A 288,358-nucleotide genomic window follows, 5' to 3' on the forward strand; every position below is an offset into this window, starting at 1 on the left:
AAAAAAATCGTTGATGATTTATTACGGGACACATGGGAAGTGGCTCGGTACAAGCCATATATATTATGAAAGTAGACAGTTTTTGGAACATAATGAGACAATCGTGCTAAAAATCGTGTGAATGGTTCCAGAGAAAAATAGGTTCCTCCAAAATGGCCAAAAAAAATCGTTGCTGATTTATTACGGGACACATAGGAAGTGGCTCGGTACAAGCCATATATATTATGAAAGTAGACAGTTTTTGGAACATAATGAGACAATCGTGCTAAAAATCGTGTGAGTGGTTCCATACAAAAATGACTTCCTCCAAAATGGCCAAAAAAAATCGTTGCTGATTTATTATGGGAAATGTGGGTAGTGGCTCGGTACAAGCCATATATAATATGAATGTAGAGGGTTTTTGGAACAAAATGAACCAATCGTGCTAAAAATCGTGTGAATGGTTCCAGAGAAAAATAGGTTCCTCCAAAATGGCCAAAAAAAATCGTTGCTGATTTATTACGGGACACATGGGGAGTGGCTCGGTACAAGCCATATATAATATGAATGTAGAGGGTTTTTGGAACAAAATGAGCCAATCGTGCTAAAAATCGTGTGAGTGGTTCCATAGAAAAATGACTTCCTCCAAAATGGCCAAAAAAAATCGTTGCTGATTTATTATGGGAAACATGGGAAGTGGCTCGGTACAAGCCATATATAATATGAATGTAGAGGGTTTTTGGAACAAAATGAGCCAATCGTGCTAAAAATCGTGTGAATGGTTCCAGAGAAAAATGACTTCCTCCAAAATGGCCAAAAAAAATCGTTGCTGATTTATTACGGGACGCATGGGAAGTGGCTCGGTACAAGCCATATATAATATTAATGAAGAGGGTTTTTGGAACAAAATGAGCCAATCGTGCTAAAAATCGTGTGAATGGTTCCAGAGAAAAATGACTTCCTCCAAAATGGCCAAAAAAAATCGTTGCTGATTTATTACGGGACACATGGGAAGTGGCTCGGTACAAGCCATATATAATATTAATGTAGAGGGTTTTTGGAACAAAATGAGCCAATCGTGCTAAAAATCGTGTGAATGGTTCCAGAGAAAAATAGGTTCCTCCAAAATGGCCAAAAAAAATCGTTGATGATTTATTACGGGACACATGGGAAGTGGCTCGGTACAAGCCATATATATTATGAAAGTAGACAGTTTTTGGAACATAATGAGACAATCGTGCTAAAAATCGTGTGAATGGTTCCAGAGAAAAATAGGTTCCTCCAAAATGGCCAAAAAAAATCGTTGCTGATTTATTACGGGACACATAGGAAGTGGCTCGGTACAAGCCATATATATTATGAAAGTAGACAGTTTTTGGAACATAATGAGACAATCGTGCTAAAAATCGTGTGAGTGGTTCCATACAAAAATGACTTCCTCCAAAATGGCCAAAAAAAATCGTTGCTGATTTATTATGGGAAATATGGGTAGTGGCTCGGTACAAGCCACATATATTATGAAAGTAGAGGGTTTTTGGAACAAAATGAGCCAATCGTGCTAAAAATCGTGTGAATGGTTCCAGAGAAAAATAGGTGCCTCCAAAATGACCAAAAAAATCGTTGCTGATTTATAACGGGACACATGGGAAGTGGCTCGGTACAAGCCATATATAATATGAAAGTAGAGGGTTTTTGGAACAAAATGAACCAATCGTGCTAAAAATCGTGTGAATGGTTCCAGAGAAAAATAGGTTCCTCCAAAATGGCCAAAAAAAATCGTTGCTGATTTATTACGGGACACATGGGGAGTGGCTCGGTACAAGCCATATATAATATGAATGTAGAGGGTTTTTGGAACAAAATGAGCCAATCGTGCTAAAAATCGTGTGAGTGGTCATTTTGGTCATTTTGGAGGCACCTATTTTTCTCTGGAACCATTCACAAGATTTTTAGCACGATTGGCTCATTTTGTTGCAAAAACCCTCTACTTTCATAATATATATGGCTTGTACCGAGCCACTACCCATGTGTCCCGTAATAAATCAGCAATGATTTTTTTTGGCCATTTCGGAGGAACCTATTTTTCTCTGGAACCATTCACACGATTTTTAGCACGATTGTCTCATTATGTTCCAAAAACTGTCTTCTTTCATAATATATATGGCTTGTACCGAGCCACTTCCCACATTTCCCATAATAAATCAGCAACGATTTTTTTTGGCCATTTTGGAGGAAGTCATTTTTCTATGGAACCACTCACACGATTTTTAGCACGATTGTCTCATTATGTTCCAACAACTGTCTACTTTCATAATATATATGGCTTGTACCGAGCCACTTCCTATGTGTCCCGTAATAAATCAGCAACGATTTTTTTTTGGCCATTTTGGAGGAAGTCATTTTTCTCTGGAACCATTCACACGATTTTTAGCACGATTGGCTCATTTTGTTCCAAAAACCCTCTACATTTATATTATATATGGCTTGTACAGAGCCACTTCCCATGTGTCCCGTAATAAATCAGCAAAGATTTTTTTTGGCCATTTTGGAGGAACCTATTTTTCTCTGGAACCATTCACACGATTTTTAGCACGATTGGCTCATTTTGTTCCAAAAACCCTCTACATTCATATTATATATGGCTTGTACCGAGCCACTTCCCATGTTTCCCATAATAAATCAGCAACGATTTTTTTTGGCCATTTTGGAGGAAGTCATTTTTCTATGGAACCACTCACACGATTTTTAGCACGATTGTCTCATTATGTTCCAAAAACTGTCTACTTTCATAATATATATGGCTTGTACCGAGCCACTTCCCACATTTCCCATAATAAATCAGCAACGATTTTTTTTGGCCATTTTGGAGGAAGTCATTTTTCTATGGAACCACTCACACGATTTTTAGCACGATTGGCTCATTTTGTTCCAAAAACCCTCTACATTCATATTATATATGGCTTGTACCGAGCCACTCCCCATGTGTCCCGTAATAAATCAGCAACGATTTTTTTTGGCCATTTTGGAGGAACCTATTTTTCTCTGGAACCATTCACACGATTTTTAGCACGATTGGTTCATTTTGTTCCAAAAACCCTCTACTTTCATATTATATATGGCTTGTACCGAGCCACTTCCCATGTGTCCCGTTATAAATCAGCAACGATTTTTTTGGTCATTTTGGGGGCACCTATTTTTCTCTGGAACCATTCACACGATTTTTAGCACGATTGGCTCATTTTGTTCCAAAAACCCTCTACTTTCATAATATATGTGGCTTGTACCGAGCCACTACCCATGTGTCCCGTAATAAATCAGCAACGATTTTTTTTGGCCATTTTGGAGGAAGTCATTTTTCTATGGAACCACTCACACGATTTTTAGCACGATTGGCTCATTATGTTCCAAAAACTGTCTACTTTCATAATATATATGGCTTGTACCGAGCCACTTCCCACATTTCCCATAATAAATCAGCAACGATTTTTTTTGGCCATTTTGGAGGAACCTATTTTTCTCTGGAACCATTCACACGATTTTTAGCACGATTGGCTCATTTTGTTCCAAAAACTGTCTACTTTCATAATATATATGGCTTGTACCGAGCCACTTGCTATGTGTCCCGTAATAAATCAGCAACGATTTTTTTTTGGCCATTTTGGAGGAAGTCATTTTTTTCTGGAACCATTCACACGATTTTTAGCACGATTGGCTCATTTTGTTCCAAAAACCGTCTACATTTATATTATATATGGCTTGTACAGAGCCACTTCCCATGTGTCCCGTAATAAATCAGTAACGATTTTTTTTGGCCATTTTGGAGGAACCTATTTTTCTCTGGAACCATTCACACGATTTTTAGCACGATTGTCTCATTATGTTCCAAAAACTGTCTTCTTTCATAATATATATGGCTTGTACCGAGCCACTTCCCACATTTCCCATAATAAATCAGCAACGATTTTTTTTGGCCATTTTGGAGGAACCTATTTTTCTCTGGAACCATTCACACGATTTTTAGCACGATTGTCTCATTATGTTCCAAAAACTGTCTTCTTTCATAATATATATGGCTTGTACCGAGCCACTTCCCACATTTCCCATAATAAATCAGCAACGATTTTTTTTGGCCATTTTGGAGGAAGTCATTTTTCTATGGAACCACTCACACGATTTTTAGCACGATTGTCTCATTATGTTCCAAAAACTGTCTACTTTCATAATATATATGGCTTGTACCGAGCCACTTCCTATGTGTCCCGTAATAAATCAGCAACGATTTTTTTTGGCCATTTTGGAGGAACCTATTTTTCTCTGGAACCATTCACACGATTTTTAGCACGATTGTCTCATTATGTTCCAAAAACTGTCTACTTTCATAATATATATGGCTTGTACCGAGCCACTTCCTATGTGTCCCGTAATAAATCAGCAACGTTTTTTTTTGGCCATTTTGGAGGAACCTATTTTTCTCTGGAACCATTCACACGATTTTTAGCACGATTGTCTCATTATGTTCCAAAAACTGTCTTCTTTCATAATATATATGGCTTTTACCGAGCCACTTCCCACATTTCCCATAATAAATCAGCAACGATTTTTTTTGGCCATTTTGGAGGAACCTATTTTTCTCTGGAACCATTCACACGATTTTTAGCACGATTGTCTCATTATGTTCCAAAAACTGTCTACTTTCATAATATATATGGCTTGTACCGAGCCACTTCCCATATTTCCCGTGGTAGATCAGCAACGATTTTTTTTTGCCATTTTTGATTAACCTTCTTATACCTAAATTCCAACTAGTAATTTTTTTAAAATTAAATTATAGTTTTCTAGTATTTCTTAGGTTTTATGTTTTTTGCTTTTATTTCCATTTGCATTAATATTACTATATAATTGGGTATTTTTACTTCCCGATTTTCTTAATTCCCATAAATTGGGTATTTCGACTTCCCGGTTTTTTAAATTCCCAAAATCGACGCTATCTCGTCGACGCTATCTCGTCGACGCTATCTTGGCTCACGTAAAAGTTCGTCACAAAGTAAAAAATGTTTAAGTTACAAGATATTGGTAGAGATTTTGCAACTATTGAACAGTTATCAATAAAATAAGTACCAAAATATCGTAATTATGATATTAATCTTATCTTTTCCATTTTTCCACAACAAACAACTTTCTTTAGATGTCCCGGTTACATTTATTGTTTACGTTTTTTGGATTTTTTTTTAATTTTGTATGTCAGCTGTTCAGCCTTGCCACTTGTCTGTTTTTTGTTGTATATTGTATGAAAACATTTTCTACATTTGCGGTGCCACCCAGTTAAAGTCGGTTCAATTTAAAACATGCTTTAATTTTTGACTACGGTTGCAAATTAATAAAAAGCAGGTTTTTATTTTTAAGTTGTTTTTAAAAAGAACCGACTTTAGTGTTTGACTATGATTATGGGCCATTGTTATTTATAAAATTATTCAACGGAGTATCACGCCACTTTTGTGTATAAAATATCAAAAAAGTAATTTCGTATCAATTTTCCATGCCTGTCTCTTTGTTGCCAACTTTAGTCCATTAGATCTAAAAGCAACGCTGGTTACTTTGTAGTGAAATTAATGAACTTGGCATCACCTGAATAATGTAAGGTTGGTAAGTCTAAATTTTTCTGCAATACCAGTGCAGCGTTGCCGCTTTGGTCCAATTGGACCAAAATTGGTAGTTTCAAGTTAACAAATTGACTTTTGGTAGTTTGGTTGGTTTGTTCCGATATTTGTCATATTTTGGTAGGCTACGATATTTCTGAATACATAAGTATTTTTAAGAACAAAACAATTAAAATAATAACGAAAAAACTACTTATGTTAAGCCAAAATAATAAAACTACATATTTGCAAAATATGAAGATATTTTTCTTAAATATTTAGTTTAGTCAGGTAAATGTGTATTTGTTTAGTAGTGTTGAGTTCAAAAAATGACAAAGGGCTCTCAAAACTTTTATTTTCTAATAATATGTGTTAAACTCTGCTTCAATATTTCAGTTTCATATGACACTTCAAATGTCCAATTATGGAAATTAGGACGCGTAATTTATTTCTATATGAAACTTATTTGTGTTGAATTTTTTCGGGATAACAACACTTTTAGGAGTTTTATGCTCGTTAAAGTAAATTTCGGAAGAGGGCCTTATATGGGAGCTATGGTCAATTATGAATTGAATTTTTAGGTGTAATTTATTTGTAAAAATGTTATTTAATATCTATATAAATCAAGCATTTATGACGGATAATGTCTTATTTCTGGAGGACATTTATATGGTGGCTATGTGAAATACATGGACAACCAGCTAGACAGACGCATGGAAGGACATCGTTAAATCGACTCAAAAATAAATCTCGAAAACTGAACTATTTTAACATATTTATGATTGTAGTGTTATTAAATAACTTTCTTAATCTGGGTAATTTTATAGCAGCAATAATATAATTTTTAGTTAACTATTAATTTTGAAACGAATCAATATAGCATTTCCCAAATATTTTAAATTTGGTAGGTTTTGGTAGTTTTTTTTTTAATTAGAAATTTGGTAGGAAAAATATTTTATGAGTGGCAACGCTGCCAGTGTACAGCTTTCATGCATACACACTAGAAGAGGTGATAGTAGCTGATTGTTTTTCTATATGGAACTTTAGTGTATGAGTAGTGTCAAACTCCATATAAAAAAAAATAAGAAAAAATATTACTTGTAATGCTATCTATCACCTTTTTTCAGAGTGGATTATTAGGTTGGTAATTTTTTTTGTATTTGTGTGCAAATGGAATAAAACTTGTCGCCGGTTCTTTGATTAATTTCTTAATAATTGCAAAAAATCTTGAGAAGCTTGTTGAAATTTGATACAAATAATTAAAGTCACTATTAATTAGGACAGCAAGTGAAACCGCGAAGTGAATAAAATAATTTTTATGAGAAAAAATATTCTGGACACAAGGATCAACCAAATTTAATACTCATCATCATGGGTTCACATCAGTACCAAATTGCAAATTTGCTTGAGAAGGTAAATTATAATTGAATGCATGGATAACAGCAAACCATAGATTTGTATATATATGCACATATGTATATCTAAATGTACATACATATGTAGTTATATTTATATTTGTATATATTTTCAATAACCAAGTATCTCATAGAATTTAATTATATTTGTAAAATCAAACAGAAAAACATGTTCAAATACACATTCTAAAAACGATAATTGATACAAATTTCCAGATTTATTACCTAAATTGTCCAAATACGTTGCTTAGCATTAGATAGCTGTTTATAAAAACATGTCCGACCCAAAAACAGTTCTTGTTTTTTTTTGTCTAGAACACAGGTATAATAAATAATCTTAAAAACAGATAGCTCTTTATAAAAACAGTTCCTGTTTTTTCTTGTCTAGAACACAGGTATAATAAATAATCTTAAAAACTTCTTTTATGGGCGTTACTTCGGATCTCAACTAAATATAGGATGATAGTATAATAATAACTGGAGGCGCAACGGCTTTAACGTTTCGTGTTGCATTCACTTTCCTCTTGTAAATGCATTTTTGTTAAAAGGAACATTTTGAGAAATATTCAAACAAAAGGTTATTTTTTTAATTTATTTATCCATATTGTAATACAAAAGCCATCCGGCCAAAAAAACGTATTACATAGCAATATAATCCTGATAATTCATTAAGCTTTGATTCTTATAGGAACCGCAGTGACGGACAATACAATAGAATCACTACATATACATTTAAGTAAATCATTAAAACTACAGAATTTAGTTCAAAAATTTAAATTATTTCAGTATATATTAATGCCTATGGTGTACACAAAAAATAAATAAAACTAAAATAAAAAATTAACACATTCTTATGTTAAAAACTATGACAAATATAAAAAAACTAAATGAGATACGCGACATTAAAATAGAATCAATCAGTCTAATACTTATAAAAATTAAAGAACATCTTAAAAACGCATCGTTTTCCTAATATTTTGTTGCATAACCATTATTTTTGATAACAGCATAACATCTTTTTGGCATTGAATTTACCAATCGTTCGCATGTAGAACGAGGAATATCGTACCAGATTTCCTGAATTTTTTGCCGTAATTCTTCCTTGTTTTTCACTTTTTCAGGTCCAAGTTTATCTTTGACTATTTTCCATAGGTTTTCGATAGGATTTAAGTCAGGGGATTGCGAGGGCCACTCCATAATATCAATTTTGTTATCTGAAAACCACATTTTCGCAAGACCTGAGGTGTGCTTTGGGTCGTTATCTTGTTGGAATACCCATTTTAAGGGCATACTCCATTCTGCATGTGGCTTCATAACATTTTCCAAAATATTCACGTACAGGTGCTTATCCATATTTTCCTTAATCCAGTAAATTGGGCCAACGCCATACCATGTTTGAACGTTTTGTTGTATACCGAGGATCTAATTCAGCATTTTTTGGACGTCTGACCCATGTTTTACCATCGCTACCAATCAAATTAATTTTTGTTTCATCCGTCCACAACACATTTCGCCACTTTTTTATATTTTCCGGGCCACACCAATCCTTATGTTCTTTGGCAAATTTCTTTCTTGCTGCCACGTGCTTTTTAGTGAGCATATGAACTTTTCTTGAAGTTCTGCCATGCAGACCAGCACCCACCAATCTTCTTTGAATAGTTCTTGTGGATACTTCACAACCAACCTCCTTCCGGATTGCGTCAGCGGACTTAAATGGATCTCGTTTGGATATTATAACAATTAAATTATCTTCATGATGACTAGTTTTTCGTGGTTTTCCTATTGAACGTGGCGGCTTGCGGATGGATAACGCATTGAAAACAAATTTCTGGGATCGTCCTACTAATTTAGCAATTTCACGTTGAGATCGGCCGGAACAACTTAAATTTTTAATAATTTTCCATTCTTCTTCAGTGCAATGTTTTGCGTGACCCATTTTTTGATAAATATTTTATTACCGATAGCTAATATTTAATAATTACTATTAAAATATTTTCTCATTAACAAAAAAATCCAAAAATGAAAAGTCAAAGCCAACTTTTAATTTAATTTTTTAAATGTGATTCTATTTATTGTCGCAATGTATTCAACAAAATTTACGTTTCATATCATTTAATTTGAAAAGTAACAATGTTATTAATATTGTAATAAGTTGTAATTGTAAGCGTTGAGCACATAGACAAAATTCAAAGGCAAAATAAAAATAGAGTTTAATATATTATATATAAATCATAGTTTTATATGAAATATTGGTAGTGATTCTATTGTAATGTCCGTCACTGTATATAAATAGTCTACACGTTTTTTGTGGTACACTGGTTTCTTCTCTACATGTGCACAATATAAAAAATATTTAAAAATTCTTTCCATAAAAGTGGTAAAAAGCGTTTTAAAAGTGGTCGATAGAAAAAAAAACTTGGAAAACGACCTAGCGTAGGTTATAGGTCTTACTGAGTATATTACAAATTGTGTCAAAAAATTTCAGAAACACCCCCAAATTCAGAAGTTATTCTAAAAAACCGTTTTCAGTGATGTTCGTCAACTTATCGATCTGTAAATCAGTCAGTTTTTGTCCGATTTTAAATTTTTTAACGTGTTTGGAAAGAAAACTGATTACGCTTAAAAATGACATGCATTTGTTGATACATTTTTAAGTTATAAGTATTGTTTTTGTAAAGAATATTTAAAAGCGAAACAAAATTGATCAACTTTTTTGATTTTAGGCGCTTTTCATTGATTATTTTGAAATGAAAGCTTATAAAAATGTACATCAATGTATAAAGTAAATTTAGTTCTTAACAACACATTTTTCAAATCAGATAAAAACTGTAAAAGTTATTCAACTTTTCATTAATACCTTTTTTAGTATTTTCTGCCCCAACGCATATAAATAAAAAAAACTATATAAAAAATAAATTTGTAAAATTTTTAATTTACAAGTAAATTTTTTTGAACTTTTTTCGAAAAAGTATAATAACTTTTGCAAATATAAACCGATTTTAACAAGTATGATCTCATTTTTGCCTATATAAAATTGTCTTTAAAATAGGTCCAAGAAAATAGGCTTTCATAGAAACAAATTAAAATAACTATTGTTGAATTTGAATAATTACGAAAAAAATAAAAAATAAAGCGAAACTTTTTATAAAAACTTACACAATTTTTTGGAATATACATTTTATGCATACATTTTATAAAAGCTTTATTATTTGCCTATCCATAATGGTTTAAAATTTTGAAATCAGTGTAAAAATGTATGAGTTAGAGGTACTAAAGTACAACGACCTACTCTAAAACAGTTTTTTCAAAATAACTCAAAATCTCTGAAAATGGTTTTAGTATGTCCTCATCTAGGCCTACATCCCCCACACTATGAAACATTTGCTGCAAAACATTATTAAATTCTTTTTTGAAACTGCATTCGTGTCCACACACTGTTTTTGCTTTTCAGTTTTTGACATTTCTGTACAGTACGAATACGAACGAATAAATGTGTATGACATACTCAACAAAAACTTCATGTACATGTTTTTCATTCCTCTTTCCCCTTTCATCAACAAACTCAAATGTTTTGCAGCAAATGTTTCACAGTGTGGACCGGGACTTAAAACTATTTTTAGTTGTTTGCAAATAAAAAATAAATTAAATTTCCGGTCATCATCCGGTCAATACCTATGTATATGTAAAAATGGATGTATGTTCCGAATGAACTCAAAAACGGCTGGACCGATTTTAATGAAATTTTCAGGGAATCTTCAGAATAGCCTAGCGGGTAACACTCTAAAGTCAGATTTTTGATTTTCGGTCTGTGGGCGGAGGGTCGTGGCATTATCAAATTTTTACATTATACCGCTAATACCATCTATATATATTTATTTATTTTATTCAGTAATAAAAAGCCAATTTGTCCAAAATAATATTACATAGTAATACAATAAACCTAAGTATAAAAACAAGTAAGAGTGCTATATTCGGCTATGCCGAATCTTATATACCCTTCACCTTTGTTGTGGATGCATTATTATTTTTTATAATTAGTATATATGTATGTACATTGCCCACTTTCAGCGTACAGCATCCTAAATTTATCAAGAACACAAAAACAACAACAACGCCAAACGAAACAAAACACCAAAAGAAAAAACAAAATACGCAAGGCAATGAAACCAACACACATCCAAACATACGTTTAATTGTATAAAAAACAACAACAACGCCAAAAGAAACAAAATACGCAAAGCATGCACATTCAAACATACGATTTGTTGATTTTTTGTCAAAAAAACCAACACACAACCAAACAAACGTTTAGTTGTATAAAAAACAACAACAACGCCAAAAGAAACAAAAAACAAAAAAAAAACCAAATACACAAAGCTTGCACATCCAAAAACATACGTTTTGTTGCTTTTTTGTCAAAAAAACCAACACACAACCAAACAAACGTTTAGTTGTATAAAAAACAATAACAACGCCAAAAGAAACAAAAAACAAAAAAAAAACCAAATACACAAAGCTTGCACACCCAAGCATACGTTTTGTTGTTTTTTTGTCAAAGCATGCAATACATTGTGTTTTTTGATGAAATTTTCAGAGGTTGTCTCGGATTTTTGCTCATATCTCCGTTATTTATGGACGGATTTTGCTGATTTTAAATAGCAAAATTCTCGAAAGTATGTCTGACAGAATTGTTGAAGATTTGGATCCCGGAGATATCTGGGGCCTTCAGAAAATTGATTTCAACAGACAGACAGACAGACAGACGGACAGACAGACAGACAGACGGACAGACAGACAGACAGACAGACAGACAGACAGACAGACAGACAGACAGACAGACAGACAGACAGACAGACAGACAGACAGACAGACAGACAGACAGACAGACAGACAGACAGACAGACAGACAGACAGACAGACAGACAGACAGACAGACAGACAGACAGACAGACAGACAGACAGACAGACAGACAGACAGACAGACAGACAGACAGACAGACAGACAGACAGACAGACAGACAGACAGACAGACAGACAGACAGACAGACAGACAGACAGACAGACAGACAGACAGACAGACAGACAGACAGACAGACAGACAGACAGACAGACAGACAGACAGACAGACAGACAGACAGACAGACAGACAGACAGACAGACAGACAGACAGACAGACAGACAGACAGACAGACAGACAGACAGACAGACAGACAGACAGACAGACAGACAGACAGACAGACAGACAGACAGACAGACAGACAGACAGACAGACAGACAGACAGACAGACAGACAGACAGACAGACAGACAGACAGACAGACAGACAGACAGACAGACAGACAGACAGACAGACAGACAGACAGACAGACAGACAGACAGACAGACAGACAGACAGACAGACAGACGGACATGGCTTAATCGACTCCGCTATCTATAAGGATCCAGAATATATATACTTTATAGGGTCGGAAATGAAAAATGTAGAAATTACAAACGGAATGACAAACTTATATATACCCTTCTCACGAAGCTGAAGGGTATAACAAGGTTTAAATATTCAATAAATTTCATGTTACAATACTTTCAAATGGGCTCCCCAGCCGTGATAAAAAATGTATAGATAAGTATGTCAAGATTTAATAGAAAAAAAGAGACAAATGAAATACGGCCCAGTTAGGGATAACGAAAACAAGAACAATATTAATTGAGGAGATCACAAAGGAAAAATATTGTAAAAGTTTTACTCTGAAAACATTATTAGAGTGCGTGAAAACACGCAACTCTAATGCAGACTATTCCAATAACCTGTGATCCTAACAACGAAAGACCTACTGAAAAAACATTTAAATATCCTAGGGGGAACAAAGGAGGATTCCTGTTGCGAGGAGAAAAAATAAATGCATCGCATATAACAGAAGGTCTACCAGTTTTCATAATTTTATAAAACTTCAGCAAATTACGAAACTTTACAAATTCATTAAAAGAACAACCAAGAAAGCATTTCACAGACACGGAAATATGTTCTCTACGTCGAATGTTAAAAGCAAATCTAACTATCGAATTAACCAAGCGCTTCAATCTAGTTAGACACAAACCGATAGTCCCGGATACAACTTCAAAACAGTAAAGAATCTGTGGCATCAGAATCGCGTGTGCTAATTTTGTTCTCACATCCTTAGATTAAAATAGATTAGTACGATAAATCTTACGTAAAGAACCCCAAATTCTACCCGACACAGTGTCAATATGATTCTTGAAGGAGAGTTTAGAGTCTAGAACCACACCCAAACATTTATGATGTTCAACAAATTGTATAGAATCATCACCTAAGAACACATCTAAATTAGAAAAGAAACGGTTAGTAGGACCAAACATCATGGCTTTAGTCTTAGTTGTGTTAACCTTTAATGAATTGGCAGTCATCCAAAGTCTAATATGCTCCAAATTAGAGTTAATATCATTCTGGTCTGAGATCATCTGGAATATGTACAACTTTGACCTTAGGTATGGGAACTATACGCGCTACTTTCCAGCAGAGGGGAAAACTGAGAATGTTAAAATTGAATTTACAAAATGAAGAATCACATGGGATATATATGGGAAAATCATTTTTAAAAAGCAAATTGATAAACCATCAGTGCCGACAGACTTGGACTTAACTTTATTCAAAGCTTCTAACAGTTCTAACTCACCAATACAAGAATAAGAAAATCCACCAGGGCCACCAAAAACATTAAAGTCAAAAAGGTCAGAAACAGGAAAATCAGAGCCCGCAAAAAAACTATTAACTGTATTGGAGTCAAATGCCAAGTCAGTATCATCAACACCAATGCAACCGGAACCTCTAATAACCTTCCAAAAACCGGCAGAATTAATGTTACCAAAAAGCCTAGTAAAGTGTTTCCTCTTTTCCCTACGTAATTACCCTTCGCACGATTACGAAGCTTACAATAAGTTCTCCAATTTAAATCAGAGCGATTGGACTGAAATGCAGAATAAGAAAGATCACGTAAGGATCTAGCAAGTACAACATCACGGGACTCCATATATAAAAAACTTCTGGACCGATTTTGATGAAATTTTCAGGGAATCTTCAGAATAAACCAGCGGGTAACACTCTAAAGTCATATTTTTGATATTTGGTCTGTGGGCGGAGAGGTGTGTAAAAATCTAATTTTTACATTATACCGTTAATGCCATTATATATAAAAACAGATGTGTGTATGTATGTTCCATATGGACTCAGAAACTGCTGGACCGATTTTGATAAAATTTTCACGGAATCTTCAGAAAAGGTAACACTGTAAAGTCATATACATAAATAGTTTTTTTTTATTTCCAACGTTCAAACAATGACAATTTTCATTTTGTTGCTTAACATCATTCTAAAAATTAATGATTTGGTGTAAGCGAAAAAAGGAATACATTCCATTCGTTTATATTATCAATCGATGATAAACAATTTTGTTTACTCTTGCAAATTAGGTGCATGATTAAAAAATTTCAATATGAAATCTATTAAAAAAATAATATTTTGAATAACTCTCCGCATATCACTTTTAATAAAAATAACGGTTTTATTCAAATAAAGTTTGTTTTCGAAAAGGCATCTACGTCTAGAGTCGCAGAAACGGGAAGAGAACGAGAATCACGGCTTCAGCAAATGCGTCGCAGTGCATCTTCATCGAGTGCTGCAGAAACACCTCAACAGCAAATAGTTGTTCGCTCCCGAATGGCTCGATCAAGATAAAGAATCGATTTAAAGTTGCCCGGATTTTATTACAGTAAGTATGATCACTACAGGAATCACAAGGATGTACTAATTGGCGCAATGAACAAACATTACTTACATTGCAGCATTTTGAAGTTCCCTAAAGAATCCCCGGGAATGTGCTGTTCGAACGGTAAAGTTATTCTGCCACCAGTTATTGAGCCGTCTGAGCTGCTACTAAGTTACATTTCCGGCTTCAATCCTATTTCCAAAACCTTCAAAATATCCAAAAGTACAACACATGCTTTCAAATGACATCGGCTTGATCCCTTCACAAATTAGATTTCATTTCCGGACTTCTGCCAAATGCAAATGAATATTCAAGACGTTGTCGACAAAGTATTCCCAAGTCTTACAACGAACTACAACAATTCGGATTGTCTGTGGGAACATGCAATTTTGGCACCAACAAATTGTGATGTTAACATGATGTTACAATTGAAACTGCCTGGCAAAACAATAAAATACAAATAGATTGACACAGTAATGAACGAAGAACAAGCCGTCGATTATCCTACTGAATTTTTGAATTCATTGGATCACCGACTTTGTCCGAAACTGTAAATTAAAATCGAGATACAATATAAAACATATGTTTTCTAAGGGCCAGCAACGCGGACCGGGTTCAGCTAGTATTTCATAAAAATGGATGTGTGTATGTATGTTCCGTATGGACTCAAAAATGGCTGGACCGATTTTGATGAAATTTTCAAACCTTTTGGGTAACAGTGTAAAGTCAGATTTTTGATTTTCGGTCTGTGATAAACAATTTAGTTTACTACTTTTAATAAAAAATAACGGTTTTATTCAAATAAAATTTGTTTCCGTCTACTTCAAGAGCCGCGAATCACTGCTTCACAAATGCGTCGCAATGCATCTTCCTTGATACATGCAGAGACACCTCAACAGCATATCGAAAGGCTAACCAGAAGCCAATCACCCCCGGATTGGCTGTGGGAACGTGACATAAAAAAATTATGATGTTAACAAGCTCGATGACCAAATACAATTGAAAGTGCCTGGCGAAACAATAAAATACAAATCGATTGACACAGTAATGAAAGAAGAACAAGTCGTCAATTATCGTACTGAATTTTTGAATTCATTGGAATCAGCCGAAATGCCACCACATGTATTAACATTGAATCAAATCAACAATCGTTCAAATTCATTTGAATATGCTGTTAAAAAATCCGTTGCATTGTATGAAGAGCTTTTCAAACAACAAGAAGCGGAAATAAACAGAAACGAATAACAGATTTCTTTTTTGAAAACTAATTGCATTTTTTTTTATTTTTAAATTACTTTGTTAATTTTCATGAATTTTTTGTTATGTTTTGATCTTTTTATGTATTGGAATAATATTTTGTTTTCTTAATAGACATTTTTTTCTTAATTTTCGATAAGAAATAATTTTTTAGTTGAGTTTTTTAATTTACTTTTGTTTTAAGTTTTTACAAGTTCAAATAAAATAAGTTTACTTATTTACTAACTTACGATTTAACGCGATATTTAGGTCCCAATTTCGTTTTTGTTATGTGACTGATGTATTGTTTTACACGAAATAAAAAATTATTGGCCCACAGAAGCATTTCGTTCTAAATTAGAACCTCGCTTTACGCGAATTTGATTTACACGCAACTTTTTTGGGCCCAACAAACCGCGTAAATGGAGGCTTACCTGTATATTGTTTGTTAATGATTTAATTTAAACAAATTTTTTTACATACATTAGAAGAAGTTTATATTTATTTTATTAAATTTCAATGTTTTTTTGAAAATATATTTTTTATTCTTTTGTTAATAATAAATCAAGACGAATTTACTGTACAGGTGGCGTTGATATTACAACAAGTACAACATTGCAAAAACAACATTGTGTTTTATTGTTGCTTGAAGGGCAAATGTGTCAAAAGCAGCTGATTAAAACAAAACAAAAATAATAATCAATTTAATAAAAAAGTATTTTTATAATGTTTTGCAAAGAAAAACAAGAAACGGCTGCAACGAGAACATACCACCAAAGAAGTATTTGCTCGAGGTTATTCAAGCATAGGGGCGAAGAAGAAATGTGCGACCTGGACAGTCGAGAAACAGAGATTTTGTTCATTTTGCTAGTTGTGATAATGATAAAAAGACGCAAAACGGGTCGTGTTGATAAAATATTTATCCTCATCATCCTTGTACACAAAAATAGCAAATGTGATTTTATGGGCATATAGTGATTTTCGTTACGGTGTTGGTGGATATGCTGCTGCCGGAGCCCACATATGTATAAGGGCCATGAACATATAACCTACTTTCGTAGGGCACAATCTTTTTAAGCACTCATTTGATTTACATTTTTTTATTATATTAGCAACACTATTTCTGCTTTGTAGTTGACAGAAATAGAAATTAGTTTAATTCGGCTACAGCGGCAAAAGCAATCGTGTGGTCGTGTAGCTGTGCTGTCGTCAAAAGAATCGTCTTCATATAAACGTGTGTATTCTAATTTTGACATATTGCAGTTGGTAGCCTGCTGTCTTCAATGTGTTCCATGCATTAATACAGTATTGTTGAACGAGTGCGAATTGTTTGATTTGCTTTTATACGGTATCGAATCCTAGCTGTGTAAATTTTGCACCCATTTTTGCCGAATTATCGGCTGAGTACAATTTGGAAACAATTTATGTAGGCCGTTTTCCCGAAAAGGCTCAAAATTATCGCATCTCGGATTGCAGTTTGTCACGTCAGCTACCAACTGTTATACTGATTCAAAATGGCAAGAGGGTCGACCAATGGCTGATGCTAAAGGCAAACTGCAAAAATTCTTTTCTCGGACAATTCTAGAGCCGCGTTTGGTCTTAACAATTTGTACAAACAATGTGTAGAGAATTTAATACCTGTCAAGGCAGCCAAACAAACGGCTTCTATTAAAAAGGCCCAATAAATAAAGAAGAACACATCATAAATTTAGGCCCTAATTGTGTAAATCACTTGCGTTAAACGCTTCACCAACGCTGTTGTGAACGCGTAACAAAAAATATCAAATTTTATTAATCACTACGTCATTGCGTTTAGTCAACGCCGAAATATTACGATGTTACTTCTATTGTCAAATCTCTACGTAGCCGTGGTTGCCATTGTATAAGTTGATACTAAAATTTAAAATAAAAACTTGCAAAAATATGTACTTATATAGTGTTGGCAATGCTGTAAGCCAAACGGCTGTGTGGCGTTTATTTACTTTTTAATCCATAAAATATGTGTAACAAAATAAATGTTAAAAACATAAAAGTAAAGTAAACAAGTGATACAAATATGTTCGCGCTAATGGATATGTCGTCTTCTTCGGATGATGAAGACTCTGAGCATCTGGAAGCTCATGGCAGTCATTTGATGATATAACTGATACGAGTGGTGGCGACGAAGCGAGTACAGGGTTATGTGGTTCGTTTGCATTTCCGACCTTTACACCGTAGAAAATGCCAGATGGATTAGCAGCCACATTAGTAATAACAATAATATCAACTGCTAATTCAATTGGTGTTAATTCACTACACAGAAAAAACTATTTCTTAAACCGTTTCAATTCAAATATTTGTCACATATTGAACTGGTTTGAATTATTTCATAATTAAATCATATATTTTCTATTGAATTTTGAGTTTTGAATTTGATTATTTTGACAATTGAATATACAATTTTCGTTATTGGTTGAATTTCAAATACAAAAATTATTGAATAGATAATTTTCGTAATTGAAAACACTTTTTTGTTATTTTTTGTGTTTCAATTACGAAAATTATTTATTCAATAATTTTTGTATTTGAAATTCAACCAATAACGAAAATTGTATATTCAATTGTCAAAATAATCAAATTCAAAACTCAAAATTCAATAGAAAATATCAAGAAATTTTGTTTTTGAGCAAATGAATACTTGATTTAATTATGAAATAATTGAAACCAGTTCAATATGGGATAAATGTTTGAATTGAAATATAATTTTTTCTGTGTAACCTCCGACAGTCCACCACCAGTTTGTCGAATACTTGTTTTATTTCTCGAAAGCTTTTTTTAGTCTGCCCCTGTAGTCAGTCCAAACCTAAAGTAGATACGTTTATTTCAAAATCAATTATATTTAAAAAATGTTTTCAACCCACCTTCCTCCATTTCGCGGATATTCTAATTGGTGGGCCAATTAGAATCAAAAGCAGTTTTGAAGTGCCCTCCCAAACATTTTCAACACTTGCCTTTGTACTGCCAAAATTAGGCATTCCGTGTGCCACTTCTGGATGCTTCTCCATTTCTGACACTAGCAACTCTTTGTTTGCCCTAAGTATTAATACTTTATTACAAATGGTTATATTTACTTACATCGTTATGTTAAACAATTCGTTTAAATATTTGTTTTTTTTTTATTTAACAATATTTTACCACTTTTTAAACTAACGCCAAGAAAATTGATGCGTCAAATTTAACGATCAAAGTGACAAAAAAAGCCGGCGTTGCGTTTTATAAAATGTACAATTTCAAACAATTGCATTCACAATAACGTAAGAATCAGCTGTTACAACGCGAGCAGTCACTTGCTGGAACGCAGTGATTTGAAAACTGTAATTTAATGCAACGCAAAGAAACTTCAGGCGTTGCGTTTTATAAAATTAGGGCCTTAATATCGTCATTATGTTGTAATTTATTTGTATTAGAGACACTTGAACAATTAATTTTTTTTAAGCTAAAAAAAAGTAAACCAAACAACTTTTGACATAAAATAAATTCGCCTGTATACCAGTGAAGCAAGCCGTATCGGCGCGGCTGGTTGGCGGCTCAATTGCTAGCCGATTCTAATTTTTTTCTATCGTATTTTATTAAATATTAAGTTTCAAATTTATGATTCAATTAATTTTTGGTTCTTTTTTAATATCAGTGAATACTAATGAAAATCGGTATTTAATTGAATTAGCGGCAGTGATACCATATATATGCATTTATCTTGCTTTTACTGTTTTGTGTGAAGCTTAATTAAGATATATATATAAAATCTGAACACATCTATTATTGTCAGGAACCGTAAAAGTTATTACTTTTCATAAAAGTTAAATTTTTTTACAAAAGGGAAAATTACACTCTGATTGTTTTACACTTTTACACAAACATAAGAAAATTTTTTTTAAAAAAATAAAAATTTTGTGGATTTTTTTTCTTATGTTTGTTGTGTAAAAGTGTCAAAAAATCAGAGTGTAATTTTCCATTTTTTTGAAATTGTCGCTGGCTGCGACCTGAGCCTATATGTTGAGGACAGCGAATTTAACAAGTCCCAAATAAATGAACCACAAATTTTTAATTAATGATGCATATACTTGAGCAACCGTTTATTTCGCAGTCTTTATCTCCAACAAACTAAATTTTGATTCTAAAGCCAGTTATTACTGAGCCTATAAATTTCTTTTTGTTTATGTACTATTACAACAGTTCATTTCCAAATAAATAAACTGAACGAAAATACTGCAGTATAATTTAGGGACAAAAAGTGCGATTAGTTCGTAAACAAATATGAACAAAAGGGAATACAAAACAATATAAAAAATCCTAACGGACAAATGAACCAAACAACAATGATCATACAATTGGTAAATAAGACAATTTAAGAAAACATTAAGGTAATTCACAAACAATAATATAATCAAACCAAAATAATTCAAAATCAATAAAAATAAAAATCGTAATAAATTTAAATAAATAAATATTTAAATAGCCATTGGCGACATTCCCATCCCCGTGGATCGGCAACGATTCACTACTCCAAATCAAGGACTGCTTTTTGGAAACTGGGCGTTTAAGTATTCCACTACTTGTTTGGACATCAGCTCTTCGGATTACACCATCACTGCCTCTTCCAATCTCGACGGGAAACAGCTGGATCACAAATTAGTATATGATCTCCAGGGGCCACAGGCTTCGTATATTCGCACCATTTGGAACGTCTTGTAAGTGTGGGCAAATATTCCACAATCCATCTTTTCCAAAAATGGTCTCGTAGCTGTCGAGCAATTCGCCACTGCTTCTTCAGTACCACTGGCTTTGTAATCTCAATACCTTCTGGCGTTTGAGCCGTATTTGCAGAACCCAATAAGAAATGATTAGGCGTCAATGGTTCTTCGTCTTCAGGACTGACAGGCAAGTGAGTCAATGGGCGAGAGTTCACGATGTTTTCGGCTTCAATTAAAAAACTTACTCTTAAAACCTTTTTAACACATTGAACCATTCGCTCCCATATTCCACCTTCTGCAGGATTATGTGGACAATTAAACTGCCATTCAATGCCCCTTGTGGACAACTCATCTTCAATTTTAACCAGATCAAATACTTCATCAAATCGCTGGGCTTCTTGGTTAACTCCAACAAAATTCTTTCCGTTATCACTCCGAATCTTCAACGGGGTGCCACGACGATTTATAAAATTCCGTATAGCCAAAATACACGAATCAGTAGAGAGATCATAGGCCACTTCTAAATGTACAGCTCTGATTGTAAGGCACGTAAACAGGGCAACCCAACGTTTTTCATGGCGTCTACCAACAGTCGCATTTAATGGGCCAAAATAGTCAACACCAGTATAAGTAAATGGCCGGACAAATGGAGTTACTGGAACGGCACGACGAATTTTACAAATGTTGCAATTTGATGTATTCTTTCTCAACAGATTTCGAAGTCGTGGAATCCAGAACCTTTTCCTTATTTCGCCTATGGTAGCCTAAAAATTTTGATGTCTCATTTTATTATGCACATGGGCAACAAATAGTTGTGTAAAGCGGTGACAGGGCGACAAAATAAAGGCAACCAACTCGCAGCATCAATACGACCGCTCACTCGAAGTAAATTATTTTCATCACAATAAGGCGAAAGGGAAAATAACTCGTCCTTTTTTAAAGAACCACCAGATTTTAAAACGCTTATTTCAAAGGCGAAACACTCTTCTTGGGACAGACGACACAGACTAGTTTCAGCAACCCTTAACTCTTCAGCACACAGGCATCTCGAACCATTACATTTATCATATTTTCGGCAGCGATTGATAAATCTCAGAACCCAAGCAATTGTTCGTTTAAGCCTGAGAGTTGAACAAAAACGATTAAAATCAATAACTAAATTTGTACTAACCAGCATAACATATTTGGGGCGTAATTCTTCTTCACACAAATTATCAGATTTCTCAGAATTCTTATTCGGCTAGCCAGCTTCGTTTTCGTACAAAATTTGTGGCCCTTAGAACCAACGTGTTTCAATGGAAAAATCCACTTCATTTTTAGCTCTTGTAGTATCATCGACAACATTGAGAACTGTAGGCAACCACCTCCAATCATCTTAACTGGCATCAACAAAAATATGCAGCTCTAACTCCAAGGGCAAACCATTTCCAAAATAAAATCGTGGAACCTTTACATGGACAACATTTCTTAGCTCTTGGCGCCATTTATTCCACATCGCTTGTAATGACGCGGGCAACATCTCGTCCCAAAGTACACTATGTCTCCTGAGCATTTCAAAACCAGCAACTTTATGTATTTCCTTCACATAATGGGCAATACAGGGCGAACAGGCAGCTCCAAACGTCACCACAAGCATCTCATACATTTCCGGTGGACCACTAGCATCATCTCGCCACAAGAACCTCTGCGAACACCTGTCTTCCTCAGCAACAACAACTCAACGAAATATTTCTTTAATGTCCCCACAAACAGCTACGGGACCGATTCTAAAATTAAATAAAACTGATGGCAACGGTTTGCACTGCTGAGGGCATTTCAATAACTTTGAATTCAACGAGACACCTTCCACCTTTGCTGCTGCATCGAACACCATACGAATCTTCCCTGGCTTATTAGGGTTTACGACACCAAAGTGGGGCAAGTACCACGTTCTCGGATGAAATGTATCAACTTCCCTCAATGATAATTTGCGTACATACCGCTTCTGCAAATATTCACTCATTATTTGTTTATAGGCCGCACCAAATTCAGGATTGTTTTTCATTTTTCTTTCCATTCCAAAAAATCTATTAAGGGCCATGGAATAGCTATCCGGCAGGACTACGTCATCATTACACCATAGTAGTCTGGATTCAAATCTTCCGGCAACCCTCTTCGTCGAATTTCTCAATATCTCTCGTGCACGTAAATCATCTCTTGACTCAATCACTGGTAGAACCTTAACACCAAAATTTTCAGTTTCAAAATAATTTGCCACCAAATTATTAAATTATCCAACTGTGTCAACAAACATGTTTGTGTTAAAGGGCGACCTCCTTTCACGTTTCCAAAAACAACCCATCCAAGAGGAGTATTGGCAGCATATGGACCAGCATCTTCCAAAGGGACTATTTCATCGGGCAATCCTAAATGGCAATGGTCCAATCCAATTAGTACCTTTGGAGCCACACATTCATATGAGTTTAAAGGCACACCATGATTCTTTACTAAATCGGCATTAAAACTCTGAATAGGCAACTTCAAATTCGAGACATCATACACATTTTTCAAAGCATATTTCCTCTTCTTATTAACACCGCTCACATGAAGATCCACCACCATAACTGGTTCTTGTGCCGATTTACCACCATACCAACTCAAATTCAATTGACTTTGTCGACCATGCAGTCCATGCTGTCTCACTAAAGAGCTATCCATCATCGTGACCGATGAACCTTCATCTAGGAGTGCATAAGTTTCAATAGCACAATTTGGTCCATAAAGAACCACTGGGAGCACTCTGAACAACAAATCACTTCTTTCACTAGCACTGGAAACACAACTAAGCACTGGTTCGACTGTTGAAGCTCTCTCTGTTGGCGGCACATTTACGGATCGTTCACTTGGCTCATTAGGTTTAGTTTCATGCAATAATTTATTCTGATTTCTTTGGCACTTTTCCATTGGACACTGCTTACGCCGACGACAATCTTTACTTGAATGGCCACAACTGAGACACGAAAAACATAACTCCAATATCTTCACTTCACTCCACCTATTAGGCACACTCAATTCTAAAAATTTCTTACAATCAAAAAATTTATGTGGGCCAACACAATAAAAACATTTTAACTGACGTTCTGGGCCATCAGAAGCATATAAAACCACTTTTCGTTTTGGATCACTGCTTACAGATCTATTGCCACTTGAACTGCTTATTTGCACACTTCTTACCAAATTTGCAACACGCTGGAGCCAGGTACTAAAATCCAAAATAGTCGGCAACTGAGTTAAAGTTGAAGCAAACTGGGCCCAATCCAAACGTTTGCTCATTGGAAGCTTCTGTACTAACTCCTTCATGAGTGTTGGATTCGACAAATGTTGATAACCATTGGCAGATTCCAAAAATGCTGCTAAATTTCTGGCCTTAATGGAATACGGCACCAATTTATCGATCGCGTTTTCTGCTATGGGCTGAACTTCCTTCATCTGTTGCAATTGGCATCGAATAAGCAACTCTGGGCGACCATATTGTAGCTTTAACTGCTCTATAACTGTTGGCACATTATTTGAGTGGATGAGCAACGACTTCACGCACTCTCTGTCTTCACCTTTCAAAGCCTTCTGCAATCTCAAACAATTTTAAAAATTATTGTACGAATATGCCGCTGTCGAATGTTCAAGGGCAGACAAAAACATTGGCCAGTCCTCGGGAGTACCACAAAATTCGGGCAGATCATAAAGTTTGCGTTGTACTTGCATGGGCACTAGAGTGCTCCAAGATTGTATGGACGAAATAACTTTCTAGGTACAGGCCGTCCCCCCTCTATGAATTGTTCTATGTATTGTAGAAACACGTTGTGTAAAATATTAGGATGATAGGATAACGTTAACTGGTGGCGCAACGACGCTGAAGTTTTGAGGTGCATTTAAGGAGTGAGATCGAAAAATTCTTAACATACATATATGTTTATAAAAAAGAAACCACTAAACTTACAGCTTTAATTTTTTTTTTATTTGATTGAAATTATTATTACAATTTACAAAAAAAATTATTTTTATAGTTTTAATCACTAGTGATGAAATTTTGAACCTTTTTCGGAAACCCTTCCATTAACGTTTTTATAGTGCTTTCTGTCACTTTGCTCGAACATGTAGTCCATCTCCGTTTAAAATCTACCACACTTTTGGACACCTTTTTTGTACTCTTCAATTCTCTTTTAACAAGAGCCCAATATCTCTCCACTGGCCTTAGCTCCGGGCAGTTTGGAGGATTTGCCTCTCTTGGTACAAATACCACATTATTGTTCTTGTACCACTCAAGGGCTTGTTTGCCATAGTGACAGGATGCCAAGTCAGGCCAAAAATAAGTGGACACATTATGAAGTCTTATGAATGGAAGCAGCCTTTTTTGTAAACATTCCTTGATGTAAATTTCGGTATTTATAGAGCCCGTTGTAACAAATGAGTGGCTTCTTTTGCCGCAACTGCATATTGCTTGCCATACCAAGAACTTTCTGGGAAATTTTGTCTGCTTTTGGGTCCTAAACTTTTCTTCAACATTCCCTCGAGCATCAGCAACATAAAATTTTTGACCTGGAAGTTGCGAAAAATCTGCCAGAACATACGTTTCGTCATCCATTATGCAGCAAGAATATTTTTTTATAAAACTTGACTTCAATTTCCGTGCTCTGTTTTTGGCCTCTAAATTTTTAGTAGCGTTCCTGTCAGGAACTTTTTGAGCCTTGTATGTTTTTAAACCTGCATTAGCTTTAACTTTTCGTACCAAATAGTCCGAGCACTGAGCTAACCGGGCTGCTTTCCTACCGGATGTGTTGGGAGCTCTTTTGAAAATGCGTTCTATTTTTTTGGCTTTAGAAACATCATGTGGACCATTCCTTCTACCTGAACCAGGTTTTCTATCAACTGACAAGTTCTCCCGGTACTGTTTAATAACATTGGAAACAGTTTGACGGCAGACCTTTGTATGCTTGGCCAACTTTTTGTAAGACCAAGTTGGGTTTTGTTGAAAATATTTAATAATTTCAGTACGCACTTTTTTCTGGTCACTCATTTTAATCAGATTAACAAAAAAATTAATATAATTGACATTACACATAATAACTGACATGTTTTTCAAAGGTAACTTGATCAAAAAAAAATTCAAATAATACTTGGGTTAAAAAATGTAATGAAAAACGTGTGTTAAGAATTTTTCGATCTCACTCCTTACAAGGGGAAAATATGCAATTTTTTCAGTTTTTGTAAAAATGTTGCCATTAAATAATGACTTTTACAATTTAATTTAAAAGAATCGAAATGTGTACGTAATTGTCGTTATAATAAGATATAAAAGATAAAAATTGGTGAAAAAATTTTAAAGTTATTAAAAAATCGACAGGCCATTAACGTGTCTCAGGCCACTAGAACAAGAAATGTATGAACAAAATTAACATATTTTGAGAAATATTAAAATAAAAGCTTATTTTTACTTAAAATATATCCATATTTACTTGTATATGAGTTTTTGTCCTCGTAGGATACCGTTAACCTATTCGCAGGTATGACCAAAAAAATTAAATTTTTTTAACGGCAGTTTCAAAACTCCAATTTCAAATTTTTAAAAATTTTGTTAAACAAATTTCAGAATGTTTTGATCATCACATGGGGATTTATTGACAACATAATAGGGAATAAAAATGTGAAAAAAGTATGTCAATACCTCCTATAGTTTTTCCGTACCTGCGATATAAATTTTGCGATTTTGGAGAAAAACTAATTTTTTGCCCATATTTTGGGGAATGACCTTACTGTAATGATTTTTAAGTAAAAGCTATTCAGAATAATATAGTCCAGGTAATTTTAAAAATAGTCTGAAAGTTTTACTAAAATCGGAAAACTTTAACCCTTAAATCGTGAAGGTCAAAAGTAAATTTTTTCAATATTTGGAATTTCTCATGGAAAGATAGTGAAATATTATATATTTTTGGGTCGATTTTGATGAAACTTAAGAAAAATATAAAATGAAGTCTAGTATTCACAATAACAGTACAAAAATGGAAATTAACCCTTAATAGCACTTGGGGTCCAAATGACTCTCAACTTTTAAAATCACGAAAAACACTTAATTTTGACCCCAAGTACTCAAAATATGTTAATTTTGTTCATAAATTTCTTGTTCTAGTGGCCTGAGACACGTTAATGGCCTGGCGATTTTTTAATAACTTTAACATTTTTCACCAATTTTTGTCTTTTATATCTTATTATAACGACAATTACGTACACATTTCGATTCTTTTAAATTAAATTGTAAAAGTCATTATTTAATGGCAAAATTTTTACAAAAACTGAAAAAATTGCATATTTTCCCCTTATAAATGCACCTCAAAACTTCAGCGTCGTTGCGCCACCAGTTAGCATTATCCTATCATCCTAATATTTTACACAATGTGTTTCTACAATACATAGAACAATTCTAGAGGGGGGGACAGTCAAAATTCGCAATTTTATTTTTTGGGAGCACTCTAATGGGCACTGTAGCAGGGGAAACAATAAGAGGCTGAGATGTCATCAACTGGTCTGACTGACTAACATAGGAATATGGCGTTGGATTCCGGCGATCAACTATGTTCTCAGGGTCACTGCTAATACTTTGTATGACTAGCGCATTATGTCCAATAACATTCGGCGTATTTAAATTTTGATTTGCTCTTAAAGCACGTTGAGCGTTTTCCAATTGAGCTTGCAGGATATCAATTTGTTGTTGCAGGGTCTCATTATCAAACGATATGGTTTGTGGTGGCTGGGTTCTCACATTAGGACCGGGCACTAACGGCGGCAGACTAAGGGGCTCTTCACTTGTTGAACTGAAAATGTTTTGCGTTGATACAGCAGGTGTCGGTTCTCTAGGGGCACTTATAGAGGCACTAGTTACGGTTGTTGTCGTTCCGAGGGCAACAGAACCGACATTTTGTATCGACGGCATTTGCGAAACATTTGCTGAACTATCTGTTCCGGCAGGCGTGGAACTTTTCACATTTTGGCTCGTTGCTGTCTGCAAACGAGAGCTTTTTCTATATGGCGACCGTTGCATCTTGAATCACTAATATTATCAAAGGGCACACAAATTCACAAATATTAAACAGCAACACAAAATTAATTTGTTCCGGCAGGCTTGGGGCTTCACAAAAATTCACAAATTAATTGCTATTCACTGCAGATTAAAATTTAATTGCTCCGGCAGCTAAGGAACCACACAATTTATCACAAATAAAAAATACAATTTGTTCCAGCAGGACAGGTTACAATTTCACACAAATTCAGCTTAAAGTTTTACTCATTCCGGCGTGTAAGAAATCACAAAAATTTTATACTTTAGTTTAAACACTTGTACCGGCAGGCATGGAACGGCTTCACAATTATTTCTATTTGTTCCGGGAGCTTGGAACCACAAATTCACAAAAGGTACAAGTAAAATGTTCCGGCAGGCAAGGAACCACAAAATCCAATAAAATTTGTTCCGACGGGCAAGGAACCACAAGTTCGCTAAAAGGTTGCAAAGGTCGCTGGCTGCGACCTGAGCCTATATGTTGAGGACAGCGAATTTAACAAGTCCCAAATAAATGAACCACACATTTTTAATTAATGATGCACATACTTGAGCAACCGTTTATTTCGCAGTCTTTATCCCCAACAAACTAAATTTTAATTCTAAAGCCAGTTATTACTGAGCCTATAAATTTCTTTTTGTTTATGTACTATTACAACAGTTCATTTCCAAATAAATAAACTGAACGAAAATACTGCAGTATAATTTAGGGACAAAAAGTGCGATTAGTTCGTAAACAAATATGAACAAGATGGAATACAAAACAATATAAAAAATCCTAACGGACAAATGAACCAAACAACAATGATCATACAATTGGTAAATAAGACAATAAACATTAAGGTAGCTCACAAACAATAGTATTATCAAACCAAAATAATTCAAAATCAATAAAAATAAAAATCGTAATAAATTTAAATAAATAAATATATGAGCCATTGGCGACAGAAATGAATACCCTTAACTTGGTTTTTGATTTATTTGTTTTGTAATTAATTTTTAATTAATAAAAATATTTTTATTTAAAGTAGCGTTTTTGGGCATAGAGAAACATAGAGCGGAAACTTGAAAAAAACTCAAACAAAAATATTACTCAAATTAATCACACATACGAGTGTTGTTTTTGTTTTCACATAGTTTTTTCTACTAATACATTCTCACCACTTAGGTTTTTGACAACTGAGTTAGGTCTTTGACAGGAGAGTTTCCGCTCTATGTCTATTCTCTATGTTTTTTGGTATTTATAAAAAGTAGGAATACTGTTGAGACAAATTGACATGACATGAATTGACATGCCGGCTAGCCGAAATTTTTGAATCGGCTTGCTTCTCTGCTGTATACAACTTTTGACAAGTCGACCCCAAAGGCGAAGAAAAAAAGTAGATCAGCTGTGCTGTTAACGCCACCTGTAAAGTAAATTCGCCTTGTAATAAATATTTCCCTTTCAAAAATGTTGGCACCATTGCTTTCATATTGTTAGCATTATTGTGTGTATATGGATAAATTATTTTTTCTTTTTGCATTTTTGTTTTTTTTTTACGATTTTGTTGTTCAATTATATTGTATTCATCTGGAAAACTGTGATCAAACAGTGGATTATATTTGCTATTGTACTTGTGTGGAAATTAGAGTGTCGCACATTGGTATGAGTATAAAAAAAGAGGGAAATAAATCTGTAACTTCTAAACCCTTACGCCGATTTGAATGAAATTTCACATGCGCAAAGAGGAAGTGCAGTCGAGTTTAAGTTTTGAATTGGGACCTCATGACCCCAACACGTGCGGGACCAGGGGTTCCCAAAGTAGGACACCTCGGGTTTTTTGAATTTTTAAAATGATCCTATTTCTTCGTTTTTGCTCCGATTTAAAAATAATTACATACAGAATCCCCTCGTCGAGCACTACATAAAACCTCGTCGTAGCTATCAATTATCTCTTATAGCTTAGGAGATATACGCATTTGAGAAAGGAACAAGATATCCAATGTCACCGATGTCAACACTGGGGACATATCTCTCGGAATTGCAATTCAGATTTTAAATGTGTTAAATGCAATGAATCTCACCAACCAGGTTCTTGTCCTCGTAATGATTCAACGAACTCTGAACCGTGCTGTGTTAACTGTGGCAATTCTGGTCATCCGGCAAACTGGCGAGGATGCCCTGCATTTAAAAAATATCTGTCTGGCAAGAAGGAGCGTATACAGAAAGCCAAAGAGGCCAAAAATACTGCAAATGCTAATGTTAAAAAAGTCATTAATTCATCCCTAGTCTCATTTGCTAGTTTGTTGAAAACGCAACCAACTCAGGCTGATAATTCCTTTAAGAAGAAAACTCATGTTATATACTACGTTTATACGCATGGCTTATTCACAAATAAAAATATTGCATAAACAGTTGCGAATAGCTAACTCACGAAAACAATTCCTGATTAACGACACTATTTGCAAATAAGATTTTAAGCATTGCCATATGTTTTTAGTTTATTAAGACGTTTTTAAAATATTTCATTGTGTTTTTGCATTATTTGGATTGCAAGACAAATATGAATTTTAGATTCTATAATTTTTGCATTTAAAAAAATATAAAATTTATCATATTTTGTTCAAAAACATTACTACCAAATTATTAATGTTTACCATCCGGCATCACATAAAAACTAACATTTTCCGACTTATAAACAGTGAGTTAGTAATTGCAAATAATTTTTATTTGCGAATAGGCTACGTATAAACGTAGTAAGAAGAAGTATCACTGGAGAATGAGATAAATAAATTTCTCTCGGACTACTAAACTATGTCAAAGAATGAGGCAAAAAAAAGTTTTTTTAAGCCTACTTTCCAAAGTTAAAAGCGTTTATGGACCATAGATTTTTTAACTTTTTAACTTTTTAACTTTCAATGTTAGATCACTTTTGGATACAAGTCGTCAAATCGATCTATATAACACCCTATATTACAACAAAATTGACATTGGCTTCATACAAGAATGCCGCCTAAGTGTAAATCGAAAAGTTTATCTTAAGGGATATAACTTTGTCTACGACCACTCCCCCATCGGAGTCGGAATCGTCATAAGGGACAATATTGCTTATAGTCGCATTAGCATTGGCGATACAGGCTTCTATTGTAATTTTATTGTAAATAAAACTCAATACAAATAACGTCCTCAAAAAATATTTAATAAGGTCAATTTATATTCCCGGAAATCTTCCAGTCAACGCTTTAAGTAATGGCCTTTCAAAAATCCTACAAGTGGCCAGTGGTTTCGATGGTTTTGTGTTTGGCGGTGACCTGAACAAAAAAATACCTCGTGGGGTGATCTTTGGGATAATGCTAACGGAAAATATTTATATAACTGGCTCTTAGACCACTCACTTGAAGTGACTCGAATTTGTGACGATAAACCGTCATATCCAAATGGAGCGTCTTTTTTGGATCACTTCCTGTTAAGCCCTCATCTCTTTGATACTAGTTCCCAAAACTTAAGAGTTTCAACCTTACCCTCATTCTCAGACCATTTTCGAGTCAAACTAGAATTGGGTCTCAGACGCTGTGATTTAATATTAAGTTATCCACGTTTTTATACCTCGTACAAGAATACAAAATGGAATCATTTTCGCCAAGATATGGAAGCTGCCTGTAATGACATCATGCCATCCAAATATATGAATCTTCAGAACTTTGAAATAGATTCCCTGATATCGCAATTCAACTCTATTCTAACTTCTATACATAATGCTAACTCCGAAAAGATTGTATTGAACCATAACAAAGCCCTAATATCTGAGAATATTAGAACGTTTTTTAAAATTAAACATAGATGGCAGAGTGACCTGAAGACAATTTTCCATTGTACAGGAAATCGTGTATCTCAAGAATATAAAACTATTTCATCACAAATCCAACTCCGATGAAGAAAGCATTGCAGATCATTTCCGTGAATATTATAGCAGAGTCTACAGTGAAAACATTCCTGAAAGGTCATTAAACAACATTTCTTCCCGTATCTGCTCTACGCTGGAAGTTTTACCACAACATATTTATTCTTTTGACATAACCTCAAACTCATTATTAAATCCTGACAATTACCATTTCACCAATCTTGACGACGCATCGTCGCGAAGTTAAACAAATTGTAAAGAAAGCAAATAACAAAAAATCTTACGGCATCGATGGAATCTCCAATTTTATATTAAAAAAGCTCCCTGACACATCGTTAAAATTATTAACCATAATATTTAACAATTGCCTTAACAATTATTATTTTCCTACAGCATGGAAATCAGCTAAGATTTTGCCAATAAAGAAGAAGGAGAGCAGTCACAACCCTGCAGACTTTCGTGCAATATTACTGCTGTCAAATATCGGAAAAGTATTTGAACACATTCTCAAGAATAAACTCGAAAATGATTTTGTGATTGACCCTGTGTCAACATTCCAATTTGGGTTTAAAAAACATCATTCTACACAACATGCTCTTTTGAAATTCCACAACGATGTCATCCAAAACCTGAGAGAAAGGATATGTACCGTCGCCATTTCCCTAGACATTGAAAAAGCCTTTGATTCAGCTTGGCATGCGGGAATTCTCTACAAACTAATTGAGCTTGATGTTGATCCTTTCTTTGTGAAGATATTTGAAAGTTATTTCACAAACCGTAGGTTTTGTGTACAAATCAACGATTCAACTTCTGGTTTTGACAATGTAAAAAGCGGTGTACCCCAAGGGAGTGTACTAGCACCATACTTGTTTAATCTTTTTCTAAGCGATTTTCCTCACTGTGTAGGAAACACAAAGGCCATCTTATATGCGGATGATTGCCTAATATATTCACACCATGCTTCCCCAATACAGGTATTACATAACGCAAAACTTCACCTTGACACAATCAATGATTATTATGGAATGTGGGGTGTCAGAATAAATGCTGCAAAATCGGAGGCCATTTGCTTAAGAAATGTGTCAGGTAAATGTCCTTATTACGTGGTTCCAGAAAGTAAACTTCTGAATCTTTCTCTCAACGGAGTTGAAATTCCATTCAAATCTGGAATAAAGTACCTTGGTGTCAACTTTGATAAGCTGATAAAATTTAATAATCATGGAAGAATATTTCTTACCAAAGCTAAACGTATAACTGGTATGTTTTCCAGTTTATTCAATAGTCCATATCTTCACCAGCACACAAAGATCCTTCTGTACAAAGTTGCCATCAGATCAGCCCTTATATATGCATTTCCAATCTGGTTTTCTATTTCACCTATAGTCGCAAGGGAATTGGAAATATGTTAGAGGGGAATATTACGAAAATACATTGGGAGAAATTTTCAAACCTTGACTAGGAGATACTCCTTCGACCTCCAAAGGAAATTTGTGGAGAATCTTGGTCTTCATGACAATGTCCTGATGAATGACATCTATGAGAATGAGAAGTCCACGGACTGGACAAGATATAAGTATCTCTCGCCGATTGGTATTGCTATGGAGCCGTTGAATACCGACCCCGATCCGTTCACACTGCCGAATTTCTATTGTAAGGCCATACCAGGTACCCATAGGGGCTGATGACACATTATTTATTTTTTATCTATTTATTTAATAACTACATAATAATACGATTATTATAAACTTAAATATTTTTGGGCGATGGCATCTAAGGTCATCAGCAATGATAACACATATTTTTGTATATAATTCACTGATTTATTTTAATATTTGAATTATTTGTACTTTCGTTTTTTAAACTGTTTTTTTTTTACTTTAACTGTTTAATCATGACCTTTAATTTTGTAAATTCCGTTTTTATGTTTTGAATTTGGTTGTCACATACAATGTATGTGAATACATTTCGTTATTAGTTATGAAGAGAATCTGTGATATCGATGTTCACTGTTTGACAATATTGTTTACAGTTTTGTTTTATTTAATTTTAAGTGTTATTTAGTTTTAATTTTTATTTTGTTTAACAGTCTTCTCTGTTTGTTACTGTAAATGCCGGGAGCAAGCATTGTTTGCAAATCAATTTAACAGGTCAATGTTATTAACATATATATTTTTCAGCAGTTGCATTATCTCTTAAAGTATATTAGAACAAGACAAATATAGTTTTAAGATTTTATATTGTATCTCACTCTCTAAGAAATGAAAAAGAAAAGACTCAATAAATGATTTACTTGTGTGTATATGATATCAGCTGTTTTAGATGTCACTTAACGTTGCGGACAAAATTCTGTTTTCAACAGATTCATCCGCAACAGAACGGCAACGTTACAGAAAAACTAACGACATACACAATTTTCCCTATGCTAAAAACAAAACAGCTGATTCGGAACGTACAAACTAATTAGACGTGAGCCAAGATAGCGTCGACGAGATAGCGTCGATTTTGGGAATTTAAAAAACCGGGAAGTCGAAATACCCAATTTATGGGAATTAAGAAAATCGGGAAGTAAAAATACCCAATTATATAGTAATATTAATGCAAATGGAAATAAAAGCAAAAAACATAAAACCCAAGAAATACTAGAAAACTATAATTTAATTTTAACAAAAATTACTAGTTGGAATTTAGGTATAAGAAGGTTAATCAAAAATGGCAAAAAAAATCGTTGCTGATCTACCACGGGAAATATGGGAAGTGGCTCGGTACAAGCCATATATATTATGAAAGTAGACAGTTTTTGGAACATAATGAGACAATCGTGCTAAAAATCGTGTGAGTGGTTCCATAGAAAAATGACTTCCTCCAAAATGGCCAAAAAAAATAGTTGCTGATTTATTATGGGAAATGTGGGAAGTGGCTCGGTAAAAGCCATATATATTATGAAAGAAGACAGTTTTTGGAACATAATGAGACAATCGTGCTAAAAATCGTGTGAATGGTTCCAGAGAAAAATAGGTTCCTCCAAAATGGCCAAAAAAAATCGTTGCTGATTTATTACGGGAAACATGGGAAGTGGCTCGGTACAAGCCATATATATTATGAAAGAAGACAGTTTTTGGAACATAATGAGATAATCGTGCTAAAAATCGTGTGAATGGTTCCAGAGAAAAATTACTTCCTCCAAAATGGCCAAAAAAAATCGTTGCTGGTTTATTACGGGACACATGGGTAGTGGCTCGGTACAAGCCACATATATTATGAAAGTAGAGGGTTTTTGGAACAAAATGAGCCAATCGTGCTAAAAATCGTGTGAATGGTTCCAGAGAAAAATAGGTGCCTCCAAAATGACCAAAAAAATCGTTGCTGATTTATAACGGGACACATGGGAAGTGTCTCGGTACAAGCCATATATAATATGAAAGTAGAGGGTTTTTGGAACAAAATGAACCAATCGTGCTAAAAATCGTGTGAATGGTTCCAGAGAAAAATAGGTTCCTCCAAAATGGCCAAAAAAAATCGTTGCTGATTTATTACGGGAAACATGGGAAGTGGCTCGGTACAGGCCATATATAATATGAATGTAGAGGGTTTTTGGAACAAAATGAACCAATCGTGATAAAAATCGTGTGAATTGTTCCAGAGAAAAATAGGTTCCTCCAAAATGGCCAAAAAAAATCGTTGCTGATTTATTATGGGAAATGTGGGAAGTGGCTCTGTACAAGCCATATATATTATGAAAGTAGACAGTTTTTGGAACATAATGAGACAATCGTGCTAAAAATCGTGTGAGTGGTTCCATAGAAAAATGACTTCCTCCAAAATGGCCAAAAAAAATCGTTGCTGATTTATTACGGGACACATGGGAAGTGGCTCGGTACAAGCCATATATATTATGAAAGTAGACAGTTTTTGGAACAAAATGAACCAATCGTGCTAAAAATCGTATGAATGGTTCCAGAGAAAAATAGGTTCCTCCAAAATGGCCAAAAAAAATCGTTGCTGATTTATTACGGGAAACATGGGAAGTGGCTCGGTACAGGCCATATATAATATGAATGTAGAGGGTTTTTGGAACAAAATGCACCAATCGTGCTAAAAATCGTGTGAATGGTTCCAGAGAAAAATAGGTGCCTCCAAAATGACCAAAAAAAATCGTTGCTGATTTATAACGGGATACATGGGAAGTGGCTGGGTACAAGCCATACATAATATGAAAGTAGAGGGTTTTTGGAACAAAATGAGCCAATCTTGCTAAAAATCGTGTGAATGGTTCCAGAGAAAAATAGGTGCCTCCAAAATTACCAAAAAAAATCGTTGCTGATTTATAACGGGACACATGGGAAGTGGCTTGGTACAAGCCATATATATTATGAAAGTAGACAGTTTTTGGAACACAATGAACCGATCTTGCTAAAAATCGTATGAATGATTCCAGAGAAAAATAGGTTCCTCCAAAATGACAAAAAAAAATCGTTGCTGATTTATTACGGGACACATGGGAAGTGGCTCGGTACAAGCCATATATATTATGAAAGTAGTCAGTTTTTGGAACAAAATGAACCAATCGTGCTAAAAATCGTGTGAATTGTTCCAGAGAAAAATAGGTTCCTCCAAAATGGCCAAAAAAAATAGTTGCTGATTTATTACGGGACACATGGGTAGTGGCTCGGTACAAGCCATATATATTATGAAAGTAGAGGGTTTTTGGAACAAAATGAGCCAATCGTGCTAAAAATCGTGTGAATGGTTCCAGAGAAAAATAGGTGCCTCCAAAATTACCAAAAAAAATCGTTGCTGATTTATAACGGGACACATGGGAAGTGGCTTGGTACAAGCCATATATATTATGAAAGTAGACAGTTTTTGGAACATAATGAACCAATCGTGCTAAAAATCGTATGAATGGTTCCAGAGAAAAATAGGTTCCTCCAAAATGGCCAAACAAAATCGTTGCTGATTTATTACGGGAAACGTGGAAAGTGGCTTGATACAAGCCATATATAATATGAAAGTAGAGGGTTTTTTGAACAAAATGAACCAATCGTGCTAAAAATCGTGTGAATGGTTCCAGAGAAAAATAGGTTCCTCCAAAATGGCCAAAAAAAATCGTTGCTGATTTATTACGGGAAACATGGGAAGTGGCTCGGTACAGGCCATATATAATATGAATGTAGAGGGTTTTTGGAACAAAATGAACCAATCGTGCTAAAAATCGTGTGAATGGTTCCAGAGAAAAATAGGTGCCTCCAAAATGACCAAAAAAAATCGTTGCTGATTTATAACGGGATACATGGGAAGTGGCTCGGTACAAGCCATATATAATATGAAAGTAGAGGGTTTTTGGAACAAAATGAGCCAATCTTGCTAAAAATCGTGTGAATGGTTTCAGAGAAAAATAGGTGCCTCCAAAATTACCAAAAAAAATCGTTGCTGATTTATAACGGGACACATGGGAAGTGGCTTGGTACAAGCCATATATATTATGAAAGTAGACAGTTTTTGGAACACAATGAACCAATCGTGCTAAAAATCGTATGAATGGTTCCAGAGAAAAATAGGTTCCTCCAAAATGGCCAAACAAAATAGTTGCTGATTTATTACGGGAAACATGGGAAGTGGCTCGGTACAAGCCATATATAATATGAAAGTAGAGGGTTTTTGGAACAAAATGAGCCAATCTTGCTAAAAATCGTGTGAATGGTTTCAGAGAAAAATAGGTGCCTCCAAAATGACCAAAAAAAATCGTTGCTGATTTATAACGGGATACATGGGAAGTGGCTGGGTACAAGCCATACATAATATGAAAGTAGAGGGTTTTTGGAACAAAATGAGCCAATCTTGCTAAAAATCGTGTGAATGGTTTCAGAGAAAAATAGGTGCCTCCAAAATTACCAAAAAAAATCGTTGCTGATTTATAACGGGACACATGGGAAGTGGCTTGGTACAAGCCATATATATTATGAAAGTAGACAGTTTTTGGAACACAATGAACCAATCGTGCTAAAAATCGTATGAATGGTTCCAGAGAAAAATAGGTTCCTCCAAAATGGCCAAACAAAATAGTTGCTGATTTATTACGGGAAACATGGGAAGTGGCTTGGTACAAGTCATATATTATATGAAAGTAGGCAGTTTTTGGAACATAATGAGCCAATCGTGTGATTGGTCCTAGAAAAAAATGATTTCCTCCAAAATGGTCAAAAAAAAATCGTTGTTGAAAATAGTCGGAAAGTCAAAAAAGTCGTTTAAAGTAAAAAGTCGAGAGTACGAAAAGTCGACTTTTCATAAATTACTAAGTCGACTTTTTGCGGTTTCGTTTTTAAATGACGCTATTTTCCAGTAATGCTAATTTCATCTTAAAATATAGCGATTTATAAATTGTTCAGCGGATAAAGCCTAGTACTCTGTTCATATTTGCGAAAAATTATGGTTTTTTCATGCGAAAAATTTTATATGCTGTTTGACAGTTTTAATTTCGTGCGAAAGAAGTGCTGCTTATGTTATTTCGTGTGGAAAAATAAGGTTGCCAGATGTATTTCACATGTTTTCCACAATAAAAACAGAGTACTGCTTTTTTCTCTGGAACCATTCACACGATTTTTAGCACGATTGGCTCATTTTGTTCCAAAAACCCTCTACTTTCATAATATATATGGCTTGTACCGAGCCACTACCCATGTGTCCCGTAATAAATCAGGAACGATTTTTTTGGCCATTTTGGAGGAGCCTATTTTTCTCTGGAACCATTCACACGATTGGTTCATTTTGTTCCAAAAACTGCCTACTTTCATAATATATATGGCTTGTACCAAGCCACTTCCCTCCCATGTGTCCCGTAATAAATCAGCAACGATTTTTTTTGGCCATTTTGGAGGAAGTCATTTTTCTCTGGAACCATTCACACGATTTTTAGCACGATTGTCTCATTATGTTCCAAAAACTGTCTACTTTCATAATATATATGGCTTGTACCGAGCCACTTCCCATGTGTCCCGTAATAAATCAGCAACGATTTTTTTTGGCCATTTTGGAGGAACCTATTTTTCTCTGGAACAATTCACACGATTTTTATCACGATTGGTTCATTTTGTTCCAAAAACTGTCTACTTTCATATTATATATGGCTTGTATCGAGCCACTTTCCATGTTTCCCGTAATAAATCAGCAACGATTTTTTTTGGCCATTTTGGAAGAACCTATTTTTCTCTGGAACCATTCACACGATTTTTAGCACGATTGGTTCATTTTGTTCCAAAAACTGTCTACTTTCATAATATATATGGCTTGTACCGAGCCACTTCCCATGTGTCCCGTAATAAATCAGCAATGATTTTTTTTGGCCATTTTGGAGGAAGTCATTTTTCTCTGGAACCATTCACACGATTTTTAGCACGATTGGTTCATTTTGTTCAAAAAACCCTCTACTTTCATATTATATATGGCTTGTATCGAGCCACTTTCCACGTTTCCCGTAATAAATCAGCAACGATTTTGTTTGGCCATTTTGGAGGAACCTATTTTTCTCTGGAACCATTCATACGATTTTTAGCACGATTGGTTCATTATGTTCCAAAAACTGTCTACTTTCATAATATATATGGCTTGTACCAAGCCACTTCCCATGTGTCCCGTTATAAATCAGCAACGATTTTTTTTGGTAATTTTGGAGGCACCTATTTTTCTCTGGAACCATTCAGACGATTTTTAGCACGATTGTCTCATTTTATTCCAAAAACCCTCTACTTTCATGTTATATGTGGCTTGTACCGAGCCACTTCCCATGTATCCCGTTATAAATCAGCAACGATTTTTTATGGTCATTTTGGAGGCACCTATTTTTCTCTGGAACCATTCACACGATTTTTAGCACGATTGGTTCATTTTGTTCCAAAAACCCTCTACTTTCATAATATATATGGCTTGTACCGAGCCACTACCCATGTGTCCCGTAATAAATCAGCAACGATTTTTTTTGGCCATTTTGGAGGAACCTATTTTTCTCTGGAACTATTCACACGATTTTTAGCACGATTGGTTCATTTTGTTCCAAAAACTGCCTACTTTCATAATATATATGGCTTGTACCGAGCCACTTCCCATGTGTCCCGTAATAAATCAGCAACGATTTTTTTTGGCCATTTTGAAGGAAGTCATTTTTCTATGGAACCACTCACACGATTTTTAGCACGATTGTCTCATTATGTTCCAAAAACTGTCTACTTTCATAATATATATGGCTTGTACCGAGCCACTTCCCACATTTCCCATAATAAATCAGCAACGATTTTTTTTGGCCATTTTGGAGGAAGTCATTTTTCTATGGAACCACTCACACGATTTTTAGCACGATTGGCTCATTTTGTTCCAAAAACCCTCTACATTCATATTATATATGGCTTGTACCGAGCCACTTCCCATGTTTCCCGTAATAAATCAGCAACGATTTTTTGTGGCCATTTTGGAGGAACCTATTTTTCTCTGGAACCATTCACACGATTTTTAGCACGATTGGTTCATTTTGTTCCAAAAACTGCCTACTTTCATAATATATATGGCTTGTACCGAGCCACTTCCCATGTGTCCCGTAATAAATCAGCAACGATTTTTTTTGGCCATTTTGAAGGAAGTCATTTTTCTATAGAACCACTCACACGATTTTTAGCACGATTGTCTCATTATGTTCCAAAAACTGTCTACTTTCATAATATATATGGCTTGTACCGAGCCACTTCCCATGTGTCCCGTAATAAATCAGCAACGATTTTTTTTTGGCCATTTTGGAGGAAGTCATTTTTCTATGGAACCACTCACACGATTTTTAGCACGATTGTCTCATTATGTTCCAAAAACTGTCTACTTTCATAATATATATGACTTGTACCGAGCCACTTCCCATGTTTCCCGTAATAAATCAGCAATGATTTTTTTTGGCCATTTTGGAGGAAGTCATTTTTCTCTGGAACCATTCATACGATTTTTAGCACGATTGTCTCATTATGTTCCAAAAACTGTCTTCTTTCATAATATATATGGCTTGTACCGAGCCACTTCCCATGTGTCCCGTAATAAATCAGCAACGATTTTTTTTTGGCCATTTTGGAGGAAGTCATTTTTCTATGGAACCACTCACACGATTTTTAGCACGATTGTCTCATTATGTTCCAAAAACTGTCTTCTTTCATAATATATATGGCTTGTACCGAGCCACTTCCCATGTGTCCCGTAATAAATCAGCAACGATTTTTTTTGGCCATTTTGGAGGAAGTCATTTTTCTCTGGAACCATTCACACGATTTTTAGCACGATTGTCTCATTATGTTCCAAAAACTGTCTTCTTTCATAATATATATGGCTTGTACCGAGCCACTTCCCATGTGTCCCGTAATAAATCAGCAACGATTTTTTTTGGCCATTTTGGAGGAAGTCATTTTTCTCTGGAACCATTCACACGATTTTTAGCACGATTGTCTCATTATGTTCCAAAAACTGTCTTCTTTCATAAATATATGGCTTGTACCGAGCCACTTCCCATGTGTCCCGTAATAAATCAGCAACGATTTTTTTTGGCCATTTTGGAGGAAGTCATTTTTCTATGGAACCACTCACACGATTTTTAGCACGATTGTCTCATTATGTTCCAAAAACTGTCTACTTTCATAATATATATGGATTGTATCGAGCCACTTCCCATATTTCCCGTGGTAGATCAGCAACGATTTTTTTTGCCATTTTTGATTAACCTTCTTATACCTAAATTCCAACTAGTAATTTTTGTTAAAATTAAATTATAGTTTTCTAGTATTTCTTAGGTTTTATGTTTTTTGCTTTTATTTCCATTTGCATTAATATTACTATATAATTGGGTATTTTTACTTCCCGATTTTCTTAATTCCCATAAATTGGGTATTTCGACTTCCCGGTTTTTTAAATTCCCAAAATCGACGCTATCTCGTCGACGCTATCTTGGCTCACGTACTAATTAGGCCTTAACCCTGTTAACCAGTATACGATCTGGCATCATTTTATGCTGTCGCATTTGAATTTAGCTTTTTAGTATTGTAGCTTAACCTTGACAGTTCAAAAACACTAAAATCAGCTTTTTTTGAAATTGTTTCGATAGAAAGAGAAAACAAATTTGCGGTTTAATACAGACAGTGCGTTAAAACAAACAACTATATAAATAAGCACAAAACCAAACCAGTTGAAATTGTTTCGAGCGAAAGAGACAAATATATTTTTTTTGCCGTGTCGCCTCTGTATACTTTGTGGCTTCACAGAAAAAAGTTTCAACATAAATATTATGATTCGAATTCATTGATTTCAATTCATAACATTTATAAATAATTTCTTAAATAGTATGATTTTTTTAATATTTTATGTTTTGAAATAAAATCTAGAAGGCTTGAAAAATATAATTTCAATTTCATTTTTATTTTTATGTTGTTCAAAAATGTTTGAAATTTTTCATGGAAAATTTTTAGTTTTTTTTATGATTTTCAGCTACAAAATGATATAAAAAGCGCGAAAATGATTAAATTGATTTAAGAGGATGAAATGCTTTTATATTTATGAATGTTTTATTATGTTTAATGATAATTTTTAAGTTTCAGATATTCTCCTTTTTATCTTAAAATATTGGCCAATATATGGCTATTATGCAAATATTCTTGCACTAATTCATTATATAATACAATTATAATGCAATTTATTAAAAAAATTAAGTAAAAAAAGCAAAAATTTCCGTCATGTAAAATTTTATAATATTTATGAACATTATATTGAATGAAATAAGTTTGGGAAAAAAAAGTCAAGTTCGATTAATAATATTTATTACAAAATTCATTCCAATTATGATTTTTTTTCTGTGTTAACCGTCCATCAACTAAGCCTCTTTCATATTTTCTTTAATAAATATAGTTTAAGTTAAATATTAAACGTTGTCTTTTATTTATATATGTATATTTAAAAGTACAACAATATTAAAGCTGAATGATCGGTAAACTCCTTTTTGTTTTGTTTTTATTGATAAAATATTTACTGAGTGTAAAATAAAGCAGCTCTGTTAACTTAACTGTCTTTGAGTAGGAGCTATGTTAGTTTATACAACATAGAAATGTTAAAAAACGGAGCTAATTTTCGTAGCTAACTTTACACAATTAACTAAAACTAAAGTTGTTAAAGTTGATTGTGTTTCCAATCCAGTGTTTCCAATCGCCTCAGTCGTCTATGACCCTCAAATGACAGCAACTCCCTGGCAAGGGGATTTGGATGATCCAGTAGTTTTCAAATGTAGTTTAAACTGGAGAGTTTTATCTCCTTTAAATATATCAGTATTAACTTGTATGAGTTTTTGTCTTCGTAGTATGACAAAACTTATAAAAGCATAATCAATTTTTGTTTAACTCTATTTAAATTTACAGTGTTTTTCTTCTTTTATAAGTTTGGGGTTAACTTGCCCCCAAGTGCGTTTAAGGGCTTGTTTCTGGTTTTCGGCTGTTATAATAAAAACTGGACTTTAAGGTATATTTTTTCTCAATCTTCATAAAAATCGGCCCAAAATATGTATATTTCGCTGTTTCTATTAGAAATGACAAATATTGTTTTTACTTTGACCTTTAAAATTTTCGGGGTATATTTAAATGTATCTCGAATATAATATTCTAAATATGTTTTATAATGAGAAGCAAAAAAAGGGCTCCAATATGGGAGCAAAAAAAAGTCAAAAATTGTATTTCTTGAGTTAAAAAATATTTATTTTGATAGATATCCCACTCGCATCCCACTAAGCGACCAAATAGGTGTTCAAGGAAAATATCTAAGCTTTATTTTAAGAAAAAAAGGGTCCATTTAAAAAAAAAAATTTTTGATTTCGGAAAAAAAATTTCAAAAATTTTTTATTTTTTTTTAAAATATTGTTTTTCGAAAGATAGAAGAAAGAGCTATCTAAACTATTTGGGACACATTTTGCTATGAACAATAGGTAATAAGTTACATGGATAAGAAAAAACACCTGTTTGACCAAAATGTCAAAATTTGACCCCCTATAACTCAGAGAGTTCTCGACCGATCTTGTTGAAATTGTGTCTGAGTTACTATCCAATAGAACTAACCTTGGTGCAAATTTCATCGGAAGTCATCGATTTCAAAAGTTGGTTCACTTGACATGAAATGCCCCATATATGAAAAATGTTTGTATGAGAAAATTCGAAAATCTTCTTTACGAAAGCACCGAATGGACCTAATGTAGTATTTTAGGTGTCTAAAACAATATTCAGAAAATGTCCTTTCCAATGATACCAGTTTGGAGCTAATCGGTTGTATGGTCTCAGAGTCTATAACGGACATAGGTAGAAACATTTTTTGAATTTTATATATTGTTACGAAATTGTACTTGAATTCAAAGGGGCTGATTTAAAAGTAGCATAATGCTTTCAAATAACAGTGCTGTAATAGCAAACTGTAACATATCTGTGGGCATTATTAAATAAAAGCTTTCCATTGATCGTAGGTTGGCAACGCTGTCGAATTCGAATATTCAGTTAAAGAACATTGTAGAAATAGATTGCAGTCGTGAGTGAGTTTATCAGAGACGCTTTTCGAATAAACATCAACTGAGTGCCTTAAAGTGTGTTGTGTTTTTCAAGTAAATTCGTGTACATTATAAATTGTGTCTGTATTTCTGAGAATTTATAAACGTGTATAAAAAACATTGAGTGGCTGTTTAATTCTGTGGTTGTTGTACATTTTTAATAAAGAGTTGTTACAATTTTTAAACTACTAAACGGCTTTTATTTGCAATCAAAAGTATCCGGTTTATTTAAAGGAAATAAACTAACGTTTTGAAAAGGTTAAAATGTAAAAATTGGTGTCAGAAGTGGGATTGCAAAATAATAAGCATGAAGTTTGAAGAACTAAAAGTTGAAAAACTAAAGAAAGAATTGAGTAAGTTGGAGTTACCAACAGCAGGTAAAAGGCGGAATTGCAGAAGAGGCTCATAGATGAATTTAAGCGCCGTGATATTGACATCGGTGCTTACGAATTCGAGTATAAGGAAGAAATGGAAGTTTCTACACGTTCAACAACAAGCAGCTTGGATTTAAGCACAATGTTCGCGGCTATGATGAAAAAAATGGAAACAGCCAACGAGAAACTTCTGTCTGAAGTTAAAGAAGTTCAAGAAACTTCTAAAGTAAACAACGAGAAACTTCTTGCTGAAGTTAAAGAAGAAAATAAAATAATGGAAATGAAATTTGAAGAAACTTCTAGAGCGACAGACGAGCAGCTTCATCAAATATCGGAAGTTATAAACAACAGAGTGGATGGCATTGAGAAAAAGGTGTCCGACTTAGAAAGCTGTTTAGAAATACAAGCCGTAGACGTCACACAGTGGTATGAGAATAAAAAAAGATGGAAATAAATCTGTAACTTCTAAACCCTTACGCCGATTTGAATGAAATTTTACATGCGCAAAGAGGTAGTGTAGTCGAATTTAAGTTTTGAATTTGGACCTCATGAGCCCACCAGGAGCGGGACCAGTGGTTCCCAAAGTAGAACACCTCGGGTATGTTCAATTTTTAAAATGATCCTATTTCTTCGTTTGTGTTACGATTTAAAAAAAATTGCACATTTAGAATCTCCTCGTCGAGCACTACATAAAACCTCGTAGCTATCAATTATCTCTTATAGCTTAGGAGATATTCGCATTTGAAAATTAAATTTTCAACATTTTTACCCACCCTAATCCAGTTTTTTGGTGACCGCGGTTCCAAATATTCCAAGATTTTATCCATTTTTCTTTTATAGAATTAGCAATAGATCTATATATCAAATAAAGAAAGAAGTGTTTAAAAATCATGGCTGAGTCCAAAGTTATATTCATTTGAATTTAAAAAAATTAAAAAATGGCGATTTTTCGCATTTTTTTTGGGAAAAAAGTACTTTTATTCTTTTTAAGTTATCTAAAAAATTTCTAAGAGGATGTATAATGAATTTGTACATTTTGAAAAGCTAACTTTACGCCAAATATTTAAAATGTAAAAAAATTTATAATTTTTGATACCGACGGGATCAGGTCCATTCAAAAAATGCCTATTTTTTATGTAAAATTCAACTTTAGGGCAAAAATTCTGAAATCGCATACTCGATATCAAATCATAGTAACCTATTTTAGATGGCCCAATAAGTTCTTAATTATCTTGTAAAGGGTTCCGATAACCCCGCCCCTATTGTGGATATTATAGCCAAAAAACGGGATCAGGTCCATTCAAAAAATGCCTATTTTTTATGTAAAATTCAACATTAGGGCAAAAATTCTCAAATCGCATACTCGATATCAAAATATAGTAACCTATTTTAGATGGCCCAATAAATTCTTAATTATTTTGTAAAGGGTTCCGATAACCCCGCCCCTGGTATGGATATTGTAGCCAAAAAACGAAAAAATCCCATTTTTGGGATTTTTCAAGATTTTTTTGGGAATTGCGGGATACTTGATAACAAATTTCAAAATTTGTTTTTATTTTTCCATTTTGAATAGAAAAATCTACATAACTGTGAAATTTTATTCAAAAATATTCATAAATAAAAATTTTATTTCAATTTGAAAAATTTGTATCTATGCAAAATTCAATAAAAAGCATTTTTTGTCATATTTTTCAAAAAAGTATTCCATGAATTTTTTAATTGTCAAAAGTTATATACATTGATATATAACATGTCTACCTTATGTTTTTTATGTGTCAAATAAATTAGGGAAAACTAAACAACTCGCTGAGAATTTACCTAACATAGAAATTCATAAAAAAGCATGTTGCCTATATAACAACATTTTTATGAATGTAAATAACAGTGCTAGGCAAAAATTCGCCTTTTTTATTTTTTTTAAATTCGAATGAATATAACTTTGGACTCAGCCATGATTTTTAAACATATAGATCTATTAAATATATAGATCTATTGTTAATCCTATAAAAGAAAAATGGATAAAATCGGGGAATATTTGGAACCGCGGTCACCAAAAAACTGGAGTAGGGTGGGTAAAAATTTTGAAAATTAAATTTTCAAATGCGAATATCTCCTAAGCTATAAGAGATAATTGATAGATACGAGGAGGTTTTATGTAGTGCTCGAAGAGATTCTATATGTGTATTTTTTTTAAATCGTAACACAAACGAAGAAATAGGATCATTTTAAAAATTGAACATACCCGAGGTGTCCTACTTTGGGAACCACTGGTCCCGCTCCTGGTGGGCTCATGAGGTCCAAATTCAAAACTTTAACTCGACTACACTTCCTCTTTGTGCATGTGAAATTTCATTCAAATCGGCGTAAGGGTTTAGAAGTTACAGATTTATTTCCCTCTTTTTTTATTCTCATACCACTGTGCGTCAATAAAAAACTCTCCGACTTAGAGATTAGTGTCGACAATAAACTGCACGATCTGGAAATGAAAATTAATAATCTTCAATGCCAAGACGGACCGGTGCGAGTTATTTCAGAAACATCGAGTAGAATAAAGGCTCCTAGTTTTGATGGCACCACACCATTTATTGTGTTCAAGTTCCAGTTTGATACGGTTGCCATTAGAAACATGTGGAAAGACGAAGAAAAAGCCATCGAATTGATTTTGGCCTTAAAAGGAAATGCAGCGGTAGTTCTTGAAAGCGTGCCAGTGAGCAACAGAAATTGTTATGATGACATAATAGAGGCGCTACAACGTAAGTACGGTGGCGAACATAAAAAAGAATTATACCGAATGGAATTGCGTGGTAGAGTGCAGAATGCCAATGAGACGCTATAAGATTTTGCGATGGAAATCGAGCGTTTGCTACAGCTTATTTATCCAGGGGAGAACCATCCGATTTTGGAGCATTTGAAGATAGAGGCATTTGTGAATGGTATTCGCGATCAAGAGATAAAATATGCGGTATGTGCCACACCAAAGTCATCATTCTCTGAAACCGTCTCATTCGCGCTGGTACAAGAAACAGCAAAGATAATTTCAAAGCCCCAGGTGTGTAATGTGCGGAAGATCGAGGTTGTCGCTGAAAATGATAGAAGTATGGTCAACGAATTAAAGGAATTAATAAAGGCAGTTTTAAAGGCTTTAAGTAAGAGACAAACTAAAGCCAAAGTTAAATGTTATAACTGTGGAAACATGGGTCACATTCAGCGAAACTACAGAGCACCAATAAAGCGAATCAGATATGTTTCAGCATCAAGAAATAACCAGATGGCGAATCATCAAGCATTACAGGAGCCACCTTTAAAGCGAGCATGCACTGAGGGACAGGATCTGACACCCACACCTGATGGCCCTACCATCTCCATATCAGTACTGCAGCAGGAAAATAACAATCTTACTGCAAGTGGGTACATAAACGGTCGGAAGCACATCCTTACTATGGACACGGTAGCGTCGCAATCTATCATCAGAACAGATTTAGTAAAGAAATCGATGGAACCAATTTGCAATGTAAGTCTACGCACCGCTACTGGAGAGCCTGCCGTTGTCCATGGTAAAGTTAATGTGAAACTAACTATTGGTGGTATTATCGTAAATCATGTCTTTGTTGTTGCCGATATTGTGGACGAAGTAATCATTGGTGCAGAGTTCATGATTAATCACAGCATTACTTTTGATATGGGACAAAAAGTCATGAATTGGCGAAATGTTAAAATACCCCTTGACGTCGGATATGAGTGCAAGTCTCAAGTAAGAAAGTTAGTTTTTGTTGAGCACAAAAGGTTGCCACCGCAGTCAGAGGATTTGGTTTGGGCCCGTGAGGAAGTGGAGGATTGTATAGACAATGGTTTGTTGTTGTTAGAACCAGCGGATGTGAGAAGTGGCCATGTAACAATGGAGTCCCTCGTTGAACAGTGCAACGACAGAATGGTTCCTGTTGGAGTGATAGGTCTGTCCCGCAGAGAAAATATCATCAGGACGGGTTCCAAGATGGGTGAAGGTGCTTCAGCAGAAAAAGAAATGCATGAACTCGTTCGGAGCCGAATTAAAATGATAAATGACCAAATGAAAACCAGATATAGCTCACAACGTAATAAGGGTTTGTCATCCAAATTAAGGAATCACTGCAAAGGACTACATAGGGTAGTTAAGAAATTGGACGACATGGTTTATAGAATACGGAAATGTGGAAGATCGATATCGGGAATTAAAGTTGAACATCTGAAACGACTAGCTGCCTATGGGAGAAGTGAATCTATGCCTATTCGGGACGAACAGGCTTAAGCGGGGGGCAGTGTTACGAAATTGTACTTGAATTCAAATATAACGATTTTAGGGGCTGATTTAAAAGTAGCATAATGCTTTCAAATAACAGTGCTGTAATAGCAAACTGTAACATATCTGTGGGCATTATTAAATAAAAGCTTTCAGTTGACCATTGATCGTTGGTTGGCAACGCTGTCGAATTCGAATATTCAGTTAAAGAACATTGTAGAAATAGAGCTTTCTAGATGGTAATGCAGTGTTATAAATAGTGGCAGAGGTTGCAGTCGTGAGTGAGTTTATCAGAGACGCTTTTCGAATAAACATCAACTGAGTGCCTTAAAGTGTGTTGTGTTTTTCAAGTAAATTCGTGTACATTATAAATTGTGTCTGTATTTCTGAGAATTTATAAACGTGTATAAAAAACATTGAGTGGCTGTTTAATTCTGTGTTTGTTGTACATTTTGAATAAATAAAGATTTGTTACAATTTTTAAACTACTAAACGGCTTTTATTTGCAAAAGTATCCGGTTTATTTAAAGGAAATAAACTAACGTTTTGAAAAGGTTAAAACATAACAATATATAGATAGAAGAAGATAGATAGAAGATAGATGTATTTTATATATATAGATTTCATCATAACCTAGCCTATTATATGCCATAATCGGTCACAAATTTCTACTTAAATATATATGGGGCATTTCACGTCAAGTGAACCAACTTTTGAAATCGATGTCTTCCGATCGCAATGAAATTTGCACCAATGTTAGTTCTATTGGATAGTAATTCGGACACCATTTTTCAACAAGGTCGGTCAAGAACTCTCTGAGTTATAGGAGGTCAAAATTTGACATTTTGGCCAAACAGGTGTTTTTTTTTATCCATATAACTTATTACCTATTGTTCTTAGCAAAATGTGTCCCAAATAGTTTAGATAGCTATTTATGCAATCTTTCGAAAAAAAAAATTAAAAAAATTTAATAAAATATTTTTGATTTTTTTTTAAATCAAAAATATTTTTGACTTTTTTTTCAAAATGGGCCCTTTTTATTTTTTTTAAGAAAGCTTAGGTCTTTTCCTAAGCGACCTATATGGTCGCTTAGTGGGATGCGTGTGGGATATCTATCAAAAAAAAATATTTTGTAACTCAAGATTTAAAATTTTTGAATTTTTTTGCAAAATCAAAAACTTTGTTGACTTTTTTTAAAAAAATGGACCCATTTTTTTAATTTTTTTTTTTGCTCAGAAGGAAGCTTATGTGTTTTCCTTTAACACCCTTTTTGTCGCTTAGTGGGATGCGAGTGGGATATCTATAAAAAAAATGTTTTGTAACTCAAGACATACAATTTTTTACTTTTTTTTGAAAAATCAAAAACCTTTTTGACTTTTTTTTCCAAAATGGACTCTTTTTTATTAATTTTTTTTTCTCAAAAGAAAGCTTAGGTCTTTTCCTTTAAAACCTTTTTGGTCGCTTAGTGGGATGCGAGTGGGATATCTATCAAAATAAATGTTTTGTAACTCAAGACAAATGTTTTTAAATTTATTTTTTCATATTTGTGTGTAAGTGTTTCTAAAACCTTAAAAATAAAAACCACAACAACTGACCGATAATAGCCACTGGAGGGGTGCAATATGAGGCCGACCGCTATTAATTTTCCACCCCCAAAATTTTTCTGAGTTTTGTATCTTGCGGCTTTTTTAGTCAATCCTAGAGGTAGTTTTCAGCGCACGTGATTTTCATTGTTAAAATATCAGGTGCCCCAGAAACAAATTTTTGGAATCAAGTGGAAATATTTTATGGCCCTTCTCCGAAGTACCAGTTTATTTATTATTTTATGACATTTGACTTTAAGAAGTGGGTGGAGAGGTAGGTTATTTATATGGTGGTTTATTTTTATTATTATTTGTAACATTTGGTTAAACTAGGTACTTTAGTATGTAAGCCCTTCTTGACCCTAATAAAAGATTTTAGACTCATTCATTAAAACGTACTACCTATATGATCTTAAAAAACTATTTATTGTCATTCTGAAGACATACGGAAATCAGTTTTTTAGAAACAGCGTTAAAGTTAAGACGTGTGTTATTTACATAAATACTTACAAAATTCAAAATGTCTACGACTTCCAAAAAGGCTAAGGTTGAAAATGAAATTTATTCGTCTTTTTGTTTTAATCCCTTTAACAAAATGAAGCATCATCAGATATGCGAAATATTTCCGACGGCTTATTAAAAAAATTCCCTACGCTGTCAAAACGATTGAAAATTTGTGGATCATGCAGGAAAGAGCTCGGAAAGTTGAACGAATTACCGAATTTGAATAGTAATGAGCCTTGCGTTGAAGTTATTCCAGATGAAGACAAAAGTAATTCCGAGAATGAAGACAGAACTGTTGATGATGATGGTTATTCTAACTTTTCAAATTCAACGAATGAGTGTCGAAACCAATACCATAAGGATGCAGTAGAAGTTCTTGAACAAATAAAATAGAAATACAAAACGTCACAGAGTGAAGCTGAAAGAGTTCAACTTCTCACGCTTGCTCCAAGAACATGGAGTTCTGCAAAAACAGTGATTCAGTTTGGAACGTCTCAACGAAAAGCAAGAATTGCTAAACAATTGGTTGCTGAGCATGGGATTCTCACACTCCCAAACAAAAAGAAGGGAAAAACTTTGGAGTGCGATACTAAATCTCTAATAACTCAGTTTTATCAGCGAGATGATATGAGTCGCCTGATGCCAGGGATGAAAGACTGGATGTCTGTACGAATCGATGGCAAGAAAGTTCAAATGCAGAAGAGAATGGTTCTCTGTAACCTGAATGAATTATTCGCAACATTTCAATCTGAATACGAGGATGTCAAAATTGGATTCACAAAATTTACACAACTGAGGCCAAAACATTGCGTTTTGGCAGGAAGCAGCGGAACTCACACAGTATGTGTTTGTATTTACCATGAAAATGTTAAATTGATGTTGAAGGAAATCAACTTAAATTACTTAAAAGATGATTCATCAGAAGATTTACACCATTACCGCGATTGCCTTAAATTGTGCCCTAATGCTACAACTTCTTGCCACTTAGGTGAATGTTCGAATTGCCCGGAAACCACATCCATCAAAGAAAATTTAATCAACTCTTTTGATCGAGAATGTATTGAGGAGTTAAAATTTGAATCTTGGCTTCAGACTGAAAGATGCACACTGAAAACCATAATTTTAAATGTGGATGATTTTGTGGAAGAACTGTGTAGAGGATTGCTAAATTTGAGAACCCATGACTTTTTAGTCAAAGAGCAGTGGTCATTCTTCAAGGACTTGAAAACACATTTGAAGTCTGGTGAATTCATTATTTCATTTGATTTCGCAGAGAACTATAAATATGTTCTTCAGGATTCCATACAAGCATTCCACTTCAATAACGACCAAGCAACTATATTCACAGTAGTTATTTACTACATGAAAGAAGAAAACCTGGAACACAAAAGTATGGCAATCATATCCGACGATTTAAAACATGACACCGTTGCAGTTTATGAGTACCAGAAGATAATACTAAATTATCTAAAATCAAAATTTACAGTAGAAAAGGTATACTACGTCTCGGACGGAGCTCGTCAACATTTTAAAAACAAAAGTAGCTTCGCAAATCTTACAGCTCATGAAAAAGATTTTGGAATGCCAGCTGAGTGGCATTTTCATCCTACTGCTCATGGTAAAGGAGCATGTGATGGTATTGGAGCAAACCTCAAAAGAAATGCAGCGAAGTATAGCCTCCAGTGCTCTCATCAAGATCGCATCTTAGATGCGACTGCTTTATTCCATTGGGCAAAGAATTATTGTAAAGAAACTAAAATAGTTTTTAGTAGCAAAGAGGATCATGAGGAAACATTGAAAACACTAAAGAGCAGATTCGATGCTGCGGTAACAATCGATGGCACTGCTCAATACCATGCTTTCATACCGCTTGTCGATGGAAGACTCAAATTAAAAAAGTTTTCTGCATCTACTCAATGCGATTTCTTTCCAAAGCCAAAAAAGAAGCCAGCAGCGAAATCAGTAGCTGAATCTAATAACGCCAAGAAAGGATTGACAAAAAAAAAGCAGCTAATAAAGGTGACAAATAAGGAGGATAAAAGTATGGATATTTGAAAATTTAAAAACTTCATAAATTAAGTGTAAAAATAGTTATTATATAAATTGATCTATTGTGATTAAGATTAAATTTTACTAAATTATTCATCTTTTTATTATTATTATTATTATTATTATTATTATTATTATTATTATTATTATTATTATTATTATTATATATTAAATTAATTATTATTACAAATAAATAACAAAATTAAATTATTCAACATTTCCATAGAAAAAAAGTGATTTTTATTCCTGAGGTTAACATATTATGGGTATTACAGTATCGAGGCTATGAAATTTTAGTTGGGTATGTTACATACCATCGGAAAGGCTAATGTGTCTAGTTTCTCTGCGTAAGTTTAATTTTTAAGGTTTACACACAAATATGAAAAAAATTAAAATAGTGCAAATTTAAAAACCTTTGTCTTGAGTTACAAAACATTTATTTTGATAGATATCCCACTCGCATCCCACTAAGCGACCAAAAAGGTTTTAAAGGAAAAGACCTAAGCTTTCTTTTGAGAAAAAAAAATTAATAAAAAAAGAGTCCATTTTGGAAAAAAAAAGTCAAAAAGGTTTTTGATTTTTCAAAAAAAGTAAAAAATTGTATGTCTTGAGTTACAAAACATTTTTTTATAGATATCCCACTCGCATCCCACTAAGCGACAAAAAGGGTGTTAAAGGAAAACTCTTAAGCTTTCTTCTGAGCAAAAAAAAAAATTAAAAAATGGGTCCATTTTTTTAAAAAAAGTCAACAAAGTTTTTGATTTTGCAAAAAAATTCAAAAATTTTAAATCTTGAGTTACAAAATATTTTTTTTGATAGATATCCCACTCGCATCCCACTAAGCGACCATATAGGTCGCTTAGGAAAAGACCTAAGCTTTCTTAAAAAAAAAATAAAAAAAAAATAAAAAGGGCCCATTTTGAAAAAAAAAGGCAAAAATATTTTTGATTTAAAAAAAAAAATCAAAAATATTTTATTAAATTTTTTTAATTTTTTTTTTCGAAAGATTGCATAAATAGCTATCTAAACTATTTGGGACACATTTTGCTAAGAACAATAGGTAATAAGTTATATGGATAAAAAAAACACCTGTTTGGCCAAAATGTCAAATTTTGACCTCCTATAACTCAGAGAGTTCTTGACCGATCTTGTTGAAAAATGGTGTCCGAATTACTATCCAATAGAACTAACATTGGTGCAAATTTCATCGCGATCGGAAGACATCGATTTCAAAAGTTGGTTCACTTGACGTGAAATGCCCCATATAAACAACAATAAATATTTTTTCCCTTATAAAATTAAAACAATAAAATATAAAATAGCCTTAGAAATAATAGTTCTCCAATGTAAATGAACAAATTCATAACAAAAAATTAATGTAATAATGAATTCTGAACATTAAATCAGAACAGATTTTAGTAAAAAAGAAATAAAAAAAAAATTTTATTTTGGTAAATTTTTCGGATTTCAAAAAATGCTTATATGACAAAATTCACAATTTCATAATTTTGAAAATCTTATTACAAAAATGCTATACTGATTCTGAATATATGCTATACAGTTCTGAAATCTATGAATACATGGCTTTCGATCCCATTAAGTAGATAAGGAGCACCTTTCCATTTTTTGTCCAATTTTTCGGATTTCAAAAAATCCTTATATGACAAAATTCACAATTTCATAATTTTGAATATCTTATTACAAAAATGCTATACTGATTCTGAATATATGCTATACAGTTCTTAAATCTATGATTACATGGCTGTCGACCCCATTAAGTAGATAAGGAGCACCTTTCCATTTTTGGCCAATTTTTCGGATTTCAAAAAATCCTTATATGACAAAATTCACAATTTCATAATTTTGAATATCTTATTACAAAAATGCTATACTGATTCTGAATATAAGCAATACAGTTCTGAAATCTATGAATACATGGCTTTCTACCCCATTAATTAGATAAGGAGCACCTTTCCATTTTTGGCCAATTTTTCGGATCTCAAAAAGAGATAATACGCACAAGCAGACATCAACGATTGTTTTTTTTTCCAAACAAATTTTTATTATATATTATTATTTTTATTATGCTTAGGACACAGCCAGCAACATTAGTGTACCAATAACTCCTCGAGAGCTCTCATACAGTCCTCCACTAGGCTGGAGTGAATTAAATGTTACTCCAGAGCCTTTAGTGACGCCTGACTGTCCACGTACATATATAGTCACCACAGACCCTCTATTTACGTGTGCCATTATCAACTCTCTCCAGATCGCGAAGATCTCTGCCTGGAAGAAACTGCATTCATTAGACCAAATAAACCAAATAAACCCCGGCCACTGTACCAGAGTCCATCTTGGATCACTCAGTGAAAACTGCGTACCCATCGAACAGTTGATCGGATCCAACCCAATTATCCCTACTGGGAAACTCTACTGGGGGTGATGCACCGAAGTTGAATGTCGCGACCCTATAGTCAGTGATTCCAAATGGAATGATGTCCTGACCTATAAGACCTGCCTCATACAGTATCCTAGTGTGACCTGCCCGCAAGGGTTTTACCAAAGAAGACTCTGATAGTCTGAGTAAATTCCTTGCTGCCACACTCTCAACATAGTACTCAATGGGTAGTAGGTTTAGGATTGTATACAAGGCCGCCTTTTGGTTGCTGCCAATGGCACCTGTGATGCCCAGACATACACACATTTTTTGTTAGTCCAATAAAATAAAAATGGAGAAAATCGGGAAATATTTAGACACGCTATTATCAAAAAACTGGAGTAGGGTGGGTAAAAATTTCGAAAATTTTATTTTAAAATGCGAATATTTCCTAACCTATAAGAGATAATTGTTAGCTACGACTGGACACTAGAGTGTCCCAAAAAAATATTTTTTTGGAATTTCGGAACGCATACCCTCTAATTTTTTTATACATATAAAACTATAGTTAAATATGAAATTTTGTCTTTCTATCATGATTGCAACTTGCGATTTAGTTTTGTGGTGCATTTACAAGGGGAAAAAATGCAATTTTTTCAGTTTTTGTAAAAATTTTGCCATTAAATAATTACTTTTGCAATTTAATTTAAAAGAATCGATATGTGTACGTAATTGTCGTTCTAATAAGACGTAAAACACAAAAATTGGATATAAAATCTTAAAGTTATTAAAAAATCGCCAGGCCATTAACGTGTCTCAGGCCACTAGAACAAGAAACGTATGAACAAAATTAACATATTTTGAGAAATATTAAAATAAGAGCTTATTTTTACTTAAAATATATACATATTTACTTGTATATGAGTTTTTGTCTTCGTAGGATACCGTTAACCTATTCCCAGGTATGACCAAAAAAAAATATTTTTTTAACGGCAGTTTCAAAACTCCAATTTAAAATTTTTAAAAATTTTGTTAAACAAATTTCAGAATTTTTTGATCATCACTAGGGGATTTATTGTATATTTATACTAGGCTTTGTGTTATATTTTTGTTAAATTTCATCATAATCGGCCCAAAACTATTCAACATTTCGAACATTTCGAAATCTTTCCAAGAGAAATTCCAAATATTGAAAAATTTGACCTTTGACCTTCACGATTTAAGGGTTAACGTTTTCCGATTTTAGTAAAAGTTTCAGAGTATATTTAGAATTATCTGCACTATAATATTCTAATTAAGTTTTGCTTAAAATTCATAAGAGTAAGGAAATAGAGCTCATTGGCCTAAAAATTGCCAAATAATTGGTTTTTCTAGAAAATTTCAGAATTTAAATCGCAGGTACGGAAAAACTATAAGAGATATTTTCATAATTTTTTCTCATTTTTATTCCCTATTATATTCTTAATAAATCCCAATGAGATGATCAAAAATTTCTGAAATTTGTTTAACAAAATATTTAAAAATTTTAAAATGGATTTTGAAACTGCCGTTAAAAAATTTTTATTTTTTTGTTCATACCTAAGAATAGGTTAACGGTATCCTACGAAGACAAAAACTCATATACAAGTAAATGTGGACATATTTTAAGTAAAAATGAGCTTTTATTTTAATATTTGTCAAAATATGTTAATTTTGTTCCTACCTTTGTTCTAGTTGCCTGGGACACGTTAATGGCCTGGCGATATTTTAATAACTTTAATATTTTTTGACCAATTTTTGTTTTTTATGTCTCATTAGAACGACAATTGCGTTCACATTTCTATTCTTTTAAATTAAATTGCAAAAGTAATTTTTAATGGCAAAATTTTTACAAAAACTGAAAAAATGCCTTTTTTTCCCTTGTAAATGCATCTCAAAACTTCAGAGGGCTTGCGGTACGTCTTAACCCCAACCGATTTACCTAAAATTTTTTCAGGATGATTTTTTCACCAAACTGGGGGGGTGAGAATGTCCAAAATCAAACTTTCGTTTATTAAGGGCCACCATAATATACATATACCCAGAAAACCAATTAAATGTGAATATACTCCTTGGTTTTTTGATAATAAAGTGTGTGATATTTCCTTGTCCGAATTTAATAAGCAAGATTACTCAGACGATATTTTTATCCAACACTATCTGGAAAAAGAAGTAGCTTTAAGTGAAGATGGTTGGAATTTTTATTTTTCTAGGGTGGATAATGGAACTTCATCTTATGCAATTGTTGATAAAAACGGTACTGTGCTTCTTATTAAGATTTTTCCTGAATACGCCTCTATTTTTACTGCGGAAGCAGCTGCTATAATTAATGCCATTTTCATTGCACTACAGGATGGACGGAAAACTGTAATTTGCACAGATAGCTTGTCAGTCGTTAACGCAATGTGTAGCCCCCTATCACGCAATTGGAACACTGTTAATCACATCCGTGATCTTCTAATATGTAATACTGACAATCTGAAGATATTATGGGTACCAGGTAGGGATGCCAGATTCAGATTCGCAAAAAGACATTTGGTTTTAAAAAGATGGACAAATCAAAAAAAAAACAAGTAAGAAAGTATGGTCGGTCAAGCCCGACCATATAATACCCTACACCAAGTAAATGAGTAAAAATATTTTTCTTTTAAAATTTCAATAATTTATATTTTTGAGTGATTTTTGGAAGTGGGCCTTATATGGGAGCTATGACCAATTATGGACCGATCACCATAAAATTAGGTCGTGTGATTTATGTCTATATTAAAGTTAACTATGTTGAATTTTATGTGCTTACCAACATTTTTAAGCGATTTATGCACGTTAAAGTGATTTTCGGAAGCGGGTCTATATGGGAGCTATGACTAATTATGGACCGATCGTAACAAAATTTGGTGACATGAATTTTGTATATATAAAACTTATTTGGAGCGAAATTTGTGTAGATGCATAGATAAATTCAACATTTATGACCGATAAAGTCCAATTGCGAGGGGGCATTTGTATGGGGGCTAGGTGAAATAATGGACCGATTTCAGCCAGTTTGAATAGGCTTGGTCCTTGGGCCGAAAAAGTAATATGTACCAAATTTGATCGAAATATCTTCAAAATTGCGACCTGTACTCTGCGCACAAGGTTTACATGGACAGCCAGCCAGCCAGCCAACCAGACGGACGGACGGACGGACGGACGGACATCGTTTAATCGACTCAGAAAGTGATTCTAAGTCGATCGGTATACTTTAAGGTGGGTGTTAGACTAATATTTTTGGGCGTTACAAACATCTGCACAAACGCATAATACCCTCCCCACTATGGTGGTGTAGGGTATAAAAAACAAGTAAGAGTGCTATATTCGGCTATGCCGAATCTTATATACCCTTCACCTTTGTTGTGGATGCATTATTATTTTTTATAATTAGTATATAGGTATGTATGTACATTGCCCACTTTCAGCGTACAGCATCCTAAATTTATCAAGAACACAAAAAACAACAACAACGCCAAACGAAACAGAACACCGAAAGAAAAAACAAAAACAAAATACGCAAGGCAATGAAGCCAACTCACATCCAAACATACGTTTAATTGTATAAAAAACAACAACAACGCCAAAAGAAACAACACACAAAAGAAAAACAAAATACGCAAAGCATGCACATTCAAACATACGATTTGTTGATTTTTTGTCAAAAAAACCAACACACAACCAAACAAAAGTTTAGTTGTATAAAAAACATCAACAACGCCAAAAGAAACAAAACACAAAAAAAAAACAAAATACGCAAAGCTTGCACATCCAAACATACATTTTGTTGTTTTTTTGTCAAAAAAACCAACACACAACCAAACAAACGTTTAGTTGTATAAAAAACAAGAACAACAACGCCAAAAGAAACAAAACACAAAAAAAAAACAAAATACGAAAAGCTGCACATCCAACCATACGTTTTGTTGCTTTTTTGTCAAAGCATGCAATACATTGTGTTTTTTGATGAAATTTTCAGAGGTTGTCTCGGATTTTTGCTCATATCTCCGTTATTTATAGACGGATTTTGCTGATTTTAAATAGCAAAATTCTCGAAAGTATGTCTGACAGAATTGTTGAAGATTTGGATCCCGGAGATATCTGGGGCCTTCAGAAAATTGATTTCAACAGACAGACAGACGGACAGACAGACGGACAGACAGACAGACAGACAGACAGACAGACAGACAGACAGACAGACAGACAGACAGACAGACAGACAGACAGACAGACAGACAGACAGACAGACAGACAGACAGACAGACAGACAGACAGACAGACAGACAGACAGACAGACAGACAGACAGACAGACAGACAGACAGACAGACAGACAGACAGACAGACAGACAGACAGACAGACAGACAGACAGACAGACAGACAGACAGACAGACAGACAGACAGACATGGCCTAATCGACTCCGCTATCTATAAGGATCCAGAATATATACTTTATAGGGTCGGAAATGAAAAATGTAGAAATTACAAACGGAATGACAAACTTATATATACCCTTCTCACGAAGCTGAAGGGTATAAAAACGACATTAAAAATATGACCGAGAAAATGTTAATTTTGGTTTTGTGGAAATATTTTTTTTTAAATATATTTATATCCATTGTACACGGTGCTACAGTAAAAAACTAGGAAAATGAGCAAATTCACTTAATTGTGAAATTCGAAAAGAATCCATAGATTTTTATGATCGATATCTCATTTTGTTTCTATTACATGTTGCTTTGTGATAAAGCAATAAATCTGAACAATTTCTCCCGTTTTCGATTTTTCATGATTTTTTAAAACAAACAAATTGGATATTTTTACATAAAAAATATATTTTTTGCTTCAATTTGTTATTATAACTCCGAAACTACTTAGCCGATTAAAACGCAATATATACGTAAAAATTTGTACATAACATGGGAAAAATGTTTTCAATATTCAATCAATCGAAAGAAGAATAAAAGTAAAATTTTGTGAAAATGAGCGAATTCACTTAATTGTGAATAAATTCGAAAAAAATCAATCGATTTTTATCTTCGATACCTCATTTTGTTCCTATTATACCCGGCTTTGCGACAAAGTAATAAACCTGAACAAGTTCTTATGTTTTCGATATTTCATGAGTTTTTTAAACTACAAAAATTAGCTAATTTCACTTAAAAAATATATTTTTTGCTTTAGCAAAAACTATTAAAGTAACGGTTGTTTCAGTATAATGTAGTAGCAAGTAAGATGAGAGAATAAATAAGATTTTTCAATTCTTTTGTAACACTCAACATAAACACACGCGTTTTACTCTAACAACAGGTTATGGGCCTTTGTACACAGTGAAAGTAAAGAAGAAAAGGAATTTTTTTTATAGAACATTTAAATAAATGAACAATTGAAATATTTTTAATAAAAAGTGTGAAACGATTAAAAAATGGCAACGAGTTTATCATTTCCATTTGAGAAATTGCGTGGTCGCGAAAATTTTCATATTTGGAACGTCATGCTAAATCGTACTTACTATTGAAAAATTGTTGAAGCGGGTTTAAATGAAGGTTCCAGTGTGGTTGACGTTGATATGAATGAACGTGCATTCGCAGAATTAACGTTGATGATAGAGCCGAATAATTTTGCACATATATTTTAAATCTTGAGTTACAAAATATTTTTTTTGATAGATATCCCACTCGCATCCCACTAAGCGACCATATAGGTCGCTTAGGAAAAGACCTAAGCTTTCTTAAAAAAAAAATAAAAAAAAAATAAAAAGGGCCCATTTTGAAAAAAAAGGCAAAAATATTTTTGATTTAAAAAAAAAAATCAAAAATATTTTATTAAATTTTTTTAATTTTTTTTTTCGAAAGATTGCATAAATAGCTATCTAAACTATTTGGGACACATTTTGCTAAGAACAATAGGTAATAAGTTATATGGATAAAAAAAACACCTGTTTGGCCAAAATGTCAAATTTTGACCTCCTATAACTCAGAGAGTTCTTGACCGATCTTGTTGAAAAATGGTGTCCGAATTACTATCCAATAGAACTAACATTGGTGCAAATTTCATCGCGATCGGAAGACATCGATTTCAAAAGTTGGTTCACTTGACGTGAAATGCCCCATATAAACAACAATAAATATTTTTTCCCTTATAAAATTAAAACAATAAAATATAAAATAGCCTTAGAAATAATAGTTCTCCAATGTAAATGAACAAATTCATAACAAAAAATTAATGTAATAATGAATTCTGAACATTAAATCAGAACAGATTTTAGTAAAAAAGAAATAAAAAAAAAATTTTATTTTGGTAAATTTTTCGGATTTCAAAAAATGCTTATATGACAAAATTCACAATTTCATAATTTTGAAAATCTTATTACAAAAATGCTATACTGATTCTGAATATATGCTATACAGTTCTGAAATCTATGAATACATGGCTTTCGATCCCATTAAGTAGATAAGGAGCACCTTTCCATTTTTTGTCCAATTTTTCGGATTTCAAAAAATCCTTATATGACAAAATTCACAATTTCATAATTTTGAATATCTTATTACAAAAATGCTATACTGATTCTGAATATATGCTATACAGTTCTTAAATCTATGATTACATGGCTGTCGACCCCATTAAGTAGATAAGGAGCACCTTTCCATTTTTGGCCAATTTTTCGGATTTCAAAAAATCCTTATATGACAAAATTCACAATTTCATAATTTTGAATATCTTATTACAAAAATGCTATACTGATTCTGAATATAAGCAATACAGTTCTGAAATCTATGAATACATGGCTTTCTACCCCATTAATTAGATAAGGAGCACCTTTCCATTTTTGGCCAATTTTTCGGATCTCAAAAAGAGATAATACGCACAAGCAGACATCAACGATTGTTTTTTTTTCCAAACAAATTTTTATTATATATTATTATTTTTATTATGCTTAGGACACAGCCAGCAACATTACCAAGTTTGTCCAGAAATCTATTTCCTAGCCATCTAAGTCTGTGACCCTGTAACCTAGGGCAGTTGCACATGATGTGCTCTACTGTCTCTAGCTCCCCTAGTAACATGATCTAGATCAGAACCATGTCTAGCCAGTTCATCTGCTACTTATTTCTCTGTATGTCACAGTGCCCTGGTACCCAACACAATCTCACTGAGTAGTGTACCAATAACTCCTCGAGAGCTCTCATACAGTCCTCCACTAGGCTGGAGTGAATTAAATGTTACTCCAGAGCCTTTAGTGACGCCTGACTGTCCACGTACATATATAGTCACCAAGGACCCTCTATTTACGTGTGCCATTATCAACTCTCTCCAGATCGCGAAGATCTCTGCCTGGAAGAAACTGCATTCATTAGACCAAATAAACCAAATAAACCCCGGCCACTGTACCAGAGTCCATCTTGGATCACTCAGTGAAAACTGCGTACCCATCGAACAGTTGATCGGATCCAACCCAATTATCCCTACTGGGAAACTCTACTGGGGGTGATGCACCGAAGTTGAATGTCGCGACCCTATAGTCAGTGATTCCAAATGGAATAATGTCCTGACCTATAAGACCTGCCTCATACAGTATCCTAGTGTGACCTGCCCGCAAGGGTTTTACCAAAGAAGACTCTGATAGTCTGAGTAAATTCCTTGCTGCCACACTCTCAACATAGTTCTCAATGGGTAGTAGGTTTAGGATTGTATACAAGGCCGCCTTTTGGTTGCTGCCAATGGCACCTGTGATGCCCAGACATACACACATTTTTTGTTAGTCCAATAAAATAAAAATGGAGAAAATCGGGAAATATTTAGACACGCTATTATCAAAAAACTGGAGTAGGGTGGGTAAAAATTTCGAAAATTTAATTTTAAAATGCGAATATTTCCTAACCTATAAGAGATAATTGTTAGCTACGACTGGACACTAGAGTGTCCCAAAAAAATATTTTTTTGGAATTTCGGAACGCATACCCTCTAATTTTTTTATACATATAAAACTATAGTTAAATATGAAATTTTGTCTTTCTATCATGATTGCAACTTGCGATTTAGTTTTGTGGTGCATTTACAAGGGGAAAAAATGCAATTTTTTCAGTTTTTGTAAAAATTTTGCCATTAAATAATTACTTTTGCAATTTAATTTAAAAGAATCGATATGTGTACGTAATTGTCGTTCTAATAAGACGTAAAACACAAAAATTGGATATAAAATCTTAAAGTTATTAAAAAATCGCCAGGCCATTAACGTGTCTCAGGCCAATAGAACAAGAAACGTATGAACAAAATTAACATATTTTGAGAAATATTAAAATAAGAGCTTATTTTTACTTAAAATATATACATATTTACTTGTATATGAGTTTTTGTCTTCGTAGGATACCGTTAACCTATTCCCAGGTATGACCAAAAAAAAATATTTTTTTAACGGCAGTTTCAAAACTCCAATTTAAAATTTTTAAAAATTTTGTTAAACAAATTTCAGAATTTTTTGATCATCACTAGGGGATTTATTGTATATTTATACTAGGCTTTGTGTTATATTTTTGTTAAATTTCATCATAATCGGCCCAAAACTATTCAACATTTCGAACATTTCGAAATCTTTCCAAGAGAAATTCCAAATATTGAAAAATTTGACCTTTGACCTTCACGATTTAAGGGTTAACGTTTTCCGATTTTAGTAAAAGTTTCAGAGTATATTTAGAATTATCTGCACTATAATATTCTAATTAAGTTTTGCTTAAAATTCATAAGAGTAAGGAAATAGAGCTCATTGGCCTAAAAATTGCCAAATAATTGGTTTTTCTAGAAAATTTCAGAATTTAAATCGCAGGTACGGAAAAACTATAAGAGATATTTTCATAATTTTTTCTCATTTTTATTCCCTATTATATTCTTAATAAATCCCAATGAGATGATCAAAAATTTCTGAAATTTGTTTAACAAAATATTTAAAAATTTGAAAATGGATTTTTGAAACTGCCGTTAAAAAATTTTTATTTTTTTGTTCATACCTAAGAATAGGTTAACGGTATCCTACGAAGACAAAAACTCATATACAAGTAAATGTGGACATATTTTAAGTAAAAATGAGCTTTTATTTTAATATTTGTCAAAATATGTTAATTTTGTTCCTACCTTTGTTCTAGTTGCCTGGGACACGTTAATGGCCTGGCGATATTTTAATAACTTTAATATTTTTTGACCAATTTTTGTTTTTTATGTCTCATTAGAACGACAATTGCGTTCACATTTCTATTCTTTTAAATTAAATTGCAAAAGTAATTTTTAATGGCAAAATTTTTACAAAAACTGAAAAAATGCCTTTTTTTCCCTTGTAAATGCATCTCAAAACTTCAGAGGGCTTGCGGTACGTCTTAACCCCAACCGATTTACCTAAAATTTTTTCAGGATGATTTTTTCACCAAACTGGGGGGGTGAGAATGTCCAAAATCAAACTTTCGTTTATTAAGGGCCACCATAATATACATATACCCAGAAAACCAATTAAATGTGAATATACTCCTTGGTTTTTTGATAATAAAGTGTGTGATATTTCCTTGTCCGAATTTAATAAGCAAGATTACTCAGACGATATTTTTATCCAACACTATCTGGAAAAAGAAGTAGCTTTAAGTGAAGATGGTTGGAATTTTTATTTTTCTAGGGTGGATAATGGAACTTCATCTTATGCAATTGTTGATAAAAACGGTACTGTGCTTCTTATTAAGATTTTTCCTGAATACGCCTCTATTTTTACTGCGGAAGCAGCTGCTATAATTAATGCCATTTTCATTGCACTACAGGATGGACGGAAAACTGTAATTTGCACAGATAGCTTGTCAGTCGTTAACGCAATGTGTAGCCCCCTATCACGCAATTGGAACACTGTTAATCACATCCGTGATCTTCTAATATGTAATACTGACAATCTGAAGATATTATGGGTACCAGGTAGGGATGCCAGATTCAGATTCGCAAAAAGACATTTGGTTTTAAAAAGATGGACAAATCAAAAAAAAAAACAAGTAAGAAAGTATGGTCGGTCAAGCCCGACCATATAATACCCTACACCAAGTAAATGAGTAAAAATATTTTTCTTTTAAAATTTCAATAATTTATATTTTTGAGTGATTTTTGGAAGTGGGCCTTATATGGGAGCTATGACCAATTATGGACCGATCACCATAAAATTAGGTCGTGTGATTTATGTCTATATTAAAGTTAACTATGTTGAATTTTATGTGCTTACCAACATTTTTAAGCGATTTATGCACGTTAAAGTGATTTTCGGAAGCGGGTCTATATGGGAGCTATGACTAATTATGGACCGATCGTAACAAAATTTGGTGACATGAATTTTGTATATATAAAACTTATTTGGAGCGAAATTTGTGTAGATGCATAGATAAATTCAACATTTATGACCGATAAAGTCCAATTGCGAGGGGGCATTTGTATGGGGGCTAGGTGAAATAATGGACCGATTTCAGCCAGTTTCAATAGGCTTGGTCCTTGGGCCGAAAAAGTAATATGTACCAAATTTGATCGAAATATCTTCAAAATTGCGACCTGTACTCTGCGCACAAGGTTTACATGGACAGCCAGCCAGCCAGCCAGCCAGCCAGCCAGCCAACCAGACGGACGGACGGACATCGTTTAATCGACTCAGAAAGTGATTCTAAGTCGATCGGTATACTTTAAGGTGGGTGTTAGACTAATATTTTTGGGCGTTACAAACATCTGCACAAACGCATAATACCCTCCCCACTATGGTGGTGTAGGGTATAAAAAACAAGTAAGAGTGCTATATTCGGCTATGCCGAATCTTATATACCCTTCACCTTTGTTGTGGATGCATTATTATTTTTTATAATTAGTATATAGGTATGTATGTACATTGCCCACTTTCAGCGTACAGCATCCTAAATTTATCAAGAACACAAAAAACAACAACAACGCCAAACGAAACAGAACACCGAAAGAAAAAACAAAAACAAAATACGCAAGGCAATGAAGCCAACTCACATCCAAACATACGTTTAATTGTATAAAAAACAACAACAACGCCAAAAGAAACAACACACAAAAGAAAAACAAAATACGCAAAGCATGCACATTCAAACATACGATTTGTTGATTTTTTGTCAAAAAAACCAACACACAACCAAACAAAAGTTTAGTTGTATAAAAAACATCAACAACGCCAAAAGAAACAAAACACAAAAAAAAACAAAATACGCAAAGCTTGCACATCCAAACATACATTTTGTTGTTTTTTTGTCAAAAAAACCAACACACAACCAAACAAACGTTTAGTTGTATAAAAAACAAGAACAACAACGCCAAAAGAAACAAAACACAAAAAAAAAACAAAATACGAAAAGCTGCACATCCAACCATACGTTTTGTTGCTTTTTTGTCAAAGCATGCAATACATTGTGTTTTTTGATGAAATTTTCAGAGGTTGTCTCGGATTTTTGCTCATATCTCCGTTATTTATAGACGGATTTTGCTGATTTTAAATAGCAAAATTCTCGAAAGTATGTCTGACAGAATTGTTGAAGATTTGGATCCCGGAGATATCTGGGGCCTTCAGAAAATTGATTTCAACAGACAGACAGACGGACAGACAGACAGACGGACAGACAGACAGACAGACAGACAGACAGACAGACAGACAGACAGACAGACAGACAGACAGACAGACAGACAGACAGACAGACAGACAGACAGACAGACAGACAGACAGACAGACAGACAGACAGACAGACAGACAGACAGACAGACAGACAGACAGACAGACAGACAGACAGACAGACAGACAGACAGACAGACAGACAGACAGACAGACAGACAGACAGACAGACAGACAGACAGACAGACAGACAGACAGACAGACAGACAGACAGACAGACAGACAGACAGACAGACAGACAGACAGACAGACAGACAGACAGACAGACAGACAGACAGACAGACAGACATGGCCTAATCGACTCCGCTATCTATAAGGATCCAGAATATATATACTTTATAGGGTCGGAAATGAAAAATGTAGAAATTACAAACGGAATGACAAACTTATATATACCCTTCTCACGAAGCTGAAGGGTATAAAAACGACATTAAAAATATGACCGAGAAAATGTTAATTTTGGTTTTGTGGAAATATTTTTTTTTAAATATATTTATATCCATTGTACACGGTGCTACAGTAAAAAACTAGGAAAATGAGCAAATTCACTTAATTGTGAAATTCGAAAAGAACCCATAGATTTTTATGATCGATATCTCATTTTGTTTCTATTACATGTTGCTTTGTGATAAAGCAATAAATCTGAACAATTTCTCCCGTTTTCGATTTTTCATGATTTTTTAAAACAAACAAATTGGATATTTTTACATAAAAAATATATTTTTTGCTTCAATTTGTTATTATAACTCCGAAACTACTTAGCCGATTAAAACGCAATATATACGTAAAAATTTGTACATAACATGGGAAAAATGTTTTCAATATTCAATCAATCGAAAGAAGAATAAAAGTAAAATTTTGTGAAAATGAGCGAATTCACTTAATTGTGAATAAATTCGAAAAAAATCAATCGATTTTTATCTTCGATACCTCATTTTGTTCCTATTATACCCGGCTTTGCGACAAAGTAATAAACCTGAACAAGTTCTTATGTTTTCGATATTTCATGAGTTTTTTAAACTACAAAAATTAGCTAATTTCACTTAAAAAATATATTTTTTGCTTTAGCAAAAACTATTAAAGTAACGGTTGTTTCAGTATAATGTAGTAGCAAGTAAGATGAGAGAATAAATAAGATTTTTCAATTCTTTTGTAACACTCAACATAAACACACGCGTTTTACTCTAACAACAGGTTATGGGCCTTTGTACACAGTGAAAGTAAAGAAGAAAAGGAATTTTTTTTATAGAACATTTAAATAAATGAACAATTGAAATATTTTTAATAAAAAGTGTGAAACGATTAAAAAATGGCAACGAGTTTATCATTTCCATTTGAGAAATTGCGTGGTCGCGAAAATTTTCATATTTGGAACGTCATGCTAAATCGTACTTACTATTGAAAAATTGTTGAAGCGGGTTTAAATGAAGGTTCCAGTGTGGTTGACGTTGATATGAATGAACGTGCATTCGCAGAATTAACGTTGATGATAGAGCCGAATAATTTTGCACATATAGCAAATTCAACAACGGCAAAGGAATCTTGGCAAGCTTTGATGTGTGCTTTTGAGGATACTGGTCTGTCTAGAAAAGTTGAACTATTGAAGCAGTTGGTACAACTTAAATTGGCTGATTTTGACTCAATGGAAGAGTACGTCAACATAATGGTTATGACTTCCTTAAAGGTTAAAAATACCGGACTGAATATTGATGATGAGCTGGTTGCATCCTTGATGTTGGCAGGTCTGCCGGAGGATTTCCGTTCACTTGTTTTGGCTGTTGAGAATTCTTAAACGAAATTAACTGTGGACATGGTGAAGAATTTGCTTTTACAAGATGCAAAATTCGATAACCCTATAAAAAGGGAGGAGAATGCATTAGTTTCATATAAAAAATATCAAATGCCAAAAAAGTTCAAGTGTCATGGTTGTAAAAAGGAAGGTAACTTTATAAAAATTTGTCCAAACGTTCAAAATGCAAAAAAATTGTCCAAACGTTCAAAAGCAAACGGAAAACGAGTAATTTTTGAGCAGAATCATTGCGAAATTTTCGATGGTGACAATGTACTCATGGCAACAGGAAGTTTGTGTAACAACTTGTACAAATTAAATTGCGTTTCCCAGGAAAAAACACAGCAAGCTTTAATCATTAAAAATAATGCTCAGCTATGGCATCGTCGTTTTGGTCATATTTGCGATGAAATTCTAAGGAAGATAAAAAATGATCATGAATTTAATTTTCAAACGAATTTAGATCTGTGTGAAGTTTGTATTCTAGGCAAACAAGTGAGCAATTCATTTAAGGAAGATGGTCATCGTGCAAAGGAGGTTTTGGAAATTGTACATTCAGATGTAATGTGACCATTTAAAACCAAATCGTTTTCTGGTGCACGATTTATTGTGATATTTGTGGACGATTACTCTCGTAAAGTGTTTTTATCGCCGATAAAAAGAAAATCTGAAGTTTTCGATGAATATAAGAAATTTAAAACTATGGCTGAAAACCAGTGCTCAAATAAAATTAAAATTTTTCGATCAGACAATGGCACTGAGTATATAAACAACTCATTCAGAAGTTATTTAATGATTGCGGGATTATTCATCAAAAGACGGCACCATATACCCCAGAACAGAATGGCGTTTCAGAACGCCTTAACCGTACTATCATCGACCGAGTTAGATGTATGTTAATAGATTCTGGTCTTGACGTGAAATTTTGGGCTGAAGCATCTGTGACTGCAGCATATTTGTTGAATTTAAGAATACCATGCAGAAAACACTCAGTTTGTCCAGAGGAGCTATGGTCTGGTAGGAAGCCAAGCCTTAGCCATATTCGTGTTTTTGGATGCAAGGCATTTGTACATACTCCTAAGGTGAAGCGTTCCAAATTAGAGCCGAAGTCCATACCATGTATTTTCGTTGGTTATGGTATGGAGGCCAAGGCATACAGATTGTACGAACCAGCTACGAGAAAGATAATGGTCAGCCGTGATGTTGTTTTCATGGAAGATCAGGTATGTAGTAATGATGTAGACTTTACTAATAATGTTCCGAATCTTGTAGTCGAAAGCGTAAAGGATAATGCCAATTCAGCGGAGGAATTGATTGTTGAATTGCCATCCAGTAACGTAAATGAATTGCCATCCAGTATTGAGAATGAATTGCCGACTGAGATCAAAGATGTTCAAGCAGTTGATGAGATGGGCAATGCATCAACTGACAGTCTTAAAGTGGAATATGATGTTAACTCGGAAGATACTCTAAATTTTGAGGATGCGATTGGAGAGCATTGTGTTGAGAACCTGTCTTCCGAAAATGTTAGAGTCCGCCGCTCTGAACGAATAGCAGCAAAATCTGGTGAAGAATACAACTTTTGTGCAACTAGTTTTGTGTCAGGTGATCCTGTTACAGTCTAAGAAGCCTTGAAATCTAAAGAAGCTAAACAGTGGTGTGCAGCAATGGATGATGAAATGAATTCACTAGCTTTAAATAAGATATGGACATTAGCTAATCCTTCTTCTGAAAGGAGGCCAATAAAATGCAAGTGGATATTCAAGACAAAGTATGATGCCAGTGGTAACAAAATCCGTCATAAAGCGAGACTTGTTGTACAAGGCTGTAGTCAACAAAAGGGCATTGATTATTATGAGACTTTTGCTCCAGTAGTTCGCTATTCATCAATAAGATTTCTAATTGCATTGTCTGTTAAATTTGGTTTACATGTCCATCAACTTGACGCAGTAACTGCATTTCTGAATGGGGATCTTGATCAGGATATTTGTATGGAACAACCTGATGGTTACAAGGATGGAAGTAACCGTGTTTGTCATTTGAAGAAGGCCCTTTTGAAACAATCCAGCCGTGTTTGGAACACAACTCTAAATAGTATACTACTTGAATTTGGCCTAAAAAGAAGCGAAACCGATCAGTGTGTATACTTCAATACTGATAATGATAATATTTTATATGTGGCCATTTATGTGGATGACGTGTTAGTATTTTCCAACAATATCAACATGACGAACAAACTTAAGGATAAGCTGTCCAAACATTTTCGGATGAAAGATTTAGGAGAAGCTTCTTCAGTCCTGGGAATGAGAATTACGAAGTCCGGTGGTACGATGAAAATAGATCAATCCAAATATATTGAAGACGTGTTAAGAAGATTTTCAATGTATGACTGTAATCCAGTATGTTCACCAGTAGATGTAAACCAAAAGCTGTCTCTTGAAATGTGTCCGAAATCTGAGAAGGAGAAAGAGGAAATGAGAAATGTTCCTTATATGGAAGCTGTTGGTTGCGCAGCTCAAAATACAAAACCAGATATTTGCTATATCGTGAACATGCTCAGTCGTTTTAACAACAATCCAGGGAGGGCACATTGGTCGGCAGTAAAGCGTGTAATGAGGTACCTAAATTGCACCATTGATAAAGGCCTACTCTACAACAACAAATCCGAAGGACTTACTGGTTACTGTGATGCCGATTGGGCTGGAAGCATTGATGATAGACGCTCTACTACTGGTTATATCTTCACTATGCATGGCGCAGCTGTATCCTGGGGTTCTAAAAGACAACGTACGGTGGCACTATCTTCAACTGAGGCTGAGTTTATGGCGATAGTATCAGCGATTCAAGAATGTATATGGCTTCGACGACTTGAACGGGATTTAGTTAAAAATCCTTCAGAATCAATGAATTTATATAGTGACAACAAAAGCGCTATTCAAATTGCACAGAACAACTCATATTCATTAAGAACAAAGCATGTTGACATCCGAATAAAGTTTATACGCGAGAAATTGGACAATGGAGAAGTCAGACTCGATTATTTGGATACTAGGAGAATGCTAGCACAAAGTATACAGAGGCGACACGACAAAAAAAATATATTTGTCTCTTTCGTTCGAAACAATTTCAACTGGTTTGGTTTTGTGCTTATTTATATAGTTGTTTGTTTTAAAGCAGTGTCTGTATTAAACCGCAAATTTGTTTTCTCTTTCTATCGAAACAATTTCAAAAAAAGCTGATTTTAGTGTTTTTGAACTGTCAAATTTGACGCCTCTGTATACTTTGTGATGCTAGCTGACATCTTTACAAAAGGCGTTCCAGCTGATGTATATGGAAATTTTACAATCAAATTTGGACTTATATAATAATTTTTATTTTAGGTTTTTGCAACTTTTGATTTATGTATAATTTTGATTGATTTCTATATTTTTGAATTGATTTATTTTAATATTGGTTAAGTGAAATGTTTATTCAGGAAAGGTGTTGTAAATAGATTAACCATTTGGTTTTAGCATCACTATTAAAGTAACGGTTGTTTCAGTATAATGTAGTAGCAAGTAAGATGAGAGAATAAATAAGATTTTTCAGTTCTTTTGTAACACTCAACATAAACACACGCGTTTTACTTAACAACAAGTTATCATAAATTATGTGGAGAAACATCTAAACAAAATTCACAATTTTTGAAAAAAAATTTTTTTTAAAAAATCTATCCATAGAATTAGAAGTACTTACGTAACCATGATGCATCAAATCAATATAGTGATTAGTGAAGCCTCTTTTCCTGTTGACCTGTGTTAAAGTAAATTTTCATTTATGGATATTATTGTCGAAAATTTCTATTTAGCTGGACAAATTCAATTTTAGCTTGAAACTGGACAGTCATCAAAAAAGCTGGACAATCCAGCCAAGTCCAGCCCGGCTGGCAACCCTAGTACCAGGTCATAAGAACATCTTAGGTAATACTAATGCTGACAAAGCCGCCAAATTTGCTAACAGTGCCCCGATTTTAATAGAACATCAAACTGAAAAGGCGGATATAAAAAGACTTATTAAATATGTTGTATGGAAAAGAAAACTGTCTGAATGGGCTGATTATTACCATCCTCATTATAAAGAGTTGAGTTTAAAGTGCAACCAACCGAAATATCCTACAAAAATTCCCAAACAACAAATCAGAATTTTTTTCACCCTGCAGTTATTTTCAAGATATCAGGAATGACATTTTTGGATCTTCCAACCCCAGAGAGTTACTGAAAACAACGTTGTTTAAGAAGAACAAGAACTGGATTTATTATTTAGTTTTATTATGTTCCAAATTAATTTAATGAATTATTTTTATTTCTAATTAGATTTATTGTATTTTAAATGATAGTTTGCTTTTCCATTTTTTACCCTTTCCGAACACGCTGGTTCTCTTCGCGGACTCAGCTGCACAGATATGCATACAATGCATACATGTTTACAAGTTACAATTACAAGTCTAATTCTTACAAGTGCTGATGAATTGTGTTTCATTAAAATTTTAGTTACAAGTGCTTTTTGCACTTGTAAACTAAAATTTCTACAATTACAAGTTCTTGTACATATATATTGTGATATTAATTTTACAATTCTAATTTATTATTACTCAAAATGCTAAAATATCCTATAAAAACGCAATATAACATATTTCAATCATTTTTAGACCCAATCTATCAGAAAATGTGTGGGCACTGATAAAAATAAATACTTTTCCAATTATGGGTATTATTTATCGTTTATAATTGACTATATATGTTTAGATTTCCAAAGTGGCTATTTCCAAAAAGCAAAAAAAAAAAAACAAGAAAGAAAGTATAGTCGTTCAAGCTCGACCATATTATATCCTACACCAATCGCCTTAAAATTAGATGGCACAAGATGTATTAACCAGGTGGCAGCGTAACTACAACAATTACAACATACAAGAACAACAGTCATTTTTACCTTCTATACTGACAAAAACAAAATTCACAAAAACACACTTTTTAAAATGAAATAGTTTTTTTGCCACTTTAAAATATGTTACGCATATAAAGTGGTGACAAAAACATAATATTTTAAATATAATATAATCTTTTTACTCTTATAACAAATTTAAAAAATTTTGTAAACAAGTTTTTGACATTTCAGAAGGTAAACATGAGTAGAGCAAAAAACAGTCAGCTGGCGTTACGCTGCTACCTGGTTAAATACGCCTTGAGATGGCATGACTTCTGTATATATGTCGACTGTGATAGAGATTGGACGTGTTTTATTTTTTAATTCGTTATCCTAATGTTTTTATCGGGAAATAAATATAAATAACACCTGTTTTTATTAACGCAAAAGGACGCTTATATTTTAATAATATTAAATAAAAAAAAATAAAAACATAAACTAAAAGACAAATAAGTAAAGAAAATTCTTTATTTCTTTTTTGAACCTTTTTTGTACATTAACATTAAATAAAGATCAAGAGTGTTAACTAAATTATTTACAACTACTCTTAAATGAGTCTCTTAAACGAAAACAGTTGAGTGTAAACGGCAGAAATGCATACGTGACAGTTAATGCAGATGAAAAAAATATAAACAAAACAAACAGAAGAATAGATGACAGCTTGTTTTTAACCGCCAAGCCTGTTAACCGAGCTCGTTCTTGTTCCCCCGCATTGTCAACAACTAATGATTGTCAAACAAAAGAAAACCCAACAGCTGTTAATCTGGAGTTACCAAAAAATACATATACTTTATTTACGCCTGAAAGTATGCTAGCAATATCAGCTTCAGATACGAAATCCACCACACCGACTACAATTAAAATTAACCCATTAAGCGGCGCTATACCCAAGATTAGTCAACCATTAAATAAAGATAGTAAATCCCAAATACAGGTTGGAATGGACCGGTATGTTACAGTATTAAAAAGGGCACGAAGTCCCAAGTCTTCGAAAGCGGCACCCTTGGCTAAATTATATAAGGATAGTGAACTATTCTGGAATGTGAAACAGATGAACCAGTAAATAAAATTACCTCTATAAAACCACCCCCTATTTACTTGAGAGAAAATAATACAAACTCACTGGTTCAGAGCCTGATATCATTAATAGGTGAAAACTCTTTTTACGTTATCCCAATCAAGAAAGGCATGATTCATGAAACTAAAATACAGGTCAATAGTGAAAACGATTATAGAAAGGTTGTAACATATTTTGAAACTCAAAAGAAAAGTTTTTACACTTATCAGCTGAAAGGAACCAAGGGTCTACAAGTTGTAATAAAGGGTATTGACTGTAATGTTGAACCACTCGAAATAAAGCAAAGCTTAGAAGATAAAGGTTTTAAGACAAAAAATGTGATAAACATTAGAAATCGCGAAAAAAAACCCCAACCACTCTTCCGTGTTGAACTTGAACCCGGTGACATAAACCTGAAAAAAAATTAAACACATCCCATATATAACCTGAAGTACTTATTGCATCGTAAAATTACGGTAGAAGAACCACATAAACGATTTGGCCCCGTCCAATGTATGAATTGCCAAGAATATGGACACACCAAGGCATATTGCAAATTGCCACCAAGATGTGTCATTTGCGGGGAGTTGCATAACACATCCCAATGCAACAAATCCAAAGATGATCCTAAAATAAAAAAATGCAGCAATTGCGGAGGTAACCACACAACGAACTACAGGGGTTGTCCTGTCTACTCAATTGTTAAAAAATCACAAAGCCATAAACCGAAGATTTTCCCCGCTCAGCCATTAAATAACATCAATTTTAACTACCCCCCGTTGCAACAGACATATGACAACAATGAAACTTATGCAAATGTACTAAGAAACAACCAAACTCAGACGCAAGTCCGTCAACCACCACAAAATATGAACCCAGAGGTAAGAGAGCAAACGCCAATTTTCATTTTTACCAGACTAGAATCTACAATAGAAACTCTTGTGCAATCGGTAAATAACTTTACAAACTCAATGAGTAACATGATGCAAGAAATGCTTAAGATGCAATCAATGTTATTGCAGGCTGTGCTTAACAGACCATGAACTGCCTAAGAATATGTTTTTGGAACGCAAACGGCATTCGCACTGATAAAAATAAATACTTTTCCAATTATGGGTATTATTTATCGTTTATAATTGTCTATATATGTTTAGATTTCCAAAGTGGCTATTTTCAAAAAGCAAAAAAAAAAAAAACAAGAAAGAAAGTATAGTCGTTCAAGCTCGACCATATTATATCCTACACCAATCGCCTTAAAATTAGATGGCACAAAATGTATTAACCAGGTGGCAGTGTAACTATAACAATTACAACATACAAGAACAACAGTCATTTTTACCTTCTATACTGACAAAAACAAAATTCACAAAAACACACTTTTTAAAATGAAATAGTTTTTTTTGCCACTTTAAAATATGTTACGCATATAAAGTGGTGACAAAAACATAATTTTTTAAATATAATATAATATAATCTTTTTACTCTTATAACAAATTTAAAAAATTTTGTAAACAAGTTTTTGACATTTCAGAAGGTAAACATGAGTAGAGCAAAAAACAGTCAGCTGGCGTTACGCTGCTACCTGGTTAAATACGCCTTGAGATGGCATGACTTCTGTATATATGTCGACTGTGATAGAGATTGGACGTGTTTTATTTTTTAATTCGTTATCCTAATGTTTTTATCGGGAAATAAATATAAATAACACCTGTTTTTATTAACGCAAAAGGACGCTTATATTTTAATAATATTAAATAAAAAAAAATCAAAACATAAACTAAAAGACAAATAAGTAAAGAAAATTCTTTATTTCTTTTTTGAACCTTTTTTGTACATTAACATTAAATAAAGATCAATAGTGTTAACTAAATTATTTACAACTACTCTTAAATGAGTCTCTTAAACGAAAACAGTTGAGTGTAAACGGCAGAAATGCATACGTGACAGTTAATGCAGATGAAAAAAATATAAACAAAACAAACAGAAGAATAGATGACAGCTTGTTTTTAACCGCCAAGCCTGTTAACCGTGCTCGTTCTTGTTCCCCCGCATTGTCAACAACTAATGATTGTCAAACAAAAGAAAACCCAACAGCTGTTAATCTGGAGTTACCAAAAAATACATATACTTTATTTACGCCTGAAAGTATGCTAGCAATATCAGCTTCAGAAACGAAATCCACCACACCGACTACAATTAAAATTAACCCATTAAGCGGCGCTATACCCAAGATTAGTCAACCATTAAATAAAGATAGTAAATCCCAAATACAGGTTGGAATGGACCGGTATGTTACAGTATTAAAAAGGGCACGAAGTCCCAAGTCTTCGAAAGCGGCACCCTTGGCTAAATTATATAAGGATAGTGAACTATTCTGGAATGTGAAACAGATGAACCAGTAAATAAAATTACCTCTATAAAACCACCCCCTATTTACTTGAGAGAAAATAATACAAACTCACTGGTTCAGAGCCTGATATCATTAATAGGTGAAAACTCTTTTTACGTTATCCCAATCAAGAAAGGCATGATTCATGAAACTAAAATACAGGTCAATAGTGAAAACGATTATAGAAAGGTTGTAACATATTTTGAAACTCAAAAGAAAAGTTTTTACACTTATCAGCTGAAAGGAAGCAAGGGTCTACAAGTTGTAATAAAGGGTATTGACTGTAATGTTGAACCACTCGAAATAAAGCAAAGCTTAGAAGATAAAGGTTTTAAGACAAAAAATGTGATAAACATTAGAAATCGCGAAAAAAAACCCCAACCACTCTTCCGTGTTGAACTTGAACCCGGTGACATAAACCTGAAAAAAAAATTAAACACATCCCATATATAACCTGAAGTACTTATTGCATCGTAAAATTACGGTAGAAGAACCACATAAACGATTTGGCCCCGTCCAATGTATGAATTGCCAAGAATATGGACACACCAAGGTATATTGCAAATTGCCACCAGTATGTGTCATTTGCGGGGAGTTGCATAACACATCCCAATGCAACAAATCCAAAGATGATCCTAAAATAAAAAAATGCAGCAATTGCGGAGGTAACCACACAGCGAACTACAGGGGTTGTCCTGTCTACTCAATTGTTAAAAAATCACAAAGCCATAAACCGAAGATTTTCCCCGCTCAGCCATTAAATAACATCAATTTTAACTACCCCCCGTTGCAACAGACATATGACAACAATGAAACTTATGCAAATGTACTAAGAAACAACCAAACTCATACGCAAGTCCGTCAACCACCACAAAATATGAACCCAGAGGTAAGAGAGCAAACGCCAATTTTCATTTTTACCAGACTAGAATCTACAATAGAAACTCTTGTGCAATCGGTAAATAACTTTACAAACTCAATGAGTAACATGATGCAAGAAATGCTTAAGATGCAATCAATGTTATTGCAGGCTGTGCTTAACAGACCATGAACTGCCTAAGAATACGTTTTTGGAACGCAAACGGCATTCGCCAACATAAAAACGAACTCGAGTATTTTCTAAAAAGTCATGAAGTTGATATAATGTTAGTTTCGGAAACCCTTTTGTCGTCTAGAAGTTTATTTAAGATAAATGGATATGTTTTTTATGGCACAAATGATCCAAGAGATAGAGCATGTGGATGCTCTGTAATTTTAATTAAAACTCGTATCAAACACCATTCAATGTGTGATATTTGTGAAGATTATCTTCAAGCTACGACAATCTGTTTGGATGATTGCTACAGAAACCTATTAATTTCGTCGATATATTCACCTCCAAGGTTTTCGATTACTGAAAACAAATATGAACATTTTTACGAATCACTAGGACCCCGATTCCTGGTAGCTGGCGATTATAATGCTAAGCATACTCACTGGGGATCAAGACTTGTAACACCGAAATTTCGCGCTTTGTTTAATACAAATTCTAAATTGAATTTGAATGTGCTGTCGAGCGGAGAACCAACACACTGACCTACTGACCCAAGCAAAATACCGGATGTCATTGATTTTGCAGTTACACAAAATTTACTAATTAATGCAGGTTAAATCTTCATTAGAATTATCCTCGGATCACTCACCCACCTTCGTTACTCTATTGAACCCCCTAGAAATAGTATCCCCGATTGGTCACTCTGCAATATCAAGCACGAAAATAAATTGGTTGAAATATAGAAAATATATTAGCACACACAGTACAGAAAATATATCTCTAAGAACACCAGAAGATATCGATATCTCACTCAAAAATTTTTAACAAAACTTAAAACTTGCTAATGAACACGCCACTCAAATAACCAACAAACAAGATACAATAGACTCTATTCTGCAGACATTGAACAGTTATTAGCTGAAAAAAGAAGAGTTCGTCAAGAGTGGCAACTCTACAGATCCCCTCAACTTAAAACGGAGCTTAGAAAATGTCGCAAACGCCTCAGTATGCTTCTTCACTAATGCAAAACTGACTCAATTAATAAATATCTGGAGAACTTAGATGCCACCCAGCACTCAAATTACTCTCTATGGCGAGCTACAAAAAAATTGAAAAGACCTGTTATGAGCAGACCCCCTCTACGCAATTCTAGTGGAGGCTGGGCGAGAAACGATACTGAAAAAGGAAACCTGTTTGTTAGTCATCTAAAGAATGTATTTTCCCCAAACGAGTCAAACGACATAATAGAAATACCACCTTCTTTACCCCATATTACTGTAGCTGAACCACTTCGTTTTGAGATTTCAGAGATTGACAAAGCTATTGTTGATTTAAACTCCAAAAAATCACCTGGTATTGATAAAATCAGTAACAAGATGCTCCTCGAGCTACCCCAAATTGCATTAAGAATAATCCTATTTATTTTTAATGCTATATTACGCCTTGAATATTATCCACCAGAATGAAAGGTTTCTTTAGTTACAATGATACCTAAGCCGGGAAAAGATCACAGTAAAGTAAAATCATATAGACCCATTAGCCTATTGTCAAATATATCAAAGCTATTCGAAAAACTGTTAATGCACAAGTTAAAGCCGATAGTGAATCATTTTGATTATATTCCAACTCATCAATTCGGATTTCGAGAAAAACATAACACCATAGAACAAACTCACAGGTTGGTAGAAATCATATCCAAGACATTTGAAGAAAAAAAATATTGTTCTCTTCTCTTCATCGACGTTTCGCAAGCCTTCGACAAAGTATGCCATGAAGGATTATCGATAAAAATAAAACAATATTTACCAGTGAACACACACAAGCTTCAAGAAAGTTATTTAAGTCATCGAAAGTTCGTTCTTAAAGAGGGAGACTTCATTAGTTCACCACAGGCTATTGAAGCAGGCATACCCCAAGGAAGTATACTGGGTCCCTTCCTATATTTGTTATATACTTGTGATATGCCTACAAACAGTCGAACCCACTTATCAACTTTTTCTGATGACACAGTTATACTAGCCATTCATGAAAGCCGCCAAGAAGCATCTGTACTTTTACATGGTCATATACTCGACATAGAAAGGTGGTTAAAACAATGGAGAATAAAAGTAAACGAGCAAAAATGTATACATCTCACTTTCATCGTGCTCTCCAATCCTAATAAATAATCATATAATACCTCAACAAACTGAAGTTAAATATCTAGGTCTGCATCTAGACCGACGTCTTACCTGGAAAAAGCATATAGATACGAAATTGACTGAAATGAAGTTAAAATTACTACAAATTTACTGGCTAATTGGTAATAACTCGAGCTTGAGTTTAGATTGCAAACTTTTGCTGTACAGCTCAATAATAAAACCCATATGGTGGTATGGAATTCAATAATGGGGTACCTTCCAGCTTCTAATATTGAAAGAATTCAAAGATTCCAAAATAAAATATTAAGAATGATAACAGCAGCGCCTTGGTATGTGAGAAATATTAACATTCATAAGGACCTAGGTGTCTCCCTGGTGAAAAATTAAATAAAAAACAAGCAGAGTCATATTTGAAAAAGTTAGAAGTTCACCCAAACCCACTTGCACGAACATTAATGAGAAGTAATGGCTACATCCGACTAAGAAGAAGGAATCCAACAGACCTGCGCTAATGATAGGATCTATAAATTAAACATCATTTTTCCTCCAACTGTGGTGGGACGTAAATAAAAAATAATATTTAGATTTAAGATTTGAACAAATAGTTCACATTATTTTGTGAAGATACAATAAATAAAATATGAAATAAAAAAAAAAAAAACTTTAATATAGAAAGGTCCACTATAAATGGTCCACTCATATATCATATTTAGCAAAAAAATCTCGACTTAAAAAAAAACGAGTTAGGGTAACCAAATCCTAATTAATATTAAATTTTTTGGATTTTATGTTTATTTTAACTAATTTTTATTAAAAAATAGTTAAAAATCAAACTTTATTTCAATTTATCATTCACTCGTAACTTGTAAAATTTTTCTGAGGGTCTCCGTCGACCCTAAGCTTTTTTTCTACAATTCTACAAGTGTACAAGTGCAAATTTAGTTTAGTGAAACAAAACCACTTGTAGAAGTATGACTTGTAGACTTGTGACTTGTAAAATTCACTTGTAGCTACAAACTTGTAATTGTATTTTGATGAAACACAATTATTCACAATTTTACAGGAAAAAACACTTGTAACTGTGAACTTGTAGCTTAGTGAAATAGGCCCCTGATAGTCTTAGGCCCGTTTTCTCAATGTATCGACAAACTGCCTGTTACTAAATGTCGACATAAATTTATTAGACCGATAAACTGTCCGTTAACAATTTTGTTTTTCTCAATATACCGACAAAAAAGATTATTTTCAGTTGGGAACCCTGCCTTCAATTGACAAGATGTTTACATAAATCAGCTGTTTAACGTGGCCATCGACAGCCGGAATCTTTTGAAATATTCAATATCCTCCATGTCTGCCAGGTAGTTAGGCCTGCCATGATAAAATTGTTCATCATTCACTTGGAACTCATATTCTTCGTGTTCATCCTCCATCAAATTAATGTTAATTCCTCTATTAAACTTTTTTTTTTATAAAATCTATTTAATTTCGTTTACAAAAACACAAACACATACAAACTATGAACATCAGTCAGCTGATTGAATTTATCTGTACGATAAATAAATAATTGGCAGATGAGGTCGGGTTAACTTTGCGACAGAATAGAAGCAAATGAGACATTGAGAAAACCAAATTTCTTTAATCTGCAGTTTTTCGTTGGGAAAAAAGATAATCACCTAATGAGAAAACGGCCCTTAGTAGCTAATGCTCTATAATATGTATTAGATTTATAATTTAAAATTATAATCTAATAAAGAATAATAATAATTATAATAATAAAACCATTCATACTTTTATAGAAGATAAGCAATGCATGCATCTTTTTTTGTTGCACTCTATTTTATGAATAATGTCATGCATTGCTTTACAGAATTAATGTATATTGTCAACAAAAGGCTCATTCTTTGTGAATGCATTTAAAAGTACAAAATAGAGCATTCAATCCATTATCTGATTGGAATATTAAATGAGTTAATAATAAAAAACTTTCTTAAAACAATCTTTTATTAAAATCTATCTATCTTTTTCTATATATATATATATATATATATATATATATATATATATATATATATACTATACTACTAGACATCCAAAAAATGGCAAAAACCAAAAACGTTTAAACATGGTTGGGGAAATATTATTATATGGAGATGCTTTTCTTTGTATTGCGTTGGTCCAATTTATTGGATTAAAGAAAATATGGCTAAGCACTTGTATGTAAATATTTTGGAGAATCTTATAAAGCCACATGCAGAATGGAATATGCCCTTAAAATGGCTCTTCCAGCAAGATAATGACCCAAAGCACACGTCAAAGTCAACAAAGTTTTTGATTTTGCAAAAACAGTCAAAAATTGCATGTTTTGAGTTACAAAACATTTTTTTTGATGGATATCAAACTCGCATCCCACTTAGCGACCAAATAGGTCTTCAAGGAAAATATCTAAGCTTTATTTTAAGAAAAAAAAAAAACTGCCCATTTTGAAAAAAAAATTAAAAAAGTTTTTGATTTCGGAAAAAAAATATTAAACATTTTTTATTTTTTTTTTTAAATATTTTTTTTCGAAAGATTGAAGAAATAGCTATCTAAACTATTTGGAACACATTTTGCTAAGAACAATATATATTTTGCCAATTGATAACTAACATTATGTAAATGGGAAAACCCCCAAAAAATTGCAACAATTTTCATTTTGGTTTAGTTATTGTCACATTTTTATTTTGGATCACAATTGTCAGATCATCAAAATATTTTTCCTTTTTCAAATTCCAGTTAATATCTTGAGTTTTTTTGGTAATTTTATTATTTTGTTGTAAAAGTATACCTTATAGTTAGTGAATGTTCTGCTTAACAAATATTGTCTAAACATTTGGTTAGCTTCGGAAATTAGAAATAATAACAAATTAACTCTTTTTTTGTCCGCAAAAATATTAGTTTAAATTTTAATCAATTATTTCACGCATAAATCTCTAATTGTCAAAAGACTGTGTGTTTTTACAACTAACAACAGATATAATTGATTTAATTCACTGCAAGCAATTCTCAAACTGAAATGGTCATTATACAACATACTGAGCTAATGAGCTAAAAGAGCGACCTAGATCATTTCAGTGAGCTGAGCTGAAAAGAGCGGTCACTTCTCTGAGCTAATAAACCCAACTCTACTCAACAGCATATCGAAAGGCTAACTAGAAGCCAATCGCTCCCGGATTTGGCTGTGGGAACGTGCAATTTTGTCATAAAAAAATTATGATGTTAACAAGCTCGATGACCAAATACAATTGAAAGTGCCTGGCGAAACAATAAAATACAAATCGATTGACACAGTAATGAACGAAGAACAAGTCGTCAATTATCGTACTGAATTTTTGAATTCATTGGAATCAGCGGAAATGCCACCACATGTATTAACATTGAAGTTTGGATTACCGACTTTTTCCGAAACTGTATATTAAAATCGAGATGCAATATAAAACTGATGTTTTCTAAAGGCCAGCATCGCGGACCGGGTTCAGCTAGAAGAAAATATACTTTAAATTAAATCAAACTTTTTATTAAATTATATAGACAAGCTTTTATATCATATAAATAATATAATGTAAATTATAGTTTGTTTTAAATTAAAGATTATTTTCTTCTTCATTTAAATAAAACCTTGTCTTTTATATCACCCTGAATATTTCGAATTTTCGAACATATCTTAAAAAGCTTATATTTCGAAACTACATTGAAAATTCTTTGGGAGTTTTCTTATATTGTGTAAGGAACCTCCGGTTACTCCGGGTTTGAAGCTGGGGTAGCGCTCAGCCTAGTCCAGGGTCCTTAACATAAAACTTTAAAACACTTTTCTTTGTTTATTTTTTCACTTCAGTTTATTTTTTTTCTTAATTATATTTATTGAGCCACAAATGCTTCTTTATTGAGAACAATTTGCTGTTGCTCCGTGAACTCCCGGCTGAAACGTACCTATGCCCTATCACTCCTGTCCACTAGTTCCTGCTCTCAAAATATTCTAGAATCTACACTCATCCCTGATTTTTCCGAGTGTTACTTCCAAGAAAAATATCTACCACTCTTGCCCTGAGCCAGTGCCCTAATCTCCTCCCTCCACGGATGTAAATCTGTTTTGGGTAAGGTAGGATGTAATCCGCCTTGTTTTGCTGATTGTAAACCAGCGCCCTGTTCTCACTATACAAAGGGTCGGTGTTACCAAATCCGAATTTTATTACTCCCTAGCACTGCTCTGTAACTTGTTTATTCTTTATCTTACCGGCTTGTCACGTCTTACCCGTTCACTTGTACAACACAAAAGAGATCGATTGCTCTGTTACATTAGTTTATATACATATTATTGTTTTCTACAACTAATGTAGCTTTGTAGCTAATGCAGTAAAAAATGTAATCCGCCCCACTATGATGGATGTCATCCATCATCTGCCCAATAAAACAATAATAGTTTCTTTATTTGGCTTATTCTTAAGTTTTGTACAAATTAATTTATGTGGGTCTAAATTCCAAGAATTTAGGTCCTTACATTTCCTCCTTTCTTCCCGTAAAAATTCACTTATTCATCAATCCATGTCCAAAGGGTCGATTAACAATAAACTTCATTGTATTATATTTTTTTTATAAAATTTTACTTTCTTGTTTTCTACTTAAAATTCACTGTTTATATTTTTTTCAAGTTCTTACCCAATATCACATATTTTTCTCTATTAAACACATTATTTTGTTTATTCGCTGTTGTTGTTGATCACCGTTGTTTATTTATTATTTTTTTAAACACTAGCGTATTGTTATTACTTGCCAATCGTTTGCTTTTTTGTTGTTTTGGTTTTTTTTATTTATTTATTTATTTATTTATTGTCCGCGACATGATCGTTCATGCCCAGCTTGTAATAAACTGTCTCGAATGTGTGTAATCAGTATGTGTTAAGGGTATGCGTTGTAATATTTCTCTTCGATCATTTAGCTTATGTTCGATCGAACTATCGAACATGTTGCCTACTGTAGCGTTTTTTTTCATAATTCATTTTTTTTAGCGATTTTTTTTTTATATTGTTGTTATATTTTTATTGTATTTTTTTTTAATGGTTTGATAATTTTATTATTTTTTAAGAGTTTTTATTTTTATTATTTTTTTTTTTAGTTTTTTTTTTTCTATAATTATTATAATTCATTCTTATTAACTTATTCGGTTGTTGCCGACGGACCTTTGAATGTTTTTAATTCACTCACGTGAGCTGTGCGTGAGCTCTTTTCACCATCTTTGCGTACTTCTACAATGACTGGAGATACTAACCGGTGGATGCGATATGGAGCTAGTTTAGCTTCAAAATTGTCGGCTGCGTTGGACAAATGGTGTTCCTTAACCCATACCAATTCTCCAACCTTAGGGTTCCACTTTCTGCGTCGCAGATTATAGTAACGTGCTTGGTCTTTGGCTGCTTTAACTAAATTTTTCCTGACTAGGCTAAAAATGTGTTTTAGCATATCTGCTCTTTCTTGTGGGTTGCGATCTGGGGGCAAATCACGGCATTCGATATCGAGTGCACGTTCGTGTAGAGAAAAATTTCGATGGCTGCAATGTTTTGGATCACGGTAGTCGATCGTAATTTATATTACATACTACTATTTTTTACATTGCTGAAGCATATGACAATAAGAAAAACAAAACAAAAAAGGAAAACAAAATAAATAAATTTGTGATAAATTGTTAAATTGTGAAAAAAATGCATAAAACTTTTAATAAAAATGGATCTAAATGTTTTTTTGTATTCCTCATCATCGGCCAGTGGCAAATTTCAGAATGTTTTTTACTTTGATTAGCACAAAGTACCATGTGCAAAGTTGTGAAAAACGTAAACAAAATACAAAACAAATTGTAGCCCAAAATTTTACAATTTTAAATACAATATTTATATTTTTTACACTAATTTTGAGAAAATATCAGAAAAATACGTATATTTTTGTTTATTTATTATTTTACTTCATTGTTTTGGATGATTTGTTAACTTTTAACACAAAACGGCAGTGTTTGTTTGTTTTCGATAAGAGATTACCAATCGAGTACAACTTCGAGTAAATACGTTTCGATAACGACTGCCGTGATCCACGTTAACTACATTTCGATGACAAAGTACTCGATTTCGAATGCGGTGATTTGGCCCCTGCAGTACCTGGTCCTGGTGTGACTTCATCATACAGCGCGGTGTGGAGTCTCGGTTCTCTTCCTTGAACTAAAAAGGCGGCGCTATACTGCGTTGTGTCGGATTTTGCCGTGTTTATGGCCAATTGTATCTCTGGAAGTACCTCGTCCCATGTCTTTTGATTGGATTCGGCGTATTGTGCGATCATGGTCTTAACTGTGCGATTTACGCGCTCTGTGGGGTTCTCTTGGGGCGTATACGGTGCAGTCAACTGGTGATGAACACCAATCTCTTTAAGATATTCTCGGAACATTTTGCTTATGAACTGGGAGCCGTTGTCGGTTATTAACATCTTCGGTACACCAAAATTTGCCAAGATTCTTTCTCTAAAGGCTTTTCGTAAGGTCTCACCTGTTATTACAATGGCACCAACTCTGACCATTTTGAAAATTTGTCCGTGAAGACCAGTAGCATCGAGTTTCCATGTTTTGACCTCGGTAGCGGGCCTACAAAGTCTGCGCATACGATTGCCCATGGCTCCTCTGCAATTCGTGACAACATTTGTCCTGCGGGGAACTGCTGGTTTGGCTTATGCTGTTGACATGTCGCACAATTTCTCACGTAGGTGCGAATGTCTCTGAACATTCCTGGCCAATAATATTTGTTTGTTACACGCGCTATGGTTTTTCTTATACCGAGGTGACCTGCAGTCGGGGCGTTATGATTTTCTTGTAACACTCTCTGGCGCTGGTGTGAAGGGACACATAGCTTCCATAGGGCACATTCTTCGTCATCATCAGCCGTCGGGATGTTGCGGTAAAGTTGACCTCCGAGGATCGTAAAATCTGGGAACTTCTCTGGCTCCTTGTTTATTTCCTCACATTTTCTTTGCCACCAGCTGCACTCCACTGGCTTATCTTTTACTGCTTGGCATACATTTGCTGGGTCACGGGATAGGGCGTCGGCAACTATGTTTAGTTTTCCGCGACGGTACTATATGTCAACACTATATTGCTGTAGCTCCAGGGCCCATCTAGCAATTCTTCCTGAGGGACTCTCAATCGAGTTGAGCCATTTCAAAGCCAAATGGTCCGTCACTACAGTAAAATGATAGCCTTCCACGTATGGCCTTAGCTTTCTGATTGCCCACACTATCGCCAAACACTCTTTCTCTGTCGCAGAATAATTCATTTCCGCAGGATTTAGTCTGCGGCTTGCGTACGAAATCACTCTCTCCTGTCCGTGGAACTCTTGGGTCAACAATGCTCCTAAGCCATAGTCACACGCATCAGTTTGAAGGGTAAACTTCCTCGAGAAATCGGGGCAGGCTAGGACCGGGGCTTCGGTTAATAGTTTCTTCAAACTCTCAAACGCACTCTGTTGCTCTTGATTCCACCGAAAATGCTTTGCTTTCTTGGGTCAGGGGATGCACGACCTGGGAAAATTCGGGGACGAATCTTCTGTACCACGAAGCAATACCGAGGCATCTTCGCAGTTCTCTAACATTTCGTGGGTGTTGAAGTCCTTGAATGGCGGTGATCTTCTCGGGATCGGTATTGATTCCGCTCTCATTAACTACGTATCCTAAATATTTGATTTCCTTTTGGAAAAACTTACATTTGTCTTGATTTATCTTCAAACGCGCTTCTCGCAGTCTTCTAAACACCTCTTTTAGGTTGGCCATGTGCTCCTCTAGAGAGTTGCCCAGCACCACAATGTCGTCTAGGTAGGCAAATGCATGGGGCTCCATTTCTGCACCAATCACCCTGTCCAGCGTCCTCTGAAATGTTGCTGGTGCTGATGTCAACCCAAATGGCATCACCTTCCACTGAAACAAACCTTTTCCTGCCACCTGTGAATGCTGTGTACTCTTTGCTGTCCTCTGCCATTGGATTTGACAATACCCGTTCTTTAGGTCTATGCTGCTAATGAACTTTGCGTTGCGAAGTCGATCTAGGATGGCGTTAATTCGTGGCAATGTGTATGCGTCTGCTACTGTTCTGGCATTGAGCTGCCTGTAGTCAATACACAGTCTAAGTGTTCCGTTCTTCTTTGGGGCCATGACTATGGGTGCACTGTAGGGACTCTTTGGTGGCTCTATACATCCATTTCTCAGCAGCTCATCGATTTCCTCATTTATTTTCCTTTGTATCTCGAGATTGCGTTGCGTGTACCTCTGTCTAACCGGTCTGTCATCTTTTAGTACTATCTGGTATTTAGCCAGATTTGTGGAGCCTTTGACATTTTTGAACTTGTCGAGCTCATTCTCCAGGAACTTAGCAATAATTTCTTCTTCACCGAAGGAACCTTCACTTGCCGTCACCGCTTGCTCTTCCACTGCCATCATTACCTGTTGGGAAACAGGTGTACACTTAACTCTCTGGTCACCACACTGCATCTCGAACTCCACAGCTCTTAAAAAATCTAAACCAAGCAGCACTTCGTCCAGCATGCTCGGCATAACACCCACCTCCATTTGACTACTTCTGCCACCAAATCTCACCTCCACTCTGATTACTTCCCTCACCTCCACTGTGGTACCATTTGCTAGGCTGATCCGGCTATCAACGGGAATCACTTGATTTTGGTTTCTCAACTCTTTGACGACACGCTCGCTCACGTAACTTTTCGAGGCATCTGTGTCGATAGTGGCCTCTATGTGCATGTTTCCAATTTGTACCTGGGCCAGCAACCGAGTTTCCGTTTGACGGAAGGCGCTTACTGGGGCAAGGCTTGTCTGTTTAGGGCGCAGCCTCCCCTTGCTGATGGCTCGGTCCTCTGGCGTTTCCCGCATTTCTCCGGCAGCAATCCCTGGTTCTTACACCTCTTCTTCCACACTGCCAGCAGAACAACACGCTTTCGTTTTGGCAGTAACGATAGCCGTGGCCTTCTTGACCGCATCTTCTACAGGAGGTTGTCGGGTTGATTGGGACCTCATCTCCTGTCGGAACTACCTGTCGAGCTCTGTCATCTCTGCGGTGAGACTGTCGAGTGTCACGGTGATCATGGCTCACTTCGGGATGGTTCGAAAGTATTACTTCGGCCATTCGAATTAGCTCCTCCAGGGACTGAAAATCTCTTCTTCTTCTTATGTACATCTGGTAGTCAACCAGGCAATTCTAGAATATTCTATCCACTTGTTGCTCTGGTGTGTATCATCATGTGCGTGCCTCATCATGTTCTGTAGTACGATCACGAAGTCTTTGAACGATTCTCGGGGTTTCTGATGTCTTCCGCGTATCTCATCGTCAAGTCCTTCAAAATACCTGGGTGGAAGAAAAAATCGCAAGAAGTCATTTTTGTAGCTCTTCCACGTTTGCCACTGGCGGTTGTTTCTGAACCATAGCAGCGCCGATTCCTTGAGCAACTCTTTTTGTCCAGACCATAAACATCCGCGAGCTCTTCCACTCGTTCAATAAAAGCAATGGGGTCCTTTCCGCCTTCGTAGCGAAATGACCACTTCCACACTATATCTATTGCAGCCGGATATGTTATGTGTGTGACGTTTTGGGAACTCCGTTCGTCGTGTGGGTTTGGGTACATCAGGTGGCCTGTGGCTGCTTGTTGTCCCGTTCTTGACGACATATATGATACAGAAGGTAATTCTAGCTGTGCCGGCATACCTGGTGTGTGACAGCGACCATGTTTATTTTCTAGTTCCTCCAGCCTGGTAAGAACCTTATCTTTATGTTCGCCTGATATAAATGACGCCAACCTCTTCCGCATTTCATCCACGGTGCCGCTAGCGTCCAAATCGAACTCCTCTAGATACTGTACCAGCTCGTCTTTTCGTAGCGTATATGCCCATGATGTACGCACCATCTTGTTTGTGTTCTTCGATATAGCTTTCCTCTTTTAATACAAATAGTCCCTGCTCGGGCGCCAATGTAAGGAACCTCCGGTTACTCCGGGTTTGAAGCTGGGGTAGCGCTCAGCCTAGTCCAGGGTCCTTGACATAAAACTTTAAAACACTTTTCTTTGTTTATTTTTTTCACTTCAGTTTATTTTGTTATTTTTTTTCTTAATTATATTTATTGAGCCACAAATGCTTCTTCTTATTGAGAACAATTTGTTTTAAATCTGTTTTGGTTAAGGTAGGATGTAATCCGCCTTGTTTTGCTGATTGTAAACCAGCGCCCTGTTCTCACTATACAAAGGATCGGTGTTACCAAATCCGAATTTTATTACTCCCTAGCACTGCTCTGTAACTTGTTTATTCTTTATCTTACCGGCTTGTCACGTCTTACCCGTTCACTTGTACAACACAAAAGAGATCGATTGCTCTGTTAGATTAGTTTATATACATATTTTTGTTTTCTACAACTATTGTAGCTTTGTAGCTAATGCAGTAAAAAATGTTCGAACCGGTAGCGGTTGTAACAAAATTCATCTCAGTTGTTTGATCCTCTGTGTGTGTTACTATGTTTGTTTGTGATGCGGACTGCCTGTGTGTGTTGTATTGCTGGTATATATTGTGTTTGTTGTATTTCCTGGCTACTTCTTTGTCTTGTGTCCTCTTTAATACGGCTGAATATCTTCTCTCTCTCTTGACTCCTCTCTGTGACTCCTCTCTATTGACTTCTCTCTGTTGACTTCTCTCTCTGTTGACTACTCTCTGCTGACACCCTCTGCTGTTGATATTCTGCTGTAGACACTCTGTTGTTTATTGTCGCAGCCAGTATTGTACCCACCACCTGCCCCTGACTGTACGGCTCGTATGACCTCCTGTACCCCATCGTCCTCCGGATCTCTGAAAGTAAATTAAACCCAAATATTGGCGGATGTAATCCGCCCCACTATGATGGATGTCATCCATCATCTGCCCAATAAAACAATAATAGTTTATTTATTTGGCTTATTCCTAAGTTTTGTACAAATTAATTTATGTGGGTCTAAATTCCAAAAATTTAGGTCCTCACAGATTAAAACTTTTCTAACATACATAAGTTCTAATTTTCGTATTTAATTTCATTTAATTTGATTGTCATCAGGTTTATGCATGATTTGCAGATTATTTTAACACCTTTAAAAAAATTTCGATCATAACTTAGAATTTTCGAATAAACAAACAAACATTGGTTTTTAAAAGCTTTAAAAACATACATTTATAGGTTCATTAATTAAATTTTTTTTTTCTTTGGTACAAAGATGACTTCAAATGATAAGGACTTTCGATTCATGGCAACGAACGATTTAATGACCGAACTGCAAAAGGATAGCATTAAACTTGATGACGAGTCCGAGAAAAAGGTCGTTCGTATGGTTCTGAAATTGCTTGAGGACAAAAATGGCGAAGTACAAAATTTGGCAGTTAAGTGCCTTGGTCCCCTGGTAAATAAAGTTAAGGAGAATCAAGTTGAAACTATTGTTGAATCGTTATGCGCCAACATGATTTCCAATACGGAGCAATTGCGTGACATATCGAGTATTGGTTTAAAAACTGTAATATCTGAACTCCCCCAGACATCCAATTCGCTGGCTCCAAATGTTTGCCACAGAATAACTTGCAAATTAAGCAATGCCATTGAGAAGGAAGATGTGTCTGTTAAGCTTGAATCATTGGATATACTGTCTGATCTTCTGTCGCGTTTCGGGGAATTTCTGGTTCCATTCCATAATACATTACTAAAAGCTCTTGTTCCCCAATTATCATCATCAAGACAGGCTGTACGTAAGCGAACAATTGTGGCATTGTCGCATCTACTAACTCTGGCTACAACAAATGCCTATAATGGTGTAATTGAACATTTACTAGATGGACTTGAAAATCCACAAAATCAAGGAAATATTCGGACGTATATTCAATGTTTGGCCTCAATTTGGTAACTTAACCCTATATTAATGTACCTAAATTTTGTAAATGACAAAACTTTTTTAGTCGCCAGGCAGGACATCGTCTGTGTAAGCATATTGATCGGGCTATGGTACTTCTTAAACAGTACAGTCAGCAAGATGATGACGAATTACGAGAATTTTGTTTGCAGGCGTGTGAAGCATTTGTTATACGTTGCCCCGAGGCAATTCGACCTCATATTCCAATGGTATGTATTTATTTATTTATTCATTTATTAAAAATTTGATCACATTGATGCCGTAACTTTTATACAATTTTCAATATATAATTTTAAAAAAAATTTTAATATGGCTCGAGTACATTTATTAAATTTATTTAATCGCCCGTTTATAGATTTTTGGTAATTATTCGAAATCTTGTTTTTATAATTTACAGGTTTATTATGTATATATTATTAGGCATTTATGTATATTTTATATACACTGATGGACAAAATTCTCCGCCATTTCCCCTTTAGGATGACCGCCACACTACGTATTTGTAAATTAGGTTAAGTTAAAAAGACTTGTTTTAACTGAAGTATAATTAAAATGAATTATTGTTTTTTGTTGAAAAAACAAAATTTTGTGTTTCAATTACATATACATATTAATAACGTGGTAATCCTTTAAACATTCTAAAGGGAAATGGCGGTGACTTTTGTCCATCAGTGTATATATATATATATGGGGCATTTCATGTCAAGTGAACCAACTTTTGAAATCGATGTCTTCCGATCGGGATGATATTTATTTTGATAGATATCCCACTCGCATCCCACTAAGGGACTAAAAATATCTTAAAGGAATGGACCTAAGCTTTCTTTTGACTACAAAAAAAATTTTAAAAAAAGGGCCCATTTGGAAAAAAAATCGTATTTGCAAAAAAAAAAGTCAAAAATTGTAAGTCTTGAGTTAAAAAATATTTATTTTGATAGATATCCCACTCGCATCCCACTAAGCGACCAAAAGGGTCTTCAAGGATAATATCTAAGCTTTTGTTTGACCTAAAAAAAAAGATTAAAAAAGGGTCCATTTTGAAAAAAAAAAGTCAACAAAGTTTTTGATTTTGCAAAAAAAGTCAAAAATTTTATGTTTTGAGTTACAAAATATTTATTTTGATAGATATCCCACTCGCATCCCACTAAGCGACCAAGTAGGTGTTCAAGGAAAATATCTAAACTTTATTTTAAGAAAAAAAAAAAAAAAAGGACCCATTTTAAAAAAAAGTCAAAAAAGTTTTTATTTCGGAAAAAAAATATTAAAAATTTTTTATTTTTTTTTTTAAATATTTTTTTTCGAAAGATCGAAGAAATAGCTATCTATACTATTTGGGACACATTTTGCTAAGAACAATAGGTAATAAGTTACATGGATAAGAAAAAACCCCTGTTTGACCAAATTGTCAAAATTTTACCCCCTATAACTCAGAGAGTTCTCGACCGATGTTGTTGAAAAATTGTGTCTGAGTTACTATCCAATAGAGCTAACCTTGGTGCAAATTTCATCCCGATCGGAAGACATCGATTTCAAAAGTTGGTTCACTTGACATGAAATGCCCCATATATATATATATATATATATATATATATTATGACCCCTTTTACGCTCACAGTATACATTAAATTTGGGCAACAAATATAGAATTTTTATGGTATTTATTCACAGATATGGACAAAATATATTTTATTGAAATCGGTTCAGTTTTTTATGAGCTATAAACATGAAAAGTTGTTACTAACACATATGCAAAAAATGTGTACATGTATTCTTCAAGCTAAAAAGTATGCAATGCAATGTGTGTTTGTACAATTTGTTGTAAATAAATAAGAGATTTTGATTTTGCTCTGTTTCCAGTGAGAGTTTTTATAGACAACAAATAAAAAAAGAAAAAATAAGTTAATAATTTGAAGACACTTAAAATATATTTTGAAGAAATTTGTTTTAGTATTTTACCGTTGTTTTTTTTATTTTCTGTATTGTAATTGTAAGTAAATAGTTATTTTCTAAAATCTGCAGAACAATAATTGTGACAGTCTTCCAACTTTATACGAATCAATTTCTTATCACTGCATGAAGTTTAACCAAGAATGGGAGGGGTCGGAAAAGGTAAATTCAAAGAAACTTTCCGGGGTGTCGTTTACAAAGTGAATTTTCACGACAATTTTAATGCTTGCTGAGAATATTCGCGTTGCACAGTGTTTTGATTTCATATAACATGAAATTTGGCACTCTTACTTGAACTAATAAATGTATCCTGAAAATTAAAAATACTAAAAAATTTTAAACAAGTAAGAGAGCTATATTCGGCTGTGCCGAATCTTATATACCCTTCACCAAATTATACTTTAAAATAAATTTTTAGGTAAACAAAATTTAATCTTTTTTTTAATTGTTTTTCAAATTTTTTTTTAATTTTTTTTAAAAAAAAATTTTTCCAATTTTTTTTTTTAGTTTTTAAATTTTTTTTTTTGGAAAAAAAATTTATGACAAAAAAAATTTTTTGATGAAAAAAAAATTCGGGTTAAAAAATATTTTTCCCGATTTTGACCCATTGTAGGTCCAACTTACTATAGCCTTATCTACATCGTTGCAATGGACTTTGAAATATCTATCATTAGATAGACAGAATTATTGAAGATTTGGATCCCGAAGATATCTGGGGTCTTCAGAAAATTGATTTCAACAGACAGACAGACAGACTCCGCTATCTATAAGGATCCAGAATATATATACTTTATAGGGTCGGAAATGAAAAATGTAGAAATTACAAACGGAATGACAAACTTATATATACCCTTCTCACGAAGGTGAAGGGTATAAAAATATATCAAAACTTATGAAATTTTGTACAATATTCTGGAACATTTTTAACGTTTTGTCCAAATTTGGATGAATTCGTAGTAAAGACACTACAGAATCAAAAATGTCTCTTTTCATAATGTAGTTATGTAATTGAAACACTTATAACATTCCCAATATGTCAATAAAATATTGTTTCCGAATGGGAGGAAGGACATACTTATTTACTTACATAAATGGCATAACCTCCATATAAAATAAGGTTTTTTTACGATAATATCCTCCGGAATAATTTTTTTTAGCTTCTAAAATTATTATTATTATGACGGGAAACAATCTTCATAAATATAATTCACTACTTTTCTCATCATATTATATTGCCTAACAGAGAGATCCATGTCTATATATATAGCTAATACTTGTTAAACCGATAACTTGCTAACTGTTTGTGCATCGGATATTTTTTGTACTGCTTCAGCTATAGCATCAACTGAAGTTGATGCAACAAGTTCATCGACTCGCCTTGTTTTCGTGCGCACAGTGGGGCAGAATCGAAATTTTTTGGAAATAAATCTGGCATTTCTAAACCGTTGGTCCGATCAGGATAAAATTTGAACTGGGCGTAGCCAAGGAGTATTCGAGTTTAAGTTATTAAAATGGGCCCTACAAATGCTCCAGGGTCGGCGCTATGGGGGCCTAAAGTAGGGTACCTTCGACATGTAACATTTTTAAACACGTGCCATTTTTTTGTTTCCCATCCGATTTCAAAGAATTTTATATTTTTGGATAGCGCTCGGCTAGGTCTTGAAGAAAAAATGCTTGCATGTGCTTTTTATCTCTTACAATTTCCTAGTTATAGGCATTTCAAAATTGAAATTTTAAAATTTTGCCATAACTTGGTCCGCTTTTTTAAAAATATAGGGCGCACTTTTGGACCGAATGGACTCAATTTTTTTTGTTAGTTAGACAACTAAATTACCAATAATAATCTTTTCAGAGCAATATGAATTACGAATCCAAAAATAACCGATTTTCAATTTAAAAATTCAAAAAATAGTATATTTTTGCTGTTTTTTGGACAAAAATGTGACTTAACTCTTTTTTTATTAAAAATCAACTTTCTTTAAGAACATATAACAATTTTATGTTTTTCTATAAAGTTTCTTTACGGAAAACATTTTGGTATAAAAACATGTTATATTTTTCGAAAATGTTGGCCCTACGCCCTTTGGAAATTGACCTATTTTTTTTATCAAAATTTCAAATTTGGGCCACATGTTCTAAAATCCTAAAGCAGGGATTAGAAAACGGAAAGCAGCTTTGGAAACCCTAATGTGTTTCCTATTCATCCCTAAAGTATTTTCCCAGCCTCGAAGGAAATGTGGACCCTATAGGCAAAATTGTAAAAAATACCATTTTTTGGGATTTTCACTCCAATTTTTAGGAATTGTGGGATTCCCTTTGACCTTTTGACAAGTTTTTTTACACCTTGTTATTTAGAATGAGAAACTAAAAATACGCGGAAAATTTCATTGAGTTTCGTTAATAAATAAAGATTTTATTACATATTCATTGAGCTTCTAAATCAAAAATTTATATCAAAATTTTAATAGGAATGCAAATATTAGGAACAATTTGATCCACATTTATTCCGAGCTATATTTTTTTGTTTAGATAAGTTAATTTTTGGACTTACAAAAAAAATTTCAAGTCAATATCTCAATTAGATTCAAAAATATGAAACTTTAAAACTCCGTCCTTCAAAGTGCATAGATACCAAAATGTGAGAACTGAACTATAGGTATTTTTCGTCATTCTTTCTTGAATAATTTACCTAGAAATATGTAATTAAGCATATATGGTACTGAGTGAATAAGAATCCATGTGGGAGACATTATTGTACTTTTTTTATTCTAATGGTACTTTTTGAATACATTTATAATAATGAACCTGGAATTATGAAATTTGGCACATATGATCCCAAATGAGTAAGAATTCGCAAAAGGTGGATTTAGTTGTAATTTTTCTTCTTATAATGGTACTTTTTAAATTTTCTTTAATAATTGACCTATAAATATGAAATTATGTATATACTTAGTTCTGAGTGAATGAAAATTCACTCACGTATTTTGTTCACTAATGAAACTAGAAAATTAAAAACAGCTTATATGCATCCGATTGTGTCTGAATCCACAAGTGGGAGCGTTATTTTTCACCTAAGTAGGTTAGAATTCAAAGCGGGGACTCTTTATTCGGATGTATTTATTTTTATTTTCTTCACCAATGATCATAGAAACATGAACTTAAGCTAACATGAACCGAGCGAGTGGAAATCTAAGAAATTTTAATTTTATATAGAAATTTTTCATAAAAATGCAAAAGTGAGAACGAAATTTATGAATTATTGTTGAGAATCCCACAATTCAAAAAAAAAAACGTTTCCAAAAATACCAAAAACGATATTTTTTAGATTTTTAACTTTGTTGACTGTACCGAGGTCCGTGTTATAAATTCCCTTTGCAAGATATTTAGAACATATTAGGTCATACAAGAGTGGTTTTAATTTTTTAAAAGCAGCTAAGCGATTAAGAAAATTTTGTATAAATTTGCAATTTACAGAAAAAATAAGTCCAATTCGGAGGGCTCTGAAACGCGCAGTTCTACAAATTTTTAAATTATTTTACTTTTATAGTACTTCCCAAAATGTTATCTTTGAGAAAAATATAAACACATATATTTGGTTTTCATTTTCGTTTAACTAAACATTAATGCAAGTACTTATTTTGAAAAAAAATCGTGAAAGAACTATTATTTTAATTTAAATGCACATAACTTTTGATTTAGATTTTAAATTAATTAGTTTTTCCTATACTAATATATATGTTGGTAATTCAAAAATATATATTTGAACAAAATCGGTAGAGCTATTAGCAAAAATCCAGACTAAGGTAGGTAAAGAGCTTGAAATTTTAATTTTCAAATGTGAATATCTCGTTAACTATAAGAGGTAATCTATAGTGCAAACAATGTTTTCTGTAGTTTTCTACACATGTAAAAATTTTTCAAATCGGTTGGAGAACAAAAATTTGGCATCATTTTTAATTTTTCATATACCGGAGATACCCTACTTTGGGGCCTTGGAGCTCTGTCCCACCATCGAGTTTAAAGTCCAAATTCACAACTTAAACTCAGCTACATCACATCTATAGTCGTAGGAAATTTTATTAACATCGGACTATTAGTTTAGAAGTTACAGATTTATTTCCAATTTTTTTTGTCATTTCCCCATATTCGTTTTTAACAAATTATGGAAATAATATAATAAGTATGAAGTCTGAGTAATGCATTAAACACATTCAAGACAGCAGGCTACCAACTTCAATCTGTCAAAAATAAAATGCACACGTTTATATGGAGACGATTATTTTAACGACAGCACAGCTACACGGCCACACGACTACTCATGCCGATGTAGCCGAATTAGGCTAATTTCTATTTTTGTCAACTACAAAACAGAAATAGGGTTGCTAATATAATACAAAAATGTAAAAATTAGTGCTTAAAAAAATATATTTTTTTACTTAATTAAGAGAAGTTTCTGATAACCATATTGAAATAAATTAATAACAGATACATAATTAATTTTAACCATATATATATATTTACTCAAAATAATTGTTTCAATCTTAATTACTTTGGAATTTTGTACGGTTATTTTTTATTAAAGTGGCACCACTGAATTACAAATCAGCTGTTTACTTTGTAGCTGTCGTTTTTAAAATAATTCAGTAGCTGCCACACGACTACAACTGTAACCAGCAGAATTTGTGTTCGTATAGTCGTGTAGCCTGTTGCCTTGAATGTGTTTAATGCATAACAGAAATGGGATTATTTTTTTTAATTTGTTATAAATCTTTTGATAAATTATATATATGGGGCATTTCATGTCAAGTGAACCAACTTTTGAAATCGATGTCTTCCGATCGGGATGAAATTTGCACCAAGGTTAGCTCTATTGGATAGTAACTCAGACACAATTTTTCAACAACATCGGTCGAGAACTCTCTGAGTTATAGGGGGTAAAATTTTGACAATTTGGTCAAACAGGGGTTTGTTCTTATCCATGTAACTTATTACCTATTGTTCTTAGCAAAATGTGTCCCAAATAGTATAGATAGCTATTTCTTCGATCTTTCGAAAAAAAATATTTAAAAAAAAAATAAAAAATTTTTAATATTTTTTTTCCGAAATCAAAAACTTTTTTGACTTTTTTTTAAAATACGCCCTTTAAGATATTTTTAGTCCCTTAGTGGGATGCGAGTGGGATATCTATCAAAATAAATATTTTGTAACAATTTTTTAATTTTTTTTTGCAAAATCGAAATTTTTTTCCAATATGGGACTTTTTTTTAAAATTTTTTTTTTGCTCAAAAGAAAGCTTAGGTCTTTTCCTTTAAGACCTATTTTGTCACTTAGGAAGATGTGAGTAGGATATCTATTAAAATAAAAATGTTGTAACTCAAGACATTCAATTATTGACTTTTTTTTTGCAAATTCGAATTTTTTTTCAAAATGGGCCCTTTTTTAAAAATTTTTTTTTAGTCAAAAGAAAGCTTAGGTCCATTCCTTTAAGATATTTTAGGTCCCTTAGTGGGATACGAGTGGGATATCTATCAAAATAAATATTTTGTAACTCAAGATATACAATTTTTGATTTTTTGGCAAAATCAAAAACTTTTTTGACTTTTTTTTAAAATGGGCCCTTTTTGTAATTTTTTTTTTTGCTATAAAGAAAGCTTAGGCCTATTCCTTTAAGATGGTTTTGATGGCTTAGTGGGATGCGAGTGGGATATATATCAAAATAAATGTTTTGTAACTCAAGACATACAATTTTTGTGTTAAAACATTTATTTTGATAGATATCCCACTCGCATCCCACTAAGGGACTAAAAATATCTTAAAGGAATGGACCTAGGCTTTCTTTTGAGCAAAAAAAAAAATTATAAAAGGGCCCATATTGGAAAAAAATTTTGATTTTGCAAAAAAAAATTAAAAAATTGTATGTCTTGCGTTACAAAATATTTATTTTGATAGATATCCTACTCGCATCCCACTAAGGGACTAAAAATATCTTAAAGGAATGGACCTAAGCTTTCTTTTGACTACAAAAAAAATTTTAAAAAAAGGGCCCATTTGGAAAAAAAATCGTATTTGCAAAAAAAAAAGTCAAAAATTGTAAGTCTTGAGTTAAAAAATATTTATTTTGATAGATATCCCACTCGCATCCCACTAAGCGACCAAAAGGGTCTTCAAGGATAATATCTAAGCTTTTGTTTGACCTAAAAAAAAAGATTAAAAAAGGGTCCATTTTGAAAAAAAAAAGTCAACAAAGTTTTTGATTTTGCAAAAAAAGTCAAAAATTTTATGTTTTGAGTTACAAAATATTTATTTTGATAGATATCCCACTCGCATCCCACTAAGCGACCAAGTAGGTGTTCAAGGAAAATATCTAAACTTTATTTTAAGAAAAAAAAAAAAAAAAAAAAAAAAGGGCGTATTTTAAAAAAAAGTCAAAAAAGTTTTTGATTTCGGAAAAAAAATATTAAAAATTTTTTATTTTTTTTTAAAATATTTTTTTTCGAAAGATCGAAGAAATAGCTATCTATACTATTTGGGACACATTTTGCTAAGAACAATAGGTAATAAGTTACATGGATAAGAAAAAACCCCTGTTTGACCAAATTGTCAAAATTTTACCCCCTATAACTAAGAGAGTTCTCGACCGATGTTGTTGAAAAATTGTGTCTGAGTTACTATCCAATAGAGCTAACCTTGGTGCAAATTTCATCCCGATCGGAAGACATCGATTTCAAAAGTTGGTTCACTTGACATGAAATCCCCCATATGTAAGCGTTGATTTGCATCAAATGATTTTTTGTGATTTATTTTTCATATTTGCAAATAAAAGTCACAAGCTAAACTTTACAAAAAAAAATAAATTATAAAGCACTCATCTAGATTAGTTGTGTTTGTTTCTTTTCTGTTTCTCTCAATCCGTAACCTAAAATGTTCTCTAATAAATCACTCTCTCAGTGATAAATCACAAAAAAAATGGCTGAGAATTTACTATTGCAATGAAAGTGAACCCGTTATTTTCGGTCTCTGGTTATAATACATACTTGTGGCAATTACGCCCTTTTTTTTTTTTTTTTTTTTTTTTTTCTTAAAATAAAGTTTAGATATTTTCCTTGAACACCTACTTGGTCGCTTAGTGGGATGCGAGTGGGATATCTATCAAAATAAATATTTTGTAACTCAAAACATAAAATTTTTGACTTTTTTTGCAAAATCAAAAACTTTGTTGACTTTTTTTTTTCAAAATGGACCCTTTTTTAATCTTTTTTTTTAGGTCAAACAAAAGCTTAGATATTATCCTTGAAGACCCTTTTGGTCGCTTAGTGGGATGCGAGTGGGATATCTATCAAAATAAATATTTTTTAACTCAAGACTTACAATTTTTGACTTTTTTTTTTTGCAAATACGATTTTTTTTCCAAATGGGCCCTTTTTTTAAAATTTTTTTTGTAGTCAAAAGAAAGCTTAGGTCCATTCCTTTAAGATATTTTTAGTCCCTTAGTGGGATGCGAGTAGGATATCTATCAAAATAAATATTTTGTAACGCAAGACATACAATTTTTTAATTTTTTTTTGCAAAATCAAAATTTTTTTCCAATATGGGCCCTTTTTTAATTTTTTTTTTGCTCAAAAGAAAGCCTAGGTCCATTCCTTTAAGATATTTTTAGTCCCTTAGTGGGATGCGAGTGGGATATCTATCAAAATAAATATTTTGTAACAATTTTTTAATTTTTTTTTGCAAAATCGAAATTTTTTTTCCAATATGGGACTTTTTTTTAAAATTTTTTTTTTGCTCAAAAGAAAGCTTAGGTCTTTTCCTTTAAGACCTATTTTGTCACTTAGGAAGATGTGAGTAGGATATCTATTAAAATAAAAATGTTGTAACTCAAGACATTCAATTATTGACTTTTTTTTTGCAAATTCGAATTTTTTTTCAAAATGGGCCCTTTTTTAAAAATTTTTTTTTAGTCAAAAGAAAGCTTAGGTCCATTCCTTTAAGATATTTTAGGTCCCTTAGTGGGATACGAGTGGGATATCTATCAAAATAAATATTTTGTAACTCAAGATATACAATTTTTGATTTTTTGGCAAAATCAAAAACTTTTTTGACTTTTTTTTAAAATGGGCCCTTTTTGTAATTTTTTTTTTTTGCTATAAAGAAAGCTTAGGCCTATTCCTTTAAGATGGTTTTGATGGCTTAGTGGGATGCGAGTGGGATATATATCAAAATAAATGTTTTGTAACTCAAGACATACAATTTTTGTGTTAAAACATTTATTTTGATAGATATCCCACTCGCATCCCACTAAGGGACTAAAAATATCTTAAAGGAATGGACCTAGGCTTTCTTTTGAGCAAAAAAAAAAATTATAAAAGGGCCCATATTGGAAAAAAATTTTGATTTTGCAAAAAAAAATTAAAAAATTGTATGTCTTGCGTTACAAAATATTTATTTTGATAGATATCCTACTCGCATCCCACTAAGGGACTAAAAATATCTTAAAGGAATGGACCTAAGCTTTCTTTTGACTACAAAAAAAATTTTAAAAAAAGGGCCCATTTGGAAAAAAAATCGTATTTGCAAAAAAAAAAGTCAAAAATTGTAAGTCTTGAGTTAAAAAATATTTATTTTGATAGATATCCCACTCGCATCCCACTAAGCGACCAAAAGGGTCTTCAAGGATAATATCTAAGCTTTTGTTTGACCTAAAAAAAAAGATTAAAAAAGGGTCCATTTTGAAAAAAAAAGTCAACAAAGTTTTTGATTTTGCAAAAAAAGTCAAAAATTTTATGTTTTGAGTTACAAAATATTTATTTTGATAGATATCCCACTCGCATCCCACTAAGCGACCAAGTAGGTGTTCAAGGAAAATATCTAAACTTTATTTTAAGAAAAAAAAAAAAAAAAAAAAAAAAAGGGCGTATTTTAAAAAAAAGTCAAAAAAGTTTTTGATTTCGGAAAAAAAATATTAAAAATTTTTTATTTTTTTTTAAAATATTTTTTTTCGAAAGATCGAAGAAATAGCTATCTATACTATTTGGGACACATTTTGCTAAGAACAATAGGTAATAAGTTACATGGATAAGAAAAAACCCCTGTTTGACCAAATTGTCAAAATTTTACCCCCTATAACTAAGAGAGTTCTCGACCGATGTTGTTGAAAAATTGTGTCTGAGTTACTATCCAATAGAGCTAACCTTGGTGCAAATTTCATCCCGATCGGAAGACATCGATTTCAAAAGTTGGTTCACTTGACATGAAATCCCCCATATGTAAGCGTTGATTTGCATCAAATGATTTTTTGTGATTTATTTTTCATATTTGCAAATAAAAGTCACAAGCTAAACTTTACAAAAAAAAATAAATTATAAAGCACTCATCTAGATTAGTTGTGTTTGTTTCTTTTCTGTTTCTCTCAATCCGTAACCTAAAATGTTCTCTAATAAATCACTCTCTCAGTGATAAATCACAAAAAAAATGGCTGAGAATTTACTATTGCAATGAAAGTGAACCCGTTATTTTCGGTCTCTGGTTATAATACATACTTGTGGCAATTATATATAAAAAAAATTGAAAAAGTAATTGTTGATATATTTTTTTTTTGTCTCTGTTGAAAAATTTTAACTTTATATTACAACTGCCTTTTAGCTAGTGTTTATAAAAAACCGACTTTTTAAAAAACCGGTTTGTCGGTTAACCGAAATTTGGCCTTTTTTAGAAAACCGGTTTATCGGTTAACCGACATCGAAAAAATCGGTTAACCGTCATATATGTGTAGAAAACATAAAATGTCCAATAAAGTATACATAGCTTTAAAATTTTTGGTTTTTAGTAGTCACGAATGGTTAATATTAAATAACTATAAATATTTAAATGTGCTAAGTGCATTTTATTTTGTAAAAATTTCAAAATTATTATCTCAGTCAAATGGAATTGAGTATTAATATGTTACTAAATATATATAATACTTGTTTTAATTATTGGTTTTTTAATTAAATTTCAACCAAAAAAATGTAAATCATACATTTTTTAATTAAATATCTGATCATTTTGAAATTTATTATCACATTGACATTCTGGTATGAAACAGAAAATATTGCAAGTCCCTAAAAGGATCTATAAGATGCAAACGCACTTCTTCTTAGCTGTGATTAATTGTCATTATATGTATATCAGAAGAAGGAATCCAACAGACCTGCGCTGATGATAGGATCTATAAATTAAACATAATTTTTCGTCCAACTGTGGTGGGACGTAAATAAAAAAAATAATATTTAGATTTAAGATTTGAACAAATTATTGAAAGGTCACATTATTTTGTGAAGATACAATAAATAAAATATGAAATAAAATAAAAAAAAAAATATGTACACATCTGCTCAAAATAATAGATACACCTAATTGGAAAAAATTTAAATGGCGGTAACATTGAAAATTTCCTCGCAATGTCATGTCAGTCAAAAATCTGGCAACTATTTGCTTTCATGTTGATTTTTAAAAACGAATTTATTTGAATTACAAAAAATTATTTGCTCATAAAAATAGATACACATCAGTAATTTGTAATTTGTTTATATACAATTTTTTTTTGTGCAATTTTTTGTTCCTATTTACGTGAAACAGTAAGTATAATTTAAATTTTAGCAACAATTTTATAAAAAATAGGACTCTTTTGAAGAAAATGGGACGAAATCATCATTGTACCGAAGATGAGAAAAAAATTGTTCAAACGATGAGAAATCAAGGAAAATCATTACGGGAAATAGCAAAGAGCATAGGAAGATCTTTACATTTTGTCCAAAATGCTTTATCTAAAAAACAAAAAAACCAAAGAAAACCAGTCCAGAAACAGATATGCGGATCGTCCTTATGGTTAAAAAAGACCCTTTCATATCATCGAAAGCTATTTCTGCGGAGCTATGTAACGAAATCAGTCCACAAACAGTTCGTCGTCGTCTTTTACAAGCTAAATTGCCGGGAAGAATTGCCAGAAAAGTGCCACTAATGCGCCAAAAAAATATCAAGACAAGATTAGAATTTGCTAAAGAGCACTTACAATGGTCCGGGTGTGAAGGCGAAAAAAAAGTGGAGAAATATTTTATGGAGCGACGAAACAAAAATAAATTTGTTTGGAAACGACTGCCAAAGAAATGTACGCCGACCAAAAGGAAAAGAATTCCACGTTAAATTTACAAAAAAGACGGTAAAACATGGCGGGGGAAACATAATGGTTTGGGGTTGCTTTTCATGGAATGGTGTTGGTCCGATATTCCGAATAGAAGATACCATGAATGCTAGTGGGTATAGAGACATATTGGAAAACGTAATGCTTCCATATGCATCGGAAAATATGCCATTAATATGGACATTCCAGCAGGACAACGACCCAAAACATAGTTCAAGATTAGTTAAAAACTGGTTCTTGGAGAATAACGTACCTGTTTTAAGCTGGCCCAGCCAATCCCCTGATTTAAACCCAATAGAAAACTTGTGGAGTGAATTAAAGATAAGGCTTTCGAAGGAAGTTTTCAAAAATAAAGACGATTTATGGGAGAAAACGCAAAAAATATGGTACGAGATTCCATTGGAGAAGTGTCAGAACTTGATATCCAGTATGCCCAGAAGAGTGGAGAAAGTTTTACAAAACAAAGGTGGATATACTGGATACTAGCTTTACTTTAATAATAAACTAATTTTTTTAAGATAAAATTTATTAGCTTTTGTTTAATAAGAATTTTTAAAAATGTATCTATTATTATGAGCACCAAATTTTTCGAAATTTAAGAAATTTAATTTACTTTATAATATTTATTATTAATTATGAAATATTTTGTTTTTGTTTTTTACTCTCCTTTTAACTATAAATAAAAATCGACTGAATTTTTTTTATAATTTTACAATATACCATTATTTTTTTCGTTTTTAAAAAATAAATTTTGGTGTATCTATTATTTTGAGCAGATGTGTATATCATACCAAATAATTAATAAAACTCCATTATCAGATTTCAAAAATATTTCAAATCATGGATTTTAGAACGTTTTTGTCTCTCCTGTAATATTTCTGAAAAGGACTTTGTACATTAAGCTAACGAAATGATTAATGAAATAAAATTTTAAGAACAAAGCACACTAATGAAGTCAAATTTATTGAAAGAAGGTATGGATGTACATCAAATTCAATTCAACATTTGGTAAAATCATCACTAAATTTTCTATTAAGATTTCGCTTAACTTCTGGAATTATTCGGAATTTTAATTTTTAAAAGTCTCATTATGTGCAGTTTAAGTAAGTAAACTAATCGTCCTCTACTATTTAAAATCATTGTAATTCTTAAAAATATTAATCTAAAGAAGTCTGTATTGTAAATCAGCAGTTTAGGTTTCAAATCAGACCAATAATGTGTATACAATGAATATAGGTTAGGTTAGGTTCCATGGGTAGCCACTCTTCAAGCAGCTCACTTGGGTCCATTCAAAACTGATCCCGTGGTGATACCCAGGGGGTAAACATCTTGGTATTAATTATACGTCCGTTGTTTCCAGGCTAAACCAACCAAATTCTCTGATGAAAGAGTAGATTCGTCTAAGACTTATCCTTGATAGCTCATCTAAGCATGATAGGAATGATATTCCGAAGATGTGTTCCCTCAGGTTTATCAGAGCCGGGCATTGGCAGAATAGGTGTGACACCGTCTCATCCTCTTCTTCATTATGGCAGCTCCTACAGTAGTCATTATACCGTAGGCCCAATCTCCTAGCACGTGTCCCAATTATACAGTATCCTGTAATGAAGGAGACAATTAGCCTTATTTGCTCACGACGAAATTCCATAAGTAGATTCGTCCTGCTGGCTCATATACGGGCCAAGTAGACCTCGTTGTAACACAGGAAGACTCATTGGTCCACCTGCTTTGTGCAGATTCATATAGTGTCCGCTGAACAGCCATCTTGCATATAGCAAGGGAGATACCAGAAAAGGGGTCGATCTCATCATCATCCATCATCGCACCCATTTTGGCCAGTTCGTCAGCTATACAATTACCCTGATTACCATCGTGGCCAGGGACCCATATAAGCGTTATCCTAGAATGTCTCGCTATCTCATTAAGAGATATCCGGCATTCCTCGGTTAACCTACATGTCGTAAAGCCACCCGCTATTCCGTTAACGGCAGCCTTGCTATCGGTAAATACACATATATCACCAGATATTTGATAAAACCTCAGCCAGTTGGATGTACGTTTAATGGCCGTAACTTCGGCCTGAAGAGCCGTACAAAAGTTAGGTAGCCTGAAATAGGATTTAATCCCATAGTTCTCAATAAAGAAACCACCACCGACCCTATTGCCCCCTTTGAGCCATCAGTAAATACCCTTATGACATCATCAGGGGCTAAGAGTCCGCGCTGCCATGAATCCCTATTTGGGATCTTAATATGGAAATGCCTATCGAAAAATGGTTTTGCGATGCAGTAATCGACATTACTATGTAAGTACCCATAGTAGTTCAGTATCTTAGAGTGCCCATGATCTTTACCAGACCACGAACATCCAGCATTCAGTCTCACAGCAGAGTTGAGAGCCATTTGTATCACCATCAAATCAACTGGTAACCAGTTTAGGATAGTAAAAAGTGCCTTAGAGGGGGTAGTCCTTATAGTGCCTGTAATCAGTATCGCAATAGTCCTGAGAACTCGTTCCACAGCCTTACGGTGAGTAGCATTATCCAAGGCGTGCCACCACCCCAACACTTCATAGAACAAGATGGGTTTAACAACTGCTTTGAAGATCCAATTGATACCCTTCGGCATAATACCCCAGTTTGTACCAATTGCCTTCTTACAGGAGTAGATGGCTACATAAGCCTTGTTAATCCTGTTTTGAATATTCAAATTCCAGGACAGTCTTTTATCTAGAATGATGCCAAGATACTTCGCATTATCTCTAATCTCCATTCAGTCTATGTGGTCTGAAGTCATCGATCTTATACCTCCTAGTGAAGAGAACCAATTCCGTTTTTTGTGGGTTCACACTAAGTCCACTTGAAATACTCCACTCACTCAGTGTACTTAATGCTGATTCCATACAACTAGATATTGTATCCAGAAATTTTCCAGATATACAAACTGCAACATCGTCAGCATATGCGACTGTCTTGATCCTTCTGTTGTCCATCCTGATCAACAGGGAATTCATAGCCAAATTCCACAGAAGTGGTGATAATACACCCCCTGCGGGGTTCCACGATTGGCCACTTTTAAAACACCTACACCACCTAAAGTAGCACAAATGACTCTGTAACCGAGTATCTTTTCGACTAGTCGGCGAACACATAGATCAATTCCCAGTTCATCCATCGCAGATAGGATGGCATCGGGCCTGACATTGTTAAAATCTCCTTCAATATCGAGAAAGGCAACAAGTGAATACTCCTTATGTATTAGCGACTCCTCAATGGAGCCAACTAGCGAATGTAGAGCTGTTTCCACAGATCTGCCTTTGGTGTAGGCATGTTGGGATTTAGAGATGATATACGTCAATCACCCTTTCTAGGGTTTTCAGCAGGAAGGATGCAAGACTAATTGGCCTATAATCCTTTGGTTTAGTGTGAGTCGCCTTACCACCTTTAGGAATGAAGACTACTCTACATCTCATCCACCATGTAGGGATATAGGTCCATCTAACACACGCTGTGTATATGCTAATGAGCCATGGTACAACTATTTCTTCGTTCTTTTGAAGATCAGCAGGAATAATGCCATCCGGCCCAGGAGATTTAAACGGGTCGAAGCTTTTGATTGCCCATTGGATTCTATCCCTGTTTATCGGAACAGAGTTATCACCCGGAGCAGCAGAATCGGCAGCCCCATTCACAGTCTCATCATCGACTGGAAGGCAACCTGGAAAATGAGTATCTAATAGGACCTCAAGTGTTTCTTTACTATTCAGAGTCCATCTACCACAGGATTTCTGGATATAGCTTGGTACAACCGGTGTGGTTGATAGAATTTTACGTAATCGGTTAGTCTCAGAGGATCCTTCCACGCCGCTACAGAAGTCCCTCCAGGCTTTCCTTTTCGCATTCCTCTTAAGGTTCTTAAAGTGATTCACTGAGGACTTATATTCCGGCCAGTTACCCAGCCTCTTTGCCTCGTTGAACAATTTACGACACGTCCTTCTTGCGTGTGCAATCTCAGGATTCCACCAGGAAGGCTTATTCCTACCCCTGCAGATATTCGGCTTACAGGCCAAATTAGTAGCTGAATGGAACGCTTCTGTAAGTGTCTCAACTGCTACCTCAATATCGTCCCTATTTTCAATAGTGGGCGGGTTTGGTAGAGACCGAGAGAGTACATCACTCTGCAACTCCCAATTGGTCTTTCTCCTATTTAGAATGGTATTATCACTCCTATAAGTTACACTAATATTGAAATCAATATATAGATGATCAGAAAAAGAGCAGTCGCCGGAGACAGCCCAGTTATTAATCATACTGTGGTGCTCAGCACTCACAAGTGTTAAGTCTAGTACATCACTTCTGTTTGTAACAATGAAGGAAGGTTCTGAACCTCTATTAACTACTTCCAAACTACTATTAAGTATGAAACTGAAAAGACTCTCACCTCTTGTGTTGGTGTCGCTGCTACCCCATACAATGTGGTGCGAGTTAGCGTCAGCACAGATAACCAAAGGTATCCTGGACTCATTCGCCTTTTTCACAGCACTACGGACATCATCGTTTGGTGCATGCTCCCCGTGGTCATGCGCCATGTAGCTGGATCTCAGCCATAACAATTAGTTATCATTAGTTTCCCATGAGACTGCTACTGTATCTTCATTGCTGTAATCAGACAGAATGAAGATTTTCAAAGAGCTTTTAGCCATTATACATGATCTAATTTTACCTGCGCCTTTAGCGAAGTAGAGCTTATAGCCCTTCAGCGTCCGTAACCTTAACAACTTTCCAGTCTTGAGTTGGAAGCTGTGGGTTGCAGCACTGAAGGATCTCCAAGATCTCCTCCGTGCTAGATGGCTCAGCTGGTATTTTAGCTATGGATCTAGGCTTTCGGGGTATCTCACTCACAGATACCACTTCAAGCCTAGACCCCGGCCATACCTCACCCAGTGATGCGACGGCAGTCTTTAGTAGCAACGCTGAGCGTTCATCTACGCAAGACATAAGTTTTACGTGACCTGGTACCAACCAGCGTCATCGCATTGTGGAGGAGTGCCTGGGTTCTCTTTGAGAACTTTCCAAAACACCCCTACCAGTTTTTGCTTCACCATATCCCAATTCAATTGAGATATGGATCCGTCATTGGCACTCCGGTCGATAGCCGCCCTGACAAGACTGTCTTTGACAATCTCGCTAAAGGACTTAGCTAACGACCTTTGTGTCGCTTTTGGCTTTTTAGGTCCCGGTTGCTGGCTCTTGGCCGCTGTATCCTCCTCTGAACGTTGCCGTTTAGGCCCCGCTGGTAATTCAGCAGAAGGAGGAGCGGTCTTGAGACCAGCAATATAGGCTTTCGCCCAGGAGAGTGAAGCTTGTTGCTCCTTAGTGAGATCCTCGACTTTTTTAGAGCCAAGTGCCTCAACAAAGCGGTAAGCGGAACGCCTGGTGGTAGCAGCCCTTCTAGCAGGGTTTTTATGCCTGGGGTTAGTTTCAGAGCCGGAATTGGCCAGGGGTGATGCGTCTTCAGGACTGGAGGATTCCTTCACAAGACCTGAACGCACAGTTGGCATATGGGAAGCATCCGTGTGGGGCGACTTAGTCGCTTCCCCCTTAGAGGCACCCGAAACAGGGGGTTTAGCCGCCTTGGCGACTTGGGCTTTAGCGGCTTTGGAGGTACTTGGAGAGAAGTCCAGAGGTACCTCGCCGCTTAGATCACTACCACCTATTGCTTTAGAGGTGAATATAAAAAAATGCACAAAAACATGAGATTTATTGATTTTTGTCCCAAATTTTAAGAACCGGCTAACCGAGTGATAACCGGATAAACCGGTTAACCGAAAATCAACATTTTAAATTAAACGGTTTCCAAAAAATCGAAATTTCGAAGAAAAACCGGGTTTCGGTTAACCGGTTTATAAACACTACTTTTAGCTAACGGTGCTATACATATGACCAATATTTGTAAACTATACCAGCGTTGCATATTTAATTAGATATCAGATTTGCATTTTCAATAATTTTTTTTAGCGACCGTTGGAGTTTTAATAATACTAAAAGAATTATTAGTGGTGTGCCACAGGGTTCAATTTTGAGTCCAACACTCTTCATGATGTTTTTTAATGACTTTACCAAAATATTAACTATACCTGAATCACAAATTTTCATTTATGCTGATGATAGTTATTTTTTGATTAAACATGATAAAAGTTTTAGCATTCTTAACCACTTTACAAGAATCACATAAACTGGTATCGCTGATACCCATTAAATTTAAAAATTTCCTGTCATAATCATGGCCAGATAATAATCGATTTATAATGTTAATCTCACCAGGATCAAGTGAAAACCCTCGATACCAAGGTTTCAACGGAATTATAGAATTCATTGAGTAAAAAAAAATTATCTTTATTCTGAGAAATATCAGAGTATCTGGAATTCCATTCTCCCAACAATTTTTTTAAAATTTGTCATTCCAAATTACAAAGTGTAAAAAAACTTGTCAAAAGGTCAAAGGGAATCCCGCAATTCCTAAAAATTTAGGCGAAAATCCTAAAAATTTTATTTTTTTGATCCCAGCTTTGAGATTTTAGAACATGTGGCCCAATGTTGAAATTTTGATAAAAAATAGGTCACATTCCGAAGGGCGTAGGGGCGACATACTCGAAAAATAGGACATGTTTTTTATACCAAAATGTTCTTCGTAAAGATACCTTATAGAAAAATATAAAATTGATATACGTTCTTAAAGAAAGTGTATCTATATATATAAAAATGAAATGGTCCATGTATGTAATGTCATCACGTGAGAACGGCTGGAGCGATTTTGCTGATTTTTTATTCGATTCGAAATTTTCAGGAGTTGGTTTGTAAAGAAAAAAAATTGCGGCTTAAACCGGCTTTTTTGATTCCAGTCAACTGTAATAAAAAAGCCCCTAAAGTATGCAGTACAAATTTAGATATTTTATTTGCAAATAAATAAGAACAGGCAGGGTTGGAGAAACTTGACGAACTAACATTAGTAATTGCTACCGGGCGAAGCCGGGGCTGTCAACTAGTTTTTAATAAAAAATAGTTAAGTCCCCTTTTCGCCCAAAAAAACAGCAAAAATATACTATTTTTTTTTAATATTTAAATTGAAAATAGTTTATTTTTGGATCTGTAATTGATATTGCTCTGAAATGCACATTATTCGTAATATAGTTATCTAACCTACAAACAAATTCGAGTCCATTCGGTCCAAAAGTCCGACCTATATTTTTAAAAAAGTGGACCAAGGTATGGCAACATTTTAAAATTAAAATTTTGAAATGCCTATAACTCGGAAATTATAAGAGATAAATAGCACACTTAAACATGTTTTTTAAAGACCTAGTGCTTTCCAAAAATATAACTTTGAAACAAAAAATTGCACGTGTTTAAAAATTTTACTTGTCAAAAGTACCCTAATTTGAGCCTCCATAACGCCGCCCCTTGATCATTTGTAGGGCCCATTTTAATAACTTTCTTTTTTTTTACTTTTTATTTATTTATTGAATTTGCCTATATCATTAGGCCTAACAATAAGTGATTAAATCTTATAACTAAAATTGAAACTAATTGCTCTCTAAAGAGAGCATTGTTTGATGCATGGACCTCATCTTAGCGGGGTGGTAGATCTCCTCTACAAAGCCTTGATCTGGTTTGGCTCTGTGCGAGAAGCCGAGCAAGCGGATTTGGGTGTGATTGCAGTTTCAGTATATATTTATCGCGGACTTTCTTAAACTCATCCTTCACTAGTGGCACTTCCAAGTCCCTGTGGATGTTTTCATTTCTTATGTACCATGGTGCACCCGTCATGGTCCTAAGAATTTTCGACTGGGCCCTCTGTATAAGCTCAATACTGGAATTACTGGCCGTTCCCCACAATTGGATTCCATATGTCCAAATTGGTTTTAAAATGATTTTATACAGGGTGACTTTATAGTCCAGGCTTAACTTTGATTGGTCACTTATTAACCACTGAAGGCTAGATGCTTTTAACTTCATGTGAAGTCTCTTGGTTTCTATATGACGGCGCCATGTAAGTCTTCTATCTAAGTGAATACCAAGGTATGTAACATAATCGGACTGAGGTATATTAACATTGTTAAGTGTGACAGGTGGACAGCATCCCCTCCTCAGTGTGAACGTAACATGTTTGCTTTTTAACTCATTTACACGTATTCTCCATTTGTTTAACCATGTTTCCACACATCTTAAGTAGCCATCTAGTATACTAGATGCTATATATGGGTTTTCATGCGAGCTAATAATTGCGGTGTCATCAGCAAATGTAGAAATAGTCAATTCATCGCTCGTAGGCAAATCAGAGGTGTAAATCAAATAGAGGGTAGGTCCAAGAACACTTCCTTGTGGTACTCCTGCTCCAATCCTATATTCTCTTGTCACGTAATCATTGTACTTAACTGTAAATATACGGTCCGATAGATAAGATTCCAATAGGTGGCAGCAAACATTTTATTTTATATACCAGGCCTTTGTGCCATACTTTGTCGAAGGCTTGAGCGTCATCCAAAAATATAGCTGAACAATATTTCTTTAATTCAAAGGATTTTCTTATCTCCCCGGTTATACGATTAACTTGTTCGATTGTTCCGTGGCGTTCCCGGAAACCAAATTGATGAACTGGGATTATATTTTTCTCATTTAAAAATGGTATGATTTTCTTTTGGAACACTTTTTCGAACAGTTTCGATAAGCAAGGAAGCAAGCTTATTGGTCTATAGGAGGATGGTACGGTCAAGTCCTTACCTGGCTTTGGTATCATTATTATCTGAGAAGTTTTCCAATTTGTCGGAAAAACTCCATGTTTAAAGATCACATTAAATATTGTAGACAGCACAATTATTGCCACACTCGGTAGGTTTTTAATCATAGTAGGTGTAACAGAATCATTTCCAGCATAGCTGTAACTTGTGAATAAAATACAAAATATAAATATTTTTTATATTATTTTAGTTTTTGTTTCCAATTATAAATATTTATATTCCAAATTATTTATTAGTTAAATAAAGTATTTGTCTAATTTAATAATAATGTTTACAGTTAAATTGATCCATATTTATATCTTTTAAAACCAAATAAATTATAAATATAATCATTTTATATTATTTTAATTAAATTATATTGATATTTTTTTAGAAAATAGTAAAATTTTATATATCCAAATAAAACAAAGTTCAATAAAATTTAAATTTATTTTATTTAGATACAAAAAAAATCAACTAATTTCTTTGGAATATTTATTCAAACAAAACACAAAAAATTAAAATTATTCAAACAAAAAATTATTGAATAGAAATAATTCTAATAAAACTTTAGAAATATTTTTATTTCTCACAAATTTGAAATAAATAAATTTATTTTTCCAAAAATTACTGAATAGAAATAATTCTAATAAATGTTAAAGAATATTTTTATTTCACAATACTACTGATGTAAAATGTCTTCTGATTGCATTCTGAGTTGAAAAAGTTATTTTCAAAACGAATTACAAATTTTTTCAGACCCTAATTCTCTGATAACTAATATTCTATTTTTAAAAACTACTACTTAATCATTGATTATCACTGGAATATGAACACAGATTTATGGTTTCAATTGGAGGTTTATTATTAATTTAAATTGTGAAGAACAAAATTCATGAATAAAAACAGTTTTTAAAGTAACTAGTTGTGCAAAATGATCGTCTGACATGGCATTCCTCCTAGGGCTATTTATCGTTGAATTATTTTTGAGTATTGTTTTTGTTTTTTCATAGCAAACGAAGGATCTTTTTCATAATCATCGGATGAAAAATCTTCATCGTCCGAGCTAATTTTCACACACAAAAATATTTTTAAAATTGTTAAAAAATTTGTTGTTAAAATATTTGACTTTATTTTCACAAATAAAATTATTCAAAGAAAATTTCTATGAATAAAAGTATTCTAAATTTTTTTGTTGAATATTTAAATATTTTTCTTTTTTTTGGAGAAATAAAATTATTCAAAGAAAATTGCTTTGAATAAAATCTATCAACAAATTTTCGAATAAGTAAAATAATATTTCATTTACAACTAGTTGAATAAACTAAATTAATATTTAATTTTTACTATAAAAATATAATTTGAAAATAATTACATGTTTTTATATATTTTTATATTACATGTTTTTTTAAAATATTTTAAAATCTATTCATTATATATTGAATAAAATACAACTTATTGTTACTAAAATACAAATAATATTAGTATAATTTTATGATTGTTTATTCAAAACTTTTAAGTATAATTTATTTAATATCGTATTCTATTTAAATCAAATAATATTTATTGCTTTATATTCTAAATAGATATATGATAATTAGTATCCTATTTTGAATAATATAGAATGATTTCAATATAAATTTATTTTTTCAAATATAACTAAAATTCAAAAATAATTAAGTTTTTGGAAATATTTTGAATGAAAATATTCACAATTTACAGCTATGATTTCCAGGTTATTTTTTTAATATTATATTATCCTTGATTACTTCGTTAATGTCTTCTGGGATTATATCTAATATGTCATCATTAGATAATGTTGACACAGGTGGCTCTTCAAGTTCAAAAACAGTAGTTGGCGAGTTTGGTTGAAAGATTGTACTTAAGTGATCGGCAAATATTTTAGCCTTTTCCTCCGTGCTTTCCTTAAAGGGCTTTGCCCCTCTACCGGTGGCTTGATATTTTTCGTTGCCTTCCAAAGGGAAAAATTTGTGTGTTTGGTATTTGTTAAACTTTGAATGTAATTTCTATTTCTGCGATCCTTCTCTAATTGAAGGGCTTTTTTCAGATTTTTACTAGCAGCAGACAGCCTCTGCTTTGCAGCAGGTGATCTACTTTGTTGCCATTCTCTTCTGAGTTTTCTCTTTTCTAAAAGAAGTCGTTCAATATCTGAGTTGGCAATGTGCATATCAGTTTTAGGAAATATTTGACTCATTGAATGATTTAGAGCCGATACAATTAATGACGTAAAGTCATTGACACTTTTATCTACATCTTCCTCATACTGAATACAAAGATCTGTGTGGATATGACTGCTTATATATTTTTTATATTTAAGCCAATTTGTTTTAAAGTAATATGTTTCAGTATGAAATTTTGAAATGTTAGTCCTCCCGTAATAAGATACTATAATTGGGGAATGATCAGAAGATAAATCATATGACATTTCTGTAGATATTGAATTTCGATTAATATTTTTTGTTATGGCAAAGTCTATGAGATCAGGAATTTTTTTAGGATCAGCAGGCCAGTATGTTGGTTGTCCAGGGGACACAATATCCAGGCCATTTTTGCGATCAACTAATTTTTTATAAAGCTGTCTACCTCTGGGATTCATTAGTCGAGAGCCCCAGTAAGTGTGTTTGGCATTATAGTCGCCACATGCCAGAAAGAATTCTTCAAACTTCTCCTTGGTCATTGAAAAGCGTGGTGGGCAATAGATCGCGCTTATATTTAAATCTCCAGCAAAGCTTTCCAGATGAATGGATGTTGCCTGCATATAGTCTTTTGAGAATTCATCTAGGGGATAATGTTATAAACGATTTCTAATTAAAATACCAGTGCCACCATGTGCCTTACCATCACACTATAGGAAATTTTCCCCATTTCTTGGCCAAAATGTAAAATTTAAAATTTTGAAAAATACATTTTTTATGCTTTAGTATAAATAAAAATATAACAAAGTAAACATATATTTTTAAATTTTGCAAAAAAGTTGATTATTTGTCACTTTATCAGTTGTTTTATGTTCGATTTCTAAATAAGTTTTCATATAACGATTGAGTGCAGCAAATTTTGATACAATTTCTAATAAAAGTTTTCATAATAAATATATAGAGTTTTTAAAAATTAAAAAATGGAAAATAATGCTGAAAGTGAGTACTTTATTAATATATAGAGAAATCTTGGTGAACTCGGCTATTAGACCGATTAAATTGGAAAAATTAAAGTGACCTTACGATTAAATAATAAAATTATGAAACTGAATTTTATTTGGACTTACAAAAAAATGTTAGCAGATGTTAGTTATAACATCATAACAGTTCTATAGGACAGTCAATTACCTACAGAATTTTTCATATTTCAGCTGCATATATTTGCATACTTTTTCAAAAAACGCATTTTTTTAGGTAAATACAGTGTGAAAAACTCAGAATTATTTAATGTATGCCATGAGAAATATGGTGAAAATTAAAAAAGAGCCGCTATATATGCATATTTCTTGTCACATATTGATGAAAGTGACTGTTCAGAAAATCTAAATCAATGTTTAGAGGAGCAGTCACGAATGTTTTGTGCATTCAAGGCAAATTATTGAATCAACTGTGCTTCCCGTTGAATGCTTCGGTGAAGACGCCTCTGAATCGCGTCATAAAATATATAAATCTGATAGATTGTTGCATGCACGAAAAAGCAGCCGTGTGAATAATTTGACCGACGTTTTTAATAGAGAATTGGATACATCTGATCCTTTCATTTCCAGTATTTCTCTGAACAAACGGATTAAAAAACAGAAGAAATTAAAGCTTCCTACAGAAGTAATCCATATGCTCAAATCTTATCCTATTTCTTTAGAAAATTACCAAACAGATGAAGAGCAATCGGAAAGTGACGATGAAGAAATAGAATCGAGCGTGCTTTTGAACCCTTGTTTTTTAAATATGGTTGATAATTTAGAATTAGAAAATCAAATTAATGAATAAATTAAAATTTTAAACATAACTAAGTTTGTTTTATTTTCAAAAGTTAACTACACTCAAAAAACAAAATAGAAGAAAAGAGTTTAGGCAAATACCTAAGAGTTACAGGTATGGACTGGATCCAGGAACATACAACCCTGTAAACGCAGTTTGGAAGAAATTTTTAGTTAATTTTATTTTTATCTTTGAAATTTTTTTTTCAGTGTATGGAAAAGTTTTGATGGTCCCTCCCTCCCTTTTAAGAGTCTTCAAAAATTCGAATCCAAAAAAATTATTTAAATCGGTCCAGCCGTTTGGGTGTAATTAATTATGGCCAAAAAATGGGGAAAATTTCCTATAGTGCATCAGGATGATTTGTACAGTAGAATATATAACCCGAAATATAAAAGTTATACCTATTGGTAAGATGAGTTTCCGAAACCAATAGCACGTCGATGTTTTTATTCTGCATGAAGTGGGATACCTCTGATTTGTGTTGGTTTAAACCGTTTGCATTCCAGAAACATAGTCTCAAATAACTCATTTTTTTGTTAAGAGGATTTGTATCATTTGGTTCTGCGCTCTTAAAAGCTCTTGTATTGTGTTTTGCATGGATGACATAAAGTTTGTCATATTTTGATTAAGAGAGGTAATATTCCAGGCTGCTGGTAACCCGTTCTCAAAACATTGGCATAAGAACCTGCTACATTCTTAGGCTGATCAATTTGAGTGGATTGTGAATTTAATTGTGTTGAGGCTGCTTGCTTGTTCAATAGCGGAACTTCAGAATTGACTGGTGGATAGGTGTTTTCAAATTTGTAGGCTGGTACTTCAGATGTTTTCCCTCTTATTAGCTTTTGCCTCTCTCTTAATCTGTTCAATAACTCCTTATAAACTGGGCACCCGCGGTAGTTGGCTGAATGATCGCCACCACAGTTACCACATTTTCTTCTGAGACCATTCTTTAGAATATCACATTGTGATACAATCATTTTTAGTATGTCCAAGCTCTTGACAATTGCCACATTGAACAGGACGATTTCTTTTAAGAGGCTCCTCAATGGTTATTCTACGATTTAACAGATATCGTTTTGAGTAAATTTGGTGAGTTTCATTTCCCCTCAATTTATTTTTTTCTGGTTCCAACTCGACTCTAAACATTGGCTGAGGAATTTTATCTTTGTTAAATATATTAACTACAGCTCTTACTTCGTAGCCCAATTCTTGCAGGGCCTCCTTGATATCATTAGTCTCAACACTGGACTCTATGCCTTTAATAACAACTGTCAACCCTTTACTACTTTTCAGTTGATAGGTATAAAAATTATTTTTATTATCATTTAGGTATTGAGAGATTTTTCTATAAAAATCCTCAGTGCATACGACTATTTTCGCCTCTTGCACACCGCCTTTTCTTATTGGAACAATATGGAAATTATTTTTTCCAATGAGTTCAACAAATGTTTTGACCAAATTATTCGAGCTGGACTCACGCAGATATATTGGTGGTGGCTTTAATGATTTCTTTTCGTAATTACCATCTTTTACCTTTAACTTATGAGGTGGTGGTAAATTTTACACCCTCTCTTCATTTTTTTAAAGTTTTATCAAAAAGGCTTGCGAAATAAAGTGCCTGCATTTTTGTTTCAAATAACATTTTGCTTTCTTTTTTAAATTTTTTTAAATTAAAATTGTTGTATCTTATTGTTAAAAAGCAAATATTAACGAAAAAATATTTTTTAAAGTGAAATTTTTTGCAAAAATTATAAGGTGTAAAATTTACACCACATCTGTGACTATGTCAAAAATTTTCACGTCATAAGTTAAAGGTTTATACTCTTATTATTGTCCTCGTTCAAGAGTGCGAAACGATTGCCTATCAAGGGATTATCAACTATTTTCTGTTTCTTGACAGACGTTCCATTATTTTGGGTACTTAAATTTATTTTATTAATACTTACATATCTAATGGCGTTTTCTTTTCTGACAAAAAATGTTGCCAACATATTTTGCACAATTTATTAAAGGTTACTCATACCCTCATAATGTGCTACATTTTTAACGATCACAAAAGAACAAAAACCATTACCATTTATGCAATTTTCTTTTATGTAGCTTTAAAACAATTTAGCGTTTTTTACTTATTTAGCGATTTTAAAACCATTTTATATTGACGATTGCTTTAAATTCTCTGGTGTGACTGTGGTTCATTGGTTTCGAATTCCATTTTTTGTGTTATTTTATTTTAAACGTCGTCAAGTTTTAATTTGTTTTATCAAAAGTATAATTTCTTTTTAGCGATTATAACGCTCATTGAGCAGTTACAGAAAGAAAATTATCAACACTGATAGTCAGCTGTTGTTTATTTATTTCTCAATTTGTTAAAAAGAAGAATTTGGCGCACTTTAAAAATATTAATATTAAAACAAAAAAGTTTATTTATTGTAAATAAATTACAATATAATACAGAAAATGGAATCCGAGAGCTCTGATTCACCAACAACACCTACATACAAGAGAATTCAAAGTAAGTAGAAAGTCTGATTTATTTATATATATAAAAAAATTATAAAATTATGTTTTTAGTGTGGACAGATGGAGAGACTAGACAGCTCTTGGACTTTTATGCAAATTACATGGCTGATATAGGTCCCATGAAGAAATTTAAAACAAAAAAAGACATGTGGATAGAAATTGCGTCAAAAATTTCAGAAAAAACTCCCAAACAATGCGAGGAACGTTACAAAACTGTGTTAAAAAGAAAAAAAGTGGCAGTAGAAAATAATAAAACATCTGGTTCGAAAAGGAAAAGCATTGATTTTGAAGAAGAATTAAATAAAATATCTTTAATGGATGACTCCATCGAACCGGAGGTCCAAATAAGTAGCCAAATGTGTGTAAAGGTGGAAAAGAAAGGAATTGAAAAAACTGAAGAGACAAAGGTGAAAAAAGACAATCCAAGATACTTTAACAGAAATTGCAGAGAAAAGAGAGGAAGCTAGAGAAAGACGACACCAAGAAAAAATGGCCTTACTCCAAAAATTATTGGGAGAAAAATAAATAATTGAAGTGAAAAACATTTTTTCAGATGCGATTAATTTTTAACAGTACAAATTATAATTAATACTTTTTTGTTGTCCTACACTCAGTGTACCCTTTTATAGAATAAAAAATAAATAGTTTTTTTATGTTGTTGAATTATATAAAAGATCTTTTATTTCATTTCTTTTTATTTGTCCTAAATGTGTTAACAAATTATCACGTCTGTCATCATCGTAATGCTCGGAATTAATATGTATTTCATCGCTAGTTATTTCTTCATACAAAAAATCGTTTTTATCAATGCAAATGTTATGGAGAACGCAAGTTGCAATTACAAATTGTGCCATGGTTTCAACATTATGGAAATCAAGCCGCAACAATTGTCGAAACCGACTTTTAAGGACTCCGAAGGCATTTTCAATTTTAACACGTACCCGACAAAATTTTAAATTATAGTTTTTTTCCGAATCACTTAAGTTGCCGTAATCACGGAACGGTGTTAAAAGATATTCTCTTAGCGAGTAAGCTGAATCACCCAATAAATGGTACTTTGGTGCACATAAATTTGGCAATTCTTTACCTATAAAAGAAAGTTTCAGTATTCTAGAGTCGTGTATTTTACTGGGAACCCCAGTATATACGTCAGAAACCGAAGTTTCGAATCACAGATGCCCTGCAGAGTTATTGATACTGTATCATGTCTATTTGCGTATGTGGAACGAATTTTATGTTTCGGAGTTCTTACAGAAATGTAGCTTCCATCAATACACCCTAAAATATTCGGAAAACCAGATATCTGAAAAAAAAAATTATAAAAATATGTTTACATAAAAAGTAATATTTACTGTCTGTCATACCTTTTTAAATTCATTGGCAATAACTTCTTTTTCCAAGTTAGTTTGTGGAAATTTTATAGCTTCAGGAGCTACTTCATCCAATAAGAATTTTAAAACTTTTTGGAAAGAACTGTGAAGATTTGACAATGACATGTCAAATACATTCGCCACTTCCCTAAAGGTAGTTTTGTTGCCACTAAACCTGGAAAATGTTTTTTTTTATTTAATTTTTTTTTAAATTTTAAATAATTTACCACAAAAATGAAAGAATTTGTGTTTCTACACTTGTTTGCTTTCTTCCACCTTGATATGTCCTTACCAAATACCAGGTAGAATACCTTTCCATTAGGTACTGTGCGCTTTCTCGGCTAAGTCGCAAATTTTTCTTAAACTGAGAAGAAACAAAAGGTAATAATATATATAAAAGCCAATATTGGGATTATATTTGCTTACATCAGTTTCGGAATATTGATGAATAACATTTTCAACAAAATTTTTAACTCGCGGCAAACAGTTTCGTTCCAATAGTAGTGCATACATTTCATCATCTTCATCAGATGATGCAATATTTTTTGCTTCCATTTTAACACTTTTAATTAATATAAAAACTATTTAACACAAACGAACTTCAAAAAAATATTGTTTGTTTTTTTTTTCAAAAACAATAACAAGAACAGCTGTTTTAACAGTGTTGCACTTCTAACCCTTTGATTAAATTGAGGGTGAAACATGTACCATATTTTTGGTTTTTTAGGGCAACATTATATGAAAAGAACACGTTATACGTTTACAAAATAACATTTTTTTCAGAAAAGAACACAAAAAAGGGCAAAAGGCAGAATAAAGGCATCATTTATGCCAGAAAAGAAAACGCCATAAGCATACCTGGAAGTACTGGTGATTTCAATGTACTTATCTTTTTTTTTTGTATAGCGCCCTTCAGTGTACCATCATTATTTATTGTGGTTTGTTTAGTGTTAAAAACATTCAAACTCTCACTATTCTTTGTTAGTGGATCACAAGCTTGTTTATTAGCAGTATTTGTCTGTGTTTTTAAAAATGGTATAGTTGTTGTTGTATTTAAATTTTTCATATTTTTTTTATGCTTTGTTCTAAACATAAATTGGTTGGTGATATTGTTTGTGTATTATTTTGTTCGTGTAATTGTATCACGGGGGAACAAGAGCGTGCTCTCTCAGCTGGTTTGGCGGTTAAATAATTTTTGTTGTAGCTGGGGTCATTTATTTTTTTGTTTTGATCACTCTCGCCGTTAAGAAATATGTAGGCATTTCTGCCGTTCATACTGAGCCTCCTCTCATCATGAGAATTCATGTGCACTTTTAAAACAAACAAAAGGAATTAACACTTTTTATTTTTTTTAAACCAGTTGTTTTTCTTCTTTTTTAAACAAAATTGCTTTTGCAAATTTTTGTATTTATCACTAGACACAAAGCGTCCAATCGCTAATTTTTAAAATTTTTCTTTGCACTAAAAAACAATAAAATGTCTGTAAACGTCTTTTTGTAGAGAAAACAAACAGATTTTAATAACAAAACTCGAATACTCCTTGGCTACGACCATGTCAAATTTTAATTCCAAAAAATTTTGATTCTGACCAACTGTGCATTGGGTGTGTTTACTTATATGTTGTCTATAGCACAACCACAGAAGTGTGTATTTTTGCTAGAAAAGTTTGCCAGCACAAGAAAATAAAACGAATGGCGTGCAATATTAGCACGACAAAAAACTGTGTGTGCTACTAAAGCACGAACATATATTTTGGTGGATGTGGAATGTGTGTGCTACTAAAAATTGTAGACTAGCATTGCAATTTTAATAGTAACATACATACGAACAGTATGAATATTTATATTAGTTGATTGTGTTGAAATGAGATAATTTCATATTTTTACGTTTTAACCTTTTTAAAACGCTGGTATATTTCCTTTAAATAAACCGGATACTTTTGATTGCAAATAAAAGCCGTTTAGTAGTTTAAAAATTGTAACAACTCTTTATTTATTTAAAATGTACAACAACAGAATAAAATAGTCACTCAATGTTTTTTTATACACGTTTATAAATTCGCAGAAATACAGACACACTTTATAATGTACACGAATTCAGTTGAAAAACACATCACTCAGTTAATGTTTATTCGAAAAGCGTCTCTGATAAACTCACTAACGACTGCAACCTCTGCAACTATTTATAACACTGCCAATTGCACACTAGGTTGTTCTTTAACTGTCAAAGCTCGTATATTCGAAGCCTAGAGCTTTCTAATACATACGCCATCTGTGGTGAACTTTCTACAATGTTCTTTAACTGTCAAAACTGAATATTCGAATTCGAATATACGAGTCGCAGCAAACATTCAGCGTTGCCATACTTACGATCAATGATCAACTGAAAGCTTTTATTAAATGTTAATAATGCCCACAGATATGTTGCAGATTGAGAGGCAGCTATTTAAAATCATTATGCAACTTTTAAATCAGACGTTAAAATCCTTATATTTGAATTCAAGTACAATTTCGTAAAATATTTATTGCATAGTCAAATGTAAGAAATATGTAGCTAGAGCTGAATATCGAAACCCAGGTTCTACGATATGTTAGACACCTTATGAAAGTTGACATTTGTAATTAAAAGTTTTAATTACAAATTTCAACTTTCATAAGGTGTCTAACATAGCGTAGAACTAGAGGCGCAACTGAGAGTATAAAATTTCGATACATTTTAACCCAATTTCGTTTTCATAAACTTTAATTCCTATTGTCAACTTTTTTATTATCCTAACCTCACACAAAACTGCCCTTCGTTTTTGCAAAATCGAAAATAAAAAAAAGTTAGAACGGTATATTCGGCTTTGCCGAATCTTAAATATCCTCCACCTGCATACATATTTTTTAGGTTGATAAATATGGGAGCTATAACCAATTATAGGCCGATCATCATAAAATTAGGTATAGCGATTTTGGTATATATGGTGATTATTTATGACGAATTTGAACTTAATAGCGACATTTATAAGATATTTATGCAAATTTAAGTGATTTTCGGAAGTGAACTTTATATGTGGGCTATGGTCAAATATGGGCCGATCCACAAAAAATGTAGTGTTGTGATTTCTTTTAGCACGAAACTTATTTTTGCTGAATTTTGTATGGATACTGCAATTCTGAAGGCATTTATAGACCATAGAACCATATTTCAGGAAGAAATTTGTATGGGGGCTAGGAGAAATGATGAACCGATTCTTATAATTTTCACCAGAGTTAGTCCTTTTATTATAAAAATAACGTGTGTAAAGTTTTATGGTATTATCTGCAATATATTTACACAAATAACCAAAAATATGTGAAAATTGTAAATTTTTTTTAGGTTGTCTCACATTTTGGTTCATAGCTCTGGTTCTACTGAACATATATTGCTGATTTTCAATATCAAACTGCTTAGGGCAACAGTAGATATATTATTTGCAAGTCTACCAATTTTGTTTGCGTATTTTGGACGTGAGTGTGTTTTACACAGACATACAGACAGACGGACATGGCTCAATCGTAAAAATAAAAAAACATAAAATATACAAAAATGAGTGGCAACATTGAAGTGGTATCTCTCATACCAAGTTAGTTCTTTAAAAATGAGTGGCAACATTGAAGTGGTATCTCTCTCATACCAGGTTAGTTCTTTATTTGCGAATATTAAGTGAACTATAATTGAGAGATTCATTATTGTACGTAGTTGGGTTGTAGCAGAAATCCATTCATTTTTTTTTATTTTCCTACGATAGTGGTACACTAGTTACAGAGTAATCAAATTGAACGCGAACCAAATTTAAATTTACTTTAAAATTATAAAAAAGAATAGCGAACCTATAATTCTGAAAGGGCATGTTGAGTAGATAATTTTTGTAGAATAAACTTATTATATAGTCCACCTGGTCTGGATTTTTTTTACAGTGGGTCAAATTTTTAATTTTTTAATCGAAGAGAGCAGTATACTAACTGAAAAAAATGTTGTAAGTTAATGACTAAGAGAATTCGTATTGTCAGAATTATATTGTGGAATTTTATGGGGATCATTTTTGTGGAAGACCTTAACCCTATAGGTCCTCTCCTTAGGGGTCTATTTGACCCTTTTTTCGAGAAAAATTAAAAAAAGTCCTTTCAAAAAGGACATTTAAGTATTAAAATATTCGACGAAACTGTTTGCCGGAAAATTTCAGTGGGGGTCACCAAAGATACCAAAGTTGTAGATAAAGCACTTTACGCTTAATTAGCAAAATTACACGCCATCTTAAGTATCACATTTTTTTTAAAAATCGCCAAAAATACATATATAATCGGAATGAACTGATATTTAAAATATAAATAGGCCTAGAGAAGATCTACTAAAAATATATATACATATGTAGATTATCACATTTAGGCCAAGAGTTATTTAGGTTTATTTATTAATTTTGGTCGGTTAAGTGTTCGAATAATTTAAAATTGACGATTTTCGATTAACCGAAATTTATTTTTTTTTTTGCACTTTATATAGAAATATAGTTTTAAACACACAAAATTTTATTTCATAACTCGTAAACATTCCCTTCTAGCAGTAGTTTTTTGAAGTATAGTACGATAACTGACACTAAGGAATTTGGAAATGATGAACTTTGTCCTAATGAGACGGAGGACGATATGATAATAGATGAAACTGAAGACATACTGAAACGAGTCTTTTATCACAACTTAACGAAACTATTAAAGTATTCAAAATCTAAAAAAAATCCAAAAAGGACTCCCATGGTATGATGGAGGATTTTATATGCTTAGAAAAAAACTAAAAAAAGAAATGAGAAATTGGATATTTTTTTATAGTTTTTTCAAGACAAGTTTTATTAAAACTAAAAAAAGCATTTAAATTAAATTCCGTTTTTTCAGAAGATCTCCCTAAAAGAATTCATATGTTTATTTATTGTTTTGTTGAAATGATATGTTTTGTTTGTTTTTGTTCTTTTTATTAACAAAATGCTTATATAAGTACACAAAATTCTTGTTTTTCTTTCAAATTTAAAATTAAAATGTATTCTAAAGAAATTTTATTTGAGACTACATTGTCCCTAATGAAGTGATACCTTACATCGATATGCTTGGTTCTAGGATGAAACGATTCATTTTTAGCAAGATGAATTGCACTTTGATTGTCGCAAAAAAGTATGGTTGGGTTAAGTTGACTTTGCATTAGTTCCTCCTCTAGTCCTCTTACCCAAAGCAATTCTTGAACCGCCATGCCCATCGATATATATTCTGTCTCACAAGTCGAAAGAGCTATTGTTTGCTGTTTTCTAGAACCCCATGCAATTGGACCACCTTTCTTCAACAATACATAGCCGCTTACTGATTTTCTTTGTTCAGGATCAGCAGCATAATCAGCATCACAAAAACTCGTAGTTTCGAAATTTGATTATTTTTTAAAAGTTAACTTGTAGTTGATAGTACCCTTTAAGTACCGTAAAACACGTTTCGCCGCTATCCAATGTTGATTTTCATATTTGTTGTTGAAACGACTAAGAAAATTTACAGCAAAACTAATATCTGGCCTGGATACTTGGGCTGCAAATAGTAAACTACCAATTAGTTCTTGATATGGATACTTATCCTCCTTTGGTTCGACGACATCATCGGCGTTTTTAAATTTTACGATTGGATCCATTGGAGTAGAGACTGAATTGCATGAAACCATATCAAAACGTTGCAACATCTACTGAATATAATTTGATTGATAAATTGTTATATATTGGCCAAAATTGTAATTAATTTTCATGTCAAGAAATGATTTTGCTGGACCAAGTCCTTCATTTTGAACTGATCTTTTAATTGTTCAATTAATGTATTTTTTATTTCCTCATTTTTCCACAAGACGATCATATCGTCCACATAAACCGCCAAAACAATAACATTTTCCGTATTTTCGTTGAGAACATAAACGCACTGATCGGATTTTAGTTGTCTCATTCCTAAATCTTTTAATTTTCCACTTAGCTTTATGTTCCACATTCTAGATGCCTGTTTCAAACCGTATAATGGTTTTTTTAAACGTAAAACATGACCATCTGTAATGGGTGGTTCAATGAAAATTTCGTCTTCTAAATTTCCTTGAAGAAATGCAGTACAAACGTCTAAGTGATTCATTTGGCGAGACCACTGATCGGATTTTAGTTGTCTCATTCCTAAATCTTTTAATTTTCCACTTAGCTTTATGTTCCACATTCTAGATGCCTGTTTCAAACCGTATAATGGTTTTTTTAAACGTAAAACATGACCATCTGTAATGGGTGGTTCAATGAAAATTTCGTCTTCTAAATTTCCTTGAAGAAATGCAGTACAAACGTCTAAGTGATTCATTTGGCGAGACCGAAATAGATAAAAAATAATTTGTTGCACGAAATGTAACACATAAAATTCAGTTTTATATTGATTGTATCTATCCAAAGAAATTGGAGTGTACTTACTTATTTGTTGGTGCACCTAAGTAAGAAAAAACAAAGGAAGATTTTTTTTTGGTTTTAAATTAAAAATAAATTAAAATTATTTATTTTTGTGGTTTGAATGTTTTATTTTATTGTAGTTTTGTTTAAACGTTAATTTTTGTGATGTGTAAAGTTCCCTTTTCATGTTTTTAAATGTTTTGTTTTATATAAATGTTTTTGTTTTATATAAATGTTTTTTATTTAAATGTTTGTTGTTTGTATAAAAACTGGTTTTATTTTAAATGTTTGTGAATGTTTTTTTTTGTTTAATATAAATGTTTTTTGTTGTATGTTTATTTTAATAACTTTTTAATTATTAAATTTATGTGTTGATGATGTTTTGTAGATTTGTTTTACTTTTCGGGTGTTTGGTTTGATGTTAGTCGACGACTGTGTTGTTTTTTCTTCGTTACCGCGTAAGCCCGGCTTGAGCCGGTTTTACATGCCGGCTGAATAAATGGCCGATGCCACTCAGTCGAGGTCGATCAGAGGGTTGCCACCCTCATTTGAGGATCGACCCTCGACATGGCGCCCCCTTGCACTGGTGCAAGGTTAAGGGCCCCGGTTAGTTGGTCTAGGGCCGAAACAATTTGTTGCACCAGTCCTTGGGCATTTTGAGTCACGCCGGCTAATGGTTGATTAGGTTGGCGTCATTGACGCTGTGTGGTATGAGAATAAAAAAAGAAGGAAATAAATCTGTAACTTCTAATCCCTTACGCCGATTTCACATGCGCAAAGAGGAAGTGTAGTCGAGTTTAAGTTTTGAATTTGGACCTCATGATCCCACCAGGACCAGGGGTTCCCAAAATGTTCAATTTTTAAAATGATCCTATTTCTTCCTTTGTGTTCCGATTTAAAAAAAATTATACATTCAGAATCATCTCGTCGAGCACTACATAAAACCTCGTCGTAGCTATCAATTATCTCTTATAGCTTAGGAGATATTCGCATTTGAAAATTTAATTTTCAACATTTTTACCCACCCTACACCAGTTTTTTGGTGACCGCGGTTCCAAATATTCTCCGATTTTATCCATTTTTCTTTTATAGGATTAACAATAGATCTATATATCAAATAAAGAAAGAAGTGTTTAAAAATCATGACTGAGTCCAGTTACATGCATTTGAATATAAAAAAAATGTTTATATTCATATAAATATATTTTATATTTATATATTCGATTTTTCGAAATTTTTTTGGGGAAAAAGTACTTTTATTCTTTTTAAGTTATCTAAAAATTTTCTAAGAGGATGTATAATGAATTTATACTTTTTGAAAAGCTAACTTTACGCCAAATATTTTAAATGAAAAAAACATTTATAATTTTTGATACCGACGGGATCAGGCCATTCAAAAAATGCCTATTTTTTATGTAAAATTCAACTTTAGGGCAAAAATTCTCAAATCGCATACTCGATATCAAAATATAGTAACCTATTTTAGATGGCCCAATAAGTTCTTAATTATCTTGTAAAGGGTTCCGATAACCCCGCCCCTAGGAAAATTAGGGAAAACTGAACAACTCGCTGAGAATTTACCTAACATAGAAATTCATAAAAAAGCATGTTGCCTACATAATAACATTTTTATGAATGTAAATAACAGAGCTAGGTAAATTCTCAGCGAGTTGTTAAGTTTTCCCTAATTTATTTGACACGTAAAAACCATAAGGTGGACATGTTATATATCAATGTCTACTTTTCAAAAATGTATATTACTTTTGACAATTAAAAAATTCATGGAATACTTTTTTGAAAAATATGACAAAAAATGCTTTTTATTGAATTTTGCATAGATACAAATTTTTCAAATTGAAATAAAATTTTTATTTATGAATATTTTTTAATGAAATTTCACAGTTATGTAGATTTAAAATGGAAAAATAAAAACAAATTTGGAAATTTGTGATCAAGTATCCCGCAATTCCCCAAAAAATCTTTAAAAATCCCAAAAATGGGATTTTTTCGTTTTTTGGCTATAATATCCATAATAGGAGCGGGTTATCGGAACCCTTTACAAAATAATTAAGAACTGATTGGGCCATCTAAAATAGGTTACTATATTTTGATATCGAGTATGCGATTTGAGAATTTTTGCCCTAAAGTTGAATTTTGACATAAAAAATAGGAATTTTTTGAATGGACCAAAAATTGTAAATGTTTTTTTCATTTAAAATATTTGGCGTAAAATTAGCTTTTCAAAAAGTACAAATTCATTATACATCCTCTTAGAAAATTTTTAGATAACTTAAAAAGAATAAAAGTCCTTTTTTCCCAAAAAAATTGCGATTCTCCGATTTTATCCATTTTTCTTTTATAGGATTAACAATAGATCTATATATCAAATAAAGAAAGAAGTGTTTAAAAATCATGACTGAGTCCAGTTACATGCATTTGAATATACAAAATTTTTTATATTCATATAAATATATTTTATATTTATATATTCGATTTTTCGAAATTTTTTTGGGGAAAAGGTACTTTTATTCTTTTTAAGTTATCTAAAAATTTTCTAAGAGGATGTATAATGAATTTATACTTTTTGAAAAGCTAACTTTACGCCAAATATTTTAAATGAAAAAAACATTTATAATTTTTGATACCGACGGGATCAGGCCATTCAAAAAATGCCTAATTTTTATGTAAAATTCAACTTTAGGGCAAAAATTCTCAAATCGCATACTCGATATCAAAATATAGTAACCTATTTTAGATGGCCCAATAAGTTCTTAATTATCTTGTAAAGGGTTCCGATAACCCCGCCCCTAGGAAAATTAGGGAAAACTGAACAACTCGCTGAGAATTTACCTAACATAGAAATTCATAAAAAAGCATGTTGCCTACATAATAACATTTTTATGAATGTAGAAGTTACTAAGCTATAAGAGATAATTGATAGCTACGACGAGGATATTCTGTATGTGTAATTTTTTTTAAATCGGAACACAAACGATGAATTAGGATAATTTTAAAAATTGAACATACCCGAGGTGTCATACTTTGGGAACCCCTGGTCCCGCTCCTGGTGTGGTCATGAGGTCTAAATTCAATACTTAAACTCGACTACACTTCCTCTTTGCGCATGTGAAATTTCATTCAAATCGGCGTAAGGGTTTAGAAGTTACAGATTTATTTCCCTCTTTTTTTATTCTCATACCACTGTGCGTCGTTGACGCTGCTGTGGTTGGCGTCGTTGACGCTGCAGCTGAGCTTGGCGCCGTTGACGCTGAGGCTGCTGCTGTGTTTGGCGCCGTTGACGCTGAGGTTGCTGTGGTTGTTGTTGTCGAACGGGAGAGGCTGCTAAACTACACTACCTCGGAAGAAATTCTATACTATTTTCAATTGTAAGAAATTATTTTAATATATCTTTCAAACAATTTAAATTTTATAAGTAATTTTATTTATAGCAAGTAACTATTTAAATCTATAGATTTTGGACATTTACCCTATTGCCGGCATAGGTCGAAATATTCATATAAAATTAAACTTTTTTTATTTTTATTAAGTTTATTTTTAAAAATGAATAACAATTATTGCTATGAAATGAATTATAATTAAACAATGAAATAAAGAGTAATTAAGCTAACTAACACTTGTTACAATTTTGTGAATTTTTATTATGAGATTTTTAAAATTTATTTAAATTAGTCGTCTTCAGATTCTGATGAATCACTAGGAAGTTATGGATCCAACCATCCATTGCCTAACATCTTTCGATAACGGTTTTTTATAGCTTGTTGCTGATGAAGTTCTGGACAATGTGGATATAACCCAGCGTTAAAACATATATATTAATATTGACATAAAACGCTTTGCAAATGTGACGTCTTTGATCCAACCGATGGATCAGGGTGCAATATGGAGCTTTAAATGTCATTATCGAAAAACTATAGTACAAAAACTCTCCACGTCAATCAATAGATACGAATTTAAGAAAACGTTTAACATCAAGTAAGCACTGTTGTCAATTAATAATGCTTGGAACGCTGTTACTTCTGCAGTTTTGAAAAATGCGTAGAATAACTTACTCTGCCCAGGAAATGAAATGCTGTTGGCATATGTCCGAACTTTAATAAAATCCTTATATTATTTAAACATGTACATAAAATCCTTTAAAAACTACTCGAAATTGGTGCTCAATTAACCGGGAAACAAAAATTATTATCCAGAATGCTTCCGGTCCCGACCAATACGGATAATCGAGGTCCCACTGTAGTTAGAATTACATAAATTTCATTTTTATATAATCGTCTTTATCTAACCGTGGTTGTGATCAGACATACAAGTACTTATTGTGCAATTGCAATTTGCAATATTTTTTTTTTTTCAAATATAACAACAAATTTAACAAAATTTAAAAACAAAAGAATTCACATTCCATTTAAAACTAACAACAATACATCAAAAATATTTCTGTTGATTTAACATAAGCATCAAACTAAAAACTGTGCAAAAATTTAAAACAACAACCATCAAAATAAAAAGAAACAACAAAACAAAAAAAAACTGTGCAAAAATTTAAAACAATAATATGTCTACACTAAGTGAAGATGATAGTGATGAAAGCGATGGTATTTGGCAGCAAGTACCAACAACAAACCCAAATAAGCGAAGGTTAACGAAATCACCAAATATGCATCAGCATAAAAATTTCAATTCAAGTAGTGAGCCAAGCACTTCAAAACAAAACCCGTTTCAATTACTTGATAATGGTGATGCCAATGATGAAAATAAGGAAAGTGAAGACAAGTCTCCAAAACCACCACCAATTTATATACCTAATGTATCAAGTATAAGCAAAATGTTAAAAGATATAAGTAGTGTAATATCAAATAATGATTTTAATTACAAATCTATGAGAGATAGTCAAATTAGACTAATGCTTAAGAATGTAGACTCATAGGAAAATTATAAAGTTCTTAGAGACGAAAACTATTAATTATCACACATATCAGTTGAAGGATGAACGCGCTTATAGAATTGTCATTAAAGGTATACATCACTCTACCCCAATTGAAGATATCAAGGCTGAGTTATTACTGTTAGGACATCAAGTTAGAGACGTTGTTAATGTGAAAAGTCGCGTAACAAAACTGCCACTCCCAATGTTCTTTGTAGATTTAGATCCCAACCCTAATAACAAAGACGTTTTTAATATTAATCATATAAATAACGCAATTGTTTCGATTGAAGCTCCTAAAAGAGTTGACGATTTGGTTCAATGTCATCGTTGTCAGCAATTCGGTCACACCAAATCTTTCTGCAAAAAGCCTTTTAGATGCGTCAAATGTGATGAAATTATGCAAATAAACATGAGATTTGCAACATAGAATGCCAATGGTGCATCCAATCACACAAAGGAAATTGAAATTTTCTTAAAATCCAAATATTTGGATATATTAATGATATCCGAAACACATTTCACTGCAAAAACTTTTTTAAAATTAAAAATTATGAACTTGTACAAGCAAATCATCCTGATGGTAAAGCGATAATTACGTACACATTTCGATTCTTTTAAATTAAATTACAAAAGTAATTTTTTTAATGGCAACATTTTTACAAAAACTGAAAAAAAAATGCATTTTTTCCCCTTGTAAATGCATCTCAAAACTTCAGAGGGCTTGCGGCACGTCCTATCCCCAACCGATTTACCTAAAATTTTTTCAGGATGATTTTTTTACTAATGTTCACCAAACTGGGGGGTGAGAAGAGCCAAAATCCAACTTTCGTTTATTAAGGGCCACCCTAATGTCATATAGGTACAGGTGTGCCGCAAGGAAGTGTTCTTGGACCAGTTTTATACACTATTTTTACATCTGACTTACTAGTGATTGATAACGTTACAATGGCCACCTATGCGGATGATACTGCTATTTTAGCATCTAGTCATTCGCCTTATGAAGCTTCACTAATAGTACAAAGGGAACTTGATATGCTACAAAAATGGTTATCGAAATGGAAAATATGTATTAACACAGAAAAATCAAATCATTTAACATTTACATTAAGAAAAGGAGAGTGCCCCGCACTATTTATAAATAGTTCTGAAATTGCAAAATCTGAATCAGTTAAATATCTTGGAATGCATCTCGATAAAAGATTAACATGGAAGTATCATATTAAGGCAAAAAGAGAACACTTAAACTTAAAAACTAAGAAATTATATTGGCTGTTAGGAGCTAAGTCTCGAAAACAAAATAATGATATACAAGACTATATTGAAACCTGTGTGGACTTACGGTATTCAGCTATGGGGAACAACAAGCAATTCTAATGTAGAAATTTTACAAAGATATCAGTCGAAAACACTTAGGATGATAGTGAATGCCCCATGGCCATGGGCTAGCCGTTTAGAAATGCCAGATTTATTGTAATGGATTCTATAGTAGGCAAACTATCAGTAAAAATATTCCACTTGGCAAGAAATTGCGGTTTAACATTTTCATCCCAGCCAACCCCATCTTGCCACAATTCTTGTAAAAGAATTTTGTCTTGAATAATAATTGGCGTAAGCCATCCTGCGGGGTCAAAAAGTTTAGCAATTGTGGAAAGAATCTGCCTTTTTGTTGCTGAGGAATTGTACTTGTACTTTATAAGAGAAGGAATAGCTTATAGCATTCCAACGAATTCCCAATGTTTTTGTTGAACTTGAATCGTATAATTTTAAAAATTCAGTTTCTAATAAATTGTCAGATGAAATCTGAGCTAATAAATCAGGATGATTTGCTGTTATTTTCTTTAGAGGGAAACCAGCTGATTTTATAGTGTAAATCAGCGGTTTTTGAGCTTCCATAGCCGATGACAAAGAATGGCCCCCTGATAATATGTCGTCAACATATGTCTCTTTTCTCAGAATTCTTGAGGACATAGGGCTATCCTTTTCCGAATCTGACGCTAATTGCAAAAGAGTGCGAATAGCCAAATAGGGAGCACATCCGATACCGAAAGTTACTGTTGTTAATTCAAAATCTTCAATTGGACTAGAATTAGTTCTTCTAAACAGTATCCAATATTTGGCGATACATCTTTTCAATGTCCCCATTGAAGACATACTTATATAAACGCCAATTTAAAATGATCGTCATTAGATCTGCTTGTAATGTAGGTCCGACGTGGAGAACGTCATTCAAAGACAATGAACTTTTCGTTTTTCGTGATCCGTTGAAAACGACACGAACCTTTGTTGAAGCACTTTCGGGTCTAAAAACGGCATGATGTGGTAAGTAATAGGTAAAGAACTTTCACATGAGAACTTGATTTTCTCATGTGACCAAGAGAAATATATTCATTCAATATATCACTATAAACTTCCATAAGCCCTTTATTTTTTTTCTAGCTTTGATTCAATATGTAAATATTGTTTCTTAGCAATATATCGTGATGACTGTAAGAACACAGCTTTTGGAAATTCGCTTTTAAATGGAAGTTTAACCACGTATCTACCATCTGATTGACGATACGTTGTTTCATTATATAATTTTTCACAGAAGTGATCTGCTTCTGAATGTGGTTTCATATGTGGAATTTCTTCTAATTCCCAGAATTTCTTGAAAATCGAACTAATATTTTCCGCCTCGTTTTCCTTAGGAATATGATCTATGGCTATTAGTGAAATAGTGTGCAATTTCAATGGACCGTAAATATATGTTGCTTTACTCTGCTTCGACTGCTCTCTTTACCGCTTGAGTATGACAGGGGCTGAAATAGCTCAATTCCTCCGTTTTTTCCTTCTTCAATAAACAGAAGAAGATTTTTTTCATCTTCGGATTTTAATATAGGTGATTCAGTAATATTTTCATCCCATTTCAAAAGGCCATAGTATGACGTAGCATTAAAATTTATCGTTGGTATCTGAAACAGCCGTAATTTATTTGACGATGTGAATCTACTTTTCAAAATTCGATGGACAGCTAATTCACGAATATGTTGTTGGAGATATGTTAACATTACAATTAATAAGTTTTCAGGATGTGCTAAATAACTGTTTCTTTGAATCACTGGGCCGACAAACCTTTAAAGTTGTTGGTAAATATCTGCTAAGTTTGATTAGTTCAAAAATGTGTCGAGGTCCGTCTTTACAGCTGAGAAGAGTTTTTATAGAAAACCACACAGGAGCGTAAACCTTTACAAAATATATTGCAAGAGTTGTTAGATTTGTTATCAACTGAAATATATAGATTAAGGTCTGCACTTATATCTTCTACGCAAAGCTCTGTTAAGTTCGTGGGAATTGGTGGAAGCTTCACTATTGGCCTTTTTTAAAGTTTTCAACTTCTTTGCAAATTTCTCCTAAAAATGTTTATGGTCTTGATGTTCCACCATCAATATGCTGAAACAGGTATCTGAATGGCAGTTCATTCATATTTAATGCTAAGTATGGTCCACTCATAAAATTTCATAAGATCTGCATAGGTTGGCAATATATGCATGGTTATTCCTGTTCTCACTTTCACCATTCACCATTTTCTCAGAATTTCTTATTAGAAATATTTACACGTAATTTGTTTAACCTTAATTATATAATTTTCGAAATTTTATTTTATATTATATTGTTGTAATTATGCTTTCAAAAATAGGGTGAATGGTGAAAGTGAGAACAGGAATAGCCATGATTATTTTTTAAATCACACAAAACAAAAAAATAAGGGACACTTCCAACTATTCCACTTCTCAGATTATGAAAACCAAATAAATAATAGCACTTTTCCCCTAATCTATCGAAATATGTAGAAAACTCGATTTTTAGGGTATTTCTATAAAAAAGTAATATGTAAATATGTGTTCTGCTGAAATGTAACAGTAAGAATCCGGATTTGAATGGTAAAAGTTTATATTGGTATCAGTAGTTAATTTTATTTCGCATAAAAATGTATTATTAAGGTGGTGTAAAAAATTTACTTTATTTATCACAGAATTAAGCAGAATCGCAGTTCATATATTGACTCCCTCATGTACATCAAGTGCCACTGAACGCTCATTCAGCACTCAAAAAACGAAACAGATTAACTGCAGATAATAGCGGAAAATAATGTTTTATATCTCATAATTGGAATCTCGTCAACAAGGACATACGACAAAAGGAAACTTCCCTAAAAATTATACCGGCTGAGGATGAAATCATCGACTCTGCTAATTCATTTGAGGAAAAACCTTCCACCCATTCTACACATCATTCATCTTTGAATTATTTTCGTTTAACTGACCACGGATCATTCAGTGATTAGCAGTGCATAGTGTAATGTTGCAAAAATAAATATAAAAGAAATATACATACATAATAGAGTTATTTTCTTAAATTGTTATTTTTCAAGTGCTCTGTAAGCATTTAAATTCCTATTGTTCACCAATTTTCTAAAACATAGTTTATACCCAGCTTTTGGGTAAATACCCGGATATTTACCCATTTTTACCCAATTTACCCATTTTACCGGGTATTTACCAATTGGGTATTTACCCATTTCCCATCTCTAAGCATGCGTTCTTCCTTTGTTTCAGAAAATGTATGTACCAAATTTCTAGACCTTTTCTTGGATAGGAAAAATTTTATGAGAAAAAATCGAGTTGGTTTGTATGGGCAGTGGGCGATGGGAGTGAACGATTTTGATAAAAATTTACGACCACTCCTTATAATTTTTGCACAAAAATTTATAAGCCATATTAAAAAAAGGGTGCGTTTACACTCTACCATTTTAATTAAAAAATTAAAAATCTCAAAACTTGCAGCCTATATTTGAACTTGACATAGATAACAACCCATTTAAACAAACTTTGTAAACAGTTAACCGAATCCGATCGAATACACCATACTTTTATTCCACACAAAATTTGATTTCAAATCCAAAATGTCACAAAGGACATTTTCATTTTCCTCTGTTAAGCACTAAAACATACAATCACAAACTAATTATTTTTGTTTAATACATACCCTTTAATTAAAATATAATCGCAAATCTTATTAAAAAATTAAATATTTAATTTTTTGCTGTCAACAAAATTGCTCTTGAAAAAAGCAAAAAAATAGTTACTGCACTTGCTGAAACATGTGTTAAGTATGAACGCTTACAGCTGTGCGAATATTAGGAACAAACTAAAAAAGAAAACAGAAAAAATCCGTTGACGTTTAAATTTTCAAAAAAATAAAAAAAGTTTGCCGAATTCTGAATTTTAAAATTTCGCTAAAGCGACGCTAGATTGGGTATTTAGGCCACTGTGCAACGTACTTCTTCTAAACTGTTATTATATATCATTATAAATCATAACAAATAAGTATTAAAACTGCATTAATAGATGTCAAAAATATTAATAAATGTATTTTATAACGTTTGGGTGCCTGCTCTAAAATTTGTGAAAAAGGACTTAGCACATTTGCACACTAATTAAAATGTTTCAAAGAATAAACAAAAGCTAATAATAACGGAAATTAATCATTTAATTTTGCTAGATACTATGAAACTTTTTTATACAAATTTTGTAATTTTTCAGTTTTCATATTTTTTAAAGCGTATTTTTTGTTCAATATGCTCAAGTGATATTATTGAGATGAAATATAGGATTTGTTATGTTTCCTTTTCAGGATTTTGTTTGCATTCGCCAGCAAACAACTTTTATAAACTAAAATTTTACGTATATACGTATAAAAATGGCGATAGTATTATGGGTTAATATTTTCTTCCTATTTCATTAATATTTCATATTTTATGATTTTTTTTCCAGATTTTAGAACTTTGTCTTAAATATTTAACATATGATCCAAACTATAACTACGAAGCAGATGATGTTGATTCAAACGTAGCTATGGATACGGAGGAAGAGGAATACATTGACAGTGAAGAGTATAGTGATGATGACGATATGAGTTGGAAAGTACGTCGTGCTGCAGCCAAATGCCTTGAATCAATAATAGCAACTCGTCATGATATGATCGAAGAGTTTTATAAAGAGTTAAGTCCAGCATTAATAGCGCGTTTTAAGGAGCGCGAAGAAAATGTAAAATCTGATATATTCCATGCTTATGTTGCACTTCTTAAAAATTCTCGTTCTGTTGACGAAATATCACATGATCCGGATTCTATGGAACAGGTCCCAGCGACACTAGCTCTTCTAATGGAACAAGTTCCACATATTATTAAAGCAACCCACCCTCTTATGAGAGAAAAATCGATGAAAACTCGACAAGATTGTTTCTTATTATTAAGAGAATTATTAAATGCGATGCCAGGAGCATTGGGACCACATCTCGATAATATTGTTCCCGGAATTAGTTTCTCATTAAGCGATAAGAACTCAACAAGTAATATGAAAATAGAAGCTCTAGGATTTTTATGCTCCTTGCTACAAGGTCATCAAACTCATGTATTCCATTCACATATACCAGTTTTGGTACCACTTGTAGTAACGGCTGTATTTGATCCTTTTTACAAAATAGCTACTGAGGGCTTAATTGTGCTTCAACAGTTGGTTAAAGTTATTCGTCCTTTGGACAGTAGTGCTGCCAATATTAGTACTATAGATGTAACGCCATTTGCTACGGAAGTATATTCAGCCACTCTGCAAAAACTTAAAGCTACTGATGCTGATCAAGAAGTAAAAGAAAGGGCAATTGCTTGTATGGGTCAAATTATTGCTAACATGGGTGATTTACTTCAAACGGAATTGGCCACATGTTTGCCAATATTTTTAGAACGTTTGAGAAACGAAGTAACTAGATTAAGTTGCGTTAAAGCACTCACTATGATTGCAGCATCACCTTTAAGAATTGATCTAACATCGATTTTGAATGATGTAATGCCCGCTTTGGGTACGTTTTTAAGAAAAAATCAACGAGCTCTTAAGCTACATTCTTTGGATTTGCTGAACAAACTTACTGATAACTATGATCTTGATATATTCGGACCTCCTTTGCTGCAAACTGCTATTGCTGAAATACAACCACTCATCTCCGACTCCGATTTACATGTAGCTCAATATGCGTTAATTCTTTTGACAACTGCTGCCCGAAAGCATCCAAAGGCGTTGGTAGGAATTCACGATCAATTCCTACCACCGGTTCTCCAGTTATTACGTTCTCCACTCTTACAGGTAAATATCACCCCGATTTAAAAATGTAGCGAATGTCCACAAACACTACTCCCTCTTTCCTCCCTCCCATAACCTATTTTCCTAGTTCCAAAACAATGCTTTGTATGAGTACCAAGGAGAAAATAAAATAAGCTTGATGGAGAGAAAGAAAGAACATATATTGTCCCCTCATATATCATATTTAGCCACACAATATCAACTTAAAAAAAATATGGGCATTTCCACAACAGTTTTATCTTTCTTGTATTATTTAAGATAAATATTCAAAATTAATTAAATTAAAGAGTTCAAGACTTTCCTTAGTTGCGATGGCGAGATACCGGACTAAAAAGTTCAAGTTTTCGTTTTGGTCAGTTGTGTTTTATTTCTAAGGGCATCTTCTCATTACAATTTCTATTTCTAGGAGTAATTGCGCAATTGCACTCTTACCACAAAACTTTTGCTACTACATGTGCATTCCTCAAAATTTGTCATATAAATATGGCGTGTGAGTTTAGTGATGCTAGAGTTTACATTAAATTTTATAAGAAAAGGCAACAGCGTACATAACTTTTTTTTTTGTAAATTTTAACTTTGTAAAAGAAATATTGACATTAAAGTATATAAAATTTATATTCAATTATATTGATGTTAATAAAGTAAATCATAACAAGGATGAATTGTTTATTTTATTTTTTAGCTGTTTGTGTTTTGGCATTTTATACTTAAGTTTAACTCGCCAATTATGCTCAGTCAAAGATTATATACTAAATAAACAATAAGTGAGAAACACAATTTTTAGGTTTTAACAAATAATTTAGATTATCTTTATCCCAGAAACTACATCTTAGTGTATCTAAGTAACCTATAGTGAAGTCACTTTAAACGTTTCTTTTGTACTGCACTTTAGAAAGTAGTTATTTGAGCCACTAGAAGCAATGTATTGTAGCTGATCAAGTAACCAGTTAGGTAGGCAGTAAGGTAACTGACTGTTTGTAACCGGTATGTGAATCCAATACGTTGACTACTTTGGGCCTGCTATCAGACAGTCTCATTGTAATCAAAAAGAGTCAATTGATAAATTTTACAGCATTGACGAGTGAAGTGATTATATTCTAGCATCAATAAACTCACACGAGAAATGAACTGTTGATCGTCATTGAAACACCTGAAAATGCAAAGCAACTGTTTTTTTTTTTTTTTTGGTTTTACATGATCCGTATGAAGTAATATGATAATAGCTCTTTCTTTTTTGCTTTGTTTACATCCAATTTTCATCCGTATTTTCCCTCAATGTTAAATGGTTGCATACTATTTTACACTTTTACACAACAAAAAGATGAACAAAATTCCACAAAAAAATAAAATTTTTTTTTTGATTTTTTTTCTTGTTTTTGTTTCTTAAAAGTGTAAACAAATCAGAACGTAATTTTCCATTTTTTGAAATGAATACCCTCAATATTTTTTTTTTTCAGTATCTTTTTTCTTTATTGAATCTTTCTTATTAGAAATTTACAAATAAGTATTCAAATCTTAACCTAAACTAAAACTAAAGTTGTTATTGCAGCTGCAATATCCAACATGAGTGCTCGTTAAATGATTATCTGGCCAGATCCAGTGTTTCCAATCGCCTCAGTCGTCTATGACCCCCCCTGGCGAGGGGGTTTTGGATGATCCATTAGTTTTGAAATGTATTTTAGAACTATTCAGGAGAGCCAAAATTCGGTATTCTACAATATTTTTTTTAAAGCAACTACAGAATCTCACATATAATTGGTTTTTAAAATTTTGCATTATTGGGGACTTTATGATAGATATAGGGTTTTTCTTCTCAAAATATTCAATGTGTATGTATGAAAATAATTAGATGGAGGATTTTGCATTTTAATAAAATTAAATTATTTTGATTTCATTTATGCCATCTATCAGTTTTTAACGTGATTTATTTAAGATAACGGCTGGTAATACAACATAAGATAAAAAATTAATAATAAACAATATTAAATGAAAAGTTATAGAAAAAAATATTTTTTTTTGGAGTTTGATTGGTGTAAATTATCGTAAAATAACACAGTACAACACTGCAAAGAACACACGATCATGACAGTATAGGTTCGACTTTACTACCACCAAAGGGTAGTAAAACCCCATACTCATATCTTGCATCAAGTCGGTCTTGCGTGATCAAGATTGGGTAACGTGATAGGTTCGGATTATACTGATAATGATTTGCACATTCTTCGTTATTGCAGTACAATACAGATCTATACACCCGAACATATATTTTTTAACAACAAATCTTTGTGAAAAATTAGGAGTTTCTGGAAATTATTATAAAAAAAGTGAACAAAATTTTTTTCTCCTATATTTATTCAAAAAAAGATCAAGAAAAAATTTTAACATAAAGTGTTTGGCGGACTCTTAGCTATATTATTTCAATATAAAGTTAAGCGGTATCACCAAGTCTAAATTAGCTGTTGGCCAAAAACTGACGACACAATTTTTTGAGGGCCCACTGATTTTTCACTAAAATTTACAAACTGAGTATAGGGTTTTACTACTCTTTGGTAGTAGAGTCGAACCTAAACTGTAATTTTTTGCATTCGGAATTATTGTATAAGATAGAGAAATAACAAAAATGCAAATAAAACTGCAAAAAAAAAATTTTGTTATGAAATTCACACCATTTTTTAGTTCTAATACATTTTTTAATCATGTTCATTATTAAAAAGAGAAATTATTAATATATTTAATAATGCTAAATTTTGAAATAAATGCAAAAATAAAGAAAGAAAGAAAGAAAGAAAGAAAGAAAGAAAGAAAGAAAGAAAGAAAGAAAGAAAGAAAGAAAGAAAGAAAGAAAGAAAGAAAGAAAGAAAGAAAGAAAGAAAGAAAGAAAGAAAGAAAGAAAGAAAGAAAGAAAGAAAGAAATACATAATTAAAAGAAATTTAAAATAAAACAAAATCTGCTGTTATAATATCAAATACTTTTTGCATTGCTTACAGGGATCGGCTTTAACATGTACACATGATCTTTTCCAAGCTCTTGTACGAACTAATCTTAACGGACTTGACTATCATTCGTTATTGAAAAAACTAATGGAGCCTGTAATGGCAGAACCCATTTCTACTGGCGTATTTCCTAACAGCAGTCACGATCAGCTTCACAAGCAGGCTTATCATTCATTGGCCAAATGTGTAGCTGCATTAACGCAGCAGTGCCCTAACGAAGCTATACCATTGGCAACACAACTTTTAGGAGACCTTCAGAAGAGATCATCAATCGGCGATACACAACTCGTATTTTGTTTGTTAGCAATAGGAGAGATTGGTCGGCATTTTGATTTAAGCTCTATTTCTGCACTACCAAAAACTATTATAGAGTGTTTTAGTGCTGCTTCTGAAGACGTTAAAGCTGCAGCTAGTCATGCTTTAGGTGCGGTAGCAGTAGGAAGTTTGCAAACATTTTTGCCTCTAATATTGAATGAAATTGAAGCACAACCACGCCGACAGTATTTGCTTTTGCATTCGTTAAAAGAAGTCATCTCTTCACTTTCGGTTACATCAAATGGACTTTCACAATTGTTGCCATCAGTCCCATCAATTTGGGAACAACTGTTCAAGCACTGTGAATGTCCCGAAGAGGGCTCTCGTAACGTTGTCGCCGAGTGTTTGGGAAAATTAGTTCTAGTAAGTCCAGAAGAACTTTTACCTCGGCTGCAAGATGCTCTACAATCTGAAAGTCCTCTTATGCGCACGGTAGTTGTCTCAGCAATAAAGTTTACCATTTCTGACCAACCGCAAGCCATAGATGTACTCTTGAAACAAAATATAGGCAAGTTTCTGTTCTTGCTTCGAGATCCGGAACCTTCAGTAAGACGAGTTGCATTGGTTGCATTTAATTCAGCTGTTCATAATAAACCCAGCCTTGTGCGAGATCTACTTCCAACATTGCTACCATGGTTATACTCCGAAACAAAAGTGAAGGTAACTTACAATATTCACAAACATGGCTAAGTTTTTTTTCTTTTTTTAAATATAACTTTCATTTACAGAGTGAACTTATTCGAGAAGTTGAAATGGGTCCTTTTAAACATACAGTTGATGATGGATTAGATATTCGTAAGGCGGCATTCGAATGCATGTACACATTACTCGAACAAGGATTAGAACGAGTTGATGTTATGCAATTCTTAGATCACGTACAAGCTGGACTTTGTGATCATTATGACATTAAAATGTTGACTTATTTAATGACCGCTCGTTTAGCCGTAATTTGTCCCGATGCGGTACTACTTCGTAAGTACATATTTCAATAATTAAAGCCATATTTTTTAAATTACTTGAGCAAAAAATTCACTATTAAACTCTATCTTATGCGAATTCGATGATAATTGGATGAGAAAAGATTGTGAATACATTGAAAAAATATGGATACTTACAAAATAATGTATTACATTTTTTAACAGCTTCAAATATACATAGTACGGTATTCAAATTATTCGATTTTTCTCTTTTTCGAATAAAACGAATAAATGATTTTAACTTGTTCGAATAATTCGATCATATGTTTTAAATTAATCGAATTATTCGAATAATTTAAATTTGTTTAAAAAACTAAAGAATGATGTTTTGATGTAGATGTTTTAATATTTTATTGTTAAAGAAAAACAAAAACTAAAGATTTATGTTAACAATTCAAGTATTGATAATTTTAAAAAACATTCGAAATCATTCCATCAGAAATATTCTGATCAGATTCCCTGCATCAAAAATTAATACAATTGATGTTTTTTGAATCTTTAAAAATAGTTCCAAAAACCTACAACAGGGGGGCGTAAATTTCATAAAAAAAGTATTTTAGATTTTACCAAAATTTCCTTTCTATCACAACCCGTTAAAAAGTTAGTCTTTAAATCTTAACCTAAACATTGCCGCTGCAATGTCCAACATGAGTGCTCGCTAAATGATAATCTGGCCATATCCAGTGTTTCCAATCGCCTCAGTCGTCTATGACCCTCAAATGACAGCAACTCCCTGGCAAGGGGGTTTGAATGATCCATTAGTTTTGAAATGTATTTTAGACTGGAGAGTTTGATCTCCTCGCGTATTATGGGGACATTGAGATCCCTATGGATATTACTATTGCGAATGTACCATGGGGCACCTGTTATTGTCCTTAACAGTGCTGACTGCTTTCTTCGCAATTTTTCAATGTTAGATGAGGAGGCTCTTCCCCATAGCTGAATGCCGTATAACCATATCTGTTTTATAATTGTTTTGTACAAAAGCACTTTGTATTCCAAGTCTAGAGTAGACCGTGGGCCAATTAACCAGTACAATTGAACTGACTATAATTTTATTTGTGTAACCTTGGCTTCAATATGGTGGGACCATGCTAAACGGCGATCAAGATGGATACCGAGATATCTCACATGGCTCTGTTCTTGAATTTTGATATTATTTATCTGTATGGAAAGGCATTTTTCCCGTCTTAGAGTAAATGTAACGTGAACACATTTTGTTGCATTGACCTTAATTTTCCATTTGTCCAGCCATTTTTCCAAATCGCCGATGTGAGACTGGAGTTTTTCAGATGCTATTGCGGGGTTTTCATGTGTACTTAAAAAAGCGGTATCGTCCGCAAATGTAGATGTGTGAGTCAGTGCGCTCGCAGGCATATCTGCAGTATATAAAATATATAAAAACGGCCCTAGAATACTTCCCTGTGGTACACCAGCGGATATTTTTCGACGTGTCGAGATCACATCCTTTGATCTGATTTGGAAAGATCTTTCTTGTATGTAATTTTTAAACAGTTTATGTATGCTCGCAGATAGTAATCTAGTAATTTTGTGTATTAGTCCATCGTGCCAGACTTTATCGAAGGCTTGAGATATGTCAATAAATAATGCGGAACAATACTGCTTGCTCTCGAAGGTTTTCCGAATAAGTGTAGTTATCCGATGTACCTGTTCGATAGTACTATGTTTCCTTCTGAAACCAAATTGATGGTCAGGAATAATGCAATTTTCGTCAAGGTGCACTATACATCTCTCAAGTAACAACTTTTCAAAAAGTTTTGAGAATATTGACAATAGGCTAATGGGACGGTATGATGTCACTTGAGTGACATCTTTTCCCAGTTTCGGTATCATAACTATATCAGATATTTTCCATGAGGATGGGAAATATCCAATACGTAGTATTGAGTTAAATATGAACAAAATAATTCTTTGTGCTGAGTTTGGCAGATTACTTATCATCGTGGTAGTAATTTTATCTGTACCAGGCGATTTTCCAGCCTAAATACCTTTGACCGTCGTCCTCACGGCATAGAACCGGAATTTTAGTGGGGCTGGCACCACATTATTTATGACATTATCTCTAATATATGAATTTGTATAATTTGGGGTAAATACATTCTCCAAGTGATTGGCAAATGCTTCGATTTTTTCTGAAGTATTTTTTGCCCATTCTCCGTTCTGAAGTCGTATGGGCGACTCATATACAATAGGGCATTGCATATTTTTCACAGCTTTCCAGAGACTATATTCTGTGTTCTTAGTAGGGTCTAAGTTTCTAAGATAATTTCTCAGGTTAGATTCTTTATTAATCTTTAAGGCGACGTGAAGTCTTCTTTGGCACTGATTAAGTTTAGCCTTTGCGTTCGGAGATCGCGATTGATAAGGGACTCAATGTTTTTACGACATTTTTAATGTCTGTAATTCCCCAGGGTGACTGGGGGCGTGGACACTTTAACGGCGTTTGTTAAAATGTCTGTAAATATATCGACAGCGGACTGTATCTCATATTCATTTTTCAATGAGATGTTTTGTGGCAAGTGTGAGCTAACATACATTTTATACTTTAACCAGTTCGTTTTCTTGTTAGGGAAACAAGAGTAAGAGTTTTTCAATTTACTTGGAACTGCTAATAACGTTAAAACTGTAGGCGAGTGGTCTGACGAGAGGTCCAGCGAAGGGATCACTGAAATAAATTCTCGTTTTATATTCTTGATTACAGCGAAGTCAATTAGATCGGGAATCTTATTGAGGTCTGTAGGCCAATAAGTAGGTTGGCCACTAGATATGGCATCTAGTCTGTTATACGATATTGCTTCTAACAGTTGCCTCCCTCTAGGAGTAATAAGGCGAGAGCCCCAAAATGTATTTTTTGCATTGTAATCACCAGCTGCTACAAATCTTGGACCTAGAGTCCTAAAATATTCGAGAAACTGCTCTCGATTAATATTATACCTAGGAGGACAATATATTGAAGATATTGTAACTCTACCATCAGGTATATTTATAGATGTGACCTGGATGTGATCCGTTTTATATTCTGGCATTGGGAAATGCCTAATATCCTTTCTCACTAATATAGCTGTTCCACCACAAGCTCTACCACTTGGATGTTTTGTATCATAATAATAATATCCGTTAATTCTGAAACAGTTGTTTATGGTAAAGTGTGTTTCAGTAGTACGTCAATTTCCTGAAGGTGGAGAAATTGTTGAACTTCATTCTTATGTTGGCTAAGGCCGTTAGCATTCCAAAAACAAATTCTTAGAGAATTCATATTTTATTTAGCAGAATCTGCATGAGCATGCTTTGATTCTGCATCAATTGTTGAAACATATGTTGCATGTTCGCCATGAAACTGTTCATGGTTTGAATTAGATTCTCAATAAAGCTTTGAGAGTTAGTGTCGGGTACTTGTACACCCTCTTTTTGAATGCATGTGCATAAGAAAATAATGGGGTATTATTTCCACTGCTTCTTTTCATTTGGGTAACTGAACCCTCTTTTGTGGTATGGGCATACGATTTATTTTGATGTGACCGAACTCTTGGCAATTAAGGCACTGAGGTGGACCTTTGCGCTTAATTGGTTCTTCTACAATTATCTTACGATTAAGAAGATATCTTAAACCGTATATCGGATGAGTGTCACCCTTTTTCTTTAATTGAGCAGAGTTGAACGTAATTTCAACTCTAAAATTTGGTTGAGGAATTTTGTGCTTATTTATTATATTGTGAATGGACTTCACTTCAAAGCCTTCAGACTCTAACGTCTTTTTTATATCATCAGTAGGCTCAGAACTATCCATGCCTTTGATGACTACTGTCAAAACTTTAGCATTTTTTAGTTGATATGTATAGCAGTTTCTTTTCTCGGAATCGAAATTATCTACTACTATTCTGAAATTTTTTTCCGAGTAGGTGTGTATCTTTGTCTCTTGTAGATTTCCTTTACGCAGAGACCACGTGGAAAATCTCCTTACCTACAAGTTGGGTCAATTTGTTCACCAAAACATTTGTAGAGGGCTCGCGCAAATATAGGGGAGGTGGCTTATAGTCTGTTACAGGCTTTGCGGGTGTTTTTTCACTTTCTTGATTGGCAAGAATTGCAAAACGATTTTGACTTACCGGATTTTTCTTCACCTGTTTTGGATTTGGTTCCAATTTTGATGTCCTAGGACTGAACTGTCGTTATTTATAGTGATGTAACGGTCCATACCTGTTAGGATATTTTCCGTATTTTTCACTATACTTTGATTATTTTTTGGTATGGCTCCAGTATTTTTTGGTATGGCGCCAGTATTTTTCAGCATTGAACTTAATTGGGTTTCATCGCCGGTTCTTATAGAGTTAATATTATCAATACTACTATTTGTGACATTGATCTCAGTAGCATTACTATTTTCATCAACCGTTTGAGTTATTGTTTGTTTTTTATATTTTCTTTTATGTTGTCTTCTACACAATTGTTTTGTTATGGCGCACTAGAGAGTGGAGATCTCTCGTTTGTTGGTGTTCTTACACTTAAATAGTTCATGTGGTCTTTTGGATCATATGTATTTTTATTGTTGTATGGAGAGCTCACAACAAGGCGAATTTATACAAGGTGATGGTAGTTCTACAAAAACAACAAATGGTCTTAACAAATGTCAAAAAACAGAAATTAAAAATTAAACAAGTATGTATTAAAACTAAATATAGTGTAGATAATTGAATAGTGAGGGCTTTACTTATTTATGCAAAATATAAATATTTTGTTAATTAGCTTAGAATATGTAGATTAGGGATATAACTATTGACAATTTTTGCAAATATGCAAATTGGCATAGCATAGTCGAATAGAGCATTAAAAAATATAAAAAACCACGGTATTATTTTTTCGCGGTTGTTAAAAAAGTTCACGCACCAAACGCAATAAAGTTTTGCATTAAATATTTTCAATTATTTTGAAATACAATATATTTTATTTTAATAATAACTGCGGACATACTTCAAAATATAATTTTTAAATAAGGGAAGTATCCCTCACATTTGCAAAAAAAAGTTTGGTTTATTTTAGAAATTGGTGTTGGTGCGTGATGTTTTTGATTCCAAATGACCTACAAAAATGAATTTCATTACTTATACAACATCACGTGGTGGTATGCCAAAAATTTCACCAAAATCAGTTATATGCATAATGTAGATATTGGAGTATAAAAACAAGCTTTGACAGGTGATAGAACCAAACAAGCGATAAAAGAGTGTGGTATGGTATTGGTATGGTATTCAGGCAGCCGTCCAAAACCTTAGGTATTGTTCAGCTCACTTGGGTCCAATAAACGTTCCCTTTGTGATACCTGAAAGGAGAATAAGAACAGAAAGGAAGAAAAAGGAAAATAGAAGTTAGAGAAAAGGGAAATCTATAGTTTGAGTCATAGTGAAGTTAACAAGAGTAGAGTGTAAAGAAAAAGAGGAGGAGGAGAGGAGTTAGGAATTCAAAGAATTCGAAAAACGCAGACCATCATGGGATGGTTGCTGGATCCCTAGAAGGTAAAGTTTGCGTGACCGGTCTTATCAACCATCCGCTTTCCCTGATAAAGGCGTCTTATACACCTTAGTTTCTTCACAGATAACCCGGAAAGGGTACTGACGAATCTCTCACCTGAGAGCCTAGCACGTAGATCACCCAGTGCCGGGCAGTTACAAAAGAAGTGTACGATGGTTTCTTCCTCTTCCTCGTTCTGACAACTTGTACAGAAGTCATGATGAGGTAACCCAAGTCTTGCGGCATGAGTCCCGAAAGTGCAGTGACCGGTGATCATAGCCACAAAGTTGCTCAGACGTATTCGTTGTAATCGAAGTAGATACGACGTGCGTTTACAGTCCAACGCAGGCCATATCATCCTCGTAGTGGTACAAGTGGGTTCATTACCCCACCTTGCTTGGGCAAGTTCGTAATACGCGTTTTGTATCAATTCCTTGTAGGTTGATAACGGGATTCCACAGAGGAAGTCTATTTCGTCGTCTGACATCAAGGCTCCTCTTCCCGCCAAGTAATCGGCAATACAATTGCCCTCATTGTCCCTGTGTCCACGTACCCATGTGAGTACAACTGTCGAATGTCTCGCCATCTCATTTAAGGATGTCCGGCATTCCTGGACCATATTCGATGTTGTGTAAACACCTACCAGGGATTTAATTGCGGATTTACTATCAGTATATATACGGATATCTCGACCAGATACACTGTAATATCTGAGCCAGTTTGCCGCTCTTCTAATGGCCGATATTTCAGCCTGAAGGATGCTGCATCCATTTGGGAGCCTAAAGGATATTCTCATTCCGAATTCAGGAATGTATATGCCCCCGCCCACTCTATCCCCCTTTTTGGACCCATCCGTATAGATCGATAGCCTCCTTTCATCGACAGGGAGACCATCAACAATCTCCATACTGGATGGGATAGAGAAACCGAAATTCCTCAGGAGGAAGGGTTTGGGGGTACTGTAATCAATAAGATCAGGAAGATTTCGTATGTTTCCTATTATGCAAGCATGTCCATAGGACCTGAATTTCCATGCGTTGCAGGCCTTGAGCCTAAAGGCCGTGTTTAATGCCAATTGCCTGGCCATTAGATCTACTGGAATCGAATTGAGTAGAGTAAAAAGCGATTTTGTCGCGGTAGTTCGCAATGCCCCTGTTATCAGGATTGCCATACGTCTCAATACCCTTTCAAAGAGTATGCGATTGGAGTCCTTATCCATTGCCTTCCACCAGACAGAGACCACATAAAATAGTATTGGTTTAGTAACCGTATCGACTAGCCAATTCATGTTCCAGGGTCTAATACCCCATTTCGTGCCTATGGCCTTTTTGCAGATATACATAGCCGTCATGGCCTTAGCTGCTCTTGCCTCTACGTTGAGTTTCCAGGATAATTTCCTGTCAAGTATAATACCCAGGTGTTTTGCACTATCCGAGAGCGACAGTTCAGTTCCGCTTAGTCGGGGTAGCGTAAAGTTAGGAATCTTATTCCGTAAAGAGAACAGTACAAGTTCAGTTTTATTGGGATTTACACTCAAACCACTATCGATGCACCATCGATTTAAAATTTCGAGTGCCGTCCCCAGTCTTGGTGATATCGTGCCCAGATGAAACCCTGATACCGCCACCGCTACATCATCCGCATAGGCAACAGTCTTGTAGTTCAGGGAATCTAGTTTTAAGAGCAGACAGTTTAAGGCCAAGTTCCACAGAAGTGGAGATAGGACACCCCCCTGGGGAGTGCCTCTTTTGGCAGATCTGGAGATCGTGGTCGTTCCAATTTTAGAACGGATGATCCTATAATTCAGAAGGTACCTAACGAACCTAACTACTGATTGTTCAAGTCCTAGTGAATCCAGGGCTGATATTATGGTTGCAGATTTCACATTGTTAAATGCCCCTTCTATATCCAGAAAGGTGACAAGTGTGTAATTGCGGAATTCGATAGATTTCTCGATATACCCTACTAGTGAGTGAAGTGCCGTCTCAACCGATTTCCCCTTTGTATAGGCGTGTTGAGAGGGAGATAATAATCCCTGGCCAACTGACATTCTTATATGAATGTCAATAATTCTTTCCAGGGTTTTAAGCAAAAAGGATGATAGACTTATTGGCCTAAAGTCCTTTGCCTTGGTATGTGAAGCCTTTCCACCCTTAGGTATAAAAGTCACATTGCATTCGGTCCATTGGTTAGGTATGTAGGACCATGAGAGACAGGCTTGAAATATCGTAATCAGCCATGGTGTAACTAATTCTGCATTGTTTTGCAGGTCAGAGAGATTTGTATGGATCAAAGCTCCGAATGGCCCAGAGTAGCTTATCCTCGTTAATCTCAATTGAAGATGAGATTCTATCATGGTGTGGGGATTCATATGCCGTGCTAAATGGCAGGCTTCCCGGAAAGTGAGTGTCCATGAGTACTTCAAGAGTCTCTTGTCCACTGGTGGTCCATTTACCGTCCTGTTTCTGGATATAACCCTGAACGGTTGGTGATTTAGACAGAATCTTGCGCAAACGGCTAGTTTCAGAGGAGCTTTCGACGCCGCTACAAAAGTCCCTCCATGTCTTCCGTTTTGCATTTCTGACCAGATTTTTGAATTTATTCAGTGATGACTTATAAGTTGACCAGTCTCCTGATCTTTTAGCATCATTGAAGAGTTTGCGACATCTCGTCCTGGTGTCCGCTATTTCTGGTGACCACCATGGTGATCGCTTTTTTCCTCTTTGTACAGAGGATGCACAAGTGTGCTTAGTAGCCTCATTAATGGAATTCGTAAGTGTATCTACAGCCCTTACAATGTCCTCAATATCGTTAATTGTGGGAGGTTGGGGTAGGAGTTCAGATAGAATACGTCGATGGTCATCCCATCTTGTCCTCCTCCTATTTAAAAAGGGTTCAACCCTATCTGGTTTCCTATTGATGGAGAAAACTAAATAACGATGATCCGAGAAGGAACAGTCATTTGAAACCTTCCAGTCTCTGATCATGTATGAATGGCTTGCACTGACAAGCGTGATATCAAGAACCTCTTGTCTATTTGCAACTACAAAAGTAGGTTCTGAACCTCTATTGGTTATCACTAGATTATAATCCAATATAAAGTCTAATATAAACTCATCATTTTCCTCACCAAGTTGTTAGGTGGTGGGTCGACCTGATCATGGGCCATGTAGCATGAGAGAAGCCATATTTTATATAACCTCGTCTCCCATACAGCGGTTACTGTATCCTCATCGCTATAATCATTTAGAATGAAGATATTAGATAGTTTTTAGCCAATATGCAAGATCTAATTTTACCTGTGCCTTTTTTGTACAAAAGTTTGTACCCTTCTGCGTTGAGTCCCTTGATTTCGCCATTGCAAATCCAAGGCTCCTGGACCAACGCGATGTCCTCCCCATTTTCAGTAATGTGGAGGAGTAGTGCAGCAGAAGCTGCCTTAGAGTGATGAAGGTTCGCCTGGATCACCTTCACCATGATCGGGGTCATAGATGACGGTTACGTCCACGTCTTCTGGATCAGAGTCCAGAAGAGCGTCCTCGTCCTCCACTTCACCCATACAACGGAATAGATCCCCAACCATACCGGAGTTTGATTGGGTCTCCATTTCGTCATCTGGGTTAGCGGGGTCATCAACCTCGGGTTTCGCATCCATCTCCTGCGGAGCTTCTGATTTAACCTCAGAAGTTTCGGGGTCGATCTTGTCGTCACCACGATAGACGCGCAGCCTTATACTATCGAAACCGTAGTATATTCGGCTTTGCTTCTCCCGTAGTGGCGCCAATGATTCCTTATTCAGAACCACGACCACCTTCCTATTCGCACCTTCAGGAGCGGAAACCTTTACCACTTTCCAATTATGGGTCGGTAGGTCAGGATTCCCGCTCTGAATGTACGCAAGGATCGCGCCGGGCCACAATTCCCCTAGGGACGCGATTGCTAACTTTAGCAATAAAGCTGTGCGGTCATTGGTACACGCTAGCAGTTTTTACATGGCCTTGGTACCAGCCAGTATCATCGTTTTGCTGGGATGGACCGGGATTCTCCTTGAGAATCTTCCAGTATACCCCCAGCATACCCTGACGGATTTTCAGCCATTTCTCCTGGGAGATAGCTCCGTCTTCAACACTCCTGTCGATAATCGCCCTTACAAGTGGGTTGCGAGCAACTTCACTGTAAGGCCTTCTTACCACGCGAGCCTCTTGCTTCGGACGTTTAGGCTTCTGCTGTTGATTTTGCTGTTGAAGCAGTTCCTCCTCGGAGCGTTGCCGTTTGGGCCCAGCAGATGCGCCTTGGTTCGCTGCATCTGCGCTTGAAGGAGGATTTGAACTGTCCAGCTCAGCCAGTTGGGCCTTAGCCCAGCTAAGTTTCGACAGTTCGTCGATATTAAGCGCATCGGCCGACTTGGATCCAAGCCGATCGATAATGCGCATGGCGACACGCCTTTGCACGAAAGCCATCCTAGATGCTTCTTTGCGAATGGGGGCGTTCGGTTCTGCCGTAGTGGCGGGTGGGGCTACGGTGGTTGGACCCGACTTCTGGTTCGACGATCCAACCTGTAGCATCTTCGCAGAGACATCTGTCTTATCGACAGTGTCCAACAAAGGGTTTGTTGCTGGTATATTACCAGCGAGGGCTAATGCAGCTTTGGAGGTGCTCGGCTTGAAATCCAACGCTACCTCGCTGCCTTTAGTCAAACTGTCACCAGAAGGCTGGACAGCTGACTGTTTGCAATCAGTCAGCATAGGTTTCCCCTGCTGGCCTTTCGCTGTTGTTTGTTTTTGTTGTTTATTGTTATTTGTAATTTTGTGCATTTTGATCCCACGAGTATGCGCGTAAGGGGATGGACACTCCATGCAGGGACGGCGTACATGGATTAGGCGAAAACTGTATTACAACCGACCCGTGCCCTGGCGTCGGAGGGGAGATGTTAGCGACTAGTTTTCTTTACTAGCCATTCAGGTCTTCGGCACTGCTACCATCACTTTGACCTTACAAGTGGGGGGGGGAAAGAAAGAGTAGAGAGAGGAAAGAACAGTTTTTGTCCGCGGGTTGTAACACTAAGAAGAGAGAAAGAATGTGTTAGCACTAGGCAACCATTTGTCAAAAATGTATCACCAGTAATAACATTATCCTAACACCAATGACATCCTACTGTGACCATTTGTTATAAAATGCATCACAGTATTATGATAGTCGGCTAGCGCAGTTCCATTTACTAACCTAGCTATGTCAAGAAGTTTAGACCATTTGTTAAAAATGTATCTTAAGATATTGACATCGCTTGAGCAGTTGTCAAGGCTAATAACCTGTTGTCAAAACAGTATCACTAGACTAGGCAGTTGCTCCCCCTATCCGCCACCTGGGACGCGTCCGATGGGAGACTGAGAACTCCACACGGAAAAGAGTAATCAGCTGATTGACTGACTCCACCTTGTATAAATTCGCCTTGGCTCACAACAATGTATGCATTTTTTCCATTGCTGCTGATCCTCCTTTCACTTGATGGAGAGTAAGAGAAACTCATACACAATAACACTACACTCTTTATTTAAGGTTTTATTTATTTATGTTGTTGTTTTTTTTTTTGTAATACTTTTTGCTTTGGTTTTTTTTTGTGATTGTTAATATTTGCATTAACAAAACGACAATTTATTTTTGGATGAAAAATTAATTTTAAATATAAGAGCCAGTTTTTGACTTCGTATTTAAATATGAATTATATTTAAGTTCTATTTAAATACGAAAATGAGTTTCTAAGTGCTTTTTTAAATGGTACTAAAATGGCCAACGTTGGCCATTTAAATTCTATTTAAGTTTCATAAACTACCATATGTTTTTGACATCTGACTTTTGTTGTTTGGTTTTTTTTCACTCTATTGTAGTGAAAAAAACCAAACAACAGCGTCTTGCAAAAACTACAATTCCGATGCGGGGCAATTGGAAGTTCTTTTGTGCATTTTTTTACCAATAATTTTAATGTGTGTGAAGATAAATTTAAATTTATTTAGCACAGACCTAAACCAATAATTTTAGCTCAGCCCATTTTGCAGTTAACAGAGCACTGTTAATCACTTAACAGTCATAATACTTGAATTATAATAATCAAATTTATACCTACAATATCTGAAATAATTTCAGAATAAGAAAAAAAAATGGAAAAAATTAAAAAAAAACTATCCATCTGAAATAATAGATGGATATTTGAACCCATCGTAATATCATGATTCCAATAAATTTGGCCATTATGGAAATTAGGAAAAGGGCTCGGATATGACACTATATAGAAATGTTAGTCCTAGGGTTACTGAATGGAACTGTGGTAGTGGGATATCTGAAATAATTTTGGGATTCCAATAAATTTGACTTTTTTGAAAAAATAAATCTGGAGAGGATTTTTGGCCATTATGAAAATTAGGAAAAGGGCTCGGATATGGCACTATATAGAAATGGTAGTCCTGGGGTCACTGAATGGAACTGTGGTAGTGGGATATCTGAAATAATTTTGGGATTCCAATAAATTTGAGTTTTGTGAAAAAATAAAAACAAAAACTCAAATTTATTGGAATCCCAAAATTATTTCAGATATCCCACTACCACAGTTCCATTAAGTGACCCTAGGACTACCATTTCTATATAGTGTCATATCCGAGCCCTTTTCCTAATTTCCATAATGGCCAAAAATCCTCTACAGATTTATTTTTTCAAAAAAGTTAAATTTATTGGAATCCCAAAATTATTTCAGATATCCCACTACCACAGTTCCATTAAGTGACCCTAGGACTACCATTTCTATATAGTGTCATATCCGAGCCCTTTTCCTAATTTCCATAATGGCCAAACATCCTCTCCAGATTTATTTTTTCACAAAACTCAAATTTATTGGAATCCCAAAATTATTTCAGATAGCCCACTACCACAGTTCCATTCAGTGACCCTAGGACTACCATTTCTATATAGTGTCATATCCGAGCCCTTTTCCTAATTTCCATAATAGCCAAAAATCCTCTCCAGATTTATTTTTTCACAAAACTCAAATTTATTGGAATCCCAAAATTATTTCAGATATCCCACTACCACAGTTCCATTAAGTGACCCTAGGACTACCATTTCTATATAGTGTCATATCCGAGCCCTTTTCCTAATTTCCATAATGGCCAAAAATCCTCTCCAGGATTATTTTTTCACAAAACTCAAATTTATTGGAATTATTTCAGATATTGTATGTATAAATTTGATTATTATAATTCAAGTATTATGACTGTTAAGTGATTAACAGTGCTCTGTTAACTGCAAAATGGGCTGAGCTAAAATATGTGGTTTAGGTATGTGCTAAATAAATTTAAATTTATCTTCACACACATATAATTTTATTGTTTAATAAACTTTTATTTCTTATTGGGCAAAATGTATCAATTTTTGTTTTGGTTGAACAGCTGTTTTAAGCAAAACTATCGATAAATTTTTGATATTTAGTAGTGTTACCATACTTTTATCTTATTTAAATAAGACAAATTATGTAGCACTGTAAAACTCAAACCAAAGCGAATTTATACAAGGTGGAGTCAGTCAAACAGCTGATAATTTTTTTTTCGCTTTTTGGTTCTAACAACTGTCAAAGTTTGTTTTTATATTTAAATATCTACATATTCTAAGCTTATTAACAAAATATTTATTGTTTACATAAATAAGTAAAGCCCTCACTATTAAATTATCTACACTATATTAAGTTTAAATAATTATTTGTTTAATTTTTCATTTTGGTTTTTTGACATTTGTTAAGACCGATCGTTGTTTTTGTAGAACTGACACCACCTTGTATAAATTCGCCTTGACTCAAACTGTATTTAAATACAACTTAAATCTGGAGAGGATTTTTGGCCATTATGGAAATTAGGAAATGGGCTCGGATATGACACTATATAGAAATGTTAGTCCTAGGGTTACTGAATGGAACTGTGGTAGTGGGATATCTGAAATAATTTTGGGATTCCAATAAATTTGACTTTTTTGAAAAAATAAATCTGGAGAGGATTTTTGGCCATTATGAAAATTAGGAAAAGGGCTCGGATATAGCACTATATAGAAATGGTAGTCCTGGGGTCACTGAATGTGGTTGTGGGATATCTGAAATAATTTTGGGATTCCAATAAATTTGAGTTTTGTGAAAAAATTTGGATCTATTTTTAAGGATTCAAAAAACATCAATTATATTAATTTTTGATTCAGAATCGACTGGTGAAATCAGATTAGCAATATATTCAAACGTTTTTGCTTAGGTGCGTTAAACCACCACAAGGAGAGAAAATTTTCCAAAAAAATTTTCAGAAAAATTATTAATGTACATATATCTTTTGTGTAGGGATTTCTAATAATCTTCATTCCATCTAATATCTATCTGTTGATGAATTGCTTTAAGTCTTTCCCAACGATTAATTAGTCCAGTTTTGTTTTCGTAGTGTTCAGGGAGAATTATTATTGGGCAGCGCAAAAAAGAAATCTGTAACTTCTAAACGGTTAGTCCCATTTGAATAAAATTTGACATGCGCAGTCGAGTGAAATGCTGTCGAGTTTAAGTTTTGAATTTGGACCCAAAGTAGGCCACCTATGTTAAATTTTTAAAACGATCATAATTTTTTGTTTGTGTTCCGATTTCAAAAAAATTACATACATATGGGCAAATCCTGAGTGACGAACGTTTTATTCGTACTCGTTTTAATATTAAAATATGAAAATTTTTTGGTTTTTCAAATAAGATACATCCAACGTATACATAGCGTATAGTGAGATTTAAGTGCAATTCCAAATGGCAGAAGACATTACCTTTTAATTGACATTTGTTACGAAATAATTGATGGCAAAGTTTTGTGACACACGTTACAAAAAATGGAAGTAACTTTGAGAGTTGAAGTATTTTTATTCGTAATTTTAGCGAATTTTGCATAATAAAGCATACAAAATCTTATTCCTAAATGAAAGATAAATGAAAGAGAATTCTTATGAAAAGCCGAAATCGTTACGTTACGTGACATTTTTTCCAGTACCTTGAAAATAAACACAATTATATTTATTTGAACAAAATAATATATTTTTGCTTTATTTAACGTTTTATAAGAAAAGTTGTGTTTGTAAATCAATTTGTTGATATATACAATAATATAAATTTGTTTACAAATTATTTTTTTGGTTTGTTAAACCCGCCGTTATTGCCATTTCGATCGTATTTTCATCAAATGATGAAAAATTGTAATTGATTTTTACCATCTCCGAAAGAAAACCAGTTGTATTATTTATATAACTACTGCAAAATCGTGGGCGTTATTGTGAATATTATTTTGTGCTTTAACCATCTCCCAAATTGTTCTCTTTACAATAACTCTAATTCCGTCTACTGCACCTTTTCCGTGAGAAGTTGAAAAAATTCCATTCAAAGTGAATCACATCAAATTATGCTTTAAAATACTGTATACTTAGGGTTTCCAGCCTGGCTGGACTTGGCTGGATTGTCCAGCTTTTTTTATGCCAGTGAAGTTTCAAACTAAAATTTCATTTGTCCAGCTAAATATAAATTTTCGACAATAATATCTATATTATTTATTACTTCAAATTTACTTACGACTAATTAATAAACCGTAATAACTTATGCCAAAAAGTGTATGTATTTTTTAAAGAAATGAAAATGCCAAACGTTTTACGGAAATACGTGTCATATGGAATTTCTAATAATGATGTCAATGAAGAAGAATGTAGAAGTTGAGGATTATCAGAAGCATTTTTATATTTTATGGAAAACATAATGCAGGAATTTCATACAACTATTTTAGATCTTGAGAATGACTCTTGTACATTTTTAGAGTTGATCGATATAATGACCGTACTTATAAATAGCCTCAAAAGTAGAATAAATGACAAATTTGTTGGCACCAAAGTTAACAGCATTTTGAAAAAAATTTCGCCGGATGAAAAAAAAAACTTTTAAAACTGAAGTAGAAAACTTTTTAAAAACAGCGGTCAGCTATTTAGAAAATCGTTTTTTTTTTTTTAAATAACATTTTTAAATTAAAAAAAAAACATATTTTCTTGGGAAGATTTACAAAAACTTACGCAAAACCTTCAAATATCTATGCATATATCGATTATTGCAGGTTTCGTGAAGTTTATAAACAAATACCAAGAGATTTGTCAAATGATATATGGTCATATTTTTTTACCAAAGGTGAAAGGAATGAATTCGAGAATTTAAGAAAAGTTATATGTTTCGTATTTTCTTTGAAGTGGGTGTTGTTGTAGACCCCCGTTTTTAAAGATTTTGCAAACCCCCCAAAATTTGGAGTTATTTTGAAAAAAATGTACGATAAAGTTTTTGACACAATTTGTTATGTACTCAACAAGACCCATAATCCACGCTTTGTCCAGGTCTTTTCACTGTATCACCGTGTAATACAAATATATTGTTACGTTTTAACCTTTTCAAAACGCTGTTTTATTTCCTTTAAATAAACCGGATACTTTTGATTGCAAATAAAAGCCGTTTAGTAGTTTGAAAATGGTAACAACTCTTTATTTATTAAAATGTACAACAACAACAGAATTAAATAGCCACTCAATGTTTTTTATACACGTTTATAAATTCTCAGAATTACAGACACAATTTATAATGTACACGAATTTACTTGAAAAACACAACACACTTCACTCACGACCGCAACCTCTGCCACTATTTATAACACTGCATTACCATCTAGAAAGCCTTTAACTGTCAAAGTTCGAATATTCTAGATCATACGCCATCTGTGGTGTACTTTCTACAATGTTCTTACGATCAAATCAACTGAAAGCTTTTATTTAACAATGCCCACAGATATGTTACAGTCTGCCATTACAGCACTGTTATTTGAAAGCATTATGCTACTTTTAAATCAGCCCTTAAAATCGTTATATTTGAATTTAAGTACAATTTCGTAACACTGCCCCCCGCTTAAGCCTGTTCGTCCCGAATAGGCATAGATTCACTTCTCCCATAGGCAGCTAGTCGTTTCAGATGTTCAACTTTAATTCCCGATATCGGTCTTCCACATTTCCGTATTCTATAAGCCATGTCGTCCAATTTCTTAATTACCCTATGTGGTCCTTTGCAGTGATTCATTAATTTGGATGACAAACCCTTATTACGTTGTGAGCTATATCTGGTTTTCATTTGGTCATTTGTCATTTTAATTCGTCTCCGAACGAGTTCATGCATTTCTTTTTCTGCTGAAGCACCTTCACCCAACTTGGAACCCGGCCTGGTGATTTTTTCTCTGCGGGACAGACCAAGCACTCCAACAGGAACCATTCCGTCGTTGCACTGTTCAACGAGGGCCTCCATTGTTACATGGCCACTTCTCACATCCGCTGGTTCCAACACCAACAAACCATAATCCTCCACTTCCTCACGGGCCCATACCAAATCCTCTGACTGCGGTGGCAACCTTTTGTGCTCAACAAAAACTAACTTTTTTTAACATTTCGCCAATTCATGACTTTTTGTCCCATATCCAAAGTAATGCTGTGACTAATCATGAAGTCTGCACCAATGATTACTTCGTCCACAATATCGGCAACAACAAAGACATGATTTACGCTAATACCACCAATAGTTAGTTTCAAATTAACTTTACCATGGACAGCGGCAGGCTCTCCAGTAGCGGTGCGTAGACTTACATTGCAAATTGGTTCCATCGATTTCTTTACTAAATCTGTTCCGATGATAGACTGCGACGCTCCCGTATCCATAGTAAGGATGTGCTTCCGACCGTTGATGTACCCACTAGCAGTAAGATTTTTATTTTCCTGCTGCAGTACTGATATGGAGATGGTATGGCCATCAGGTGTGGGTGTCAGATCCTGTCCCTCAGTGCAAGCTCGCTTTAAAGGTGGCTCCTGTAATGCTTGATGATTCGCCATCTGGTTATTTCTTGATGCTGAAACATATCTGATTCGCTTTATTGGTGCTCTGCAGTTTCGCTGAATGTGACCCATTTTTCCACAGTTATAACATTTAGCTTTGGCTTTAGTTTATCTCTTACTTAAAGCCTTTAAAACTGCATCTATTATTTCACTGAATATATTTCTCTCATTTTCGGCTATAACCTCGATATTCCGTACCTTGCATATTTGCGGCTTACATTAATTTTTCTGTTTCTTGTGCCAACGCGAATGAAACGGTTTCCGCAAATGTTGACTTCCGTGTGGCATAAACCGCATGTTTTACATCAGGGTCACGAAGCCCATTCACAAATGCCTCAATCTTGAAATGGTCCAATAACGGATGGTTTTCGTCTGGATATGTAAGCTGCATCAAACGTTCGATTTCTGCCGCAAAGTCTTGTAGCGTCTCATTAGGTTTTTGTACTCTACCACGCAATTCCATTCGGTATATTTCTTTCATGTGTTCTCCACCATACTTACGTTGTAGAGCATCCATTATGTCATCATAGCTATTTCTGTTACTTACTGGTACGCTTTCAAGAACTATTGCTGCGTTCCCTTTCAAGGCCAAAATCAATTCTATAGCTCTTTCTTCATTACTCCATACATTTCTTTTGGCAACTGTATCTAACTGGAACTTGAAAACATTAAATGGTGTGCTGCCATCAAAACTAGGAGCCTTTATTCTACTCGATGTTTCTGAAATAATTCGCACCGGTCCGTCTTGGCATTGAAGATTATTAATTTTCATTTCCAGATCGAGAAATTTATTATCAACATCTTGGGATTGTTTTTCTAGGCCACTCTCTAATTCGGACACCTTTTTGTCAACGACATCCACTCTGCTGTTAATAACCTCAGACATTTCCTGAATTTTTTTATCTGTAGCTCTAGAGGATTCTTGAAGTTTCGCTTCTATTTCAGCTAAGTGTTTGATAGTTTCTTTGACTTCAGCTTTAACCTCAGCACGAAGTTTCTCATTGTCGGCAAGAAGTTTCTCGTTGTTTATTTTAGAAGTTTATAAGATGGTTATAGAATTTTCGTTCATTTTCGCTTCCAGGTTCTTGTTGGCTGTTTCCATTTTTTCCATCATAGCCGCGAACATTGTGTTTAAATCCATGCTGCTTGTTGTTAGAAACTTCCATTTCTTCCTTATACTCGAATTCGTAAGCACCGATGTCAATATCACGCCGTTTGAATTCGTCTATCAGCCTCTTCTGCAATTCTGCCTTATTACCTGCTGTTGGTAGCTCCAACTTACTCAATTCTTTCTTGAGTTGTTCAACTTTTAGTTCCTCAAACTTCATGCTTATTAATTTGCAATCCCACTTCTGACTCCAATTGTTACGTTTTAACCTTTTCAAAACGCTGGTTTATTTCCTTTAAATAAACCGGATACTTTTGATTGCAAATAAAAGCCGTTTAGTAGTTTGAAAATGGTAACAACACTTTATTTATTCAAAATGTACAACAACAACAGAATTAAATAGCCACTCAATGTTTTTTATACACGTTTATAAATTCTCAGAATTACAGACACAATTTATAATGTACACGAATGTACTTGAAAAACACAACACACTTTAAGGCACTTAGTTGATGTTTATTCGAAAAGCGTCTCTGATAAACTCACTCACGACTGCAACCTCTGCCACTATTTATAACACTGCATTACCATCTAGAAAGCTCTTTAACTGTCAAAGTTCGAATATTCTAGATCATACGCCATCTGTGGTGTACTTTCTACAATGTTCTTTAACTGAATATTCGAATACAGCGTTGCCAACTTACGATCAAATCAACTGAAAGCTTTTATTTAACAATGCCCACAGATATGTTACAGTCTGCCATTACAGCACTGTTATTTGAAAGCATTATGCTACTTTTAAATCAGCCCTTAAAATCGTTATATTTGAATTCAAGTACAATTTCGTAACAATATGTTGATTACAATGGACAAAAATATATTTTAATAAAAATTATGTACACAAAACCAAAATTAACATTTTCTCAGTAATTTTTTAATGTCCAGTTTTTTTGGATTTGTCCAGCTTTTTGCAAATCTGAATTTGGCAATTCTACTCAAAATAAATTTGTTTTTAAATTGACTTGCGCAACCATCAGAAAATATAAACATCTGTAGGAATAAGGAATTTATCCTCTTTCTTAGGAGGGGTTTTATAGGGAAAAGGAGTTAATCCCCTTTCCTGGGAGGTTTGATGTTTTATTATTTATTTGTATTTAAATTATTAAGTAAACCCAAGCCAGTCGATCAACGTCAAAGCTGGGTAAAACTTTTTATTTATTTATTTGTTTAAAGGTACAAATCGGACTATAAAAGTCTTAATCTGTCCTCTTTAATATTATTTATTTTTGCTTAAGAAAAACGCTGCTTTTTTAATAAGTTCAACTTTGTCAGTCAACAGTTCATAATAAAATGAATTTTATTTTGAAAAATATTTATAACAAATCAATAAAATAATACAGGATTAACGGTATTTTAAGATGTGAATGAGAGTTGAGTGATTAACATGAGTTATTACACAAATAACAGAATTAAACAAAGCAAAACAAAAGAACATTGAGCATCAATTGTATATACCAGGGACCGAAAATAATAATTATTCTTGAAATTTCTAAGGAAAAAAGCCATCACAGGATAATATCGGAGAGTCAAGTCAAGCATACCATTTTGATTGTTTTCAACTATAATTTCATAAAATAACATGCTTTTTAAATCCTTGATTTTTATTTTTTTTGTCAGAAATAATTGTTATTTTCTGATTTTTATTTTTTTTGTCTGAAATAATTGTTATTTTTGATTTTTATTTTTTTTTGTCAGGAATATTTGTCAAACTTTGAGTTTTATTTTTTTTGTTAGGAATATTTGTCAGACTTTGATTTTTATTTTTTTTGTCAGAAATAATTGTTATTTTTTGATTTTTATTTTTTTTGTCAGATATATTTGTCAGACTTTGATTTTTATTTTTATACCCTTCACCACGAGTGAGTGGCAAGGGTATATATAAGTTTGTCATTCCGTTTGTAATTTCTACATTTTTCATTTGCGACCCCACAAAGTATATATATTCTGGATCGTTATAGATAGCGAAGTCGATATCGCCATGTCCGTCTATTCGGCTGTATGTTGAAATCAACTTTCCGTAGCCCCCAAATAACTTACAAACATGATTGATACATCAATATATCGGGAATTCTTCCGGCTCGGTTGCCATTTAAAATCGGCCCACAAATGGCTGAGATAACGGGACAACCTCGATTTTTGGCCTATTTTTGATCTATATCTGGATAGATATTTCAAAGTCCATTGCAACGATGTATGTATATAAGGCTTTGACCTACAATGGGTCAAAATCGGGAAAAATATTTTTTAACCCGAATTTTTTTTTAACAAATATAGGCATTTTTTTTACCAAAAAAATTTGTCAAAAATTTTTTTGTTTCCCAAAAAATTTTTTTGTCATAAATTTTGTCAAAAATGCCTATATTAATGACTTAGTTATCCAGATATAGATCAAAAATAGGCCAAAAATCGAGGTTGTCCCGTTATCTCAGCCATTTGTGGGCCGATTTTCTCGTATCAATCATGTTTGTAAGTTATTTGGGGGCTACGGAAAGTTGATTTCAACATACAGTTGATTTCAATAGACGGACATGGCGATATCGACTTCGCTATCTATAACGATCCAGAATATATATACTTTGTGGGGTCGCAAATGAAAAATGTAGAAATTATAAACGGAATGACAAACTTATATATACCCTTGCCACTCGTGGTGAATCAAAGTCTGACAAATATATCTGACAAAAAAAATAAAAATCAAAAAATAACAATTATTTCTGACAAAAAAAAATAAAAATCAAAGTCTGACAAATATTCCTGACAAAAAAAATAAAACTCAAAGTTTGACAAATATTCCTGACAAAAAAAAATAAAACTCAAAGTCTGACAAATATTCCTGACAAAAAAAAATAAAAATCAAAAATAACAATTATTTCTGACAAAAAAAATAAAAATCAGAAAATAACAATTATTTCTGACAAAAAAAATAAAACTCAGAAAATAACAATTATGTTGTGATTTTTATTATAAATGTCATAATTGTTACGGTCCCTGGTATATACGTAAGTATGTAAACAATAATAATTAAACAATGAGAGTAATAATAATAATTTTGTTGCGTTGGTTGTTGTTACATCATCTGATGGTGATGCATAATTTTGTTGCATTGATGAGTTGTTTGTTGTATTTGTTACATTTGTGTACTTGTTTTTTCATCAGGATTGATTGATTGTGAGTTGTTGTTTATAGGTCTTTTCGGACGTCCTCTCCTTTTGATGACATATACTGGCTTCTCGGAATTTCCACTATATGAAGTCAAATCTGAGGCATGGTATGTTGACAAAGGTATATTAAGGTTATCCACTTCTGCGATAGTATAACATGAGGATCCCTTTTTGTTTATTACGACGTACGGGACATCTCTTCGTGGTACAAATTTTAATGTTAAATGGTTATTTAAATTTTCTTGTGGCTTGCGTTTTAAATAAGCATAGATTTTGTTTTTTTCCTGCATTTTTTCTTCTGATTCCTTTGCTAACATTAGTGTATCAGCTAGGCGAAGTAAATGTGGAGTTATCTGTGGTACAAACTTTTTAAGCATTCACAATTGCTCTTAAATCATTTTGAAATTCCATGGGAGTTCTTAGGTCACGTCCAAATGTAAGATAGGCAGCAGAATAACTGGTAGTTGCACATTTTGCTGTGTTCATTGCAAATCTTATCGAGGGTAATTTTAAATACCAGGTGGTGTGATCTTGGCCAACACATATAGATAGTTGTACTTTGAGGTCTCTGTTTTTTTCATTCCACTGGGTTAGCTTCTGGGTGGTAGACTGGTGTGAACGATTGTTGTATCCAAGACAATAAGTCAGCTTTTGCATTACTGCCGAAATAAATTGGGTGCCATTATCAGAATGAAGTCTTCGGGGAACACCATATCTTAAGAAATTTTGGTTTAGTAACGTGAGGGCACAATTTTCAGCTGATGCTAAGGAAATAATTCTGTCCAACGGTTACATAAATCCTCCACAATCAACGGCTACATAAATCCTCCACAGTAATTGGCAGTGGACCAAATAAATCTACGGCTACAATTTCAAATCTACGATAGTTCTGTTATCATGGTTATTAAATTTAATCATGTTACGCATTGAATGAGGTACAACAAGTCCATTTTCTGAATCTTCTGAAGAACAAAATCTATATAGAACCCCATCTAACATTATAATACCTCTACTGGTGCATCTAGTATATTTTCATCATCATTTTCAAATGAATTTATAATTGATTTTATATCAGGAATCTCCATTTGTTCTTTTCTAAAATCGGCAGCTCCTTTTCGAGGAAAATCAATATATATTGACATGCATTCACATTTGATATCATTGTGCGTTTTAAGAAGACATGGGGGTCTTGACAGGGTGTCTGTTACTGCATTTCGACGGGCAGGAGTATATTCAAACTTTATATTATACGTTTGTAGTTGTAACGCATATCATGCGAGGCGACCTGTGGGGCTTTTTAAACTAAACAACCATTTGAGGGGTTGATGATCAGTAAGAACTAGAACTTCCGAACCTTCTATATAACCTCTGAACTTTTGAACCGCCCAAAAAACTGCTACTGCTTCACGCTCTGTTGCACTGTGGGAAAAACGACCAATCTAGCTTATAAAAAATATTTTTTTTTAAATTTATAAACCTATAGCATAGAATAATTCTAAAACTAAAAAATGCATTCAACATTTTTCGATTGATATGTTAATTATGAAAATACAGGGCCGTAAATGTATGCAATGAATAAGCAGTACGTTCATGTGGGATTTTGGTTTCATGTTTCACCCAATGTATTATCAAAAGTTTTACTGCGCTATTGAACCTACACTTTATTTTTGGATAAAACAAGTTGTTGTAGTGAAAATGATTTTAGTAATACCTTTTGTAATTAAATATATAAAAGTATATTTTTGTCAAAATTTTTGCCGCCAAACTAATTTTTGAATTTGAAACTAGACCTAATAAAGTAAGTATGTATGGACAACAAAATTGGCTGCCACAAAGTATAATTTTAAGCAATTGTTTAACCCTCTGGCTCTGGCACCAATATTTTTCTACGAACCCTGGCACTATTTACATTTGTACGTTTAATTTCTTGTATAATACATTTAATTTCCTATATAATCATATTGTTAGGAATACTCAACCATTAGGGATACTGGTGTAGCCGTCCTTAATTTCAACACAATATGACCAGGCTTCAAATAACTACTACCAAAACAGTGTTTAAAATTGAGATATTTACATATATAAATAGTAGGCAGGGTCGAATTGTATGGACGATAAAAAAAGTAAGAAATCGTATAGCAGAAACGCAATCTACGGAAAATTCTAAGAAAGTTTCCTCAAGAAACCATAGGTCTAAAATAAAATCCTATCATGCGCATTTCGACTTTTATTCAATGATATTTCAGTAAATATATTTTTTTTAATAGTTTTTTTTTGGATAAAATTCGAAATGCGCAAGATATGATTTGATTTTAGACCTATGGTTTCTTGGGGAAAATTTCTTAGAATTTTCCGTAGAATGCGAAAAAAATCGACCCACCCTAATAAAGAGGTTTAAACAAATATATCTTGTGGGCGATATTCAAGTGTTTGTTTTTTATGGTTTTTTTGCATGTTTTTTAAAGTAAAATAAAAATTTTCGTTTCGTAAATGCAGTGAAATTATTGTGCATCTGATTTTAAGCAATTAAGGGTTTTCCAACATTTTATGGTCTTTTACTGTCTAATAAGGCTGTTTGTTTCTTACTGATAACAAAACGCGAAATTTTTTTTAAAAATTTTTCAATGAAAATTCATATTTTTAAATAATTCTTCTAGGTTACAAAACGCGCGAAACCCCATCATAAACAATAGGTTTTTTTCAAAATTTTTTAATGAAAATTCATTTTTTAAATAATTTTTATTGCAAAAAGCTATTGATATGATTTAATAACATATAAAAAGATTTTTTTATTGAGTTTTATTTAACAAAAAATTCTGATTTATTTTGTTGAACTTTAATATCAAGAAAAATTGTAATTTCCACTAAAACCTTCCTTTTGGTGTACCCTGTAATGAAACAGGGTGTCTACAAATACAATATATTTAAAGATCACTCTATTAGCTACAATCGCTTCATACATTTCTTACTCCTCAGATCAATAGTTTAAAAGATAAGATTTTTTATAAGCTAGATTGGTGATATTTCCCACTGTGTGTTGTGGAGTAATTTCTCTCAGCTGGAAGCAGCAAAGGACTAGCGTATGCAATGGTATGTTCAGATTCCTTCTCCCCCTGTCATCTGTTTTTATCACAAAAGACATATTTTCATTTACCTGTTGTAAAATTGGGGGTGATATTAATAGCTTTTTTAGGGAATTGAAAGCATTTTGTTCATTTTCGGACCATTTCCAAACAGCATTCTTTTTAGTTAAATCTGATAGTGGTTTAGATATATTTGCAAAAGAAGGAATAAATCGTCTATACCATGAACAGGTTTGTAAAAATGAAAGAATTTCTTTTGAATTCTTAGGATTTGGGCGCATCTGTATTGCATTTGTCTTTTCTGGATCAACTTTTAGACCATCAATTGACTTGACTTCAGGTTTACAAAAAAAAAACATTTTTCTCGGTTTAGGTAAAAACCAAATTCATTGAGTCATTTAAACGTTTATTTCAGAACCGAAATATGTGTTTCTAAATACTTCGAGCAAATAATAATGTCGTCGAGATAAGCCAAAATTAAAATATTAGGTAATCCATAGAAGAAGATCATCAATTCTAGTTAGTGGATATGTATCAGTTGTTGTGATCGCAATCAACCGAGGATAATCAACTCATAATCTCACTGACCCATCCTTTTTAGGTATCAAAACTACCGGGAATGCCCATGGCGATTCCATTTCCTCTATTACAACGTTTCTCAGCATATTTTCAATTTCTTGTTTTAATACATTTTTCATTTTTGGGGAAATTCTGTATGGAGTATTTGAAATATGGTTTTAATATGGTGTTCTACATTAGAAATTGAATGTCTTCATATATTTGTTTGTTTTCTCTACAAACAGACGTGCATTTTATTGACTCCGCGATTTTATTAAAAATTTTTTGTTTTTTAGTGCAAATAAAAATTTTAAAAATTAGCGATTGGACGCTTTAAAATTATATTTGTGTCTAGTGATAAATATAAAAAATTTGCAAAAGCAATTTTGTTTAAAAAAAAAGAAAAACAAGTGGTTTAAAAAAATAAAAAGTGTAAATTCCTTTTGTTTGTTTTAAAAGAGCACATGAATTCTCATGATGAGAGGAGGCTCAGTATGAACGGCAGAAATGCCTACATATTTCTTAACGGGGAGAGTGATCAAAACAAAAAAATAAATGACCCCAGCTACAACAAAAATTATTTAACCGCCAAACCAGCTGAGAGAGCACGCTCTTGTTCCCCCGTGTTACAATTACACGAACAAAATAATACACAAACAATATCACCAACCAATTTATGTTTAGAACAAAGCATAAAAGAAAGTATGAAAAATTTAAATACAACAACAACTATACCAGTTTTAAAAACACAGACAAATACTGTTAATAAACAAGCTTGTGATCCACTAACAAAGAATAGTGAGAGTTTGAATGTTTTTAACAGTAAACAAACCACAATAAATAATGATGGTACACTGAAGGGCGCTATACCGAAAAAAGAGATAAGTACATTGAAATCACCAGTACTTCCAGGTATGCTTAGATATGTAAGTATTAATAAAATAAATTTAAGTACCCAAAATAATGGAATTTCTGTCAAGAAACAGAAGATAGTTGATAATCCCTTGATAGGCAATCGTTTCACACCCTTGAGCGAGGATAATAATAAGAGTATAAAAGATGGTGCTTACCAAACGAAATCATTAAAGCCACCACCAATATATCTGCGTGAGCCCAGCTCGAATAATTTGGTCAAAACATTTGTTGAACTCATTGGAAAAAATAATTTCCATATTGTTCCAATAAGAAAAGGCGGTGTGGAAGAGACGAAAATAGTCGTATACACTGAGGATTTTTATAGAAAAATCTCTCAATACCTAAATGATAATAAAAATAATTTTTATACCTATCAACTGAAAAGTAGTAAAGGGTTGACAGTTGCCATTAAAGGCATATAGGCTCTGCAAGAATTGGGCTACGAAATAAGAGCTGTAGTTAATATATCTAACAAAGATAAAATTCTTCAGCCAATGTTTAGAGTCGAGTTGGAGCCAGAAAAAAATAAATTAAGGGGAAATGAAACTCACCCAATTTACTCAACACGATATCTGTTAAATCGTAGAATAACCATTGAGGAGCCTCTTAAAAGAAATGGTCCTGTTCAATGTGGCAATTGTCAAGAGTTTGGACATACTAAAAATTATTGTACCTTGCGAACAGTGTGTGTGGCATGCGGAGACCTTCATTCTTCATCACAATGTGATATCCTAAAGAATGGTCTCAGAAGAAAATGTGGTAACTGTGGTGGCGATCATTCAGCCAACTACCGCGGGTGCCCAGTTTATAAGGAGTTATTGAACAGATTAAGAGAGAGGCAAAAGCTAATAAGAGGGAAAACATCTGAAGTACCAGCCTACAAATTTGAAAACACCTATCCACCAGTCAATTCTGAAGTTCCGCTATTGAACAAACAAGCAGCCTCAACACAATTAAATTTACAATCCACTCAAATTGATCAGCCTAAGAATGTAGCAGGTTCTTATGCCAATGTTTTGAGAACGGGTTGCCAGCAACCTGATGTTCCCCAAAATACGGGAGGGTTGGAAGCACTTATGCGCTTACCCAGAATATTACCTCTCTTAATCAAAATATGACAAACTTTATGTCATCCATGCAAAACAAAAATACAAGAGCTTTTAAGAGCGCAGAACCAAATGATACAAATCCTCTTAACAAAAAATGAGTTATTTGAGACTATGTTTCGGTTTAAACCAACACAAATCAGAGGTATCCCACTTCATGCAGAATAAAAACATCGACGTGCTATTGGTTTCGGAAACTCATCTTACCAATAGGTATAACTTTTATATTTCGGGTTATGCATTCTACTGTACAAATTATCCTGATGGTAAGGCACATGGTGGCACTGGTATTTTAATTAGAAATCGTTTAAAACATTATCCCCTAGATGAATTCTCAAAAGACTATATACAGGCAACATCCATTCTTCTGGAAAGCTTTGCTGGAGATTTAAATATAAGCGCGATCTATTGCCCACCACGCTTTGCAATGACCAAGGAGAAGTTTGAAGAATTCTTTAGCACGCTAGGAGGTCGCTTTCTGGCATGTGGCGACTATAATGCCAAACACACTTACTGGGGCTCTCGACTAATGAATTCCAGAGGTAGACAGCTTTATAACGCATTAGTTGATCGCAAAAATGGCCTAGATATTGTGTCCCCTGGACAACCAACTTACTGGCCTGCTGATCCTAAAAAAATTCCTGATCTCATAGACTTTGCCATAACAAAAAATATTAATCGAAATTCAATATCTACAGAAATGTCATATGATTTATCTTCTGATCATTCCCCAATTATAGTATCTTATTACGGGAGGACTAACATTTCAAAATTTCATACTGAAACATATTACTTTAAAACAAATTGGCTTAAATATAAAAAATATATAAGCAGTCATATCCACACAGATCTTTGTATTCAGTGTGAGGAAGATGTAGATAAAAGTGTCAATGACTTTACGTCATTAATTGTATCGGCTCTAATTCATTCAAAGAGTCAAATATTTCCTAAAACGGATATGCACATTGCCAACTCAGATATTGAACGACTTCTTTTAGAAAAGAGAAAATTCAGAAGAGAATGGCAACAAAATAGATCACCTGCTGCAAAGCAGAGGCTGTCTGCTGCTATTAAAAACCTGAAAAAAGCCCTTCAATTAGAAGAGGATCGCAGAAATAGAACTTACATTCAAAGTTTGACAAATACCAAACACACAAATTTTTCCCTTTGGAAAGCAACGAAAAATATCAAGCCACCGGTAGAGGGGCAAAGCCCTTTAAGGAAAGCTGATGGTACCTGGGCTCGCAGCACGGAGGAAAAGGCTAAAATATTTGCCGATCACTTAAGTACAGTCTTTCAACCAAACTTGCCAACAACTGTTTTTGAACTTGAAGAACCACCTGTGTCAACATTATCTAATGTTGACATATTAGATATAAGCCCAGAAGACATTAACGAAGTAATCAAGGATAATATAATATTAAAACAAGTAAGAGTGCTATATTCGGCTATGCCGAATCTTATATACCCTTCACCAAATTATACTTCAAAATTTTAAATATTTTTAGGTAAACAAAATTTATTTTTTTTAGTTGTATTTTTCATTTTTGGAAAAAAAATTTTTCGATTGTTATTTAAAATTTTTTTTTTTTAAATTTAATTTTTTTTTTTTTAAATTAAAAAAATTTTTTTTTTTAAATTTTAAAAATTTTTTATTTTTTTTTTTTAAAAAAAAAAATTCGGATTAAAAATTTTTTTTTCCGATTTTGACCCATTGTAGGTCCAACTTACTATGGTCTTATATACACATCTGCTCAAAATAATAGATACACCAAAATTTATTTTTTAAAAACGAAAAAAAATAATGGTATATTGTAAAATTATAAAAAAAATTCAGTCGATTTTTATTTATAGTTAAAAGGAGAGTAAAAAACAAAAACAAAATATTTCATAATTAATAATAAATATTATAAAGTAAATTAAATTTCTTAAATTTCGAAAAATTTGGTGCTCATAATAATAGATACATTTTTAAAAATTCTTATTAAACAAAAGCTAATAAATTTTATCTTAAAAAAATTAGTTTATTATTAAAGTAAAGCTAGTATCCAGTATATCCACCTTTGTTTTGTAAAACTTTCTCCACTCTTCTGGGCATACTGGATATCAAGTTCTGACTCTTCTCCAATGGAATCTCGTACCATATTTTTTGCGTTTTCTCCCATAAATCGTCTTTATTTTTGAAAACTTCCTTCGAAAGCCTTATCTTTAATTCACTCCACAAGTTTTCTATTGGGTTTAAATCAGGGGATTGGCTGGGCCAGCTTAAAACAGGTACGTTATTCTCCAAGAACCAGTATTTAACTAATCTTGAACTATGTTTTGGGTCGTTGTCCTGCTGGAATGTCCATATTAATGGCATATTTTCCGATGCATATGGAAGCATTACGTTTTCCAATATGTCTCTATACCCACTAGCATTCATGGTATCTTCTATTCGGAATATCGGACCAACACCATTCCATGAAAAGCAACCCCAAACCATTATGTTTCCCCCGCCATGTTTTACCGTCTTTTTTGTAAATTTAACGTGGAATTCTTTTCCTTTTGGTCGGCGTACATTTCTTTGGCAGTCGTTTCCAAACAAATTTATTTTTGTTTCGTCGCTCCATAAAATATTTCTCCACTTTTTTTTCGCCTTCACACCCGGACCATTGTAAGTGCTCTTTAGCAAATTCTAATCTTGTCTTGATATTTTTTTGGCGCATTAGTGGCACTTTTCTGGCAATTCTTCCCGGCAATTTAGCTTGTAAAAGACGACGACGAACTGTTTGTGGACTGATTTCGTTACATAGCTCCGCAGAAATAGCTTTCGATGATATGAAAGGGTCTTTTTTAACCATAAGGACGATCCGCCTATCTGTTTCTGGACTGGTTTTCTTTGGTCTACCGCGAGTTTCTCTTTTTTGTTTTTTAGATAAAGCATTTTGGACAAAATGTAAAGATCTTCCTATGCTCTTTGCTATTTCCCGTAATGATTTTCTTTGATTTCTCATCGTTTGAACAATTTTTTTCTCATCTTCGGTACAATGATGATTTCGTCCCATTTTCTTCAAAAGAGTCCTATTTTTTATAAAATTGTTGCTAAAATTTAAATTATACTTACTGTTTCACGTAAATAGGAACAAAAAATTGCACAAAAAAAAAATTTTATATAAACAAATTACAAATTACTGATGTGTATCTATTTTTATGAGCAAATAATTTTTTGTAATTCAAATAAATTCGTTTTTAAAAATCAACATGAAAGCAAATAGTTGCCAGATTTTTGACTGACATGACATTGCCAGATAGAAATTTTAATAATATGATGTATTCTTAACGCTTGCGAGGAAATTTTCAATGTTACCGCCATTTAAATTTTTTCCAATTAGGTGTATCTATTATTTTGAGCAGATGTGTACGTCGTTGCAAATGTCTTTGAAATATCTATCATTAGATATCCATATTGTCTATATTAATGTCTTAGTAATCCAAATATAGGTCAAAAATCGAGGTTGTCTTGGTTTTTTCCTCATATCTCAGCCATTTGTGGACCGATTTTGCTGATTTTAAATAGCAAAATTCTCGAAAGCATGTCTGACAGAATTATTGAAAATTTGGATCCCGAAGATATCTGTGGTCTTCAGAAAACTGATTTCAACAGACAGACAGACGGACAGACAGACAGACAGACAGACAGACGGACATGGCTTAATCGACTCCGCTATCTATAAGGATCCAGAATATATATACTTTATAGGGTCGGAAATGAAAAATGTAGAAATTACAAACGGAATGACAAACTTATATATACCCTTTCACGAAGTGAAGGGTATAAAAATAACCTGGAAATGATTCTGTTACACCTACTATGATTAAAAACCTACCGAGTGTGGCAATAATTGTGCTGTCTACAATATTTAATGTGATCTTTAAACATGGAGTTTTTCCGACAAATTGGAAAACTTCTCATATAATAATGATACCAAAACCAGGTAAGGACTTGACTTCCTATAGACCAATAAGCTTGCTTCCTTGCTTATCGAAACTGCTCGAAAAAGTGTTCCAAAAGAAAATCATACCATTTTTAAATGAGAAAAATATAATCCCAGTTCATCAATTTGGTTTCCGGGAACGCCACGGAACAATCGAACAAGTTAATCGTATAACCGGGGAGATAAGAAAATCCTTTGAATTAAAGAAATATTGTTCAGCTATATTTTTGGATGTCGCTCAAGCCTTCGACAAAGTATGGCACAAAGGACTGGTATATAAAATAAAATGTTTGCTGCCACCATCTACTCATAAACTATTGGAATCTTATCTATCGGACCGTATATTTACAGTTAAGTACAATGATTACGTGACAAGAGAATATAGGATTGGAGCAGGAGTACCACAAGGAAGTGTTCTTGGACCTACCCTCTATTTGATTTACACCTCTGATTTGCCTACGAGCGATGAATTGACTATTTCTACATTTGCTGATGACACCGCAATTATTAGCTCGCATGAAAACCCATATATAGCATCTAGTATACTAGATGGCTACTTAAGATGTGTGGAAACATGGTTAAACAAATGGAGAATATGTGTAAATGAGTTAAAAAGCAAACATGTTACTTTCACACTGAGGAGGGGATGCTGTCCACATGTCACACTTAACAATGTTAATATACCTCAGTCCGATTATGTTACATTCACTTAGATAGAAGACTTACTTGGCGCCGTCATATAGAAACCAAGATACTTCACATGAAGTTAAAAGCATCTAGCCTTCACTGGTTAATAAGTGACCAATCAAAGTTAAGCCTAGACTATAAAGTCACCCTGTATAAAATCATTTTAAAACCAATTTGGACATATGGAATCCAATTGTGGGGAACGGCCAGTAATTCCAGTATTGAGCTTATACAGAGGGCCCAGTCGAAAATTCTTAGGACCATGACGGGTGCACCATGGTACATAAGAAATGAAAACATCCACAGGGACTTGGAAGTGCCACTAGTGAAGGATGAGTTTAAGAAAGTCCGCGATAAATATATACTGAAACTGCAATCCCACCCAAATCCGCTTGCACGGCTTCTCGCACAGAGCCAAACCAGATCAAGGCTTTGTAGAGGAGATCTACCACCCCGCTAAGATGAGGTCCATGCATCAAACAATGCTCTCTTTAGAGAGAAATTAGTTTTAATTTTAGTTATAAGATTTAATCACTTATTGTTAGGCCTAATGATATAGGCAGATTCAATAAATAAATAAAAAAAGTTAAAAAAAAAATTCTTCAAATATTTCTTTTTCAGAATGAACAATTTCATTGTGTGGAATTCCATGGTTTAATATTAAGCACCAAAATAAATAGTGTCATGTAACGACTGAACTGAAAAAAGTTTAAGTCTTCAATTTCAACAATTTGCTTACTGAAAACAGTTGACTGTGCACACACATTACAACAGCAAGCAGCAATCGATTTTGTTTTTTTTCCAGCAGCCAAACGAATCAGCAGCCGCCATGTTTCAGTTTTCAACTCTACCGAACTGATTACACGACTTCAGCAGCAATAACATTTCTGTGTGTGCTGCTTACGCATTGTCAGTTTCGAGTTTTGTTTATCGTACTACGCAGCGTAACAAAAACTGCTAGCTCGACTGAATAGTACAACTGGCTAGTTTGGCTGGTTGTTTAAAATGTGTGTACAACAACACACACTTTATGAAGCTAGGTTGAATCGTATGAATTTTTGGTTTTTGTGTTTACATATCACAAAGGAAATTTAAATGTTATTATTGTTAATAGAAATAAATAGGAAATTCTTATATTTATTATATCTTAATTAAAAATACTTCTTATTAAAAATAAATTTAATAAAATTATTAATTAATAAATTTAAAATAAAAAATTATTGATATTTTTTTATTCTATTTTATATTGAATAATGATCACTTGCTTTATGATTTTTGGAATATATTTATTAATGAAATGAAATGCTTTATTTTCATTAAAAACTTAAATATCATTTACATATTTAGTACATAGATACCAGTATGGTGGAATAAAAAAATTTCTTAAATTTACATTAAAGTGAGCAAAAAAAATAATTTGCGAATTTCGATCGGCCCACCGAATTGTTCTTGGGATTGCAAAACATGTTCTAAAAAATATAAAGCCGCAATGTCTTTTTTTTTGAGGGGAAATGTGTATTTTTTCAGTTTTAGCAAAAATTTCTTCATTAAACAAGTATGTTTTTATTTTAATGTAAAGTAATCGTAATGTAAACGCAATTTTAGTTCTAAAGAAATATAAAACACTAAACTCAATAAAATAAATTGTAAAGTTATTACATATTCCCTAGGTCACTTAAATAATAAAGGTAGGAACAAATTAACTTATTTTGAGAAATATTCTGGAACCAGTTAACCGTTTTTTTTCTATTTTAAAAACCTACTACTTTCAAATAAATACATATTTTATATTTTCAATAATTCGACAGACCAACAAATAAAAACTTTTTCTAACCTTTGTTTACTTTTTAACAATAGCGGAGTTCAGTATTAAGTGCGAATGGTATTGCATCATTGCAAATGCAAAATTGTAAATGTTTTTGTGTGTATTTTGTTATTGGATTACGGTAAAATTTTGCATTTGCAATGATGCTAGACCATTCGCACTTAAAAGTGAATACCGCTAATATTTCCTTATTTTAGTATCAAAAAACTTTAGCGATGTATATTGGGTTCAAATGGTACAAAGTGGTGTTTATTGAAATTTAGAAATAAAGTTTTTATAATAAATTTATAGGTTATATGGTAAAAGTAGAAAAAATTCTGCATGACTAGCTGTAAAAATCAATCAACTAAGTTGTTTACTTTCTTTACAGTGAGTAATTTTTTATACCCTACACCACCATGATGGGGAGGGTATTATGCGTTTGAGCAGATGTTTGTAACGCCTAAAAATATCTGTCCAAAAATATTACTTTAGTCTATTAGTCTAAAGCCGGGATCGGCAGACATATACTACTACATTTTGCACTTGTATAAGTGTAAGAGCGAAAAAACAAGAAATGAGAAATAGTTGTACTCTCATCTTCACTACAAAACAGGCATGGAAAACTGAACATGTTAACTAACCTATTTGTCTAGCAATTATTGTGTATTAAAAAATAATAATTTACAAGAAACTTCTAAAAACCCAATTAAGCATCTAAAGGTGAGAGAAAAAACATTTCAAATAGTTTATAGTTCTAAAAACTACTTAATATGTAGTGTAGATGCTAAAAAGGGTACAACAATAATATGAATTATCCACCTCTGCATTAACATTTATTCATAAACAAAAGCAAGAAGCGAGCGACAACACAACCTTCTTCTGTGACAACTCATATGAGACTGAATTGTGTTTTCTATGCGTGTGAGTAGTCTGTGTAAATTTAGTAACGCCCACAATGCACAGTGCATAGGAGTTGCCGATCCCGGGTCTAAAGTATACCGATAGACTTTGAATCACTTTCTGAGTCGATTAAACGATGTCCATCAGTCCGTCTGGTTGGCTGGCTGTCCATGTAAACCTTGTGCGCAGAGTACAGGTCGCAATTTTGAAGATATTTCGATCAAATTTGGTACATATTATTTTTTCGGCTCAAGGGCCAAGCCTATTGAAACTGGCTGAAATCGGTCCATTATTTCACATAGCCCCCATACAAATGTTCATCCGAAATTGGACTTTATCGGTCATAAATGTTTAATTTATAAATGTATCACCAAATTTTGTTACGATCGGTCAATAATTAGTCATAGATCCCATATAGACCCGCTCCGAAAATCACTTTAACGTGCATAAATCGCTTAAAACTTTTGGTATACTCACAAAATTCAATATAGTAAACTTTCATATAGACATAAATCACTCGACCTAATTTCATGGTGATTGGTCCATTATTGGTCATATCCCCAATATAAGGCCCACTTCCGAAAATCACTCAAAAATATAAATTATTGAAATTTTAAAAGAAAAATGTTTTTGCTCTTTTACTTAGTGTAGGGTATTATATGGTCGGGCTTGACCGACAATACTTTCCTACTTGTTTTTTTATAAAAATTATGTTTAAATATTTTTAATCATTTTCTTAAAAACGGTCTAAAATTGGGATAATTTCCGCATTCAGTGGGCCACAAGTATTAAGTTAGTAAAAGTTGGAAATATTAAATAACTTCATTGAAATAAAAATAAATACATTTTAAATGAGAAATAAAATGTGAAGTCTCTTGTTATTCAAAATTACATTAAAACTTTTCTTGTGTCTAAAATTTTATGGATTTTATTAAGTTTTTTCCTTCTCCAGTAAAGTAACAAAAAATCGAGTTACGCCTTTTTTTATATTAAGCCATCGATATGTATGTAATTTTATTAATTAATTTAATTTTTTATAATGAAAAATTATGAAATTTATAAATGTAATGAAATCAAATTTAATGTTAATCAAATATATGTATATTAAATTTTTTTCTGAAAAAAGAATTTTGCATTTATCTCTATTAACAATAACAACACTTAAATTTTCTCTGTGAAATGTAAACACAAAAACCATACGAAACAACTTAGCTTCACAAAGTGTATACAACATCAAATTCTAACCAACCAGCCAAACTAGCCAGTCGTACTATTCAGTCGAGATAGCAGTTTTTGTTACGCTGCGTAGTACGAAAAACAAAACTCGAAACTGACAATGCTGCTGAAGTAGTGTAATCAGTTCGGTAGAGTTGAAAACTGAAACATGGCGGCTGCTGATTCGTTTGGCTGCTGGAAAAAAACAAAATCGATTGCTGCTTGCTGTTGTGCACAGTCAACTGTTTTCAGTAACCATGTGATCAAAAACTGAAATTAGTTACTTTTTTTTAAGCATGAGACTGTAAAAAGTTAACTATTCTGTAAAATGCGACTGCTTTTAGTAGTTCTTCGAAACCCTGTGGAATTCCATCAGCTAATATAGGCTGAGTTCATAAACTCAGTTTGTAAAGCAATACTGCAAAGAAAATCGTTTACAAGGCAAAGAAATACTTTATGGCAATACTGCTTTATAAAAATATTCAATGACATTTTAGTACATTTATGAACTCATAAATGTTTTTTGTTTTGAGTTTAACAATTTATAACTTTCCGTAAAATTACATATGTATTTACATAAACAAAAACTCAACTTACCATAAATTACCATTTCTACTAAAATATTAAATTCTTGCCTCCAAAATAATTCTATAAAGAACTCACAAAAATTATTAAAGAATCATAAATAAAAACAATGCTCAAATTTGACAAATGTTGCGCATTGAAAAGCATTGTCATGCAATTATGAACTTGCGACATTGCCTAAACAAAATCTATTGAGTTTATGAACACTATGCATTGCAGTGTTGTTTTGCAAAATGCGTTTATGAAGTCAGCCATAATTTCTGCACACACTTTTTGGATTGTAACACCTTTTTGGATTAACTTTTGATAATGTTAAGCCTCCAACATTTATAGTTACTAAAGGAACATTTCGTCCTACCAAGGAAGTATGGAGCGAGTTAAAATCGAGTTTTTCTTCTCTACCATTTGTATTATCCTTATTACAGGATGGGCAATTTGAGCGGTAAAATCTAGCTGCTCCACATCCGTAGCAATTATGCTTTGTTTCTGGTTCTTTTACATGTTTATGTTTTTCTGCCTCAATTTTCTTGAAACAATTTTCAGCTATATGGTTTTTCTTTCTGACCAAATATCATATTGCTTTTTCTGATAGTTTTTCAGATAATTGAACAAACAGTCTTCTTTTTCTACATACAAAACTGTCAGTAGATTCAAATATTTTCTGTTTTTGGTGGTGCAAAAGTGCTTTGTTCAATGGACAAAAATCAAAAACAAGATCATGTCATTGATGTTAATGAAATTTATATTTTTGCTTTTCATATTCACCAACAAAATGAGAAAATTCTTTAACTATTTCATAACGCAGAAAATCGTCACTTTCGAGAAAGAAATCGACAAATTGCTAGTTTACTATTTTTGAAACCAAAAATAGCTAACCATTGTCACTATTTTTTGTTTTGTTTGAAGAAATAAATTAAATTGTTTATACCCTATTATAAACTAACGTGATCATTGTCGATATTATTATTATCGCATACAAATTAGCATTTTTTACATTTTCTTTTGTGCGATTATTTGTTTACAGATTTACATCTGTACCCATTCTAGCGGTGCTTTAGCGAAATTTTAAAATTCTGAATTCGGCAAACTTTTTTTTTCTGAAAAGTTAAACCTCAACGGGTTTTTTTCTGTTTTCTTTTTTGTTTTGTTCCTAATATTCGCACAGCTGCAAGTGTTCAAACTTATCACATGTTTCAGCAAGTGCAATAACTATTTTTTTTGTTTTTTTCAAGAGCAATTTTGTTGACAACAAAAAATTAAATATTTAATTTTTTACCCTTCACCAAAGTATACTTTAATATAAATACTAAATACAAGACCTACAGTATTGAAGGTTTGTGTTTTGAAAAAAAAAAAACTAACCAAATAAACAAAACAAGACTTGCACAATTGTATGTTGAAAAAAAATAACAACAACAAAAAAACATGTAAGAAAGTATGGTTGGTCAAGCCCGACCATATAATACCCTACACCAAGTAAATGAGTAAAAAGATTTCTTTTAAAAAAATTAACGGCCGTATCTATAACGAAAAATTAGCCACTGTGTATACATCGCACACAACGATCTGCTAACTAGCAGACCGATTAAGCTTAGCAGAAAGTTAGCAAAGAGTTTATTTATAATGCACTTTTTTCTGTCAATAATTTATATGAAAATCAACTCTGAAAAGTGTGATGTATTGCCAACTATTTAAAAAAAATGAAAAAAAAACAACTCTGATGTATTTCTTGACATTTATATTTAACTTGTTTCCCTCAAATTTTGAAATGTTTCAAGAAGTATAAATAAATATAATTTAATAAATAATAATAATATAATAAATAATTTAATTTTTTACCACACAAAACGTTTATAATATGTTTATTTACAAATTTACTTTGACACAAAACAGCTGTTGATTAAAGACTTAGCAAGTCTTTGATCGTTCGTTAACATGCGTTTAGCGAGTGGATAAGAAATACATTATAAATAACTTGTATGTTAAATCCATGCTAAATTTTGGTTATAAATACGGCTGTAATAATTTATATTCGTGAGTGATTTTCGGAAGTGGGCCTTATATGGGATCTATGACTAATTATGGACCGATCACCATAAAATTAGGTCGTGTGATTTATGTCTATATGAAAGTTATTTATGTTGAATTTTGTGTATATACCAACATTTTTAAGTGATTTAAGCACGTTAAAGTGATTTTCGGAAGTGGGTCTATATGGGAGCTATGACTAATTATGGACCGATCGTAACAAAATTTGGTGACATGAATTTTGTATACACATCTGCTCAAAATAATAGATACACCTAATTGGAAAAAATTTAAATGGCGGTAACATTGAAAATTTCCTCGCAAGCGTTAAGAATACATCATATTATTAAAATTTCTATCTGGCAATGTCATGTCAGTCAAAAATCTGGCAACTATTTGCTTTCATGTTGATTTTTAAAAACGAATTTATTTGAATTACAAAAAATTATTTGCTCATAAAAATAGATACACATCAGTAATTTGTAATTTGTTTATATACAATTTTTTTTTTTGTGCAATTTTTTGTTCCTATTTACGTGAAACAGTAAGTATAATTTAAATTTTAGCAACAATTTTATAAAAAATAGGACTCTTTTGAAGAAAATGGGACGAAATCATCATTGTACCGAAGATGAGAAAAAAATTGTTCAAACGATGAGAAATCAAGGAAAATCATTACGGGAAATAGCAAAGAGCATAGGAAGATCTTTACATTTTGTCCAAAATGCTTTATCTAAAAAACAAAAAAGAGAAACTCGCGGTAGACCAAAGAAACCCAGTCCAGAAACAGATAGGCGGATCGTCCTTATGGTTAAAAAAGACCCTTTCATATCATCGAAAGCTATTTCTGCGGAGCTATGTAACGAAATCAGTCCACAAACAGTTCGTCGTCGTCTTTTACAAGCTAAATTGCCGGGAAAAATTGCCAGAAAAGTGCCACTAATGCGCCAAAAAAATATCAAGACAAGATTAGAATTTGCTAAAGAGCACTTACAATGGTCCGGGTGTGAAGGCGAAAAAAAATGGAGAAATATTTTATGGAGCGACGAAACAAAAATAAATTTGTTTGGAAACGACTGCCAAAGAAATGTACGCCGACCAAAAGGAAAAGAATTCCAATTCTCATTTCATTCCACGTTGTATAATGTTGTTGTTGGGTGTTTGTGCTGTTTACGTATGATAGACCCAGCGGATTTTTTTCCCCATACATCTTCCAACTGAGACCAATGACAATGTAGATGCGACTAATCCAAAGTCTGTATTCATTTTACACTTACATTTACACAGCGATGGCCTAGGCCGTCATATGGGTCCAACTCTACCGACAATGTAAGCGAAAGTCGGATGGGTCCAACTCCACCTACATTGTAAGCGAAGGTCGGATGGGTCCAACTCCACTGACTTTTTTTAATCGTCTTAAATTTCTTTTACTGAAGCCGAACATTTCTTTTAACATAAAAAACACACAACAACACTTATTATTTTTAATTTGTACTTATTTATTTTATTTAATTAATTATTTTTAATGCCACAATCACGGTTAAAGCACTTGTACTTTCAAAAACACTTTACAATATGAAATTTTACTTTGAAAGAATAGAAAAAACAAAGAAACAACAAAAAATAAATAACGGGACAACGGCTGAACCAAAACAAACAATAAAATTATATTAACATATGATACTACATTACATAGCCATCCAATTCAGATGCAAGCAAGTACGATAACAACATTTTATTCGATTTTGCCTTGTTCTTTAATTCAAATATGTATTTCATTTTACAATGGAATAGCAATAGGACTCATCTGAATCGGATGCTAGTTGTATACTCTTAACCAATTTTATTTTATGTTTTTCTATTGACATAATAGTATACATTTGGATGTGTTTTAAATTGTAATAACCTGCGGACCAGGGATGTTAAATGAAGTTTTCAATTTTGTACCACCCTCCAAAAAAAATTGTACTTTTTGGACCTTCGCGGTACCATTTTTTTAGTTTATTAAAAAGTATCTACATAAAAATTCAATTGTACACAAAAAACTAAACTTAACATTAACATGGATTAAATTAGCTACTACCGACCAAAAACTACAAATGCTTTAATTTTTTACTGACTTCAGCTGAAGCTCTAAATTGATTACACAAGGCAACAAAATCGGAAAAAAATTTAGAGGATTTTTAAACCACTACAAAATTTTGATGTATTGTGGTCCAGTACTACAAATATGGTCCAAATTGTAAATTCTATGTAGAGGATTTTTTAAAAAAAATGTTTAAGTAAAATTGAGCTTTTTTATACGTTTCTCCACATAAGTAATGATAACTCAAAAACGGTTACTCCGATATTATTAAAATTAACTTAAAAAAATGTAAATATACATAACCTATATTCCGTTTAATCGGCTCAGTAGTTTCGGATTTATAATAACAAATTAGGAAAAATATATTTTTTACGTGAAAATAGCTAATAGTTTTGTATTCAAAAACTCATGAAAAATCAAAACGGCAGAAATTGTTCAGGTTTAATGCTTTATCACAAAGCCACGTATAATAGAAACAACATGAGAAATATATCATAAAAACCATTATTTTCGAATTTATTAACAATTAAGTGAATTCGCCCATATTCGCAAAATTTTAGTTTTTTGTTTGATATACATAAAATTGAGCAGTTAATGTACTTCATTCGATTGATTGAATTTTGAAATAATTTTCCCCATGCTATGTACAAATTTTAACATACATATCGTCACCTAAAATGCAAAATGACGTAACATCACTTTTCATAAGTTTATAGGAGAAGCAAAAAACGATATAATATGAAAACTACTTGAGATATTGAAACAAAATTTTCAAATTTGAATTACATTACTCTAGAAATATATTTTATGAAAAAAAAATAATTTTTTCAAAGCACACTTTAAGATACGTGGCTTACGTTTTTTTGAATTGTTATTTTCTGAAACAAAAAAACGTATCATCAATATAAATTTTTATGAAAAAATAAAAACTTAAATAAAAATATTTTTTTTATTTTAAATAAAAGCAGTTTATATATGGGGCATTTCACGTCAAGTGAACCAACTTTTGAAATCGATGTCTTCCGATAGCGATGAAATTTGCACCAATATTAGTTCTATTGGATAGTAATTCGGACACCATTAAGAAAGCTTAGGTCTTTTCCTAAGCGACCTATATTGTCGCTTAGTGGGATGCGAGTGGGATATCTATCAAAAAAAATATTTTGTAACTCAAGATTTAAAATTTTTGAATTTTTTTGCAAAATCAAAAACTTTGTTGACTTTTTTTAAAAAATGGACCATTTTGGCCCATTTTGAAAAAAAGTCAAAAATATTTTTGATTTAAAAAAAAAAATCAAAAATATTTTATTAAATTTTTTTAATTTTTTTTTCGAAAGATTGCATAAATAGCTATCTAAACTATTTGGGACACATTTTGCTAAGAACAATAGGTAATAAGTTATATGGATAAAAAAAACACCTGTTTGGCCAAAATGTCAAATTTTGACCTCCTATAACTCAGAGAGTTCTTGACCGATCTTGTTGAAAAATGGTGTCCGAATTACTATCCAATAGAACTAACATTTCATCGCGATCGGAAGACATCGATTTCAAAAGTTGGTTCACTTGACGTGAAATGCCCCATATACATTTTTAATTTTATTATGTTTATTTTAATTACTAACAACTACTTTTTTAAACTAAAAAAGGTTTTTCATGAAATTTTCATTAAGACTGCAAAAAATATTCAATTGCAACAAATTTATTAAAAACAAATTAGGATACTACCTAAAATAAGGTAAAAACGATTTATTAATTAATTACTCAAAGCGTATACGTTATTTTGTTTAAGAAAATCATATATGTATTTGATGATACTTTAGTTTCAATTTTGGTTATAACTTGGTTATTTTTGATAGTAAAAGTTTAAAATTTTGTACACATATGTATGTAATATGATGTAGTGAATCGTAATCAATAATAAAATCAATTTCGAATTTTTTGATGATACGTTGTTTTGCATATCAGGTGACGATATATATTGCATTTCAATCGGCTCAGTACTTTCGGAGTTATAATACCAAATTGAAACAAAAATATTGTTACGTTTTAACCTTTTCAAAACGTTTGGTTTATTTCCTTTAAATAAACCGGATACTTTTGATTGCAAATAAAAGCCGTTTAGTAGTTTGAAAATTGTAACAACTCTTTATTTATTCAAATGTACAACAACAGCAGAATTAAATAGTCACTCAATGTTTTTTATACACGTTTGTAAATTCGCAGAAATACAGACACAATTTATAATGTACACGAATTTACTTGAAAAACACAACACCCTTTAAGACACTCAGTTGATGTTTATTCGAAAAGCGTCTCTGATAAACTCACTCACGACTGCAACCTCTGCCACTATTTATAACACTGCCATCGTTATATTTTTAATTCAAGTACAATTTCGTAACAATATATTTATTACGTGAAAATAATAAAACAAATGTAAAATTTCCACTCAAAGTTTCGATTTTTAATGAGTTTTTTAAAACAAAAAAATTTGCTATTTTCACGTAAAAATATATTGTTTGCTTCAATTTGTCATTATAACTCCGTTATAAAATCTCAAATTTTCTAATTTATTTTAATAAAATCGGACTAACCGTTTTTGAGTTGTCATTAATTATGTGAGGAAACGTGTAATGACTCCATAGAATTGAAAAATTTTACCATTTTTGTACTTAAGCTTAGTACTCTGTTCATATTTGCGAAAAACTATGGTTTTTCATGCGAACAATTTTACATGCTGTTTGACAGCTAGCTGTTCGTGCGAAAGAAGTGCTGCGTATGTTATTTCGTGTGGAACAATAAGGTTGCCAGATGTATTTCACGTGTTTTCCACAATAAAAACAGAGTACTGCTTTTGCTAAATTATTTCGCATATATTTCATTCCAAATATTTTATATGTAGTTTGACAGCATTTCGCACGAAATTTTGAACAGAGTACCTAGCTTTAGGTAGCAATGGTGCATCAAATCTATATAGTGGTTATTCACGCCTTTTTTGCTGTTTACCTGTGTTATTGATTGAATCAAAATTTGCAATTTCCATTCGGGAACATTTTTACTAGTAGACGTACAATACTACTTGAATTGTGGAGTAAATTTATGGAACCAATTGCACTTCGTTATTAAGGTTGACTTTAATAATCTTTAATTTCTAACAATTTAATTAATTTTATTTAATTTCTTTAACAATATCAATATTGATATTATGTTTACAAATTGCTTGTGGTTTTTGTAAAAGTTGTTTATATAAAATATTTTAAATTGTACCAAATGAGACGCGGTAGTACCACGGTACTTTAGAAGGTCAAAATGTACCAAAAAAAGTACAATTGTACCAACTTTAACATCCCTGCTGCGGACTGCTGGGGAGTTGCTCATATGAGAACTCATAAACAACTCTCTCTATTTTGTTAGAGAATAAGATTTACAAAGAAACAAAATAGAATTTGTGAATATACTCAATGTGTATTACACATACATACATATATACATACAACTAAACTTTTGTTTTCTTTTTATTATGCTATTATATATGTACATGGGTTTTTGGGTTTTTTGTTTATATCTCGGCCATTTGTGGACCAATTTTCTCGATTTTAAATAGCAACCGAGCCGGAACAATTCCGGAGATTTTGATGTATCAATCATGTTTGTAAGTTATTTAGGGAATTTGGAAAGTTGATTTCAACACACAGACGGACAGACGGACATGGCTATATCGACTTCGCTATCTATAACGATCCAGAATATATATACTTTATGGGGTCGCAAATGAAAAATGTAGAAATTACAAACGGAATGACAAACTTATATATACCCTTGCCACGCATGGTGAAGGGTATAATAAGATTTGCGATTTCATTTTAATTAAAAGGTATGTATTAAACAAAAATAATTAGTTTGTGATCTGTGATTGTATGTTTTAGTGCTTAACAGTGGAAAAAGGAAATTTCCTTTGTGAAAGGGTTTTTAGATATGAAATCCAATTTTGTGTGGAATAAAAGTAGGGTGGATTCGACCGGATTCGGTTAACTGTTTACATAGTTTATTGAAATGGGTTGTTATCTATGTATGTCAAGTTCAAATATAGGCTGCAAGTTTTTGTTAAGTTTTGATTTTTTTCGGTTTTTAATTAAAATGGCAGGATGTAGTAATATTAATATGGCTTCATACAATTTTGTGCAAAAATTATAAGGAGTGGTCGTAGAGCATTGAAATTTGGCACCGAGAATTATATGGACTAAATTAAGAAAAAAATAAATTTTTATCAAAATCGTTCACGCCCATACAATCCAAATTGATTTCCTATCCAAGAAAGTCTAGAAATTTGGTACATTCATTTTCTGAAACAAAAAAAGAATGCAATGCATTCATTCAATGCATGCTAAGTTTTATTAAAATCTGCCATGCCAACCGCATACCGCCCAAGCAAAAGTCTAGAAATTTGGTACATACATTTTCTAAAACAAACAAAGATAATATGCCGAGTTTCAATAAAATCGGTCAAGCCCACCGTCCACGCGGCGAATACGATTTTGACGATTTTTTACATTTTATGACCTGGTATCTCCGGAACCCTTTGGTCCATTAATCCAAAAGTTTGTATATATCTTAACCATGTATACAATACAATTTTTATACCAAATTTCGTCAAGATTGGAGAGGGATAGGTCCAAAATGTATATTTTGTTGGTTGGTTATATATGGAAGTACCCATATACTTAAAAAAACAAATAAATTTTAAAATTTAACGAATTGATTATATATAAATATACATATATAAATTAAAACAAAAAAATTTATTAACAATTTTTTATGTTTTTGAATTTATTAACAAAGCGCCGCTAGATTGAGTATTTCGGCCACTGTGGGTCGGTCAGTTTGATTACAACATAGTTTCGGGATATATTTTTGTTAAATTTTTTATATTTTTGTAATTAATTTCTATATATTACTAGCTGAACGCCCCGTTAGTTCTTCAAGTTTCTCCAAAAAAGTTCTCTTAGTAAGAAAAATGAGAAGTGAGAAGAGGAGGCAATTATTGGAAATTAAAATTTCCGAATTTTTGAATTTTTTTTCTTTACAAACCATCTCCTGAAAATTTCGAATCGAATACAAAAAAAATCAGCCAAATCGCTGATGCCATTACATACATGGACCATTTCATTTATATATATATAGACTAGCTGTCCCGCAAACGTTGTTCTGCCATAGTTCACACAAAATTTGAAGACTCCCACTATAATAGTACTCCAAGTATGCAATAATAAATTTTTACTTTGTATGGGAGGTGTCATGCCCATTGTTCCTGGTCCCTGGATTGTGAATCTAAACAATCCAGGGACCCACTCCAACGTACAGAACAAATTTCATCGAAATCGGCCCAGCCGTTAAGGAGGAGTTCAGTTACTAACACACGTACAGAAGAATTATATATATAAAGATTGAAAATTGAATAAGGAAAATGCCAGTCACTCCACTTAATACATTCATTAGAGCTTTTGAGGCAAATTCTAATGATTTTCCTGAGGACATACATAATGTTTATACCTTTGAGGTTCATAGCGCTGAAATAAAAGTGTTATGGGAGAAAATTAAAACAACATATGAGGCCTGTTTAGATTTTTTGAAGAATTCTGATACAGAGCCTAGTGATGTAGATGTAGCTGCGCTAAATATCAGGTCACATATGTAGCCTATATTAAATTTTTAGGTGCGATTAATGAGAAGGTGCGTAAATTTAAATCGATACCGAAGGAGCGCACTGTGGGAGAAATCAACAATTTAGTGGCGCAAAATAAAAAAAAAAACTTTCGCATATTTGATTTATTGTTATGTAGTTTCAATCTATAGTTGTTGCTGTACTTAAAAATATTTAACATTTATTAATAACTTCAGTGGTTTGGTATTGACAACTATTTAAATGTAAAAAATATTTTAGAAATTTTTTTTTATGAAGAATTGGTTTCAAAGTTGTTATTAACCTGGATAGTATAAGGTTTTATTTAAGTTGTATTTTTACTTTTTTTTATGTAGATGGAATATGAGGCTTGGTAAATCAGAAAAATAAAAATATATTTTCCGCTATTTGTGATAACCAATGGCCATATTCTTATAGCATTTTATTTTTTTTACTTTTTGAATTTTCGGAAGGTTGCCAGTTTCTAATGCTGTGAGATGCAGTCCTAATTTTTTTGCCAATATCAAGGCCATATTACAGACTACATATGGTAAAAAATTTAGCTGCGAAATAGTGCGAGGTGAATTTATATAATTTTTTAAGAAATTATTATCGTTGGGACGATGTAAAATCTCGTACTAAATTTGTTCCTTATTTTTTTAAGATTGTATATAAGAAGTGTTATTGGTCATTACATTATATAAAAATTAAATTTATGTAATTCTAACTACTTACAAGTTGCTAAAAACAAATGCCCATATACCAAATTTGCCTTAAAATTATGAGTCCTTTTAAATATGGTAGTGCTTTATTTAGATTAAAAATATAACATTTGCGTATTTCGCCTTTTATCCAATAAAAAAATACTGAAATATCATTGGATAAAAGACGAAATGCGCAAAATAGGATTTGATTTTAGACCTATCGTTTCTTTGTGTTTTTTCGTCAAAAAAATCGACCCACCTTAATATACATACCTTATTGTTATTTGTTATAAAAATTAAAAATTAATTGCTAAATAAAAAATTTTCTTTCAATTGTAAAGACATAATTATGTACGTTTATTTCTTATAATTCGGGATTTTCGGGAAATCTAAAATCCCGAAACTCCGGGTCGGGATTTCGGGATTCTTTACCAAATCCCGAACCCCGGGATTTTCAAAAATCAGTCCCGATTAGCATCTCTAGTTTCACCTGCAAGCTATAAAAAAGTGGAACCGTTATCGAAAGATGTTAGGCAACTTTTGTTGGATCCATTACTTCCTAGTGATTCATCAGACTCTGAAGTCGACTAATTTAAATAAATTTTAAAAATCTCGTAATAAAAATTCACAAAATTGTAACAAGTGTTAGTTAGCTTAATTACTCTTTATTTCATTGTTTAATTATAACTAAATTATTTATAATAATGAAATGAAATCATTTCATAACTAATAATTGTTATTCGTTTTTAAAAATAAACTTATTAATAAAACTAAAAAAAGTTTAAAAGTTTATGCCGGCAATAGGGTAAATGTCCAAAATCTATAGATTTAAATAGTTACTTGCTATAAATAAAATTACTTATAAAATTTAAATTTTTTGAAAGATATATTAAAATAATTTGTTACAATTGAAAATAGTATAGAATTTCTTCCGAGGTAGTGTAGTTTAGCAGCCTCTCCCGCTCATTCTACTGAAGTAGCAGTACCCATTTTGCATTACTTTATTAGCTTACCTCCTTGCCTGCAATATTTCCATATAAATGAAATTAATTTGGCCAAGCGTTTAGAAGATACGAATTTAGTTCCACTAAATTAGGGTTTTCTCCCACTGTGGAGCGGTTGATTCTAATTCTGTTCATACTTTTACACTACCCCATTGCGATGTCGACGCATTTGTAAGGGATTATGATTCTTGGCTGGCCTTTAGGGATTTATTTACGGCGATTTATATAATTTTATATATAATTTTCGTCTGGATACTGACAGGTCCAGTTAATTCTATGTAATTGTCAGTTAATGGTATTTCAGTAACTCACGATTTCCTAAAAGACCTAATGCTGTCATTTGATTATTTTTTATTACTATTGATCTACATCTATGAATTAAACACAAATGAATTCAACATTTTAACTAACATTCGAATTGTATATTTACGTTATCATCATTAAAAAAGCTAATTGAAATATATTTACGATTTACCCTAGTCTGTATTATTTTACTATTTTCTTTATAAAAACAATGCCTTTAATTGTCAGTTGATGGATCTGTCTAAAAACCATTCAGTTGATGGATCTGTCTAAAAACCATTCAGTTTATGGATCTCTCTAAAAACCATACCTATGCTATTGACATTACAACACACATTAGTGTTGCAAGGTGGCCGGTAATGTTTCGGTTGCATCCTTTTTGAAATAACTACATTAAACGTATTATACTATTTCTAACATCGTTAGAATCTATTGTTGCTTCCTTTTTTTATGCAACTTTGCTGGAAGTATTTTACTAGATTCTAGCGAGTAAATCGTATGCTTGTTATTTTAGCATTAAAAAACATTAAATTTGTTTCTTTCATTTTTATATAAATTTTGGAAAATTGGATTGATGCCAAACAAATATTAATATATTTTTTTTAAATAGGGCTTGATCAATTTGTACAACAGTTACGGGACACTTGTACACACAAAGTGAAAGCGAACTCTGTTAAACAGGAGTATGAGAAACAAGATGAATTGAAGCGATCAGCGTTGAGAGCAGTATCCGCATTATCAAAGATTCACAAAGCAGGTAAATGAAATTATATTCCGATTTGTATGAGTAATTTGAAATTATCTCTTTATTATTTATATTTTTAGATAAAAATCAACAACTGACTGATTTCTTAAAATCAATTAAGGATTCTCCAGAATTAAGCAAAATATATGAATATGTTCAAAAGGATACTGTTACTAATAACACAGAAATTTCCATGGATCAGAGCTAAACTAAATTCAAGTTTTTCTTCTAAGTCAACGGATAAACTTTAAAAATAAACAAAATTCGAAATGATATATTTAAATCTTTGACATAATTATTAGAACTTATAAATTTTACAATCCATAGATATTTTGAATTTGACATTTTTTAGTTTTCATTTTTATTTGGATCTAAAATTGATTCTGCTTACATTTAATCCTTAATGATTTCTATGAATAGAATTATATTTTTTCTTATTTAGAAATAAATGGTTAAAATACAAGTAAATACTAAATATCATTAAACCAAGAAAATCTTTAGTTTTAATTATATTTTACATTCGAGATACAACCCGTACTGCTGTAACAATTTAGCGGAGTGTATGTTCGATATAAATTTCATTAGAATCAATAACATTAGATTTAACTTGCTCTATAGCTATAGTCAAATTTTCGGCACGTTCACATAGTGACTTTCTCTTCGAGTGTCATTCTGTTTTTAGTCGTTGAATTACATTTTTTTGTTGGAAGTTTATTTTTTTTTTTAGCTAACATCTGAAGTTTCGAAATGAACGGGACTGACCCCCTCAATCATAAAAGGTTAATCATACTTGATGCTCCAAATATAATTATATTGCCAGAGATCGTATGAAATGATGATCATATACCTCGCTACTTAGTTGCACCATCACTTCTAATTTCTGATTCCATAGAAACAAAACCTCTATCATCGTATAATGTATTGCAAATAGAGAAATGCCTCAATTTCATTTATCGGGAATATGTAGATTAAAGAGATGCGTAGTAGTGATTTAATGATAAAAGCGTCGATTATTAAATCAATCCAGAAATTATGGCTAAGTATATTGACACTGTTCCAGTAAAAATTTAAATACAGTGAACTCTCGGTAATGTGAACTAATTAATGTTGAAGTAGTTCATATTTTCGAATTTGTTCACATTTTCGAATGTATATCTAAGTTATTCTGTCAAAAAACAATTTATACAAGGAATGAAAACGCAAAGCATTTGTAAAACAACATTTAGTAATTTATTTGGAACATAAAAAGTTTTTAAAAATCCACTTTCATAAAGAGTAGAGTAAGTTCGGGTAATGTGGTATACCTATTATATATTTGACTATAATTTTTAGAATCTTAATTCGATTGAAACAGTTCTCAGCTGGTGTTCTACTACAAGTGTTAAGTATACATCCATGAATGTAAGAAAGTTTTTAAAGTTCAAGTTTCAGAGAAAGTTGGGAAAAAGCGAAAAAACCAATAAACAAGCCATTGAAAAAATGGCGGGTAATGTTCCCACCATGTTCTGTTAATATTGTAATGTTCCCACCATGTTCTGTTAATATTGTTTTTAATTTGTAAATGAGTTGCGTTTTATTTAAATCATCTTCAGTTGGCGGCTGTCTAAGCTTACCAGAAGCTCCTCAATACATTCTTTGCTTCGTAGGAGACATTGAATGACTGATGCGAAATATTATTTGGCATATTATTTGTTTGAAATTCTTTAGCTATACCACATGTCAGTTTAATCGATCGTTTGAAATTCAGCTTCAATAATACAGTAGCTGTCATAGTTGATAGACGTGTTTTAAATCGCTCTCAGGTGGAAATAACATTGTGAATAGAAATACAAATAAATATATATGGGGCATTTCACGTCAAGTGAACCAACTTTTGAAATCGATGTCTTCCGATCGCGATGAAATTTGCACCAATGTTAGTTCTATTGGATAGTAATTCGGACACCATTTTTCAACAAGATCGGTCAAGAACTCTCTGAGTTATAGGAGGTCAAAATTTGACATTTTGGCCAAACAGGTGTTTTTTTTATCCATATAACTTATTACCTATTGTTCTTAGCAAAATGTGTCCCAAATAGTTTAGATAGCTATTTATGCAATCTTTCGAAAAAAAAAATTAAAAAAAGTTAATAAAATATTTTTGAAATTTTTTTTAAATCAAAAATATTTTTGACTTTTTTTTTTTTTTTCAAAATGGGCCCTTTTTATTTTTTTTAAGAAAGCTTAGGTCTTTTCCTAAGCGACCTATATGGTCGCTTAGTGGGATATCTATCAAATAAAATATTTTGTAACTCAAGATTTAAAATTTTTGAATTTTTTTGCAAAATCAAAAACTTTGTTGACTTTTTTTAAAAAAATGGACCCATTTTTTAATTTTTTTTTTTTGCTCAGAAGAAAGCTTATGTGTTTTCCTTTAACACCCTTTTTGTCGCTTAGTGGGATGCGAGTGGGATATCTATAAAAAAAATGTTTTGTTTTTTTTTGAAAAATCAAAAACCTTTTTGACTTTTTTTTTCCAAAATGGACTCTTTTTTTATTAATTTTTTTTCTCAAAAGAAAGCTTAGGTCTTTTCCTTTAAAACCTTTTTGGTCGCTTAGTGGGATGCGAGTGGGATATCTATCAAAATAAATGTTTTGTAACTCAAGACAAAGGTTTTTAAATTTGCACTATTTTAATTTTTTTCATATTTGTGTGTAAACCTTAAAAATTAAACTTACGCAGAGAAACTAGACACATTAGCCTTTCCGATGGTATGTAACATACCCAAATAAAATTTCATAGCCTCGATACTGTAATACCCATAATATGTTAACCTCAGGAATAAAAATCACTATGGAAATGTTGAATAATTTAATTTTGTTATTTATTTGTAATAATAATTAATTTAATATATAATAATAAAAAGATGAATAATTAGTAAAATTTAATCTTAATCACAATAGATCAATTTATATAATAACTATTTTTACACTTAATTTATGAAGTTTTTAAATTTTCAAATATCCATACTTTTATCCTCCTTATTTGTCACCTTTATTAGCTGTTTATACCCTACACCACCATAGTGGGGAGGGTATTATGCGTTTGTGCAGATGTTTGTAACGCCCAAAAATATTAGTCTAACACCCACCTTAAAGTATACCGATCGACATAGAATCACTTTCTGAGTCGATTAAGCGATGTCCGTCCGTCCGTCCGTCCGTCTGGTTGGCTGGCTGGCTGTCCATGTAAACCTTGTGCGCAGAGTACAGGTCGCAATTTTGAAGATATTATGATCAAATTTGGTACATATTATTTTTTCGGCTCAAGGACCAAGCCTATTAAAACTGGCTGAAATCGGTCTACTATTTCACCTAGCCCCCATACGAATGTCCTCCCGAAATTGGACTTTATCGGTCATAAATGTTTACTTTATATATGTATCTCCACAAATTCCGCTCCAAATAAGTTTTATATACACAAAATTCATGTCACCAAATTTTGTTATGATCGGTCCATAATTAGTCATAGCTCCCATATAGACCCGCTTCCGAAAATCACTTTAACGTGCATAAATCGCTTAAAAATGTTGGTAAACAAACAAAATTCAACATAGTTAACTTTAATATAGACATAAATCACATGACCTAATTTCATGGTGATCGGTCCATAATTGGTCATAGCTCCCATATAACCCCACTTCCGAAAATCACTCCAAAATATAAATTATTGAAATTTTAAAAGAAAAATTTTTTTTGCTCTTTTACTTAGTGTAGGGTATTATATGGTCGGGCTTGACCGACCATACTTTCTTACTTGTTTTTTTTTGTCAATCCTTTCTTGGCGTTATTAGATTCAGCTACTGATTTCGCTGCTGGCTTCTTTTTTGGCTTTGGAAAGAAATCGCATTGAGTAGATGCAGAAAACTTTTTTAATTTGAGTCTTCCATCGACAAGCGGTATGAAAGCATGGTATTGAGCAGTGCCATCGATTGTTACCGCAGCATCGAATCTGCTCTTTAGTGTTTTCAATGTTTCCTCATGATCCTCTTTGCTACTAAAAACTATTTTAGTTTCTTTACAATAATTCTTTGCCCAATGGAATAAAGCAGTCGCATCTAAGATGCGATCTTGATGAGAGCACTGGAGGCTATACTTCGCTGCATTTCTTTTGAGGTTTGCTCCAATACCATCACATGCTCCTTTACCATGAGCAGTAGGATGAAAATGCCACTCAGCTGGCATTCCAAAATCTTTTTCATGAGCTGTAAGATTTGCGAAGCTACTTTTGTTTTTAAAATGTTGACGAGCTCCGTCCGAGACGTAATATACCTTTTCTACTGTAAATTTTGATTTTAGATAATTTAGTATTATCTTCTGGTACTCATAAACTGCAACGATGTCATGTTTTAAATCGTCGGATATGATTGCCATACTTTTGTGTTCCAGGTTTTCTTCTTTCATGTAGTAAATAACTACTGTGAATATAGTTGCTTGGTCGTTATTGAAGTGGAATGCTTGTATGGAATCCTGAAGAACATATTTATAGTTCTCTGCGAAATCAAATGAAATAATGAATTCACCAGACTTCAAATGTGTTTTCAAGTCCTTGAAGAATGACCACTGCTCTTTGACTAAAAAGTCATGGGTTCTCAAATTTAGCAATCCTCTACACAGTTCTTCCACAAAATCATCCACATTTAAAATTATGGTTTTCAGTGTGCATCTTTCAGTCTGAAGCCAAGATTCAAATTTTAACTCCTCAATACATTCTCGATCAAATGAGTTGATTAAATTTTCTTTAATGGATGTGGTTTCCGGGCAATTCGAACATTCACCTAAGTGGCAAGAAGTTGTAGCATTAGGGCACATAGTCAATTTAAGGCAATCGCGGTAATGGTGTAAATCTTCTGATGAATCATCTTTTAAGTAATTTAAGTTGATTTCCTTCAACATCAATTTAACATTTTCATGGTAAATACAAACACATACTGTGTGAGTTCCGCTGCTTCCTGCCAAAACGCAATGTTTTGGCCTCTGTGCAAATTTTGTGAATCCAATTTTGACATCCTCGTATTCAGATTGAAATGTTGTGAATAATTCATTCAGGTTACAGAGAACCATTCTCTTCTGCATTTGAACTTTCTTACCATCGATTCGTACAGACATCCAGTCTTTCATCCCTGGCATCAGGCGACTCATACCATCTCGCTGATAAAACTGAGTTATTAGTATCGCACTCCAAAGTTTTTCCCTTCTTTTTGTTTGGGAGTGTGAGAATCCCATGCTCAGCAACCAATTGTTTAGCAATTCTTGCTTTTCGTTGAGACGTTCCAAACTCAGTCATTGTTTTTGCAGAACTCCATGTTCCACGCAAGCGTGAGAAGTAGAATTCTTTCAGCTTCACTCTGTGACGTTTTGTATTTCTCTTTTATTTGTTCAAGAACTTCTACTGCATCCTTATGGTATTGGTTTCGACACTCATTCGTTGAATTTGAAAAGTTAGAATAACCATCATCATCAACAGTTCTGTCTTCATTCTCGGAATTACTTTTGTCTTCATCTGGAATAACTTCAACGCAAGGCTCATTACTATTCAAATTCGGTAATTCGTTCAACTTTCCAAGTTCTTTCTTGCATGATCCACAAATTTTCAATCGTTTTGACAGCGTAGGGAATTTTTTTAATAAGCCGTCGGAAATATTTCGCATATCTGATGATCTGTGCTTCATTTTGTTAAAGGGATTAAAACAAAAAGACGAATAAATTTCATTTTCAACCTTAGCCTTTTTAGAAGTCGTAGACATTTTGAATTTTGTAAGTATTTATGTAAATAACACACGTCTTAACTTTAACGCTGTTTCTAAAAAACTGATTTCCGTATGTCTTCAGAATGACAATAAATAGTTTTTTAAGATCATATAGGTAGTACGTTTTAATGTATGAGTCTAAAATCTTTTATTAGGGTCAAGAAGGGCTTACATACTAAAGTACCTAGTTTAACCAAATGTTACAAATAATAATAAAAATAAACCACCATATAAATAACCTACCTGTCAACTTCTACCTCTCCACCCACTTCTTAAAGTCAAATGTCATAAAATAATAAATAAACTGGTACTTCGGAGAAGGGCCATAAAATATTTCCACTTGATTCCAAAAATTTGTTTCTGGGGCACCTAATATTTTAACAATGAAAATCACGTGCGCTGAAAACTACCTCTTGGATTGACTAAAAAAGCCGCAAGATACAAGACAAATTTTGGGGGTGGAAAATTAATAGCGGTCGGCCTCATATTGCACCCCTCCAGTGGCTATTATCGGTCAGTTGTTGTGGTTTTTATTTTTAAGGTTTTAGAAACACACACAAATATGAAAAAAATCAATTTAAAAACATTTGTCTTGAGTTACAAAACATTTATTTTGATAGATATCCCACTCGCATCCCACTAAGCGACCAAAAAGGTTTTAAAGGAAAACACCTAAGCTTTCTTTTGAGAAAAAAAAAATAATAAAAAAAGAATACATTTTGGAAAAAAAAAGTCAAAAAGGTTTTTGATTTTTCAAAAAAAAGTAAAAAATTGTATGTCTTGAGTTACAAAACATTTTTTTATAGATATCCCACTCGCATCCCACTAAGCGACAAAAAGGGTGTTAAAGGAAAACACATAAGCTTTCTTCTGAGCAAAAAAAAAAAATTAAAAAATGGGTCCATTTTTAAAAAAAAAGTCAAAGTTTTTGATTTTGCAAAAAAATTCAAAAATTTTAAATCTTGAGTTACAAAATATTTTTTTTGATAGATATCCCACTAAGCGACCATATAGGTCGCTTAGGAAAAGACCTAAGCTTTCTTAAAAAAAATAAATAAAAAGGGCCCATTTTGAAAAAAAAGTCAAAAATATTTTTGATTTAAAAAAAAAATCAAAAATATTTTATTAAATTTTTTTAATTTTTTTTTTCGAAAGATTGCATAAATAGCTATCTAAACTATTTGGGACACATTTTGCTAAGAACAATAGGTAATAAGTTATATGGATAAAAAAAACACCTGTTTGGCCAAAATGTCAAATTTTGACCTCCTATAACTCAGAGAGTTCTTGACCGATCTTGTTGAAAAATGGTGTCCGAATTACTATCCAATAGAACTAACATTGGTGCAAATTTCATCGGAAGACATCGATTTCAAAAGTTGGTTCACTTGACGTGAAATGCCCCATATATGTATGTACAAAGATAAGTAACAGCGAATGTACGCTATCAAATACTTAGTAATATATGTATTTAAAATTAGTTTTTACATCCAAAAATAAATTGTCGTTTTGTTAATGCAAATATTAACAATCACAAAAAAAACCAAAGCAAAAAGTATTACAAAAAGAAACAACATAAATAAAACCCTAAATAAAGAGTGTAGTGTTTGTGTTATTGTGTATGATGAGTGTTATTGTGTATGATGTGCGTATTGATGAGTAGTTAAGTAGTTGTGGTATAAGTGGGTATTGTCCCAGCGGGAAAAAATGAAAGGACTTCAATTTGTAGGCCTTCTAAAAGGCATACTTACACATTCTAAAAGATCCGATACTCATTCCCCCCTGCCTGCTCTTAGAAGGTGTTCAAGAAGCCCTATAAATCCCCTTCTAATAACAAGTGAGCTTGTTGGCTGCCAACAGCCCATCATAAGTAGGCCTTCTCTCAGCCCTCTAACAGCAGCGAGTATGCAAGGCCTTGGCTCGCAATGACACGCCGTGTAAAATTGAAATGATTTTGCAATGCGGCAAAATGATTTTGCAAGTCCTTGTGTCTGCAAAATGAGGCATTTAGGAAGGCCTCTTTACTGCATCTTTTTCCCGCTGGGGTTATTTTCTCAAACATAGTTGGTGTGAGTGAGTATGAAGAGAATAAGAGTATCATATTTGTTTTTCTATAATTTAGCCAAACAGATAAAACAAGTGTTTGAGGTTGTACTACAAATAACTTATTGTATGCTGTATGTGCATGAACATTAAGTAACAAACAGAATACGAAAACGAATGCAATAAATATAAATAATTTTAAAACGATACGTTTTATTATTTTATTTTTTATACAAAAATACAAAAAATTAATATAATTCAGTTTTTAAAAATGTTTTTAAAACAAAACTAAAAATAACGAACAGGAACAAGAATTCATTTAATAATTTATAAAAAATAATATAATTTAATACTTAAATACGTTATTGGAACAAAACTAAAAATCAACTTAACAAGAATGCAGTTCTCTAAAAAAAATATATATAAATACCTTTAAAAAATTAAATTCAATGTGTTCGATTTTTTTGAAAAAAAATAAAATCGAAATAATGATTCAAAAGTATGTACATTAGGGTGGGTCAATTTTTTTCACAAAGAATCGTATAGCAGAAACGCATTCTACGGAAAGTTCTAAGAAATTTTCCACAAGAAACCACAGGTCTAAAATCAAATCTTATCTTACGCATTTATTTCAGTATTTATTTTTTTATTGGATAAAAGACGAAATGCGCAAGATAGGAGTTGATTTTGATAGGAGTTGAGAATTTTCCGTAGATTGCGTTTCTGCTATACATTTTTTTACTTTTATATCGTCCATACAAATAGACCCAGCCGTATGTACATGTTTATAAATAAAAAAATAATCTTCAGAATTTATGTTTACAAATAATATTTCGTTAAATGATTTTCCATTAACGCCGATTTTAGATCTTTTATCTGTAATCAAAGCACGAGCAATAGAAAAAACTCGTTCTGATGGTGCGCTTGATGCTGGAATAGCGAATATTCTGCAGCTTAGCTTATATAGCAATGGAAATTCATTTTTCCTATCTTCCCACCATTTTAAAATATTAAAATCATTTTGTAAAATCACATTAATATTTTTATATCTATTTAATTCATTTTCAATTTTAGATTCAAAAGAATTAGCTTCCTTTATTGGTTGTACATATTTTTCAAACAATGAGTATATTTTACATGTATTAATTTCAATTGAATGGTTTGGTGTATTAATGTCATTTGAAAAAAAATGTAACAAAGATTTGCATTTGCTTAACACTTCTGTTTTCTCTTCTAAACTAAATTGAATTAATTGATTGGTTGGTGGAAATAAAAATATGGCTAATTTATGGAAAATTGTAATTTTACTCTCTACTAAAGTTATTAAGGTATCATACAAACTTTTTTTAAAATCTGATATAAAAGTTGGTTCATCATTACTAGCGGTGGAACATATTGTTTTTAGATTTATAATATGAGGATGAACCAAATGTACTGTAACATAGGAGCTACCTTCAAGCTCTTTTGATGCTTCCATGAATGGCTTTAAAATTGTTATTAACTGGTCTAAATGGTATTCCTTTATAATACTATACTTTTCAACTAAATTGTTCTCACTAAGTATTTTTTGAATGTCATTGAAATTAGATTTTATAGATAACAAATTAAAATAAACAGTATTCCACTTTTTAGTGAGGTGCTTAAGTCACAATTTTTTCCTGATTTCTTAAAATATTTTACAAGTTTTGACGATACTGTTATGATTTCAAGTATTTGTGATGAAGAATTTATACATTTTTCTATTGTATTATGCAGAAGATGATTTATACAATTAATATTTTCATATTCTTTTAAAGCGGCTTTTATATTGGCTCCTCTATCTGTTACCACAACTATGGGATCATTTAATGAACAATTGAAATCACTGAGCAAATTCTCCAATTTTTGTTTTATATTGGAACCTATTTATGTAATAAAAAATAATTTTTTATCATTCTTAATTTCATTTAAAAATTAACCAGCCACTCCCTAAAAGTGATGTTTGTAAATATTAAAATATAATTTTTAAAATTCTGTTTCAGGGCCTATTTGCTCCTAATTTTTAAACATAAAATTAGTTCTGTCAAACTTCATTTTCTGGAGTGACGGAAAATACGACTTTTATATCCACCATTAAAAAGGTTCAGTTTGAAATTCATCGACATATTGGACGTAAACCAATATTCTGGTGTCCTAATTCGATTTTAAGACGATGTTGTCCACCGTCTGTCGCTTCATATGACAATGAAATACAATAAATTCCGAAAGATTCGATCCATAACAATCTAATAATATATAGGAACATGTTCCGAAGTTTACTTTTATTTTGCGACACCACTTTGAGGTGGGTATATAACATTCGGCACAGCCGATTAGTATAAAACAATATTATTTTACTGAGAACTTACTTGTATTTGATATTCCTTTCATTGACTTTACACCTAGAAGCTTACTTTTATATACACCATCAATAACAAAATGAGCCGTTAATGCAAGATATGATATTTTGGAGAAATTTTCTGTCCACAAGTCACAGGTTAGAGCATAACCTATTTTTCTTATGAATAACAGCTCTTTTTTAAGTTTTTCAAAATGTATAGAAAAACTATTTTCAACATTTCTGTATATGGTTGATGGATGTGGTATCAATGATTCTACATTTAAATTAGGTCCATATTTATTCCCAAGTGACAGCATTAAATTAGAATACGATTTTAATCCATTATCTTTTGCTAATGAATATGGCCGGATATCACCAAGAACCCATTCCTTTAAAACGTTGGTGCAAGCCTTTTTATCATCTTGACTTGGTTCAATCACAATATATTCAATTTCACTTTTTAATAGAGTACAACACTTATGTTTATTTAAATTTGAAAGTGCATTTTTACTGTACTTGTATACATTTTTACAATTTTTGCAAGCAACAAAATTCAGTATTTCAGCATCGTTTTGGTCTTTTATCATGCCAAAACAGTCCCATACCTTGCTTCTTCCTCTTTTTTCACTAATTTTAAATTCATTTGTCAAAATTTTATCTTTTATTTCTGAATTATTCATTTTTATGTTAATATAAATAAACTTAATACACACTAGTCACGTCTTCATTCGTTTAAGTATTTACTATAAGTAACAACAAATACTCAAAAATATTTGTAGTACAACAGTTATTGGAGAGTAAGAAACAAATACAATTGAGTATTCAACTCAAAACCATAAGCAATTGGTATTGTTTTTTTGGATAGAGTGTATGTGCACAAGCAAAAGCACACAATATCAGTTACACTCTTTCCCTCATTTATACTTATAGTAACAGGTACCTACCATGGTGTATTTGTTTTACAAATACTATGTGGTGTACTAATGCACGTCTTTAGTCTTTAATGCATACATTGTTGTGAGCACTCCACAACAATGTATGTGATCCAAAAGATCACATGAACTATTTAAGTGTAAGAACAACAACAAACGAGAGATCTCCACTCTCTAGTGCGCCATAACAAAACGATTGTGTAGAAGACAACATAAAAGAAAATATAAAAAACAAACAATAACTCAAACGGTTGATGAAAATAGTAATGCTACTGTGATCAATGTCACAAAAAGTAGTATTGATAATATTAACTCTAAGAACCGGCGATGAAAACCAATTAAGTTCAATGCTGAAAAATAGTGGCGCCATACCAAAAAATACTGGAAAAATACCGTTCTAGTTCAGTTCGGACGTGTTTATTTTTACTCCGAGTTAACTCGTTATTTTAATGTATCTATTGGAAACTAAACATAAATATCACCTGTTTATTATTTACGCGAAAGGACGCTTTTATTTTAATAATATTATTAAATAAAAAAATCAAAACAACAACTAAAAGACAAATAAGTAAAAAAAAATTCTTTATATTTTTTTGAACCTTTTTTGTGCATTGACTATTAAATAAAGATCAAGAGTGTTAACGAAAGTAATTACAAATACTCTTAAATGAGTCTCTTCAACGAAAACAGTGAGCGAAGGTTAAGTGTAAACGGCAGAAATGCATACGTTACAGTTAATGTAGACGAAAAAAATATAAACAAAACAAACAGAAGAATAGATGACAACTTGTTTTTAACCGCCAAACCTGTTAACCGCGCTCGTTCTTGTTCCCCCGCATTGACAACAACTAATGATTGTCAAACAAAAGAAAATTCAATTCAATCAGAAAATAAAAATATTTTATCTATGTCTGAAAGTATGCTAGCTATATCAGCTTCAGATACGAAATCCACCACACTAACTACAAATAAAATTAACCCATTAAGCGGCGCTGTACCCAAGATTAGTCAACCATTAAATAATGATAATAAATCCCAAATACAGGTTTGAATGGACCGGTATATTACAGTATTAAAACGGGCACGAAGTCCCAAGTCCTCGAAAGCGGCACCCTTGGCCAATTTATATAAGGATAGTGAACTTTTTCTATTCTGGAATGTGAAACTAATGAACCAGTAAATAAAATCCATTCTACAAAACCACCCCCCATTTACTTGAGAGAAAATAATTCGAATCCACTGGTTCAGAGCCTGATCTCATTAATAGGAGAGAACTCTTTTTACGTAATCCCAATCAAGAAAGGCACGATTCATGAAACTAAAATACAGGTCAATAGTGAAAACGATTATAGAAAGGTTGTAACATATTTTGAAACGCAAAAGAAAAGTTTTTACACTTATCAGCTGAAAAGAAGCAAGGGTCTACAAATTGTAATAAAGAGTATTGACTGTAATGTTGAACCACTCGAAATAAAGCAAAGCTTAGAAGATAAAGGTTTTAAGACAAAAAATGTGATAAACATTAGAAATCGCGAAAAAAAAACCCCAACCACTCTTCCGTGTTGAACTTGAACCCGGTGACATAAACCTAAAAAAAAATGAAACACATCCCATATATAGCCTGAAGTACTTATTGCATCGTAAAATTACGGTAGAAGAACCACATAAACGATTTGGCCCCGTCCAATGTATGAATTGCCAAGAATATGGACACACCAAGGCATATTGCAAATTGCCACCAGTATGTGTCATTTGCGGGGAGTTGCATAACACATCCCAATGTAACAAATCTAAAGATGATCCTAAAATAAAAAAATGCAGCAATTGCGGAGGTAACCACACAGCAAACTACAGGGGTTGTCCTGTCTACTCAATTGTTAAGAAATCACAAAGCCAGAAACTAAAGATTTTCCCCGCTCAGCCATTAAATAACATCAATTTGAACTACCCCCCGTTGCAACAGACATGACAACAAAGTAACATATGCAAATGTACTTAGAAACAACCAAAACGAAAATATGAACCCAGAGGTAAGAGAGCAAACGCCAATTTTCAATTTTACCCGACTAGAATCTACAATAGAAACTCTTGTGCAATCGGTAAATAACTTTACAAACTCAATGAGTAACATGATGCAAGAAATGCTTAAGATGCAATCAATGTTATTGCAGGCTGTGCTTAACAGACCATGAACTGCCTAAGAATATGTTTTTGGAATGCAAACGGCATACGCCAACACAAAAACGAACTCGAATATTTTTTAAGAAACCAACAAATTGATGTAATGCTGGTTTCTGAAACTCATTTGACGTCCAGAAGTTCCTTTCGAATAAATGGATATGTAATATATGACACCAAAGATCCCAGAGGTAGAGCATGCGGAGGCTCGGCAATTTTAATAAAAGCTCGAATAAAACACTACTTAATGTGTGATTTTTGCGCGAAGATTATCTTCAAGATAATACAATCTGTCTTGAAGATTTTCATCGAAACTTAGTGATTTCATCGATATACTCACCCCCAAGATTCTCAATTACAGAAAGTCAATAGATTTTTTAAATCACTAGGCCCCCGTTTCCTGGCTGCTGGCGATTATAATGCTAAGCACACATTCTGGGGATCACGACTGATTACCCCTAAAGGTCGTGTTTTGTTCGACTCAATTTCTAAAATGGGTTTGCATGTGCTTTCGAGCGGCCAACCTACTTACTGGCCTACTGACCCACGAAAAATACCGGATGTTATTGATTTTAGCGTGATGAAAAATATCCCTAGAGAAATGATTCAAATTGAATTCTCGCTGGAACTATCTTCAGATCACTCACCCACTATTATTACTTTATTGAGCCCCCTAGAAATTGTATCCCCGACTGGTAATTTAGCGATCGCAGGCACAAGAATAAATTGGCTCAAATATAAAAAATGCCTCAGTACACATTGCTCGGAAAACATACCGCTAAGAACACCAGAAAACATCGATCACTCTCTTATCAATTTCGATAAAAATCTCAAACTGGCTGCTCAACATGCTACCCAAACCCCCCGACAATTCAGATATAATAGAATTAATTCTGCAGATGTCGAACGGCTCTCAAATGAAAAAAGAAGAATTCGAAGAGAGTGGCAATTGCACAGATCCCCCAACTTAAATCGAAGCTTAAAGATTGTATAAAAAGACTTAAAAAGCTCTTGGAATTTCGAAAAATGGAATCATTGAATAAATATTTAGAAAGCCTGGACGCAACCCCGCAATCGGATTACTCATTATGGCGAGCAACAAAAAATCTTAAAAGACCCGTTATATGTAAGTCCCCTTTGCGAAATTCAAGTGGTGGTTGGGCAAGAAATGATACTGAAAAAGGGAATCTGTTTGTTAATCATTCAAAAACGTATTTACACCGAACACATCAAACGAAGCAATTGAGTTGCCACCTGTTGCACCCCATTTTGGAGCAGCCGTACCCCTACGTTTTGAGATTCGAGAGATCGAAAATGCTATTGTTGATTTAAATCCCAAGAAAGCGCCTGGTATGGACAAGATCAGCAACAAGATGCTTATGGAGCTACCCCGGATTGCAATACAAATAATTCTTTTTATTTTTAATGCTATATTACGACTTGAATATTATCCTCCAGAATGGAAGGTTTCACTGGTTACCATGATACCCAAGCCGGGAAAAGATCACACAAAAGTAGAATCATACAGACCCATCAGCCTATTGTCTAATATATCAAAGCTATTTGAGAAGATACTTATGAACAAATTGTACCCGATGTTAACTGAAAACAATTGTATTCCGAATCATCAATTTGGGTTTAGAAGAAAACACAGTACTATCGAACAAACCCATAGACTTGAAATATGGTGAGAAAAGCGTTTGAAGAAAAGAAATACTGTTCCGCACTCTTCATCGACATCTCTCAAGCGTTTGATAAGGTATGGCATGCTGGATTAATATACAAACTGGGTCAAAATTTACCCGCAAACACACATATGCTGTTGGAAAGCTATTTAACTGGTCGAACTTTTAAGGTTAAAGTGGGAAACTTTTTAAGTACTGCACAACCCATTGAAGCTGGAGTCCCCCAAGGCAGTATCCTGGGACCTTTTTTATATTTGATATATTCGTCTGATATGCCAACTAACAATCGCACTCATACATCAACATTTGCTGATGATACTGCTATTCTAAGCATTCATGAAAACCCTCAAGAAGCGTCTCGTTACTTACAAAACCACATATTTGAATTAGAAAAATGGTTAAAACAATGGAAAATTAAAGTCAACGAGCAAAAATGTACACACATTACATTTACATTGCGTAGAGAATCATGCTCCCCTATTCATATCAATAACCAAACAATAATTCAACAATCGGAAGTGAAATACCTCGGAATACATCTCGATCGTCGCCTTACATGGAAAAGTCATATAGATGCAAAGTTGACTCAAATGAAATTGAAATCAATTCAAATTAATTGGCTTATTGGCAGAAACTCCACGCTTAGTTTAGATTGTAAACTTCTACTTTATAACATGATCATAAAACCGATATATTGTTATGGCATACAGTTATGGGGCACGGCTTCAGCGTCAAATGTAGAAAAGATCCAAAGACGCCAAAACAAGTTTCTAAGAATGATCACAGTTGCCCCCTGGTATATCAAAAACGCGAATATACACAAAGATCTAAACGTGCCCATTGTAAAAACTGAAATCTCGAAAAACGTACAAAAATATTTTAAAAAAACTTGAAGTTCACCCAAACCCGCTGGCCCGCAACATATTAGATAACCGTGGCCACACTCGATTAAGAAGGAGGGACACAGCAGACCTAATCTAGCAGGAAGAATGCCAATTTAACCAAAACAACCATGAACACAAAATTTTTTCGTCCGGCACTGGCTGGACTAATTAAATAATAATATTAGATATAAGATTTGAACCACTTATTGTTAGTTCATTAAATAATGAAGATACAATAAATAAATGATGAAAAAAAGTTCCAAAAAATAATCAAAGTATAGTGAAAAACACGGAAAAAATCCTAACAGGTATGGGCCGTTACATCACTATAACTAACGACAGTTCAGTCCTAGGACATCAAAATTGGAACCAAATCCAAAACAGGTGAAGAAAAATCCGGTAAGTCAAAATCGTTTTGCAATTCTTGCCAATCAAGAAAGTGAAAAAACACCCGCAAAGCCTGTAACAGACTATAAGCCACCTCCCCTATATTTGCGCGAGCCCTCTACAAATGTTTTGGTGAACAAATTGTCCCAACTTGAAGGTAAGGAGAATTTCCACGTGGTCTATCTGCGTAAAGGAAATATACAAGAGACAAAGATACAAACATACTCGGAAAAAAATTCAGAATAGTAGTAGATAATTTCGATTCTGAGAAAAGAAACTACTATACATATCAACTAAAAAGTGCTAAATTTTTGACAGTAGTCATCAAAGGCATAGATAGTTCTGAGCCTACTGATGATATAAAAAAGGCGTTAGAAGCTGAAGGCTTTGAAGTGAAGTCCATTCACAATATAATAAATAAGCACAAAATTCCGCAACCAATTTTTAGAGTTGAAATTACATTCAACTCTTCTCAATTAAAGAAAAAGGTTGACACTCATCCGATATACGGTTTAAGATATCTTCTTAATCTTAAAATAATTGTAGAAGAACCAATTAAGCGCAAAGGTCCACCTCAGTACCTTAATTGCCAAGAGTTCGGTCACACCCGAACATTCTGCAAATTACCTTCTGTATGTGTAAGATGTGGAGATATTCATAAAAGTGAAGAAAGTCCCCACTCAAAAACAGATAATATAAAAAAATGTAGTAACTGTGGTCAAAATCACACCGCATACAGGAATCAACGAAGGCAAGAAGACCTTTATATGCTCAATATAAGGCTTCTAACTTTCCAAGCCTTCCTGATGCTTCTAGTGCTCAATATAGAAGTATCATAAAAAACAATAATCAAAATAAATCGTATGCCCATACGACAAAAACAAACAATGTGCTTCTAGTGCTCAATATAGAGGTATCATAAATGATAATTATCAAAACAAATCGTATGCCAATACGACAAATGAGGGTTCAGTTACCCAAATGAAAAGTAGCAATGGAAATAATGCCCCATTATTTTCATATGCACATGCATTAAAAGAGGGTGTACCAGTACCGGATTCAAACCATGAACAGTTTCATGGCGAATATGCAAAATATGTTTCAACAATTGATGCAGAATCAAAGCATGCGCATGCAGATCCTGCTAAGTAAAAAATGAATTCTCTAAGAATTTGTTTTTGGAATGCTAACGGCCTTAGCCAACATAAGAATGAAGTACAATTTTTCCACCTTCAGGAAATTGATGTACTACTCGTGTTTCAGAAACACACTTTGCCATAAATAACTATTTCAGAATTAACGGATACTATACTAATGATACTAAACATCCAAGTGGTAGAGCTTGTGGTGGAACAGCTATATTAGTGAGAAAGGACCACATCCACGGACCACATCCAGGCCACCTCTATAAATATACCTGATGGTAGAGTTACAATATCTTCAATATATTGTCCTCCTAGGTATAATATTAATCTAGAGCAGTTTCTCGAATATTTTAGGACTCTAGGTCCAAGATTTATAGCAGTTGGTGATTACAATGCAAAACATGCATTTTGGGGCTCTCGTCTTATTACTCCTAGAGGGAGGCAACTGTTAGAAGCAATATCGTCTAACGGACTAGTGGCCAAACTACTTATTGGCCTACAGACCTCAATAAGATTGCCGATCTAATTGACTTCACTGTAATCAAGAATATAAGACGAGAATTTATTTCAGTGATCCCTTTGCTGGACCTCTCGTCTGACCACTTGCCTACAGTTTTAACGTTATTAGAAGTTCCAAGTAAATTGGAAAACTCTTAAGGTAGGGTCGCACATGACAAATATTTGACGAAAAAGACATAACCACTAAATCAAATACATTTGAATTCATTTATTTATTTCAAAAACTTATTTTACTTAGTATGATTCAAAACAAAAAAAAATTGTTTTGTTTTATTTGATGCTGTTTCATCTTACGAAACACTTGTAAGAGTAAAAACGTCAAACAAATTTGTGCTAAAAAAAGTTAAACTTTTTTGAGCAAATATTTGTCATGTGTGACCCTACCTTTACTCTTGTTTCCCTAACAAGAAAACGAACTGGTTAAAGTATAAAATTTTCGGCTTAGTAAAAACGCAGTTATGTACGTACTGAACTCCATCAGCAATGATTTAAAAGCACCACAAAGATCTACTGCCGTCCCTCCTATGTTAAAAGTGGCAGCCACCTTGAAATTTCTTGCGCAAGGTGGTTATCAACATCAGATTGGCCAAGACAGTTTATTGGGAATGTCTCAATCATATATTTCTCATTGAAAAATTAATATGAAATACAATCCGCTGTCGATATATTTACAAACATTTTAACAAACGCTGTTAAAGTGTCCACGCCCCCAGTCACCCTGGGGAATTACAGACATTCAAAATGTCCTAAAAACATTGAGTCTCTTATCAAAGAAAAGAGAACACTCAGACGTCAATGGCAACAATCGCGATCTCCGAACGTAAAGGATAAACTTAATCAGTGCCAAAGAAGACTTCACTTCGCCTTAAAGATTAATAAAGAATCTAACCTGAGAAATTATCTTAAAAACTTAGACCCTAATAAGAAAACAAAATATAGTCTCTGGAAAGTTGTGAAAAATATGCAATACCCTATTGTAAATGAGTCGCCCATACGCCTTCAGAACGGAGAATGGGCAAAAAATACTTCAGAAAAAATCGAAGCATTTGCCAATCACTTGGAGAATGTATTTACCCCAAATGATACAAATTCATATATTAGAGATAATGTCATAAATAATGTGGTGCCAGCCCCACTAAAATTCCGGTTATATATCGTGAAGACGACAGTCAAAGGTCTTAAGGCTGGAAAATCACCTGGGGGTTATTATGTAATTCGATTCGAATCGAAAATACATTCGAATCGAAAATACATTCGAAACGAATTTCCGATTCGAAAAGAAATTCTTATTATGTAGTACTTTCGAAACGTCTGCACAGTTGTATATACAATTTTAAGGGAAAAACGAAATGATGCCAATTTTTAATACATAAAAACTTGGCAGTATTTTGCGTAGTTTTATTCATATGTCAAAATTATTTACCAAAAAATAAAAAGCAAATTTAAAAATATACAAAAAAGAATATAAATAAATACTTAAAAATGGATTGTTTTTTGTAGTGGGAGAGTGATGAAGAAGATGTTGTTCAAGAAAGAGTCCAAAGGAATTATATACATTGCCGGACTTAAATATTCACACAGCATACAGATTTATCTTTAATCGTCCATATTTTTTAAACGAAGGCCCCAACATTCGTACGGATTTCAACAAAAATATTTATTTACATATAACTTATGGAACATAATTATCTAATGTTTCGAAGTTCGATTTTAAGGGGGACAAAAATATTCACACAGTTTCTAATTTTTAATAGGAAAATAGTTTTTTTTAATAGTTTAATATTTTGTGGAGTAGCCTATCTTTTTAATGACTTCTTTTAATCGTCTTGGCATTGAATCGACCAATTTTTGTTGACGTCAGCTCCAATATTTTGCCATTTTTGTAACAGGACTTCTTTAAGTTGAGTCTTACTAATAATATGGTGCTTTCCTACACGTTCGGCCAATTTATCCCACAAATGTCCTATGGAATTCATGTCAGGTGATTGCGGAGGAGTCGAGAGAATGTGAGGAACATGATGTACTACCAATATTCAGACGTCACACAGTGCTTTGTTCAATGGACAAAAATCAAAAACAAGATCATGTCTTTGATGTTAATGAAATTTATATTTTTCAATAGACAACTAAATAGCTCATTCGTGTAAAAAATACTTTTTTATACGAATTTTTTTTTTATTGTAAGCCTAAAATTCTAAAACATTGTTGGAATATTAGTAAAATACGTGTTAATCTATTTTGATTATGTTTTACTATATAACACCGTGCGACAGCAATTATTGGACTTGAACGGGACCATATACATATGAAACCTTATGTCATATATAGTAGAACTGCGTTTTTAGTTTTTCATTTTGTGATCTTTTCTTCTTTTTAAAGGACTTCAAAGTTTTAAGGATATACAAATTTCAAAAAATTTATTTAAATAGTTCTGCTCATTAGTTTTTATACCCTACACCACCATAGTGAGAGGGTATTATGCGTTTGTGCAGATGTTTGTAAATATCTAATATTAGTCTAACACCCACCTTAAAGTATACCGATCGACTTAGAATCACTTTCTGAGTCGATTAAGCGTTGTCCGTCCGTCCGTCTGGTCGGCTGGCTGGCTGGCGGCTGTCCATGTAAACCTTGTGCGCAGAGTACAGGTCGCAATTTTGAAGATATTTCAATCAAATTTGGTACATATTATATATATTTTCGGCTCAAGGACCAAGCCTATTGAAACTGGCTGAAATCGGTCCACTATTTCACCTAGCCCCCATACAAATGTCCTCCCGAAATTGGACTTTATCAGTCATAAATGTTTAATTTATATATGTATCTCCACAAATTCCGCTCCAAATAAGTTTTATATACAAAAAAATTCATGTCACCAAATTTTGTTATGATCGGTCCATAATTAGTCATAGCTCCCATATAGACCCGCTTCCGAAAATCACTTTAACGTGCATAAATCGCTTAAAAAAGTTGGTAAACACACAAAATTCAACATAGTTAACTTTAATATAGACATAAATCACACGACCTAATTTCATGGTGATCGGTCCATAATTGCTCATAGCCCCCATATAACCCCACTTCCGAAAATCACTCAAAAATATAAATTATTGAAATTTTAAAAGAAAAATTTGTTTTGCTATTTTACTTAGTGTAGGGTATTATATGGTCGGGCTTGACCGATTTCCAATATATTTTTCTAAAAAAAATATATGTTGAAACCATGCATATACTTTAACACATGCTTAAATTTCGTTCTTATAGCTTTATAAGTTAAGCCTAAACAGAAAAAAACATACTATTAAGTTCATTAAAAAAAATACTTTTATCGATACAGCAATTAAGATTACAAAAATATTAGATAGTACTTTTTGGACTTGAACAGGTCCACATACACATGAAACTGGAGATCGTATATAGTAAATCTGCGTTCTCAGTTTTTAATTTTCTGATCCTTTCTTCTTTTTAAAGGACTTCAAAGTTTCAAGGATGTACAAATTTATAAAAAAATAAATAAATATTTTTATAAATGTTTGTCAAATAAAAGATGACGGTCACCAGAACTGGAAACAATATTTTTTTAATTTTTCAGAACAACAAATTTCAAGGAAAATCCTTTAAACATTTTTTCTTTCATGTCCCAGATAATTTTCCTACTAATTTTAAGAAAGGGTTGAGTCTATTACAAGTTAATTCGTTTTTATTTATCAGGATACATTGTATATAAAAAGTTAAATATCTTATGTAACATCAAGCATCTAGTAGTTTTGAATTGACACGTCAAAATTCTTATAAATAATTTTTAATAAGTGGTAATTTTTAAAAAGTAATATGGAATGTCCTAATAAAAACAAATTTTGTGTTGTTTGTGGTTTATTTGTACCTTTTAATAAAGGAAAAAATGTAACAAAGGCTTTTGTGGATAAGTATGAACAATATTTTTTAATAAACATGGTTCCGAAGGCATGGTATATACCAGAAGTTGTGTATAATTATTGTTACAAGGGGTTACTACGATCTAAGCAGTTCCCAATAAAATATGTGTACCCAGTAATTTGGTTGAAGCGGAGTGAGCATTCGCGCGATTTGTGTTACTTTTGCCGAAATCAGCCGAATACCATCAGGCTGAAGAATCAAGATAGGGAGAAAATCGTTTACCATAAATGTGATTCAGTGCAGTTCGCGGTACTACGTTCAACATCAAATCCAAAGGCTCCATCGGAAGAGGTTCGCACAATTCCATGTGATGATTTAGAATTACTGAGTATCGGCTCTAGATCAGAACTTTATTCGGAATTTTTAGCAATAGGAAATATGCTAGCCGATCCATCGCCGCATTTTGTAACCCAAGCGGATTTTGATGATCTCGTGCGTGACACAAATATTTCGCAAAGAAGTGCTGAAGTATTAGGTTCCCGATTACAACAGTGGAAATTGGTTTCTGAAGATTTTCGGGTAACATCAGTCCGAAAGCGTTCAAACGAGCAATCATTTGACGCATGTTTCAAAGTGGATGACCAAACTGGTATCACTTACGCAGATAATGCTGAAAAACTTTTCGCAACTATTGGACATTCCTATGACCCAAATGAATGGCGCATCTTTATAGATGGATCAACGAAGAGCCTCAAAGGTGTGTTGCTTCATGTAGGTAATGTGTATCCATCAGTGCCAATTATTTATGGTACAGATGTTAAAGAAAATTATGAAAATATAAGCTCTATTCTAAAATTAATAAATTATGACCGACATTGTTGGATGATTTGTTCTGACCTGAAAATAGTTGCCATTTTAATGAGTTTAAAAAAGGGTTTGCCAAACACCAATGTTTTTTGTGTCTTTGGGAAGGTCGGCGCAAAGATCTTCATTACACCGACCACAAATGGCAGCCTCGTATTGTTCATCAGCTTGGACAGGATAGCATTGAGAATATTCCGCTCTTGCCGTCATCAAAAATAATACTTCCACCGCTACACATTAAATTGGGACTTATAAGAAATTTTGTTCGTGCACTCGACGTTGACAGTGCAGCTATGGTGCACTTGAAAAAAATTTTCCCAAATTAAGCGAAGCAAAGATTGACGCCGGTAGGTTCGATTGCTAAATACTTATATTATTGTATTACCCTAAGTAATCTTTTATACTTTAAGGTGTTTTTAATGGACCCCAACTAAAAAAATTTTTAAATTGCAAGGAATTTCCAAACCTTCTGTCACCTATTGAGAAAAATAGTTGGAGGAGTTTAGATGCCATAATAGAAAATTTCTTAGGTAATAGAAAATCTGAAAACTACGAAGAAATCGTCCGCAATCTCGTTCGCAACTTCGGTGAAATGGGTGTGAATATGTCACTGAAAATACACTTCTTAGGTAGGCACCTAGATTTTTTCCCCGACAATTTGGGTCATTTTAGTGACGAACATGGGGAACGATTCCACCAGGACCTATCAATTATTGAAAATCGCTTTAGAGGAATGAGCACTTGTCGCATGCTCGCTAAATACTGTTGGTCGATATGTCGAGATTCACATACTCCATACAAGCAGCAGAGTAAACGTATTCATTTTTTTCCATAATATATTTTTATATTTCTTCTTTCTTTTATATCTATATTTAGTATAGCTTAAATATTTTTTTTATTATATAAATTTAATTTTTTTATAATAATTGTTCCTGATGGTACTAATTGGGAATTTGTTAGAATTATACTAAAATATGAAAGAATAAAATTTAAGTAAATCTTTTGTTTCATTTCCAATGATTGTCTTTTTTTATTTGATATACATATTGACAAACATTTATAAAAATATTTATTTAATTTTTTATAAATTTGTTCATCCTTGAAACTTTGAAGTCCTTTAAAAAGAAGAAAGGATCAGAAAATTAAAAACTGAGAACGCAGATTTACTATATACGATCTCCAGTTTCATGTGTATGTGGACTTGTTCAAGTCCAAAAAGTACTATCTAATATTTTTGTAATCTTAATTGCTGTATCGATAAAAGTATTTTTTTTAATGAACTTAATAATATGTTTTTTCTGTTTAGGCTTAACTTATAAATCTATAAGAACGAAATTTAAGCATGTGTTAAAGTATATGCATGGTTTCAACATATATTTTTAGTTTAATGCCATAAAGTATATTAATAGGTCTTTATTTGGTTCTTGATGTTGTATGTTTTTTTGCTGAAATCAAAAAAAATTCCAAAGTTTGATTTAATTTTGAAAAAAAAAACATGTTAATCAATTTTAATTTTTCTTTAATTTTATCTAATGCCTATCTCTTATTTATTATAATGTGAAATCATTATTTGTCCGTTTTGACTAGAACTTTAAAAAAAATATGTTTTTGATGGCACCCATAAATAATAAATTTTTACCGTAAATGTAAGTAACTCAATAATTGAATATAACCTACATATCCTTAGATTGAGATATTAATATGAGCTTCTGCTGATATTAGGAATACTTAAAGTATAATCCAACATCCAGTTTCTAATATTACAGCTGAACCATAAGGCTATCAACATTTGAAAATATCCGTCCATCCGTCCTTACGAATTTGGAAAATATATTCAATATTTCAGTATTTTTTTAAAAAAAAAAGGATATATGGTAGTTATGTAAATCCTTGCTAGAATTGAAATGTTAATAACTAAATTAATCTGATATTATAAGAGAACAATAATTTCTGAAAATGAATAATTTTATTCAGGTTTATAGGTTTTTTAAGGAAAAGGATGTATGGCAGCCACCCGAATCCTTGCTGTGATTGAAATACAAATTTTCACAAACAACAATAACTTTATTAAAATGATTATAACCATAAGAAACGATTTTTACGAATTTTTTTTAAAAAAATTAGATGTTATACAGGATATTGAAATCTTGATGTCTTGGAATTATGAATATCCTTCCGATAAAATTTTCATAACTTTGTATCTAATATTATAAGAGAACAATAATTTCTGAAAATTAATAATTTTATACAGGTTTATAGGTTTTTTAAGGAAAAGGATGTATGGCAGCCACCCGAAGCCGTGCTGTGATTGTAATACAAATTTTCACAAACAACAACTTTATTAAAATGATTATAACCAAATTTTAAAATGTTAGGAGTATAACTGTGAATTTTATTCAAAATTATATGTTCAGGATATATGGGAGGTACCCGTGTCCTTTCACTGATTTTTTCAATAATTATATTTTTTCTTAATCTTACCAAAAGATAATATTCCACTAATTTTTATTCGTCTGTAATAACTCCTTCTATTTTTGTCCATGGCCTATATGAAAACTAAGCACTGTGCGTCATGGGCAGTGTGTTTGGGGTCATTGTACTGTTGATAACAGAAATATTCCCAAGCTTTAACTTTAGAGCACATTGTAGTAGGTTTTCTTTTAAAATATTAAGGTACACTGTTTTGTCCATTGAACCGTCGATGAAAACTAAGTTTCCTACACCAGATGCAGCCATACAACCCCACAACATGACCCCTTATCCACCATGTTTGACAGTGTTTACTACATTGTTATTTTCCAATTCAGTGTTTGGCCTTCTCCAAAGTCTTACTTTGTCGTCCGATTGAAAAATGCTTACAAACAATCTGACAAAAATAAATCTGAAGATTTCTGGAACGTAATACTATTCTTAGATAACACTGCGGAACAGAGATTTAGGTGCCCGAGATTTGAACTCCGTTTTGCACAAGTTGATGAACCCTCATTACTATGTTATACTTGTTTTTTTCCAGTCAGCTCGCGTTTTCGAAATATCGCGGTTTTTATATTTTCATTGAATACTAGGGTATTCAATTAATCGGCTTTCTGGTTTAATCGGTTAATCGAGCAAATAATTAATCGAGGTTTAGATTTATTCGGTTAATAATCGGTTAATTTAAAATATATGAAAGATTATATTTTGTATTACTCAGTTCAAAAAACACGGATTTTGAGTTATGACATTGTTGCAGCAAATGAGCGATGTGTGAGTTTTTTAGGGTTTTAGTGAGATCTTCTGAAATAATGTTTTATAAAAATAATATAATTTAAACGATTTTTTTTCTTTAGATTTAATAAAACTTTTCTTGGAAAAAAACTCTCTCGCTGATTGTATATGTTTCAGAAATCAAAAGCATGATAAAGAATATTCCTTTTTGGATTGTTTTAGATTTTGATTTCGTTTAGTTATGATAAAAGACTAATTTCAAAAAATGTCGTCTATACATGTAAATACAAACAAAGTTTCAAAGACATGTAAATTAAATATGTCAGTTGTTATACATACTCACTAATCATGTTTATTGGATGTTCAAAAGTATCTAATTTTAATTTGAAATTTGTATTTGAATTGAAAGTGAAAAATAAATACAAAAAATAATTTTAAAGTGCAAAAAAAAGGAATTTCGGTTAATCGGTTAATCGACAAAAATTAATCGGTTTATTTGTTATTTGAAAATCGGCAATTTTAAATTATTCGAACAGTTAACCGTCCCAAAATTAATCGGTTAACCGATTAACGGTTAATCGATTGAATACCCTATTTTTTGGAGTTTTTCTTCAAAATTTTGGGTATGCAGCTAAGAATGTGTTTTAGCATGAGACTGGTCTACGTAAACATATGCTTCTTTTGAGTATAATAATTCTAATGGATGTTTTGGCATATTTGTCTGATCTTTCAGGAAAGTTGAAATTTGACTCTTTTAGCTTTATCCTTAATAAAATTGTGCATTTTGGAAATCTTAAATAAAAATTTACCTGAGCACATTCAAGGCATTATAGTGAACACAGTTTTTAATTAAAATGAAAAATTTGTTAAAAATTTAATGAAATATTTAGATAATATCGCGAAATTTTACATCATAAAAAATAATTTTTTTTATAAATAAATTTTTAGGTAGTCATTAGTCTTATTTCTTAATTCACATTTAAATCTAACTACAGCAATATAAATACTTCATTTGACGTTTTTAAAATATTTCTAATTTTGTATTTACGTGATTTACAGCGTTTTTGGTGAAAATATCTTAACATTTTTATAAAAAACACTAGTATTTTATAGAAAAAAATAAATTTTTACAAACATATAGATTAATTTCTACATTATATATCCAGGAATTGTCTAAGTTGCGAATTTGAATACCAAAGTAAGAAAAATACAATTGGAGAACAGTGTATGTAATTGATTTTCGCTGATCTTTTAACATATATTCGCCACAAATGTAACAAAACATATTAGGATCTTTAACACAGCATCTCACCTTACTAGCCATAATGAAATAATATAACAAGATAAATTATATTTATCAAAAAAGAAATATGTGCAAATCATTCAAGTTACGAACATTTGTATATTTTTTTTAATATAAAATACATATGAAAAATATTGTAAAACTTTGAGTTATTTGCCAAATAGTTTAGTATATTTTCTGCGAATTTTCAATATTTTTATATAAATTAGTTTATTGAGATGTGTTTATTGTATATAGTGAAAAAATTTTGAACCCTTTTACCATAGGTCAAACTTATAAGGATGAAACTGTAAAAAGTTATTTTTCAACATCCTTGCGATATCACCAATATATCCTGAAACTTAGATAAACTAAATTGATGTCAAAGAAAAGATAATTTTATGTAGAATACCAGTACAAAAATGCGTTTTTAATTTTAGTCTCCATTTATGAAATAATCAAACAAAAAGAAAAAAAATACAGAATAACCAAAAAAATTAAAACCGCGATATCTTAAGAGCTCCTCAAAAAATACTAAAGATAGTTTTGACTATGAAATGTCCCATACATGTTTTATCAAAACATTTTCCGCGGCACCAAACCAAAATGTCAATTTTGTTCCTCTGTGTAATATTTTTTTAATCGGACAGCAGAGTAACAGTTTGGAGAAGGCCAAACACTGAATTGGAAAATAACAATGTAGTAAACACTGTCAAACATGGTGGATAAGGGGTCATGTTGTGGGTTTGTAAGGCTGCATCTGGTGTAGGAAACTTAGTTTTCATCGACGGTTCAATGGACAAAACAGTGTACCTTAATATTTTAAAAGAAAACCTACTACAATGTGCTCTAAAGTTAAAGCTTGGGAATATTTCTGTTATCAACAGTACAATGAACGCAAACACACTGCCCATGACGTCTGAATATGGGTAGTGCATCATGTTCCTCACATTCTCTCGACTCCTCCGCAATCACCTGACATGAATTCCATAGGACATTTGTGGGATAAATTGGCCGAACGTGTAGGAAAGCACCATATTATTAGTAAGACTCAACTTAAAGAAGTCCTGTTACAAAAATGGCAAAATATTGGAGCTGACGTCACCAAAAATTTGTCGATTCAATACAAAGACGATTAAAAGATGTCATTGAAAAGATAGGCTACTCCACAAAATATTAAACTATTAAAAAAAACTATTTTCCTATTAAAAATTAGAAACTGTGTGAATATTTTTGTCCCCTTAAAAACGAACTTCGAAACATTAGTAAAATTTTTTTCTGAAATGTGCCAACTTATGTTTAGTTTTTCCATATATTTCAATAAGTTATACGTAAATAAATATTTTTTTGAAAACCGTACGAAAGTTGTGGCCTTCGTTTAAAAAATATGGAAGATTAAAGAAAAATCTGTATGCTGTGTGAATATTTAAGTCCGGCACTGTAAGAGATACATCGAATATTATGGATCTCAATGATAATTCGTAAGTAATTTAATTTGAACAAATACGAAAAGTGCGTATAAATATTTTATTAAATAAAGAAAAATTACTTTCAGGTTCGTGAAAAATATTCGGCTTAGTAAAAACGCTTTTATGTACGTACTGAACACCATCAGCAATGATTTAAAAGCAACACAAAGATCTACTGCCGTCCCTCCTATGTTAAAATTGGCAGCCACCTTGAAATTTCTTGCGCAAGGTGGTTATCAACATCAGATTGGCCAAGACAGTTTATTGGGAATGTCTCAATCATATATTTTTATATGTTTATCGGAATCAATACAAAAAATTCTTTGTCCTAAACATATTGTTTTAACAATGAGTGAAGAGAAAAAAATGGAGGCAAAAAGATTTTTTATGGTAAATGTTCAATACCAGGAGTTATTGGGGCAGTAGATGGAACTCACATACAAATAATAAGACCTTATAAAAATGAGCATTTATATTTTAACAGAAAGCTTAAACACAGTATAAATGCTATGGCGGTAAGATTTAACATGTATATTAGAGTGCTCCAAAAAATTGCGAATTTTGACCGTCCCCCCTCTAGAATTGTTCTATGTATTGTAGAAACACGTTGTGCTATTAAGGGTTAATTTCCATTTTTGTACTGTTATTGTGAATACTAGACTTCATTTTATATTTTTCTTAAGTTTCATCAAAATCGGCCCAAACATATATAATATTTCGCTATCTTTCCATGAGAAATTCCAAATATTGAAAAAATTGACCTTTGACCTTCACGATTTAAGGGTTAATGTTTTCCGATTTTAGTAAAACTTTCAGACTATATTTAAAATTACCTGGACTATAATATTCTGGATAGCTTTTACTTAAAAATCATTACAGTAAGGAAATTCTGGTCATTCCCCAAAATATGGCCAAAAAATTAGTTTTTCTCGAAAATCGCAAAATTTATATCGCAGGTACGGAAAAACTATAGGAGGTATTGACATACTTTTTTCACATTTTTATTCCCTATTATGTTGTCAATAAATCCCCACGTGATGATCAAAAAATTCTGAAATTTGTTTAACAAAATTTTTAAAAATTTGAAATTTCAGTTTTGAAACTGCCGTTAAAAAAATTTAATTTTTTTGGTCATACCTGAGAATAGGTTAACGGTATCCTACGAGGACAAAAACTCATATACATGTAAATATAGATATATTTTAAGTAAAAATAAGCTTTTATTTTAATATTTCGCAAAATATGTTAATTTTGTTCATAAATTTCTTGTTCTAGTGGCCTGAGTCACGTTAATGGCCTGGCGATTTTTTAATAACTTTAACATTTTTTCACCAATTTTTGTCTTTTATATCTTATTATAACGACAATTACGTACACATTTCGATTCTTTTAAATTAAATTGTAAAAGTCATTATTTAATGGCAAAATTTTTACAAAAACTGAAAAAATTGCATACTTTCCCCTTGTAAATGCACCTCAAAACTTCAGCGTCGTTGCGCCACCAGTTAACGTTATCCTATCATCCTAATATTTTACACAACGTGTTTCTACAATACATAGAACAATTCTAGAGGGGGGGACGGCTTGTACCTAGAAAGTTTTTTTCGTCCATACAATCTTGGAGCACTCTAATGTATATACATTAGAGTTAGGGTTTGGGGTTTCCCGGATAATTTAGTTTCCCGGGAAACGGGAATGAAAAATTTCATTCCCCGGGAATGTTTTTTTAACTAAAAAATAAGTAAAGAAGAAAATTATTTTATAAAATTGTGTCATTTTATTAAAAAAAAAAAGAAAAACAATACATGACAATTCAATTGTACCCACATAAAACCAAAATAAGTTTGTTAAAATATTTGGAGATCACTTGTTACTATAATGGGATTTTTAATGCACTTTTTAGATTCTTTCTTTTGATTTTTCTGTTATATTTTTTTTTATATAAAATATATATATTTTAAAAAAAATTAAATTCATTTCAAAACAAAAATATGAAATTCAAAATTACCTCATATAGTTTAAAAAGAGTAAAACAGTAAAAAAGTAGTTTAATGTATTTTGTTTTCTGCTAAACTCTTTTGCTACTTTGCTATAGAAAGTACTATACATTGTGAATACCGATATTATATCATAAAAATAATGTTATATGTCCGTCATAGAACTATTTTTTTAAAAAATTGATTTGTCAAAATTACTAATGCATTCAGTAAGTCATTCGACAAGAAAACTCTTTCGCTTTAAACATGTGTTGGCTTTATCGTTATTAAAGCATTATAAAGACAATCAAAATGTATTCTCCGATTGTTACTTGCTTCAAATAAATCTAATTCCCGCTTAAAACTTTCAGCATTTGATTTTAAATGTTTAGGGCTTTCCTTTTCAATATTGATTGATTATTCTAATTGGTTTTTAAAATTTTGTTCCATTTGTATTTCGGAAACCTCATCATCAACGCTATGAACAGATGATTGAATATTGTGGTCAAATAGACGTTCATACATTTGCTGTCCATAAATTTTTAACATTGTGTTTTTATATTATAATTTATCTTATAATGTTGAAGTTTTTAGGTTTAATTTAATTGAATGAACCGTTTTTTGAGAAATCGTAGAATTTTTAGATAGCATCACCTATCAGAAAAATGGTTTCATTTCGGCTTAATGCTTCTACTGTATCCATTCATCAAGCAGAGATGTCATATTTAAATATATTAAAGTATTTTTGATTAATTTTAAATTTCCCGTTTTTCCCGGGAAAAAAATTTAAATTTCCCGGGAATTCCCGACAATAATTTTACGGGAAATCCCGGGATTTCCCGGGAGGGAATTCCCAGACCCCAAACCCTAATTAGAGTGCTCCAAAAAATAAAATTGCGAATTTTGACCGTCCCCCCATCTAGAATTTTTCTATGTATTGTAGAAACATATTGTGTAAAATATTAGGATGATAGGATAACGTTAACTGGAGTTGATTTGCAGTTGTTCAGCTTAGTTTACAAATTTGGTCACCTCGGGTCTTAAATTTTTAAAAAAATCGCCAAAAGTCCATTTATGATCCCAATGAGCTGAAATTTAAAATATAAATAGTCCTTGAGAAGATCTACTAAAAATACGCTTACACATGTAGGTTATGTCTATTAGTTGAAGAGATATTTAGGTTTATTGATTTATTTTTTTTTAATTTTGCTCGATCTTTTTTTGGTTTTTTAGTTATGGCGGGCCAACGGAGGGTCGAAATTTTTTTTTACAAAATCAGCTATATTGGCGATAAAATTCTAAATAAAATACAAACTTGTTAAGAGTCATGTCATCCCTATAAAAACTTACACTCATCCAAATTTGGAACATTTAAAAAGTCCGTATTTTTTACGTTTTTTTACCAAAAAAGTGCCTATATTTTTTCTTTTGTAGAAAAAAATTTTCTTCGGAACTATATACAATTTGTATATGATCCGGAAAGAGAACTTAATGGAAAAGCGTGTAAACTAAAATTTGGCATAGGGGACATAAGGGACATAACAATCCCTAGAACTATCCAAACTTGGCCAATTTAAAAAAAAAATGTTGGTTTGAGTAAAAAATTTTAAAAAGGCAAAGCATCGATCCTCGAAATATCCCCCTATTTGTATAGCCCTATATGTTTCTTAAATACTTGCAAAGTTTTTTACTATCACACGGTAAATAACGTCACAGTAGGCAGTTTTCTAAAAAAAACTGATTTTTTGGAACACATTTTCCCCGTTTCAGGAATTTCGGTATTTGAAAAAAAAAATGTCAAAAATTATAATGCCATTGATTTAAGGACATTTGAGTCTATATCAGTTCCAAATTGTTATGATATCTTTAACCGTTTAAATTTTACATTAATTCAAATTTTATATTTTTCTTCATGGAAAATCACCATATTATAATTTTTTTTTTAGTTTTTACATTTTCTAAAAAAATTTCGACCCTTTGTTGGCCCGCCATATCTAAAAAACCAAAACAAGATCGAGCAAAATTAAAAATAATAAATCAATAAACTTAAATATCTCTTCAACTAATATAGATAACCTACAATCTAAGACCATAAATGGATTTTTGGCGATTTTTTTAAAAATGTGAGACCCGAGGTGACCAAACTTGAGGGGCCACGTACTGGCCCCCATTACCCGTAGGAAGCTGAACAACCACGAATCAACTACGAAAACACCTCAGCTCCAACCATGTGAAATTTCGTAATAATATCTCCAATAGTTCCCGAGATACCGAATTATTTTTTTTTAAAAAAGCTGTTATTGCATGCGCAATAACATGCTTGTGAAGCAAATTTTTCCTAACTTTTTTTTGTTTTTTGTACCGGAATTGCTTAGGGGCAAAAACGGGCAGCTGAATTTTTAATAAATCGTTAGCTGAGACTTCAGGCTTTAATTCGATATAAGTCTCGGGCTAGAGGTCGTTGGAGATCAATAAGTACAATCCATAGAATTTGGAGAAAATAAATATTTTTGGACAATTTATAGTAGTAAAATTTTTTTTTTTTTAATTTTCAAAATTTTTTTATTTGCATTTATAACATCCAATTCTAAAAAAAAAATCATTATAGTGTCATTACAAGAATATTTTAACGGTCATTTCAAACGCATTCACTTAGGTCACCTTTGAATGTCTGTGGACAAAAAAGTAATAAAGATATAAGCCTAATATTTGTGGTACATGATAATTAGATTGTTTATTACAAACTGTGAAAAAATCAGAACCAGTGTGTGGCGCAACGACGCTGAAGTTTTGAGGTGCATTTACAAGGGGAAAATCAGCAATTTTTCCAGTTTTTGTAAAAATTTTGCCATTAAATAATGACTTTTACAATTTAATTTAAAAGAATCGAAATGTGTACGTAATTGTCGTTATAATAAGATATAAAAGACAAAAATTGGTTAAAAAATGTTAAAGTTATTAAAAAATCGCCAGGCCATTAACGTGTCTCAGGCCACTAGAACAAGAAATGTACGAACAAAATTAACATATTTTGCGATATATTAAAATAAAAGCTAATTTTTACTTAAAATATATCCATATTCACTTGTATATGACATTTTGTCTTAGTAGGAAATCGATAACCTATTCGCAGGTATGACCAAAAAAAATTAATTTTTTTAATGGCAGTTTCAAAACTCCATTATCAAATTTTAGAATTTTTTGATCATCACATGGGAATTTATTGACAACATAATAGGGAATAAAAATGTGAAAAATTATGTCAATACCTTCTATAGTTTTTCCGTACCTGCGATATAAATTTCGCAATTTTCTAGAAAAACTAATTTTTTGGCCATATTTTGGCGATTGAGCCCAATTTTCTTACTGTTATAAATTTTAAGTAAAATCTGTTCAGAATATAATAGTCCAGGTAATTTTAAATATAGTCTGAAAGTTTTCCTAAAATCGGAAAACGTTAACCCTTAAATCGTGAAAGCCAAAGGTCAAATTTTTCAATATTTGGATATCTCTTGGAAAGATAGCGAAATGTTATATATTTTTTTTGCCGATTTTAATGAAACTTATGAAAAATATAACATGAAGTCTAGTATTTATAATAACAGCACAAAAATTAAAATTATCCTTTAATAGCACTTGGTGTTAAAATGACCACAAACTTCTAAAACTATAAACAAATTGTCAATTTCAATAGTGCTGATCAAAATTTGATTTTTATAGGAAACAAACTTTAAAATATTGTATTGTGTATTAGAAAATAGTATTACTAAGCCATTTTGAAAAATGTTCCCAATTTTGACCATACATTTATCAAACGGCAAAATATTGTATTTATACCTGATTTTTGCTTTAATAACGTAATTAATATTTTATTGAGGATTTTTGAATAATAAAATTGATTTAACCCTTTAGTGCACTTTCGATTTATTAAATTTAAAAAATAACTTAAATGATTCAGTTTATTTAATTCTGAAAAACATTAAAGTTAGCACCATTGATATTGAATGTGTTTTTCGTGATTTTAAAAGATCAGGGTCATTTGGACTCCAAGAGCTAATAAGGGTTAATTTCCATTTTTGTGCTGTTATTGTAAATACTAGACTTCATGTTATATTTTCCTTAAGTTTCATCAAAATCGGCACAAAAATATATAACATTTCGCTATCTTTCCATTAGAAATTCCAAATATTGAAAAATTTTACCTTTGACCTTCACAATTTAAGGGTTAACGTTTTCCGATTTTAGGAAAACTTTCAGACATTCAGACTATATGTAATGTGATTTGTGTCTATATGAAAGTTTACTATGTTGAATTTTGTGAGTATACCAACATTTTTAAGCGATTTATGCACGTTAAAGTGATTTTCGGAAGCTGGTCTATATGGGAGCTATGACTAATTATGGACCGATCATAACAAAATTTGGTGACATGAATTTTGTATATATAAAACTTATTTGGAGCGCAATTTGTGGAGATATATTTATAAATTAAACATTTATGACCGATAAAGTCCAATTTCGGAAGGACATTTGTATGGGGGCTAGGTGAAATAATGGACCGATTTCAGCCAGTTTCAATAGGCTTGGTCCTTGGGCCGAAAAAATAATATGTACCAAATTTGATCGAAATATCTTCAAAATTGCGACCTGTACTCTGCGCTCAGAAAGTGATTCTAAGTCGATCGGTATACTTTAAGGTGGGTGTTAGACTAATATTTTTGGACGTTACAAACATCTGCACAAACACATAATACCCTCCCCACTATGGTGGTGAGGGTCATTCGCCAAAATATTGCCAAAAATTAATTATTTTTTCTAGAAAATCGCAAAATTTAAATTGCAGGTACTGAAAAACCATAGGAGGTATTGACATACTTTTTTCATATTTTTATTCGCTATTATGTTCTCAATAAATCCCAATGTGATGATCAGCTAATTCTGATATTTGTTTAACAAAATTTTTAAACATTTGAAATTGGAGTTTTGAAACTGCCGTTAAAAAAGTTTAATTTTTTTGGTCATACCTGCGAATAGGTTAACGGTATCCTATGAGGACAAAAACTCATTTACAACAATGATGTTCATTTCATTGTGCTTTCGCGCTGAGTGACAACCAGCGTTGCCGTTTTGGGCTTTTCCTACCAAATTTGGTAGGATTTTTTTCGTTTGGTAGGAAGGTAGTTTAAATTGATTTTTGGTAGGTTGGATCAAAAGTATTTATTTACAAGATATATTTATCGCATTATTAGAGATCACTAAGGCAGATGCAGTTTCAATTTTCCAACTTATAACAGATTTCTTTTCAGCACATAACGTTCCTTTAAAAAAGTTGATCGGATTGGCAACAGACGGTGCTAACGTTATGGCTGGTGACGTTACTTACTAATGAAACTGACTTGTTTTACATTAAGTGCATATGCCACTCACTCCAACTCTGCTCTAGTTATGCATGTAATTTGTTGCCAAAACATATTGAGCTTCTTTGTGGTAATATATATACTTTTTTCTCACATAGTCCCAAAAGAATTAACGAGCTTAAAGAATTTCAGGAATACTGTTCTGTGAAATCTCATAAAATATTAGGTGTTTGCCAAACAAGATGGTTATTGCAAGAATTATAGAACAATGGGACAGTTTACAATTGTATTTTATATCATGTTTTTAAGACGTAAATGGTATAAGAGCAGCAGAAATGGCCGAAAGTATATCTAATAAAGTCAAAACTTATTTTTTATTCTTGACATACATATATGTATGTATACATATGTATATATTGCCTATTATTAATAATCTCAATAAAGAATTTCATTCTGAAAGTTCACGTTTGCCATATTTATATACCAGTATAAAACTAACTTTTTACTAATTTTAAGTAATTTTATAAAAAAAGAACAATAATATTGAAATTTATTTCAAAAATAAAAATAATCATATTGAAGTTCAAAAAATTTGTATAGGCATACATAAAAGCAGAAATGTATGTATATTGAAAACAATCTTAGCTCGGATGAAATATTTGAAGTTAATCATAATCATAATTAAAATTTAAACGAATCGAAATGTGTGCATATCTGTAGTTCTAATGAGATATAAAGGACAAAAACTGGTTACAAAATTTTAGAGACACGCCATTAACGTGTTTCAGGCCATTAGAACTAGAAATATATGAACAGAATTAACATATTCTGAGAAATATTAAAATAAAAGATATTTTTACTTAAAAGATATCCATATTTACTTTTATTTGAATTTTTGTCTTCGTACTATACCGTTATCCTATTCGCAGGTATGACCCACAAAATTTAAATTTGTTTAACGGCAGTGTCAAATCTCCATTTCAAATTTAAAAAAAACTTTGGTAAGAATTGTGCTGAATTCCCAATTATTGATAAATTCATAAAATTTATTGTTGGGGATAAGCTAGTTCCTATGCGCACTTCACTGGTTGCTTAGGCCAGATCATCATGAAACCTTTTCCCAAAAGGCTTTAGAAAAACTAAAGATATTATACATATAAAACTATAGAGTGAATGAGAATTACAGACGCTTTATTTGTAAAAATATCAAAGCTTAAACAAATACCAAATTTTGTTTAACAAATTTCAGAAGAGTATGAACAGAACAATGAACAGTATACGTCTTGACAAAAAAACCGGTGACCGGCAAGAAATCAAATAGATGATTGCCCTCTAAAAAAAGGACGTATGGTCATCTTAACAAAAGTAATATTTCAATTGATCTTTTGAATCACTTTGTGGAAGTAGAATTTCACCAAATTTTGACCACATATAGAATCAGTTGTGTAGATTCGTATTATGCAATAAAAATAATGCTGTATATGCGTATACACTATTGTTTTATTGAGGGGACGATATGTAAATACTTTTTAAATAAAAAAATCATAATTTTCTCCAAAAAAAATATGCAGTATATGATTTTAAAAAAATGGTAGGTTTAAAACGATTTTGGTAGTTTTTTGACAAAAATTTGGTAGGAATAAAATTTGTTCAGTGGCAACGCTGGTGACAACACACATATTCTTATTCTCTTTAAAAGAGCATAACAAATGTCTCATTTTTTCAGAAATTCATTAAGCATTATTGTTGGTTGGTTTTTGGACGAAGCATAGCAAACACACGCGTTATAACAGATTTCTTTTCAGCACATAACGTTCCTTTAAAAAAGTTGATCGGATTGGCAACAGACGGTGCTAACGTTATGGCTGGTGACGTTACTTACTAATGAAACTGACTTGTTTTACATTAAGTGCATATGCCACTCACTCCAACTCTGCTCTAGTTATGCATGTAATTTGTTGCCAAAACATATTGAGCTTCTTTGTGGTAATATATATACTTTTTTCTCACATAGTCCCAAAAGAATTAACGAGCTTAAAGAATTTCAGGAATACTGTTCTGTGAAATCTCATAAAATATTAGGTGTTTGCCAAACAAGATGGTTATTGCAAGAATTATAGAACAATGGGACAGTTTACAATTGTATTTTATATCATGTTTTTAAGACGTAAATGGTATAAGAGCAGCAGAAATGGCCGAAAGTATATCTAATAAAGTCAAAACTTATTTTTTATTCTTGACATACATATATGTATGTATACATATGTATATATTGCCTATTATTAATAATCTCAATAAAGAATTTCATTCTGAAAGTTCACGTTTGCCATATTTATATACCAGTATAAAACTAACTTTTTACTAATTTTAAGTAATTTTATAAAAAAAGAACAATAATATTGAAATTTATTTCAAAAATAAAAATAATCATATTGAAGTTCAAAAAATTTGTATAGGCATACATAAAAGCAGAAATGTATGTATATTGAAAACAATCTTAGCTCGGATGAAATATTTGAAGTTAATCATAATCATAATTAAAATTTAAACGAATCGAAATGTGTGCATATCTGTAGTTCTAATGAGATATAAAGGACAAAAACTGGTTACAAAATTTTAGAGACACGCCATTAACGTGTTTCAGGCCATTAGAACTAGAAATATATGAACAGAATTAACATATTCTGAGAAATATTAAAATAAAAGATATTTTTACTTAAAAGATATCCATATTTACTTTTATTTGAATTTTTGTCTTCGTACTATACCGTTATCCTATTCGCAGGTATGACCCACAAAATTTAAATTTGTTTAACGGCAGTGTCAAATCTCCATTTCAAATTTAAAAAAAACTTTGGTAAGAATTGTGCTGAATTCCCAATTATTGATAAATTCATAAAATTTATTGTTGGGGATAAGCTAGTTCCTATGCGCACTTCACTGGTTGCTTAGGCCAGATCATCATGAAACCTTTTCCCAAAAGGCTTTAGAAAAACTAAAGATATTATACATATAAAACTATAGAGTGAATGAGAATTACAGACGCTTTATTTGTAAAAATATCAAAGCTTAAACAAATACCAAATTTTGTTTAACAAATTTCAGAAGAGTATGAACAGAACAATGAACAGTATACGTCTTGACAAAAAAACCGGTGACCGGCAAGAAATCAAATAGATGATTGCCCTCTAAAAAAAGGACGTATGGTCATCTTAACAAAAGTAATATTTCAATTGATCTTTTGAATCACTTTGTGGAAGTAGAATTTCACCAAATTTTGACCACATATAGAATCAGTTGTGTAGATTCGTATTATGCAATAAAAATAATGCTGTATATGCGTATACACTATTGTTTTATTGAGGGGACGATATGTAAATACTTTTTAAATAAAAAAATCATAATTTTCTCCAAAAAAAATATGCAGTATATGATTTTAAAAAAATGGTAGGTTTAAAACGATTTTGGTAGTTTTTTGACAAAAATTTGGTAGGAATAAAATTTGTTCAGTGGCAACGCTGGTGACAACACACATATTCTTATTCTCTTTAAAAGAGCATAACAAATGTCTCATTTTTTCAGAAATTCATTAAGCATTATTGTTGGTTGGTTTTTGGACGAAGCATAGCAAACACACGCGTTTCAATTACAATTGAACACAAAACAACAAAGTCAGAAATAAATAAAAAATTTGAGAGAATTTCGGCCGTATAATGTATATCTTTTATTTCCTTAAAATTTAAATTATATTCTTTTAATAAATTGGTTATATCTGGCAAAAATTCTAAATCTAAACATTCTTTATTTTGTTCTTATTTTAAGTGTTTGACATTATGTTTGCTGGGTAGCTCTCTCACCAATACATCTTAATTTTTATTTTTGAACATCACTGATTTACAAGTAAATATGGATATATTTTAAGTAAAAACAAGTAAGAGAGCTATATTCGGCTGTGCCGAATCTTATATACCCTTCACCAAATTATACTTTAAAATAAAAATTTTAAATATTTTTAGGTAAACAAAATTTAAATTTTTTTCCAGTTGTTTTTTCGAAATTGTTTTTTAAATTTTTTTTTTAAATTTTAAAATTTTTTTTTTTAATTTTATAATTTTTTTTTTTAATTTAAAAAAATTTTTTTTTTAGTTTTTAATTTTTTTTTAATATTCAGTAAAAAAAATTTTGGTGAAAAAAAAATTCGGGTTAAAAAATATTTTTTCCGATTTTGACCCATTGTAGGTCCTACTTACTATGGTCTTATATACGTCGTTGCACAGGTCTTTGAAATATCTATCATTAGATATCCATATTGTCTATAATAATGATTTAGTAATCCAGATATGGGTCAAAAATAGGTCAAAAATCGAGGTTGTCATGGTTTTTTCCTTATATCTCAGCCATTTGTGGACCGATTTTCTCTATTTTAAATAGCAACCGAGCCGGAAGAATTTCGGAGATATTGATGTATCATTCGTGTATGTAAGTTATTTGGGGGCTTCAGAAAGTTCATTTCAACACACAGACGGACTGACGGACATGACTATATCGACTCCGCTATCTATAACGATTCAGAATATATATACTTTGTGGGGTCGCAAATGAAAAATGTAGAAATTACAAACGGAAGGGTAAGCTTTTATTTTAATATTTCTCAAAATATGTTAATTTTGTTCATAAATGTCTTGTTCTAGAGGCCTGAGACACGTTAATGCGATTTTTTAATAACTAACATTTTTTAACCAATTTTTGTCTTTTATATCTTATTATAACGACAATTACGTGCACATTTCGATTCTTTTAAATTAAATTGTAAAAGACATTATTTAATGGCAAAATTTTTACAAAAACTTAAAAAATTGCATTTTAATCCCCTTGTAAATGCACCTCAAAACTTCAGCGTCGTTGCGCCACCAGTTAACGTTATCCTATCATCCTCATATTTTACACAACATGTTTCTACAATACATAGAACAATTCTAGAGGGGGGACGGCCTGTTGATTACGTTATTAATTTCTTTAGATTTGTGACCATGAAATGTACATTAGAGCCATCAATGGACGTTTTGGAGGCGCTTGCCACGACTCTCATATTTGGAATTTGTCTGAAGAGAGGCAAATTTAAAAGAAAAGTTTCAAGCTGGAGATACTGGAACTAGAATTCTTGGTAAAAATCTTCATATTATATCTATAAACTTAAAAATAAGCTTATTATTTCTAAGTGATTCCGGTTATCCTTTGGAACCATGGATTTTGACACCGTACAGGAATGCTATTGAGAATTCTTCTGAATCATTCTTTAATGATCAGCATTCCAAAGGACGATCGATCGTAGAAAGAACGTTTGGTGTACTCAAGGCAAGATTTCGTTGCCTTTTGGCTGCGAGAGAACTGCATTACTCCCCAGAAAAGGCTGTTCAAATCCTTAATGTGTACTGTTTATTACACAATATTTGTTTAATGTATTATGTAGAGAGTGATAGCTTGCAAACTGAGGAAGAAATAACTACTACATCTTCTTTTAGCAGCAACACAGAAAATAGTTTAGAAACAAATTTACTTCATGTAGCAAAAAGTATTAGAAATGAAATTAAAAATAATATTTTTAGAGACTGAAAACTATAAAAATTTCTAAAATAAATAAATTACAAAATTTCAAAATAAATAAAAAACATTTATTGAAAGAAAAAAATAATAATTCAAATTAATAAGGATATTAAAAAAAAAAACAAAATAATACATAATATAAAGAGGCACATAAAAACTAATTAATATATAGAGAAAAACATAAAAATTCATAAAAAAGGCACATAGCAAAACTTCAACCATTTATTTTGCTCTCTAATTCAAACATTTTTCTTTTAAGTTCAAGTATTGCAATTTTTCATTTCGTTCTTTCCAATTAATTTGTCTTTAAAAAGTCATACTTTTCCTTTTTAAGCTTATAAATACGTTCCTTTCCTTTTTTTTCCAATTCATTTCTTTTATAAAATTCTAACTTTTCTTTTTCCAATTTATAAATACGTTCCTGGAAATCACTGTTCCGTTTTAAGTATTTATTGGCAGTAATAAGGTTCATATGGACATTTAAACAATCAAATGAATTTTCCTCAGAAGGGTTTACCGCTATGTCACTGCTAGATATTGTAATGCCTTCTTGTATTGCATCTTCGTCTCTAATGCTTGTAGTAGCAGGATTATTTGTTTCTGCCCCATATCTTGTCGTGCCATTCATTCCTTCAGTAGAAACATTATGGCAAGTAATTGAGCAATTTGTTCTTCCAGTGGTGTTAAAGAACAGTATTCAGTATATCCTCCAGTTCCAGAAAGGCTACTTTTGTTGCGGCGGGACTTAACCTCAATGTGCTGCTTGAAATCTGCCCATACCTTTGACCACATACATTTGCAAAAACGTTATATTTATCAGTTAAAATATTCATTCATATGTACAAACCTTTTTCACTTTTCAGTCTCATGTGATGGACCTGCAGCATTTAAATCTTGCGATAACCTTTGCCACAATTCTCTGCACTTACTTTTGGCATTTGCAACATTTAGATGTCCTTTTGCCAAATCCGGATGCATTTTCATAAACTCCATTATTATTTCATATTGCCTTGGTTTCGTACATACACTTTTTATAGACGATTCCCTTTAAACATGTTAAAAATCAAAGCAATTAAATCAATATCATTTATTATTCAAATTTAAAATCCATATACTTACATTTTCAAAGTTTTGATTTAATTTTCTGTATATAAAATAATACATAAATGAATTTCCGCAAACAAAATGGCATTCGAAAGAAATACGTACGTTACAAGACTTTTGACTTTTGTTTTCGTACTACATAGTTGCATCCTCGAATGTGATTTTTTGCTTTACGAAAGGGAGTAGAAAAAATCCCGTAATTTACGAACGTTCGGAAATAAATTTACGAATTCGTAATAATTTCGAATCGAATTACATAATAACCCCCCTGGTATAGATAAAATTACTACCACGATGATAAGTAATATGCCCAACTCAGCACTGAGAATTATTTTGTTCATATTTAACTCAATACTACGTATTGGATATTTCCCATCCTCATGGAAAATATCTGATATAGTTATGATACCAAAACCGGGAAAAGATATCACTCAAGTGACATCATATCGTCCCATTAGCCTATTGTCAATATTCTCAAAACTTTTTGAAAAGTTGTTACTTGAGAGACTTATAGTGCACGAAAATTTAATTATTCCTGACCATCAATTTGGTTTCAGAAGGAAACATACACCCAGAGAAAAAATGAACACATCCGTGTACAATTTGACACCATTCGGTGTCAATAGTCTATCAACCCCGTATGTGTACAAATTGTACACGAACGGTGTCAATTTGCCAACGGAAAAACGACACCATTGCGTTGTCGATTTGACAACGTTCGTGTACGATTTTATAACAGACCGTTGACAATTAGTCACCGTTTGTGTACGATTTGACACCAAACCGTTGTCAATTTGACACCATTAGTTGGCGACTTGATACCGTTCGTGTACGATTTGACACCTGACAATTTTTCTTTTCTATTTTTTTGGTAATTAATATAAATAACAATTTCTTTATTTTTTACGTTTTTTAATACAATACTTAAAATACTTAAATATAAAATAAATATAAAAACTATAAGTTTCCATTTGGAATTGTATGTCGTCACTGGATTCGGTGGTCTTCACTGCCTGGATCTTCATCTGCATCAACACAAATTCGCAATCAAACACAATTACACTTTCTTTTATATTTTGGTTCTTAAACCATTTATTTGCATCACTATTACCTTTTATTATTTATTAAAATATTTTAAATTTATTAATGTAAATAAAATTAAAACACACTTATAAAAAGCAACTCTCTTTGAAATGCGTCGCAAATAATTTAACAACATTGCGTTGTCGATTCGTACCCGTTTGTTTACAAATTGTAAACGTACGTTGTCGAAAAAAAGTGACACCGTATTGTGTTAAAATGACACCAACCGTTGTCGATTTTGCAACGTCGTTTTTCCCTCAGTGTGTAAATTACGCTGTAATTAAAAGTGATCTTGAAGATTTCAACATTAGGTAAAAGCTAAAATCTGGGTTTGCCGGATTCTATTCCTTCAGTTGATTATTGGAAGTTAAATATATATAATCCAGTAATAAAAAAAAGACAAGCTAATAAAATAATGTCTAAACTTTTTTACCAAATAATATTTTCTTGTTAAATAAATAACTTTGAAGCCACATAACTTTTTTTAATGGTTAGTGATAGAAAAGAAATATTGGTGCCGTTTTGCTAAGCATAAAATGCCCTTTAATCGAGCATGTTTAAAAAAAAACTAAAATTCTTTTTGGTATTTTTTATGAAATTTGCGCCCCCTGTTGTGGGGTTTTGGAACTACTTTAAGGATTCAAAAAACATCAATTATATTAATTTTTGATTCAGAATCGACTGGTGAAATCAGATTTGCAATAATATATTATATTCAACTGTTTTTGCTCTACAGAAAAATATGCTCAAAATGCGCGTCTTTAGGTGCGTTGAACCACCACAAGGAGTGAAAATTTTCCAAAAAAAGGACGCCATTATTTTTATTTGCGCAAAAACCTTCAGAAAAATTATGAAAAATAAATCAAATTTTTGAAATTAACTCTAATATGTATACAATATTACATTTTTAAATATAGAGAGTTTAGATATAAATAAATCTTTTCAACTCAAAAATAGTATTTTGTCTAACTAATATAATAAGGAACAAATAACAGTTAAGATCAAGAGGAAAACTAAAAAAAATCCCATTTAAATATAAAAATATTTTATAAAATAAATTAGCAGTTTTAAATATGGAAAATGAAGTAGTTATGTTAGCAAACTCAATTTTTGTGATATTTTAGTCATAGAGCGAAAACTCTCCTGTCAAAGACCTAACTCAGTTGTCAGAAACCTAAGTGGTGATAATGTATTAGTAGAAAAAACTATGTGATTATTTTTAGTAATTTTTTTGTTTGATTTTTTTTCTATATTTTCGCTCTATGTTTATCTATGATTTTAGTTTTATTTTTACTATTTGGGAAGTGCACTTGCCCACCCCAGAGTAATAGTCTAGCTACGCTTATGACAACTCAAGAAAGAATTGAGTAAGTTGGAGTTACCTACAGCCGGCAATAGGGCGGAATTGCAAAAGAGGCTGATAGATGAATTCAAGCGGCGCACAGTGGTATGAGAAAAAAAAAGAGGGAAATAAATCTGTAACTTCTAAACCCTTACTTCGATTTGAATGAAATTTCACATGCTCAAAGGGGAAGTGTTGTCGAGTTTAAGTTTTGAATCTGGGCCTCATGAGCCCACCAAGAGCTGGGCCAAGGGTCCCCAAAGTAGGACACCTCGGGTATGGTCAATTTTAAAAATGATAATATTTCTTCGTTTGTGTTCCGATTTCAAAAAACATATATAGAATCTTCTCATTGAGCACTACACAAAACCTCGTAGTAGCTATCAATTATCTCTTATAGCTTAGGAGATATCCTTAATTAATTTGCCACGAAAAAAACATAAGGTAGACATGTTATATATCAATGGATAGAGGATTTTGTCTACTTTTCAATAATGTATATAACTTTTGACAATTAAAAAATTCATGGAATACTTTTTTGAAAATATGACAAAAAATGCTTTTAATTTACGAGGTTTTATGTAGTGCTCAATGAGAAGATTCTGTATCATTTTTAAAATTGACCATAACCGAGGTGTCCTATTTGGGGACCCTTTGCCCAGCTCCTGGTGGGCTCATGAGTCCCAGATTCAAAACTTAAACTCGACAACACTTCCCCTTTGAGCATGTGAAATTTCATTCAAATCGAAGTAAGGATTTAGAAGTTACAGATTTATTTCCCTATTTTTTTTTCTCATACCACTGTGCGGCGTGTTATTGGCATTGGAGCTTACGAATACGAGTATAAAGAAGGGGAGAACCATCCGATTTTGGAGCATTTGAAGATAGAGGCATTTGTGAATGGTATTCGCGATCCAGAGATAAAATATGCGGCATGTGCCACACCAAAGTCATCATTCTTTGAAACCGTCTCATTCGCGCTTGTTAGCAAAGATAATTTCAAAGCCCCAGATGTGTAATGTGCGGACAATCGAGGTTGTCACTGAAAATGATAGAAGTATGGTCAACGAATTAAAGGAATTAAAAGCGGCAGTTTTAAAGGCTTTAAGTAAGAGACAAACTAAAGACAAAGTTAAATGTTATAACTGTGGAAAAATGGGTCACATTCAGCGAAACTGCAGAGCAACAAGAAAGCGAATCAGATATGTTTCAGCATCAAGAAATAACCAGCTGGCGAATCATCAAGCATTACAGGAGCCAACTTTAAAGCGAGCTAGCACTGAGGGACAGGATCTGACACCCACACCTGATGGCCCTACCATCTCCATATCAGTACTGCAGCAGGAAAATAACAATTTTAGTGCTAGTTGGTACATCAACGGTCGGAAGCACATCCTTACTATGGACACGGGAGCGTCGCAGTCTATCATCAGAACAGATTTTGTAAATAAATCGATGGAACCAATTTGCAATGTAAGTCTACGCACCGCTACTGGAGAGCCTGCCGCTGTCCATGCTAAAGTTAATGTGAATTTAACTATTGGTGGTATTAGCGTAAATCATGTCTTTGTTGCCGATATTGTGGACGAAGTAATCATTTGTGCAGACTTCATGATTAGTCACAGCATTACTTTGGATATGGGACAAAAAGTCATGAATTGGCGAAATGTTAAAATACCCCTTGACGTCGGTAATGAGAGCAAGTTTCAAGTAAGAAAGTTAGTTTTTGTTGAGCACTGTTGAAATAATTTGTTTAAATTAGTTACTTGTTCATATTTACTTTGTATTTGTATTATTTTAATTTAATATGTTTTGTTATTTATGTTATTCTGAAAATTTTTCATTACAAATTTGTCAATAAAATATTTTCATTCTTGAAATCAATTCAGTTAATAAAGGTCGTATTTTATTTGGCTCAAAAGGTTATGTTAACAGATCAAATCGAGGAATAAATATTTAGTAAAGCGCAGATTAAACAAGGATTTAAGATATGGAAGCTGAAAGCAAGATTGAAAAACTGAACGACACATGTCAATGGTCAACATGGAAATTTCATGTTAAAATCACTATGATTGCTGCTGATGTTTATGAAGTGGACACTGAAGATGAAGAATGTCCATTAACTGATGAACGTAAAATTCGTGCATGGCGAAAAAAGGATGCTAAAGCTCAACAGATTATTGGAATTTCGGTTGGAAGTAATCAGATCATTCACATTACTAATTGTGAATCTGCAAAGGCAATGTGGACAAAATTACATGATGTTTTTGAAAGGAAAAATGAGTCCAGTTTACTGATGCTTCATCAACAAGTTTTTAATTTCACAAAAGATGCTGGTGAGAATATGATATCATATATTGCAAGGCTTGAAGAATTAGTTCAACGTTTAAGGGATCTCAATGAGACAATATCAGATGATATGGTGATTACAAAAATTATATTATCTTTACCCTCTGAGTATGCAGCTTTTAGTAGCGCATGGGAGTCAGCAAGTAAGTTGGAACGCACTTTGGATAATCTTAGAGCAAGGCTGGTGATTGAAGAAGAACGTTAAATATCTCGTGGAAAAATTGAACCAATTGAAGCTCTCGCAGCATCCAAGCATAGTGATCGTAAAAATGTTAAAAATATCAGGTGTGATAATTTTCGAAATGTTGGTAATTCAAATAATTTTAAACCCAATGGACGATGTTTTATATGTGGTGATGAAGGGCATTGGAAGCGAGATTGTCCTGAACGTAATCTTACAAAAAAACAATAATAAAGAAAGCAATAACAATGAAATTGAAACTCTAAGTTCCGAAAATGAAGATTATGAAGATGCCTGTGAAAATTGCGTTAACAATGCTACAACAAACGATGCAGAATTTATTGAAAATGTTTCAAACAACGCTACCGCCTCATCCCAGAATTTAGCTGAAATAGAAGTGAATAAAAGCAACCAGCGATTAAAGAAAATGCCAAGAGAACTTTCTTATTTAAGCCAGGAAAATATAATAGAAAATCGACTACGTGACACATCTAAAGATCCTCTTGATGCCAGTGGATTTATGTCTTTAAGCGAGGAAGAACCCAGGAGTTATGATCAAGCAAAGACATCTCCTCACAAAGATCAAAGGTATACCGCGATGACTGATGAACTGAAATCTTTGGAAGAAAATGAAACCTGGAAATTAGTAGATGCTCCCGCAGATGGCAGTGTAGAAAGATTCAAAGCTAGACTAGTGGCCCGCGGTTTCACACAAGAATATGGAATTTATTACGAGGAAGTATTTAGCCCTGTTGTAAAATTTACATCAATTCGAGTGGTTTTATCTCTAGTAGCAATGAAGAAGATGGTAATACACCAGTTTGATGTTAAGACTGCTTTCCTTTATGGAGATTTAGACAAAGATGTTTATATGTGTCAGCCTGATGGGATCAATGATGGAACTGGTAAAGTCTGCAAGTTATTTAAAAGTTTGTATGGTCTTAAGCAGTCATCAAGATGCTGGAATATAAAATTTACCATGTTTATTAAGAAATACAAGCTTGAACAATTAGAATCCGATCCATGTGTATACCGCGATGACTGATGAACTGAAATCTTTGGAAGAAAATGAAACCTGGAAATTAGTAGATGCTCCCGCAGATGGCAGTGTAGAAAGATTCAAAGCTAGACTAGTGGCCCGCGGTTTCACACAAGAATATGGAATTTATTACGAGGAAGTATTTAGCCCTGTTGTAAAATTTACATCAATTCGAGTGGTTTTATCTCTAGTAGCAATGAAGAAGATGGTAATACACCAGTTTGATGTTAAGACTGCTTTCCTTTATGGAGATTTAGACAAAGATGTTTATATGTGTCAGCCTGATGGGATCAATGATGGAACTGGTAAAGTCTGCAAGTTATTTAAAAGTTTGTATGGTCTTAAGCAGTCATCAAGATGCTGGAATATAAAATTTACCATGTTTATTAAGAAATACAAGCTTGAACAATTAGAATCCGATCCATGTGTATTCGTGAATGTAGATAAAACTCTGGTATTGGCTTTGTATGTTGATGATGGTTTTATAGCTGCAATATCTACGGAAGAAATAAAATCTATTATTAACTATTTACGAACTGATTTCAAGATAAAATATTTTGATGCTGAATGTTTCCTTGGTTTAGAGATATGTCGTTATCCCAATGGCTCCATTAGTCTAAGCCAAACCAATTATGCTAAAAAGATTCTTAAACGATTTAATATGGATGATTGTAATGGAGTATCAACGAAATATACGAAAAGTTTGAGGATTCAAACGATTCAAAATTTCCCTTTCGTGAAGCAGTTGGAAGTCTTATATATTTATCAATTGCAACTAGACCTGATATAAGTTTTGCAGTGGGAGTTGTAAGTCGTTTTTTGGAAAATCCTAATAAAGCCCATGTGAATGCTGTAAAGCGAATTTTAAAGTATATAAAAACCACTGTAAATTTTGGAATTTGTTTCAATGTAAATGAACAGTTAAAGTTACTTGGATATAGCGATGCAGATTATGCTGGTGATAAAGAAACTAGACGATCAACATCTGGTTATGTTTTCTAATTTGGTGCAAACATTATAAGCTGGGGTTCGGAGAGACAAAAATCTGTGGCTTTATCAACCACTGAATCTGAGTATATTGTAGCAAGTGCTGCTGTTAAAGAACTGGTTTGGTTACAGCGTTTAATTAAAGAATTAACAAGTGTGGAAATTTCAACTGAATTTAATATGGATAATCAAAGTTCAATTCGGTTAATAAAAGATCCTGAATTTCATAAACGTACAAAACACATAGATGTTCGATATCATTTTATCAGGGAAAAATATGAAAACAATTTATTCAATTTAAATTATATATCTTCTGACGAACAATTGGCTGACATATTTACGAAGGCTCTTCCAAAATCAAGATTCCAATTACTTAGACAGTTAATTTATATTAAAGAAAAATAGGGGCTTTATTTTAAACAAATAGTGGGAGTGTTGAAATAATTTGTTTAAATTAGTTACTTGTTCATATTTACTTTGTATTTGTATTATTTTAATTTAATATGTTTTGTTATTTATGTTATTATGAAAATTTTCTATTACAAATTTGTCAATAAAATATTTTCATTCTTGAAATCAATTCAGTTAATAAAGGTCGTATTTTATTTGGCTCAAAAAGCACAAAAGGTTGCCACCGCAGTCAGAGGATTTGGTATGGGCCCGTGAGGAAGTGGAGGATTGTATAGATAATGGTTTGTTGGTGTTGGAACCAGCGGATGTGAGAAGTGGCCATGTAACAATTGAGGCCCTCGTTGAACAGTGCAACGACAGAATGGTTCCTGTTGGATTGCTTGATCTGTCCCGCAGAGAAAAGATCATCAGGCCGGGTTCCAAGATGGGTGAAGGTGCTTCAACAGAAAATGAAATGCATGAACTTGTTCGGAGACGAATTAAAATGACAAATGACCAAATGAAAACCGAATATAGCTGACAACGTAATAAGGGTTTGTCATCCAAATTAAGGAATCACTGCAAAGAACCACATAGGCCAGTTAAGAAATTGGACGACATGGTTTATAGAATACGGAAATGTGGAAGACCGATATCGGGAATTAAGGCTGAACATCTGAAACGACTAGCTGCCTATGGGAGAAGCGAATCTATGCCTATTCGGGACGAACAGGCTTAAGCGGGGGCAGTGTTACGAAATTGTACTTGAATTCAAATATAACGATTTTAGCGGCTGATTTAAAAGTAGCATGATGCTTTCAAATAGCAGTGCTGTAATAGCAAACTGTAACATATCTGTGGGCATTATTAACATTGAATAAAAGCTTTCTGTTGACCATTGATCGTAAGTATGCCAACGCTGTTTGCTGCGACCGTATATTCGAATTCGAATATTCAGTTAAAGAACATTGTAGAAAGTACACCACAGATGGCGTATGTATTAGAAAGCTCTAGAATATACGACAGTTAAAAAACAATCTAGAGTGCAGATGGCAGTGTTATAAATAGTGACAGAAAAACATATGTTCTTAAAGAAAATTTATTTTTAATAAAAAAAGAGTTAAGTCCAAAAAACATCAAAAATCTACTATTTTTTTAATATTTAACGATTTTAACGGCTGATTTAAAAGTTGCATAATGCTTTCAAATAGCAGTGACTCTCAAACTGTAACATATCTGTGGCCACTATTAACATTGAATAAAAGCTTTCAGTTGACCATTGATCGTAAGAATGGCAACGCTGTTTGCTGCTACCGTATATTCGAATTAGAATATTCAGTTAAAGAACATTGTAGAAAGTACACCACAGATAGCGTATGTGTTAGAAAGCTCTAGAATATACGTGCTTTGATAGTTAAAGAGCAATCTAGAGTGCAGATGGCAGTGTTATAAATAGTGGCAGAGGTTGCAGTCAGTTTATCAGAGACGCATAAACATCAACGAATAAACATCAACTGAGTGCCTTAAAGTTTAAGGATAAAAACTTTCAATTGTTTTTAGACATTTCTGATGTTAAAAATAAACACACGAACCTACCCCAGCAAGTGACTTAAAATTAATAACATAAATGCCTTTAAAACAGGGAAGCGAAAAAAGAGAAATTGTAGTTTGAGTTCATGTATGGGTTAAAAATAAAAAATCCGCAACAACATGAAGCAAGGCGAATTCATATAAGGTGACCTCATCCCTACAACAAGTACAACAATACAAAAACAACATACATTTTGTTTTTGCTTTCTTGCCCAATCTGTCAAAAAAACAGCTGTGTATAAAGCAAGGCGAATTTAATAATAAACTGGAATTTAACAACAAACCAGTGAAAGATTTATATTTATTTTTATTTCTTGTGGAGAATGGTAATATTATCGATGAAGAGTTCAAACGCGTGGTGAACAAAATAAATTTAATATTAAACAGCGGAAACAAATTGGAAACATTAAAAACACCGAATTTAAAATCTATGATTTCTTAGCATTTCGCCAAATGTTACTCGGAAATATGAAAGAACAAAGTCAAAAATATGTCAGTGGTCAGAGTGGTGGACGAGATTTTGGAGTTTCTAGTGACAAATGTATAGAATCATCGGGTATTGAATGAAGTAAAAGTGCTGTTCACGTTGTTGATAGACCTTCAACTTCAGCAGTGGCCCAACAACAAAGCAGCAAAGGCGTTCAAAACCTAAAATAAACGGTATGGAGCCGATATGTCGACGGCCAATGCTGTGCCGGAATTGGCTCAATGTAATTTAGCCAGAAGCTCTATGCATGTCTCACGCCAGCAACGAAAGGAGCGTCGTGACAAATCCGCCAGAGGAAAAACAACTAGAAGCTTTATAACCTGTTTCCCAATATCGAATGAAAGATTTCGTTCGTATTCTAATCGAAAGAAAACTTATTCATGCACATAAATGTGTAGTTAGGAAAACCAAAATCGGTTTTCTTTAGCTTAGAATGCCAACGTAATCTTTCATTCGATATTGTGAAACAGGTTATTAAAATTGTAGTGATATTATATCGGTAATGAAGACGGAGCCAACGGCAAGTGTTGAAGGGTATGTTTAAATTAATATATAATAATATGGTAATGTATTGGCAGGTCATAGAAAATACCGAAAATTACGTAGTTTTGTGCATTTTTATGGTAGGAATTATTTTTAAGGAACATAAAAACAAGAACATTTAATTTTTTTTGAATATGGGCAAATCCCAGAAACAGTCTATCAACAAAAACATTTTTAAATGAATCAAACTTGAACTTTTTTTAATTGAAATATATATGTATATTATATATATATATCGTTTTCATAAAAAGCCGAGAACATTTTGTGACGCACGTTACGTGACGCTCATTACAAATTTAGCTTGAAAATGATCACCTTTTCCGTGAGAAGTTGTGAAAAATTCGAAGTGAAACTACTCAAAATTAATTAGTATTTAAATTGAATGTTCAAAAATATAACTGTCAATCGAACCATCATGTTAACACTTAAGTAATGATAAGAACACATTAAAAAATAAAATATAACTTATGAAAACATCTTAATATACAAATTTTTTATTTTTATACCCTTCAGCTTCGTGAGAAGGGTATATATAAGTTTGTCATTCCGTTTGTAATTTCTACATTTTTCATATCCGACCCTTTAAAGTATATATATTCTGGATCCTTATAGATAGCGGAGTCGATTAAGCCATGTCCGTCTGTCTGTCTGTCTGTCTGTCTGTCTGTCTGTCTGTCTGTCTGTCTGTCTGTCTGTCTGTCTGTCTGTCTGTCCGTCTGTCTGTCTGTTGAAATCAATTTTCTGAAGGCCCCAGATATCTCCGGGATCCAAATCTTCAACAATTCTGTCAGACATACTTTCGAGAATTTTGCTATTTAAAATCAGCAAAATCCGTCCATAAATAACGGAGATATGGGCAAAAATCCGAGACAACCTCTGAAAATTTCATCAAAAAACACAATGTATTGCATGCTTTGACAAAAAAACAACAAAACGTATGGTTGGATGTGCAAGCTTTGCGTATTTTGTTTTTTTTTTGTGTTTTGTTTCTTTTGGCGTTGTTGTTGTTTTTTATACAACTAAACGTTTGTTTGGTTGTGTGTTGGTTTTTTTGACAAAAAAGCAACAAAACGTATGTTTTTGGATGTGCATGCTTTGCGTATTTTGTTTTTTGTGTTTTGTTTCTTTTGGCGTTGTTGTTGTTTTTTATACAACTAAACGTTTGTTTGGTTGTGTGTTGGTTTTTTTGACAAAACAGCAACAAATCGTATGTTTGGATGTGCATGTTTTGCGTATTTTGTTTTTCTTTTGTGTTTTGTTTCTTTTGGCGTTGTTGTTTTTTAAACAATTAAACGTATGTTTGGATGTGTGTTGGTTTCATTGGCTTGCGTATTTTGTTTTTGTTTTTTCTTTTGGTGTTTTGTTTCGTTTGGCGTTGTTGTTTTTTGTGTTCTTGATAAATTTAGGATGCTGTACGCTGAAAGTGGGCAATGTACATACATATATACTAATTATAAAAAATAATAATGCATCCACAACAAAGGTGAAGGGTATATAAGATTCGGCATAGCCGAATATAGCACTCTTACTTGTTTAATGTGTTCTTATCATTACTTAAGTGTTAACATGATGGTTCGATTGACAGTTATATTTTTGAACATTCAATTTAAATACTAATTAATTTTGAGTAGTTTCACTTCGAATTTTTCACAACTTCTCACGGAAAAGGTGATCATTTTCAAGCTAAATTTGTAATGAGCGTCACGTAACGTGCGTCACAAAATGTTCTCGGCTTTTTATGAAAACGGCAAATGTTTGTTCATGGAAATAAGTTATATTAGAATTCTCTTTCATTCATCTTTCTTTTAGGAATAAGAAAAATTAAAAGCTTATTTTTGTGGAAAAAAATGACAACGAAATGAAATTTGAAACACAATTGTATTAATAAGAGTAAGAAGATTGTACATATGTAATATAAATACCCAGAATTCAAAAAAAAAATTAAATATCTGATCACATCAACAGATATTTATATAGATTGCTACCGATGAGCCGGTATGATAGGTACAATGAAAAACAACACTTTTTTATATTTTCAAACAAAATATATGTAACAAAACTAACAGCGAAAGAAGCTTAATCAATAATTTATTAGTTTTTTTTGATAATTTACATCATTTGTCAAAATTGCATTTGCAATTTTAGGTTTGCTTCACTTGTTCTGTTTTTTGATAAAGTTTTATATAATAAAAAAAGTCAAGTTCGTAGTAATGTAATTTATACAAATTTAAAAAAAAACCAATAATTTCAAAAAATATGAATTCCGCCGAAAAAAATTAAAACTTTATCGTGTAGATTTCCACACAACCATAGAGGTACTACACATAGCGCGTTGTCATATATTTTAAATGGCTGACATCCCCAATAGGCCTAAATCATTTTACAAAAATATTTAATTAAATAAAATACAAATAAAAATACAAATATTTCGTGCAAAATAATAATCAGCCAGCTCAGGTTATTTAAATGCTGAAAAAAAATATATGGTGAGAATTTGAAATTGAAAAATGATATGTAAAAATACTCCCCTTTTCTTATTTAAAGACCAAGGCCTTAGACATCGAGGTTTCAATCAAACTCATCCAGATGTAAAAATCAGAAAAAACAACTCTGGAAGAAAAAAAGTAAATAAGTAAAGCAAATTCTAAATAGCAGAAAAATGTTATGAATATGTAATTAAATTACTTACCTATGTAGAATCTTAAAGATTAATTTTTATCATTTTTTTGTACCCCATTATTCGTTGCTTGGTTTTTTGAACTTTTAGCCTCTTGTTTAAATGCCGAACGCGAAAGTAAATCCGTCATTTGTAAAAAAATCTTTTTATTTCTCTGGAAGATTAACCATTCATTTTTTCAAATATCACTTCCATTTTTTTTATTTCATCCAGGAAACTTTGCTTTGGTTTCTTCAATGATCCCTTCGAGAGTTGATCGACCCATGAAAACGAACCACAACAAGTTACACAACATCTCGAGATCGAGACAAGGCAAACTGAAACAACCACAACAACTGTGACCGATGAGGTCTATAGGCCTAAGCATTTTGTCCCAGTCCTCCAGAGGCCAGTGTTATTAGACGTACCACAACCACTACAACTGTAACAACAACAACTGTTTCTTGTGCGGGTGCACAACTCGGCCGCCAGCAGCAGCAACAGACGAAGGCAATAATATCGATGAGCATACGTTTCTAATTTTAATAATAACCGCTTTTCTTTGTTTATGACTTTTAAATCATTTTAACTGGTGTGATCAATGAAAAACAATTTGAAATCACCAAACGTCACACCATTTAAATATTTTGCATTAATTTCCATGTTTGATTTATTCTTGTCTGTTATCATATTAATACATTTTTTACACTTTACTTTTATTATATATTTGTCCTGCAAATATAAGGGTTTCCTAAATGATCATTCGTCACAAATTAAAGCCTCTTTCTTCTCTGAAAACCAATGTATTTATGTATATGTATGTAAACAAATCAATAATAAAAAATAATAAAATTTAAAAAAAAAACAAATACACAACTAATAATTTTGCTTTTTCATAAATTTTCTTTAAACATATACATATTTATATGTATGTAATTATATATCGCCATAAAATTAGGTGGCATGTCTTCTGTATATATCAAACTTATTTGTGTTGAATTTTATTAGAATACCAACATTACTAAGAAATCTTTACTCGTTGAAATGAATTTCGGGAGTGGGCCTTATATGGGAGCTATGACTAATTATGGACCGATCGTTAAAAAATTTGGTGACATGGCTTTTGTATATATGTAGGTATATACTTATTTGAATACCAACATTTTTAAGAATTTATTGGGTAAGTGTTCCTAAGTTCGGCATGAATCAGTAGTCGGCATTTTTGAGTTAAAAGGTTAATAAATAAGAATAACGACAATTTTATACAAAATTAAGATTTAACTTTAATTTAACATACACTCATTTATCTTTAAAATTCCGACATTAGGAGAAAGGATACCGACTTTAGGCACAAATCGTACCTAATACCATGTTCCCACTCATAAGGATACCACCTTAAAAACGGAAAAAAACGTTAAACTGCTGACTACTAGTGCATTTACCCTTCTTGTTAAACTGATTTACAGAACAGGGCCATATATGGGAGCTATAACTATTTATGTACCGATCATCACAAAATTTGGTATGGTTATCTGAATAATTAAGTTATTTATGAGAGCTTTTGACTATTTTCAGATAGAGCAGTTTTATTAGGGCTAGGAGAAATAATGGTCCGATTACAACAAAATTCAATAGGCTTCGTCCTTAGGTCAATATAATAGCTTGTGCTATGGACGGACGAACGGACACCGCTTAATCGACTGAAAGTTATCATGAACATATATGTATACTTTAAAGTGGGTGTCTAACTTACTCTTGAATTTCTCCCATATAAGGTTCCGCATTTGGTAAGAGGTTAATTCCGCCTCCAAAAGTGTTTGGAACAAATACGGGAGTGTGGCGAGAGATTTACTCGGCAAATTTCGCTCCACTTCTTCCGACTTAGTTCATCTTTAGGTACGCGGAACAAAGTTCCACTTCCCTTTGGATATTTAAATTTACAATAAGTGCACACACGCATATTTTAAAATTGATTTTATTATTATTAATATCACTTTTTAAACTTTATGCTTTTTCTCACTTTTTAAATTTTTTGGCGCGCACTAGAAAGTAAACAACAAGCCAAAAATTTTGACAGTTTGGGCAAAACAGCTGATGATCAGCTGGGCTAATGAGGTCACCTTATATGAATTCGCCTTGACATGAAGCAACAGAATGAATTATTTGTATTTTTACGCTCTATTGTTTGCAACTAAATGAGTTATTTGTATTTTTACGCTCTTGCTGTGTGTTTTATTTACTTTCGGGATGTGTACGTGTAAATTCACGAAAATGTTCGTAATCTCAACAATATGAACGCCTACCAATGCTTTAAAATAAAAGCCTACTATGTTATTTTAACAATACGGGGATTCCCAAAATTAAACATAAATGCTTTTGACCAGGGTTTAATATTTATTTACACGTTTTTTTATATTAGACTACCGACTACGCAATAAATATGAATCGTTTCCATATTAATGTGCACAAATACTGAAAATATACAAACTATAAACAAATGTCATATATGCACAAGCTTCATGGTAGAAATATTTATCGCAGTTTTTCCAAAAATATTTACGTTGCAGCTCGAAGACAAAATGAAAAGTTTTAATTTTTAAAACTTTTGCTGCCCAAATATATTTTTGATCAGCAGAAACAAATGAAAATGCTTGTGTATAATATACAGTGTTTAAAAAGCTACGATAACTAACAAATTTTTAACTGTTGCTACAGCTACTGCTTCAAAAAAGTGTATGTAGCGGTAGCAGTAGCATTTGTCTTGTTTCGTTCTCTTGTTTTTTTTTAAACTACTGCTACCTTCAAAATATAAAACTCTTAACAGAGCAGTAGTAATAAAACATGAATTGTAAATGAAGTAGTAGCATAAAAATACAAATCATTGCTATTGCTCTATATCGAGTTTTAATTTTTATTATTTAGAAATAAGGTAGCAGTTAAGTAGCAGTTGATGCAGCAGTTAAGGTAGCAATAAAAATAGTAAAAAAAGATAATCTTCAGTCATAACACCAAAATTGACAGAATTAAACACTGTTGTTTTTGTTTTAAGAGTGTTTAAAAGAATTATTCGTTTTTATTCGTCTCAGTTGTTCGTGTTGCTAACAGAAAGATGGTGTTGTCTGTGTGTATAACAAAAAAGCCGAACTTTTGTTTACAACACGACCAACTTACACAAATATACTTTTTTGGCTGAAGATTTTTATTTTTGACTTATTTTATTGCTACCTCAACTGCTACTTAGCTGCTACTTCAACTGCTACTTAACTTCTACTTCTTCTACTACCTCAACTGCTACTTCTATTACTACTAAATTTTAAAAGTAGCAGAATTAATAAAAAAAACTAATGACTCTGCTACATCAAAACTTTTTCTTTTTTAAGGTAACAATAGAAAATAAATTACTCTGCTACTTTTAAATTTTTCTTTTATTGGTACTACTACAACTTCTGCTATCAAAATGTGTAGGTAGCAGTAGTAGTAGTAATTGATTGACTCCGAGTTTTTATTAATTTTTTAACTAGACTACTTGTGTTTTTTCGTTGCTACTGCTACTTGTAGTCTAGTTTTTTAAACACTGATAATATACAGAAAATTTACTACAAAAACATCAAACATGCAAACAAATTGCAGCATGAAAATCATAAACTGCAAACGATATGCGCAGTAAAAAATCCATAAAAAACCATTGTTCAGACCTGAACATCTCGGCTTCCTTGCAGTACTGCAATCCGAATCCAAATCGCTATATTTCCTAATATTAGAGAAAGAGAAAAAAAAGGAAAGGAAAAGAAAAGAAACTCGCAATCCAAAGAATACATTAGGAGACTCCATTTATTTTTTTAATAAAATTCAAAATATAAAAATAATTAACAACTTATCCATAATAAGTGAACACCAGAAGCTAACTACTCCATTGTAGCCACCAGTCTCACGAATGTCATAGTAATAATAAAAAGAACTAAAACAAGTAAGAGTGCTATATTCGGCTATGCCGAATCTTATATACCCTTCACCTTTGTTGTGGATGTATTATTATTTTTTATAATTAGTATATATGTATGTACATTGCCCACTTTCAGCGTACAGCATCATAAATTTATCAAGAACACAAAAAACAACAACAACGCCAAACGAAACAAAACACCAAAAGAAAAAACAAAAACAAAATACGCAAGCCAATGAAACCAACACACATCCAAACATACGTTTTATTGTATAAAAAACAACAACGCCAAAAGAAACACAACACAAAAGAAAAACGAAATACTCAAAACATGCACATCCAAACATACGATTTATTTCTTTTTTGTCAAAAAAACATACACACAACCAAACAAACGTTTAGTTGTATAAAAAACAACAACAACGCCAAAAGAAACAAAACACAAAAAAACAAAATACGCAAATCATGCATATCCAAGCATACGTTTTGTTGCTTTTTTGTCAAAAAAAACCAACACACAACCAAACAAACGTATAGTTGTATAAAAAACAACAACAACGCCAAAACAAATAAAACACAAAAAAAACAAAATACGCAAAGCATGCACATCCAAAAACATACGTTTTGTTGCTTTTTTGTCAAAGCATGCAATACATTGTGTTTTTTGATGAAATTTTCAGAGGTTGTCTCGGATTTTTGCTCATATCTCCGTTATTTATGGACGGATTTTGCTGATTTTAAATAGCAAAATTCTCGAAAGTATGTCTGACAGAATTGTTGAAGATTTGGATCCCGGAGATATCTGGGGCCTTCAGAAAATTGATTTCAACAGACAGACAGACAGACGGACAGACAGACAGACAGACAGACAGACAGACAGACAGACAGACAGACGGACATGGCTTAATCGACTCCGCTATCTATAAGGATCCAGAATATATATACTTTATAGGGTCGGAAATGAAAAATGTAGAAATTACAAACGGAATGACAAACTTATATATACCCTTCTCACGAAGCTGAAGGGTATAAAAAAGTAAACAAAAATTAAAAATCCAAAATTAGATTAGGTATCATGGTCACTGTTGCCAGATTTGCCGATTTATCGTCATTTTGGCGATTTTTGATAGCCAAAATGACGATTTTGTGAAAAGTCTATATTTGTATCAATGTTTTCATATAATCATTTAATTAACATATATAATGAATACAAACTGAACCGTAATTGTTTTTGTAAGATAGAAGATGATATATAAAAATATAATCCGAATTTAAAGATCTTAAATTACATGATTTTAATAATTTAATGAATCAAAACAAAAAAGATTAAGATTTTGGAAAAATTCATTACGCAGCACATGCGTAATGATATTTTGGTATTTTTATTATATTTGGGTTGAAATTTTCTAGAAAAAATCAATTTTCCAAAATGTTTAAATTTTCAAAAAGTACATTTTGTTCTGCGGCTCCTCAATTTTTACGTACATGACTTAGTATTCCAGATATAGGTAAGTCGCGTGTGGAAAAATGAGAAATACAAACGGAATGATAAACTTATATATAACCTTATCATTCATGGTGAAATAATTAAATAATTCTTATTATATAACTCATATTTTACAACATTAATTCTTTAAATATGTAAATACTTTATTAGATTATTTTTCTAAAAAAACCGACAAATTTCACAAAAAAACTAAGTATTTTTATTTTTCCGATTTTTTTACGATTTCAAAAATATTTTGCCGATTCTGACGATTTTTTATTCCAATTTTGACGATTTTATACCAAAATTATCTGGCAGCAGTGATCATTGTTAAACTCATTGTCAAAAAACCAAAACTCCCATACAAGGTTTGTGGAGCACTAGATCCAGATATTATATATCCAAAAATAGAAAATTTAGCTAATGGTTTGTCAAGTGATCCAACAACAACACCGTTTCTTATTATCCGGGGATAAACATCAGCACCCAGCGTAATTTAACTTCAGCAGCAACATAAAATTGAGGATCAGCCAACTGTAGTCCAGGAAACTCTTCTACTATCCTCCCATCGACCGTTTTTCGTGGAACCATGACTAAATGTTTGCGCCGGACTTCAGCATGAGTTTCCACTGTGGCACTAATCCCATGATTTCCACGAAAAGTAATCAGGCACCTCTCTTTGCTTCCCACTCGAACTGTTATAAACTGGCAAATAAATTTTATTTTGTTCGCCAATTCTCTGCTTTATAGACCTTTCTTTTGCTTTACAGTTCCTCGAGTTACACGGAACTAGAGCTCGAGACGTACTAATGGTGTTTTCTTTTCTGGCATAAATGCTGCATTTATTCTGCAGTTTGGTTTGGTAGTTTGGTCGTGTTCTTTTCTAATAATGTTACCCTAAAACCCTGGATATATGCAACATGTTTCACCCTCAATTTTATCAAAGGGTTAGAAATTCACCACTTTTTATGTAAACAAAAAGTATAGTTTTATAATATTTAGAAGCTACATAAAAGAAAAGTGCATAAATGGTAATGATTTTTGTTCTATTGTGATCGTTTAAAATGCAACACATTATGAGGGTATGGGTAACATTTAATAAATGTTACACAATATATAGGCAACATTTTGTGTCAGAAAAGAAAACACCATAAGTCTCTCACTCTCTCGATCACTGGACGAACGAGGTCCCCTGGTTGAGATCTGGGACGAACTAGCTCCACTACTCTTTGGGCGAGAAGACGAACTAGGTCCCCTTTGTAAACGCTTGACCTTTTTGTTTTTCTTATGGGAAGACGAACGTGGTCTTGGTGTGATCATGGCTTAAGCATCCTGCGCAGTACTTATATATGGAGTAAAGGGCTGCACAAGCACATTCATATACTAATCAAGACATTCACCAGCACAACAGTTACTTCAGATCGTTGGGCTTTTTTTTACAAAACGAATGAGTGTGAATGAGGAACAATAACAACCAACGACAGAACAAAACAACAGAGTATAGAATGAGAGACAGTATCTGACAATAAGAGTAAATATACAACGAGGTAATGGTATGCACACCTAGTTTTTTTTATTATTAATAAAACAAAACGTAAAAACTGTACCACTTCCAAAAAACAGCAAAAAAAAAACACACGTTAGGCCGCACACATTCACACACATAGAAAAATTCATTCATGAAAACCAAAATAATTCGAATAATTTTTGCTCATAACATTGAAAATGTAAAACAAATACGCGGCAGCACATGGTAGCATACGATCGTATACATAACCAACTCACATTCGTTTTATTTTTTGTTGCGCACAATACTCACTCATTCACTTTACAATGTGTATATGTTATAGAGTACAAGCGTAGGAATTTTACAGTATTGTCGAGTGAAGTGGAGCAGGTCATTCAGTGAAGACGACAAAATGAATGTGGAGACAAGCCTCATCCTTTCGTTGTAGTCTACTTGTCGAAATTTCGAGCAGAAGCGAAGAGGGTGATCTTCAAGACAGACTCGGCAAAACCATTTTGTTGGTACTACGATTACCACTTCTATATTTCTTTGGAGAAACCATGATACTGCAAAAAACTATTCGTAAAGAAATAATCCAATAAGTTGGAAGAACTACAAGCTTCACAACTGGTCTGGTAACTAAGCCACGCGCAGTTTTTAATTCTACAACTCTGACGTGACCATCTTTACCAATGTGGGCTTTTTGTACTCGACCTAAACGCCATTCGTTTATCGGTAAATTGTCCTCACGAATAACAACCATATCACCAATTTCAATATTTCTTTGCATAAATTTCCATTTGTGACGCTTTTGTAAGTCCTTTAAATATTCATCTTTCCACCTCATACATAATCTTTGATTTATAGCTTTAACTCTTTGCCATCGATTTGTAATAGACACAAGAGCTTCCGTAATTTCAAGCTCTGGTGGAGTTAACAACGGGCCGCCAATCAGAAAATGACCCGGTGTGAGAACGTCCAAACAATCTGCACTCTCACTTAATGGACACAACGGCCTCGAGTTAAGACACGATTCAATACGAGCCAACAAAGTTGAAAATTCCTCGAAAGTGTACTTCAAACAGCCAGCAATTCTGCGAAAATGGTATTTGAAACTTTTTACCCCTGCCTCCCAAAGACCCCCCATATGAGGTGCGCTAGCGGGATTAAAATGCCAATGTAGGCTTTGAGGTGCATATCCCACGTTTACTTCTGAACCTATATCCCGAAGAAAACTGCGAAATTCACTTTTTAATTCTCTAGAAGCACCCACAAAATTAGTTCCATTATCCGAATATACATCTTTCGGATAACCGCGGCGTGACACGAATCTAGAAAATGCCGCTAAGAAAGCAAGAGTGGACAAACTACTAACTGCTTCCAAGTGAATTGCTTTGTTAGCGAAACAAACAAATACGCATACATAACCTTTCGTTATCAAACATGCGCGACCAATATAATTTCGAATGTCAAAAGGTCCTGCAAAATCTACACCAGTGATATTAAATGGACGAGAAATTATTGTGCGAGACATAGGTAAAGCGGCCATAATCTGATTTTGTATAGCCCTTTTTTTGTATGGTACAAATTTTACAACGCCCTATAACGGATTTAATAAAATTTTTCGCTCGAGGAATAAAATATTCTGTCCTTAGGACTCTCAGCATTAATTGATTCCCTCCGTGCAGTGTAATTTTATGAATAAAATTAACAAGCAGATTAGTCAAATGACAATCCGAAGGCAACAAAATAGGAAATTTATCATTATAAGATAAATTTGGTGTATTCGCCAAACGACCTCCAACTCTAATAATACCCTTTTCATCTATGAAAGGATTCAAATTCAATAATTTGCTATCAAGAATAGGCTCTTTTCTTGATAACTAATAATATTCGTTGGAAAACAAGACTGAGTTCATTTCTTCTGATTTGATTTCTATAGACGTATAATGTGGCCCTTTTATTTTAAAAATTGCATTTATTCCTCGCATTACATACGCCATTACCCGCATTGCTCGAGGATAAGACGATAAATTTTCAGTCAAATCACAATAAGACTTAAAATATGAAAAAAAAAAAAATACATTTTGAACTCTTTTCTCCTCATTAGTACCGAAGTCCTAATCCAAATATGCTTCCCAACGAACAAAATCTGAGCAAAGCCATGACGGACCATGCCACCAAAGATTATTTTCAACTAAGTCTACTCAAAAAATCTGCAGGATTGTCACTAGAACTAACATGTCTCCAGCAATCCTTTCCAATTTTCTCTACTATTTTTGACACTCTATTGGCCTCGAAGGTTGTCCAAGAACTCGGAGGTTTCTGTAACCATGCCAGAACAATCATGGAATCACTCCAAGTAAAAACGTTTGTTCTATTTTCATCAAAATTCAAATCTTTTCTAACAGTATCAAGCAAATCAGTCAATAGCGACGCGCCACAAAGTTCCAATCTTGGTAAGGAAATTGTTTTCAAAGAAGCTACCTTTGAGTTAGCTAACAATAAGTGAGTCTGAACAGAACCATCTTCATCTTCTAGGCGAACATAAACGCAAGCACCATATGCTTTTTCAGATGCGTCAGAAAAACCGTGTACTTGTAATTTGGTTGAAGGTTTAAATCCAACCCAACGACATATTCGTATATTATCTATGGCCCCATAGTCCCTAAGAAATTGATTCCATTTTAGACCACTTGTCTCGGATAAATATTCATCCCAATCAGTTTTGTCGCTCCAAACTTGTTGCATCAAAATCTTTGCAATTATAACAACAGGACCCAACCAACCTGCTGGATCAAATAGCTGAGCAATTATAGACAAAACTTCTCTTTTGGTAAATTTTTCCTTCAGAGTTATCGGAGCTGTTACAAAATAAAATTGATCAACCTTAGCGTTCCATCTTACTCCCAAAGTTTTAGCTGTACTCTCATCATATATTTTCAAAAAATCTTCCCTTAACAAATGATCTCTTGGTAACCCTTGCAAAATTCGTTCATCGTTAGATGTCCATTTTCTCATTGAGAATCCTGCTGAAGATAATGCCAATATTAATTGATCACGAGCCATAATCGCCAAAGAGATTTCATGTGTCCCCACCAAAGCATCATCTACGTACATCAGTTTCTCCTCTACGTCATCTGCTAACTGAAGCAGAGTCCTAATTGCCAAAAAGGGAGCACAGTTGAGACCAAATGTGACAGTCTTTAATTCGAAATCTTTCAAATCGCTATTAGGATTCTTCCGAAAAACAATTCTTTGAAAAGCGGTTTGTTTAGGATCTAAATGTATCTGACGATACATTTTTTCAATATCCCCGTTAAAGACATATCGATAAAACCTCCATCTGATAATTAACAACATACAGTGGTATGAGAAAAAAAAAAAGATGGAAATAAATCTGTAACTTCTAAACGCTTAGTCCGATTTGAATGAAATTTCACATGCGCAAAGAGGAAGTGTAGTCGAGTTTAAGTTTTGAATTTGGACCTCATGATCCCACCAGGAGCGGGGCCAGGGGTTCCCAAAATGTTCAATTTTTAAAATGATCCTATTTCTTCCTTTGTGTTCCGATTTAAAAAAAATTATACATTCAGAATCATCTCGTCGAGCATTTTTTTATATTCAAATGCATGTAACTTTGGACTCAGTCATGATTTTTAAACACTTCTTTCTGTATTTGATATATAGATATCTATTGTTAATCCTATAAAAGAAAAATGGATAAAATCGGAGAATATTTGGAACCGCGGTCATCAAAAAACTGGAGTAGGGTGGGTAAAAATGTTGAAAATTTAATTTTCAAATGCGAATATCTCCTAAGCTATAAGAGATAATTGATATCTAGGACGAGGTTTTATGTAGAGCTCGACGAATCCACATACGTAATTTTTTTGAAATCGGAACACAAACGAAGAAATAGGATCATTTTTAAAATTGAACATACCCGAGGTGTCCTATTTTGGGGACCTCTGGCCCCGCTCCTGGTGGGCCCATAAGGTCCAAGTTCAAAACTTAAACTCGACAGAACTTCCTCTTTGCGCATGTGAAATTTCATTCAAATCGGACTAAGCGTTTAGAAGTTACAGATTTATTTCCCTCTTTTTTTCTCATACCACTGTGCAACATCAGATCATTCTGTAAGATTGCACGGTGGTAAATTCCGGCCAAAAATGTTTTTTTTTGTTTTTTTAATTTTTATAAAATTCTGATGGTAAATTTTTCTTAACACTTCAGAATATAAAGTATAATTGTTATTTTGGCTATGAAGTAACTATGTGGCCATTTATAGTGCTGTAAAGTCAAATGTTTTTTCTTGTCATTTTAATATTATAAAAATGTGATTTTTTTACTTTTGAATCGAAGTATCCTGTGGTTTTTTTAAAGTTTTTTGTTGCAAATTAGCACATGTTTTTATAAAATAGTTAGCAGTTAACCATTCCATGTAGTTATTAAGGAGTTTTTGCGTGTTCTTTTTGTATAAAAGTGAAGTGATTAGGAACTAGTTTTAAATCTATAGAAACTAAATTAAAACAAGTAAGAGTGCTATATTCGGCTGTGCCGAATCTTATATACCCTTCACCAAATTATACTCCAAAATTTTAAATATTTTTAGGTAAACAAAATTTAATTTGTTTTCCAGTTTTTTTTTAATTTTTTGAAAAAAAATTTTTCGATTGTTATTTTAAATTTTTTTTTAAATTTAATTTTTTCCCGATTTTGACCCGTTGTAGGTCCAACTTACTATGGTCTTATATACGTCGTTGCAAATGCCTTTGAAATATCTATCATTAGATATCCATATTGTCTATATTAATGTCTTAGTAATCCAGATATAGGTCAAAAATCGAGGTTGTCTTGGTTTTTTCCTCATATCTCAGCCATTTGTGGACCGATTTTGCTGATTTTAAATAGCAAAATTCTCGAAAGCATGTCTGACAGAATTATTGAAGATTTGGATCCCGAAGATATCTGGGGTCTTCAGAAAACTGATTTCAACAGACAGAAAGACAGACAGACAGACAGACAGACAGACAGACAGACAGACAGGCAGGCAGGCAGGCAGGCAGGCAGGCAGGCATACAGGCAGGCAGGCAGGCAGGCAGGCAGACAGACAGACAGACAGACAGACAGACAGACAGACAGACAGACAGACAGACAGACAGACAGACAGACAGACAGACAGACAGACAGACAGACAGACAGACAGACAGACAGACAGACAGACAGACAGACAGACAGACAGACAGACAGACAGACAGACAGACAGACAGACAGACAGACAGACAGACAGACAGACAGACAGACAGACAGACAGACAGACAGACAGACAGACAGACAGACAGACAGACAGACAGACAGACAGACAGACAGACAGACAGACAGACAGACAGACAGACAGACAGACAGACAGACAGACAGACAGACAGACAGACAGACAGACAGACAGACAGACAGACAGACAGACAGACAGACAGACAGACAGACAGACAGACAGACAGACAGACAGACAGACATGGCTTAATCGACTCCGCTATCTATAAGGATCCAGAATATATATACTTTATAGGGTCGGAAATGAAAAATGTAGAAATTACAAACGGAATGACAAACTTATATATACCCTTCTCACGAAGGTGAAGGGTATAAAAAAGTTTGAAAGGCCAGAACAAATTAAATGGGGCTATTAGAGGCTAAGTGTAAATTACATCTAATACTGTAAAGTATCAAGAATAAGTACTATAAATTTCAGCTGCAATTATCTGCCATTCCAATAAACAGAACGATTTCAGTGCCTTCATATTTTACAAATTTTGTTTGTATTTTTTTGGTCAATTTCAAAACTTATGTAAGTTTGAGAGTTATTTACGTCTATGCTGAATTGGCCAAACCATGTATTTGTTTGTCGAAATTTTTTCAATGGATTATTTATGTTATTTTCAATTATAAACCTAATTTAAGCCATGTACAAAAATTACATACTTTTTACATAATTTTTCGATACTTTTATAACGTCAATGTTTATTTGGCCAACTCCTGTATGCAATTTCTAATATTTTTGCAATGGATCTAGTGTGTTTTTCTTAAATGTACACCAAATTTAATATTTTACATGAATAATCTAACTTTTCCGATAATTTCAAAACGTCCATGATTGTTTGGCCAAGCCCTGTATATGTATTCCGAAATTTGTAGGACTATTTTTTCAATCGCTTATGCTATTCTTCATTTTGGGCTAAATTTCAGGCATTTACATGAATAACCTAATTTTTTCGATGCTTTTAAAACGTCCATGATTGTTTGGCCAGACCCTGTATATGTAATCCGAAATTTGAATGACCAATTTTTTTTTCGATTACATATTTTATTTTTTATTTTTGGACTAAATTTCAGCCACTTACATGCAATTTTTTGATACTTTTAGAACGTCCATGCTTTTTTGGCCAAACCCTATATTTGAACATCGAAATATTTATCGATCGATCGGTTATGTTAATCTTAATATAAATACAAAATTTCAAACATTTTTATGAAGAAATAAAGAAGTTATGTATTTTTGGCCGGAATTGACCACCGTGGATTGGTCTTGTATACAACATGTCATTCAGACTTAACCCCGAAGAAGTTCGACTTGAGGCATTAAAAACCACTCTGACTTTAGTGGAAGTAATCTCATTCCTCAAAAACTGACGACTTGCTTTCTCTCGAGAAGGCCAAAGCTGTTTATCTACCATAAATTGCGGCTTTAAAGGCAATGAAACTTCGTATCGACCATCACTATTTCTTATTGTAGTTTTTTTTATAAAACTCTTCACAATATTTATCCTCAGGTGTTAACCTTGAAATCTGTATGGGTTCTTCAAGTTCCCAGAATTTCTCCAATTGCTTATCTAGGCTTATTTTAGTATAAAAAGGCTTATTTTAGTATAAACCCAACCAAAATAGGTTTCGTGACCCATTAAATTTCCGAAAATCTTTTGCCTAGAGCCATCTATCATAATCTTGGGATAAAAGTCAGATCCAATTATAAGAGATAAATAGCATACGCAAGCATATTTTTTCAAGATCTAGCCGAGCGCTTTCCAAAAATATAAAAATCTTTGAAGTCGAATGGAAAACCAAAAAATTGCACGTGTTTAAAAATTGTACATGTCGGAGGTACCCTACTTTGAGCCCCAATAGTGCCGCCCTTGGATTATTTGTAGGGCCCATTTTAATAACTTAAACCCGAATACTCCTTGGCTACGCCCACATCAAATTTTATCGCGATCGGACCAGACGTTTAGAAATGCCAGATTTATTTCCAAAAAATTTTGATTCTGCCCCACTGTGCAACCTGGGTCGGGATCATTTAAAATATATATTTCTATATTAGTTGACCTCGTAGGTAAATTAAGTGTTGAAAATCAAAAAAAAATATTTACTTGCTATATTAGCAACACTATATTTCATATCTATATAGGGTTTTTATCCCGGGAATTCCCGGTACAAATTTCCCGGGAATTTTGCCAATTTTTCAGTACCCGATTCCCGGGATTTTTAGTCGGGAATCCCGGGAATTAAAAACTGACTAAAATACATAGAAAACAAGTTAGAACTCTTTTTTTTAACAAAAAAACAGTGAAAAGTTTTTTGCATATATCTTGGCAATAATAAACCGCTTATTATTATTATTTATCTGGTGTTTTTCGTATGAAAATTTAAAAAGAGAATTCATTATTTATAGAATTTATTTCTTTTTGAATAATTCTAATTTCTTTAAATTTCTTCTTCAAATCCATAATAGCTTAAAAAATTTATTAAATGATTAAATTTTTCTTCAATTAAAATCTACAAAAAGGTTTAAGACAATTTTTTCAATTAATTTTGGAAATGATTTGATTTAACAAAAATTTAATCGTTCAAAGTTTGAATAAATTCTGTTATTAAATAACTTTAAAATTAATTCAGTTTAAACAAAGGCTTTGGAATGAATCTAAAAAATTAAATAGTAATAGGATGGGATTTATGGAATGAAAGTCTGACATTTTTTTAATTACGGATTGAGATTTTAGTGAATTAAGCTCAAATTTTATTAATTAATTCGAAGCTCTGATATTTAATAATTATAACACTAAGTTTTAATATGAAATTTGGCTATAATATTCCTAATTTACAGTATCATTATATATTTCGGGAATAGCCGGGTACCCGGGAATGTAGAAAAAAATTTCCCCATTCCCGGGAATCAAAAAAGGTCGGGAAATTAAAAACCCTATATCTATGGCAACTCTTTAAATAAAATATAAAGTTTTTGTTACTTCTCATCGTTACTTTAAACAAAACTGTTGTTTTATTTTTATCGATTAAATTAAAGGTTTCAGATTACTCAACTTTCAACAGGTTATGGGCCCAGGTAACGTGGCATAATGGAAAGGGCATTTGAAATTGAGAAATTGACTGGTAGAGAAAACTACCATCAATGGAAATTTGCGGTGGAGCACGCAATGAAGCTGCAAGGTTTTTGGAAAGCTGTTGTGGGGACGGAGCAGGATGCAGCAGTGACGGAGAAAGCCATGTCAAGGTTTGTGCTGTATATCTCAGCAAATTTATATGTGCACATCCAAGATGTCTCAACGGCCAAAGATATTTGGGATAAACTCCAAGCAACGTACGATGATTCGGGTTTAACTCGCCGGTGTGGATTATTGAGAAAATTGACAACAACGCAATTAGTTAATTGTAAAGACATTAGTGAGTATGTTAATACAATTATATACACCGCACAGAAACTCAATCAAGATGGTTTCAAAGTAAATGATAAATGGGTCGGAAGCCTTTTGCTGAGTGGTTTACCAGAACATTTTGGCCCCATGATAATGGCAATTGAAAGTAGCAATATAAAAGTCACAGCAGATACCATCAAGACAAAATTGCTGCAGGATTTTGATACCTATAAAAATTTAACAACAACAATTGCGGAATCAGCCTTTTACACAAACCAAAAAGGTAAGGAAAGAAATAAATGAAATTTCACATGCGCAAAGAGGAAGTGTAGTCGAGTTTAAGTTTTGAATTTGGACCTCATGACCCCACCAGGAACGGGACCAAGGGTTCCCAAAGTAGGACACCTCGGGTATGTTCAATTTTTAAAATGATCCTATTTCTTCGTCTGTGTTCCGATTTTAAAAAAATTACACATATAGAATCTTCTCGTCGATCACTAGCTATCAATTATCTCTTATAGCTTACGAGATATTCGCATTTGAACATTTAATTTTCAACATTTTTACCCACCCTACTCCAGTTTTTTGGTGACCGCGGTTTCAAATATTCACCGATGTTATCCATTTTTCTTTTATAGGATTATAAATAGATGTATATATCAAATAAAGAAAGAAGTGTTTAAAAATCATGACTGAGTCCAAAGTTACATGCATTTGAATTTAAAAAAAATAAAAAAGGCGATTTTTTGAAAAGCTAACTTTACGTCAAATATTTTAAATGAAAAAAAAATATACTTTTTGATACCTAGGGGACCAGGTCCATTCTAAAAATGCCTATTTTTTTATGTAAAATTCAACTTTAGGGCAAAAATTCTCAAATCGCATACTCGATATCAAAATATAGTACCTATTTAGGAGAATATTTTGAACAGCGGTCACCAAAAAACTGGTGTAGGGTGGGTAAAAATGTTGAAAATTAAATTTTCAAATGCGATTATCTCCTAAGCTATAAGAGATAATTGATTTTTTAAATCGGAACACAAACGAAGAAATAGGATCATTTCAAAAATTGAACATACCTGAGGTGTCCTACTTTGGGAACCCTTGGTCCCACTCCTGGTGGGGTCATGAGGTCCAATTCAATACTTAAACTCGACTACACTTCCTCTTTGCGCATGTGAAATTTCATTCAAATCGGCGTAAGGGTCTAGAAGTTACAGATTTATTTCCCTCTTTTTGTATTCTCATACCACTGTGCGTTGATGACTTTGTAACTGTAGCTAACGACAGCAAAGTTAGTGTTCTTGGTATGGGTGATGTACGTATTCGACACAACATAAACAACAGGTTTGAATATGTAACAATAAAAAAAGCATTATTTGTACCGGGACTTTCTGCAAATCTAATATCTGTCAACCAACTTACAGAAAATAACTTTGAGGTTATATTTAGCAATAAAAAATGTAAAGTTACTAGAAATGGAGAATTATATTTAGAAGTTTTTAAAAAAGGAAAATTATATCAAATGATTATACCAACGAAAAATTTTGCAGCTGCTAGTAAGGAGACTTGGCATAGGCGTTTGGGTCATGCTGCTGACACCAGTGTAAAAAAGCTCAATTCTGATGAAAATTCCGGCGTTATGTGCAACGAAAGTTCTAGCTCAAAAATATGTGAATCGTGTTTACAAGGTACACAATTTCGAGCGTCATATAATCCCTCATCAACACAGACGGATGACATTTTGCAAATTGTGCACACAGATGTTTGTGGTAAAATGGAACAACAATCTATAGGTGGTGCAGAGTACTATATGTTGTTTCTCGATGATTTTTCTAACAACGTATTTGTGTATATGATGAAACATAAATCAGAGGTGCCAAAAATATTTAAATAATTCAAGATCTTAGTAGAAAATCAAACAGGCAAACGTATTAAAATTCTTCGGTCAGATAATGGTTTAGAGTATTGCCATAAAGACCTGAAACTGATTTGTAATGACAGCGGCATACTACACCAAACTTCAGCACCCTATAGCCCGCAACAAAATGGTAAAGCCGAGCGAATGAATATGAGTTTGGTTGAGAAAGCTCGAGCAATGTTATACGATGCCAATTTAGATAAAAATATTGGGCAGAGGCAACAAATACCGCAGCATTTTTATTGAATCTTACACCAAGAAAAAGTTGGGATGAAAAATCGCCTGAAGAAGTGTGGAGCGAAAACAACAAAACTTAAATTATTTACGTGTGTTTGGCTGTATTGCAATGGTAATGACTCCAAAAGAATTGAGACGAAAATGGGAAAACGGAAAACACTAATTCTGTCTCAACACAACATGATCAGAATTTAGTGAGGATTTATATGGATGAAAATTCTAATCCAGTTGTACCTACTGATGATGATTTAGAAGAAGTTGATAACACCAATCCACAACAACAACAGCATCAAGATAACGATAATGTAGATACACCACGTCGATCAGCAAGAATAAGGAAACCTACTCGTATGGATGTAACTTATTTAACATATGGTAATGTTGAAGATCCAACAAATTTTTCTGAAGCTGTCAACAGTGCTGAGAAAAAACATTGGATGGAGGCCATCAATAGTGAGTACAAATCTTTATTAGAAAACAATTCATGGAGTATCGTAGAAGATAATAATAATTATAAAAAATTGTCCACGAAATGGGTTTTTAAAAATAAAAGTGATGAAGAAGGCAACGTAAAGTATAAAGCCAGGTTAGTGGCAAGGGGCTGTGCACAAGGAAATGGCATAGATTACACGGAAACGTATGCGCCCGTTATGAGATACACCACTTTACGTTATTTGCTAACGCTTGCCTTAGAGTTCGATCTCAAAATGAATCACTTAGACGTTTGTACTGCATTTCTTCAAGGAAATTTACAGATGGTCATGTTTTACGTTTAAATAAACCATTATACGGTTTGAAACAGGCATCTAGAATGTGGAACATAAAGCTAAGTGGAAAATTAAAAGATTTAGGAATGAGATAACTAAAATCCGATCAGTGCGTTTATGTTCTCAACGAAAATACGGAAAATGTTATTGTTTTGGCGGTTTATGTGGACGATATGAATGTGGGTGAAGTTAGCTCCGTTTTTTAACATTACTATGTTAATGTATAAATTAACATAGCTCCTACTCAAAGACTGTTAAGTTAACAGAGCTGCTTTATTTTACACTCAGTAAATATTTTATCAATAAAAACAACAAAAAAAGTGGTTTACAGATCATTCAGCTTTAATATATAAACATTTTTTTTTGGATAAAAAAAAATAAATATTTATAATGAACAATCGTTGATATTTTTGCTTGTAGAGTATTATCTCCTTTTGAAATCCGAAAAATTTACCAAAAATGGAAAGGTGCTCCTTATCTACTTAATGGGGTCGAAAGCCACGTATCCATAGATTTCAGAACTGTATTGCTTATATTCAGAATCAGTATAGCATTTTTGCAGCAGCATTTTCAAAATTATGAAATTGTGAATTTTGTCATATAAGGATTTTGTGAAATCCGAAAAATTGGCCAAAAATGGAAAGGTGCTCCTTATCTACTTAATGGGGTCGAAGGCCACGTATTCATAGATTTCAGAACTGTATTGCTTATATTCAGAATCAGTATAGCATTTTTGCAGCAGCATTTTCAAAATTATGAAATTGTGAATTTTGTCATATAAGGATTTTTTGAAATGCAAAAAATTGGCCAAAAATGGAAAGGTGCTCCTTATCTACTTAATGGGGTCAAAAGCCATGTATTCATAGATTTCAGAACTGTATTGCTTATATTCAGAATCAGTATAGCATTTTTGCAGCAGCATTTTCAAAATTATGAAATTGTGAATTTTGTCATATAAGGATTTTTTGAAATCCGAAAAATTTACCAAAATAAGAAATTTTTGAGATCCGATAGTAATAATAAAATCAATAATGAACAACTTTTTTAATAATATTTATTATTTGTATTAATGAGATCAATCGATTTTAATTTTATATAATTCATTTTAATATTTTTATGATTGTATTTAAACATTTTCTATGTTTGTTTTTGTTAACAAATAATAATTATGTCGAAATGTTTTGAGATTAATTGCTCATTAATGTATATTTCTTATTAAAATTCTGTGTATTGTTCAATATAATAAAATCAATATTGTGAACAATTTTTTTAATAATATTTATTATTTGTATTAATGAGATCAATCGATTTTAATTTTATATAATTCAATACTTTTATGTATATAAAAATACTTTCAATTATTTTAATGTATAGTATGTTGGAAAAAGTTTTGAAACTTTTTTCAAATAAAAACAAAAGTTCTATTTTAAAATAAAGTCGACTTTAACAAAAATTAGCTTTAAAATTTCTTTCATAGTTAGGATGAATGTTTACATTTGAATATTAGAAATTTCTATACTGGTATTACAAAATTAAAAAGTCATGAAGTGTTATATTTAATAATTGCAATTTTTGTGTTATGCCAACATTTTTGTAAGAAAAATTAGACGGAAATGTAAATCATAGGCTTTTGTATAAAAACACAATTTTTCTTCGATACAAATGCTGTACGTTTCTTTATATAAAAATATAAAAAAATATATTTTTACTTAAGTTTAAAATATCTGTGATGTGATTAAAATACGTTTTCTTAAACCGTTTTCTAGTTTTAAAAATACAATACAATTTTATCTTTTAAATTTGACACAATTGTTGTATACAAAATTTGTTGTAATCAAATACTGAATAAAATAGGAATCATTTTAAGAAAAATTGTTTTGTATTAAAAAAATTTGAGTTTCTGAAAACTATGCAATTAGTACAAAATTCGGTTGTCATTTGTGCCAGAGAAATAAAACCGAAATTCCAATCAGAAGAAATACAACAAATACTGTACGTTTTGTTCTATCAATTACAAACAAATATATTTTTATTTAAGTTAAAATTTAAAAAAAAAAATTGTGCTGAGATTCAAATACGTGTTGATTAATTTTTGTAAATAGTACAATTTTAAAACTTAAAAAATTATTTTGTTTCAAACAAATTTGAGTTTTTTAAACCAGAGAATAAATATAATTGTACATAATTACGGCAACAATAATATGTTACACGTACGATTCACATGAGTGCATCAATATGATATTAGTAATTAAGTAATGTTTGTGGCCATAATTTTTATGATGAAGAATTATACATTATGTTATTCTCAGTTTATGGTTATCATAATCTAAGAGCTACATATTATTACGTAATGATTCAATATAAAAATGATTGTCACAAACATGTACTTAATTACAAAAATCATATTGATGGACTCATGTGAATTGAAACAGTAACATATAAATGTAACATTATAATGATTCAATATAAAAATGATTGTCACAAACATGTACTTAATTACAAAAATCATATTGATGGACTCATGTGAATTGAAACAGTAACATATAAATAATTACAGTAACCATAACGTTGGTGAATTTTACATTTTATCTCTGGGTGAGAAAATTATGTTTATTAGTACTTAATTCGATTGTCATGCTGATTCTGTTTTTCTACACGCTGAAAAAAACATAGCTCTGATACGATCACTGTAATTATACCCTTCACCATGAGTGGCAAGGGTATATATAAGTTTGTCATTCCGTTTGTAATTTCCACATTTTGCATTTGCTACCCCATAAAGTATATATATTCTGGATCGTTATAGATAGCGGAATCGATATAGCCATGTCCGTCTGTGTGTTGAAATCAACTTTCCGAAGCCCCCAAATAACATACATACATGATTCATATATCAATATCTCCGGAATTCTTCCGGCTCGGTTGCTATTTAAAATCGAGAATATCGGTCCACAAATGGCTGAGATATAAGGAAAAAACCAGGACAATTTTTCGATTTTTTACCTATTTTTGACCTATATCTGGATTACTAAGTCATTAATATAGACAATATGGATATCTAATTATAGATATTTCAATGACCTTTGCATCGACGTATATAAGACCATAGTAAGTTGGACCTGGGCTGAGATATAGCCAAAAAACCAAAACACAATGTAATTTGTTATTGTTTTCAATGACGTCATGCAAATATATGTATAATAACAAACAAATCTTTATTTGTATGTATGTATGTGTTTTTTTGTCAATCTTCAGCAATGCGAATTTATATACCAGGTGGTGTCGTACAACATTTACAAAAACCACTTGCACTTCGTTTTTGTTTATGTGGTTTAAGCTGTCAAAGTTTGCCTGTTGTTTTTGTTACTTTTACGTTTGTTGTAGCATTCGCCGCAACAATCACAGGATAATTGACAGCTCAAACATCCAAACAACATTAATCAGCTGTGCTATCAACACCACCTAGTATATAAATTCGCCTTGAGAGAGAGCTTTTTATAATGTGTTCTCTCAAAAGAGCAACTCTCTCACTCGTACACGAACCAGTGTTGCTATATATTTTTTGAAGAAAACTTTTTATTTCTAAGTACATACTAAAATTACAAAACCCAATTCGTACATATATGTAATCAAACTGAGATAATTTATGTGAATTTAGTGCTGGAGACACTTTCAATATATTCAAATCAATCTCCCCATTTAGTGAATGAATTTGGGGACTATCATTTTGAAATCATCGGTTCAACTTATTGATATCAATTTTCCAAAAAAACTTTTTTTTTTTTAAATAAAACTTTTTGCGTCTCAAAGACCTTGCTAAAAAGGGAAAACTTGACATATGGTAACACTGCACAGAACACATATTGTACAAAAACAACAACCACGTTGTTTGAGCACGTTGCGATTGCGCTTATTTCATTTTTGTTGTTGTTTGTTGCTATTGTCAACAAATAATTGACCAACGCAACCACTCACAGCAAGGCGAATCTATAGAAGGTGACGACAGAACTACAACATGTACAAAAACAACAGGTACTTTGTTTTTGTTAAAAGATAGTCGAACTGTCGAACTGTCAAAGTTGTCTGTTGTTGTTTTTGCTTTTGGGTTTGTTGTATTTTTCGCCACAACAATCACAAGTGAATTGACAGTTCACTTGTCTAAACAATTCGCCTTGACTCCCATATTGTTATTCTATTTTTTTAGCCGTTTTTAAACATGAAAGTAAATAAACATTTCAGAAAAAGCTTTTTGTTCGATTGTTGTGTTTAATTCTTTTAATACCCTTCATCATAATTATGATGATTTATGTGCAAGGCGAATTTATACAAGGTGGAGTCAGTCAATCAGCTGATTACTCTTTTTTCGCTTGTTTGGTTCCAACACCTGTCAAAGCTTGTTTTTATACTTCAATATCTACATATTCTAAGCTAATTAACAAAATATTTAATTATATTAATAAGTAAAGCCTTCACTATTCAATTATCTACACTATATTTAGTTTTAATACATATTTGTTTAATTTTTAATTTCTGTTTTTTGACATTCGTTAAGACCATTTGTTGTTTTTGTAGAACTACCACCACCTTGTATAAATTCTCCTTGGCTTGTGGTTAGCTGAAACTTATGCATAGTGAGTGAGTACTGACTCGCCACCTTGTATAAATTCTCCTTGGCTTGTGGTTAGCTGAAACTTATGCATAGTGAGTAAGTACTGACTCGCTGTGATGACACTACATGGAAAAACTGAATAGGGATTTACAAGGGAAATGAGCTAGTTTTTTAGTCACCTGTGACTCATTTCTGATTGACCATTAGTTAGTTTTAAGTTAACTCAAAGTGCGACTGGGAAGTGGCAAGGCTATATACATATGTATATGTAAGTTTGTCATTCCGTTTGCAATTTCTATAAAATTTTATGAAATTTCAACAGATTATGTAAACGATTCTATATTGGATTTGCTGTTACGGTTCCATATGTGTTCTCCTATTTTAAGATTTACTTTTAATCTTATATACAGGGATGTTCCGTATTAAAATAGTATTAAAAAATTACTTTCTTCATCACCAGAGCACTTAAAATTTTAATATTACTGTAGCTTTATGTTGTAAACAGTCGTCTGTTATCACAAAATTGTCTATAGAAAGTGCTGTTGAATACGAGATTTTCTATAGAAAATGCTGTTATAATAGACAGATTTTTAAAGAAAATGTTGTTTTTCATACGATTTTCTATAGAAAATACTGTTATACACAACATGTCCAAAAAATATAGTTATAGACAAGATTTTCTATAGAAAATTATTTTATTTTCTATAGAAAAATGTTACACTCAAGATTTTCAACAGAAAATATAGTTATACTTAAGATTTTCTACAGCAAATATTGTTATACACAAGATTGTTTATAGAAAATATTGTTCTACGCAAGATTTTCTACAGAAAATATTGTTCTACGCAAGATTTTCTATAGAAAATATTGTTCTACGCAAGATTTTCTATAGAAAATATTGTTCTACACAAGATTTTCTATAGAAAATATCGTCATACACAAGATTTTCTATAGAAAATATTGTTCTACACAAGATTTTCTATAGAAAATATAGTTATAGACAAGATTTTCTACAGAAAATTATTTTATTTTCTATAGAAAAATGTTACACTCAAAAATGTTACACTCAAGATTTTCAACAGAAAATATAGTTATACTTAAGATTTTCTACAGCAAATATTGTTATACACAAGATTGTTTATAGAAAATATTGATCTACGCAAGATTGTTTATAGAAAATATTGATCTACGCAAGATTTTCTATAGAAAATATTGTTCTACACAAGATTTTCTATAGAAAATCTGTAGAACAATATTTTCTATAGAAAATATTGTTCTACACAAGATTTTCTATAGAAAATATTGTTCTACACAAGATTTTCTATAGAAAATATTGTTCTACACAAGATTTTCTATAGAAAATATTGTTCTACACAAGATTTTCTATAGAAAATATTGTTCTACACAAGATTTTCTATAGAAAATATTGTTCTACACAAGATTTTCTATAGAAAATATTGTTCTACACAAGATTTTCTATAGAAAATATTGTTCTACACAAGATTTTCTATAGAAAATATTGTTCTACACAAGATTTTCTATAGAAAATATTGTTCTACACAAGATTTTCTATAGAAAATATTGTTCTACACAAGATTTTCTATAGAAAATATTGTTCTACACAAGATTTTCTATAGAAAATATTGTTCTACACAAGATTTTCTATAGAAAATATTGTTCTACACAAGATTTTCTATAGAAAATATTGTTCTACACAAGATTTTCTATAGAAAATATTGTTCTACACAAGATTTTCTATAGAAAATATTGTTCTACACAAGATTTTCTATAGAAAATATTGTTCTACACAAGATTTTCTATAGAAAATATTGTTCTACACAAGATTTTCTATAGAAAATATTGTTCTACACAAGATTTTCTATAGAAAATATTGTTCTACACAAGATTTTCTATAGAAAATATTGTTCTACACAAGATTTTCTATAGAAAATATTGTTCTACACAAGATTTTCTATAGAAAATATTGTTCTACACAAGATTTTCTATAGAAAATATTGTCCTACACAAGATTTTCTATAGAAAATATTGTCCTACACAAGATTTTCTATAGAAAATATTGTCATACACAAGATTTTCTATAGAAAATATTGTTATACTCAAGATTTTCTATAGCAAATATTGTTATACTCAAGATTTTCTATAGCAAATATTGTTATACTCAAGATTTTCTACAGAAAATATTGTTATACTCAAGATTTTCTACAGAAAATATTTTCTATAGAAAATATTGTTCTACACAAGATTTTCTATAGAAAATATTGTTCTACACAAGATTTTCTATAGAAAATATTGTTCTACACAAGATTTTCTATAGAAAATATTGTTCTACACAAGATTTTCTATAGAAAATATTGTTCTACACAAGATTTTCTATAGAAAATATTGTTCTACACAAGATTTTCTATAGAAAATGTTGTTCTACACAAGATTTTCTATAGAAAATATTGTTCTACACAAGATTTTCTATAGGAAATATTGTTCTACACAAGATTTTCTATAGGAAATATTGTTCTACACAAGATTTTCTATAGAAAATATTGTTCTACACAAGATTTTCTATAGAAAATGTTGTTCTACACAAGATGTTCTTTAGAAAATATTGTTATAGCCAAGATTTTCTATAGAAAATGTTGTTCTATACAAGATTTTCTATAGAAAATGTTGTTCTACACAAGATTTTCTATAGAAAATGTTGTTCTACACAAGATTTTCTATAGAAAATGTTGTTCTACACAAGATTTTCTATAGAAAATGTTGTTCTACACAAGATTTTTAAAGAAAATGTTGTTGTACACAATGTTGTTGTACACAAGATTATCTATAGAAAATGTTGTTCTACACAAGATTTTCTATAGAAAATGTTGTTCTACACAAGATTTTCTATAGAAAATGTTGTTCTACACAAGATTTTCTATAGAAAATGTTGTTGTACACAATGTTTTTGTACACAAGATTTTCTATAGAAAATGTTGTTCTACACAAGATTTTCTATAGAAAATGTTTTTCTACACAAGATTTTCTATAGAAAATGTTGTTCTACACAAGATTTTCTATAGAAAATGTTGTTCTACACAAGATTTTCTATAGAAAATGTTGTTCTACACAAGATTTTCTATAGAAAATGTTGTTCTACAAAAGATTTTCTATAGAAAATGTTGTTCTACAAAAGATTTTCTATAGAAAATGTTGTTCTACACAAGATTTTCTATAGAAAATGTTTTTCTACAAAAGATTTTCTATAGAAAATATTGTCCTACACAAGATTTTCTATAGAAAATATTGTTATACTCAAGATTTTCTACAGAAAATATTTTCTATAGAAAATATTGTTCTACACAAGATTTTCTATAGAAAATATTGTTCTACACAAGATTTTCTATAGAAAATATTGTTCTACACAAGATTTTCTATAGAAAATATTGTTCTACACAAGATTTTCTATAGAAAATATTGTTCTACACAAGATTTTCTATAGAAAATGTTGTTCTACACAAGATGTTCTATAGAAAATATTGTTATAGACAAGATTTTCTATAGAACATGTTGTTCTACACAAGATTTTCTATAGAAAATGTTGTTCTACACAAGATTTTCTATAGAAAATGTTGTTCTACACAAGATTTTCTATAGAAAATGTTGTTCTACACAAGATTTTCTATAGAAAATGTTGTTGTACACAATGTTGTTGTACACAAGATTTTCTATAGAAAATGTTGTTCTACACAATATTTTCTATAGAAAATGTTGTTATACTCAAGATTTTCTACAGAAAATATTGCTATACTCAAGATTTTCTACAGAAAATATTTTCTATAGAAAATATTGTTCTACACAAGATTTTCTATAGGAAATATTGTTCTACACAAGATTTTCTATAGAAAATATTGTTCTACACAAGATTTTCTATAGAAAATATTGTTCTACACAAGATTTTCTATAGAAAATGTTGTTCTACACAAGATTTTCTATAGAAAATGTTGTTCTACACAAGATTTTCTATAGAAAATGTTGTTGTACACAATGTTGTTGTACACAAGATTTTCTATAGAAAATGTTGTTCTACACAAGATTTTCTATAGAAAATATTGTTATACTCAAGATTTTCTACAGAAAATATTGCTATACTCAAGATTTTCTACAGAAAATATTTTCTATAGAAAATATTGTTCTACACAAGATTTTCTATAGGAAATATTGTTCTACACAAGATTTTCTATAGAAAATATTGTTCTACACAAGATTTTCTATAGAAAATATTGTTCTACACAAGATTTTCTATAGAAAATGTTGTTCTACACAAGATGTTCTATAGAAAATATTGTTATAGACAAGATTTTCTATAGAACATGTTGTTCTACACAAGATTTTCTATAGAAAATGTTGTTCTACACAAGATTTTCTATAGAAAATGTTGTTCTACACAAGATTTTCTATAGAAAATGTTGTTCTACACAAGATTTTCTATAGAAAATGTTGTTCTACACAAGATTTTCTATAGAAAATGTTGTTCTACACAAGATTTTCTATAGAAAATGTTGTTCTGCACAAGATTTTCTATAGAAAATGTTTTTCTACACAAGATTTTCTATAGAAAATGTTGTTCTACACAAGATTTTCTATAGAAAATGTTGTTCTACACAAGATTTTCTATAGAAAATGTTGTTCTACACAAGATTTTCTATAGAAAATGTTGTTCTACACAAGATTTTCTATAGAAAATGTTGTTGTACACAATGTTGTTGTACACAAGATTTTCTATAGAAAATGTTGTTCTACACAAGATTTTCTATAGAAAATGTTGTTCTACACAAGATTTTCTATAGAAAATGTTGTTCTACACAAGATTTTCTATAGAAAATGTTGTTCTACACAAGATTTTCTATAGAAAATGTTGTTCTACACAAGATTTTCTATAGAAAATGTTTTTCTACACAAGATTTTCTATAGAAAATGTTGTTCTACACAAGATTTTCTATAGAAAATGTTGTTCTACACAAGATTTTCTATAGAAAATGTTGTTCTACACAAGATTTTCTATAGAAAATGTTGTTCTACAAAAGATTTTCTATAGAAAATGTTGTTCTACACAAGATTTTCTATAGAAAATGTTTTTCTACAAAAGATTTTCTATAGAAAATATTGTCCTACACAAGATTTTCTATAGAAAATATTGTTATACTCAAGATTTTCTACAGAAAATATTTTCTATAGAAAATATTGTTCTACACAAGATTTTCTATAGAAAATATTGTTCTACACAAGATTTTCTATAGAAAATATTGTTCTACACAAGATTTTCTATAGAAAATGTTGTTCTACACAAGATGTTCTATAGAAAATATTGTTATAGACAAGATTTTCTATAGAACATGTTGTTCTACACAAGATTTTCTATAGAACATGTTGTTCTACACAAGATTTTCTATAGAAAATGTTGTTCTACACAAGATTTTCTATAGAAAATGTTGTTCTACACAAGATTTTCTATAGAAAATGTTGTTGTACACAATGTTGTTGTACACAAGATTTTCTATAGAAAATGTTGTTCTACACAAGATTTTCTATAGAAAATGTTGTTCTACACAAGATTTTCTATAGAAAATGTTGTTCTACACAAGATTTTCTATAGAAAATGTTGTTCTACACAAGATTTTCTATAGAAAATGTTGTTCTACACAAGATTTTCTATAGAAAATGTTGTTCTACACAAGATTTTCTATAGAAAATGTTGTTCTACACAAGATTTTCTATAGAAAATGTTGTTCTACACAAGATTTTCTATAGAAAATGTTGTTCTTCACAAGATTTTCTATAGAAAATGTTGTTCTTCACAAGATTTTCTATAGAAAATGTTGTTCTACACAAGATTTTCTATAGAAAATGTTGTTCTACGCAAGATTTTCTATAGAAAATGTTGTTCTACAAAAGATTTTCTATAGAAAATGTTGTTCTACAAAAGATTTTCTATAGAAAATGTTGTTCTACAAAAGATTTTCTATAGAAAATGTTGTTCTACACAAGATTTTCTATAGAAAATGTTGTTCTACACAAGATTTTCTATAGAAAATGTTGTTCTACACAAGATTTTCTATAGAAAATGTTTTTCTACAAAAGATTTTCTATAGAAAATATTGTCCTACACAAGATTTTCTATAGAAAATATTGTTATACTCAAGATTTTCTACAGAAAATATTTTCTATAGAAAATATTGTTCTACACAAGATTTTCTATAGAAAATATTGTTCTACACAAGATTTTCTATAGAAAATGTTGTTCTACACAAGATGTTCTTTAGAAAATATTGTTATAGCCAAGATTTTCTATAGAAAATGTTGTTCTACACAAGATTTTCTATAGAAAATGTTGTTCTACACAAGATTTTCTATAGAAAATGTTGTTCTACACAAGATTTTCTATAGAAAATGTTGTTCTACACAAGATTTTCTATAGAAAATGTTGTTCTACACAAGATTTTCTATAGAAAATGTTGTTCTACACAAGATTTTCTATAGAAAATGTTGTTCTACACAAGATTTTCTATAGAAAATGTTGTTCTACACAAGATTTTCTATAGAAAATGTTGTTCTACACAAGATTTTCTATAGAAAATGTTGTTCTACACAAGATTTTCTATAGAAAATGTTGTTCTACACAAGATTTTCTATAGAAAATGTTGTTCTACACAAGATTTTCTATAGAAAATGTTGTTCTACACAAGATTTTTAAAGAAAATGTTGTTGTACACAATGTTGTTGTACACAAGATTTTCGATAGAAAATGTTGTTCTACACAAGATTTTCTATAGAAAATGTTGTTCTACACAAGATTTTCTATAGAAAATGTTGTTCTACACAAGATTTTCTATAGAAAATGTTGTTCTACACAAGATTTTCTATAGAAAATGTTGTTCTACACAAGATTTTCTATAGAAAATGTTGTTCTACACAAGATTTTCTATAGAAAATGTTGTTCTACACAAGATTTTCTATAGAAAATGTTGTTGTACACAATGTTGTTGTACACAAGATTTTCTATAGAAAATGTTGTTCTACACAATATTTTCTATAGAAAATGTTGTTCTACTCAAGATTTTCTATAGAAAATATTGTTCTACACAAGATTTTCTATAGAAAATATTGTTCTACACAAGATTTTCTATAGAAAATGTTGTTCTACACAAGATATTCTTTAGAAAATATTGTTATAGCCAAGATTTTCTATAGAAAATGTTGTTCTACACAAGATTTTCTATAGAAAATGTTGTTCTACACAAGATTTTCTATAGAAAATGTTGTTCTACACAAGATTTTCTATAGAAAATGTTGTTCTACACAAGATTTTCTATAGAAAATGTTGTTCTACACAAGATTTTCTATAGAAAATGTTGTTCTACACAAGATTTTCTATAGAAAATGTTGTTCTACACAAGATTTTCTATAGAAAATGTTGTTCTACACAAGATTTTTAAAGAAAATGTTGTTCTACACAAGATTTTTAAAGAAAATGTTGTTGTACACAATGTTGTTGTACACAAGATTTTCTATAGAAAATGTTGTTCTACACAAGATTTTCTATAGAAAATGTTGTTCTACACAAGATTTTCTATAGAAAATGTTGTTCTACACAAGATTTTCTATAGAAAATGTTGTTCTACACAAGATTTTCTATAGAAAATGTTGTTCTACACAAGATTTTCTATAGAAAATGTTGTTCTACACAAGATGTTCTTTAGAAAATATTGTTATAGCCAAGATTTTCTATAGAAAATGTTGTTCTACACAAGATTTTCTATAGAAAATGTTGTTCTACACAAGATTTTCTATAGAAAATGTTGTTCTACACAAGATTTTCTATAGAAAATGTTGTTCTACACAAGATTTTCTATAGAAAATGTTGTTCTACACAAGATTTTCTATAGAAAATGTTGTTCTACACAAGATTTTCTATAGAAAATGTTGTTCTACACAAGATTTTCTATAGAAAATGTTGTTCTACACAAGATTTTCTATAGAAAATGTTGTTCTACACAAGATTTTCTATAGAAAATGTTGTTCTACACAAGATTTTCTATAGAAAATGTTGTTCTACACAAGATTTTCTATAGAAAATGTTGTTCTACACAAGATTTTCTATAGAAAATGTTGTTCTACACAAGATTTTCTATAGAAAATGTTGTTCTACACAAGATTTTCTATAGAAAATGTTGTTCTACACAAGATTTTCTATAGAAAATGTTGTTCTACACAAGATTTTTAAAGAAAATGTTGTTGTACACAATGTTGTTGTACACAAGATTTTCTATAGAAAATGTTGTTCTACACAAGATTTTCTATAGAAAATGTTGTTCTACACAAGATTTTCTATAGAAAATGTTGTTCTACACAAGATTTTCTATAGAAAATGTTGTTCTACACAAGATTTTCTATAGAAAATGTTGTTCTACACAAGATTTTCTATAGAAAATGTTGTTGTACACAATGTTGTTGTACACAAGATTTTCTATAGAAAATGTTGTTCTACACAATATTTTCTATAGAAAATATTGTTATACTCAAGATTTTCTATAGCAAATATTGTTATACTCAAGATTTTCTACAGAAAATATTGCTATACTCAAGATTTTCTACAGAAAATATTTTCTATAGAAAATATTGTTCTACACAAGATTTTCTATAGGAAATATTGTTCTACACAAGATTTTCTATAGAAAATATTGTTCTACACAAGATTTTCTATAGAAAATATTGTTCTACACAAGATTTGCTATAGAAAATGTTGTTCTACACAAGATGTTCTATAGAAAATATTGTTATAGACAAGATTTTCTATAGAACATGTTGTTCTACACAAGATTTTCTATAGAAAATGTTGTTCTACACCAGATTTTCTATAGAAAATGTTGTTCTACACAAGATTTTCTATAGAAAATGTTGTTCTACACAAGATTTTCTATAGAAAATGTTGTTCTACACAAGATTTTCTATAGAAAATGTTGTTCTACACAAGATTTTCTATAGAAAATGTTGTTCTACACAAGATTTTCTATAGAAAATGTTTTTCTACACAAGATTTTCTATAGAAAATGTTGTTCTACACAAGATTTTCTATAGAAAATGTTGTTCTACACAAGATTTTCTATAGAAAATGTTGTTGTACACAATGTTGTTGTACACAAGATTTTCTATAGAAAATGTTGTTCTACACAAGATTTTCTATAGAAAATGTTGTTCTACACAAGATTTTCTATAGAAAATGTTGTTCTACACAAGATTTTCTATAGAAAATGTTGTTCTTCACAAGATTTTCTATAGAAAATGTTGTTCTACACAAGATTTTCTATAGAAAATGTTGTTCTACACAAGATTTTCTATAGAAATGTTGTTCTACAAAAGATTTTCTATAGAAAATGTTGTTCTACAAAAGATTTTCTATAGAAAATGTTGTTCTACAAAAGATTTTCTATAGAAAATGTTGTTCTACACAAGATTTTCTATAGAAAATGTTTTTCTACAAAAGATTTTCTATAGAAAATGTTGTTCTACAAAAGATTTTCTGTAGAAAATGTTGTTCTACACAAGATTTTCTGTAGAAAATGTTGTTCTACACAAGATTTTCTATAGAAAATATTGTTCTACACAAGAGTTTCTATAGAAAATATTGTTCGACACAAGATTTTCTATAGAAAATATTGTTCTACACAAGATTTTCTATAGAAAATATTGTCCTACACAAGATTTTCTATAGAAAATATTGTTATACTCAAGATTTTCTATAGCAAATATTGTTATACTCAAGATTTTCTACAGAAAATATTGTTATACTCAAGATTTTCTACAGAAAATCTTGTGTAGAACTATATTTTCTATAGAAAATATTGTTCTACACAAGATTTTCTATAGAAAATATTGTTCTACACAAGATTTTCTACAGAAAATTATTTTATTTTCTATAGAAAAATGTTACACTCAAGATTTTCAACAGAAAATATAGTTATACTTAAGATTTTCTATAGAAAATATTGTTCTACACAAGATTTTCTATAGAAAATATTGTTCTACACAAGATTTTCTATAGAAAATATTGTTCTAAACAAGATTTTCTATAGAAAATATTGTTCTACACAAGATTTTCTATAGAAAATGTTGTTCTACACAAGATTTTCTATAGAAAATGTTGTTCTACACAAGATTTTCTATAGAAAATGTTGTTCTACACAAGATTTTCTATAGAAAATGTTGTTCTACACAAGATTTTCTATAGAAAATGTTGTTCTACACAAGATTTTCTATAGAAAATGTTGTTCTACACAAGATTTTTAAAGAAAATGTTGTTCTACACAAGATTTTTAAAGAAAATGTTGTTGTACACAATGTTGTTGTACACAAGATTTTCTATAGAAAATGTTGTTCTACACAAGATTTTCTATAGAAAATGTTGTTCTACACAAGATTTTCTATAGAAAATGTTGTTCTACACAAGATTTTATATAGAAAATGTTGTTCTACACAAGATTTTCTATAGAAAATGTTGTTCTACACAAGATTTTCTATAGAAAATGTTGTTGTACACAATGTTGTTGTACACAAGATTTTCTATAGAAAATGTTGTTCTACACAATATTTTCTATAGAAAATGTTGTTCTACTCAAGATTTTCTATAGAAAATGTTGTTCTACACAAGATTTTCTATAGAAAATATTGTTATACTCAAGATTTTCTATAGCAAATATTGTTATACTCAAGATTTTCTACAGAAAATATTGCTATACTCAAGATTTTCTACAGAAAATATTTTCTATAGAAAATATTGTTCTACACAAGATTTTCTATAGGAAATATTGTTCTACACAAGATTTTCTATAGAAAATATTGTTCTACACAAGATTTTCTATAGAAAATATTGTTCTACACAAGATTTTCTATAGAAAATGTTGTTCTACACAAGATGTTCTATAGAAAATATTGTTATAGACAAGATTTTCTATAGAACATGTTGTTCTACACAAGATTTTCTATAGAACATGTTGTTCTACACAAGATTTTCTATAGAAAATGTTGTTCTACACCAGATTTTCTATAGAAAATGTTGTTCTACACAAGATTTTCTATAGAAAATGTTGTTCTACACAAGATTTTCTATAGAAAATGTTGTTCTACACAAGATTTTCTATAGAAAATGTTGTTCTACACAAGATTTTCTATAGAAAATGTTGTTGTACACAATGTTGTTGTACACAAGATTTTCTATAGAAAATGTTGTTCTACACAAGATTTTCTATAGAAAATGTTGTTCTACACAAGATTTTCTATAGAAAATGTTGTTCTACACAAGATTTTCTATAGAAAATGTTGTTCTACACAAGATTTTCTATAGAAAATGTTGTTCTTCACAAGATTTTCTATAGAAAATGTTGTTCTACACAAGATTTTCTATAGAAAATGTTGTTCTACAAAAGATTTTCTATAGAAAATGTTGTTCTACAAAAGATTTTCTATAGAAAATGTTGTTCTACACAAGATTTTCTATAGAAAATGTTTTTCTACAAAAGATTTTCTATAGAAAATGTTGTTCTACAAAAGATTTTCTGTAGAAAATGTTGTTCTACACAAGATTTTCTGTAGAAAATGTTGTTCTACACAAGATTTTCTATAGAAAATATTGTTCTACACAAGAGTTTCTATAGAAAATATTGTTCGACACAAGATTTTCTATAGAAAATATTGTTCTACACAAGATTTTCTATAGAAAATATTGTCCTACACAAGATTTTCTATAGAAAATATTGTTATACTCAAGATTTTCTATAGCAAATATTGTTATACTCAAGATTTTCTACAGAAAATATTGTTATACTCAAGATTTTCTACAGAAAATATTGTTCTACACAAGATTTTCTATAGAAAATATTGTTCTACACAAGATTTTCTATAGAAAATATTGTTCTACACAAGATTTTCTACAGAAAATTATTTTATTTTCTATAGAAAAATGTTACACTCAAGATTTTCAACAGAAAATATAGTTATACTTAAGATTTTCTATAGAAAATATTGTTCTACACAAGATTTTCTATAGAAAATATTGTTCTACACAAGATTTTCTATAGAAAATATTGTTCTACACAAGATTTTCTATAGAAAATATTGTTCTACACAAGATTTTCTATAGAAAATATTGTTCTACACAAGATTTTCTATAGAAAATATTGTTCTACACAAGATTTTCTATAGAAAATATTGTTCTACACAAGATTTTCTATAGAAAATATTGTTCTACACAAGATTTTCTATAGAAAATATTGTTCTACACAAGATTTTCTATAGAAAATATTGTTCTACACAAGATTTTCTATAGAAAATATTGTTCTACACAAGATTTTCTATAGAAAATATTGTTCTACACAAGATTTTCTATAGAAAATATTGTTCTACACAAGATTTTCTATAGAAAATATTGTTCTACACAAGATTTTCTATAGAAAATATTGTTCTACACAAGATTTTCTATAGAAAATATTGTCCTACACAAGATTTTCTATAGAAAATATTGTCCTACACAAGATTTTCTATAGAAAATATTGTTATACTCAAGATTTTCTACAGAAAATATTTTCTATAGAAAATATTGTTCTACACAAGATTTTCTATAGAAAATATTGTTCTACACAAGATTTTCTATAGAAAATGTTGTTCTACACAAGATTTTCTATAGAAAATGTTGTTCTACACAAGATTTTCTATAGAAAATGTTGTTCTACACAAGATTTTCTATAGAAAATGTTGTTCTACACAAGATTTTCTATAGATTTTCTATAGAAAATGTTGTTCTACACAAGATTTTGACCTATATCTGTATTATGGATATCCAATGATAGATATTTCAAAGACCTTTGCAACGACGTATATAAGACCATAGTAAGTTGGACCTACAATGGGTCAAAAATCGAAAAAATATTTTTTAACCCAAATTTTTTTTTCACTAAATTTAAAAAAAAAAATAAAAAAAACAATTTCGAAAAAAAAATTCCAAAAAATTGGAAAAATAAAATTGAATTTGTGTTTACCTAAAAATATTTAAAATTTTTATTTTAAAGTATAATTTGTTGAAGGGTATTTAAGATTCGGCACAGCCGAATATAGTTCTCTTACTTGTTTTTGTAATAGAATCAGATGTAATTCATCAATATTATGGTAAGTTCAATCATTCATAAGATTTCCCCAAACATATTAACGATGTATTAAAAATGTTTTTATCCCAATAATTGTATATAATTGCGATAAACATATATTTGATACATGCAATAACAGATATACATATGTTCAATAACCACTGCAAAATCATACATTTGCGACGATCATCCCAGCAAAAACTTTACTTAAAAATAAGCCGAAAAATAAGGGGAATTTGACGATTCGACTACTTACTTTTCTACTGTAAGAAGTCATTATTTTTGTTCGCCATGTCCCAAAAGTAATCCTTTATATTTTGGCCGGAAATAAGTTGTTTTGTTAGTAGAGTTATTTATAGAATTTTGCAAACAAAAAATAAAAAAAAAAATTAAGTCGCAGCCAAGAGTCGAACCATCAACCATCCGTTTGCTAGTCTGTTGTTGTACTCACTACACCACTGCTTAGTTATTTTATTGTGTGTCAAATAATGGTTTTCACCAGGGTTTAAAATTAGTTAAACGTTTTTTACATTTGACTACCGACTATGCAATAAATATGAATCGTTTTCATATTAATGTGCACAAATACTGAAAATATACAAACTATAAACCAATGCCATATATGCACAAGCTTCATGGTAGAAATATTTGTCGCAGTTTTTCCAAAAATATTTTGCCTTACAAAATATTTTACGTTGCAGCTAGAAGACAAAATGAAAATTTTTCATTTTTAAAACATTGCTGCCTAAATATATGTATATTTTTGGTTAGCAAAAACAAATAATTGCTTGTGTATAATATACAAAAAAATTACTACAAAAACATCATACATGCAAACAAATTGCAGCGTGAAAACCATATACTGCAAACGATATGCGCAGTGAAAAATTCAAACAATGAAAATATGGAAGATGCTAAAAGTAGACTGCCAAACCATACGAAGTTGAAAAATGTAAAATACGAAATTGTGCAAAGTTAAAAATGTTTAAAGCGAAAATGTTTATTTTTAAAATATTTCCGCCGCATATATGGTTTTGTTTTGCCGCATATAGTCATTGAGTAGAAAAATGTGAAAAAAACTATGAAGTTGATTTGGGTGTACAAAATAAAAAATTGTATTGAAATGTGTGTTAATAAAGAATTTTAGTGCAATAAAATAGAAGTTTTATATTTTGAGGTATGTAATTGTATGTATTGTGAAAGATAGCAATGCAGTGAAAATTAAATTAAATAAGATTCTGGACAAAGGATAGCTAAAGGATTATTGAATTTTTTGATTGATTGGCTTTTTTAATACGAATTCAAATGTATTTATGCTGGTGGTAATAGGAAGGAGTCCAGAAAAATTAGTAAGAAAAAAAATAATTTTGTATGTAAAGCGGTTAAAAAAGGATATATAATGCAACAACAAAATGTGACAAAAACAAAATACCATAAATAACAGGATCATTCATTTTATGAATAAAATCTATCATAATAAAGTGTTGTACATTCAAATGTTTCCTTTCGTAAAATTTGTAACAGGAGAACAAACAAAAAAATAAGCAGCATAGAAAATAATTGTGGAAGAACAATTTTATGTGTAAGATATAATGCAAAAAAGGCACAGGTATAAGTACAACAGGAGCAAAACGAAATTAACTGCAACAACATCAACTTATACACACAAGTAGGTAATCTATATATATAAAAGAGTAACGTTACTGACTGACTGACTGATTCATCATCGCACAGCCCAAACGGCTGAAGCTAGAATCACGAAATTTTAACTGTGGGTTCCTCCCTCCCCAAAACGATCCGATAAGAAGGGATTTTTGGAAATTCGAACGTTTAGGGGGTAAAAAAGGGTAAAAACGGGTAAATTCGGTAACCTTATATCTTCAAAACTAATAAAGATACAAAAAAACTTAATATAGCATGTTACTCCATTTAAAAAATAAGCTGACAGGTGTTTCGTACTTTTTGGAAATTCGAAACTTTTAGGGGAGAAAACGGGTAAAAACTGTATTTTGGTACTTTTTTTGCACCCTATGTATCTTTTAAACCAATAAACATAGAAACAAATTTTAAATCGTATTCTTTAATTAACAAAAAATAAAAAATATAAGTTTGGTACTTTTTGGAAATTCGAACCTTTAAGGGATAAAAATTGTGTTAATTTTTGGTACTTTTTCATAAAATATGTTTTTCTCTAATTTGACATAGACATACGAATATTTTATTATGAGCTCCTACCACGTTACAGAAATTTATTTGAATGAAATTGTACCACCTCAATGGGGATAAAAAA

The 288,358-nt window shown here is 32.4% G+C and overlaps 3 protein-coding genes and 2 pseudogenes across 3 annotated transcripts; 3 read left to right on the forward strand and 2 right to left on the reverse strand.

Moving 5' to 3' along the window:
• Positions 1-6,745: 6,745 nt before the first annotated feature.
• Cand1 (Cullin-associated and neddylation-dissociated 1) lies at positions 6,746-194,890 on the forward strand. The gene is made up of 8 exons (XM_065502630.1): positions 6,746-7,028; positions 91,898-92,571; positions 92,628-92,790; positions 139,559-140,923; positions 143,909-144,889; positions 144,958-145,201; positions 194,262-194,408; positions 194,477-194,890. Exons 1-8 carry the CDS (start codon positions 6,987-6,989, stop codon positions 194,602-194,604), a joined length of 3,744 nt encoding a protein of 1,247 aa, XP_065358702.1. The 5' UTR covers positions 6,746-6,986; the 3' UTR covers positions 194,605-194,890.
• On the forward strand, positions 120,911-121,570 carry LOC135952572 (uncharacterized; annotated as a pseudogene).
• LOC135952575 (putative nuclease HARBI1) lies at positions 121,624-122,877 on the reverse strand (annotated as a pseudogene).
• A 46,659-nt stretch (positions 194,891-241,549) lies between the features above and the next one.
• Positions 241,550-242,035, forward strand: LOC135950554 (uncharacterized). Its single transcript, XM_065500090.1, has one exon. It carries the CDS (start codon positions 241,550-241,552, stop codon positions 242,033-242,035), a length of 486 nt encoding a protein of 161 aa, XP_065356162.1.
• Positions 242,036-257,178: 15,143 nt separating this feature from the next.
• LOC135950555 (uncharacterized) lies at positions 257,179-258,188 on the reverse strand. The gene is made up of 2 exons (XM_065500091.1): positions 257,256-258,188; positions 257,179-257,205 (listed from the first exon to the last, which is right to left on the reverse strand). Exons 1-2 carry the CDS (start codon positions 258,186-258,188, stop codon positions 257,179-257,181), a joined length of 960 nt encoding a protein of 319 aa, XP_065356163.1.
• Between the last annotated feature and the right edge of the window lie 30,170 nt (positions 258,189-288,358).

This window comes from Calliphora vicina, chromosome 2 (genome assembly GCF_958450345.1).
Source record: "Calliphora vicina chromosome 2, idCalVici1.1, whole genome shotgun sequence".
Taxonomy (NCBI): Eukaryota; Metazoa; Arthropoda; class Insecta; order Diptera; family Calliphoridae; genus Calliphora; species Calliphora vicina.

What these genes read in the sequence shown, in the direction of transcription:
- Cand1 (XM_065502630.1), top strand. Translation starts at nt 6,987, where the DNA reads ATGGGTTCACATCAGTACCAAATTGCAAATTTGCTTGAGAAG. An exon ending in ACTCCGAAACAAAAGTGAAG is followed by an intron (nt 144,890 to 144,957) that starts GTAACTTACAAT and finishes TTTCATTTACAG; the next exon opens with AGTGAACTTATTCGAGAAGT. An exon ending in TCCCGATGCGGTACTACTTC is followed by an intron (nt 145,202 to 194,261) that starts GTAAGTACATAT and finishes TTTTTTAAATAG; the next exon opens with GGCTTGATCAATTTGTACAA.
- LOC135950554 (XM_065500090.1), top strand. Translation starts at nt 241,550, where the DNA reads ATGATTGCTGCTGATGTTTATGAAGTGGACACTGAAGATGAAGAATGT.
- LOC135950555 (XM_065500091.1), bottom strand. Translation starts at nt 258,188, where the DNA reads ATGGCCGCTTTACCTATGTCTCGCACAATAATTTCTCGTCCATTTAAT. An exon ending in CCAGACCAGTTGTGAAGCTT is followed by an intron (nt 257,206 to 257,255) that starts GTAGTTCTTCCA and finishes AGTTTTTTGCAG; the next exon opens with TATCATGGTTTCTCCAAAGA.